The sequence below is a fragment of the Stegostoma tigrinum genome, chromosome 3, assembly GCF_030684315.1.
Source record: "Stegostoma tigrinum isolate sSteTig4 chromosome 3, sSteTig4.hap1, whole genome shotgun sequence".
Lineage (NCBI taxonomy): Eukaryota > Metazoa > Chordata > Chondrichthyes > Orectolobiformes > Stegostomatidae > Stegostoma > Stegostoma tigrinum.
In genome coordinates, this window is record NC_081356.1 from 46479817 (window position 1) to 46768174 (window position 288358).

At 42.8% G+C, this 288358-nt stretch overlaps 2 protein-coding genes across 11 annotated transcripts; both read left to right on the plus strand.

The window, feature by feature from the left end:
* Nucleotides 1-11245: 11245 nt before the first annotated feature.
* Nucleotides 11246-51389, plus strand: LOC125450001 (5,6-dihydroxyindole-2-carboxylic acid oxidase-like). Of its 3 annotated transcripts, none has more exons than XM_048525946.2 (6): nt 11246-12245; nt 16450-16654; nt 20519-20686; nt 23462-23641; nt 27981-28124; nt 51301-51389. In XM_048525946.2, the coding sequence occupies exons 1-6, from the start codon at nt 11529-11531 to the stop codon at nt 51309-51311; spliced, it is 1425 nt and encodes a 474-aa protein (XP_048381903.2). In that variant the 5' UTR covers nt 11246-11528; the 3' UTR covers nt 51312-51389. The 3 variants fall into 3 exon arrangements, with proteins under 3 accessions (XP_048381903.2, XP_048381887.2, XP_048381894.2); XM_048525930.2 differs by lacking the exon at nt 51301-51389 and adding an exon at nt 29276-29848; XM_048525937.2 differs by lacking the exon at nt 51301-51389 and adding an exon at nt 29354-29848.
* A 13708-nt stretch (nt 51390-65097) lies between these two features.
* LOC125451282 (leucine rich adaptor protein 1-like) lies at nt 65098-227099 on the plus strand. 8 transcript variants are annotated; one of them, XM_059644570.1, is made up of 6 exons: nt 65262-65898; nt 91706-97516; nt 102239-102372; nt 121923-122060; nt 146627-146821; nt 153610-153782. In XM_059644570.1, exons 1-2 carry the CDS (start codon nt 65692-65694, stop codon nt 92090-92092), a joined length of 594 nt encoding a protein of 197 aa, XP_059500553.1. In that variant the 5' UTR covers nt 65262-65691; the 3' UTR covers nt 92093-97516; nt 102239-102372; nt 121923-122060; nt 146627-146821; nt 153610-153782. The 8 variants fall into 8 exon arrangements, with proteins under 8 accessions (XP_059500557.1, XP_059500553.1, XP_059500559.1 ...); XM_059644574.1 differs by lacking the exons at nt 102239-102372; nt 121923-122060; nt 146627-146821 and adding an exon at nt 65098-65194 and having other exon boundaries at nt 65648-65898; XM_059644576.1 differs by lacking the exons at nt 102239-102372; nt 146627-146821; nt 153610-153782 and adding an exon at nt 226980-227099 and having other exon boundaries at nt 121872-122060.
* The last annotated feature ends 61259 nt before the right edge of the window (nt 227100-288358 follow it).

The following is a 288358-nucleotide window of genomic DNA, read 5'->3' on the forward strand; positions in this document are numbered from 1 at the left end:
AAAGTTTCAAAGGTATTGAAACTGCAATCTAAACATCTCTGTCTCAGTATCTCATCAGGACAGGCCTGGTGATCCCTTCCTTGGTGACATTTTGACAAGTCTACCCCTTTCTCAGCACCATCCATGACAACAGCATGAGATGGTGGGTTGTTCAAAGATAGTCAAGTACCTTTGTGATACTTTTCCACATTATGAACTCTTTTTAAAGGGTAAGTCGGATTATTTCTATTTTGGGGAATATGAAACACTGCTCCAACATAATATTTCCCTAATACCCTATTAGTTAAGGTCGAACTTCTGAGGTGACATAGGGGTTCCTCTTCTCCAACCCACTTTATCAATTGTTCATCCAACACCCAGCCTGGGACTTTGTGAGCATGCAGCTTTAACAAATTAGTCCAGATCATAGTCAACACCCAGCTCGTATATATGGCACACACCTCAGCATTATGGGCCTTCTCAGAGGTATTGGCCATATGATCAATGATTAAATTCACTATATCCTGTAAAGGTTTTAGAAATTTAACAGTGTCCAAGGTCATTTGTGATGCATCCTGGCCCATTTGGTTGGTATGTATCTGGTCTAAGTAACCTTCCTCAGCAATGTCTGCATTTTCTGTTGGAGAGATCATATCTGACTTTCTAATTCTGCTATGTCCAACATGTTGACAGTTGACCCCCCCCCCCCCCCCGATGCATATCCTGCCTTGCCAACTCCAATAAGCCTCTTTTTTTATTCTTATTGGACTTGAGTTCATTCCTGCTCAATTGTTTGTCAAGAAGGTGGACAAATAATTGTTTAGTAGCAGATGGGAACCATTCTGGAATGACCATTTCAGTTAAATTAATGACCACCTGGATATGCCAATATCCTGGTACGAAAGTGACAGATTTTCCTGTCTCTTCTGGCACCAGACCCATACCTTCCTTCCTGTACTGAGGTTCACTACATCTAGGTTCTGGTGTGGTTTTAATTACTGGGGACATGGGACAATAAGTCTGATGTGATACCAGCTACTCTTGCCTGCCACCATTAATACCTTGTATACAGATGGTCTAGCCTTCATACTCTCTCATAGGAACCGACAAGAATGAGGTGGGCTACTGTATTCTTATCATTACTCTTTGTCTGGGAGTTAATTATATCAAGCTGGCTTTTGTGTTGAAATAGGCTTTACATTGCTGCTTCTTCTTCACTTGTTGGTGGGCTGTGATGTAATTTTCTTCTTTTACTGTTTATACCCACGTTGTACCCATTTTTCTGATCTGATATTGTCTACCTCAGGTTCAGACAAGTCAAAACCTACCAAACGATACATCCCTCTCATATCCCTTCCTGTCATGAATTTATAAGGAGTGCAGCCTGTTAACAAAGTCACAGTGTTCCTCAGTATCATTAACACATGGGGCAGGACAACCCACCAAGTTGTCTGATGCTGTTGCTCCATTTAGCTATGATGTTTTTCCAAGTCTGATACATCCTTTCCACAATTCCACTAGACTGCGGCCCAAAGGGTAAGTGGAATCTCTGTCTGATCTCAAAAAGGATCATAACATTTTGCATCACTTGGGTCCTAAGTTTTGTTCCCTGGTCTAATTCTATACTTCAGGGTATACCCCAATGAGTGAATACCTGCTCAAACAAAGTTTTTGCAGTATCCGTGGCTGTGTTTGTCATGGTCAGAAAAGTTTTCACCTATTTAGTATAAGCTTCCACAATTACCACAACGTACTTGTATAGTCCTGGAGTGTGTGTGTGTGTATGTGTTTGTGGAGGGGGTTTGGGCAGGTAGAGGTTCTATATAGTCTATTTGTAAATTAGTCCATGGCCCTTCTGCTGGTCCAGTATGTCAGACGGCCCTTTTCTTAACATTCTTATCAGGGTTATGCTGTGCACAGATCAAATAATTTGTGACATAGTGTTGAATGTCACCTTTCATTCTGGACTACCAGCATGCTTTCTTTATCTTATCCAAGATATTCTCCACTCCCTCATGTCCACATAAATCAAGGTACCAATGAATTATTTGATTATGGCCCCCCTCTGGCATTGCAAATTTTCCTTCATATACAACTACTCCACACTGGACATAGATCCCCTTCTGTGCTTTATAGATGGCTGGTTCTGCTCTTTCTATTAGATTGTTTTACAATTCCATGTCTTTCTTTTGCTCCTGTGCTAAATCTATTACCTCGACTTGTTTCTTATTCTAGCCCCTGATTTTTTTTCATTTGGTCGCTGCTATTCCTGCCCCCGTACAGTCCCTTGTTTGGCTAACTCATAGCCTTTCTGTTCCCCTCAAGAGATGGGTTTTAAATAAGCTTTTTACATTTGTGACCCTATATCCTTTCCCTTATGCTTCTTCAAAGAGGTACCGTAATAGTGGAGCCGATGGAGGGGCTTTCCGTCCAATGAGACAAATCCTCTCACCTTCCATAGGGGCAAATATTCTGTGAATCTATCACAGACATGCATGCTGTCAGAGAATATAACTGATCAGGCAGAAAGAGTTCTATATCTTTTCTGTCTGTTCTCATCCTCCATGTATATCCGGCACCCAATTTCTTTTCTCTTTCCCGTACTGATGAAAAATCATCCATAAAAGCTTTGATATGGGGTTCTTCCTTTCCTTTTTCCTTTGCCTCCTTGCTTTCACGCACCTATTTGCTGTTATCAATTGACATTCGTGTTTGTCCCGCTGATACAGTTGGTTGTCTGCTAAAATGGTTGTGGTTTTTACTCCTTTCACGTGATATCCCTTCCCTGGATTTGGGGTTTTCAGAACGGCAGGGTTAGCCAATAATGCTTGCTTCAGAGCTGCAATGGTCCCCGTGGGTATTCCAGTTTCTAGTCCCACATTCTTTCTCAAAAATTCTATTAATGGAGCTGTTTTCGTAGTGAATCCATCAATGTGATCCCTGCAACACCCAACTAAACCCATAAAAAATTTTAACCCTTTGATGACCCACAGGTCAATCTGCAGACCGCGCCTACCCCTTGTTTGTCCATTTCTCTTTCCCTTGCTGACAAAATCATTCCCAAGTAAGTCACTTTCTGTTTCATTATATGCGCTTTCTTAGGGTTTACTTTCAAACCCAACCCATGCAACAGCTGCAGAGGTTCACTTAGCAGCTGATAATGTTCCTCTTTTACTCTCAGTTTGCAGAAACAAGTCATCCATATACTGCACTAGACACTCAGGTTTCGAGAACAATTTTAACTTCTCTCAGACATTTATGAAATATGGGTAGGGAATTACGAAACCCCTGCGGCATCAGAAACTAAACACGAATTTATATTGGCACTTTTTCTCCAGTGGGATTTACCAAAACCTGTTATTTATATCCGAAACGGTGAACCATTGCGCATCCTTATTTTCTCTGACTACTGTTTCTGGGCTTGTTGCTACGGTTGGGGACTGTCGACGGGGTGGCCTTGTTCAGTGCTCGGTAGTCTATCATTAGTTGAAAGCTTCGATCCAATTTCCTCACCGGCCAAATAGGCAAATTGTTAGTGGAAGCTATCAGCCTCAGTATCCCTTGTTGCAGCAAACTCTGTATTACCTTCTCTAACTCTTTTTGTGTCTGCCTCAGAAAACTGTACTGCTTCTGTGGTTTAGGGTCTGGACGCTATATATACACGCATTCCCAGCCATCTTCCCGCAATTATGTTTACATCAGGCAAGTACTGCCGAGTGCCATACAATGAGTTGCTGCACTTTATGATTATCACTCATCTCCCCTGGTTTTATCTACATTTCCCCATCCATGCATATCTTGTCCTGATATTCCCAACTGGGATAAGTATGAAATTTTCACCCCTCTTAATTTGAGGCATTTGTCAAATCATGCAATTAACAGGATCAAAACAGACTCCAGCTTTGGCCATATAGTCACTTGCTAAAATATGTTCTTGTTCCCTGGGTAGTTTGATAAAGACTACTGAATGCTGTACTACTATGTCTCCCTCACTAACCTCTAACCATATGCTCACATGTCCCACTGGTAAATGCCCCGTGAATCCACTTAGAATGATTTTAACTTTCAACTTTCCAATTTATGTCAGTAACATGGATAACATTGATGGTGGTTCAACGTCCACCAGCGTTCCAAAGGAAGGTGACAGGCGGCCCCCGACACTACCATTCACTTGGGGCTTCCCCGTTTTGTCCCACCGCGCATCACATAGCCATAACAGAGAGGTTTGCGATCCTCATTGCAGTTCGGGGTACGTCCTTGAAGATGGTAGTACCTCTGCAATATCACACGGAGAGTTGTGACTAACCCGCCACCGACCTGCATTTTTATGTCTCAGATTCGGGCATTCTGTAACGAAATGTCTCTTTTGGCCACAATTGTAGTACTTGGACACTCTGCTTTGAGTTCTTCCGGTTCCCGAGATGTTCCTTCTACTTCTAACTCTACCTCTACCACCTGTAGGATAGGCTGGAGGGGGTGCCCTCTGAATAGGTCTTCCCCCTTCATTTCTCCAGATTGTTGCCTAATCTTTAACAGGCATCGCCCATTTCCCAGAGGTCTTGGGAAATTTTGTTGTTTCTTTTTCTCATGCCCTAATCAACTTCCTCATTACCCTGGCTTCTGTATGCACGTCATCAGTGGGATCAAATTACTCCTCCTTGGTTCCTCAGTGCCATGCACACCAGCAATCTCAGCCATCGCTTCTTAGCCTCTGCCACTAGATTGGTACAGCTTGGGACAGGAACATATACCCCCTGAAACTCTGCCCAGCAGCATGCCTCAAACACGGTCAGGTGTTCACACTTTCTTTGGTAACACTTTGTCATTGCCTTCACTGGGTCCCCTCTGTTGGTGCCCATGATATTTAACACCAGGTCTTTTAAAGCCTCAGTTGTGCTTCTACCAACTTCCTGCTCTTCTGGTAAGGCAGAGTGTATGTGTGGGTACAGGCACATTATTATTAATTTTCTTTGCTTAGCATCATCTAAACCATGATTTCCCGCTGGTGACTAACTGCTCAGAATAGCTTCCTTGAATCGTTCCTGGGCGTGCATGTCCGAATATCTTTTGCTCCTTCAACTGCTGTATCCCCAATGAGGTGAAACATACTACCCTCTCGTCTTCTAACATCTGATCATGTGCCCACAATCCTCCTCTAATGGTTACAGTGGTGCCATGAGATTGGATCCTACAGGGTCTCCAACCCTGGGCCATAAGCTGGCGATGGATCATCTGGTGGAGGATCCCCATCTTCATGACCATACCTAGCAGCTTCATCTGCTAAATCATCCCAATCTATGTCCCCTTTACTGCCTTCTTCACTTCTTTCAGATGCGAAGCTGCACATTATGTCTCTCTGCACAGCTAATTGACCTTGCAGCTTCTCTATCTGTCTCTGACATGTTGTATTATCCGCTGCACTAGTCTTCTCCCTGAGCTGCTCTTTGAATCACATTCATTGTGATGATTTAAAAGCTGTACTTTTTGTTTCATCCTTCCACCTCATCTTTAGCTGTTTGGACTTCTCTCTCTGCAGCTGGTGCTAGTTCAGATGTATCAAGTCCATGCTCCTCTGTCCATGAAGATCAGTTATTTTTCACTGAAGCAGGCTTCCTCCTCACGAAGGCCCTTATTTTCCTCCTGTGGTCTTTCCCTCTCTACCTTCACTAATTTGACTAGCTATTGGCATTCCATCTGCTTCTCCATGAAACAACCAATTGCTACCACCTTTTGTACTGTTTTAAACTCCTTGTCTGGCATCTTCATTTGGGCAACATGCCAAAGGGCTTCACCAGTGGACTTTCCCTTGTCCCTGGTGTGACCTGCATATTCCCTGTATTGTGGCTATTTGCCTATTATGTATTTCTGGAGAAGCCCCATCCAGTCGGGGCAGTCTATTCCCCCTGATTCAACATTATTCACTGGTGGCTACAGATTAGCCCCAAACTCCTGTCTAAACTGACTCAAGTCTCCCACTGACTCATTGGAGAGATTTTCCCTCTAACCCCAAGGTGCTGATTCAGTTCAACTCACGCCTCCAGCAGAGAGATCTAACCTCAAACCTAAAGCTTCCACTCAGTCTGATGTGAATGTCCTTTTGACTCAACAGAGAGATCTACCATCGGATCCAAGTAGCAGCACCATAATATGTTGTCAGGAGCCCGGAGAACACCAGTTCCGGTTATTGGCTTATTTGGAAAGGAGAAAAGTCAATTCTCGTAAACTCACAAATTACTTTACTAATGCATTAAACAAGACAAATTTTGCTTAACTTTTTTATCACAAAACTAGGCTTTATATATTTCCTACAAACTGAACTAATACCTACTTATACACCCACTAGAATGCTCTGATACTCCCCAAGTAGTCACAGAATATAGAACTAACACCCGATCAGGATAGCTGCTGTTGCTGACGAGAGCTAACACTGGCCCTGCACTGCACTTGATGTCATCACCACGTCCTTGACGTAGGGTCTGCTTGTGCAATGGTCTCTAGGCTTTTTGTTGGCTGCATGCCCCGAGGGTCTTTTCTAATTCTTTCTCTTATCTCTCTCAAATCATGCTGTCTTCTTCCCATTGGCTCAGGCTAATTCACTTACTGAATGCCTTTACCTTACCAGCCCTGACCCAAAGACTTAGGTAGCATTACCTTAATAATTCTCATCCAAATAAGGCTCTTGCATAACCTCATCTTTTTTGTTTACTTTTTGCAGAATTTAGTTAATTTGAACTGGTTTAAATTGACTGAAACGGTCATTTTTAGTCCACAAGCTACTTCTTTCTTTGTGTCAGCATCTTTGCATTCAATACCTCCTGTTGGCAATGTCGGCGGCTAGTAACCTTCTCTCTCTCTTTATGTTTCTACAGCCTCTAGCTAATGTCTCATGCAGCGATGTCAATAGCTTGTATCTTTTTCTCTCTATCTCTCTGCAGCCCCTGCTAACATTTGTCACTCCCTCAAAACATAAAGCAACTTTATTAGACACAACCTACCCCACACAAAGCCATGCATCCTATTGCTCCAAATATTAGTAAATCCTACCCATAAGAATCTTCTCCAATAATTGCCCTACCAGTGATATAAAGCTTGCCAGCCTGTAATTTCCTGGATTAGTTTGGTGTCCTCCTCAAATAAGGAGCAATGTTAGCTATTCTCCAGTCCTCCAGGATCTCTCCTGTGACTAAAGACAGTACAAAGATTTTGCGCAAGCCCCCAGCAATTTCCACACCTGCCTCTCTAAACTTCTGGGACAGAGCCTATTTGGCCCGAGGGTCAAAAATTCATTGACTCCATGTAGAAGCAGGCCATTCAGCCCATAGAGTTCACACTAACCCTCCGAAGATCATTCCACCCAGATTCACCACTCCCTATCCCTGTAACCCCGAATTTCCCATGGCTAATTCACCTAGCCTCCATGTCCCTGGACATGATGAGCAATTTAGTGTGGCCAATCTACCTAACCTGCATATTTCTGAACTGTGGGAGGAAACTGGAGAACCCAAAAGAAACCCATACAGACACTAGGAGGACTTGCAAACTCCAAAAATAATGGGTGGAATTGAACCCTGAACTCCGTCTAAAGGGTGGAACCGAACCTGGGTCCCTGGTGCTGTCAGGCAATAGTGCTAACTACTGAATCACCATGCTACCCTATAATCTGCCTGAATGCAAAGCCCAACACATTTTTTTAAATATTGACATGCCCTAGAATATCAATATACCTTTCCTAAGACTCACCATGTCCTTTTCCTTTGAGAACACTATTGCAAAGTATTCATTAAGGATCTCAACCACTTATAATCATATAGTCAAAGAGGTCTACAGCATGGAAACAGGTCCTTTGGCCCTACTTGCCCATGTCATCCAGTTTTCACAATAAAACTAATCTCATTTGCCTGAATTTCGTTCATATCCTTCCATACCTATCCCATCTATGTACCTGTCTAAATGTTTCTTAAATGACAAAAATGTGCTTGCTTCCAGCACAACCACTGGCTGTTCATTCCAGACACTCACCACTGTCTGGGTGAATAAATTGCTCCTCTGGACCATTTTGTATCCCTTCCCTCTCACCTTAAACCTATGCCATCTGGTTTTAGACTCCCCTACCATGGGGAAAAGCTGTCGGCTATCTACCTTATCTAAGCCTATGGTGATTTTATAGATCTCTATAACATCACCCCTCAGTGTCCTACTCTCCACGGAAAAAAATGTCCCTGCCTATCGAACCCCACCTTATAGCTCAAACTTTCCATTCAAGGTAACATCCTAGTAGTTTTATTTTCTACACTGTTTCTATTTTAATAATATCCTTTCTATAGTAGGGTGGTCAGAACCGCTCACAGTACTCCAAATGTGGCCTCATCAACATCTTGTACAGCTGCAACAAGACATCTTAACTCCTACACTTTAGGCTCTGACTGATGAAGGAAAGCAAGTATGCCGAAAGCCTGCTTCACCACCCTCTCTACCTGTGACTCCACTTTCAAGAAGCTAGGAACTAGGAAGCCTAGATATCTTTGATCTATAAAACTACCCAGGGCCTTACCATTGACTGTGTAAGTTCTGCCTTGGTTTGACTGACCAAAATGCAACAACTTACGTTTATCTATCCATCTGTCATTCCTCAGTCCACCAACCCAGTTCATCAAGATCTTGCTATATTCCCAGATAACCTTTTTTACTGTCAACTGTACCACCAATCTTGGTGTTATCCATAAAAGTACGAATCATATCTCCTAAATTCTCCTCCAAATCATTTATAAAAATGACAAATAGCAGGAGATTCAGTTGCAATCCCTGTGGTATAATACGGGTGACAGACCTCCAGTCTGAAAATCAACCCTGTAACTACCACCATCTATCTTCAGCTATCAAGCCAATTTTGTTTCGAATTGGCTAGGTCTCCATGGACCCTATGAGATTTAAGCTTACTCAACAGCCTACCATGTAGTGCCTTGTTAAAGGCCTTGCTAAAGTCCTTGTAAACAATGTCTACTGTACTGCCCTCATTTACATTCATAGACACCCCTTCAAAAACTCAATCAAATTCATGACACAATTTCCCTGGCACAAAGCCATGCTGAATATCCCAAATGATCCTTGCCTTTCCTAATGCTTGTACATCCTGTCTCTCACAATCCTCTCTAACAACTTACCAGCACAAATGTTAGGTTCACTGGTCTGCAGTCCCCAGGCATTTGTACACAGCCTTTCTTAAATAATGGCACAACATTAGTCACCCTCTAATCTTCAGGTACTTCGCCCATGGCTGTTGATGATACAAATATATCAGCTAGGGGCCCTGCAATTTCCTTCCTATCCTCCCACAAAGTCCTGGGATACACTTCATCAGGTCCTGGGGATTTATCTAACAATGCATTTTAAGACTTCCAGCATCCATTCTTCTGTAATGTGGACTCTCTTCAAGACATCATTGTTTATTTCCCCAAGTTCGTGAACATCCATGCCTTTCTCGATGAAACTGCTGATGAGAAATATTCATCCAGGAACTCACCCATTTCTTGTGGTTTCACACAGATAATCTGTTGATCTTTAAGATGCCCTCTTCTCTCCATGTTTACTCTATTGCCATTCATGTACTTGCAGAATTTCTTTGGATTCTTCTTTATCTTTTTTGCCAAAGCCATCTTGTGTTCCCTTTTAGCCCTCCCAATTTGTCCCTGAAGTGTACTCCAATACCAATAACTCCTCAAGGAAATCACTTGATCCCAGTTGCCTATACATGTCATATGCCTCCTTTCTCTTGATGTTGGCTGGCTCTCTATATAAATTCCCTCCTTTGTCCTTAAGTGGACCTATCCTTTCCCTAGGTCCACTCTTGCTCCTTATATGTATAAAACACCTTGGGATTTTCCATGCCAAGGACATTTCATGGTCGCTGTTGGTACTGCCTGTTTTTAAGAGACACAAAACGAGCGGAATTTAAAAGTCTGCTTCAATTCCCCATTTTTAATCAACACAAAAATTATTGGACTTTTAAAAAAAGCTTGCTTCAGCATAAGTGAAAACTAGCAACGGTGCCTGTGAAAAAGTGTCTTTCCAAGGCAGTACGAAGCATTATCCAAACAACAAGTTATAAGAAATATTCAAGGATGAACATGTCAAAGATTTGTAACAAAACACAGAAGAAATAATGAAATTGTAATTCAAAAACTTTGAAAAATCACTGCAATAAGTAATTAATTCTAGTCTCATTATGGATGTGTCCAGCCATAAAAAAACAACAGACAATGTTATCTTGCAGAAATTAGCTGTATCTATGAAACTATCTACAATATTAATAAGTTCTAGTTAAAGATTGTTTTAAATAATCACAGAGGTAGGTTTCAACGTAAATATAAAACATTAAAGAGGTGCCTGGCATATCTTGTCTGATTAGCTAAAAATGTTATCAATAGAAATACTTGTAAAATTATAATTATTAATATTATGAGTTTTTATACCTCAACTTTTTTATACGTAAAAATGGGAAATGGAATTTGATTAGAGATAGTACAATGGACAATAGAATTCAAGTCATCCTTAGAGATAACCATGACGGAAAGAGGACAGCCACTAACTTTGGAATGCAACATTGAAAGATCCCACAGATTACAGTAATTGTTCACAAAAAAACTAAGAACCTAGGGCTGTCCATCAAAGTATAACATCATTGATTAGGTGTTTTACAAGATTAGTCCCATGGAAGAGGCAGGAAGGGTACAGTAACCAGATCGCGTATGATCGTTGTAACGCAAAATGTGTGAAAATAAGTGTGTCATCGATTTCTCTTCCCATCTGACCTGAAGATTAACGGAATGATTGTGTTCTCGCACCGAAGCTAGAGTCAAGAAAGATCCTTTCGCCCTCTCCTTGCGTTAACCTTTTGTTTTGCTTGAATAGAAGTCCATTCCATGCCTGCATCCCGTCTGCCTCTTTTGTCTGTATGTCTCTGGTTTGAGGAATTTCGCTCCTACAGCCCCTTTTAGCCCTGCTCATGTCTTGTTTAATTTTTTTCCTCCATCTTTGTGTACTTAAAGGGCTCAAGTCTACCTTCAATTTCCTTAAACCTTACATATGCCTCATTTCACTTTTTGCCTTAGGACTCTAGTCTTGTTTTTTTCCCCCCGTGGAGTTATGCATTTGATGTCGGGGGCGGGGGGGGTGGGTGTTGGGGAAGAAAATGATGCTAGCAGCCATCCCAGATGCAGTGAAGAGTAAAACTCGTGTCTGCAGTGACGTTTCAGAGAGTGCATGACTACTCAGCAATGAAACTGGTACTTTATATGGTAACAATGCCGAAAAAAAGTCACTCAACCACTTTCCGTTTATTCAATGACCTGAACATTCCAAATCTGGACTTTTGAGAGAGAGAAAAAAATTATCACGAGGTGAGCAGCAGACTTTGGTATGAGATAATTGGGTATTTAAAAGGCTAGGAGAGGGTTAGATCTCGTCAGTCCACATCATCTTGATACAAGGAGAAATTAGTGAAATTCTAACAGAAGAAATTGAAAGGTGTTGTTTTGAAGGGTGCGGAACAAATGGGATCAGTGTTTTTAGGTGTCGGGATGGGCACGTTGGGCTTGTTACAGTGCCTGATGCTGGCTGCGCTTTACTTCAAGACAGTATTCGCCCAATTTCCGCGGGTGTGTATGCAGCCAGAGACGCTGCGAAGTGGAGAGTGTTGCCCAGGTCCGAGCTCGGACCCCGCTGACCGCTGCAGCTCCAGCCGGGGACGGGGCTCTTGTGTTGACTTAAGGGCCGATTCGGCCCCTCACGGTCCCCAGTACCCGCACGATGGCCTGGACGAGCGGGAGCGCTGGCCCCTGCGCTTCTTCCGCCGCGGCTGTCGCTGCGCCGCGAACTTCGCCGGTTCCGACTGCAGCCGATGCCGCCCAGGAAGGAGTGGGGTCGACTGCCGGAGCCCTACCCTATCGCCGCGCCGCCGTCGGGATGCGCTAAGCCTGAGCGACCCCGACAGGAGGCGCCTCGTCGATGCCCTGCACCTCGCCAAAATCAGTCCTCACCCCGAGGTTGTAGTGATTACTCGCCACCCGGGCAACCTGAGCACCGGGCAACTGCCCCCTTTCCAGAACATCTCTATCTACAACCTGTTCGTTTGGAGCCACTATTACTCAGTCAGCAAAACTTACCTGGGGCAGGGTCGCACTTTCGGGGACATCGACTTCTCCCATGAGGGACCTGCCTTCCTTACCTGGCACCGCTACCACCTACTGCAACTGGAACAAGACATGCAGGTAATGACAGCCCCACCCCGTAAAAAACACAGAAGCGGATGAGAGTCTGTAATAAACGTCGTAAGAGCATACTGAGAAGGTAAAGTCGCTAACGTCCCAGAGGGATGTTCCCTGATCAGAGGGGGATGACTGGTAAGACAGGAGAAAAGTTATCAGGGAATTGGTACAGAGTGTGCTTATTGGCAGGTTTAATGTAATGAAACATCACGAGGCACTTTCCGGGAACTTTGTTTTTAAAACAAAGTGACTTCAGATCACATTAAGTTTCAGGGCTGAAACCTGATCAAAGTGAGGAGTCTTAGCAAGTGTTTTCCAGGAGGGAAGAAATGCAAAGAAGCACAGATGTGGAGGGAAGCAAACTAGTTCCCTGACAACTGAAAGCACAGCTACCAAACAATGCTGGAATAATTAAAATTTGGGATATATGAGGCCAAAACTTGAATGCAGTTATCTCCAGGTTGGAAGATATTAGATTTGAAAACAGGGATGAAGATCTCAAAATCACGATGATGTTTTACTGTGTCACAAAGATTAGCAAGAATGGTGATGATGTGAGAACAGAACTTGAAGCAAAGTAAGACTGTAGCGGAGTATTGTATGATCTCCAGTTTAAGGGTAGAATGGGGACCCCGGTCAGGGTGTATTAAAATAGTCAAACTGAAGATAACAAATAAGGGTATGAGCAGCAGCTGAGCTAAGGCTGAACTCCAGCATTATTTCAAAAGGGGGACAGGTTTTTTTTTAACTGGTGCAAATGATTTGGAACTCACCTTAGGGATCAGATATCACCCCAACATTGCTATACTAACAATTTCAGACTGTTGAAGGGGTAGCTTTATTCAATTGGCAAATTTGGGAATAACACAATTGATTAATCTAAGTCACTTATAATTATTAAATTAGTGTTATCCCAGAACTTGATCCTTCATTCAAAACCTACCATCCCTGTGAATGATCCATTGCTTCCTGTTCTTTGCTTCTTGTCTTTTAACCAATTTATAAACCTTACTCATACTTTTTCATCAACCTTGTGCTGTAACTTTATTTATCAACCCCCTTGAACAAGATCTTGTCAATGACATAGATAATGGGAACTGCAGATGCTGCAGAATCCGAGATAACAAAGTGTGGAGCTGGATGAACATTGATTGCTGCTTGGCCTGCTGTGTTCATCCAGCTCCACACTTTGTTATCTTGTCAATGACAGTTCTTTTTTCCAAAGAGTGAAAACTACAGGAGCAAATCCAAAGGGAAATCCCAGATACGATAGTGAGGTAATAGTGAATATTATGACAATTGAATTTTTAGTAATTCAGCGTAAAGTGCAAGGAAAAGGAGAATTTTTTGAAATGTTCATGAGAAGCTCCTTAACAAATGTGTTCTTTGCCCAATTAGAAAGGAAGCATTGAACAAAAAAGAAAAAAAAATTGCATATGTTGGAAATCTCAAACAAAAACACAAACTGCTAAAGAAGCTCCACTGGTGTTTCGCAGCTGTGGAGAGAAAGCAGAGTTAATATTTCAGGTCCAGTGTCCCTTTCTTTGAACTGATTTGTAGCAAGGTAAAGGTGTGTATGTGTGTGGATCTGGGAGTAGTGATGGGTATTGGTCTTTCTGCTAGCTGCTAATAAGGAGCTCACATTCGTAGCTGAAAATGCATTATTCTGGTAGCCAACCATGTAGAGATAAGGCCTGATGTATCAGGGTTGGTGGAAGGGCATGGAAAAAGGCCAGTGAATATGGTGTGTTACAGTATCAGGAAACTGGAAGGTTAGGATAATTTGAGACAACATGTTTTGTAAAGCAGATATAACACACTGAGCAGTTGGAAGAACACAGCAGGCCAGGTGGTATTAAAGGAGGAGGAAAGTCAATATTTTGGGTTAGGCCCGACCCAAAACATCAACTTTCCTGCTCCTCTGCAGCCTGGCCTGCTGTATTCCTCCAGCTCCATAATTGTTTCTGACTCCAGCATCTGCAGTTCTTATTATTTCCAAAGTCCCATAAAGCACTTGCCCAGCCTGCATTTCACCTCCCAAGTGTACAGGAGACCACTGAAGAGTGAAGTGCACATAAGTTGCTCCATCAACTAGAAGTTGTGTCTGGGACTTCAGATAGTGAGGACAGAGGAAGTAAATGGGAAGGTGATACACTTTCTGCAATTGCATGGGAAGATGCCACAGGAGTGTGGAAAGCATTGGGAATGATGGAGTGGACCATTGTCTCCCAGAGGAAGCCATCTCTGTGGAAAGTGTCCAGCGAGGGCAGGGGAATATATATCTGGCATCCTGCTGGAGACTGCTGAAATATCAGCTTATGATGCTTTGGATATGGATGCTGATGGGATGGCTAGTAAGGACCAGGAAGACCCGATTGTTTTCCTCACTAGAATCATCAGAATAAATGAGACCCAAAACTGGGAGAATGGAATGGATTCTCTACAGAAAGCAGATTGTGCAGATGTATATTTCACATAGTTAGCGTCCATGGGTTTGTGTTGGATATTGGTGGCCAGTCTATCTCCCTTCCTTGATATCTGTTTCCATTTCTGGAGAAGTCAGATGGACCAGGTGAAGGTTAAAGCAGGTTGGGAATTGAAAGTGAGATGGATTTTTTTTCCAATTCTGAACAAGAGATGGACCCAGCATCAATAATGTCATTAATGTATCAAACAGTTAAGAAGGACCCAAGTAGGACTGCAGTAAGAAATGTTCCTGATATCCTACAAACACAGGCATAACTATGGCCTATGTGGGTACACATGGAAGAAAGGAAGCATTACTGGATCTGGTACTGGTGAAAGAGGCCAGCCAAATGAATAAATCCTGTGGGGGGACACTTGGGTAAAAATGATCATTGCATAATAAGGTTTAGATCCAATAACTAAGAAGATGAAGAATTGATCTAAAGTTAAAATTTATAAAGCAAAGAAGGCTAAATTCAATGGGATACCCAACCCTGTCACCTTGCCTCAAAATGTTTAGTCTCCCTTGCCCCAGCTATGTCTGCCCACGATTCCTCCCACACACCTTTAGCCCCCATGCCTATAATATCTGAGATGAGCAGCAGGCTGGAATTCCAGGAGGTTAGGTGAGCATGGGATGGGATGAGAACAACCAGGTGCAAAAGGATAGAATTTGGAATGTACACAATGTTGGGGGCTGTTGGTTAATGCCCACAGCAAGTGTGAGTGGGCTGGGATGACCTAGGAGGGATGTTTGTCAAGTGTTAGTTGGGGATGTACATTCCTATGTTGTACTGTGATGTTCAAAGTGTTTTACTTCAAGTTGCTGAGTTCAGCAGATTTTACACAATGAAAAACATTGTAAATCTGTAAAATGAAAAATAGAGTAAGTAGGTCTAAGTGGGAGTGAATCATGCAGCAATCTGGATAGGGCAAAAACTACCATTAGAAAACTGTTAAATACCGCACATGTGGGAGTATCAGCATTTCAGAGGTATTAGTGACCTGAGTTGAGTCCTGAAACCAGAATGGTCAGGGTAATAATATCGGAGAAAATTAATAGCAATTACTCCATTTAAGCAAATGACTTTGGTTGTCTTCAAATCAATAGTTACAATGATGAAATGATAGTAGCGAGTTTTGAGAAGATTTGTAGCTCAGGTTGAGGTTCTGGATGTGAGTTTGCTCGCTGAGCTGGAAGGTTAATTTTCAGACGTTTCATCACCATTTTAGGTAACATCATCAGTGAGCCTCCAACGAAGCGCTGGTGTTATGTCCCGCTTTCTATTTATCTGTTTAGGTTTCCTTAGGTACAGATAAACAGAAAGCGGGACATAACACCAGCGCTTCGTCGGAGTCTCACTAATGATGTTACCCAGAATGGTGATGAAACATCTGAAATCTAACCTTCTAGTTCAGTGAAATGATAGTTTTTGATTTCTAGTAATAGGTGGTATAACATTGACTTTATGGAGGGAGTGGGTGTTAATGCAGCATGCTGAAGCCGGGAAAAGATCTAAATTAGAAGTGGACCATAACTTACATTGGTTTAATTGACTTGGGTATCATGGATTGACTGGACACCTTACAATTTAGAATTTACTGAGCCAAGACAAACCTAAAACCACCTTCTGATAACTTTAATGACTACTGAAGGAGTCCTGTATTTTATGAACAAAGTTTTCAGATTAATACACTTGTATCTTGTATACTGAATGACTGCTTTGCTTGTTGATTATAGGTGATGCTGCAGGACCCCACATTTTCGCTTCCATACTGGAACTTTGCCACAGGGAGAAATACCTGTGACATTTGCACTGATGACCTAATGGGAGCTAGAAACAATTTTGACCTGACCTTAATAAGTCCTAACTCGATCTTTTCCCAGTGGCGGAACCTCTGTGAAAGTTTGGAAGACTATGATACCCTGGGAACTATCTGCAATGGTAACCATTTAAAAATACAATGAAGAGAAAATTGCTTGAAACAAAACGTTTAATCTGCATCTGATTAGAACCTGGATGACTTTTTTGAGCGAATATTGAACTGAGAAAACCAGCAAACCACCCACTCGATTATCACTTAAAATTATTTCAGTAACCTTAAGTCCATTGGGGGAGTTTCTCTCCCCTCCCACAACCACATCCCAAAACCAGTCCAGTTCGTCCCCGCCTCCTTAACCTGTCCTTCCTCCCACCTATCCCCTCCTCCCACCTCCAGCCCCACCTTCATCTCCTACCTACTAGCCTCATCCCACCCCCTTGACCTGTCCATCCTCCTGGACTGACCTATCCCCTCCATAACTCCCCACCTACACTCACTTTTACTTGCTCCACCCCCACCTCTTTGACCTGTCTGTCTCCTCTCCACCTATCCTCTCCTTTATCCATCTTCAATCCACCTCCCCCTCTCTCCCTATTTATTTCAGAATCCCCTTCCCCTCCCCCATTTCTGAAGAAGGGTCTTGGCCTGAAATGTCAGCTTTCCTGCTCCTCTGATGCTGCTTGGCCTGCTGTGTTCATCCAGCTCTACACCTTGTTATCTCAGATTCTCTAGCATCTGTAGCTCTTACTATCTCCCCCCACTTCTCTATCCTTATATTGTAGCTAAGCATTTTTTTTCTTTCAGTTGTTTATCTAAGTAGTTTTCGAAAGGCATGGTTCAATCTTGCCCCACCATCTTCTGGCAGTGCATTCTAAACCTTAACCACTCACTGGGTGGAAAAGCTTTTCTTTGCCTTTTGGTTCTTTTTTTATCACTGTATATTTTCACTTCCTCGTTCCCTGTAGTCACCAACAGGCTAACTCTTACCTATTGTCTCACCTACTTCAACATGTCAAACATCTTTATCAAATCTGCCCGCCTTCTCTTCTCTTCAAGGTATGCATTGTTTCTATTGGTAGTAGATTCGCCAACTTTAAGTACATTTTAAGTCGTCATTGGACAAGCATATGGACGTACATGGAATAGTGGAGGTTAGATGGGCTTCACATCGGTATGACAGGTTGGCACAACATCGAGGGCCGAAGGGCCTGTACTGTGCTGTAATGTTCTATGTTCTAAACTAGCTCCACTTTAAAAGTAGCCTCCATGTCCTGTTCCTGTTTTGACCACCAATTCTTGATTCCACTTTGCTTAATCAGGTTTGTCCTCGACCTAACAAAGCTGGCTTTTTCCCACATAATTTTACTTGAGACTACTCATTGCCGTTTTTACATATCCACCCTAAAACTTGCAATGCTATGATCGCCTTACTTAAGAGTGGACTCTTGGCCTAACTCCTTCTCCAGAACCAGGTCCAACAGCTGCTATTTTCTTGGACTGGAAACATACCAATGTAGAAAATTCTCCTGAATATGTTTTTGAACCTCCTGTCCTTCTCTGCTCTTCTTGTATAAGCTTGCCAGTTAACTATCAGTCATCATCTGACTGTACTGTTCTGTGATGATGCCCCATCTAATCAGTCAACTTGCCAACAAATTAATGTTTCATTTTCATGCACTGTAAATGTTGATTTCCCCAACATTTGGTATTTAAGCACAAAATGAAAAACTTTGACAGAATGTCTTTTGAATCACACTCTATAATTGTGGTACCACCTTGTAATGTTCCTCTTGGTCTTTCCTATCAGTTTGACTTGCATTACTTTGTAATGTAATAACATACATGTTGTCTATTAGCACACCCATGTTTCTCTCCCTTTTTTGTTTGCAGGCAACCTGATTTACTTCCACATTCAGTTCTTTCTTTAGGCCAAGTTGTGCGCCCAAGACAATGCACACTCCTGAAGTCAGTTTCACATTTTAAATAGGAGGCTGAAATTCTGTTTTTCTCCAGCTTGCCATTTCTGTCTGGTCAAGTGAGATTTTGAAAGCCAACGAGAAGGATGCCAGGTTTCATTTCAGAGAAGTTGAAACTGTTCTGAAAATGAAAAGTCGAAAGTATTTTCTTCAACTGTAACAAATGATGTTGCATTATATTGTAGATGTGATTTTTAATGCTGTGATTTGTCACAGGGCAGTCTCTCCTTTTTATAAGGTAAGTTTAACTTTAGCATTGAGAGCAGTTTAATAACTGTGTTCATGCAATCCAATATTCAATAATTGAGAAAGCACCATCATTTAATAAAAATGTGTAAATAAAAAAACTGATGTACAATATTGTGCTCTGATTTAAATTGATTGGCAAATAAACCTGCTTTCAAAGGTAGAAAATGTGTACATCTGCTCATTTCAAATGATCAGATATGTCTTTTAAAACAACAAGATATCGCTATGAAGGCCGTTCTATTATGAATGCTTGGCTGGATATCAAATACAATCTTAGAGTCATCAAGTTGTACAGCACAGAAACCATGCCATCAGTCCTATTCAACCATACTAACCAGATCCTAAATTGATCCAATCCCATCTGCCAGCATTTGGCTCATATCCCTGTAAACTCTTCTTATCCATGTATCTGTTCAAATGCCTGTTCAATGTTGTAAATATGCCAACCTTCCTCATATACTCAATGCACTGGCCATAAAGGCGAGTGCACCAAATGCTGCCTGCACCACTCTGTCTACCTGTGACTCCACCTTCAGGGAACTATGAACCTGCACTCCTAAGTCTCTTTGTTCAGCAATAGTCCCCAGGACCATACTATTAAGAGTATACATCCTGCCCCAATTTGCCTTACGAAAATGCAACGCCTCACTTAGTTCAATTAAATTCCATCTGCCACCCCTCAGCCCATGTGTTTAAGGTCCCACTGTACTGAGAAACCACCTTTTCTGTCCACTACCTTCAGAATTTTGGTGTCATCTGCCAACCTACTAAACAATTCTCCTGTATTCATTTAGGATTGATTTTATTCTAAGGCAATAAATTTCAGGACACAGCAGAGTTCAGGCACGTGGTAATTTATTCAAGCATTCAGTGCCATGCAGGGAGAGGCCAGAGACCACCCTGCATCTTGACTCAATGCAAGGGCTCAATTGCCCCCTTAATCTTTGGCTCAGATTGGAAGAGACGTCAATGTCACTTTTTTTATACACAAGCAAATTCTCTTCTATACATTTTCTTGTTAATTTAACATGGTATCACATACCCTTCCTCCCCAACCCCACCCCCATATACTATTGGTTAATTAATGCTGGGTTGTCCAACTTTGATTGCGTTTTCAGTGCATCTTTCTATATTAGTGATTGCTGGTTGTTGTATTCTGACTGGACCATTTTAGTGCATAAGAAATTACAACTTCAGATGTTTGTTTTGCTGCTAGGCACTGCTGATCTTCACATTATGACCGCTGTAGTCAATTTCAATCTGTTATCTGTGTCAGGCTGTAACACAGACTTTACTAAATACTATCCTTGCTAGAAGATGAGAGACCCTCTTCTATTACTTGTAATTAGTTTTTACACCTTCTAAATTTTTGTTTCTTTCTTTCCTCTCTCTCTATAACCACTTCAGAATCTACATCTACAATTAGCTTTCATCTAAACTAAAACCTACTCATAATATTCTAACATTGAATGATTAGGAAAAACTTAAGAGAAGCAACGAATTGTTGTGGAATGTTCTTATCTAGAATAACACTTTCATTTTTCACAGACAGCTATTGTTCTAACACCGAGACCCCAAATCTTTCTAATGCTCTAATTTCTGTCAAACATGTACTGCAAAGCTTGTTGGGGCTTTCATCAGCCATTTTATGCTGTTCTGTCGTAAGAAGCTCCAAGAGATCAATCTGTTAAGCTTGCTGTTTACCAGATTACCTTCATTTAACAAAGATCCTAACCTGGTTCATACTACTAATGTCTTCAGATACTGAGGGTGGTCCTATCCGCCGGAATCCAGCGGGGAATGTTGCTAGACCAATGGTGCAGCGTCTCCCTGATGCTCAGGATGTAGCAAAATGTTTAGAAGTGTCTGCTTATGATACACCACCTTTCTACTCCGATTCAGAAGATAGCTTCCGAAACACAGTGGAAGGTAAATGTAGTTAACATATTTTCACATATAATTGGGTGAATACAATAACATGAAACAAATGAAACAACCAGAACTATTAATTACATATTGATAACCCTATATATTTTTGGTATATGTAAACTAATCTTAAGATACCAGTATAAAAGATCTGATCTTATTTCTGTGAGTTTGCTGCCTATTTGCCTCTTAGTGGAAATTTGGCTCTGAAGGATATGCTTGAATAAAACATATGCAGGAAGTGCCCAAGTGTCATTTGGTCAGTTATGCGAACGCAAGTAGTTGGATGACAGTTTCCAACAGTGATTTGTAGTTTTTATAATAACAACTTCAAACCATAGCTTTTTAATGAAAAAAAGTTGTCAGCAGAAGTCAGCATTTACCCATACGTATTGCAATGAGGGATCCCAGATACTTTGTACAGTCTAGACAGCCACTTATGCAAGGGAGCTTGAGACTGAGCACAGGGATCTAAATACAATCAACTGGTTTCAAGATGTTCAAGAGGCTGAAAGTTTCATTCCATAAACAATGGAGAGGATATGGACTTTAACAGCATTGTGGTAATAGTAAAAAGGTTGTGGCTCTGTAGCTTGCCACACCACTACCCGCTACTCAACAATATGGAAAATTGCCCAGGCATACTGTCTATGCAGACAAATGCAACCTGACCAATTACTGCTTCAACCAGTCAGCAGTAAAATGATGAAAAGTGTCAGTAATACTTCTATCAAGCAGCACATGCTTAGCAATAAATTGATCATTGCTAAGTTTGTGTTCTATAAGAGCCACAAAACTTCTGGCGGAGGATGATGTCAAGGCCAGTGAATGCTGAATTCAACCATGTGCTGTCAAGGATCTTCCATAACCCTAGAATCAATGGCAATGGGGTGGGTTGGAGGAGAGGAGAACTCTCTCTTTCTCTTAATTGGAATCATCATACTTAGCATAAGGGGAGATCGCTCTGGTTCCTGCTCCAGGATACATCTGCAGGTGTTCCTCAGAATAAACAACTTCTAATCATTCTGTTCAGAGGTATTTTAACCCACCTCTGGAAAAGGTGGGACTTGAATTCAGGCCTTCTAGCTCAAAGGAACATTACAGCTGCACCGCAAGAGGCCTTTCCTCAGGGTGGTATCCTGGGCCTAGCTATCTTCATCTGCTTTGTCAATGACCTTCCCCACATTGTAAGATCAGAGTGGGGATGTTCATTACCTGAACATGATGAAATCAGTGAACAACTTCTTGGATACTAAAGCAGCCCATGTACAAATATGATCAGTACAATTACCAGATAAGTGGCAAGTGATGTTCATGCCACATAAATGCCTGGCAATGATCATCGCCCAGGGAAAATTAAACCATCGTCCCTTCATACTAATTAGCATTGCTATCACTGAATCTTCAGTAGCAACTTCCTGGAGATTATCATTTGACTGCAAACTGAACTGGGCAAGTCATATTACTAGTGGCTACAAAATCAGGTCAGAAGCTAAGAATCCTGCACCTCCTGACTCCCCGACACCTGACCACCATCTGCAAAGCAGATGTCAGAATGCGACGGAATGCTCCCCCAATTTCCTGAATGAGTGCAGCTCCAAAAACACTTGTTTGATATCATCCAGTACAAAACAGCTGTTTGATTGGCATTGGCATTGAAACCATAAACATTCACAACCTCTGCCAATGCTCAATTGCAACAGTGTGTACTGGAGAAATTCACCTAGGCTCCTTAGACAACAAATTCCAAAACTATCTTCAATTCTATCTAGAAAGACAAGGGCCACAGATACATCAAAATGCCATCACCTGCAATTTCTTCTCCATGCCACTTGCCATCCTGATTTGGAAATTTATTGCAGTTCCTTCACTACTGGGTTAAACTCATGGAATTCCCTTCCTCACAGCACTAGGTCAAATGGGCTGCAGCAGACCAAGGCAGCTCACTGCCACCGCCACTAGGGCATCAAAGGTACAGACAGAATGTGACCTCAGCTAACAATTCCCATATCGTGTCATTGATTTTTTTTCTTTTGAAAGAAGACAGACTAGGGTCCAGCCGAAAAGCTAGTATCTCATAAACCCTGCAGTACAGATAATGGCCATTTTAGCCCATTGAATAGAACTAAAGCCAGAAATTTTGCTTTGGGCAATAGAAACAAAGGGAAAGTAAAAGGTCTAAAATCTTTCAACCGAAAGGTCTAGTTTAAAGGACTTTAGGGATTTCTTTCAATTAGAGGCAATTTATATATATTTGAGGCCACACCGGAATAGTGGGACAAGGTGAAACGGCATACTTTAATATATCAGGGCTGGGAGCAAAGTATACGAGCGACATTGCATGTAGGAACAATGGGGAAAATGGTGTAGTCATGATTGATTTAAGGGTGAAATAACTTCAAATATAAGTGAAGAAATAACCAAGTTAGAGAAACTATTGCTGCTGATATTAGGGGGTATAGTCAAAAATAAATGCCAGTTCTTCTTCAGAATTGAGGAGGAGTCCTACATAAAGTAATAGAAATTGGTAACTCTATTTCACAGTTTGTCAATTTGAGAGGCTTGTTTTGTTCTTCTAAAGTGTTAAAGGATATAGAGCAAAAGCAAGTCAACTCGTGTTATGTTGTAGCCAAAGCACAATCTTATTGAATGCTGAGTGAAACAGACTTGAGGGGAAAAGGCCCACTCAAACAGGTCTCCTGTGCTAGTTTAGAATGGCTTTAAATATACTGTTTTTCTAATGTTTTAACTTTGAACTGGTTGTGACCTGTCTTCTAGGTTATAACGACCCTTCAGGACGGTATGATCCAACAGTTCGCAGTTTACATAATCTGGCACATTTGTTTCTTAATGGAACTGGTGGTCAAACCCACTTGTCCCCGAATGACCCTATCTTTGTTTTACTGCATACATTTACTGATGCAATCTTTGATGAATGGTTGAAGAGGAGTAAGGCAGGTAATCTGACAAAATAATTTTAATTGCTTTTGCTGGATCTTTATAATGTGATATTTTATGATAATTTCAAATAGATTGTAGATGTTCCATAATAACTTGCATATCGGTCAACACAGTTCTTGAGTTCAAGAGTCATATAAAACTTGAAATTTCATCTCTCTCTTTCACACATTCCGCCTAAAGAATTTCTCCAGCATTTATTTTTCTTCCAGTTTTTGACGTGAGCAACATTGACTAGTCCAGCATTATTGCCAATCCCTAATTGCCTTAGAGAAGGAAGTGGTGAGCTGCCATTGTGAACCACTACAGCTGTTGGAAGTAGGGTCGCCCTCAGTCCTACGCGGAAGGGTGGTCCAGGATTTTGACCCAGTGACATTGATGGGATGACTATATATTTGTTACAAATCAGGATTCAAATACTCAATCTTTATGGAATCAAGTCATACAACATGTAAACAGACCCTTTGGCCCATCTCATCCATGGCAAGCAGGGTTTCTAAATTGAACTAGTCATATTTGCCTGCTTTTGGCCTATATCCCTCTGCATCTTTTCTATCCATGCCTCTTAAGTGTATTTGAACTTAGCTCTACTGCTTCCCCAGCAGTTCATTCCATACGTGCGCCAGCCTCTGTGTGTAAAAAGTTGTCCCTCAGGAGTCTCTTGTTTTTATATCTTTCCTCTCTCACCTTAAACCTATACCCTCTACTTCATCTATGCCTCTTATGAATTTATTAACCTCTATGGTGTTATCCCTCAGCTTTCTATGCTGCAGGTTATTGGAACCATTCTCAAATCTTATCTGCACTTTCTCCAATACCAATGTATGCCTGGATGCATTAAGTCCTGGGGATTTTCAAACTTTGCAGTCTAATGTATACTGTTACCAATTTGTACCCCAGCAACCTCTTCTAAACTTTGGCAGCATCTTCCGTGGGAAGACATATGCAAAGTACTTTAGGTACATTTAAGTCGTCATTGGATAAGCATATGGACGTACATGGAATAGTGTAGGTTAGATGGGCTTCAGATTGGTATGACAGGCCGGCACAACATCGAGGGCCAAAGAGCCTGTACTGTGCTGTAATGTTCTATGTATTCTATGTATGTATACTTTTTTTTATGCCCTTAGCCATGCCCTATGCCTCCCTGAATCAATTCCCTTTTTGGACCATTGTCAACTCTGTACCTCCCTTGCTACCCTCAATTACTTGGAAGCCTACTAAAAACTTGGATTCCTTTTTATATTTGTTACCTTTTCACTTAGTATTTCCTTTCTTACTTTTTGTGACTTCTGCTCTGAACTTTGTATCTTAAATTCAGTTTTCAATTTTTAATATTATCAATCTAACATCTGCTCACTTTTACTTACTTTCTCTCTCTTTCTTCATCCAGAGAGCTCTGGTTTGATTTGACCCCTCTTTATCCCCATATGGGAATGCAACCTAACTGTATCTGAATCATCTTTTTACAGATAGCCCATTGGCAGAGGAAACTGGCACAATCTAATTCCAGTTTATTAAGATGTAGCTTTCATCCATTGAACTGCCCTGCACCCCCAACCCTGATTGATCAACTTTACTCTGGACTGCTTTTCGTCCTAATGTATTGTTGGTCCACTACTGAGAATATCATTAAACATGTCATGCATTCACATACCAGCTCAGTACATCAAAAGCAGGTTTTATTTTACTTACATTCAGTAACCCACATATACGTTTCTGTTACTTACTTTAGTGCTAGCTGTCTTTGCCAATTCTTTGTCGACCTTGATTTTCCCCTTTTGTTTAGTGGTCTATCCTCAATCTCATCCACCTGCCAAATTAGCTTCAATCTTCCCTAATAGTAACAGCAAACTGCCCTGCAGAGGCATTGCTCCCAACTTTGGGATGTCGAGTTACAAGTCCTGCTCTCCAAAAAGTTGTCTCAAATCTAAATCCCTCCATAGTGCATGATCTTTTCTCTCCTATTTCCTATATCTTGTCAAGGCCCATAGCCACATCCTCCAGTTAGATTCCTAGAAACATAATGGCACAGTGGGGCAATTTTGGCCCATCAAGCCCAAGCCAGTTCTCCTTACAGTTATCCAGTCAGTCCATTTGCCAGTCCTCTTCCCGTGGCCTATATATTAAATTCCACGATCCAATCCAAATTCCTTTTAGAAATCATTATTTGTTTCTGATTCCAGCATCATCTCAGGCAGCAAATTCCAGATCATTATCACTTTTGCTTCTATGTATCCTTTCCTCTCAGGCCTCACTGTTTACCCATCTCCCCAAACCACTCCATGCCTCTTACCAAAACATCCTGTATAATCAGCTGATGTGGACAGTTTTTCTTTGTCCAAACTTGCCAAAATCTTGTACCTGTCTATTCAGGGACAGCAGGAACTGCAGATGCTGGAGAATCTGAGATAACAATGTGTAGAGCTGGATGAACACAGCAGGCCAAGCAGAGTTAGAGGAGCAGGAAGGCTGACGTTTCGGGCCTAGATCCTTCTTCAGAAATGACCCATTTCTGAAGAAGGATCTAGGCCCGAAATGTCAGCCTTCCTGCTCCTCTGATGCTGCTTGTCCTGCTGTGTTTAGGCAGCTCTACACCTTGTTATCCCTGTCTATTCAGTCTCCCTTTATTGAGAACCATTCCCAGTTTCGTTAACCTGCACTTGTAGTAAATTCATCATCTTTTACGCTACATTAATTCTGGTAAACCTTCTCCTTGTCCTCTCAAGGACCCACCATCCTTTCAAAGCTATGATAACCAGAACTGGCAGCCATGCTCTGTGTGACCTGATCAAAACTTTATAATGTTTGACTGTTCACTACCGTTTAGGAGTGGCTGTGTCCAGGTCATATCTTTGATCGGCTGCACTGTTTGTTCGATCACGTAGTTCTAAGGTGCATTGTTCCCTTTGTGTCTCTTTTTATTTAGTCCTGTGTTGTTTCTTCACCAGATTGGCATCACATGTTTTATGCTGCACTTGATATTGCCACACTCTGGATTGAGCCAGGATTGATTGTTTAGCATTATCCTAATTGGTCAAATGACATACGCTGCATCACATTGCACAATATTAAATATAATTCTGTCGTCGCTTATGACTATCGTTCAGAGTACCTGATTCTAAATCTTTTCCATTAGCACAGTGGTAGTGCAATGGGACTAGATCAAAAGTGTCTTCTATCTGAAGCCTAGATCAATTTCAAATTCTGCTTAACTGGAACACATCTTCCATCCTTTAGCCATATCCACACACTCTGCACATCATTCTCTATTTGCCTGTGATCACACAGCTTTACTTCTTGCCCAGAGATAATGGGAACTGCAGATGCTGGAGAATGCAAGATAACAAAGTGTGGAGCTGGACGAACACAGCAGGCCAAGCAGCATCTTAGGAGCACAAAAGCTGACGTTTCGGGCCTAGACCATTCATCAGAAAAGGGGGATGGGGAGAGGGTTCTGAAATAAATTGGGAGAAAGGGGGAGGCGGATCGAAGGGGGATAGAGGAGAAGATCGATGGAGAAGAGACAGACAAGTTAAAGGGGCAGGGATGGAGCCTGTAGAGGTGAGTATAGGTGGAGAGGTAGGGAGGGGATAGGTCAGTCCAGGGAGGATGGACAGGTGAAGGGGGCGAGATGAGGTTAGAAGTAGGAAATGGAGGTGTGGCTTGAGGTGGGAGGAGGGGATAGGTAAGAGGAAAAACAGGTTAAGGAGGCAGGGATGAGCTGGGCTGGTTTTGGGATGCAGTGGGGGGAGGGGAGATTTTGAAGCTTGTAAAATCCACATTGATACCATTGGGCTGCAGGGTTCCTAAGTAGAATATGAGTTGCTGTTCCTGCAACCTTCGGGTGGCATCATTGTGGCACTGCAGGAGGCCCAGGATGGACATGTCATCTAAGGAATGCGAGCGGGAGTTGAAATGGTTCGCAACTGGGAGGTGCAGGTGTTTGTTGCGAACCGAGTGTAGGTGTTCTGCAAAGCAGTCCCCAAGCCTCCGCTTGGTTTCCCCAATGTAGAGGAAGCCGCAATGGGTATAGCGGATGCAGTATACCACTTTGGCAGATGTGCAGGTGAACATCAGCTCAGTTCCTTTTTTTAAATATACCTATCTCTACGATGATCTTCCAATTCTGAAAAAGGATCTACATGCCTAAAAAAAAATTGTTCATCTCCCCAGTCTTCCGATGTTTCCGTCACTTGATGTGAATTCCAGCACCTGGAGTATTGTTTTTCTTTGCTAATATTGTACATTGAAATGGTTCTCGTCTGCTGTGCGCCTAGTTTATGCCACCCTATTTGATTTATTTATCACATGATTTTCTTCCCTGTTCTTTCCTCAGATTTATCTTCCTTTCCGATTGAAAATGCACCAATAGGACATAATCGAGAGTACAATATGGTTCCTTTTTGGCCTCCAGTCACCAATGCAGAAATGTTTGTACCTACAGAAAACCTTGGCTACACCTATGACATTCAATGGCCAAGTAAGTTTTTCATGAAGCTCACAAAAACTCTTCAGCATCACATTTTGAAGGTCTGCAATAATTTGTGCAGCTTTCAACCAGGCTTGAACTTTTTTCTTTAAGATGTCATTGTGTTGGAAGCTGATCAAAAAAGGTTTAGTAGACATTACCTCGAATGAGTGATTGCCTTATAAAGAAAGGTTAGGCTCGTATCCTCTTGAGTTTAGAAGAACTCTTCCTTCCCCCTGCCAAAATGCTTTAATTGAAACATGTAAGATCCTGAGGGGACTTGATTGAGTAGTTGTGGGAAGAGAATATACAACTAGAGGTCAAACTTTAACAATAAGGGGTCACATTTTAAACAGCTGAGGAAACATTTTTCTCTAAAATACTGAGCCGTTGGCATTCCCTTCCTCAAACAGCAGCAAATGTCGAAAGTTGAAATACTTTTAAGGCAGTTTATCAGGGGTGGACAGGAATGTCGACTTGAGGTTAAAATTAAATCAGGCGTAATCTTATTGAATGGTGGAACAGACTCAAATGACTAATAATGAGCAGGCCTGTATTAGAGATAATGGGAACTGCAGATGCTGGAGAATCCAAGATACTAAAGTGTAACACAGCAGGCCAAGCAGCATCTCAGGAGCACAAAAGCTGAATGTTCGGGCCTAGACCCTTGATGAAGGGTCTAGGCCCGAAACGTCAGCCTTTGTGCTCCTGAGATGCTGCTTGACCTGCTGTGTTTATCCAGCTTCACACTTTATTATATGAAGCAGGCCTGTATTAATCAGTTTGTGTTCTGTGTAAAAATCATTTTGAATTCAGACTGAAAAGGACCACAAAGAGGAACTTGACAAATGCTCAAAGATCACGTCTGGTAGCTTTGGGTATACATTTGTGTGCAGGTTCTTGTGGTGCATTAGTAGTGTCCCTACCTCGGAGTTAGGAGCCCTGAGTTCACATCTCACCTGCTCTAGAAGTGTATCATAACACACTTGAACAAATTTGATTTCAAAATATCTACCTATATTTGAATATTTCAGAAATAGTGCGAATGGAAATTTCTCTGATCAGTTGCATGTCACATCATAATAGACATGAGAACATTTTTGCTGAATATCTGTTCAATTTGAACTGGCTGAAACATTCTTAGCCTTGCATATCCTCTGCAGATCAGCCGCTTTCGTTGCTGGAGATGATAACTGTGGGGATCATATCTGCACTAGCCTTGGTTGCTATTGTTTTCACAGTCTCCACCTTAGTTTTACGCCACAGAAGAAGAAAAGCATCTGTAAGCGAACTGAACCAACCTCTCTTACAGACTCCATATCCACACTACTCTGATTATGATGCATCAATAGTGCCCCAAAAAACACCCCAGTCTGCTATCTGACTTTTTGTTTGCGCTTTCGTACCAACCAACATGCTAGAAGGAAAAAGACTGATTTCCTGTAATGGTAATTGTTTGCAAGTGTGTTTGTAGACTGTTTTGATTAAACACAATCTGGAAGGGTGCTTAACAGTTTCTAATCTCAACCATCTACAATGAAAATGGCTGTTCGTGACATATGAATGGAAGCTGAAATTGTTTTTAGTTTAAAACTCAAAGTTTGAAAACTTTGGTTGACAAATGAACTTTTCTGCTAAATTGATCTACAAAAAGTTGTAACTTCAATAAAACATTAACAATTCCATGGTGGTTAATATTGTGATCATAAAGCAAAATGATACTTTGAAATAAAACACGTTCCTAGTCCAAACAAAGCTTTTCCCCCTGAGATTATATATGCCTTGTTCACTTCTCACTATATCTCTTGATACCCTCCTATGCAGAAATCCTCATATGTATCATCATCATCATCATATGGTAACTTCTCCTACAATCTTATAACTTTTGTGATGAAAATGCTCCACCCAACTTGCCTCATCACCTTTACATCTTAACACAAATTTCAGATCATTTCAAAGCCAGTTTTCTTAACCTTGCATTCATAATTTGTCCAAACTGCAAGCAAACATTCCAATGTGCATTGCCTACTTTATTTACCTTGGTTTACTGTGTTGAGTGCTGCGACCTAGACAATGCATTACTGTACCCCACTTACCGTACTTTCTTTTTTGCATTATGATTTTTGCTGAGTCTTACTGCCTGGTGTGCAGTGCTGACCTCTGTAGAGGGAATGAAATGTAACAGTGATCTGACACAATTGCATTGGTTGCAGTCTTTGCATTTGTGAACAGGAAATCAAGCAATTCCACGAAGATTTCAGTGATTCTTTGGAGATGAGCCAGTCACATTAAAGTCATTTTGGTGGCCACTAGGTTAGGATGTCACCTATTCTTTTGGATCGTATCCCATTCCAACAGCTGGCACAATTCGTCAGTGGCTTGGGATATCCTTGGACTTCACAAACGTTGTGGCTCACTCAACCAGAGGAAATAACATGATGATGAAAGACTTTGGCCCTCTCTGTCTCTAACCATCCTGAGACTCCCCTCATTTGTGACTACTTCATGTGGAGGCTGTTCAGGTTCTGGTCAAAGTTGCTGTTAGTCCTCAGCTCACTAGCTCATCTGTTCCTCCTCCATCTTTTGATACCATCTGTATGGCAGTAACAGCAGTGATAACTCCTGTTGCTGAAACCATCAGTCCACACTTGCAACGATTGAGTATCAAAACCTAATTGGCGCTTTAACGATGTGAGAAGTCAGTATTCAGGTCATGTGGTAATAATATCTTTGCGGACTCCTGCATACAGTTCGATAATGAACACTCTCGCAAAGTGGGCCATAGAATGCCTCTAAATGGATCTTTGACATCAAACTTTAACCTGATGAATGTAACTCTATCATGTGACAAAGGTAGTAAGAGAGTGAGAGTGTTGAATAGGCTATGAATCCTTCTCCTCCCAGCTCACATCACTCATGAAGGGGTCTTTGCATGTGTGAGTTCAACATTACAATAATAGGTGCTGATACATACCAGACTGCAGCATGGCAGTAGAGAAGTGTACTGCGTTGATCAGAAATGTGTCATGATGATGCAGAGTGGTTGGCACATGGTGGAGGCTAGTGTTTGCAGATGTGAGGTGCATGTAGCTACTTCGCTGGAGTGTGCCCTGAAATACATTGATCCTGATTGTTCGAGATATAGGTCTGATGGACCAAGCATCAAGCTGGAGTTGCTAGGTACCTTTTCAGAGTTTATTATCTTGATGTCTGGATTCAATCTATCAGACAGTAGAATGAAAACCTCTATGTCAATAATGCTAGATCATTCTTATTATTATTTAATGAGTAACAAGCCCTGTTAATGCTGTTCATTAGTGAGAACCGTGTCACGATGTCCAGGATTTAGGGTTTGAGTGAAGATTTGTGCTGGTTATAGATGTTGTGTTTGCCAAGCTGGGAGATTCGATAGCAGACATTTCATCGCCTTACTAGGTGACTTCCGCAGTGCTGTGGCGCCTCCTGTGAAGCACTGTTGTCTGGTGCCAGTTTGAATTTATATGGTCTGGTTTTTGCTGCTCTTGGTAGGTGTCTGTTCCAGCTGTATGTTGTAATGGTCAGTGAATTAGACCTGATATAATGTGTTTGTTGATGGGGTTCGCGGATGAATGCCAAGCCTCCAAGATTTCCCTGGCCATCCTCTGTTTGGCTTGTCCTATGATAGTAATGTTGTCCCAGTTGAAAGTGTCATTTTTCTCATCTGTCTGTATTGAAACCAAAGACATTTGGCCGTGTTGTTTAGTTGCGAGTTGGTGTTCGTGGATATGGGCTGCTAGTTGTCTGCCTGTTTGTCTCATGTAGTGTTTTGTGCAGTCTCCACATGGTATCTTGTAAACCACATTTGTCCTGTCCATGGTATCTACTGGGTCTTTAACCCTAGTCAGTTGCTGCCTTAGTGTGGCTGCCGGTTTGTGTGCTGTCATGATTCCTAATAGTCTGAGTAGCCTGGCCATGAGTTCTGAGGTTTTTTTTATATATATGGTATTGGGGTTTTTTTTTCAGGTTTTGATTGTGTTATCTGTTGGCTAGGCATCTGTGGATGAAGCTGTGGGGGGTATCCATTCCTGGTAAAGACCTTTGTAAAGATGTTCTTTTTCCTTCTATGGATCAAGTGTGCTGCTGTGTGTGCCTTTTAGAACAGGGCCATAATGTAGCTCCGCTTGTGTGAGTTGGAGTGATTGCTGTGATAGTTTAGGACCAGGTTTTTACAATGGAAAGAAAACAGAATGATGACTTCACTACAAAAGTATACACCACACTTAATCAATGTATGTATCCCATAATTTTATAGACTACTGTCAAGTGCCTCAGCAGCCTTCGCCGCTCAAGAGAAAACAATCTGAGGTTTTTTTTTTCTAGCCTCTCCTTATAGGTCATATTTTCCAATTCAGGCAGCATCCTAATAAATCACTTTTGCACCCTGTGCAAAGCTTCTACATCCTACCTGTTTTGCGGTGACCAGACATTAGCACAATACCCTAAGTGTGACTCTTGTACTCAATTCTCTGACCAATTAAAGCAAGTATACCACATGCCTACCACCCTATCTACTTGTTTGGCCACTTTCAAGGAGCTATGACCTTGAAACCCAAGATTCTTGTGTACATCAATGCTACCATTAACTGTATGCTGTTCTTTATCATTTGATCTCCCAAAGTGTAGCAGTTACTTGTATTAAACGCCATCTGCCATTTCTTTGCTCATATCTGCAACTGATATATATCCCACTGTATCCTTTGACAACCTTCTACACTATCCACAAATATGTGTGGCATTGTGGCTCTGTGAGGCTGCCTCACAGAGCCAGGGACCTGGGTTCAGTTTCACCCAAACCCCATGTTTGTGTGAGTTTCCTTCAAGTGCTCTGGTTTCCTCCCACACTCCATAGATGTGCAAGTTAGGTGGGTTGGCCATGCTAAATTGCCCATAGTGTTTAGGGATCTGTAGATTAGAGTCACAGACCTCCAGCCTGAAAAACACCATTCCTTCACTATCCTAAATTCACTTGGCCAAGTCACCATGGATCCCATGTATCACATCTTTTGGATAAGCCAACAATGAGGGACCTTGTGAAAAGCCTTACTAAAATCCATTTAAACAACATCCACTGCTCTACCCTAATCGAACGCATTTGTCAACTCCTCGGAAAAATCCAATCAAGTCAGTAACACGTGACCTGTCCTGCATAAAGCCATGCTGACTTTCCCTAATTAAGCCATGCTTTTCCAAACGTCCATAAATTCTAACACCAGGAATCCTCTCCAGTAGCTTCCCAACACCGATGTGAGGCCCACTGGCATTTAGTCTCCTGTATTTCCCCTATTTCTCTTTTGAGGAATAACAATATACTACTCACCATTCTTCTGGGATCTATCCAGAGGCTAGCACGGAGACCAAGTTCTTGGTCAAGATCTAAGATCTCCTTTCTTGCCTCTCTCAGTAACCTGGGGTAGATACCACTGGGGCCTGGATACTTACCTACCTTAATGTTCTTCAAGAGATTCAACACCACTTCTTTCTTGATCTCAAAATGCTCCAACATATTAGCATGTTCCACACAAATCTCGCTATCCTCCATCTCCTTCTCCTGGGTGAATACCAATACAAAGTACTCATTTAGGATCTCACCCACATCCTCTGACTCCAATGAATTTTAAATAAAGATAATTAATTAATCTAGATGCTGTATGTAATATGTTTGTGATGCTTGCCAGTGATCAAACTGATCAAATGGCTGGAGACTGAATAGTGTCAAGGTTTGAACACACAGCTTATCTGCATGAAAAACGGATCTAAGAAAGTTTACATCTATGTTATAGCTAGATAGCTCAGGAAGGGTTATCAATTGAGATGGCTGATCACCTGTTTCAACTGAATCCTAAAACAAGCTCATTGTAAGCGCTGTATTAATAAGATTTTTGCAATATTTTTAGTAGAATAGTTCGCTATAAAAAAGAAAAGTCGATATATTTCACTGACAGAGCCACTTTGGATTATTGATAACCTGAGTAAACCCAAAAGACCTGGGTAATAGGAATGAAAGCTTATCATAGCTGTCAGTCTTCAATTTAAGAATAATTGTTGCTGTCACCTGGACCTGTTTTCAGGCCATTAATCCACTGTTGTGATTACTGGGAACCACACCACACAGAGAGACCAGGTAAATTTGGGGTCAAGAATCTCAGTTAGGGATCAAATTCAAGAGGCCTGGTGTGGTTAATGGGTGGGCTCTGATAGGATCAGGGGTCCTGCCACTAAAGCCAGTCCAAACAGCAGAAGGAGGTAGCCCATGGCCAAAATGATGGATGAGGCTCTGGACTGTGGCCATTCTTTGGCCTGTTAAGGGCTCACCAGACGTGAGGGAGGATGGGATTCTAGATGACCCCATTCAACCCAGTAAAATCTGAGACCGGTCGATGGACCATGCAGCGGGCATCAGCACATATCCCGTCCCCTTCCCATCAAATGCCTTCAAACTCATCAGCAGTGGAACATACAATCCAGCTGCTAGAATATGGGAATGAAGAAACATGTCCCATCATTCTTTAACAGGGCTACCCAATCATTCAAACACCCCTGCTCACTACAAATCACCACATATCTTCATGTCACCTCTGGTTATTTTCTAATCACCTTAAACTTGTGACCTCCTAATTGCTAAGCTTACTGATCTGATAAACAGTTTCCCCGACCTACTTGAACAAAACCCTTCATGACCTTAAATACTTCCATCAATTATTCTCTTACCATTCCTTGCTCCAAGACGACTGAACACAGTTTTTCTAAACTTCCAAATCGACTGAACTCATTCATACGAGATACCATTCTTGAGCTGGAGTTATAGGCTCATAGTTACATTATAGAAGGAGGCTCCTCTGCCCACTGAATCCACCCTCTACAAGACTTTGACATACTTCATAAAGTGTGGGGCACAGAACTGGCTGCATTATACCTACTAGGTCCAAACAGATTTTGTCTTTAAGTACTTAAGAACACATCTTCACTTTTGTATTCTTTCATTTCAACTAAACACATGGCTACCGGGCTGGTGTAGAATGGAGGGCTTCCATTATGTGGATAATTAGAGCACATTCTGGGGAAGGTGGGACCTGTACAGTAAAGATGGATTGCACCTGAACCAGAAGGGCACAAATATCCTGGGAGAGAGGTTTGTTCGAGCGATACGGGATGGTTTAAACTAGATCGGCAGGGTGTGGGGAACTGGATTTATAATTCAGAGGATGAGGTATTCAGCCTTCCAACAGATGCAACAGGGAGTGAGGTTGTTTATAAAGAAATGTGGTCGATGGACTATAAATGTGGACACAGAAATGATTTGAGGTGTGTATACTTCAATGTTAGAAGTATCAGAAATGAGGTGGATGAACTTAGAGCATGGGTCGGTATTTGGAATTACGATGTTGTGGCTATTACAGAAACGTGGGTAACTCACTGAGAGGAATGTTTGTTGGAAGTTCTGGGATTTAGATGCTTTAAAAGAAATAGGGAGAGTGGAAAAAGAGGCAGGGGAGTGACATTGCTAGTCACAGCCAGTAATAGCAGCTACTGAAAGGCAGTTTGAGAATGATATGCCTACAGAGTCAGTTTGAGTTGAGGTCCAGAATAAGAAAAGAGCAGTCACTTTGTTGTTTTTTTTTAACAGACTCCCTGACAGTTGCAGAGAAGTAGAGCAGCAGATTGGGAGGCAGATACTGGAAAGGTGCAGAAGTCACAGGTTTATAGTCTTGGGTGACTTCAACTTTCCAAATATTGATTGGAAACATTTTAGTTGTAATAGTTTAGATGGAGCGGATTTTTTTTTCAGTGCATTCAGGAAGGATTCCTGACACAGTATGTAGATAGACCAGCATAAAGAGCGACCACTTTGGATTTGATGCTTGGCAATGAACTGGGCCAAGTGTTAGACCTGTTGGTAGGAGAGCATTTTGGTGGTAGTGAGCATAACTCAGTTACTTTTACAAAAGTCATGGAAAACGATAGGTACATACAGCCGGGTAGGGTTAATAATTGGGGGAAGGGTAATTACAATTCGCTTAGACAAGAACTGTGTAACATAAATTGGGAACAGATGCTGTCAAGGAACAGCACTATTTGAAATGTGGAGATTGTTCAAGGAATGCATACTGCGTGTGCTTGATATGTTTGTCCCTAGCAGGCAGAGAAGATGCAGTCAAATAAGGGAGCCTTGGTTCTCAAGGGAGGTCAAACAACTGGTTAAGAGGAAGAAGGATGCTTATGTAAAGTTTAGGAAACAAGAAACAGAAAAGGCTCTGGAGGAATACAAGTTATCCAGGAAGGAGCTGAAGAAAGAGCTTAGCAGAGCTATAAGGGGGCATGAGAAAACCTTGGCAGATAGGATCAAGGAAATCTCCAAGGCTTTTTATACATACGTCAGGAATAAGAGAATGACCAGAGAAAGGGTAGGGCCGATCAAGGATTGTAAAGGGGATTTGTGCACGGAGAGTAAAGAGATAGGAGAGATCCTTAATGAATACTTTTCTTTGGTATTCACAACTGAGAGGGACCTAGTTGTAGATGAGGACAGTGTAAAACAGGCTGGTAGGTTATTCTCCAGCTGTACAAAACTCTGGTTCAGCCACATCTGGAGTATTGTGTCAGTTCTGGTCACCTCATTACAGGAAGGATGTGGAGGCGTTGGAAAAGGTACAGAGGAGATTTATCAGAATTTTGCCTGAAATGGAGGAAAGGTTTTATGAGCAAAGGTTGAGAGAGCTTGTGCTTTTCTCTTTAGAATGACCAAGGATGAGAGGTGACTTGAATAAGGTGTACAAAATGATCAGAGATATAGATAGAGTGGTCAGCCAGAGGCTTTTTCCTGGGGTGGAGGTAGCTATTACAAGGGGGGTTTTAAAGTGAGTGGAGGTAGATATAGGGGAGACATCAGAGGTAGGTTCTTTACTCAGAGAGTGGTAGGGGTGCGGAATGCATTGCCAGAGAGGGTATCTTTAAATCCAAAATCTTTAAATATTTTTGAGACTGAGATAGATAACTTCTTGATTGCAAACGGGGTGTCAGATTATCAAGGCTATGCAGGAATTTAGAATTGCAGTTAAAATCGGATCAGCAATGATCTTACTGAATAACTGAAAAAAGACGTAAAAGGCCAAGTGGCCTGCTCTTGTTACTTGTTCGTATGTTTGTAGGACATGGATGATAAGTCTTACTTCTTTGTGATCCTAATTTTATCTCCCACTTGGTCTATTTGGTACCAAAGTGAGTGGTGCTTAAGCCACATTAATTTTTTTCAGACCTTAAACCCTTATCCAACAAAGGTTCTTTTGCAGCTTGTGTTGTGGATGCTGTGACTGGGTTAGGAGTGCTCCTAAAACCATTGGGCATCAGAGTAGCACACAAACCCACATTAACCCTATGCTAACTGCTAACTCAAACCAAAGACCCCATACCCACTATGGACAGAACCAACATAATATACAAAATTCCACGCAAGGACTGCAACAAACATTACATTGGACAGACAGGAAGAAAACTAACCACGAGAGTACATGAACACCAACTAGCAACAGAAAGACACAACCAATGCTCACTCATCTCCAATCACATGGATAAGGAGAACGACTAGTTCAATTGCACAACACCAGGATCCCAGGACAGGCCAAACAGAAAGAAGCACGGGAGTTCCTAGCTGCCTGGTTTTCCACCAAGAAGGCCATCAACAAATACAAAGAACAAAGAACAAAGAAACCTACAGCACAAGAACAGGCCCTTCAGCCCTCCAAGCCTGCGCCGATAAAGATCCTCTGTCTAACCTGTCATCCATTTTCTAACAGTCTGTGTTCATTTGCTCCCTGCCCATCCATGTACCTGTCCAAATATATCTTAAAAGATGCTAATGTGTCTGCGTCTACCACCTCCGCTGGCAACGCGTTCCAGGCACCCACCACCCTCTGTGTAAAGAACTTTCCTCGCATATCTCGCTTAAACTTCCCTCCTCTCACTTTGAACTCATGACCCCTAGTAATTGAGTCCCCCACTCCGAGAAACAGCTTTTTGCTATCCACCCGGTCTATACCCCTCATGATTTTGTAGACCTCAATCAGGTCCCCCCTCAATCTCCGTCTTTCTAATGAAAATAATCCTAATCTACTCAACCTCTCTTCAAAGCTAGTACCCTCCATACCAGGCAACATCCTGGTGAACCTCCTCTGCATCCTCTCCAAAGCATCCACATCCTTTTGGTAATGTGGCGACCAGAACTGCACACAGTACTCCAAATGTGGCCGAACCAAAGTCCTATACAACTGCAACATGACCTGCCAACTCTTGTACTCAATACCCCGCCCCATGAAGGAAAGCATGCCATATGCCTTTTTGACCACCCGATTGACCTGCGTTGCCACCTTCAGGGAACAATGGGCCTGAACACCCAGATCTCTCTGTTCATCAATTTTCCCTAGGACCTTTCCATTTACTGTATAGTTCGCCCTTGAATTTGATCTTCCAAAATGCATCACCTCGCGTTTGCCCGGATTGAACTTCATCTGCCATTTATCTGCCCAACTCTCCAGTCTATCTATATTCTGCTGTAATCTCTGACAGTCCCCTTCACTATCAGCTACTCCACTAATCTTAGAGTCATCAGCAAACTTGCTGATCAGACCACTTACACCTTCCTCCAGATCATTTACATATATCACAAACAACAGTGGTCCTAGCACAGATCCCTGTGGAACACCACTGGTCACAGGTCTCCAATTTGAGAAACTCCCTTCTACTACTACCATCTGTCTCCTGTTGCCTAGCCAGATTTTTATCCATCTAGCTAGCACACCCTGGACCCCATGTGACTTCACTTTCTCCATCAGCCTGCCATGGGGAACCTTATCAAACACCTTACTGAAGTCCATGTATATGACATGTACAGCCTTTCCCTCATCAATCAACTTTGTCATGTCCTCAAAGAATTCTATTAAGTTGGTAAGACATGAACTTCCCTGCACAAAACCATGTTGCCTATTACTGATAAGCCCTTTTTCTTCCAAATGGGAATAGATCCTGTCCCTCAGTATCTTCTCCAGTAGCTTCCCTACCACTGACGTCAGGCTCACCGGTCGATAATTACCTGGATTATCCTTGCTGCCCTTCTTAAACAAGGGGACAACATTAGCAGGATCCCATCCGGACCTGGGGACTTCTCCACCTTAGTGTCTTTTAGGATACCTAACACTTCCTCCTTCCTTATGTCAACTTGACCTAGAGTAAGCAAACGTCTATCCCTAACCTCAACATCCGTCATGTCCCTCTCCTTGGTGAATACCGATGCAAAGTACTCGTTAAGAATGTCACCCATTTTCTCTGAATCAGCGCATAACTTTCTTGCTTTGTCCTTAAGTGGGCCAATCCTTTCTCTAGTTACCCTCTTGCTCTTTATATCTGAATAAAAGGCTTTGGGATTTTCCTTAACCGTGTTTGCCAGCAATATCTCATGTCCTCTCTTAGCCCTCTTAATCCCTCGTTTCAGATTCGCTCTACATTCCCGATATTCTTGTAAAGCTTCGTCTATCTTCAGTCGCCTAGACCTCGTGTATGCTTCCTTTTTTCTCTTGGCTAGTCTCACAATTTCACCTGTCATCCATGGTTCCCTAATCTTGCCTTTTCTATTCCTCATTTTCACAGGAACATGTCTCTCCTGCACGCTAATCAACCTCTCCTTAAAAGCCTCCCACATATCAAATGTGGATTTGCCTTCAAACAGTTTCGCCCAATCTACATTCCTCAGATCCTGCCAAATCTTGGTATAAATACATAGGACTAGACCCGAAATATACACCACTGGAAAGGAAAACTGGAAATTAGGTAATCAAATCCAAAGGACCCCAGAGTTTAAATATCAGGCAGGAAAACACAACAGTGCTTCATTAGAGGCTGGTCTGATGATGTTACCCAGCAGGATAATGAAATGTCTGTGAATGAACAAACCAGCTTGGCAAACCAACCACACCAACAACACTGAACACTGTCCACCAGCGTGCGTAAACTCTATCTGACCCTGAAGAGTTTGAGTAGTGGGTATGAGAACAGTCTGAATTAGGGGGTTTGTGCAGGTAGTGAGCAGAATCTGAGATCAACAGTATCCGAAATAAACACAGTCTAGTGGGATGGGATGAATGCTAACTGGGAGTTGGGAGAAGAGTTTTGAACATTGTGCATGAGGAGGGGCATGAATATTGCCCATAAGACAGTTGATCCCTAGAGATAGTAGGAACTGCAGATGCTGGAGAATCTGAGATAACAAGGTGTAGAGCTGGATGAACACAGCAGACCAAGCAGCATCAGAGGAGCAGGAAGGCTGACGTTTCGGGCCTAGACCCTTCTTCAGAAAATCTTCAGAAATTTTCTAAAGAAGGATGTAGGCCCAAAACATCAGCCTTCCTGGTCCTCTGATGCTGCTTGGCCTGCTGTGTTCATCCAGTTCTACACCTTGTTATCTCAGACAGTTGATCCCTGCCGGGTGCAAGAAGCTTTTGATACTCCATTAAATTTAGTTACACTCTTGAGTGGGCTTTATGCTTGCTATGAGAGATGCTTTATAAAATATGTGTAAAAGCTAAGCTTGTAACCCCATATCTGCCCCTGGTTTTTACACAGATCTATATTTTTCATTTCAAAATGGATACTTTAATACTTCTACAATCTGCCACATTCTTGCTCACTCACCCAATTGGTCTTTATCTTTTTGCATTCTGTCTACTTCCTGCTCAACACTTACTTTACTTATTTTGTATTTATTTCTTAGGATAAACTATGAACACTTCTGCGACTGTAAAAACATTGAATTGAAAAGAATGGCAAATTGAAGAGCTTTTAGCAATGACCCAGCAATGAGGGCACCTTTTTGCTGGCAGCTGCTGAGATGACCTTCTCTGAGCATATTTTCAAAGATCTTACTGATTATTCTAGCCAGCTAATATATTTCTTTATCACCCAAAATGTCTGATAAATGAGGAACCTTGTGCCTCTGTGTATTTAGGGATGCAGAAGTCAAACAGCGGTAGCGTCCACCTAGCCATTTTTATGACAAAGCATTTTCTAAATCATCCGTGAGCTGCATCACACCTATCCACCACAGAAAGTTATCATCACATATATATCTCCAGTAAACATAAAGTACTTACTGTTAGAATAGTTTTGCAATTGCCTATTGACATAGTTGCTTCTGGACATTGCTGAAGGGCACACAGGGTGGTGCATGGTAAGCAAGTGTGCACCCAAAACAATTACTTGCCATTAAAACACCTATTTATTGAGTAAGATAGGAATGTTGCTTTACCACCCTTGCAAATGTTCAGGGCCCAAATGGCATTCATCTTTGCTTTACCTCTTTGATGAGATGTGGCTTACACCCACCTAGTCTAGTTGCCCTGGAACTGAGTGGCTTTCTGGATAATTTCAGAGGGCAGATAAGAGTCAGCCACATTGCTGTGGGTCTGGAGTCACGTGTAGGCTGAACCAGGTAAAGATGGCAGATTTTCTTCCCTAAAAAACATTAGTGAACCAGATTAGTTTTTACAACATTGGAAGAAAGTTGTTGTATTTACCATCAATAAGACAAGCTTTAGATTCTATACAAAGTTGCTGGAAAAGCCCAGCAGGTTTGGCAGCATCTGTGAAAGAGTCATCTTCTGAGGAAGGGTCATGTTTTGAGGAATGGTCACCGGACCTAAAACATTAATTCTGTTTTTCCCTTCACAGTTGCTGCCAGACCTGCTAGGCTTTTCCAGCAACTTCGTTTATGTTCCTGATTTACAGCATTCGCAGCTCTTCCAGTTTTTATTAAGCTTTAGATTCTAGATTTACTCATTGAATTTAATTCTACCAGCTGCCCTCACAGCATTGGTATGGGTTTCTGGATTACTGGTACAATGACACTAACACAATGCCATCATCTCCACCATCAGTCAAATTTCCTCACAGAGTCTCAGTCATAACAACTCTTGCACAATGCCAAATAGAAGCTTTTGCTAGGAATAGTTATTATGTGGGACATGTCTTCTGTGCTTGCTGAACTCCTCTGCTAATTACTGCAACTCATAATAGGCTAGGTTTTCTAATCACTGGTAACGCTACATGCAAGCTTTGGAGTTACATTTTATTGATGCATTTCATTTCAGAATTTTGGACAACATTATAATGGGGCATAGCAAATAAGATTGAAACTTGGGGAATACTGGACCAGCTGTGTGGTGGAGAGGATATCTCAGGAGAACTTGAGTCTGTGCACTCACTCTTGGACAGTGCAGTCCTGAAAACCTCCTAGCTGCTCTGTCTACTCTCACTTTTCCCTTCCCAGGGTAGCTTGTGAAATTGCCTCCATCCAATTCACACTGCCATGAAATGGCTCTGAATTGCAAAAATCATGATGAACTTGTTTATCGACAAATAAATTCACTGAAAACTGTCACAGACTGCAGTAATACATGTATTCACTAGGGACAGTACTCAAACTGCCAGGCACAACAATCAGAGATATATTCATCAAGGATTGTCCCGAAACTGGTATGTACAGCAGTCTTGGATGTGTGCATTAGAAAATGCCCACATACTTCATGTACTGCATTTATATGAAACAAGCAAAAAATAAAACTGCTGGACAAACTCAGCAGATATGACAGCAGCTGTGGAGAGGAAAAACAGTTAAAGTTTTGAGTCCAGAGACCATTCTTCAGTACGAGTTCCGATCCGCCACGTACTGCAGTCAGTCTGTTCTATATTAGTTAGATTATTTACATCTAGTTTGAAGTTTATTTCAAGCACTAAATGAATTGACAAATATTTTACACTTTTACAGCCAATAGTGGTACTGGAGACAAAAATCAACATCCCCATCTTCCTCTGAACTGAATCCTCACTTGCATGAAATTCCTAACTTCAGCTCTCTATTCAGTTTACAACTACAATGTGTGTATTTGTATGTACTTTTTTAATCACATTCAACATACAGGTGTTCACACAGCTTTCAGTGCACAGTAATTAATACCTATTTAGATAATCAGTTACAACTAATGGGCAATTAACTGGCACCTATGGGCATTTCCGTTAATAAATGTGTATTTTCTTTTATAATGTTGTGTCTTGAATTAAATTCAGAAATGAAATTAAATAAATTTTTAGGAAATGTACTGCTTAATGGAAAATTCCCAATGTCACCAACTCCCCAACTTTTACAGTCCTTTACAATGCTCTCCATTTGTAACTATTCACCTGCCTACACCAATCCGTCGTTTATAGGTAGGTCCTTCACTACCTCAATCCACATCTAAAGGGAATTAATACAGAGGTCTGTCACTTTCCCAGTCCATACTACATCAACACCAGCCTAACCTATCTCTGATGAAGGGTCTAGGCCCGAAACGTCAGCTTTTGTGCTCCTGAGATGCTGCTTGGCCTGCTGTGTTCATCCAGCCTCACATTTTATTATCTTAACCTAACCTATAGACAGGTTTCATAGTCTACCAGCCTACTTCTATCAAAGCATTATAGGTAGACCCACACTTTTGGTCCATATTGATTAAAAAAAAGATAAGTCCCTCAATCTTTCTGTCTGCAGCTACCATCAATTACAAGTAAGCCCCACACTCTTTCAGTTCATGCCTATTCACATCACTAATGGGTACGTCCCAAACTATCTCAGTTCAAACCTATTCACAACAGTTGCAGATTTTCCAACACAGACCCTCTGGTAAGTATGTTGTCTCGTGGTACATGCATCAAGTTAAAATTGATTACTATTTTTGGGAAAGGTCGTTTTGTTAGAGGTTCTAAGTTTGAATGAGATCTTAAATAGAAGTCTCTCCCACTTGCGGAGGTTGACATAAAAAATTGAACCGCATGCTAACCAATCTCAGGCAAAACCTACTCTGTTACAGGTAGAGGATGGTGAAACAAGAATTGGGTGTCCTTGCAACCGATTGCTGAAAGTAAGAATGCACGTTTAGGTGGTGATAAAGGCAAATGGTATGTTGGCCTTCATAGTGAGAGGATTTGAGCACAGGAGAAGGAAAATCTTGCTGCAATTTTACAGGGCCTTGATGAGACCACATTTGAAGTATTCTGTGCAGTTTTGGCTTCCTTATCTGAGGTATGAAAGTCGTGCAATAAGTGCTTACCAGATTGATTCTTCGATGGCAGGATTGATGTAGGAAGAGAGACAGGATTGGTTAAGGCTATATTCACAAGAGTTTAGAAGTAGAAGGGGCATCTCATAGAAATCTATAATAATCTAACAGACTAGACAGAAGAATTTCAGAAAGGATGTTCCAGAAATTAAGGTCACATTTTAAGAATAAGGGGCAGGCCATTTAGGATTCAGGTGAAGAGAAATTTCTTCACCTAGAGAATGGTGAAGTATGGAATTTTCTGCCATAGAAAGTGGTTGAGGCCAAATCATGAATGTTTCCAGGAAGGAATTAGGTATAATTCTCAAAGCTAAAGGGATCAAAGGTACTGCGTTGGATGATAGGCCATGATTATATTGCGAATGTAATGTTGTCGTTTATCTCAAGAGGGTTGGAATATAAAAGCGGTGATGTGCTTCTGAGGCTTTATAAAGCTCTAGTTAGGCCCCATTTAGAATACTGTGTCCAATTTTGGGCCCCACTCCTCAGGAAGGACCTATTAGCCCTAGAGCGTGTCCAGCGGAAATTCACACGGATGCTCCCTGGAATGGTAGGTATAATGTATGATGAACGGCTAAGGATCCTGGGATTGTACTCATTAGAGTTTAGAAGGTTGAGGGGAGATCGAATAGAAACTTACAAGATAATGTATGGTTTAGAAGGGGTGGACGCTAGGAAGTTGTTTCCGTTAGGCAGGGAGACTAGGACCCGTGGGCACAGCCTTAAAATTAGAGGGGGTAAATTTAAAACTGAAATGAGACAACATTTCTTCAGCCAGAGAGTGGTGGGCTTGTGGAATTCATTGCCATGGAGTGCAGTGGAGGCCAGGACGTTGGATGCCTTCAAGGCAGAAATAGACAAATTCTTGATCTCAGAAGGAATCAAGGGTTACGGGAGAGTGCAGGGAAGTGGAGTTGAAATGCCCATCAGCCATGATTTAAATGGCGGAGTGGACTTGATGGGCCGAATGGCCTTACTTCCACTCCTATGTCGTATGGTCTTATAGTCTTTATGGTGAAGCAAACTTGAAGGGGTGAATGGCCTACTCCTACTCCTATTTTCTATATTCCTAAAAATTTAAAAGGCAAGTAATAGGTCTGGTCACTAATACCATGTTGTTAAATGAAGTACCAATTAAACACATGGATGGAGAGAGACAGATGCATTGTTTGAAGAGTTTCAGAGGATTACAACAACAAATGGGCAGTCACCTGAGAGTAGTAGCATCTTGGAGGGACCAACTCCTCCCCAATGTAACAGAACAGTGCAGGATAGTGCCTCTGATGTTACATTGAATTTGTGCCGACCATAGGAGCAGTTCAAGTGCAAATAAAACAGATCACCAACACAAGAGTCAAATTGACCAGGATGTTGACCAGTGGGTGGATAACTCCGAAAGGTAGCCAGGAAGAGTCAGGTGAGAAGGAGGACTGGATGGACAATTAACACTCTGATCAAAGAGGAGGGTTTGACCAAGCTACTTAGGATATTTACAGAAAACCATCAGAGTACAATCATAGAATCTTTACAGTGTGGAAGCAGGCTATTTGGCCCATCGAATCCACGCCAACCCTCCAAAAAGCATCCCACCAAAATCCACTCCATACCCTTTCCCTGCATTTTCCATGTCTAACCCACCCAGGCTGCACATCACTGGACATTATGGGCAATTTTAACATGGCCAATCCACCTACACTGCACATCTTTGAATTGTGGAAGGAAACCAGACCACACAGAATAAGCCCATACAGACGCAGGGAGAATGTGCAAAATCCACACAGACAGTCACCCAAGGCTGAATTCGAATTTGATCCCTGGTGCTGTGAGGCAGCAGTGCTAATCACTGAGCCACCGTGCCACCATAGACAACGAATCCCCCAAAAGAATCAAAAGCCCTATTAGCTGAGCCTTGACACACTGGCCCACATTTGACCCTAGCCAGAGCAACTGGGGCTCCCCATCACATTGATCCCATAGCCAGACAGATTAAATGGCTGTACATCTACTAGGAAGTAGATTAAAAAGCAAGAACTCAAAAGTAGCATTCTGTGCATAACTTCCAGTGAGTACAGAACTGGAAGTGAGTAGAGAAATAGGAGGTTAATCCAGATGAATGCAGGTTTGGAGAGATGGTGAAGAAATGCTTTATATAGTCTGGGACATTGGGATGATTTTGTGGGTGCAGTACAACCTGTACACGATGGATATGTTGCACCTGAACCGGAATGGGACCAGCATCCTTGCGGACATGTTTCATAGTGTGGTTGGGAGGGTTTAAGCTAACTTGGCAGAGGGTTCAGATCTTGATAGAATGTCCAGCAGGGGGTGATGCACAACCAGAACTGGAAGAGAAAGGAAGTCAGGAAAGGAAAGACACAGGCACAAGGGACAAGAACAGAAATTGATGGGAAACCCAACAGGTCTGGCAGCATCTGTGGAAAGAAAGCAGAGTTAATAATTCAGAATAGTCTAAAGAAAGATCACTGTCCATGAAATGTTAACTCTGCTTTCTCTCCACAAATGCTGGCAAACTTGTGACTTCACCCAGCAATTACTGTTACTGTTTCTGATTTCCAGCATCAGTGATGTTCTTCAGTTTTTATTGGATAATCATAAGGGAGTTTGAATGTTATTTCTTTTAACACTATGAGGCTGACAAATAAGGCTGATGAATTGAAGGCACCAAGTAAAACATGAGGGTATGATGTCATTGTTCTCACTAAGACATAGTTGAGGAGGAGCAGGAATGGCAGCTCAATATTCCAGGATAAAGGGTTTTCAGGCGAGACAGGGAAGCAGATAAAAGAGGAGGATGGTGGGGGTGGGTGGGAGGGGCATAATTTTGATCGGAGAATCTAGTATAACAGTAAGAAGGGCTGGTACCTTAGATGATTCCTCAAATTAAGCCAGATGGGTGAAACATAAAATCCAAAAAGGAGCAATCACATTGCTCGGAGTTTATTATAGGCCCCCTAATAGTGTGACAGAAATAGTATAGCAGATGCGTAGGAGACTTTCAAGGAACTGCAAAAGTAATAGGGTCGTGATTGTAAGGGATTTCAACTTTCCCAACATTAACATGGATAGTCATTGTGTGAAAGGTTTAGTGGGAGCAGACTACTTAAAAGCATGGTTTTTCAGTGGTGAGCACTGTTGCCTTGCAGCACTAGGGACCCAGGTTTGTGTGGTTTCCTCCAGGTGCTCTGGTTTCCTCCCACAGTTCAAAGATGTGCAGGCTAGGTGAATTGATCAAACCAAATTGCCCATAATGTGTAGATTAAGTGGGTTATAGGTAGATGGCTCTGGGTGAGATGCTCTGAAAGTCCATGTTTTCACACTGAACCCTCTGCCATATTAGCTTAAACTTGTTGGGCCAATGAGCCTGTTTCCATACTGTAGGGATTCTATGATTATAATAGATCCAAGACAGCCTTTTAAGCCAGTATGTAGAAAGCCCCACAAGAGAATGGATAATCCTGAACTTAATTTTAGGTAATGAATCTGGATAATTGGGAAATTGTTTTGAAAACAGTAATCATAACTCAGTGAGAATCAAGCTTGTTATAGAAAAGGCATGCCTGAAATCAAAGTTCTAAATTAGGAGAAGGATGTTTTAAATAAGATCATATATGATTTGGCCAGAGTGGACTAGGAGCAGATACTTTCAGGTAAATCTGCCTCAGAACAAGGGGATGCGTTCAAGATGTAAATATGAAGAATACAGGGCCAGCATGTTATCCAATGAAGGAAATAGGTGCCACCTTCAAAACATGTGAACAATTGATATTGAAGATATACAGGACTGGGTAAACAGATAAAGGTTGGCTTATAAGATAACAAAGTGTGAAGCTGGATGAACACAGCAGGCCAAGCAGCATCTCAGGTGCACAAAAGCTGACATTTCAGGCCTAGGGGCTTACAGCGGGTACTGAGGGCTCAAGGAGGCCAAAGTGCAAGTGGAGTACAGAATGTGCAAGAGGGAACTCAATAGGAAAATTAGGAGAACATAGAAAATAGAACATAGAACATTACCTCACAGTACAGGCCCTTCGACCCTCGATGTTGTGCCAACCTGTCATACCGATCTGAAGCCCATCTAACCTACACTATTCCATGTACGTCCATGTGCTTATCCAATGACAACTTAAATGTACCTAAAGTTGGCGAATCTACTACTGTTGCAGGCAAAGCGTTCCATTCCCTTACTACTCTCTGAGTAAAGAAACTACCTCTGACATCTGTCCTATATCTTTCACCCCTCAATTTAAAGCTATGCCCCCTTGTGCTCGCCGTCACCATCCTAGGAAATGAGAGCAGAAAGGGAACATGAAAGGATAATGGAAATTAGAATATAGGTAATTTTACAAGTATTTTAGAGTAAAAGGCTTATGAACGAATGAGTAGGGGTCCCTTAGAACCATAGTTGTCATTTGTACGTGAAGCGAGAGGATTTAGGTAAGGTCCTAAGTTAATGCTTTGTGTCAGTCTTCACTAGTGGGAGGGACAATGTAGGTATAGATATCATGTAGAAGCACTGTGATACAATAAAAGAAATTAGCATAGATAGAAAGGAGATTCTGAATTGTCTGGCCATCTTAAAAGCAGATAAATACCCAGGAGAGATGAAATGTATCACAGATCATTGAGTGAGCCAAGGAATGATATAGAAAGGGCACTTGCAATAATTTTCAGTCCCCTCTGGACACAGGAGAGGTACCAGAGAACTGGCTAATAGCCAATGTGGAACTATTACTCAAGAAGGGAAGAAGGGGTGAATCAGAAAATTACTGACCAGTCAATCTAACTTCAGTAGCGGGAAATTATTTGAAGCAATTCAGAGGGACAAAATTAATCTGCATTTGGAGAGGCAGTGATTAACCAAGAACAGTCATTTTGCTTTTGTTAACGGGAGATCACGTCTGACCAACTCAGCTGCATGTTATGAAGAGGTAACCATATATGTAGATAAGGGTAATGCCTTGGCATAGTTCGCTTGGATTTTAGGATGGCTCTTAGTAAGGTCCTGCATGGGAGACTGATTGTGAAGGTAAGAGCCCATTGGATCCAAGGAAATTTAGCAAATTAGTACAAAATTAGCTGTGTGGCAAGAAGCAAAGGACAAAGCTCCAGGAGTGATTTTTTGTGATTGAATGTCTATGTCCAGCAGCAGGGTCCCACAGCAATCAGTGTTTATCTTGCCATTACTGCTGCCACACCTGATGAGTTTCTCGCCTTTACAGCACTTGCAGCATTTTACTTTTATTGGGCTCCTTTGTGGTAGCTATAAATAATTTAGACTTGAATATAGAAAGCTTGACTAGTAAGTTCACAGATGATACAAAATAGGTGGGTAGTAAATAATGAGAGGGAAGCTTTGTATTACTGGAGGATATAGACAGGCTGGCCACATTAGCTGATCATTAGTAAATGGAATTAAATCTGGATAAATGTGAAGGGATGTACTTGGACAGCACAAACAAGACTGAGGAATACATGATGAACACTAGGACATTGGGTAGCAATGGGCATCTAGGGAGCCTTAGTGTGCATGTCCATAACTCACATAAGGCAGCAGGATAGCTGGATAGAATGATGAAGAAGGCATATGAAAGGTACTTGCCTCTGTTAGCTGAAGTGTTGAGTTTAAGACCAGGTAAAGTATGCTGGAGCTGTATAAAATGTTGGCGAGGTGTCAGCTAGAGTATAGTGTGCAGTTCTGGAATCCACATTATAAGAGGGATGCGATTGCACTGGAAGGGATGCAGAGGATATTTACTAGGCTACTCTTAAGACCATGAGATAGCAAGGTGTAGAGCTGGATGATCACAGCAGGCCAGGCAGCATCAGAGGAGCAGGAAAGCTGACGTTTCGAGTCTGGATCCTTCTTCAGAAATGGGGGAGGGGAAGGAGACTCAGAAATAAATAGAGAGAGAGGGGGAGGTGGATGGAAGGTGGATAAAGGAGCAGATAGGTGGAGAGAAGATGGACAAGTCAAGGAAGTGGGGATGGTCAGTAAAGGTGAGTGTAGGTGGGGAGTTGGGATGGGGTTGGTCAGTTGAGAGAACTTGGAAAGGTCAAGGAGGTGGGAATGAGACTGGTAGGTAGGAGATGATGGTCAGTGAAGTGGGAGGAGTGGATAGGTGGGATAAAAGACAGACAGGTCATGGAGGCGGGGACGAGTTGGGCTGGTTTTGGGATGAGGTTGGGGTGGGGAGATTTTGAAGTTTGTGAAGTCCACATTGAGACCATTGGGCTGCAAGGTTCGCAAGCGAAATATAAGGCACTGTTCCTGCAGCCTTCGGGTGGCATCGTTATGGCACTGGAGGAGGCCCATGATAGACATGTCATCCAAGGAGTGGGAGGGGAGTTGAAGTGGTTCGTGACTGGGAGGTGCAGTAGTTTATCACAAACCGAGTGTAGGTGTTCCATAAAGCAGTCTCCAAGCCTCCGCTTGGTTTTCCTGATGTAGAGGAGGCTACATCAGAACTGCAGATACAATATACCAATAAATAGCAGATGTGCATGTGAACATCTGTTTAATGTGGAAGGTTTTCTTGGGGCCTGGTGTGAGGGGAGAGGTGTAGGGGCTGGTATAGCACTTCCTGCAGTTGAAGGGAAAAGTGCCAGGGGTGGTGGAGCTAGGGGGAAGTGTGGAGCGGACAAGGGAGTCATGGAGAGAGTGGTCCCTCTGGAAGGCAGATAAAGTTGGGGAGGGAAAATATCCTTGGTGGTGGGATCAGATTGCAGGTGGTGGAAGTGGTGGAGGATGATGCGTTGAATCCAGAGGTTGGTGGGGTGGTATGTGAGGATGAGGGGGATTCTATTTTTGTTGTCATTGTGGGGATGGGGTGTGAGGGATGATTTGCAGGAAACGCGAGAAGCTGTCAAGAGGGTTTTCGACCACTGTGGAGACGAAATTGTGGTCCTTGAAAAACGAGCACATCTGGCGGCAAAGTAGGACAGTTCACCTGTTCTTTCTCTTTCTTTACTTTCTATTTCTCTCTTTTTAACAGCCCTGGAGTAATGCCAGCAGAAACGAGTCCCGTAGCAGCTTGTGAGGAACGATTCCCAAAGCTGTGTGAGGTGAAGCGAGTCCCAGTGGAGTATGAAGGGAATGAATCCTGGAGCAGCACAACTTACCTTGGTGTACCCGAGTACCGGTGCAGACCAGACTGGAGGCTTGGAGCAGAGCGGGACAGTGGTTAGACTGGTATCTGGCATGGGCGGTCAGACCACATGCTGAGCTGTTGTTATTTGAAATTCTTTACTCAGTTGTAATGTCAATCCTTTAACTCTGATATAACTATCTTATTTCTAAATTAATTTTAAAAACACTGTAAGTAATTCTACTACTTTTCCTTTTATTCCTCATTTGTACCTAAGATTTTTACCTAAAATGGCACCACTAGAAGGCAGCCATTATAAAAATGTTAACTGTACTTCTGTACTTCTATATTGGAATACATGTGACAATAAAGTATATTCTAACAAGGCAATGGGACAAGTGCTAGAAAATGCTATTAGAATAGGTTTTTGTATTCATTCAGGGATACAGGCATCACTGGCTATGCCAGCATTTACTGACCATTGCTAATTTCCTAGAGGGCTGTTAAGAGTCAGCAACAGTGACGTAGATCTGGAAACACATGTAGGCCACACCAGGTGAGAAAGGCAAATTTTCTTCCCTGAAGGATATTATTAAATCATTTTTTTCACACAATCAATAACAGGCTCATAGTCGTCATTAAACTCATAATTCCATAATTTTTTTAAAATTCAAATTCCACCACCTGCCCTGGCAGGATTTGAATCCAGGTCTACAGAATATTAATGCATTCTCTGGATTAATAGTTTAGCAATGGGCCACTTGATGTATTTCAACAAAATTGACTTTTTAAAAGGTGATTTTTAGGGGACTGTCATTCCCCATGACTCCCAGAGTTCAAAAACTCTTAGCTCCTTTATCACCCAGGATGGTATATAGCTCGGTAAAGCCATGTCCTTTGGCCTTAACAATGCCCAAAAAAAACAGTTAATAGTTGTACCCAGCCATTGTGTAGTGCACCTGGATGACTTGATAATTTACCGCACCAAAATTAAAATAGTTTTGTGCGCTGAACAGAGGATACAAGAGGCTTTTAAAGCATTGAAAGATATCCTGCTCCACAAAACATAATTCCTGGAAAAGAACAAAGCAGCCAATGCTTGACTGTTGGAACTTGCTGCCACAGCCTATTAACAAAAAGAAATTACTTATATTGCAGGAAAGAACAATATCACCACTGATACCTGCCCAGAGAGTAAACCATTAGAATTCCACAGGGAAGTGACATTGTATGTGCTAGTTTTATGTTTGACTTTCAAGTCAAGAAGATGAATCAACATCTCTATTTCTCTGGTTTTTTTTTAAATACAAGAATCCCTGTTTACAGAAATGAAATAGAACTCATTGTTTTCTTCTTTTGAGGGCCAAAGTATTACAATGTCAACATGAAATGAAGAGAGAACATGAATTGTTTTAAAAGCTTTACTTTCTTCTTTAATTTTTGAAATAGATTGTGCTGGAATAAAGCATAGTGCCATTGATAACAAGGTGTAATTGGACTTTAATCAGCAGTTATTGGGACAAAGTTAAATCTGCCTTCTTCCTGGAATCTCACATACCCACCATTGTATCAACAACACAAAAGAATGATTGCATTCCATTTGCCCTGAAGTGACTGAGGATAAAGGCAAGCTGTTGAAAAATGTTATGCCAAAAGTGATACCAACAGCTCACCTTTTATATCACACAAGAAGCAACGAGTTGTGACCAAAGGCATGGAAGATTAAAGTCCTGTTGTCAAAGCTGTGGGGATACTAATAGTTCCACTGATCTCTTAAGATGAGTGCTGGACTCTTGGCCAGGATGCCTATTATTAAATGACTGACTCTTTAATGTGCCTGTCATGGACCAAAGCCTCCCCTGGCCTCCAGACTGGTTAACTATAGTCTCTGGACGTTACTGCATTAGTCTGCTGCTAACACCCAGCCTGCTCGTTAAGACAAGCAGTCTGCCTGATTCTCTACAGTTCACCAGGCTGTAGCCTCTCTCTAGCCTCCCTTTCGTCCAATACATCCTTGAAGCCTAATTATCTGGAAGAATGAACCACACCTGCATACCAGCAAACTAAAGCTTTAGCAAATTGCACCTATCTGAATGTGAGCTCCACAAAAAAAGAATCTTTATTGGACATTGCCTTTTTAGACTTAGACAAACATCACGTGAATTCATGTCCGACTCTCTGATTTATAACCTATTCTTGATTGTAACCACTTTCCTTTCATTTTTTTCTCATTCTTCCTTGACTGTAACAGCAATAACCTCCCTCCTTTGGTTTGAGTGTGTAAATACATCACACGTCTATTTAAAAGTCTAAACAGAGTTTTCTGTGGATAACTTAAAGCATTGAACTTCACACGTGGGAGGTTTGGGGAAAACCTACCACAGCCTATTGCAAAAAATTAAAGAAAAATTAAAAAGGTATCTCTGCTAACAGACAAACAAGGAGACAAAAACATTGGCATTCAGATTATCTCTCTCCTCTTCCTGTAACACTGTCAATGATGAGGGAATGACAATAAAAACTCAAAAGACAAAAATATGATCAATGCATAGCTCACAAAAGGCTGATTTATGGAGGAGGCCATTGGGATATAGATACAGAAAAATTTAAACACAGGACCAAAGAAGAACAGATTTAAAGCATTGCTGAACCCATCTGAGGTCAGCAAACAGGTAAGTGATAAAATAATGGTACTTGGTGTGAGTTAGGATACACGCAGTTAGCTCAGTTGCCTGGCCAGGTGGTTTGCAATGCAGAGTGATGGCAACAGTGTGGGTTTCATTCCCACATTGCCTAACACTACCATGAGGATCCTACCTTTCCAACCTCATCACCCATCTGAGGAGTGATGACTCTTAGGTTAAATCATCACCAGTCATCTCTCTCTCACTGACTAGATAGCAGTCCTATGGTCCTCTGGGACCATGGCAATTTTACTAGGATACAGGCAAAACCATGTTGACTGAGCGTAAGTTCAAATTCTCTGGAAGATGGGAGGGTTACCAACTGGCCAAGAATTAGAATGTTCAAGGAGGAGTAATAACAGAATGGGTGAAGTTTTCAACAGCAAATGGAGTGTAGCATGACTGGAGAATGACAATGTTGCAGAGATGGATTTTGGTTTAGAAGCTCTGGTCAACCTGTTAACCTGGCTCAAGTTTCAAAGGTCTCTTTTCAATGCTATATATGTGAAGTATTTTGCTTTTGTTTTTAAGACTTTCTTCTGGTGTTTCTTCCTTGCTTTCCATAACCCCTCCATAAACTCTTTACTTATCTTCCTGTATTCTCCCTGTTTGTTATTTTTATTGCACCTATGGAACTCTCAATAATTCCTTCATTAATAATTTACTTTTGCTGCTGCTGGGGGTTGCTAGCCTGGGGTTGATGTTGGAGGTATCACTAAAGTTGAATAAAAGGAGAGCTTGGGTAGAAATAGGATCATATTACATGTATTTTACTATTATAAATAAATTCCAATTTCAGAGATTATCATGTTGCACTTTAAAGACACTGAAACAACATTCAGCCTGAATTTCAGTTGGAGTCCCCACCCACAACATTTGCCCTCCATTGCTTGGATAATCCTGCAATATGATTAATGTAATCTCAAGATAAATATCATTAATTTTGTATTAGACTACAACAAAAATGGCAAGATATTATTTGTATTGTGCTGACGTGTATACGAATCTGAATGAATAGTAGCCACTTGAGGTCACAACTATCATTTATCTAATGTTTCACCTATTGCACACATGCTCACCCAACAGGTTCACAAGTACCACAGGACTTTAAAATTTCCCCTTAGAAAAGATGCTTCTGATTTTCTCTATTCAGCAACTTTCTCCTTATGTACCCCACTACTGGCTATGTACTTCGTGGATTTCCTTTCTCAAACCTGGGTCCAATGGCCAGAGTGATCCAGAAGATTATGACAAATTGCATGAAGAAACATTTACAGAATCACATATTGTTACAGTCCAGAAGGAGGGTATCCAGCTCATCAGGACTACTGGTTCTTCAAACCAAACATTATCTAATGCATACCCCCGCCTTACCCCATAACATTGCATATTACTCTTATGCAAATAATCATCTGATGTCTTCTTTAATGACTTGTAGTAAATTGTCAAAAAATAACAATGGGTTAATGGAAACAAAGATAAGTACTTAGCACTATAGGAGAGCTTTTAACATGCAGTAACTCTGGTGTAAAAGCAGACGCGGGAGCCAAACAACAGAAATAAATTCTCAGTCAACCTCTTTTGTTTTGGTTTTACAAAGAACAAAGTACACTGTAGCAAAAAGAACAGGTCCTTCAGGCTACCAAGGCTGTGTGACATTGGATGCATTTCTAAACTAAAAGCATTTTGCTCTACATGATACAATATCCCTCTATTCCCTTCTTACTCACACGTCTGTCAAGATGCCTCTTAAAAGTTCCTATTTTATCTGCTTCTGCCGCCACTTCCTACAATATATTCTAGGCATTTACTACCTTCTGTGTAGATAGAATTACCTCTCACATCTCCTTTAAACCTTCCCACTTTTACCTGAAATCTAAACCTCGTAATTGACATTTCTATCCTGGGAAAAAAATCCCAACCATCCATTCAATCCATGCCGCTCATAATTCTGTAAGCTTCTGTCAGGTCACCCCTCAGCCTCCAACATTCAAATGAAAACAAGCCAATTTTTTCCAATCTCTCCTCAATGCTAATTCCCTCCAAATCAAGCAACATCCTGGTAAACCTTTTCAGTACCCTCTCCAAAGCCTCCAAATCTTTCTAGTGGTGTGGCACCAAGAATGATATGCATTATTCCAAATTCAGCCAAACTAAAGTTCTGTATATCAGCAACATGAATTGTCAATTTTTATGCTCTAAACCCCAAACTATGAAGGCAAGCATGCCATATGCTTTCTAGACCAATTTAACCAATAATGTTGCCACTTTAAGGGAACTGTATATATATATATATATATGCTATGTTGATGCTTCTAAGGTTTCTTCCATTTACCACATACTTCCCTCGTGCGTTAGACCTTCTAAAACGCATCATCTTGCATTTGCCTGGATTAATCTCCATCTACCATATCCTCCTCTCTCTAGCCCTGTTGTTTCCTCTGGTAATCCTCAAAACTATCTGCACTGCCCAATCTTTTTGGCATCCATAAACTTACTCATCAGTCCAACACAAAATAAAAACCGAAAGAACCACGGCTGCTGTAAAACAAGAACACAAAGCTGCTGGCGAAGCTCACCAGGTCTGGCAGCATCCATAGGGAGAAAGAGCTAATGCTTCAGGTCTGGTGACCCTTCCTCAGAACTGATGTTGGTTGGGAAAACGTCAGTTAATATGAGAGAAAAGGAGAAGGGGATGGGGTAGGGAGTAAATTATGGGATAGACCTAAAAAGAGAGAGGAGAGCAGTTGGACAGAAAGAGTTGATAACGATCAGGCTGGGCGGGTAAATAGTTGTTAATGGACACTATTAGGGACTAATAACAGGTAGTGTGTAATGACAGGCTACGTGTAACAAGGTGTGGTGTGAGGAATGGGGGGTGGTGGGGCACGGGAAAGGTTAGACCCTAAAATTACTGAACTTGATATTGAGTCCAGAGGACAGCAGTGTCCCCAAGCAGAAAGTGAGGTGTTGTTCTTCCAGCTTGCGTTGACCTTCGCTAGAACACTGTAGCAAGCCAGAGACAGACATAACACGGTGTGAAGCTGGATGAACACAGCGGGCCAAGCAGCATCAGAGGCGCAGGAAAGCTTGACGTTTCGGGTATGGTGACCCTTCCTCAGAACTGATGTTCGTTGGGAAAACGTCAGTTAATATGCAGAAAAAAGGTGAAGGGAGTGGGGTAGGGAGTAAATTATAGGAGAGAGAAGAGCAGTTTGTTCCTCTGATGCTGCTTGTCTCGCTGTGTTCATCCAGCTTCACACTGTGTTATCTCAGATTCTCCAACATCCACAGTTCCTACTGTCTCAGAGACAGACATGTTGGCCAGGGAATAGGATGTTGCATTAAAGTGACAGGCAACATGTAGTTCAGGGTCTTTTTTACGAGCAGAATATAGATGTTCTGCAAAGCAGTCACCCAGTTTACATTTTGTTTCCCCAATGTCGAGGAGACCACATTGTAAGCAGTGAATGCAGTAGAAGACACAATTCCACTAGGTTAAAGACAAAGTTTTCACCAAAACAGGACAGCGCAGCTGGATATGGTTGCTGGTAAGATGGAAGGTGAGGTCAAAGGGAACCCTATTGCTGTTGCGGGAGGGAAGAGAAAGGGTGAGGGTGGAAGCGCGGGAGAAAAGTCGGACCTGGTTGAGGGCCCTGTTGACAACAGAGCTGGGGATTCCTTGGTTGAGGAAGAAGGTGGACCTTTCAGAGGCTCCCTTGTTGGAGTTGGCCTCATCTGAGCATATACGATGGAGACAGAGGAACTGAAAGAATGGGATGGAGTCTTTTCAGGAAATGGGGTGTGAGGATGTATAGTCCAGGTAGCTGTGGGAGTCGGTGGGTTTGTAATGGATATTAGCGGCCAGTCCGTCCCCAAAAATGGAAACAGGAATGTCGAGAAAGGGAAGGGAGGAGTCAGAGATAGACCAGGTGAAAGTGAGGGCAGAGTGGAAATTGGAGGCAAAATTGATGAAGATATTCAATTCCAGACGAGGAAGGGAAGCAGCACTGATGATATCATTGATGTACTGAAGAAAAGCTGTGGTGTGTTCTGGAATAGGACTGGAAAATCGAATGTTTCATATACACCAAGACAGACATAACTATGGCCCATGTGGGTACTTTTGGCCACACCTCTTACCTGAAGAAAATGAGAGGAGTTAAAAGAGAAGTTGAGAGTAAGGATGAGCTCGGCCAAGTGGAGGAGGGTGGTGGTGGGTCGGGATGGTTCAGGTCTTTGCTCCAGGAAGAAGCAGAGAGTCCCCCGACCCACCTGTTGGGAAATGGATGTGTAAAGGGATTGCACGTCCATGGTAAAGAGGAGGTGGCTGGAGCCAGAAAATTGGAAGTTTTGAAACCATAGTAAGGCATCAGAGGAATCATGGATGTATGTGGCCAGGAATTGGACCAGGGGAGAGAAGACTGAGTCAAGATAGGAAGACATGAGTGCTGTAGAGCAGGAGCAGGCTGAAACAATGAGTCTGCCTGGACAGTCCTGTTTGTGGATTTTTGGGAGGAGGTAGAAGTGAGCTGTATGGGGCTGGGGAACTATCAGCTTTGGAAGCAAAGTAGGGGAGATCACCGGATGAAATAAGATCAGCTACCATAGTAGATACAATGGCCTGATGTGTCATGGTGGGTCGTGGTCAAGGGGAAGGTAGGAGGAGGTATCTGAGAGTTGGTGCTCAGCCTCTGAAATGTAGAGGTCAGTACGCCAGACTATAACAGCACCACCCTTATCGGTATGATAACAAAGTCAGCGTTAGATCTGAGTGCACGGAGTGCAGTCATTTCGGAGGGAGATAGATTGGATTTAGTGAGAGGAGAAGAGAAATTAAAGCGACTAAATCATGCCGACAGTTCTCAATGAACAGATCGAGTGCAGGTAAAAGGCCAGAGGGAGGGGTCCGGGTGGAGGGAGATTATTGGAACTGAGTGAAGGGGTCTATGGGAAGGGTAGAGGACTCGGGTCCAAATAAATAGCATGGAGGTGAAGACGGCAGAAGGAGTGTTACCATATGTGGGCAGGAATTGAAACATAATCAGACCTCCTACATTCTTCTCCAAACTACATATATCACAAACAACCAGGTTCCCAGGACTGATTCCTGCAGAGTGCCACTGGTTACACATCTTCTGTCAGAAAAAAAACTCTTCCATTCTTATCCCCTATCATCTATGACCAAGCCACTTCTGTATCCATCTTATCAGCTTACCACAGATCCCATGTGACTTCAGCTTCTGCATCAACCTGTCATGACAGAAATTGTCAAAGGCCTTACTAAAGTCGATTTAGACAACATCCACTGCCCTGCCCTTAACCAGCTTTTCACTGCGTTAAAAAGCTCAGTTTGTGTGACGTGACCTCCCATGCACAGAACCATGCTGTATTTCGCTGACCAGTCCATATTTTTCCAACTGATAGTAAATCCTGTCCCTAAGAATCTTCCACTGACATAAGGCTCATCAGCCTGTAATTTCCCAGATTATTCCTATTGCCTTTCTTAAACAAAAGAACAACATTAGCTCCTCCGGGGCCTCTCCTGTGACTAAACAGGACACAAAGATTTCATACAAGCCCCAAAAATGTCTTCCTTTCCCTCTCTCAGTATTCTGGGACAGAAATCATCACATCCTGGGGACTTGTCTATCTTGATGCTTTTCAAAACACCCAACACCTGCTCCTTTTTTAATATCAATGTAGCCTCGAATTTCAACAATATCCCTGTCTAGACTGACCATCCACAATGTCCTTCTTGCTGATACCAATCTACATTCTCTGGTTCCTGTTTAACATTGGAACAAAAACAGAAGTTGCTGGTAAAGCAGAGCAGATTAGGTTGTATCTGTGAAAAGAAAATCAGAGTTAATGTTTCAGGCCCAGTGACCCTTCCTCAGAACTCAGATGTTGCCAGACCTGCTGAGCTTTTCTAGAAACTTCTGTTATTGTTCTTGATTTACAACATCCGCCGTTCTTTTGGTTTTTATCCTGCTTAACATTGTCATAATTAGCCTTCCCCCAGTTTAGAACTTTCACCCAAGGACTGCTCTTATTCTTACCCATACGTAACTTAAAACCTACAGAATTACAGTCACTGTTCCCAACTACACCCTCTGTGAAATTCCGATCACATGGCTGGCATCATTCCCTCATACTACACCTACTATGGACACTCCGCAGAGTATATATTTACATATTACTTCAAGAAACCTTTCTGAGCGCACCTAACAAATTCCCCTCCATCCAAGCCCTTGGCGCTAAGGGGTCCTAGTAAATAGGGGGTAAGTTAAAATCATCCAACCCAACAATCCTATTGTTTTTACATTTTCCATAATCAATCCATATAGCTATCCCTCTATCACCTGCCGGCTGTTGGAAGCCCTATAGTATAATGTCCTCAAAATAATTGCAGTCATCCTATTCCTGAGCTTTATCCATTTGGCCATGCTGTATGAGCCCTCCAAGATGTTCTCCCTCAGTACAGAGTACAATGTAGGGAAAAATATTGGTCAGGACACTCTGACAACTTAACATCCTTCTTTGGATAATGTAATGGAATCTTGAATATCCACCTGAAAGACTAGAATCATTGACCATGGGGTCTGTTAAATATCACACTTGAGGGTCAGCTGTTCTAACATTGCAGCACACTGCCTGGGATGCAGTGGAATATCAACTTAGATCACATACTCAACTACATATTAATCCTGTGCCATATCGCCTGCAGAATTGTTCAGGGTTCACAGGATGTAAGCATTACAAATACGTATCTATTGCCCATCCTTTATAATTTTTGAAAACTTAAGTTGTTGGTGACCTACTGTTCAGGTAGTGAAGTGAGCCAGCAATGTTGTTCAGGAGCCTAGATAGAGTTTTGGGAATTTGATCTAACAATGCTGAAGAAACGATCACTCACATCTCCAACTTAGGTTGCTGTGTAAATTGGAGGTGGTGGTACCTACTGAATACTACAATTGCCTGTATTACTACCACTGGATTAGTGAGCGGATAATGAGCTAAGGTTTCTTGATTCAGATCGCATGTTCCCAACATAAAAGTGGCCACTCTGGTCCATCTGTGCGTGCATGGTTGCACCCAAGATATTACACCACCATCATGTTAAATTTTAAACAGGTTATAAGATCCTGGTAAACACAATAACCACTAGAAATATCTGTCGATGTTCTAAATTTAATCACACTGTAAATTTCTTTGCAAATTGGATCTTCTAGTGACTGTCAAGTAGTTAGTCTCTATATGGGGGCAGTATGATATTCTTAATAAATGGTAAGACTTTAATTTCTTTGTCAATTTCTTTGCTTTGAGAGTCCCTGGTCTCAATGAAAAGAAGGCTGATAAGTCATCAGAAAATGTCACACTGAACCTAAGCCTCCTGAGGAAGGGTCACTGGACCCAAAATGTTAACTTTGATTTCTCTTCGCAGATGCTGTCAGACCTGCTGCGCTTTTCTGGCAATTTCAGTTTTTGTTTCTAATTTCCAGCATCTGCAGTTCTTTAATGTTTTAACAGAGAAATTACGATTTTTGCTGTGTTTTCCTGTGTTTTACAATTGCTTTAAAACTTAACATAGGAAATTGTTGAAGTATGGTGAGATAACAAGGTGTAGAGCTGGATGAACACAGCAAGCCAAGCAGCATCAGAGAGGCAGGAAGGTTGATGTTTCAGGCCTAGACCATTCTTCAGAAATGAGGCCTGAAACATCAGCCTTCCTGCTCCTCTGATGCATGCATGGCTTGCTGTGTTCATCCAGCTCTACAACTTGTTATCTCAGATTCTCCAGCATCTGCAGTTCCTACTATCTCTGTTGGTATGGTGGCTTGTTGCTTGCTTGGAAATTTCTTACAACAGAAATAGTCAATTTTGATCAATCAGTCAGTTACAGCACACTCCATTTTCACACTTAACAGACTGCAATGATTCACCTAATGGTGTGAGCTATCCAGACAGAGGACTTCAAATCACCACCGGCACAGTTAGGAAGAGTTTGAATTTGTTCAATGGCAGAAAGATTGAACTAGGCCAGCACGAGCAAAATACAGTGAGTGGACTGCTTGTGTAACAAGCATTCCATGATTAAATTTAGTGATTCATAGGATGTGGGCGTCACCGAAGGCCAGATTTATTGCAAATCCCTGATTGTCCTAGAGAAGGGGATGGTGGGTTACCTTATTGATCCAAAGCAGGCTATACAGTCCTTACATTAATTATAGAGTTGGGAGTGGCTTCAAACATTTACTTCACAATGTTTCCTATGGATGGAACCAGCAACTGAATGGGGACAGTTCACAGAGTAAAATTGACAGGGTAACGTGTGTTCACCATTCCCACTGCTTTACTGTACAGCAGCAGAAATGTTGATCCACAATTACAATAAGTAATTTCACACTCTACCAAAATAAGGCTGCAGAACATCGTTTGTACACACCTGCTAGCTCTACTGGTGTGCCAAAGACGTCAAGGCAAGAATAGGATAGTTGGAAGACCGCTAATGATTAAAAGTGTAAGGTCAAAACATCACACGTGTCCTAAGAATAGTGTGTGCCTAGTGACGGCGCATTAGTCTGCAACAGTTTGCTTATGTGTGCTGGTGCAAAGTTCAATTTTATGTCAGTTTCAGGTCCAAACCAAAATCCTCCAATCATGATTTATTTCACAGATAAAGATTTTACAACTTGTTTTTAACAATAATAAGAACAGCCGATAAACAAATGAAATGGAATCTGTAATTAACTTGAGGGGACTGAAGTAGCGGCTGTTAGTTGCCCTTTGTTACTCCCGGTTCACAGAATTATCGGGGTACGGAAGGCGCTATTCGGCCCTTGTCCGAACTCCGGATGATTAAATGATTAGAGATAATGGGAACTGCAGATGCTGGAGATTCCAAGATAATAAAATGTGAGGCTGGATGAACACAGCAGGCCAAGCAGCATCTCAGGAGCACAAAAGTTGACGTTTCGGGCCTAGACCCTTCATCAGAGAGGGGGATGGGGGGAGGGAACTGGAATAAATAGGGAGAGAGGGGGAGGCGGACCGAAGATGGAGAGTAAAGAAGATAGGTGGAGAGGGTGTAGGTGGGGAGGTAGGGAGGGGATAGGTCAGTCCAGGGAAGATGGACAGGTCAAGGAGGTGGGATGAGGTTAGTAGGTAGCTGGGGGTGCGGCTTGGGGTGGGAGGAAGGGATGGGTGAGAGGAAGAACCGGTTAGGGAGGCAGAGACAGGTTGGACTGGTTTTGGGATGCAGTGGGTGGGGGGGAAGAGCTGGGCTGGTTGTGTGGTGCAGTGGGGTGAGGGGATGAACTGGGCTGGTTTAGGGATGCAGTAGGGGAAGGGGAGATTTTGAAACTGGTGAAGTCCACATTGATACCATATGGCTGCAGGGTTCCCAGGCGGAATATGAGTTGCTGTTCCTGCAACCTTCGGGTGGCATCATTGTGGCAGTGCAGGAGGCCCATGATGGACATGTCATCAAGAGAATGGGAGGGGGAGTGGAAATGGTTTGCGACTGGGAGGTGCAGTTGTTTGTTGCGAACTGAGCGGAGGTGTTCTGCAAAGCGGTCCCCAAGCCTCCGCTTGGTTTCCCCAATGTAGAGGAAGCCGCACCGGGTACAGTGGATGCAGTATACCACATTGGCAGATGTGCAGGTGAACCTCTGCTTAATGTGGAATGTCATCTTGGGGCCTAGGATCGGGGTGAGGGAGGAGGTGTCGCGGGCACATCCCTCACACCCCGCCCCCACCACAACCGCCCCAAAAGGATCCCCCTCGTTCTCACACACCACCCTTCCAACCTCCGGATACAACGCATTATCCTCCGACACTTCCGCCATTTACAATCCGACCCCACCACCCAAGACATTTTTCCATCCCCTCCCCTGTCTGCTTTCCGGAGAGACCACTCTCTCCGTGACTCCCTTGTTCGCTCCACACTGCCCTCCAACCCCACCACACCCGGCACCTTCCCCTGCAACCGCAGGAAATGCTACACTTGTCCCCACACCTCCTCCCTCACCCCCATCCCAGGCCCCAAGATGACATTCCACATTAAGCAGAGGTTCACCTGCACATCTGCCAATGTGGTATACTGCATCCACTGTACCCGGTGCGGCTTCCTCTACATTGGGGAAACCAAGCGGAGGCTTGGGGACCGCTTTGCAGAACACCTCCGCTCAGTTCGCAACAAACAACTGCACCTCCCAGTCGCAAACCATTTCCACTCCCCCTCCCATTCTCTTGATGACATGTCCATCATGGGCCTCCTGCACTGCCACAATGATGCCACCCGAAGGTTGCAGGAACAGCAACTCATATTCCGCCTGGGAACCCTGCAGCCATATGGTATCAATGTGGACTTCACCAGTTTCAAAATCTCCCCTTCCCCTACTGCATCCCTAAACCAGCCCAGTTCGTCCCCTCCCCCCACTGCACCACACAACCAGCCCAGCTCTTCCCCCCCCCACCCACTGCATCCCAAAACCAGTCCAATCTGTCTCTGCCTCCCTAACCGGTTCTTCCTCTCACCCATCCCTTCCTCCCACCCCAAGCCGCACCCCCAGCTACCTACTAACCTCATCCCACCTCCTTGACCTGTCCGTCTTCCCTGGACTGACCTATCCCCTCCCTACCTCCCCACCTACACCCTCTCCACCTATCTTCTTTACTCTCCATCTTCGGTCCGCCTCCCCCTCTCTCCCTATTTATTCCAGTTCCCTCCCCCCATCCCCCTCTCTGATGAAGGGTCTAGGCCCGAAACGTCAGCTTTTGTGCTCCTGAGATGCTGCTTGGCCTGCTGTGTTCATCCAGCCTCACATTTTATTATCTTGATTAAATGATTAGTTCGTTTCTGGTTGGAGGGCGTCTGCTGTCTCTCCCTAACAATTCCACATGAAAAAGTGCATGCGCCACGAACAACCTCTGGAAATTGGCGAAACGGCTCAGCACTTGAGAACGTTCCAGGTTAGGAGCTTTTTCAAAGCGAGTCAGGCTATTACGCAATAGCAGAGCTGCCACTGAGCTTGCAGGAGAAAAGCCAGAGAGGGTAGAAGGAAAATAACAGGCTGGAGAAAAAAAGGGGCCGTTGCACTGTTCAAATTACGGTAAAGGGGTGTGGTCTCTGGGCATTGGTTCACCTGCAGGTTTATTGGGGTGTTTCTGGTGGGGAGGTGGTGGCAGAGAGAAAGTCTCAGACACGTCAAGGTCAGCTCGCATATCGAGCTGTGTGACAGTTTTCATCTGTCGGAATCGACTCCCTGTCGCTTATTGTGCCTTAATGCGGAATGAATTAATTCACAAACTTTTGCCAGGTGTCAGAAAGAAGAGAGGTTGCTGTGCTGTCCTGTTTTGATGTCAACTGTCTTTAACCTAGTGGAATCGTGTCTTCAGCCGAGTCAAACCATATCGAGTTGTCCACTGACCGTGAACCCCGGCAGTTCAAGGATCTTGATATATATGAAGTCATTTATTCCCAGTCTTTTTAGTGCAAGTTTACTGAGCTCACCGAATCAATACTGCGTGGATTCTGTCTGAATGTCTGCAATTTTTTTTGATAGATCGGGCGCGTGTAAATCATTCAATTTGTACGATTATTGCGAGGATGGAGGAGTGTGTTGTGCTAGAATTGAAGGACATAGAGAACAAGGTGGGACGCAAGGTTCCCGAGAGCCTGCTGCGGTCACTGCGAGAGAATCAGCAGGGCCTGTACAAGGAAGAGAAAGTCGCTCTTTCAAACACGGGGACACTAAGTAACTGCAGCGCGCTGGAGAGACTGGAGACTAAGATTCAGATATTGAAGCGAGACATGGTAAGTGTTGGAGCACACGTTAGCTTACTGACCATGCATAGTGACCGCGGTTTACTGGACACTGGATGTCAACTAATATACTGAAAAATCACAAAGAAAGTGCTCTGGAGAACTTAGAATACAATTTTGCTCGCCTGCTCAGCACAATATGAGCGTAGTGTGTGCAGACGACACAATATTGTATTTTCTGCCATAACGCGGAAGCGAAATGTTAACAGCGTAGGTGTATATGGAAGCCGCAACAATTTCTGTGTATCACCAGTGAAGAGAATAATTTATTACCTTGTAATGAACCAGTTTTTGGAAGTTTTTTGGGTGAATGGCGTATAATTCCATTTCTAGATGATAAGTGGGGAGTTAATAGTCTATTAGTAGTATCACTGGACAAGTAATTTAGGGTTGTTTATTTCAAATTTCCAACATCAGCATTTTGCCTCGATTACAGTAATGTGGAGATTCGGGCTTCAGATCTCTCAGCGTTGTAAAATAACTATTCAGAGTTTTATTGTAAATAGATATTTTTTTCTGGGCGATAGAAACTGGAGCAGTATAAGTGTGGGCTCAAATCCCAGCATAGCGGCTGATGGAATTTAAATTACATTCATAAATCTGAAATATAAAACTAGTCTCAGAAATTGTGACCATGACACTGTCATCAACCGTTTTAAAAGTTGGTCTGGTTGCAGAAATAACCTGTCCTTAGAAGCATGGCTGACAAATAATTCCAGATCCACAGAATTGTGGGTGATTCTTAACCGTCCCTCTGAAAGGATACTAGTAAGCCCTTCAGTTCAGGGCAATTAGGGATTGCCAACATGTTGACTTCGCCAGCAATGGTCATAAATAGACTTGATGGCAATTTCTTTCTGAAGAAGGGTCACTGGACCTGAAATGTTCATTTATTTTCTCTCCACAGATGCTGCCAGACGTGTTGAGTTTTTCCAGCAGTTTCTGTTCTTGTTTCAGATATACAGCATCCACAGTTCTGTTTTATTCAATTGGGAACGATCTTGTATATTTTTTCTCATAATTTTGACATCTGTATTTTTTTAAGCTGTGAATAACTCCCCATTTTTAAAAAAAAACGCAAAAACAGTCCTAACCATTTTGGTTCTTAAAAATTCTTTGAAATGTACATTTTTGCATAAAGAGCGTTTAAGGTAAGGAAAATTGGTTGAGTAACATGGAATACTTTTACTGTTTAGATAATCAAAGTTTGGGTCACAGTCCAAACACCTTAGCACTAGATGCAGAGTGAAGTCCTGACAGTTTAAATAAACTAAGTGACTTCATCCTACCTTTAGCAGAGATCCCTACTGCAATTATTTTTGGGTGTAAGTTTTAAACCCAAAGTCACAAAACTATCCAAACTTTAACCTCACTCTGGGGTGCCTGTGAACTGAGATCCTTAAAATGGAAGTAAACAAACAACTTGCATTTACATAGTAGTTTGTTGCAAGGTGCTCCATGAGAGTATTTTGCATCTAAAAATTGACACCTAGCCACATAAAGTTCTACCAGGGCTATTGTCAAAAAAGCATTTGAATGGAGGGAAGGAGACGCAATGTCAAAAGTTTTTAGGGTAGGAATTTCAGAGCTTAAGGGCCTTGCTCGTACGTGGTGTGGCCATCAACAAACTAGCAATTAAAATCAGAAATGCTCAGGAGGCCAGACTTAAATAAATGCAGATATTGATGAGTGCAGCTCCAAGAACACTCAAGAAGCTGGATGCCATTTAGGACAAAGTAGCCCACTGAATTTGAACCTAATCTGCCATCTCAGACATTCATTCCTTCACCATGGAAGCACAGAGGCAAAAGTGTGCATCATCTCAAGATGCACTTGAGTAACTTAAGACTTCTGAGACTCTTCCAAACCTGCAATCTCACCTAGAAGGACATGGGCATCAAATACACAGAAACACCACTGCCTGCAACCTGTCCTCCAAGCCATACACCATTATGACTGGAAAATACTTCCACTGTTACTTTATTGCCTCTGGGTGAAAATTTGGGAATTCTCTTCCTGACCGTTCTGTGAGTGTGCTACACTACTCACATTTCATAGGTTTGAAAAGACAACTCACTACCACATCCAGGGTCATTAAGCATAGGCAATTAATGCTGGCCTAGCCAGTGATGCCTACATAACATGAAAAAATATGGAAGACAATCAGAATCTGTCATGGAATGAGAAACACTGTCTTCAGATTTGGAGGTCTCTGCTCAGCCAGTACAAGATGTTGGTCGAGATGTTGGTCAAGGAGGCAGACAGTTTAGAGATTTGAGGTCAAAGGGAGATAGGGCTGGATGTCATGAGCTTGCAAGGACAGGATGAACTGAAAACAGGTGTTCTCCTTAGTTGAAAGGTCAATAACAAAGGGCATAATTTTAAAGTGAAATGCAGGAGGTTTAGAGGAAACTTCTTTTCAACAAGAGGATGGTGGGGGTTCGGGAAAGTGATTGAGGTGGGCAAACTTGATCTTTAAAAGCACTTGGATGAGTACTTGAAGTGCCATAACATTTAAGGCTATAGGCCAAGTAGTGGAAAGTAGGACTAATATTGGTAGTTGTATATATTTGGTGTTACAGACTCAATGAGCCAAAGAGCGTCTTCTGTATTGTATGTTTCTATGCATGTGGCAGCAAATGCAGTGCTTATGAATGATGTTGCTGAGGGGGTATATGTAGATTAAAAATACCGGGGACTCTCAGATGAGCACTAGATGAAGCAACAAAGGTTCTCACTATGATTAGATAGATGAGAATGTGACAAAGTGAATGCAATTATACATACAAACAGGAAGAAACCCGTATAGTGTCTTTTTTATGGCCTCGGGACCTCGTGAAAGTGCATCACAAACAATAATTTAATTTTGTATAGCAGAGGCTGATTTTGTAGTCAGGTTCTTTTATTGTAAGTTTGTGAATTCCATTTCATCAACTACTTCTATTTTCTAATACACACCACTTGACTGTAGTTGTGCCGATCCTTTGCATCAATCAAAAGCAGATGCAAATGGGTGCAGATTCAAAATGCCATGTTACATTTGGAGTTATGTTGTCTTCCAAATGCTGCAAGCATGAATGTTTTGATGATAGTCTCACACTGGTTTGAGTTCACTGGTTACAGCATAACCACTGGGCAACACAGATGCGTAGAGTACCCAGGGCACACTGATCCAAGGTGATTAATATGAGAAGCAATAGAGATGTGAAGCAAAACTTTTTTTTAAATGCAGTAAGCGATTGAGATCTGAAATGCACTGCTTAAAAGTGTGGTGTAGGCAAGTTCAGTTGAGACGTTTAGAAAGGAATTGAAGGGCTATAGAAGGATACGGCAAGGTGGGTTGCTTTCTGCAGAGAGCTAGGATGGACATGATGGGATGAAAGGCCTTCTGAGCTCTAATAACTCTATGATTCCGTGAAAATGTCGGTAAGAGAACTTTAAAAGACCTTTGGTTAATGCCCTTCAATGAAAAGCCTGGAAAAAGTAAATCTGGAGAAACTAATTCTGTTGGTGAAATGGTTGAGAACAAGACAGGACTGAATTAAGACAATAGGGTGGAAACTTAAAGGTGACATGAGGAGAAACTGTTTCTCACATCAAGTGGTCAGGATCTTGAATGTACTGCTCTCAATAACAGCTTTCAAAATGGAGTTGAGTAATTCCAGGGGGAAAGACAAGTAGTAGAATTAGCTGGGTGGCTCTTACAGGGAGGTTGGCACAGAATTAATAGGATGAATGGCCTCCTCCTATGCCATTTCCATGAAAGGGAGAGATCTAAAGTTAAGCAGACAGTGACAGTGAAGATTAGTCATCTTTTGGATCAAAACCTTCAAGTTGAACAAGAAAAGTATCTCAATTGTCAGAATGCAGAAGGGGTGTTTTGCTAAAAATCATAGCTCAGGAGTGTGGGACATTGTGGTATGTCCTGCATGTTAATCATATTAGCTGAAACTAATTTTAGTTGTTGGCATATGATCTTGAATATAATTCTCATTCACACCTTGTATTACAGACACAGCTCACTTCCTGAGGTCTCAAAGCTTTTTACTGTACCACTCTCCACTACCCCCTTCAGCCCCACTTTTGCTGGATTCTTCTACCATATGAATTGAGTGAAGGTTTTATGAGTTAACTGGAATAAAACATGGATGTTTCAGCATTTTGACTGCAGGGACTTTAAATAGATTAATTTCACTTCCAATTGAATGTGAACATAACACAATATACTAATTAAACAATCAGTTGGAGAAGTTGTGAAAATTATCTTGGGGAAACAAAAGAAGAAAAGGCTGAATTTCAATGGAGAATGTAGGAATTTGGGTGCAGTATTCTGACTGATGTAATTTGGAGGTTCTTGAAGTGTTTGCTTCAGCATGTTTTGTTATTGTTTTAACAATTGTTTTATTTTAAGCACTGCAAATGCTATTAAGCCATGGGTCAGGATGAAACTGGTATGTGCTGTATAGCAAAAGCAAGCTTGAACCAGAGTGTATGCAGTTATCTGTAACTGCAGATTGGAGTGTCTTCAACAAATACATATGAATTTAAGTGTCTGTTATTCCAGGTCAGCCATGCGTGGAGGGTGAGGTGGTTGAGAGTACAAGGTGATGTTTTCACAGTGAAAAGGAAGCAGGCAGTCATTGATGGGAGAGCGGATGGTCACTGATGGGATGGTGAAAAGTCTGTGAGGAGGGTGGAGAATCACTGTGAGGGGACTTGGATGAATAGGTGCGGTGAATGGTGTGTAAGATGGGTGGAGAGTCACCGGCGGTGGGGGGGGTGGTGTTTGTGGATGAACTGTGAGGGGGGTGAGGCTGTCATTGTGACAGGTCTCTGTGGCAGTCTCTATGAAGGGAAGTGGATGATCAACGTGAGAGGTTTGGATGGTCACTATGACCAGTCTCTGTCGGGAGACTGGATGGTCACTGTGTGGATAGCATGAGAAATAGAAGGTCAATGTGAGGGGGTGGATGGTCGTTATGAGGCAGATAGTCACTCTAGGGTGAGGATTGTCTCTGGACCTGACCAAATTCTGGTGAGAATTAGGATATTAATAAGCACAACTTTCACTTCTTCAATTGTTCATCACCAATGAGATGAGCAGAATGCGCCTGGTGAGACTAATTGTCATCTCCTTGATAACTCAGGTCTGAACCAATGGCCATGAACCTCTGAACCAGCAAGCTCCCATTCCCTGTTAGAATGGGACCGGGCTCACTGGGAAGCAACATTCTGTGCTCTGACTATTGTAAACCTTAGGGAACATTATTGAACATAGAACAGTACAGCACAGAACAGGCCCTTCAGCCCACGATGTTGTGCCGACCATTGATCCTCATGTATGCACCCTCAAATTTCTGTGACCATATGCATGTCCAGCAGTCTCTTAAATGCCCCCAATGACCTTGCTTCCACAACTGCTGCTGGCAACGCATTCCATGCTCTCTCAACTCTGTGTAAAGAACCCGCCTCTGACATCCCCTCTATACTTTCCTCCAACCAGCTTAAAACTATAACCCCTCATGTTAGCCATTTCTGCCCTGGGAAATAGTCTCTGGCTATCAACTCTATCTATGCCTCTCATTATCTTGTATATCTCAATTAGGTCCCCTCTCCTCCTCCTTTTCTCCAATGAAAAAAGTCCGAGCTCAGTCAACCTCTCTTCATAAAATAAGCCCTCCAGTCCAGGCAGCATCCTGGTAAACCTCCTCTGAACCCTCTCCAAAGCATCCACATCTTTCCTATAATAGGGCGACCAGAACTGGACGCAGTATTCCAAGTGCGGTCTAACCAAAGTTTTATAGAGCTGCAACAAGATCTCACGACTCTTAAACTCAATCCCCCTGTTAATGAAAGCCAAAACACCATATGCTTTCTTAACAACCCTGTCCACTTGGGTGGCCATTTTAAGGGATCTATGTATCTGCACACCAAGATCCCTCTGTTCCTCCACACTGCCAAGAATCCTACCCTTAATCCTGTACTCAGCTTTCAAATTCGACCTTCCAAAATGCATCACCTCGCATTTATCCAGGTTGAACTCCATCTGCCACCTCTCAGCCCATCTCTGCATCCTGTCAATGTCCCGCTGCAGCCTACAACAGCCTTCTGTACTGTCAACGACACCTCCAACCTTTGTGTCGTCTGCAAACTTGCTGACCCATCCTTCAATCCCCTCATCCAAGTCATTAATAAAAATTACAAACAGTAGAGGCCCAAGGACGGAGTCCTGTGGAACACCACCATTATTGAGTTTACTTTATTCGAATTGTCTGCATAGCAGAGACACTGCCACATGGGCAGTCGTTTAAAATATGACAAAGACCACTGGAGACTAGTGACATGATTCTGGACCTTGGGCAATCCAATCTTGGATGTCTCTAAGCAATAAGGTGTTAGGTGGATATTCTGCATCACAGCTGGTAGTGTTATATTCCATTCAGGGTATCTGGTGCTGTCTTCTCCCATGACTATCGTTTTTCATCAAGACAAACAAGACAAAGTATTCTGCATTGCTTTCACAGACAGTAACAACTTGAATGCAGTCTGAGAGCCCATGTTTTACTCTTTTCCCTCTCCCAACCCTGTAAAGTGTACATTAGAACAGCCAGGACATGAGCTACAAAGCCAATTTCATTTAATAGCATTGAGATTCTTTAATTCATTTAGGGGATGTGGGCCTCACTGTCTGGGCTAGCATTTATTGCTCAGTGAGGTATGAAAGAATTTACAATATCAAATTCATTCAACTAATATTCACTTTTAAATAGAACTCAATAAATGCTATTGCAACTGTCGTCAAAAACCAATACAGCTTTTATTCAAACAAACGATTCAGTGGATACAGAAGTCATAAATCGGTCCACTAACATTGCCTAATCTCTTGTTTACAAATACCGATGTTAAGAAATTGGACAAGACTTCTTTTAAAGATGTAGAGCTAGGTTAGACTAAGATTCCCTTTCAAGAAACTTGTATGATGGCTCTGCTGGGCACACTCATTTCTATTTACATCTAATCCTTCACCAAATTGTCCACCTCTTCTCTGAGCAGAGTTTAAGAACAGACAAGTAGTGTCTACTAAAATATAAAATGTTAAACTAGTTTCAGTTTTGGCTTGAGGCAGTTTTAATGTGCAAATAAAAAGGATATCTCCAATTTACATCTGAATCACATCCATTTAACCCCAAAGAAATGATAACCATAATTGACAAATTTTGGGTAATTTATTCCCTTTTTAATTTATTTGATTTAGATCATAGAATCCCTGCAATATGGAAGCGGGCCATTAAGCCCATCAAGCCCACATCAACCCTCAGAAGAGGATCCCACACAGACCCATCCCTCAACCTGGTCCCTGTATCCTTGTATGGAATGAGCTGCCAAAGGAAGTGGTGGAGGTTGATACAATTACAAGATTTAAAAGGTGTCTGGATGGGCCTATGAATAGGAAGGATTAGAGGATCTGGGTCAAATGCTGGCAAATGGGACTAGATTGACTTAGGATTTCTGTTGGCATGGAGGAGTTGGACTGAAGGGTCTGTTTGCATGCTGTACGGCTTATGACTGTATTTGGACTGTGGGAGGAAATTGGAGCACCTGGAGGAAACCCACACAGACAAAGATGAAATCAAACCTGGCACTGTGAGGCAGCAGTGCTAGCCACTGAACTACCATGCTGCTCCTTCTTGACTTCTTGCTTTAAGTTTCAGCACCTATCAGCATTATGACATCATTCATTAAGTACTGAAAAAATTAATTGAGAAGCACTTCTATTTAAATAGTATCATTCACAACCACCAGATATATCAAAGCACTTGACTGCCAATATACTACATTTCGAAATGTGGTCAATGTTGTGCACAGCAGGCTCCTGCAAGCATCAACGTCATATGACAAGATAATTTTCTTTTGTGTGAGGTTCACTAGAAGAATCAATATTGGCCAAGATATGAGGAGGAGCTCCCCATCTCTACTTTGAAATAATGCCATGGAATATTTTGCATCCACCTGAACAGACGCACTAGGTTGTAGTTTAATAATTCATCTGATAGATGGCATCTGTGGCAGGGGAGTGCTCCTTTATTGCTGTAAGGGAGTGCCCACCTTTGATTTTTTTTTTCATACTAAGGCCCTAGAGTGGGGCTTGAGCTGAAAACCCTGTGATTCAGGAACAAGTACGCTAGGGCTGACACTTAAAGTGAATGAACACTCTCTGTGGAAAGTGTATTAATGATTTCTCACACAAACTGAGATTTTCAAAATGCTGTCATGCTCTTATACCGGAATGCTGATCCTGCTGAATCCCCCACACACCCTCCATTCTCATTTAATGTAAATTGATGAGACAACACCAGTTGCATTAAACCATAATAGTTCCCCAGATCACAGAGATAAACACACATAACATGTAACATTGCTAATGTGTGCAGCTGTTTACAGCTTCACGACTATTTCAGGACAGTAAGTTCCTGTTTAATATTACCTTGCAATATGCTGTTTTGGGTTTGATACCAGTCAGTTGCTGGGGCCTGTGTTCCAGTTTAGTATCACTCGTTTCATTTTAAAGTAATTTTACTTTGGTAAGACCATGTGACTTTGTGATCTTGTAAAGTGCGAGTAAGTGAAAGGGCAGTGTTTATATCTCTTGTGTTTGTAACAAAGATGACTTGGGAAAGGGTTTAGGAATTAGAGATGATGGAGGAATGGATCAGGGTGTCATATACTTGGTAGTCCCTCAGAATCTTGACAGGAGGGGTTGGGAGTATGTGTTTGGTCATGGCATCATGCAAGAACTGGTGGAAAACAATCCACTGAATATGGAGACCAGAGAGGTGCGAGGACATTGGTACAGGAAGTCATTTGGATATGGGTGAAAGCCCGGGTTCTGGAGGGGATTCTTGATTGAGGAAAAAGAAAATTTACCAGAAGCATTTGTATGGAAGGTTGTATCATCAGAACACATGCGACAGTGAATGAATTAATTCCTTACAGTGTGCAGAGTGTGAGAGGGTGAAGTCAGTAGGGCTGAAAATGAATATTTGTGGATAGCTGATCCTCAGAGATAGAAAATTTGCCTGCGTAATGTCACTTACCACACCTATATAAGACTTGTGGCCTGGAATTTTCCCTGTGATTTGGGGAAGGATTGTGAGGTGAGGGGGATGATCACATTGCATCAGAGAAGCACCCAGTATGTCTCTGCTGTCAGGATTTATGGCTGTTGCGGATAGTAGGGCACCAGCTGGGCTGCCCACCAACCAAAGGTGGGAGGCTATTTAATCCAATTAATAAACCAATTGATAGCCGTGTTAACCCCAGATACATTGACATAGCCTCCTGGAGTCAATCTTCTTTTGTGGCCGCTCTGTAGCTCATAGATGAGCATGCCAGTGGATTCAGTTACCACAGACACAGCAGTAGAGAAATTACCAAGAAAGTGTCTTTCTTCCTTATGAGGGAAGCAAAAGGTGGCAACATCTTCTCCTTTGGCTTCCAGCCTCAACAGTTGCCATCTCAGTTGGTAGCACTGGTCAGCCACCAATGCTCAGATTGGACCATCTGCTCAAAAAGTTGGCCTCTCTTTGATTTTCTTAGGTTCTTTGTTCATGGAATGTGGGAATCGCTGGCTAAGCTAATTGCCCTTGAAGTCATGGCCTGCTCGGCCATTACAGAGGATAGTTAAGAGTCACGTGTAGGCCACACTGGGAAGGACAGCAGATTTCCTTCGAACATAAGCAAAAATCACTGATAAAACTCAGCAGGATCTTTTGAAGGGGAAGGGAGAGTTAACATTTCAAGTCTGGTGACTGTTTGTTTGTCAGCGGTTTTCCTTACTTATTAATGTACCAGATGGGTTTTCAACAGCAGTTGTTGGTGATTACATGATTTACATTAGCTGGCTTTTATTTAAATTTCAGATTTTCCCCATTTTTTTGATGGTGGGTTTGATTCCAGAATACTCTGAGGTTCTAGCTTGCTCATACAGTGGCATTGTCATTATCTCCCCGTGGCCTGCAGCTTCTACAGTACTGGCACTTGGGACTCAGGAAAACGTTTGGATCTGGTAGCAGGACCACAATACAGCCATTAGAACTCTGGCCAGTCATATTTAGATTTGAATGCACATAATGGTGCAATATCCCATGCATATTGATAATACACTCACCTAACAACTACAATTTTCAAGTTGAGTTATAGATTTGGCATACTTCAAGTTGTCTGGAATTGATGGTGCAATTGATATTCAATTGCCCAATGCCAAAGATGCAGGCAAGAACAGTAGCAAGTTCAGCAGGTCTTCCACCTATGGCATATAGCCTACTGACACTCATTGCCATAGCTCACTTCTGAGGAATGTGAGTATGACACCAGAGAATGAATGTTACCTGTGCAATCATATTGTGCTCAAACCACAACAAAGAGTTCATATCTCTAAAGTGGAGAAGAGGGAAGGAAAAGAGTTTCAAGAAAAGTAGAGCAAAAATAAGTTTTTTTTTAAAAGAAGTCAGCTGTCCCTCTGTCAACAGAGGATAACCATGCTGCCTGGACTGGAGGGCTTGTCTTACGAGGAGAGGTTGACTGAGTTTGGACTTTTCTCTCTGGAGAGAAGGAGGAAGAGAGATGACCTGATCGAGGTGTACAAGGTAATGAGAGGCATGGATAAAGTCTATAGCCAGAGACTTTTCCCCAGGGCAGGATTGACTGCCATGAGGGGTCGTAGTTTTAAGGTGTTAGGAGGAAGGCATAGAGGAGACGTCAGAGGGAGGTTCTTCACCCAGCGAGTTGTGAGCGTATGGAATACTTTGCCAGTGGTAGTCGTGGAAGCAGAGTCATTAGTGACGTTTAAGTGACTGCTGGACATGCACATGGACAGCAGTGAATTGAGGGGAGCGTAGGTTCGGTTATTTTATTTTTGGATTAGGATTATTCCATGGCACAACATCGTGGGCCGAAGGGCCTGTACTGTGCTTTACTGTTCTATGTTCTAGAAGTCCAGCAAATTCACACTGCTGTGTAATGGCTGACAGCTAGTGTAGGCTGAATCTCCCTGAACATTGCACTGTTCGTTCTGTCTAGTACTAACTTAAAAAAAATTCGCTGACACTCAGTAACAATATAATAAGCATAGCGTGGCACCACCTGTAATTTTGTGCACTCAGTATTAATCTTCATTTGGAAGATAAAAAGGATCTGAGACTTTACCAACATATAATTATAGTCATAGCTAATACTGTTAAATGCTACATGAAGAAAAATATTGTATGTGTTATAATGTGGGGAACTGCCTGAAGAAAGACAAAAGCATAAAGAACTTAAATAAGGAGCTAAGAGGGCTAAAAGGGATCATGAAATGTCCTTGGCAAACAGGACTAAGGAAAATTCCAAGGCCTGTTATACGCATATAAGGAGCAAGAGGGAAGCTACAGAAAGGATAGGTCCACTCGAGGATGAGCGAGGGAATTGATGTGCAGAATTTGGTGCTTGAAATATGTTTGCATTTGCAGGAAACTTTGGGCAATTCAGGTAGTGGATGTTATGAGTTATTAAAGCTGTGCGAGATCAAGCTGGAGATAGCAAGAACTGCAGATGCTGGAGTCAGAGATGACACAGTATGGAGCTGGAGGAACACTGCAGGCCAGGCAGCAGAGGAGGAGGGGGAAAGTTAATGTTTCAGGTTGGGACCTTTCTTCAGGAATCTCTGAAGTTCTGAAGAAGGGACCCGACCCAAAACGTCAATTTTCCTGCTCTTCCGATGCTGCCTGGCCTGCTGTGTTCCTCCAGCCCCATACTGTGACATCAAGCTGGCTCCGTTTTGCTGCTTCTAGTACTCTCATGATGCCCATGCAAGTACACTTACTAAGGTTATGTGCCAAGTAGGCTTTCTCCAATTGTGCCACTGATCCAGAATTTAGGTGTCGAATTCCTTGTCGGCAAAGGGCTAACTCCACTACTTGGACCTCTGTTGTTTGTGGTATATATAAATAATTAGGAGGAGAATGTAGGTGGTCTGATTAGTAATGTTGCAGATATAACAAAGATTGGGGGAACTGCAGTGAATGAGGAGGATTGCCAGAGATGTAGATGGATACAGAATAGGTTGGATACTTGGGCGGAGAAATAGCAGATGGGATTTCTGCTGGACGATTTATATTTGGAAGGTTTAATACAGGAGGGAACCACACAGTAAATGGAAGAATGCTTAGAAACATTAACATATAGGGGGATCTCTGTGTGCAGGTACACAGTTTACTTAAAGTGGTACCGTAAGTGGATAATGTGGTCAAGAAGGTGTACAACGTGCTTGCCTTCATTATACAGGGTGTAGAGTACAAAAATTGGCAAGTCATGATGCAACTGGGGAGAACTTTAGGCTACATTTTGAATATTGCACAGAGTTCTGGTGGATGTGGAGGCTTTAGAGATGGTACAGAAAAAGTTTACTGAGATGTTGCCTGGCATGGATGGTATTAGCTATGAGGACAAATGTGCCTTTTCATTCGAAAGTTGAAGGCTGAGGGGTGACCTGATAGAGGTTTTCAAAGTTATGGGAGACATGGATAGAATGGATAGTTGGATTACTTTGACATTCCTGCTCAGAGGAAATCAGTCAGTCAGAAATATGGGTTGAAGGCAAAAGGGGAAAGTTTAGAGTGTATTTCGAGGGTTGTAAGTGCCTAGAATGCACTGCTGGTGGAGGGGTTAGAAGTAGATACAATAACAATGCTTAAGAATCATCTTGACAGAGATGTGAAATGGCAGGAAATAGAGGGATAAGCGTAGAGGCACAAGATTTTAGTTTAGAAAATCATCTTGTGTTGGGACAGTCTTGGTAGGCCGAAGGGTCTGTTCGTTCTTCTGTATATGCACTGTAATGCCACTGGGAAGATTGCAATGATTTCCCTTACATTACACTGTAAAACAATTTAGCTGAGCTGCTTATGTTTTTTGATATCTTGGCACCTGATTAGACATGTCATCAATTATTCAATTGATAATCTAACAGATTAAGAGTACAAATGCATAAAAAACGTTAAACTCTAAATAAGGTCAACACTTGAAGCTTTTGTGTGTACACATGTATTAGGAACATTAAAAAACCTAAATTGAGAGAACGCTATCAAGCCTATAAACAACATATAATCCTTAAAATCCATCCTATTGTGAACTCTGTCATACCCCTGAATGGGAGGCTGTGCACAAAACCACACTGATTATATTTGGCAATCCGCTAAAACTCTAACTTTCATCCAATCCTCACATTCCCCTGGAACACTGCCGTCGATATAACACAAACTTCAATCCCTAGCAATGTAGCAACTATTCTATCTTACGGAGAGCCTATTTATCTGGTTCTGTACATGTAGATAGTGACGTACCTCAGCTCTAGTGAAACAAAGATATTTCACTTTCATATTTGGTTCAAATGTCAAACTAATTATTTGAAGTCATATTTACTACAGCTAAGCCATAATGACCCATCCTTGTATCTCTTAAGGAGAGATAACTCTGTAATTATATCAAACTTTGCCTGGCAGCTGTTCCTTTGGTATAGAAAGGTAATGTGGGGAATGCACAAATGAAACCATGATGAATTTCTGGTATATTTTGTATACAAAACTGCATAAAAGTGAGGTGCCATTCAGCACAACTTATACATACTATTTCAAGCTATCCTGGACAGGATTATTGGACAGACACCATTTTTAAAATGACTGTGATTTCTCACGAATGAGGCACCATCCCTACTTTCAGAAGACGGAGTGACATGATATATAGGGATAATAATGGTACATTGTGAAGCATCTGTACATGCAGAATATTTTCTGGCTTATTTACTAACACCTAGGTGCATGTGTAGTTGCAGTGCAGTGAAGTCTCTGAAACAAACTGATAAAAGCCGAACAAACCCTCGACAATGGGGGGAAAAAAAATCAATAGGAGAAAAAAGAAGATTTAAATGAAGTGGAATTATTTTAATTTTTAAGATCAACTAACACATTACACATATGCATTTGAAACAAAGTGAAATGAGCACACAGTCTGAATTTTCAGTTAGACAGTGTCAGCAGACACTCTCCGTTCAGGTTTTACCCTTAAACACGTTGATTTGGACAGGGTACAAGTTGCTGCATTATATACACGCCAGTCATGAGACACACATTTACTCTAATCTCATTTTCCAGAACATTACATATAGCCTTGTATACTACAGCACTTCAAGTATTTATCTAAATACTACTTAAATATTGTGATGATTGCTGCCTCTGGCACCCTTTCAGGCAGTGAGTTCCAGATGTCTGTCTCCCTCTGAGTGAAAAATCCTACCCTAAAATAGCTCTAAATCTGTTATCATTTATCTTAAATTCTGGTTTGTTTTTGACCCCTCTGCAGGGGAAGGTTTCTTCTCATCTACCCCTGCTTATGCCTCATGATCTTGTGCACCTCAATCAGATACCCTTTAGCCTTCTCCATTCTAAGGAACTCAATCTTAGTCCCTCTAGTCTATCTTCATAGTCAGCCCTATTTAACATCCTGCTGAATTTCCTCTGTATGCTCTTGTGGTGCAATTACATCCTTCCTACAATGTGGCAAGTAGGACTGTACACAATACATTAGAGGTGACCTAACTAATGTCATATTGAGCTCTAACATAACCTCTAGTGCCCGTTGAGCTGGGTTACCTCACTTCTGGTTTTCTTCACAGTGGAATATATAGAGTCTAGCTCTGTGTTTCTTGATGGCCTTCGTAGTGGAGAAGTAGGCCACTAGGAATTCCCATGATTGTCTCTGCTTTGCCTGTCCCAAGATCCTGGTGTGGTCCCAATCAAACTGGTGGTTTTACTTATCCATGTGAATGGAAATAAGTGAGTATTGGCCATGCCCTTTTGTTGCTAATTGATGTTTGTGTACTCTTGTGGCTAATTTCCTTCCTGCTTGTCCAGTGTAATGTCTCTTGCAGTCTTTGCAGGGTATCTTGTATGTGATGTCAGTCCTGTCCATTGTGGGTAACGGGTCTTTTGGTTCGGGTTAGCAGTTAGCTTAGGGTTGATGTGGGCTTGTGTGTTATTCTAATGCCTAGTGGTCGGAGGAGTATTCCATATGCCTTCAAACCTAAGGAAATGCACACCAGGCTCCCTCTGATCCACTGCACTTCCTAAGCTCCTACCACTCAATGGGTACTCACTTGGCTGGTTAGTTGCCTAAAATACATCATTTGCACTTTTCAGGATTAAATGCCATTTGCCACTGTTCAGCCCATCTAACCAACTAGTCTATTCCATCCCATAGGTTTTCGACCTTGCTTTTTACCACAGCACCAATTTTTGTGTCTTCTGCAAGCTCACAGATCCTACCTCCTATGTTCATGTCTAGATCATTAATGTACACAGCATCGAGGGACCCATCACTGAACTCTGTGTCTCCTCCTGCTGAATTTCCTCTGCACCCTCTGTGGTGTAATCACATCCTTGTAGTGTGGCACTAGCACTGTTGGCTTCCAGTCACAAAAAAATGCCCTTCCGTCGTCATCCTTTGCCTTCTGCCACAAAGTTAATTTTGATTTTTGTTTGCCAAATTATCGTGGATCCCATGGACTCCTACCATTTTGGCCATTCTCCTATGTGACACTAGACTGCATTAACTACGCCAGCCTCATCTACACATCTAGTTACTTCAAAAAAAACAATTTTGTTGTATGTTTCCCTCTTAACATAGCCATTCTGACTATACTTGATTAATTCTTGCTCTCCAAATGGAGAATACTGGTACGCTTCAGATTTTTCCCAAAGCCTCCCTATCACAGATATTAGCTCACTGGCTTGTAGATTACTACTTTATCCTACCAATCTTAAAAGATAGAACGTAGAACTGTACAGCATAGGAATGGGCCCTTTGGCACATGATGTTATGCTGAACATTAATGCCGAACTAAACTAATGTGTCTGGCTGCCCTTGGTCCATGTCCCTCCATTCCTTGCATATTCATGTGCTCATCTAAAAGTCCCTTACGTGCTCCAATCTTATCTACCACCACAACCTCCCCGGTGGCACATTCCAGATTCCTACCATCCTATGTAAAAAATCTTGGCCCTGACATCTCCTTTGGACTTTCTACCTCTTAATGTATGCCCTCTAGTATTAGACATTTAAACTCTGGGAAAGGAATTCTGACCATCAACCCTATCCATGCATCGCATAATTTTATAGACTTCTAACAAGTTTTTCATTGGCTTCCATCATTCGCAAGCAATCAACCTGAGTTTTTCTAGCCTCTCCTTATAGCTCATATCCTCTAATGCAGGCAGCATCCTGGTAAACCTCTTCTGCATTCTCTCCAAAGTGACCACATCCATCTTATAATGTGGTGACCAGAATTGAATGCAATACTCTGTGTGGCTTAACGAGAGCCTTATACATGACGTCCTGATCCTTGTACTCAATTTCCTGACCAATAAAGAGAAGCATGCCATACACCACCTTTACCACCATATCTGCCTGTGTGACCACTTTTAGGGAGCTTTGGACTTGAACCCCATGATACTCCTGTACATCAGTGCTGTTTATCATCTTAACTTTAGTTGTTTTCTTTTCCTTAACATTTGATTTCCTAAAGTGCAGCACCTCGCACTTACCCAGATTAAACTCTGTTTGCCATTTCTGTACCCATATCTGCAACCAGATTTTAATTGCACTATATCCTTTGACAATCTTCTTCAGTAAGTACAACTCCACCAATCTTTGTATCATCTGCAAACTTGCTTAATTCACCCATCTACATTTTCATCCAAATCATTTATGTCACAAACAGCAGAGGTCCCAGTGAGGAACCCTGCAGAACACCACTAGTCACAGACCTCCAGCCACAAAAATACCTTACCACTGCTATCCTCTGTCTTCTCTGGCCAAGCCAGTTCTGAATCCACATGGGCACGTCACTGTGGATCCCATGCATCTTAATCTTCTGGATGAGCATACCATGAGGGGTCTTGTCAAAAGCCTTATTAAAATCCATGTAGACAACATCCACTATTTTACCCTCAGCAAGCATCTTTGTCATCTCAAAAAAATTCAGTCAGGTTAGTAAGACATGACATGCCACACACAAACACGTGCTAACTGTCCCTAATTCAGCCATGCTTTACCAATTGCATGTAAATCCTATTCCTAAGAATGCTCTCCAACTACTGATGTGAAACTCACCAATCTGTAGTTTCCTGGATTATCCCTATTTCCCTTCTCGATCAAAGAACATTAGTGACTCAGCAGACTTCTGGAACCTCTCCAGTGGCTAGCGAGGATACAAAGATCATGGTCAAAGCCCCAGCAAACTCCTCTCTTGCCTCTCTCAGTAACCTGGGTACATACCATCGGGCCCTCGGGACTTATCCACCTTAATGCTCTTCAAGAGACTCAACAGCACTTTATTCTTGATCTCAAAATGTCCCACTGTATTAGCATGCTCCACACAAATCTCACTATCCTCCATAACCTTCTCCTGGGCAAATACTGATATGAAGTACTCGTTTAAGATCTCACCCACATTCTTTGCCTCCAAGCACAAGTTCCCTCCTTTATCCTTGAGTGGCCCTACCTTCTTCCTAGTTGTCCTCTTATTTTTAATGTATCAATAGAATGCTTTGGGATTCTCTTTTTAGTGAGACTTGCCAAGGTCATTTCATGGTTCCCTTTTACTCTCCTAACCTGCTTGAGATTTTCCCTTTTTTTAAGTCCTCATGGGCCCTGTCTGACTTTTAGCTTCCCAAACCTTACATATGCTTTTTTTTCCCTTTTTTGACTAAATTTGCAACCTCCCTTGTTATTCAAGGGTACCTTATCTTGCCATCCCTGTACATTCTCCTAACTGGATCATGCCGGTTCTGAACTCTGATCAGCAGGTCTTTAAATAACTCCCTTGCGTCAAATGTGGACTTGCGCCATACAGTTTTTCGTAATTAAAATTCCATAGCTTCTGCCTAATACTGACATAATTTCACCCCCAGTTTAGTACCTTCCTGCAAGGTCTTGACTTAGTCTCCTCTTGTACAGGTCACCCTTACCCCAGAAGCGGTCCAATGATCCAAGAATCTGGAACCCTATCCCTTGCACCAGCTCCTTTAGTCATGCAAGCATTTGTCCTATCTTTGTATTCCTTGCCTCACTAGCACGTGGTACTGGTAGTAACCCAGAGTTTACTACAGTCAAGAGCTCCCTTTTCAGCCTCTTTCTTAACTTCCTGTACTCACTCTGCAGGACCTCATTCCTGTTTCTATGTATGTCATTGGTACCAATGTGCACAGCGACCTCTACCTGCTCACCTTCCCCCTTAAGAATTTCAAGGAACTGTTCAGAGACTTCCTTGACCCTGGCACCTGGGAGGCAGCACACCATCCTGGAGTCTCGAATGCAGTCACAGAAATGCCTCTCTGTGCTCCTAAGCAGTGAGTATCTTACCACTAGACTTGGATCTTGCCTGACAGCAGAGCCAGTTGTGGTACCGCGGGCCTGACTGCTGCTGTTATATTCCCCTGAGAGGCTACCTCTTCAACAATATCCAAGATGGTATACCTGTTAGAGAGGGGAATAACTACAGGAGACTCCAACACTACCTGTCTGCCTGTCCTGGTGGTCACTCATCTGCCTCACCAAACCTTCTTATGGAGGTGCCAGCGTTTTAGACAAGTTCAGAAGTCATGCGACACCAGGTTATAGTCCAACAATTTTATTTGAAATCTCAAGCTTTCAATGTGCTGCCCCTTCATCAGGTGAAGGGCAGAGAGGAACATAAGCACAGAACTTATACCAGAAAGATCATATGAATAGTGTGAGTGCTTTGTTGACAGCTTGAGTAATAAGGATCTGTGCCTGTGTGCCTTTCTGCATTTCATCTGATGAAGGGGCAGCACTTTGAAAGCTTGTGATTTCAAATAAACCTGTTGGACGATATCCTGTTATTGTGTGAATTTTGACTTTGAACTTTCTTAAACATTACCGATCTCCAGCCCTCTAGCACCCCTCCCATAGCCAGAGAAGATTTGAACATTAATGTCAGAAGCCCTGCGATCTCTTCCCTTTGCCTCCCACAGCAGCCTGGGATAAAACCATCCGGGCTGAAGGATTAACAAATATTAAGCCTGCTAAAGCGACTAACACATCCTCCCTCTCAATGTTAACGTTTTCAAAACTATCACCAGCCCTTTTTCTGATTTCCATGCCCACATCATACTTCATTATAGAATCCCTACAGTGTGGAAACAGGCCATTCAGCCCAACAAGTCCACACCACCCCTCCGAACAGCATCCCACCCAGACCCATTCCCTCATCTAACCTAAACGTCCCTGGGCACTATGTGCATTTTAGCATGGCCAATCCACCTACCCCACACATCTTTGGACTGTGGGAGGAAACTGGAGCACCTGGAGGAAATCCACACAGACAGAGAGAGAATGTGCAAACTCCACACAAGCTCAAGGGTGAAATTGAACCCGGGTCCCTAGCACTATGAGGCAGCAGCGCTAACCACTGAGCCACTGTGCCACTGTAAATGCAGATGCAAGGTCCTCACCTTTTTTCCATAATACACTTATAAAATGCCTTGAGTTTCCTTTATTTTACTTGCCAGTTCTTTTTCATCCCCCTCTTCACTGTCCTAATTTATTTTATAGGTAGCCCTTGTACTTCCTACACTCCTGCAGAGCATCCATTGCTTTGGTATCTTGCATAAGCTTCCATTTCTTCCCTTATCCAATCCTGTACATCCCTTGACGCACAAGCTTTTCTCACAAGTTGTTTCCATGCTTTACCTTTATAGGAATATGTTGGACCTGAAGTCTCACTGTTTACTCTTTGAATGACTGTTCTAATGTTGTTTTTTATTTGACAAGTAATCTACCCCGCTCACTTTGGTCAGACCCTTATCATACTAAGATCAACCTTCACCATTTCCGAACCTTATTTCTGGACTTTTTTTGTCTTTTCCATGAATACTTTAAATCTTAGAGTTATGGTCACCATCACTGACTCCACAGGCACTTCTTCCATTTGCCTCGTTTCATTTCCAAAAGTTGGTGTCACTTCTATTGGGGGAATTTCCATGGCAGTCTCAAAATGTTCTGGACACATTTTAAAAATTCTGGCCCCTGTAAATCTCTTTCACTTTGTCTGTCCTGGTTAATATTGAAGAAGTTGAAATCCCCTACTATTACTACCTCCATTACTTTTACACTTCTGAAATTTGCCTATATGTCTCCACTTGTATCTCTCTCTTACTATTTGGAGATCTATAGTACACTCCCAACAAGTTGACTGTCAGCGTTTTTGTTTTCAAGTTCCACCCATATGGCCTCAAATGAAAAGCCACCTGAGTTATCATTCCTTCTTAGTGCAGTAATTGACTCCGTGATCAATATTGCAACAGCATTGCATACTTTTACAGCCCTCCCTATATCACCTGTAATATTGAGCTAGCGGTTGGGCTCCTCCCTCAACCATATCTCCATGATAGTAATGATATCACACCCCACATGTCTCTTGTTAACACTTTCAACCCATCAACCTTTCTCGCAAGACTCCTGCACTGAAATGAATGCCATCTAGCCTTGCTACACTCCCTTGTGCCTTAAACTTTATGATCTGCTTTCCAAACTATTTGTTTTTTTTCTTCTATATTTATCTGTGCCTCACCTCCAGTTGTACTTTACTCTGCACCTCAGGACAGAGGTCCCCTGCCTGTCTGACTCCACTCATCCCTAGAAGATAAGTGAATGCAGGGAGGTATTGGTGAATGCCATTGATCAGGATTAGATTAGATTAGATTCCCTACAGTGTGGAAACAGGCCCTTCGGCCCAACAAGTCCACACCACCCCTTGAAACATCCCACCCAGATGCATCCCCCTATAACCCACACACCCCTGAACACTACAGGCAATTTAGCATGGCCAATCCACCTAACCTGCACATCTTTGGACTGTGGGAGGAAACCGGAGCACCCGGAGGAAACCCACGCAGACATGGGGAGAATGTGCAAACTCCACACAGACAGTTGCCCGAGGCGGGAATTGAACCCGGGTCCCTGGCACTGTGAGGCTGCAGTGCTAACCACTGAGCCACCATGCTGCCCCCAATGTGTGCTAGGATTTGAACTTGGAACCTTTATGTCTATTTAGCTGTAATTTAGGTAATGCAGCAATATCAATGGGCCATTCAGAGGAATTTACCCCTTAGTTGTCATGGAAAAAAAAATTTAAGGAAAAGAAAAATGATAACAAAAAAATCCCTATTTCCACATCAGCTTGTCCTAACTGGAAGTTCATGAGGACACAACTATTAGCCATTCACAAAAGCTTCCTGACACTGCTGCAGCAAGGGGAACTTAGACCCTAAAAATATGTTTAGATTAAGTGGGACATGAGCAATTAAAAGAAAAGACTAGCTATAAATCTAACATATCTTGAGCCTTCCCACTTGCAGTTTGGAAGAGAGTTGGACTGTGTGTTGTATCAGTTTCCTAGGAGCTAAGCTGGATATTTTAATATGGTATCACTTTGCACCACCGTTTGTGATTTAAGACTGGCAGGCCTGGCCTCACCCTAATCTTAGGAAACACAACAGTGTTGTGTGAAAGTGGTGGATGATTTTCCAGCATGGCTTGTGGACCGGTAAGAGCAGGAGTATTTGATCCTAGTTCTCCTCCCACACACCTCGACCCCTGCCAAGTGAGCCTGTTTCACTCACCTCTAGCCCTCTTAATTAGAGAACCCTCCCACAATCTGTGACCTCTCCCTGCACTGGATACCTCACTTGAGTTGTGAATTCCGTCCTATTACAAACTTTAAATTCTTAAGCTTATTCACCACTCCCTTCCCCAACAACTGTGTGAAATCTGTTGGGGAGAAAGAATGCAACCATTATATCAAAAGGAAAATTATTCTACTCGGTGATTAGCAGCGCTGCCTCACATTGCCAGGTACCCAGGTTCAATTCCACCCTCGGGCCACCGTCTGTATGGAGTTTCCACATTCTCCCCAAGTTTGCGTGGGTTTCCTCCAGGTGCTCCGGTTTCTTCCCACAGTCCAAAGATGTGCAGAGTCGGTGGATTGGCCATGCTAAATTGCCTGTAGTGTTCAGGGACGTGTAGATTAGTTGGTTATATAGAGAGATGGGTCTGAGTGGGATGCTGAGAGAGTCAGTGTGGACTTGTTGGAGCAGGCCTTTTATATGCCTATTGAATGTAATAAATATGTTAAATATGTTGCTATATTGCACAAACAATTAAGATCAACATTGTTAAGTAAATCAGTCCATTTGTAAAGGTCATATGATAGCGGGCCCTTTGTATGAGATGCTTCTTCTGACATTAATGGCCTGCTTTGATTGGCCAGGAGGTCTAAATGATTCAAATGGATTCCATCTGGCAAATGGTACAGGCCTTGGATCTGGTGGTACAACTGCTGACTCAGTCTGATGGTAGTAGGTTCAAGTTCTATTCCAGAGGCTTGACCAGAAAAATTGAGGTTGTTAATCCAGGACAGAGCACTGTCTCTTAAGTAAGGTGATAATCAGAGGTCTATCAGTCATATGCACATCAAAGATCATGTAGCAGTATTTTGAAGAAGGGAGGCAGTGTGCTCTGTGAAGGGTTTAGGCCCGAAACGTCAGCTTTTGTGCTCCTGAGATGCTGCTTGGCCTGCTGTATTCATCCAGCTCCACACTTTGTTATCAGTGTTATCTTGGACGTCTATTTCTCAGTCAAAATTGCAAAAAAAACAGAATAACTGTTCGTTATCCAGAATGCTGTTTGTGGGCCCTTCCCATGCACAAAATTGTCTTGTATTTATGTTACAGCAATGATTTCAAGAATAAGCCATTGCCTATGGTAACATCCTAAGGCTGTGAATGGCACTATGTAAATACAATTTCTTTTTCACATCATTTAACACATGATTTTAAAAAAAACTATATTTGCTGCTATTCCAAGCACTGTTGAACTATTTAATGACTGGATACTTGTATGAAAGGTATTTGTCTAATGATTTAAAGCTTTTGATGTACTTTTTCATGTATTTTCTGCGCTTATTCTTCAATATCAGCAGTTTCTTCGAATCACTTTGCCATGAATGAAAGCCAATTTTTGTTACAGCCATGAGTTAATGTATATTTCCAGTTTTACACCATTTTGGGAAACTATTTGGCTCACGCTATTTTAAATCCATCAGTCTAAACTATAACTTGCATAAAGTTGGGTTAAAATCAATTATCTGAAGTGTTGGATTGTCAGGCCAGTATCTCTCCATAATTAGGCTAGTTGGTAAGTGGCCTGCAGAGAGGTCTTGTGCGACAAACTAATAAAGAGGATGGTGAATGGGGACGTTGTCAAGAGTAGATTCAGAAAGCTGGGGCAAAAAATTAAATGAGTCGGGGCGATTCCGCAGAAGTGTGAAGATGATAGCAAGGTCCCAGTTCTGTAATGAATGTTACTAACCCCTCCCCCTCTCTCAATCCCCAGCTCCGTAGCCTCCAGATCAAATTAAGTGCCCTTGGCCCACAAACTTCTTCATTGAACCTCATGCAAAATAATGCCCCTCAATCGGCCATATGGCCTCTTCATCTGCTCTATGACAAGCTACGTGACCTCCATACCCGTTCATCAACTATACACTTTGTGCAGAACAGATTATACAAATAACCTTGTGATAAATTAATATCAATATTGCAATCATTCTCACTTTTAAGGTGTAAATATATATCATGTATATCTGTGTAACTAAACATTGTCCAATTGATAGAATAGATCATGAAGGAAGAGCTGACAAGCAAGTACTATTTATCCCTTGGAGCAAAGCTTGTTCAACTGACTAATAGATTTCTTGGCTGTCAGCAAGATTCAGTATATGTTCGAGTAATTGGGCTGGAAGAAAGTTTAGCATCCACTGCTCTGGGTGAGCTTCACCAGTAGTTTAAGGGATGGAGGTGGTGGGGGTTGTGGTGATGGTTGGCAGGGAGTTAACGGCAGAGATGTGGGGCATGATGTTTGTTGACAGAGCACTTGTAGCAAAGGCAGACAAAAGTCATTATAACCCTTCCCTGTAGAAGAGAGGGGCAGCACATCAGAAGTGGCCAGATGGCCAGCTGAAATGTATTCCGCTGAATCTAGAGCAAGATCTCCTGCTTAATAAAAATTTCTCAACATTTAAAAATGAACCATTAATTTCTGCATGTATTGAACATGACTGTTTGCAGAAGTACACTAAACTTTGTTTTGGTGATGTACAAAGTAGAAATCATCTCACCTTCTGCAGCCTGTTAGTGATCTGCAGCAATTTAATAGGCTGTTAACTGGAGGTGATTGTGTTTTCAACTACCAACCTTCTCCCACCCTATTTGATGAAAGAGTATCCAAGTTCAGAGTCCTGTTCTAAACTTTATGGGCAATTCAAGATCCAAGTCATGGCCTCTCCTATTCCAGAAGTTTGCTGTCCAAGCAAGTCATAAAATACCTTGCTTAAAAATGTAATCACAAACTGATATTTCATGGCAACATCCTTAGAAGTTTTTCTTTAAAAGTAAGGAATGCAGGGAGCATTTGATGACCTTGTAGGGAGTAGAGAGATTGGGGAATTGATAGGATGGGAGGAATAATGAGTTAGTGCAATGACCAAAAATGACTTGCAGTTTTTTTTTTGCTAGTGGGCAGTCTGCAGTACTTCAGAAGATCAGCATGGATTAGTTGGCAACATTAGGAACTTATTGGCATCAGGAAAATATTTGTTCATGCAGCAAATGGTTAGGGTTGGGGCATACTGCCCAAGATTTTGGGTGAAGGCAAATTCAATTGAAGTATTCAAAAGGAATTTGCTGGTTGTTTGAAAAGGTAGAATGCACAGGGTTTTATGGAGAAAGTGGGAAAATTACTTCAGGTGATTTTTATTTCCGACTGTGGACATAATGGACCAAATAGCCTTTTTTTGTGCTGGTAAAATCCTGTGATGCAGTATTATGAATGCAAAAGTTTATACATGTAGGTGCACTAGTGGTACACACTGCAGTCAATTTAATGCAAGAAGCAGCTTTTGAGGTTCTTGTGTGTTGATTATCATTCTAAATGGTCTGGCCAGCTGATTTAAGAAGCATGCTACAGATACAAAGTGGCAGATACCAGGGGAACGATATTGCAATCGCAGTGACAATGTGACATTACTCACACTTTTGAGGGGTGCTGAGATAACAAGATGTAGAGCTGGATGAACACAGCAGGCCAAGCAGCTTCAGAGGAAGGCTGACGTTTCAGGCCTAGACCCTTCTTCAGAAACGTCAGCCTTCCTGCTCCTCTGCTGCTTGGCCTGCTGTGTTCATCCAGCTCGACACCTTGTTATCTCAGATTCTCCAGCATCTGCAGTCCCTACTATCTTTTGAGGGGTGCTATTGCTCTATTTCCAGCAGAAAGGAGCTTGAACACTTAACCCAGAATTTTTTCATTTCACAGATAAACAGGTTCAATAAAATTTGTCCTTCAGGACTCTTCAGTAATTCAGTGGCTGTGGGAATATAAACAGTCACACGAAGAATGGCATATCTTGTATTATTATCTGAAGTTGTCCTACTTCCACAAGACTGTTTTGTAAATGATGCCAAAAATGCTAAAGGAGAAACCAAGATTAAAGTTTAAGCTTTCAAACAAGAAATTGATAATGCAAAACTTCAGCTGTGGCCTCAGAGAAACTTTAGTCCTGTATACTGCCTGTACTCTTAAGAGGAATTAAGTAATGTTATGAACTGATTTGTTTTTCTCACTGTCTCAGGCTCGCCTCAGGGCAATCGATGTTAAATTGATGCATCAGTTATTGTCCATCAACGAAGGTATTGAATCGATTAAGTGGATGATGGAGGAGAAAGGCAATGTGACAAGCAGGGGGAGCAGCTTGACGAGCAGTCTGTATAGCTTGGCGGAAAGCCAGAGCACTTCACTCCAAGGCAGCTGGAATAGCCTGCAAGATGGCAGTGATGGGCTTGATGAAATCTCTGTGGGGAGCTACCTGGACACGCTGGCTGACTTGCCAGGTCACTGCACATCCTCTGACTTAGATCCCTTCTCGGACGAATGTGTAACAGCAGATTCACTTACCGGTGAATCTATCAATAAGGAATCCAGAAATGATTCTGATGATGGATATTATTATTTTGGATAAATTATGTGAAGAAAGATTTTTTTGCATCTACAAACAAATGGATGAAATTATTGTTCACCCTTTCGTTATATATCACCCTCGTTGGGACAATGTTTAATAGCAGTCGAGCTGATATCGATCATTTCGCACTACTACCCAAACTCAAATACGCTGCATAAAGTCCTTGTGACCCTGTTGTCAAGTCCATTTTGAAATTTGTATATTTGTACATTCTTCTTCCCTGTCCCCTCTCTTTGAAAAGAGGGATTATATTTGCTACTTACCAGGTCAATGAATTTTTTCCTGAATCTCTGAAATTTTGGAAAATTAACTCTGAAGTATCTACTACCTCATTAGGCACTTTCTTAAGAACTGAGGATGATGTCTCTCTAGTCAATTTGTACCTCCTTCAGTTCACTCAGTACCCCTTCCCTGGTGATAGTAATTTTACAAAGTTCTTATAGGTTTTCCACCCCTGGTTCAAAGCTCTGCTGGGATTTCTTTTCTTTTTGCAATCTTTACTGTGAGGTCAGAACCGAAACAGTTGCTCATTCTGCCATTTTATTATTAATTAATTTCCCATTCACACTCTCTCGAGGTCCAACAGTGACGTTATCTGCACTCTTCCATTTTAAATTACCTGTGGAACCTCCCTCCTTTATCCATTTTTACATTTTTTAGCTAGTTTCCTTCCATATTCTAACTTCTCCTCCCCCCCCCCCACCCCCCCGATTTAATCCACAAGTCATTATTGGCAGTTATTTTATAATCTGTACAACGATCTCATTGCTCATCATTGTGCAATTATGCACGTTTTTGACAAGTATTATGCTTCCCTTCACTTATTTAGTTAACTACAGATAGTCGATCCTCTGGATTTTTACTTTATAAAAGGAATATACTTACGAGGAGTATTCAAAAATAACCGTTTAATTATGTGCAACTATTTCTCTATTGATCTATCTCCTGACCTAATATGCCTGTTTGCTTCAACTAGCTCAGTTTTCATTTCCAAATAGTTGTCCTTATCTAAATTTAAAGTACTAATCTGAGACCCATTCTTTTCTTATTTTTTAATCTGGGTGTAAAATTCAGTAACATTGTGATTCCAAAGTTTGGTTAAACCGAATTTTGAATAAAGGTTTTGGGCATGTGATGCAGGACGTAACTCGTCAACAGGAGATAAAACTGGAACAGTTTAGCCGATACTCGTGATAATGAGGTGTACAAAATTTAAAGGGGAATACATCAGATGAATGTGTGTAGTCCTTTTCCCAGGGATGGAGAATTGAAAACTAGAAAGCATAGGTTTAAGGTGAGGGGGAAAAATTTAAGAAGGACTTGAACAAGGTCTTCATGCAGAGAGTGGTGCGTATATGGAATGGGCTTCCAGTGACAGTGATTGAGGCAAATACACTAGCAACACTTAAAAAAACACTTGGATAGGTACATGGATGGAAAACATTTAAATGGATATGGACCAAATATGAGCAATTAGAACAGGCTGAGTTGATGGCATGGACCAGTGTGGGCTGAAGGGCCTGTTTCCATGCTGCCTTACTCTATGATTCTATGCCTTTTCCCTGAGATAATTAATCAATCCTGTCACATTATACAATACCAAATCTGTTATAATCTACTGACTGTTCTGGAACTGAACATAATGATCTAAGAACCTCTCAATCATTCTGTGAACATCTCATTCAGCCTACCATTGCCAGTCTGATTTTTCCAGTTCATATGTACATTAAATTCACCAATGATCATTGCTGTAATAAACACATTTTAAGCTCAGTTAATAGAATTGCACTAGCTTGCCACTATTGAATACATCAAGAACTAGTTTTCATTGGTAAGTAAAGAGCAAGAATTACATCTGTTAAACTGTTTTATTGTGCTGGCCCATGGGGGTAGTTTTACGTTTGCAGTTATAGAACATAGAACAATACAGCACAGAACAGGCCCTTCGGCCCTTGATGTTGTGCCAACCTGTGAAGTAAAAAATATTCTCAGAATAAAGGGGTGCAAAAAGAAATCAAGCAAAAAATTTGCATTGCATAATTTCGAATTTTGAGTGCAGTTTGCCATATGTGGCCAGAAGAAGCAACTCTTAAACTATTAATTTAAATTTGCAGTGAAACTTTCCTTTATGTCCGTGCAAGGTAAGCAAAAAAAACTGTGCAATAGCAAATAGGCCCATCCGCTGGTCTTGTTTATTATAAATTTGCAACAACAAAATGGAAGGGTCTTTTATGATGTCTCAATGCACAACTGAATGACAGTGTAGGTCACTTATGAACTCAATTAAATTCAAACTTTATCAACAAAGTAATAAATTACCTGTATTTTCACAAGTGTGACAGGCTTTTTAAATTATACTTGAAACCATTTCAAAGTGTTTCAGTGTTATAGTCATGTGCTAATACTAGAGATATTATCTATCTGTTTGAGTTGAGACAGTCAAGGGCACTCTTTATAAAGGTATAAACCATGCGAGTGTACAAGTCCTGCATTTGTACCCTGAATTAAAAATGCCATAAAAATGAGTCACGTTTAATGTCCAATGACTCTGAGAAATGTGATTTTTGACGGTCTGTCGCCAGATTGTTGGAGATGCAACACAGGAATAGGCTGTTCAGCTCCTCAATCCTGTTTGCCATTGAATTAGATCATGGCTGATCAGTGGACTAATTTCATATGACTGCCTTTAGCCTATATTCCTTAATACCGGTGCTTGACAGTACTTTCTCATAATTTAAATTAACAATTGATGCAGGAAAAACTGCTAATTATAACATTCCTGCTAAAAGGTCTGCCCTAATTTTTAGAGAATGCCCACTACTTCTAGAATTCCCAATAGTTTGAGATAGTTAGAAATAGTTTGAGTATCCACCTTATCGTTTCCTGACACTAATTTGAAGACTTCAGTCAGATTATCCCTAACCTTCTAAGTTCTAGAGAAAACAGGCCTAATTTGTCTAATCTCTTATCGTAACTTAGCCCTTGAAGACCAGATATCATTCTTGTAAACCTGCATTATCCTTCCTTCAAGGCCAATATGTCCTTCCTAAGATATGGTATCGAGATCCAAGTGACTTGCTCACAGTACACCAAGGGGGGGTCCAAACAGGATTTTGTATAGTTTCAGCATAACTAATGCATCCTTGTACACCAGACTTCTAAATGTAAAGACCAGCATTCCATTAGTTTTCTTGATTATTTTGTACACCTGTTTGTGGCATTTTAACAATCTATGCACCTGAATCCTAAGATTTGTTTGGACACCCTGTGTATTTAACATCATACCATCTAGAAAGTACCCTAATGAATCCTTCTTAAGTCCAAAAATGGATAACCTCACGCTTGCGTAGAAATCCATCTGCTACAGTGTTGCCCACTCCCTTAATTTATCAATTTTCCAATTTTATGCTGCCATCTACACTGTCTGCAATGCCCACTAGAATTTGGAACTATGAACATGGAACATAGAACATAGAACAGTACAGCACAGAACAGGCCCTTCAGCCCACAATGTTGTGCTGACCATTGGTCCGCATGTATGCACCCTCAAATTTCTGTGACCATATACATGTCCAGCAGTCTCTTAAATGACCCCAATGACCTTGCTTCCACAACTGCTGCTGGCAACGCATTCCATGCTCTCTCAACTCTCTGTGTAAAGAACCCGCCTCTGACATCCCCTCTATACTTTCCTCCAACCAGCTTAAAACTATGACCCCTCGTGCTAGCCATTTCTGCCCTGGGAAATAGTCTCTGGCTATCAACTCTATCTATGCCTCTCATTATCTTGTATACCTCAATTAGGTCCCCTCTCCTCCTCCTTTTCTCCAATGAAAAGAGACCGAGCTCAGGCAACCTCTCTTCATAAGATAAGCCCTCCAGCCCAGGCAGCATCCTGGTAAACCTCCTCTGAACCCTCTCCAAAGCATCCACATCTTTCCTATAATAGGAATATTTCCTATGTATTAAAGTTTACAGCCAATCTGCAAATTACATCATTTAATTAAAAACTACATGGTTGCATTGGCATCAGGAAGGTAAACATATTTATTATGTGTTAAATTACTCTAAAAATGTAGTATAGTCGGCTCTGCTATAATGCATATTCCAGCAACGTGAATTGGCTATAACACAACTGATGAATAGGAGAATGCTGTTTCTAAAAAGTGAATTTGTATTGGAAGTAACGCAATCCTACCACTGCGCGGAGGAGTATGCGTTGACATCACGATTGTTTGCAGGCTTTGTAATGTTAGAAAGGCAAAGGAATCTCCATGCTGGCTTAAGCCTATAGTAGTGTATAAGTCTACGAACCCGCGAGCCTTGAAAGACTACCTTAAATCTCCTCTAGGTGTCTATTTTAGGACATGCAAAAGAGGTTCGATAACAGGACAATTTTTTTCTGACCTTATTGATGTTTTGGAAGATACTTTTAGGAAGTATTACTGGACGAAAAATCGGATTTCAAGATTCTCCTCATCTTGGAATAATAATGCCAAGCCATCCTCCCACCATTGATGAGCTTTCTGAAAACAGAGTGGTATTTCCATCCCTTAACACAATCTCTCTCCTTTAACCCATTCACCAAAGTGCAATAGCAGCTTTTAAAGCTTATTATTTAAGGCACACTTTTTTAAGAGTCTGATTGCATCCACTGAGGAGGATAAGAACTTTTTTTTTCAGTTTTTTGTAAGAGCTTTAACATCAAGAATGCAATTGATGTTATCGTGGAGGCCTGGGGTGATGTCAGTAAGGACTGTTTGCCTGCAGTTTGGCAGAAGCTTCCTCCAGATTTTTTTTTCAAGATTTTAAAGGCTTTAACCTGTCAGAGGAGCTCCCAAGAATCAAAGAACATTGTGTTGATCTTGCAAAGTGAGTTAGATTTGAAGAAGTGGAGAGTGAGGATGTTGAAAAATTGCTTGAATCCCACTGAGATGGCCTCTCTACAGCTTATCTACAACAACTTTGTCACTGAGCGGTAAGTGGAAGCTGGAGATGAAGAAGTTGTAGTCCAGGATGCAGCATCCCAAAAGCTTTCCACTTCTATTTCATCTTCTGTCTTGAGGGAAATTGAGAAGTTGCAGCTCTTAGAGGACAATGACTGCAATGCCGAAAGCAGCAGGGTAGCAGTTCATGGAATAAGATCTTATTTGGCATCCCATGAACAGCTTCTTTATGAAAGAAGAGAAAGAGCAAAGCAGCAAAAACTGGATTTTTTTTTTAAGGCAACCCCCAAGAAACAGTCAGAAGACATTGAACCGTGCCTGCCCACTTCTGGATTAACAATTTTTCACTGTGACCCTGCAAGCACAACTGTACCTGAAGGTGACGATAATGATAACCGTGACCCTCAACCCCTGCATTAACAACACAGCAACCTCAAAATCTCCTCTCCCATCAAGTCATCTTTACATTTTTTTAAAGGTAAGGTGTCAAATTTACTTTCATTTCGTTATTAGATATGAATTAAACATTTATTCAAACTGCTTTCCTTCGTGTCAGGCTTTGGAGTGATTTTGAGTGATTTTTTTTGGTGGTCTGCCCCAACTCTGTTTTTCCCATAGGCCCCATTATTTCCATAATGCAATTTTCTCTAACAAGGTGTTGCACAGTACTAGTTAAATAGCTGATCATTGAAAACCCAGGGACAAGGAAATTAAGAAACTAAAAGACACATTTCATGCTTATCCTCTTTTCCATAAAGGACTTGATGCAGCAGGTAAAGTGATAGGAAGTAGGAAAATCCAGCTGTTCATAATAATACTAGTCACAGCTGATTAAAGTGTCATTTCTCAATACTGTACAGTCCAGTAAGGATTACCGGATTTCTAATTTTCTGCCAGTAAATCCAAACAAATATTCAGTAAATATCCAAGAACTCATTTGTAAGAAAATTGATTCTCATATCAGCTGGAACAAAACACAAACACACACAGCTACCAATTCAGGTCCAATGACCCTTTTCCAGAACTGAAGTGGTTGTAGGTTTAGAAGGCGCTGTCTAAAGGATCTTTGGTGAATTTCTGCAGTGCATCTTGTAGGTAGGACAACCTGCTGCTAGTGAGCATTGGTGGTGGAGGGTGTGAATGTGGTAACAGTGAAGTGGACTGTCCTTTCCTGGATTGTTTCAGGCTTCATCAGTATTGTTGGAGCTGCGCTCATCCAGACAAGTGGGAAGTATTCCATCAGATAGTGAGTTACTCATCAGTGTATTCCTGGACTCAGATGTACTCTTGTAGCCACTGTTTATGTGGTGAGTCCAGTTTAGTATAGCTGATCATAGCTCCTATGTTCACATCTAGGTTGTTAAAATATAATACAATTAGTAAGGGACCTATCACTGAACCCTGTGGTATGCTACTGGACTCAGATTTCCAGTCACTGCTCAACCAGCAGCCTCTGTTTCCTGTCACTATGCCAATTTTGGATCCAATTTACCAAATTGTCCTGGTTACCTTGGGCTGCTAGCTTCTTAACCAATCTGTCATGTGATATGCATGCTTTAGTTTAAGTAGACCAAATCATGCATGTTCACATTAACAGAATCATTAACTACTTCCATGTTTTAAAAAAAAAATCAGCCTGCAAGAGGTGGATACCTCTCTCACACCATCAGTGGAATGAAGTAAGTTGTCTATCGTTGGAGGCTTCTTACAGATGAGAGTAAACCAATTCTTTGACATTATCAGTATTAGTGATTATAGTATCACAATTTGAGGAAGAGCAGAGGAATTCTATTTGACTTTTGGCTAATCTTTATCCCTCTACCAACACTGATTAAACACCGAGATAATAAAGTGTGAAGCTGGGTGACCACAGCAGGCCAAGCAGCATCTCAGGAGCACAAAAGCTGATGCTTCGGGCCTAGACCCTTCATCAGACAGGGGTATGGGGTGAGGGTTCTGGAATAAATAGGGAGAGAGAGGGAGAGGCAGACCGAACACAGAGAGAAAAGAAGATAGGTGGAGAGGAGAGTACAGGTGGGGAGGTAGGGAGGGGATTGGTCAGTCCAGGGAAGACGGACAGGTCAAGGAGGTGGGAGGAGGTTAATAGATAGGAAATGGAGGTGCGGCTTGAGGTGGGAGGAAGGGAAGGGTGAGAGGAAGAACAGGTTAGGGAGGCAGAGACAGGCTGGGCTGGTTTTGGAATGCAGTGGGGGGAGGGGATGAGCTGGGCTGGTTGTGTGATGCAGTGGGGGGAGGGGACGAACTGGGCTGGTTTTGGGATGCAGTGGGGGAAGGGGAGATTTTTGAAGCTGGTGAAGTCCACATTGATACCATTGGGCTGCAGGGTTCCCAAACGGAATATGAGTTGCTGTTCCTGCAACCTTCGGGTGGCATCATTGTGGCACTGCAGGAGGCCCATGATGGACATGTCATCTAAAGAATGGGAGGGGGAGTTGAAATGGTTCGCGACTGGGAGGTGCAGTTGTTTATTGCGAACCGAGCAGAGGTGTTCTGCAAAGCGGTCCCCAAGCCTCCGCTTGGTTTCCCCAATGTAGAGGAAGCCACACCGGGTACAATGGATACAGTATACCACATTAGCAGCTGTGCAGGTGAACCTCTATCAAGAGGTGGCGCCGATACAGTCATCAATGTAACGGAGGAAGAGGTGGGGTTTGGGGCCTGTGTAGGTGCGGAAATGGGACTGTTCCACGTAACCTACAAAGAGGCAGGCATAGCTGGGGCCCACGCAGGTGCCCATGGCCACGCCCTTTGTCTGTAGGAAGTGGGAGGAATCGAAAGAGAAGTTGTTGAGGGTGAGGACGAGTTCGGCTAGGCGGATGAGGGTGCCGGTGGAGGGGGACTGGTCGAGGCTGCGGGACAGGTAGAAGCGGAGGGCCTTGAGGCCATCTGCATGCGGCATACAGGTGTATAGGGACTGGACGTCCATGGTGAAAATGAGGTGTTGGGGGCCAGGGAATTGGAAGTTCTGGAGGAGGTGGAGGGTGTGGGTGGTGTCACGGACGTAGGTAGGGAGTTCCTGAACCAAAGGGGAGAAAATAGAGTCCAGATAGGTGGAGATGAGTTTGGGGCAGGAACAGGCTGAGACAATGGGTCGACTCTCTTGCTCCCCAGAGGAGCTCGAACAGTTCATCCACTTCACCAACACCTTCCACCCCAGCCTCACGTTCACCTTGGCCATTTCCAACACATCCCTCACCTTCCTGGACACCTCAGTCTCCATCTCAGGCAACTAGCTTGTAACTGATGTCCATTTCAAGCCCACCGACTCCCACAGCTACCTAGAATACACCTCCTCCCACCCACCCTCCTGCAAAAATTCCATCCCCTATTCCCAATTCCTCCGCCTCCGCCGCATCTGCTCCCAGGATGAGGCATTCCACTCCCTCACTTCCCAGATGTCCAAGTTCTTCAAGGACTGCAACTTCCCCCAACAGTGGTCAAGAACGCCCTTGACCGCGTCTCCCACGTTTCCCGCAACACATCCCTCACAGCCCGCCCCCGCCACAACCGCCCCAAGAGGATCCCCCTCGTTCTCACACACCACCCCACCAACCTCCAGATACAACGCATCATCCTCCGACACTTCCGCCATCTACAATCCGACCCCATCACCCAAGACATTTTTCCATCCCCACCGTTGTCTGCTTTCCAGAGAGACCACTCTCTCCGTGACTCCCTTGTTCGCTCCATACTGCCCTCCAACCCCACCACACCCGGCACCTTCCCCTGCAACGGCAGGAAGTGTTACACTTGCCCCCACACCACCTCCCTCACCCCCATACCAGGCCCCAAGATGACTTTCCATATTAAGCAGAGGTTCACCTGCACATCTGCCAATGTGGTATACTGTATCCATTGTACCCGGTGTGGCTTCCTCTACATCGGGGAAACCAAGCGGAGGCTTGGGGACCGCTTTGCAGAACACCTCCACTCGGTTCGCAATGAACAATTGCACCTCCCAGTCGTGAACCATTTCAATTCCCCCTCCCATTCTTTAGATGACATGTCCATCATGGGCCTCCTGCAGTGCCACAATGATGCCACCTGAAAGTTGCATGAACAGCAACTCCTATTCCGCTTGGGAACCCTGCAGCCCAATGGTATCAATGTGGACTTCACCAGCTTCAAAAATCTCCCCTTCCCCCACCGCATCCCAAAACTAGCCCAGTTCGTCTCCCCCCACTGCATCCCACAACCAGCCCAGCTCATCCCCTCCCCCCACTGCATCCCAAAACCAGCCCAGCCTGTCTCTGCCTCCCTAACCTGTTCTTCCTCTCACCCATCCCTTCCTCTCACCTCAAGCCGCACCTCCATTTCCTATCTATTAACCTCATCCCACCTCCTTGACCTGTCTGTCTTCCCTGGACTGACCAATCCCCTCCCTACCTCCCCACCTGTACTGTCCTCTCCACCTATCTTCTCCCTATCTTCGGTCTGCCTCCCCCTCTCTCCCTATTTATTCCAGAACCCTCACCCCATCCCCCTGTCTGATGAAGGGTCTAGGCCCGAAGCATCAGCCTGAGATGCTGCTTGGCCTGCTGTGTTCACCCAGCTTCACACTTTATTATCTCGGATTCTCCAGCATCTGCAGTTCCCATTATCACTGATTAAGCACCATTTATTTGCTATGTGTGAGAGTTTGTTTACAACTTTCCCGTTATATTTCCCCATAATATTGACTACATTATGAACGTTGTTCCTTGACTGCTGATGTAAAGATACAGTATAAATATTAATGCCATTCTCACCTGCAATCAACAGCAAATCAAATTAATTTTCTGGACACCAGAAAGGGCTGGCAGAAAAAAACTACAGTCAGTGTAATTTCAGCCATTGTGAGAAACAGATGGTAACTGACACTCATAAAACATAAGCCTATAACACTGCACTGCTTGGTGTTAGGCTTGGAAGACTATAAGCTTTAGGGCATGCCTTTTATACAACTGAAAAGCTTTACTGAAAATAAAGTTGGAAACATTTCCTGCCTACAGTAGAGTATTTCCCAAAGATGCAGACTAACCAATGATTTATATTTGAGTCCAATGGACAGTTGTGTAAAGGAAACAGAGGAACTAAACAATAACAATTGTCAGACTATATTCAAGATATTATGAGCACGGTTCTGCCTAGTGACTCAAGGCATGATTTGTATTGAAGTCATTTTCTGATCATTTAACAGCTGAAAACTGTTGTTTGCCACTGGTGGCTGTGGGAATTCAGCTTGACTGAGAATTAAGAAAGGTCAGGCAAAGGAGGAAAAAGATCTGGAGGAAGGAACAGAGGCCATTGTTACTAAGTTTGCACATGACACAGGTGAGTGGACGGACAGATGGTGTTGAGGATGTGGGAAGGCTGCAAAACTTTGAACAGGGTAGGAGAATGGGAAAAGAAGTGGCAGGTGAAATATAATGTGGGTGAGTGAGAGGTTTTGCAATTTGATAGGAAGAAAAGAGGCACAAGACTATTTTCTAAATGGGGAACCGCTTTGTAAATCTGAAGCACAAAGGGACTTCGGAGTCTTAGTTCATGATTCTCTTCAGTTTAACATGCAGGCTCAGTTGGAAGTTTGGAAGGCAAATGCAATGTTAGTATTTATTTCAAGAGGACTAGAATACAAGGGCAGGGATGTATTGCTGAAGATGTATAAGGTTCTGGTCAGAGATAGTAGGAACTGCCGATGCTGCAGAATCTTATAACAAGGTGTAGAGCTAGATGAACACAGCAGGCCAGGCAGCATCAGAGGAGCAGGAAAGCTGATGTTTTGGGTCAGGTCAAGGAGGCGGGGATGGAGGCAGTAAAGGTGAGTGTCGGTGGGGAGTTCGGATGGTGGTTGGTCATTCAAGGGAAGATGGACAGGTCAAGGAGGCAGGGATGATGCTGGTAAGTAGGAAGTGGGGTTGGGGGTTGGCCAGTGAGGTGGGAGAAGTGGATAGGTGGGAGAAAAGATAGACCGTTCAAGGAGGCAGGGACGAGCTAGTTTTGGGATGAGATCGGGGGTGGGGAGATCTTGAAGATTGTGAAGTCCACATTGAGACCATTGGGCTGCAGGGTTCCCAAGCAAAATATGAGGTGCTGTTCCTGCAGCCTTTGGGTGGCATTGTTGTGGCACTGGAGGAGACCCAGGATGGACATGTCGTCCAAGGAGTGGGAGGGGGAGTCGAAGTGATTTGCAGCTGGGAGGTGCAGTCGTTTGTCACGAGTCGAGTGTAGGTGTTCCACAAAGCTGTCTCCAAGCCTCTGCTTGGCTTCCCTGATGTAGAGGGGGCCACATCGGGAACAGCGGATACAATATGCCACATTAGCAGATGTGCAAGTGAACATCTGTTTAATGTGGAAGGTTTTCTTGGAGCCTGGGATGAGGGTTGGGGGCAGGTGTAGCACTTCCTGTGGTTGCAGGGAAGAGTGCTGGGGTGGTGGGGCTGCTGGGTATAATGGAGCAGGTGAGAGAATCATGGAGAGAATGGTTCCTCTGGAAGGCAGATAAAGGTGGGGAAGGAAAAATGTCCTTGGTAGTGGGGTCAGATTGCAGGTGGCGGAAGTTGCAAAGGATGATGCGTTCAATCTGGAGGTTGGTTGGTTGGGTGGGTGGTATGTGAAGATGAGGGAAATTCTGTCTGCGTTGTTATTGCAGGGAGAGGTGTGAGCGATGGGTTTCAGGAAACACGAGAGATGCAGTTGGGAATGTTTTCAACCATTGTGGAGGGGAAATTGCAGTCCTTGAAAAATGAGGACAGTGGAATGCTTCATCTTGGGAGCAGATGCAGTGGAGGCGAAGGAATTGGAAATAGGGGATGGCATTCTTGCAGGAAGGTGGATGAGAGGAGGTGTATTCTAGGTACATTTGGGAGTTGGTACACTTGAAATAGATATTGGTTTCCCAGTGGTTGCTAGAGGTGGAAACAGATAGGTCCAGAAGGGAGAGGGAGGTATTGGAGATGGTCTGGGTGGAAGATTTAGTAAAGCGGCTGAACTGTTTGAGCTCCATGTGGGAGCACGAGGCAGCGCTGATACTGTCAGCAATATAACAGAGGAAGAGGTGGGGAATGGGGCCAGTGTAGATGTGGAAGACGGACTGTTCCATGTAATCCTACAAAGAGGCAGGCGTAGCTTGGGCCTATGTGGGTATCCATGGCCACCCCCTTTGTCTGTAGGAAGTGGCAGGAGTTGAAGGAGTTGTTGTTAAGGGTGAGGACGAGTTCAGCTAAGCGGATAAGGGTATCAGTGGGAGGGGACTGCTTGGGCCTGCGGGAGAGGACGAAGTGGAGGGCCTTTAGGTCATCTGCAAGGTAACTGCAAGTGTATAGAGACTGGACATCTATGGTGAAGATGAGGTGTTGAGGACCAGGGAATTGGAAGTTTTGGAGGGAGTGGGTGGTGTCACGGACGTATGTGGTGAGTTCCTGGACCGGGCGGAGAAAATGGAGTCGAGATAAGTGGAGATAAGTTTGGTGGGGTAGGAGCAGGCAGAGATAATGGGTCAGCCATAGCCCACCTTCTACCTACCAGCCTCATCCCCATTTCTTGACCTGTCCATCTTCCCTCGACTGACCAACCCCTATCCCAACTCCCCACCTAAACTCACCTTTACTGGCTCCATCCTCACCTCCTTGACCTGTCCGTCTTCTCTCACATACCTGCTCCTTTATCCACCTTGCATTATCGCCTCCCTGTCTTTCTATTTATTTGAGTCCCCTTCCCCTCCCCCATTTCTGAAGAAGGGTCCAGACCCAAAACATCAGCTTTCCTCCTCCTCTGATGCTGCCTGACCTGCTGTGTTCATCCAGCTGTACACCATTTTTTGTAAGGTTCTGATCATACTGCATTTGAATATTGTGAACAGTTTTGGGCCTTGTATTTAAGGGAGGATATGTTGGCTTTGGTTTGGGTCCACCAGAGGGCCACAAGAACGATCCCAAGAATGTTGAGTTTGTCGTATAAGGAGCAGTTGCAGAATCTAGATCTGTGTTCAATGGAGTTTAGAGGATGAGATGGGATCTCATGAAACTTAGAATACTGAGAGTCCTGGATAGAGAGGATATGGACAAAATGTTTCCATTGTAAGATAACACCAGAAAGTACATGCTGAGAGTGAAGTGACAACCCTCTAGAACGGAGATGGGAAGGAATTTCTTCAGCCACAGAGGGGTGAATCTGTGGAATTGATGGTGCAGAAGGCTGTGAGGCCAAGTCATTGAGTGTCTTTGCAACAGTGATTGATAGATTCTCAATTAGTATGGGGATCAAAGATTATGGGGAGAGGGCAGGAGAATGAGACAAGAAGCACTTCAGCCTTGATCAATTGTTGCTCAGTGGGCAAAATGGCCTCATTCTGCTCAGATATCTTTATGGTCTTACAGTATTGTGTGTTGTATTTGGAGTTCCACATGTATTCAACAAGGTACTTCACAAAAGTTTGAGTCACAATAAAGAACCCATGGTGTTGCAGGTATTGATGTGGATAGAGAATTGGCTGTTGGTCAGGAAACAGCGAATGGGATAAGGGGTTATTTTTCAGGTTTGAAGCCTGTAAGTGTTGGGGTTCTACAGGGATCAGTGCTGGGATGGCAACTGTTTACATATATAGTAAAGACTTGGTGAAGGAAGCAAATAGGTTGTGGCCAAATTTGCAGATGACACAAAATTCAGTGAAAAGGCAAATTGTAAGAGGGACACAAACACTTTACAGAGAAATCTTGATAGGCTAAGTAAGTTGGCAAATGGAGTATAATGTGTGAAGTTGTCATTTTGAAAGGGAGGATCAAAGAACAGAATAAGTTAAGAGGGGGAAAAACTCCAGAAAGCCAAAACACAAAAGGACTTGGGAGTACTTGTACATGAAATGCAGAAATGTAGCACACAAGTGTCACAGCTAGCCAGGAAGGTTAATGAAATATGTCCCTTATCTCAAGAGGTTTGGTGCATATGAATACAGAAGTGCAACTGTACAAGGTGCTGGTGAGACCACGTGGAGTACCGTGAGCAGTTTTGGTCCTCTTATTTTGGGAAGGATAAAGGTTCATTGGAGACAGTTCAGAAAAGATTCACTAGGATGATAACAAAGTGTCGAGCTGGATGAACACAGCATCTTATGAGCACAAAAGCTCTCGTTTCGGGCCTAGACCCTTCATCAGAAAAGCACACAGAAGCTGACGTTTCGGGCCTAGACCCTTCTTCAGACCATGACCATACCTTCACTAGGATGATCTCTAGTAGGGAGGGATTGATCAATGGAAAAAAAAAATTAACCAGGTTGTAATTCTACTCTGGAGTTTAGTTTAGAAGAATGAGGGATGAGCTCATTGAAATATATAGGATTCTTAAGCAGCTTGACAAGGCCAATGTTGAGAAGACGTTTCTCCTCGTAGGAGAGTCTAGGACCAGAGGATATAGTCTCAAAATAAAGGAGCACCAATTTAAGTCTGAGTTGAGGAGGAATTTCTTCTCTGAGAGGGTGGTGAGTCTTTGGAACTGCGAGGGCAAAGTCCTCATGTCAAATTAAGTCTGAGATAGGTGGATTCTTGATCAGTAGGGGAATCAACAGTTACACAGAGAGGGCAGGGAAGAGGACATGAGGAATACAGATCCGCCTCAATCCCACTGAATGGTGGAACAGGCTCAAAAGGCTGAATGGCCTCCTTGTGTTCTTATTTCTTATGGTTTTATAGCTCTTATTCTACCTACGTACGGCTCATGCTAGACCATGCTAAAACTAGAAGCAGGATACTACTGTTGGCTTCATACAGGATATAAGGTTCTCTATATAGCACCTCCTCAAATTATCAAAAATTCACATATTAAAGAGAATCTACCAATTCTTCCATTGCAGCAGACCTCCCATTTCTCTCATTTCAAATGTGTAATCTGTCTTCAAGCATAGAAGTGAAAGGGAGAACCAGATAACGAAGTGTGGGGCTGGATGAACACAGCAGGCCAAACAGCATCTTAGGAGCACAAAAGCTGACGTTTCGGGCCTAGACCCTTCATCAGAAAAGGGGGATGGGGAGAGGATTCCACCCACACATCAATGAATACCAGTCACGTCTGGACATGGAGCAGTTTTTCCGCAGTCTCCACCTCCGCCTCCACGCTTACTTCTTTTTAACAGTGGGCCTAACCCTCCCTCCACTGACTCCTTCACCCGCCTCCAACACAAGTCCTCCTCCTGGACACCACCCCCAGGCCTCCTACCCTCCCTCGACCTCTTCATCTCTAACTGCCGTCAAGACATCAACTGCCTCAACCTCTCCACCCCTCTCACCCACTCCAAACTCTCCCCTGCAGAACGGGCAGCCCGCCGCTCCAATCCCAACCTCACCATCAAACCCACAGACAAGGGAGGTGCAGTTGTAGTATGGGGCACTGACCTTTACATTGCTGAGACCAGACACCAACTTTCCGACACCACCACCTAATGCCCCCTTGATCATGACCCCACCCCCCCGAGCACCAAACCATCCATGACCTCATCATGTCAGGTGACCTCCCACCCACAGCCTCCAACCTCATTGTTCCCCAACCCTGCACGGCCTGCTTCTATCTCCTTCCCAAAATCCACAAAGCTGCCTTCCCTGGTCAATCTATTCTCTCTGACTGCTCCTGCCCCACTGAACTCATCTGCAACTATCTGGACTCCATTTTCTCCCCCTTGGTCCAGGAATTCCCTACCTACGTCCGTGACACCACCCACACCCTCCACCTCCGCCAGAACTTCCAATTCCCTGGTCCCCAACATCTCATTTTCACCATGGACATCCAGTTCCTATACACCTGCATTCCCTATGCAGATGGCCTGCAGGCCTTCCACTTCTTCCTGTCCCGCAGACCCGACCAGTCCTCCTCCACTGACACCCTCATCCGCCTAGCCAAACACGTCCTCTCACACAACAACTTCTCTTTCGATTCCTCCCACAGACAAAAGGGGGTGGCCATGGGTACCTGCATGGGCCCAATCTATGCCTGCCAGTTTGTAGGTTATGTGGAACAGTCCCTCTTTCACACCTACACTGGCCTTAAACCCCACCTCTTCCTCCATTACATTGATGACTGTATGGGCGCCACCTCATGCTCCCAAGAAGAGCTCGAACAGTTCATCCATTTCACGAACACCTTCTACCCCAACCTTCAGTTCAACTGGACCATCTCCAGCACATCCCTCACCTTCCTGGACCTTTCTGTCTCCATCTCGGGCAACCACCTACAAACCGATGTCCATTTCAAGCCCACCGACTCCCACCCACCTTCCTATAAAAATTCCATCCCCTATTCCTAATTCCTTCGCCTCCAGTGCATCTGCTCCCAGGATGAGGCATTCCACTCCCGCGCATCCCAGATGTCCTCATTCTTCAAGGACTGCAACTTTCCCCCCGCAGTGGTCGAGAATGCCCCCAAACGTGTCTCCCACATTTCCCTCACCTCATCCCTCACAGCCCCTGCCCGCAATAACCACCAAAAGAGAATGCCTCTCGTCCTCACATACCACCCCACCAACCTCCGGATCCAACGCATCATCCTCCGACACTTCCACCAAATACAATCCGACCTCACCACTAAAGACATTTTTCCAACCCCACCGTTGTCTGCCTCCCGGAGAGACCACTTTCTCCACGACTCCCTTGTCCGCTCCACACTCCCCGCCAACCCCACCACACTCGGCACCTTCCCCTGCAACCACTGCTACACACATCCCACACCTCCTCTCTCACACCCATCCCAGGCCCCGAGATGACTTTCCACATCAAGCAGATGTTCACCTGCACATCTAACAATGTGGTATACTGCATTCGCTGTACCCAGTGTGGCTTCCTTTACATTGGGGAAACCAAGTGGAGGCTTGGGGACTGCTTTGCAGAACACCAACGCTCAGTTCTCAATAAACAATTGCACCTTACAGTCGCGAACCATTTTAACTCCCCCTCCCATTCCTTGGACGACATGTCCATCCTGGGCCTCCTGCAGTGCCGTAATGATGCCACCCGTAGGTTGCAGGAACAGCAAGTCATATTCCGCTTGGGAACCCTGCAGTCCAATGGTATCTATGTGGATTTCACAAGCTTCAAAATCTACCCCCCCCCACCACCACCACTGCATCCCAAAACCAGCCCAACTCCTCTCCAGCTCGTCCCTGCCTCCCTAACCTGTTCTTTTTCTCACCTATCCCCTCCTCCCACCTCAAGCCACTCCTCCATTTCCTACCTACTAACCTCATCCCGCCCCCTTGACATGTCCGTCCTCCCCGGACTGACCTATCCCCTCCCTACCTCCCCACCCATACTCTCCTCTCCACCTATCTTCTCCTCTATCCATCTTCGGTCCATTTCCCCTTCTCTCCCTATTTATTTCAGAAACCTCTCCCCATCGCCCTTTTCTGATGAAAGGTCGAGGCCCAAAACGACAGCTTTTGTGCTCCTAAGATGCTGCTTGGCCTGCTGTGTTCATTCCGCCCCACAATTTGTTATCTCGGATTCTCCAGCATCTGCAGCTCCCATTATCTCAGAACCTGTTCCCGCTTGCTTAAGAATCAAGAAGCATACAGATATAAAGCAATTGATAAAATAAACAAAAGGCTGATTTTTTCCCATTTGTTGGCAGAATGTTTCTTTGAGTGAAATTAATGAACATAGAACATAGGAAAGTACAGCACAGTACAGGGCCTTCGGCCCACAATGTTGTGCCATGGAATAATCCTCATTCCAAAATAAAATAACCTACCCTACATACCCCTCAATTTACTGCTGTCCATGCGCATGTCCAGCAGTTGCTTAAATGTCACTCATGACTTTGCTTCCACGACTACCACTGGTGAAGTATTCCATGCGCTCACAACTGTCTGGGTGAAGAACCTCCCTCTGACGTCTCCTCTATACCTTCCTCCTAACACCTTAAAACTATGATCCCCTCATGGCAGTCAATCCTGCCCTGGGGAAAAGTCTCTGGCTATCGACTCTATCCATGCCTCTCATTACCTTGTACACCTCGATCAGGTCACCCCTCTTCCTCCTTCTCTCCAGAGAGAAAAGTCTGAGCTCAGTCAACCTCTCCTCATAAGACAAGCCCGCCACTCCAGGCAGCATCCTGGCAAACCTCCTTTGCACCCTCTCTGAAGCCTCCACATCTTTCCTATAATAGGGTGACCAGAACTGGATACAATATTCCAAGTGTGGTCTCACCAGGGTTTTGTAGAGCTGCAGCAAAACCTTGCGGCTCTTAAACTCGGTCCCCCTGTTAATGAAAGCCAAAACACCATATGCTTTCTTAACAACCTTATCCACTTGGGTGGCAAATTTGAGGGAGCTAAGCACCTGAACACCGAGATCCCGCTGTTCCTCAACACTGCCGAGAATCCTGCCTTTAATCCTAGATTCACTATTTAAGTTCAACCTTCCAAAATGCATCACTTTGCATTTATCCTGGTTGAACTCCATCTGCCATTTCTCAGCCCAGCTCTGCATACTGTCAATGTCTCGCTGAAGCCTGCAATAGCCCTTGATACGAGCAATGGCATCTCCAACCTTTGTGTCATCAGCAAACATACTAACCCACCCGTCAACCTCCTCATCCAAGTCATTTATAAAAAGTACAAAGAGCAGAGGCCCAAGATCAGAGCCCTGCGGACACCACTCAGCACTGACCTCCAGGCAGAATACTTACCATCTACAACTACTCTCTGCCTCCTCTCAGCCAACCAATTCTGAATCCAGACAGACAAATCTCACTGTATCCCATACCTCCTGACTTTATGAATGGGCCTGCTGTGGGGAACCTTATCAAATGCCTTGCTGAAGTCCATGTACACCACATCCACTGCTCCACCCTTGTCAACCTGTCTTGTGACCTCCTCAAAGAACTCAATAAGATTTATGAAGCATGACCTGCCCTTCACAAAGCCATGCTGACTCCCTTTAATTGCGCAATGCTTTTCCAAATAGTCATAAATCCTATCGCTCAGACTTCTTTCCAAAATCTTGCTGACCACAGATGTCAGACTGACTGGTCTATAATTTCCAGGGATTTCCCTATTCTCTTTCTTGAAAAGAGGATCAATATTTGCCTCCTTCCAATCTTCCGGTACGACTCCCGTGGAGAGTGAGGAAGCAATGATCTTCGCCAGCAGCTTAGCAACCTCCTTTCTCACTTCACAGAGCAACCTAGGATAAATCTGGTCTGGCTCTGAGGACTTATCAATCCTAATGTTTGCTAAAATTTCCAGCACATCAATTTCCTCAATCTCGATCTGTTCAAGCCTGCGTCCGTGCTCCTCAAAGTTCTCATTCACACTATCCTTGATCAGCCCTCCCTTCTCCTTGATCATTCTCATATTCCTCGCATATAAGTAAAATGCCTTCAGGTTCTCCCTAATCCTTCCTGCCAAGCCTTTTTCGTGCCCCCTCCTGGCCCTCCTCAGTCCACATTTGAGCTCCTTCCGAGCAAGCCTGTAATCCTCTAAAGCTGTGCTAGACCCTTGCTTCCTCCACCTGCCTTTTCTTTTTGACGAGAAGCACCTCTATTCCCGTCATCCAAGGCTCCTTAATCTTATCTCTTCTTCACGGTCTCAGAGGAACAAATTTATGCGTCACTCGCAACAACTGCTCCTTAAACAAACAGTCTCCACATGTCTGTTGTGCCCTTTCTGTGGAACAATTGCTCCCAATCTGTACTTCCCAACTCCTGCCTGATAGCATCATAGTTTCCTTTTCCTCAATTAAATATCTTCCCCTGGTAACTGCTCCTTTCCCTCTCCATGGCTATGGTAAAATGTGAGGCTGTTGTGGTCACTGTCGCCAAAGTGTTCTCCCACCGCGAGATCTGACACCTGTCCTGGCTCATTGCCGAGCACCAAATCCAAAATGGCCTCTCCCCTCATCAGCCTATCCACATACTGAGTAAGAAAACCCTCCTGAACACACCTGACAAAAATGGCTCCATCCAAACCATCTGCACTAAGGATGTTCCAATCAATATTGGGATAGTTGAAGTCACCCATAACAACAACCCAGCTACGTTTGCACTTTTCAACAATCTGCCGGCCTAGAAGTTCTTCGATCTCCCTACTGCTATTTGGGGGTCTTTAGAAAACCCCCAATGAGTTGACTGCTCCCTTGCTGTTCCTAACGTCCACCCATACTGACTCAGTCGGCAATCTCAGCCCATAGCACCTCAGTAGATGAGTCCTCATCAAAAGTTCTTTCAGCCACTGGTATACTGTCCCTGACTAACAAAGCCACACCTCCCCCTCTTTTACCACCTTCCCTGACCCTAATGAAAGAGCTAAATCCTGGAACCTGCAACATTCATCCCTGACCCTGCTCTATCAATGTCTCCGAAATGACCACAACATCGAAGTCCCAGGTACCTATCCGAGCTGCAAGCTCACCTACCTTATTCCGGATACTCCTGGTGTTAAAGTAGACACACTTCAACCAAGCTTGCTGTCTCCCAGCACACTCCTGTGACAGTGAGGTCCTGTCCATGTCCTCCCTTCGCTCATCCTCCTGTGTACTAAGACTACACTTCAGTTTCCCATCCCTCTTCTGAGCTCGTTTAAATCCACCTGAATAGCACTAGCAAATTTCCCACCCAGGATATTAGTGCCCCTCTGGTTCAAGTGGAGACGGTCCTGTTTGTAGAGGTCCCACCTTCCCCAGAATGAGGCCCAGTTGTCCCTGACACCAACCTTACATGATATCTTTTTTCACATAGCCCCTGTCACTCTTAAACTTATTAATTCTCTTTTGCTCATGGCCTTTCTCATGGAAATAAATGATAAGAGAGGCTTACCACTGCCACATCATACTGGCAGTTAGGACACACTGGTGCCATATTTAAATGTTAAGTCTTCTCTACTTAAGGTACTGCAAGTTAGGAATTGCTTCTTACACTACGGTTTTCCAGCATTATCCCTGAGGAAATGGCTCAAAAAGGCCCAAATTAGCTCTCTGCCTAGCTGGCTGGAATGTTGGCAGATGGAGTGGTGGGCTGAGACTACAGCCTGAGTTGGTGGAGTATCCCAGGTGCAACACAATGCAAAGTTATCTTTAGAACAGGGCTAATATTCTTCTGTACTCAGTAAAGGTAAGTGCGACCATTTACTCCCTGCTACTTCACATTCACGTGTCTATCACTCACTCAAATTCTGTCACTGCACACACCATGGACTAAAACACTCGTTATTACATATATTATGTCCACTCAACAGCTCTTACCTCCTTATCCCCCCCAGTTGCTTAATCTTCCTGCCCTCTGTGTTTCCTACTCACTCACTGGAGATAGCTTATGGAATTCAGGATTATCAGATCAGCCATGATCTCACCGACTGACAGAGCAAATTCAATAGGCTGAATGGCCTGCATCTCCTCCAATGTTTTATGGTCTTACTGCTTATCACCTGTCCGTGGCTAATTCAGGGTTTCATGGTGGTGCAGTGGTTGGCACTGTTGCCTCACATAGCCAGGACCCAGTTTCAATTCCAGCCTCAGAGGACTGTTTGTGTGGAGTTCACACGTTCTCCCTGTATCTGAATGGGTTTCCTCCCACATTTCAAAGATGTGCAGGTTAGGTGGAATGGTCATGATAAATTGCCATAGTGTCCAGGGATGTGTAGGTTCGGTAGATTAGCCATGGGAAATGCGGGGTTGAGTCTGGGTGTGATGGTTCTCAGAGGATCAGTGTGGACTTGTTGGGCTGAATAGTCTGTCCCTACACTGAAGGGATTCTATCATTCTCTAACTGTGATGGCAATCCTTGACTGACCATAGTTCCCCATTGTCCAACTAAAAGCTGTTCCCCTTAGACTTTCAGACATTGCCCGTTTGCTTGAAATGAACACTGTGCGGTGGGAGGTGGGGCGGGGGAGGTGGGGTTTGCTGCAGAAACAGCTAGAGGTGAGACATTGATATTGCATGGTGCAGTACAGTAGTAATATATTCAAATCCTTGACTGCTCGGTATTCTGAATTGTGGCAAACTGCTTGCTTCTTCTGTGCTCAAAAGCAACGAAAACCACAAATTCAGTGCGTAACTAATGAATTCTAAAAAGGTAGGCTAGAGAATGTGATGCCAGATGCATGTGTGTGTGTGCGCGTGTCTTCACTGCCAAAGTGGCCTGCAGAAGTGTACAAGTCATTAGTGAGCTGGAGCTCCAAAATGAAGTTGTGAAGGGCTGAAGTGGTGCTTGAGTTGGTCTAAGAGCAGCCACAATAATGTGGGGAAATACTGATGCCTATTCACATGAATTAAGGTGGATGAGGATGGTGCTGTCAGATCATTTGAGAATTTTGTGATGAAGACGGAGCTTTCAGTGCGCCCAGAAGAGCCAGAGATGTGCTGCTGCTGCCAGATTGCCACTCTGACTTCATGTCAGGAATTGGCACAATCTAGTTCCTCAGGGAAAGATAGGAGGATTGAAAGTTGCATAGATTCAAGGCAAATTTAATGAATAATGAGATGCAAATACATGGAAATAAGCTAGTTGCTTCTCATTGGTGTATTTAGGACTCGCTGTTCAAACCCTTGGGAAAATATTGGTGAACCACCCTCAACATTGAGAGTTAGATTTTTCCAATTTTTACTGTATTTTTCCAACTTTCCGACCATTCTCCATACTGCTGAAGGCAGTGGAAAATGCATCCAAAAGCTTTTACACACGGTGAATCATTAGGATCTGGAATAACACTGCTGGAGAGGATGTTCGAGGCATTTTGGATTGAAACGTTCAGAAACAATGTAAACTGCTATCTAAAACGAATGTTCAGGATTATACAGGGAAAGCAGGAGAGTAACTTCAGACAGCTAATGCAGACACGATGGGCTGAATGTACTACTTCTGCTCTGTAACAATTTTATGTGAGGCTTTACCGGCAGCATGCAATATCAGGCTCTCAGCAGTCACATGCAGCCAGTGAAGAATGCTAATAGTTCTGCTTACATGCAACAATCATTTTGGAGCAGTTTCAGCAGCTTAACATACTGCCTGCAACATAATGTACAGTCATGGCTCACTCACATACCATGACCCTCAAACCTGTTTTTGGGGAGATTTAACCAATTAAAACTCCAGATTGAGGAATTTTATATGATGATTTGGCATCCAGACCTGAGACAGTTCATATCCAATATCAAGTTCAAATCCAATATAGACAGAATGTGGATCTGTCATTTTAGTCCGAATCAGCCTGCAACTTTAACATCAATTATGCTTCCATGTGCAGAAAATTGTACTTTTCCTTGTTCTTACATGAGGTTGAATAAAGATAGAGAGGTAATCATGGCAAGATCTGTCATACGTAGAATTTGTGCTCAAGGCCAGGAAGCTGCTGACTAACATTTAACCTCCATCCCATACATCAATCTGGGAACTATGATCTGTTATAGGAAATATCATTATCATTGAACTAACCAAACTTTCTGCTGCAAGTGTTAATAAAATGGATCTTATGTCATTCAGAGTGATCGGCAGACTCATTTTTTATCTCCAGAATAGCTCAATACCAGCACTAAAACAACGTACTGCAGATACTGGAAATATGAAATTAATGAAAGGAAAAATAGAGTTAATGGGCTGAATCTTGAAGTTTTTTGGTTAAATATCAGTTTAATCACATTTCATGGAGGGATTCTCTCCATGAGGCCTATCAAGATTTTTCACTGCATTTAATCAAACTTGCTACCTGCCCCATCTCTATGGCACCTGTCTCAGGCATTTTAGCTCCATTCTGCAGGTTTCAAAAATAATATGAGTCTGATTTCTTTGGCTGATACTGCAGGTACAAAAAGACAAAGTAAAGCAATGCAAGGCAGGAATGTTGTGAGCATCCAGAATGAGTGAGCACTATGAGAGCTAATGAAGAGCCTGGAGGTGCAGCCCAGTCCACTTCATGAGTTGAACTTGTGTCCCTGAGCGCTAAATGTCCCTGAACACTCAGTGTCCTTGCTGCAGCATTACAATGATTATCACTGCTGTGCCCAAAAGAGCAGCATTACAGGTCCTGTCAGTGGATTTGTGAAGTGTCGTGAAGGTCATTGAGGCCAATGCCCATGGACCTGTGTACCAGTGGACAGTTCCCATGGAGTGTGCTCTTAAAACAAAGAAAAGATCAAAGAAAATTACAGCACAGGAACAGGCCCTTCAGCCCTCCAAGCCTGCGCCGATCGAGATCCTCTGTCTAACCTGTTATCTATTTTCTAAGGGTCTATGTCCATTTGGTCCCTGCCCATCCATGTACCTGTCCAAATATATCTTAAAAGATGCTGATGTGTCTGCGTCTACCACCTCCGCTGGCAACGCGTTCCAGGCACCCACCACCCTCTGTGTAAAGAACTTTCCATGCATATCTCCCTTCAACTTTCCTCCTCTCACTTTGAACTCATGACCCCTAGCAATTGAGTCCCCCACTCTGGGAAAAAGCTTCGTGCCATCCACCCTGTCTATACCCCTCATGATTTTGTAGACCTCAATCAGCTTCCCCCCTCAATCTCCGTCTTTCTAATGAAAATAATCCTAATCTACTCAACTTCTCTTCATAGCTAGCACCCTCCATACCAGTCAACATCCTGGTGAACCTCCTCTACACCCTCTCCAAAGCATCCACATCCTTTTGGTAATGTGGCAACCAGAACCATACACAGTACTCCAAATGTGGCCGAACCAAGGTCCTAAACAACTGCAACATGACCTGCCAACTCTTGTACTTAATACCTCGTCCGATGAAGGAAAGCAGGTCATATGCCTTTTTGACCACCCTATTGACCTGCGTTGTCACCTTCAGGGAACATTGGACCTGAACACCCAGATCTCTCTAGTTCATCAATTTTCCCTAGGACGTTTCCATTTATTGTATAGTTCGCCCTTGAATTTGATCTTCCAAAATGCATCACCTCGCATTTGCCCAGATTGAACTCCATCTACCATTTATCTGCCCATTTATAGCGTGGCATAATGGCTTAGTGGTTAGCACTGCTGCGTCACAATGCCAGGGGACCCAGGTTCAAACCCATCCTCGACGACTGTGGAGTTTGCTTGTTCTCCCTGTGTCTGTGTCAGTTTGTTCCGGTTTCCTCCCACAGTCCAAAGATGTGCAGGTTAGGTGAATTTGCCATACGAAATTGACCATAGTGTCCAGGGGTGTGCAAACTTAGGTGGATTAGATGTGGGAAAATGAAGGATTACTGGGAAAGGGTGGAGGCATGGGTCTGGGTGGGATACTTTTTGGAAGGTCGGTGTGAACTTGTTGAGCCGAATGGCCTGTTTCCATATTGTAGGGATTCTATGTTGGTACCTGCTGTCCACCACAAAAGTTCTTTGGAGCAAATGGTGAGCTGAAATCACTAGGTACCTGCTCTGACGTTCACTTCAAGTGTTTTTAGCATCTAGTTTTCTCGCAGTGAGTAGTATGATAGAAATCTGCACGTTGATAAGATGAGATCTGTAGTTAATAAGTTATTAACAAGAAATTACACCCTTCATATCAGCTAATCTTATTATTACATCCTACAATTGAATTTATTGTCACATATACACAACTTACAAAAGAACAGGAATATAGTGAAAAGTGTACAGTGTCGCCAACAGAGCGCCATCTTAGGTGCAATGTATCTAGATACAAATCTTTGGTACAGAAAAAAGAAAATAAAGGAAAAGGGACACTACATTGCAGATATACAGAGCATAAATTAGGAAATTAAGAAATAAAATTAAAATGATAGACGCTACAATCTTTCTATTAGGGCTTCCATGGGACCCAAACAGATGCCACTGGTTCCCAACCAGAAGCCATCTACACTCTGGCCCTTCTGGCCATCATCCCCACTCTCCTGTGGGCTGCTGGTCATCCCTAGTCCACCTCAGGCCACTGGCCCTGACTCCGCTCTGAGCCCCTAAGCCACTCTCCTCGCTCCAGGCCACTGGATGTTTCCATTCCACTCTGAGCCCACTGGCCGCTGTCCCGGCTTTGCTTCAGATTGCTGGCCACCCCTGCTTTGCGCTGCGCATTTGGCAGAAGGGGAGAAGACAGAAGAGAAAAAAAAGACACCAAACAGAGAAAAAAAAATGGGAAATCTTAAGAAATTAGAAAGGAATACATGAAATATTCCAACTTCAGAACCAAACTTTGAGAATGAAGTTTTTGTATTTGTTTTATCTTTATATATTTAACTATGCAAAATGTCCCCAGTTCAGGGTGGTTCATCAATCAGGCAAGCCTTTATGTGACTGATGCCTTACCTGAAACTCATGGAGTCAATGACCATGAAAGTTCGAGGAAGAATTTTGTCAGAGAGCAAGGCATCTATTTGCCATTAATGTTTGCCATATATTGATTTTTTTTCCCTGAAAGAGAACCTATTGGTCTGCATGAGGTAAGTGCAATTAAACATCTCAGTAAACACTATGGGATTTTCTTGGGTAATGTGAAATTTAAACCATATCACTTGTTAATTCTTGCCTTGTGATATTGACAAGATTACACTGTTCAGTAATACAGTAAAGATTACACTTAAGATAAAGTTTTCATCACTCCATTCTTTTATTGATAATGATTTAAGTAGAGGATAAGTATAAACTAAAACATGTTATAAGCTTCTTGTAGTGCTGGATTGTAGGGCAAATTATGAGATCGAAGAACCAATTAGGGAGCTGTATTATTTTGCAAGCTTGAAAAGGAGGCACGCTTCAGCAACTTTTGGTAGTCTTTGGCAGCCTATATGTGTGAAAAATACTATTAAGAGAAATCTAATTTGCTAATTTGTTTAATAAAGACCCAGTATGAGATTATACATTTCTACTCCAGTAATGCTAGGTCTAACAGCAGGGTGGCTCATTGGTTAGCACTGCGCCCTTATAACATGAGGGACCTGGGTTTGATTCCACCCTTGGGTGACTGTGTAGGGTTTGTATAGATGCAGTGGTTTGTGTTGAGGTTCATCCTGAGCAGCTCTGTGATGTGGGACTCTGTGTTGTATGGTCTGTTCCCTGCGACATACACTGAGGCAAACATCAACTATGCCTGGAGGACCATCAACTTGGTGAAAAATGTTCTTTGATGTGCCTGAAAGTTGTTGGTCTTTTGGAACAAGGAGTTGACCCTGAATGAGTTTTGCAGACTAGCACATTCCAAGATCCAGGACTACATGCTGAGGGATTCATTAAAGTTTGCGACAGCAACCACCAATGCACTGTGGGGAAAGACCACAATTTGAGATCATCCTACTAAAGGTAAATGAGGATCTGTTCAGTTATTGGACCCTCCTGGTGCCTCATATATATGTAAAGATTAGCATTGTATGTGCAAGAGAGGTCGATGGTTTCTTAGATAGAGTCAAAGTTCAATGTTTTGTTTATTTAGTTGATATGAAACTGTACAGATCCAAACTGCTTTTGTGTTGCTTTTGATGTTTGTCTCAGTGCACGGCGCTGAGAACTACAGATCCAAACTGCTTTTGTGACAATGTATTATTACAAAGAAATTTGTTTTTAAATATATATTTTTGGAATTAACAAAAAGAGTTTGTACATTCCTGCCATGTCTGCATGGGTTTCCTCTGGGTGCTCCGGTCTTCTTCCACTGTCCAAAGATATACACATCAGGTGGATTAGCCATAGGAAATTATTACAGGGATAGAGCAGGGGGCATGCTCTTCAGAGGATTGGTGTGGACTTAATGGGCCAAATGGCCTGCTTTCATATCATGGGGATTCTATGAAATAGTGACCACCATGGCATGATGATAGTTTAATTGCTTTAGAATTTCATAATGTCAGTGTAGTGAGAGGTCTAAAGCGAATGCTTTTTTTTCCCCAAACTGTTTTTGGTCCTAGAATTGCAAACATTGCAATAAAGTGAAGCTGAAATACATTGAAAAATGTCCATGCTTCACCCCTTTTTCTCATTGTGTGACTACTCAGGAAAAAGCTTTTGCATTTACAAGCCACCTTTCATTGTGTTGGAATCAGTGTTTAGTTCCCCCTGTTCATCATCTCATTTCTTCTACTCTAACCTTGTTTGCAAAGCAGCCACTTCTAAAAGTCCTGAACTCATCCTAAAGCAGAATTTCTTCTCTACAATAAAAGTGTGGAAATCTCAAATGCTTGCTTGGAAAAACAGGCTAACAGTTGTGTTACACATGCTCTAGACAGAAAAGCCGATCCCAGGTTTTGAATCAGACATACATACCATTCCATTACATAGTCTGTTTTACTGGGACCCATTATGCTACCCTTGATTTCCAATGTCTAACTACCTAACGTAAATATCCCTGGGCATTATGGACAACCTAGCATGGCCAATCCACCTACCCTGCACATCTTTGGACTATGGGAGGAAAGCAAAGCGCCCAGAGAAAACCCACGCAGACACAGGCAGAATGTGCAAACTCCACACAGACAGTTGCCCGAGGCTGGAATTGAACATACGTCCCTGATGCTGTGATGCAGCAGTGCTAACCACTGAGCCACTGAGCCACCCCATTGAACAGAAATTCTTTTCCAGAGAACAGCACACTATGTGGGAATTGTCCATGAAATTAAAACTTTCATCTTACATCTGAAAGCTTCCAAAGGAGACCCCCAAAGTGTGCCAGTTCAGAGAGTTTTGTTACCCATACAGGAAATGTTAGAAAATTACAAACCTACTCTAACTCCTCCTTGATTGTTAAACTGAAGCAAACACTTACTGAAGCCAACTGTCCTGACATCATTCATGCATCTTGCCAGATCAGCCACCCAACCCCAAATCTGACCTTGACAGGACTCAACACAATTTTCTCCCAATCTGATCCTACCCCCTCCAATTTAACCTGACTCAACCCTGACCCGAAGTCCGTTGCCACAGTGACCACAGACCAACACAACTCCCAAGTTTACCCAACCTAAAAATGTAGTAAGTAGTATGGAGGATACTAGCAGGCTTCAGGGAAATTAAGTTAGCCTTATTAAATGGACAAAAACATGGCGGATGAAGTTCAATTCAGATACACAAAATGGCACCCTTTGGAAGAACAGTAATAAAGGGCAATATAACTTGATATAAAAGAGAAAAAGGTATAGTCAATTTCTACGTCACCAGTTAAGCATTGGAATATCATGTACAATTGTGCACACCATTCTTTGGAACAAAAATTGCAAAGCCTTGGAGAGGGTGCAAGCAGAATTTATCAAAGTAACATCATGGTTGATGGATGATGGATGACAATTACCTGGAGCAATTAGAGAAACTATATTTCTAGTCCCTCCAGCCAAGAAGGTTAGAGGGTTGCACAATGACAGCACGTCATCATCAACAAAATGCACTGCAACAACTCACCAAGGCTCCTCCAACAACAGCTTCCAAATTTTCTCAACCACCTAGAAGGACACAACAGTAGATACATGGAAATATACCATCCCCCAAAAGTTCCCCTTTATGCTCTTACCCCTGACTTAGAAATATATTCCAATTCATTCTTTGTCACTTCCAAAATCCTGGAATTCCCTCCCTGATGACATTGTGGATTAACCTTCAGGACATAGACTACAGAGATTCAAAGAAGGCAGCTCACCACAACCTTCTTAAGGACCTCTAGAAACGGGCAATGAATGCTGGCCAAACAGCAGCACTCATGTCCCATGAAGAATAAAAAAACTTGTAATTCAATAATCAAGATAAGAATGATTTCAGATGTTATCATGTGGCTGCGAGAGTGTCCGCATTTTATTTTCAACCACTGTACATTCATGAAAAGAAATCTGGTAACAATTTGACAAATGACACCGCCATAATTGTCTGCCATGTTTCAGAGTTGAGTGATCATGTTTTATTTTAAAATTGTTCTATGTTTTAATTGCGAGGCCCATTCCACTCTGTGTTGAATCTTTGATTTGGGATGTTAAACTGGAAAGGAGTTAAAGGAGGGTATGTTTCCTTGAATCCAAAGAAAAGAATCAAACAATGCACTTGGGAATATTGCAGCAAATGAATGCTGTCTCTCCACATCTAAGTAGGAAACTTTGAAACTTGGTGACTTCACTTGACATAAGGTAAGCTTACACATCTTGCTGCGTACAAGTTTACTCTTGTTCCACAGAGGGTGTGACAAACGTAAAGCACTTTTGTCTGCAATAGATTATTTACTGAATTCCTTCCTGCTAACCACTGAACACTTCAAATTCAGCAGGAATAAATGATTCTCCAAGCCAAAGAAAACACGTTAAAATGTGTCAAATGAAAATCAATTTAACATTGGATTTAAAAATTACACATTTCAGACCTCCAAGTTCTAAGCTGTTGAAGTAGGACCCTGATAAGTCCTTGAATAGATTTTTATTTCCTGCAGTCACAGCTCTTTAGTTTAAAGGGGTCCCAAAGTTTTCTTTGACAAAGAAATATCCTGTGTCTTTGACATTCTTTGGATGTTCAAAGTGTCTGGTTGACAGCTATATCAGAATTGAGGATTTCTGCTAGTTATCAGAAAGAAATGTCCAGGTCAAAATCTTTGATGTTGAATTTAAAGGAAGGGTCCTGTGGACCTGAAGCAACAAAAAGTGAATTCAATTCAAAATGAGGACAGGGATTGGAAAGATCCCATTATTTCATAATTTAAATAAAAGTACCAAGCAGCTTTGTGCTCCTGTGGAGGCTGCACTCCTCAGCAAAGGCATTCATTTGTATGAAGCTAGGACAATTTAAAGTCAGCCTGTAGATCTAAAAGTAGATGTAGCAATTTGAATGTAGCATATGGTGATAGTGGTGGCCAATGTTGATACAATCATGGCTGATCAAATACTTCAACACTTTTGCCCACCCCATCTCCATAAACCTGTATCTATCAATCTTTGCCTGAAACATATTCATAAGATAACATAACTAACACCTGATCTTCCATAGAATTCTAAAGGTTCACAGCATTCTGATAAACTCATTTCTCTTCATCTTGGACCTAAATAGCATCTGTCTTGTTTTTTAAATTGTGTCCCCTGGTTATAGACTGCCTAACCAAAGGAAATATCTTAACTGCATGTACCATGAATATTGCTTTAAATATTTGGTTGGCTTCAATGAAATCACCTCTTATTCTTCAAAACTCTAGAGGATATGCATCCAGTTTGCCCAACCTCTCTTCATAGGAAAGTCCTGCCATTGTAGGAACACATCTAGTGAACCTTTGCTGTCGTCTGCCTATGCTAATGATATTGCTTCTGAAATGAGGAAATCAAAATGTTGGCAGTACTTGTGATGTGTTCTAACCAAGCTCTTGAGGCAAGACAACTTCTCCTGTATTCAAATCCTCCAGCAATGAAGGTGAATGTTGTATTAACCTTCCTAATAGCTTGCTTCACTTACATGTTAACCTTCAGTAAAATTTTGATAAAACCACCTAGGACTCCTTTACACTTTACAACCTCCTACCATTTGAGAAATGTGGTGTAACCTCTGAGCAGTAAGTAGAAATGGAGCACAAGACCAGGCAGCATGTACCAAAATCTTTGATGCAGCATTGGAGCCCTTGATCAAGGAGACTTTTGAGAAAGGTCCGGGAGTATATAGATAATTGGTACAGATACATATTTCTGACAATATCAGACGAAGAACCCCAGGTACCCAAAAGTGCTGTCTCCAAATATTAAATGACCATACCTGAGTCGACAAGGTCAGTAAACAGATTTTCACATGCCATATCCTTACAAGTAAATGACCAGCTTCACATGCTGCTCTAATCATCTACCCACCTCATTCATCTACCAATACTCTTAACAAGTACTGTGCATAGTTCGTGCTCATAACCTCACCTCATTATCACAAGTTTAGCACTGTTGCCAACCTTAAGCACACATTCCATAGCTTGTACACATTGACTGCTATTCAGTTATGACAATCACATCACGCAAGCTTTTTACACACACTCACTGGATACGTTTCTCTCGTTTCTGCAGGACAAGATAATCAATACATAATCAAAGATGGCTAGCACTTAATTGGAAAGCTTGTATAACTTGAGCCCTATGAAGAAGACAGTTCTGGTCATCACTGGATTGGACACTGAATTTATGAGCTGTAGTCATGCTGAAATTATCAAGCATAATGGCATATACCTAACTTATGAAATCCCATTGTGCAGAATGGAGCCTTTTGGCCCATCAATTCTGCATTGACCATCCGAAAAGCATCCCACCCACACCCACGTCCCACCCTATCCCTGTAACCCTGCCTTTACTGTGGCAAATCCACATAGCCTGCACACCTCTGGACACTGTGGGGGCTATTTAGCATTGTCAGCCTACCTGACATGCACATCTTTAGACTGTGGAAAGAAACCTGGGTGCCGGGTAGAAACCCATACAGATGTGGGGAGAACATGCAAATTCCACACAGATAGTCATCAAAGGCTGGAATCAAACATGGGTTCTTGGCATCATGAGGCAGCAGTGCTAAGCCCTTTAATAACATCATGCACCCTCTCCTCTGTGAAAAATAGCACTAATGGCTGAACCTGATCTCACCAACTCAGAACCACTGCCACTGTTATGTGTAGCCATGCTTGACAATTACATTCACATATCAGCTGTCTTGGAATAGAAGCAAAAAAATTAGGAGCAGGAGCAAAATTGCTCTGCTATTCAATATGATCGTGGCTGATCATCAAATTCAGTACCCTGTTCCCTCTTTCTATCCATGCTCTTTGATTCCTTAGGCCTAAGAACAAAAGCTAAATCATTTTTCAACTTGAAAGAGATTATATTAGTGCTTTTGGTGCAATGCATTTGAGAGAGCATTTAGGCCTGCCTGAAGTTCAGGTGCAGTCTTGACCACCTGGGAGAGACCATTACACTTCTTACCACATGGCATGCAGCTCCTCCGAACAACAGCCCTAGCATTGACCACCATAGTTCACTGGCCAAATAAATTCCAACTTGAAAGTTAAATTAATCTAGCTGCTCTGCTGAGGTACCTATGCTTTTCTTTAAAGCACTTCAAAGCCAATTAACGGCTTAATTAAACTACACACATTGGAATTTAGTGCAAGTGCCTTGTATCAATGGTGAATAATAGCAGTTCCTCTGAGTCTCACACAAGAAACTTCAGTCAGGGTAATTAATGGCTTTTGAGCTTATACAGATATTCTTGAAATAGGGAGCTTGAAGGATTTTTTTTTACTTCAACCTTACTACTTGATCATAAGTATACTGTTCCAACAATTTGCACTTACACAGTCTGCTGGCAGCCTGAATCAGACTTTGCCATGGTTGTTTTCAAGATTAGTTCTCAGCATCACCAATGCCCAAGGGTAAAAAGGGCCATTTATCTTGTGTGGATAATCTCCCACTTTCCATTTCATAATTAGTTTTGTTCAAAGAGCTTTGCAATTTCAGTATGACGCTCATACTCCACTCCCTGTATATACCATTGAATAGTTCTACATTTTCCTTCTGGGAAATTCCCTCAGCAATTCCTACACAGCCTTTGAAGGGTTGAATGCTCCAACATTACCAAGAATGGCTGGTGCCAGGAAAATGCAGAGATGTCCTTAGCTAATTTGGCCCAATCTAGAAAAGAGACTTGGCTGCCTGTAGATTAGTTAACACTGTTTCATTAACCCAGGGAGACGAAGTTCAGTGGACAATTGGATGGTGGATGGGGCTATGTGGAGCAGTGGGGACAAGGTAGATCTAAGATATTTCCAACGCTGTTCTGATGGTGGGCAAGTGTTAAAGCCTTCAATGGCATGGATGCACCCACAGTGGTACAAATTCCCACTAAATGTGCTTAATTATGCTCCTGCGGGTAAACCAAAGGGCACTTCCTCTGAACGCAATGGCATTACCCAAATGCAGCGGGGCATTCATCTTCCCTGAACTCTGAGAGATCCTCTCCTTCTAAAAACATAACTGGGTGCTGTCTCCAACACAGCAGGGTCCCTTGTCCCAGCCATAGTGGGATTCCTTCCTTCTCAGCACTGTGGTGACCACTCTTTCCCCAAACACAGTGGAGGTCTGCCCCCACCTTTAAATGCAGCAGGGCCCTCCATTCCCTATGAACATAATAGGGTCTTCCTCCTCCTCATGAACATAGTGGGTTCTTCCTCTTCTCAAAACATAATGGGGTCCCCTCCCCTTCTCCAAATACAGCAAGGCCTGCCTTTCCACTGACTGCAGCTAGCTTCTCCATCCTTCAGCAGGGTGACTCCTCCTTAGTGAGGTAAGTTTCTTTTCCACAGAGTGATGTCACAACCTCTCTGAATAAAAAAAGGAAAGAATGCAGATGGTGGAAATCAAAAGCAAAAATAGTAAATGCTGAAAAAGCTCAGAAGCTCTGGCTAGATGAACTTCCCATTTGAGGAAGGGTCACTGGACCTGAAATAATAAAGTGTGAAGCTGGATGAACACAGCAGGCCAAGCAGCTCTCAGGAGTGCTCCTGAGATGCTGCTTGGCCTGCTGTGTTCATCTAGCTTTACACTTTATTATCTTGGATTCTCCAGCATCTGCAGTTCTCATTATCACTGGACCTGAAATGTCTGATTTCTCTCCATAGATGCTGCCAGATCTGCTGAGCTTTTTCGGTAATTTCTGTTTTTGTTCACAGTGTCTCTGCCCTGATTCCTTATCATAGCCAGATCTCCTTCCTGTTCGTGGCCAGCCCCTTTCTCAAGATATATAGCAAGACCCCACCTCCACTGATCATGGCTTGATCATTTTAACCCCACCTCATCTGATTTATGACCAGCTCCCATGTTGCCCTGTCTTGGCTAGTTCCTACATTGAACTTCATTTGGATGCTACCTGTTTTTTCCCTATCCCAATGGTGTCCAAATCCCCTCTTACTGTTCACTTGCCAAATCCTTTTCTCCTGACTTTGGCCAGATCAGTTACGGCAAGATTCCTCTAGCCCCTCATTCTGAGCAGTGAGGGCAGAGGAGGAATAAAATTGATGGGCCTCCACATCACTGCCCTTGCCATATTTTCATGTTACCAATCATAACTCCATTATTACTGGAGATTTGACATGATTTTGTTAATCAACTATAGCTGTTTTCAGGACATCTAACCTCAAAATAAGGAACATTTCAGGGATACATCAGTAAATAAATATATATATTTTAATTGTCAGCTTAATTTTCTTTCATAGAATGCCTACGGTGTACAAACAAGTCATTTGGGCCATCAAGTCTACACTGACCCTCTGAACAGCATCCCACCCAGTCCCACCCCCATCCCCTTATAACCCTACATTTCCCATGGCCAATTCACCTAGCCTACATACCCCTGAAGACTATGGGCAATTTAGCATGGTCAATCCACCTATCCTGCACATCTTTGGACTGTGTGAGGAAACCAGAGTATGAGACCCACATAGAGAGGGGCAGAATGTGCAAACTCCACACAGACAGTCACCTGAGGCTGGAATCAAACTTGGGTCCCTATCACAGTGAGACAGCAATGCTAACCACAGTGGCCCAGTAATTAGTACTGCTACCTTAAAGCACCAGAGACAGGGTTTGACTCCAGCCTTGGATGACTGTGTGGATTTTATACATTCTTCTTGTTGTCTGCATGGATTCTGCCAGGTGCTCCAGTTTCCTCCCACAATCCAAAGATGTACAGGCGAGCGAATTAGGCACGCCAAATTCCCCCATAGTGTCCAGGGCTGTGTAGGTTATCTAGATTAGCCATGGTAAAAGTGTGATTACAGGGATTGGATGGGGGTCAGGATCTGGATGAGATGCGCGTCAGAGGGTTGGTGCAGACTTGATGGGCTGAATGACCTCTTTTCACAATTTAGCATTCTTAACTATTTCTCTCACTTTGGCATCCACATGATTGTAATCTCAACTGTCACACTCCCTCATTTTCTAGGGAATATTTGGCCAGTGTTCATCTCTCATGATGCTCCAGAGGATTCTATTCTGTTAAAAGTCACTGTCTCATGACAGCTACAAAATGGAACTTTAAACTACCAATTCCCTTCTCAAAGAAACTTAATCTTTATTGTTCTTTCTCGATCTAATGTAGGTCTTTGATTTTTTTGCTGTTCCCTCCCCCTTTCCCAGTTCTGCTGTAAGTGAGTATAACTTGTTAATCTTTGATTAAAAATCTATGGAAATTATAAGGGAAAGCTGCCAGAATACTCAACAACAAACCCAGTTAAACAATTCACAAACTGGAAAAACCTGTTTTTCTCTAGTTTTGACCAATGTTCATTATTTTTTTCATGGCCCTGTGCTGACAACAGCGGAATTACTCTCAGGAACACGACAAAATTCAATAAGAGATGGTGTTTCCCCAAATAGCTATTGGACAATTTTACCACAACCAAAAGAGTAAATTCATTCTGAAGTTGAATAAATTTACTATTATTGAGCCCATGCGGGGGTGAGTTACATTCATGTGGTATTGTGAAAGTATTTAACCTTTCAACTAAATTCCGTGCCTAGTGGAGAAATGGGAAAATGTATTTTCCCACAAACAAATGAGGCTCCTCCTCTGAATTCACTGTTCAATCAGGCATTGATAAATTTAGTTCATCACAACTTCCAAATATTGCTAATCTATTTACTGAATATGAACAAACTAATTAAGAGCAGGTGTGGGCCATTCAGCCCTTCAGGTCTGCTCCACTGTTCATTAAGTTTTGATCTGGTCACTTTACATTTCAACCTACCCCTGATAATCTTTCTCCCTTTTATTAAGCAAGAATCTATCTACCTCTGCTTTAAAAATAAAAAGGCATGAGTTCTACTGCCTTTTGAGGAAGGACGTCCTAAAACCACCCTTTGCAGGAAAAAATAACTTCTCCTAATCTCTTTTGGGGCAACTGTTATTTTGTACCAGACACCTCTCACTTTAGAACCTCCAAAAACAACATCTTCCCACACTTAGACCATGTCAAGGCTCCTTACAATATAATATATTTAATCAAAACATCTCTCATTCTTCCAAACCCCAATTTGTACATTCTAGCTGATTCTTTTTATTCATTTTTGTGGCAAGTGGGCGTCACTGGCTGGCCAGCATTTATTGCCTGACCCTAGCTGTCCTTAAGAGAAGGTGATGGTGAGCAGTCACCTAGAGAACTTACATTGATGAGTGAGGAATTTCACAGATTTTGTCTCCCCTTAATCGGCCAGGGTACTTATTTGTCTCTTTTTCTCCACTTCTACAAGATTAATTGAATTTTGTGTGGGTATCATGATGGACGAGTCCTGCAGTTGAATTAGTCTGTTAAAATCACCTTAGTATGTTAGAGATAGTGCTATCATTGTTCCGTCACTGAACTAGTAATCCAGAGGCCCAGTCTAATGACGTGGATTCAAATCCTACCATAGCAGTCAATAGTTTTAAATTCAAACCAAATAAAATATTGATCTCAGTAACAGTGATCTGAAAATTATCAATTGTTGTTAAAAACTCATCTGGTTTCGTAATGCCTTTTGGGGAAGCAAATGAACCAGTTGATTCTACATCTGACTCCAGATCCATAACAAATGTGATTAATTCCTAAGCACATTCTGAATGGCTCTAGCAAGCTGCTCAGCTCAAGGGCAACGGTGCAACAGATGTTGATTTTGTCAGTGACATGCATGTCTCAACAAAGAATAAAGTAAAATCAAACAGTCTTGTTTGAATACGCCAAGGTCTAATTCATCATAGCTGATGGCCTAAACCAACTCAACCTCAAGAATGTACTACCAAAATACCATCAACAGGTCTCTTGTCCATGTCCATTGCTATACAGCCAAAGATGCCTGCTACCCCATCTCCCATCCACATTTTGGAAAATCAGATCACAATGCTGCACTCCTTTTTTTCAGCTTACAAGCAGAAATTGAAGCATTAGGATCCAGTGCAGAAAGTAGTTCAGTTTTGGTCTGAGGCAATGGAATGGCTTTTATGGGACTACTTCGATTCAGTGCACTGGTCCATATTCAAAATTTTAGCGGCCAACCTAAATGAATATGCTAGTACCGTTACAGGCTTCATTAGTAAATGAGTAAAAGACTGTGTGCTGCGCAAGGTAATCTGAAAGTTCCTGACCCAAAAACCATAGATAAACAGGGGGATCCGTTCACTATGGGTCTGAGGCATTCAAATTGGGCTACACTAAACTATAGAGCAAATCTGGTAGGATCTTTGCAAGGCCAGAGACACCAAAACGCAAACTAAGCTTGAGACCCAGACTAACCACACAGACACCCGTCATTTGTGGCAAGGTTGACATGTAATTACAAAGCAAACTTGAGCAGAATTGTGGGCAACAATACATTCCTACTTGATGAGCTCAATGCATTCTACGCTCACATTAAACAGAAGGTCAGTGAAATTATGTCACTTGTCCCAGCAGCCTCGGATGCACCTATACCCACAGCCACTGCCACAGGTATTTCATTGGCCTTCTCGAGTGAACCCGTGGAAAGTGACTAACTGGGATAAAGTCCCCAGCTGTGCACTCCAATTCTGTGTGTGCTACCTGGCAGGAGTATTCATTGACATCTTTAACCACTCGGTTTGAAGTCCCAACCTGTTTCAAGAAGAACACCACCATCCCAATGCCAATAAAAAGTCACTAAGGGTGTGTCAATGACTACTGTAAAATGTCTCTAACACCCATAATAATGAAGTGCTTTGAGAGGTTTGTCATGAGTCATATCATCTCCAGCCTACCAGATTGCATTGATCCTTTGCAATTTGCCTACCAGAGCAACAAGTCCATGGCAGACACCATGTCTTTGGCTCTACACTCAACAAGGTGTAACAAGGTTACCTACATCACTCTCCTACCTATTGACTGCAGCTGTCACTTCGACATCAAAATTCCAAACAAATTCATCTCCAGACTCTGAGACCTAGCTTCCCCTGTCTGCGACTGAATCCTTCTAAAGGCAACAATCACTCCATCAAAGTCAGCAAAATGAAGCAGCTGGTCATTGACTTCATGAAACAGAGTGGAAGGCACATCCCTGTCTAAATCAGTAGTGCTGAGGTGGAGGTGGTCAAGACCATCAAGTTCCTGGATATGATTATCACCAACAATCTGTCTGCTTCACCCAAGTCAATGTGTTAGTGAAGAAAGTACAACCATAGGCTAAGGAAATTCAACATGTCTATTCTCTTGGATCACAGAGCGTATCCAAGCAGTTCTTTTTGAATTCAGTTAAATGTAGTTAAGCGAAGGCGTGTTGACACCAATTTGCTTAAATACAAACATTTATTGAGTAATAAAAGTCAAGGAAAGAAAGGAACTTACAGTAAGTAAATAAAAAGATTGAAGAAGAGAGGAAAAAATAAGCCTCATGCCCTTCTCTCTGTCAGGGACCCCTCAATCAACAGCTGGTCTGGAGGCTGAGGTTATTTCTGGCACCATACGCGATCCCAATCCAAGGTGGAATCAAGTGACTTGGACTAAAACACTCTCTCTTATACAGTATAACAAACAGCAAGGCACAGAAAAAAACAACTACAGAAAAATATGTTGATTGTGCCATCTTTTGGATGTAAGTTTGCTCGCTGAACTGGAAGGTTCGTTTTCAGACGTTTCGTCACAATTCTAGGTAACATCAGTGAGCCTCTGGTGATGCGCTGGTGTTATGTCCCGCATTCTATTTATCTGTTTAGGTTTCCTTGGGATGGTGATGTCATTGCATGCATTGGTGATGTCATTTCCTGTTCTTTTTCTCAGATGGTGGTAGATGGGCTCCAAATCAATGTGTTTGTTGATGGAGTTCCGGTTGAAATGCCACGCTTCTAGGAATTCTCGTGCGTGTCTCTGTTTGGCTTGTCCTAGGATGGATGTGTTGTCCCAATCAAAGTAGTGTCCTTCCTCATCTGTATGTAAGGATACTAGTGGTAGTGGGTCATGTCTTTTTGTGGCTAGTTGATATCCCACCAGGATACATGAACATCAACTAGCCACAAAAAGACATGACCCACTACCACTAGTATCCTTACATACAGATGAGGAAGGACACTACTTTGATTGGGACAACACATCCATCCTAGGACAAGCCAAACAGAGACACGCACGAGAATTCCTAGAAGCGTGGCACTTCAACCGGAACTCCATCAACAAACACATTGATTTGGAGCCCATCTACCACCATCTGAGAAAAAGAACAGTAAATGACATCACCAATACAGGTAATGACATCACCAACCCAAGGAAATCTAAACAGATAAATAGAAAGCGGGACATAACACCAGCGCTTCACTGGAGGCTCACTGATGATGTTACCTAGAATGGTGATGAAACGTCTAAAAACGAACCTTCCAGCTCAGCGAGCAAACTTACATCCAGAACCTCAACCTGAGCTACATATCTTCTCAAAACCCACTGTGCCATCTTTGTTTCATACAAGAATGTTCAAAGGACTCATTCAAGGTCATGCAGCCGTTGAATATCGTCAACAAGTTTAGCCCTTCAGCCCATCCTATACATGCATAAAGACTCCTAATAAATTTTATGGATACACGATAGAAAGTATCCTATCTAGATTGATCACAACATGGTATGGCAACTGCTATTCGTGAGACTGCAAGAAACTACAGTAAACATAGCCCAATCCATCATGCAAATCAGCCTTCCATCCATTGACTCCATCTATACCTCCCACTGGAAAGCAACCAACATAATCAAAGACTCCCCTCACAACAATTACACTCTCTTCCACCCTCTTCTGTCAGAACGAAGGTATGAAAAGTTTTAATACATGTATGAACAGATTCAAGAACAGCTTCTTCCCTGCTATTATCAGACTTTTGAATGGACCTCAAATGTTAATATTGATCTCTCTGACTGCATCTTCTCTGCAGCTTTAACATAGCAGAACAAAGTGCAGAATGCAATCTGATGAACTTTTGTATGGTACAATTTGCCTTTAGAGAACACAAATCAATACTTTTCACTGTATCTCGATACTAGAGACTATAATAAATCAAATCAAATCATTGCATATAAAACAGTGCAGACCTAATTTAAACAATCCTACAAGTAATACAAATCTTAGGGATACCTTTTCCACAACTTTGTCCAATTTGGATCTCCTCAAAGTGGGAGATAGAAGCCCTCAAATAAAGGGACATAGGAGAGAAATGAGATTTTTAAAAATCTGAGTTTAAACAATAAACATTTTACTCTTAAAAAATAGATTTTTTTGCTGAGATTTGATAGAACCATTTAGAATAAAGAAGCAATTAGATTGTGTCGTGATGAATAGACTGTTTGAATTAGGTAGGTAAGGGAAATCCATGGAATATAAGTAATGGATAAGTAAGATTCAGAGATAGGAACAAAGCAACTGTATCACAAGGACCCTTAACAAGGCAAGGAATGATATTCCCTGAGTCTGCTTTATACTAATCAACAATCCTGACAAGTCATCTAAATCAGGTGCAGAGCTGGATGAACACAGCAGGCCAAGCAGCACCAGAGGAGCAGGAAGGCTGACGTTTTGGGCCTAGACCCTTCTTCAGAAAAAAAATTTTCATACCTGCACAGGGAAAACCCAGAGGAATTCAGATCCATCAGACTAACTATTCAAACAAGACTACAGGACAACTTTTGTATGCCTAATGGCGCATATTGAGCTTTTTCTTCATGTGTCCCCTCTAGAAAATGACATGGTGCTGGGTGGATTAGATTATTAAAGGGTAAGATGTCAAGTTGCAGCTTGACTGAATGAGGTAGACTCAAGTCAGTAATTGACTCTTCCCTGGCTGTCATTTTTGCATGTTTCAAGATCAAATCATATCATCTTGTCCACAGCCAGTGTGTATGGGCAATTGCACATGTGTAATCAGACATATTTTCCATAGTTAATGTAATGCTCATGGATGGAAAATGATGGGCTTGCACTTACATAATTCCCCAGTATGCGTTTCTGACTGCTAATACCACACAGTGTGAATGCAGAAACAGAAAACATATCCTCTGACTTCCCCAGCTCCTTCTGATGTAAGAAATTTGTTTTGGAGTTATGAGATTGTTAAGTAACAGGGTCAGCCATTACACTGTGTGACGTTACTTTAATATTTTAACCTGTAATGTTATCAAGTGCAGGAATTGCACTAAAGCAAGCTCAAGCAATAAAATTAAGTCAAGCAACTTACATTTCATTAATCCCCAAAATGTGAAGTATCAGATAACATAGCTTACACTTAGATTGTGACTGTAAACTAACTCCAATCTAAGTGGTTCGTATATGTCAGCAAATATCCTGCTTGCCTTATTCTGGGCCTTAATTATTGTAGATAGCAGTTAACATTCCTCCAAGAAATGAGCTCTTTGGATTGAATATTATTAAATTTAATGCCTGTAGTATGGATTTCCAGAACCCGAGGAAGCTAATGATTGGAAGGAAGTGAGAAGACCTGAATTCAACAACATAGCACTGTTTGTGCGTCAGGAGAAACAAGACCTGATCTGGTCCCTCAAGTAAACCTGTTCTTGCTCTGTGATCAGCCTCCTTTCTCCAACTCCTACCTCTCGCTATGATCTGATCTCTCCCTACTTCCTCAACCTCCCTACAACCTCTAACCATGTGCTCCCTGACCTTCCATATCCAGCAACATTCCAATCACTCCTGACCTTCCATTGGCCATCTTCTCCTCCCTCCTCTGCATTCTATGCTGATGTCTAAAAGAGTAGGCTTCCTTGGATGGTAACTATCTACCCTCTGAATTAAATTGAAAACAAATATTGCTGGAGACCACAGTGGCTCAGGCAACATCCTCCATGGATAAGATGAAGTAAATGGATATCTTCTTGTAGCCATTACTGAGACATGGTTATAAGGAGATTAGAAGGGGGAAATGTAACATCCAGAGATATTTGGCCTTTTGGAAAGATGAAAGGGAAGGGAAAAAAATTGCTGGGATAACACTGAAGAGATGAAATGAGGAGAGTTAAGAGACGATCTAAGTTCAGATGATGTAGAGTTCATTTCAGATGGAGATAGGTAACAGCAAGGGATGGAAGACACTGGTAGGAGTAATGTATGGATTCTCGAACAGTCGCCACACTGTAGGAAAGGGTATACAAGTAATAGGAAACACAGTAGAACAATAATCATGGTGATTTTAATCTTGATGTTGGTTGGTCCAATCAGGTTGGAAAGGGTAGCTATGACAATAGTGTGCATTTTGGATGGTTTCCTTAGTAAGTATGTCATAGTGCCAAATAGGGACCAGGCTGTACTGGGTCTGGTAATGAAGTGGGTTTAATAAATGAATTTGAAGTAAATATTGTCCTAAGAAGTAGTGATTGTAACATAGAATTTAATGTCCTGTTCATGTGTAAGGAATGTTGGTTGCAAACAAATGTTTAACTGGAAAGCGTGCAAAGAAGATTTATGAGGATACTGCTAGGACTATTAGTCCTAAGCTATAGGGAAAGGTTGGCCAGGATAGAACTTTCCTTCTTGGAATGTAGGAGAATTAGGAGTCACCTTATTGAGGAGTATAAGATCATGATGGCATATATATGATGAATACATAGTTCTCCCCACGGATGGGGAATTGAAAATTAGAGGGCATAGGTTTAAGGTGAGAGTGGATAAATTTAAGAAGGACCTGAGAGGCAACTTCTTCACACAGAGTGGTGCATATATGGAATAGTTTGAATGAGAAAGTGGTTGAGGCAGGTACAATAGCAACATTTTAAAAATATTTGGATAGGTACCCGGATGGGAAGAGTTTGGACGGATACGGACCAAATGCAGGCAATTGGAACTAGCTGAGTGGGCACTATGGTCAGCATCAACCTGTTTGGGCTGAAGGGTTCAAATGCTGTATGGGCAGCATAGTAGCGCAGTGATTAGCACTTGCCTCACAGTGCCAGGGACCTGGGTTTGATTCTACCCTCTGCGTGGGTTTCCTCTCGGTGCACAATATTTACTCCAAATTCATTTATTAAACACAAAGATGTGCAGGGTTGGTACACTGGCCACGCTAAATTGTCCATAGTGTCCGAGGATCTTTAGGTTAGGTGGGTTAGACGTAGGAAATCAGGGGTAGGAAAATCAGTCTGGGTGGGATGCTTTTCAGAGGAGTGATGTGGACTTGTTGGGCTGAATGGCCTGTTTCCACACTGTAGGGATTCTATGACTTTCTATCCCTCTAAATAAAGGAAATTAAAAGAAAATGACAGAGTTAAATTGAACTGGATGGATAGAGTAGCAGGAATGCTAAACATTTTTTTAAATTTTCAATTTATGACTCAGCAAAAAAAAATCTTAGAAGGCAAGATTAAGATAGGGATAAATAACTTCCTTCATTAGCTATGGAAGAAAGAGGGTAAAGTTGAAGTCAGTGACCCTGAAGACTGAACTACAGAGTCTAGCAGAGGAATGAAGAGCATTCAAAGGCAGTCTCCACCAGAGTGGATAGGGAGGAACCAGAAAATGCGTTGCACTTCCACCTCTGGAAGGCATTTGATGAAGTGACTCTCAAAGTCTAAGTCATAAAATAAGAGCCCATGGTGTTGAAGCAGTATATTGGTATGGATAGAGAATTGGCTAATGGACAAGAAAGTGAGTGAATCGAGGGTTCTTTTTTCAGGCTGTAAACCTGTAACCAATGGGGTTCCACAGGGATTGGTACTGGGACTATTATATATATATATGACATGGAGGAAGAAACTGAGTGTGTTGTGGCCAAATTTGCAGATAACACAAATTGGGAAGATAAATTTCAAGAAGGATACATAGTTTAAAATATTGATAGGTTAAGTGGGCAATAAGTTGGTAAATGGTGGGAAAATGAAGTTAATTTTTGGAAGGGAGAATAAAAGTCTATTTAAACAGAGAGAATGCAGAAGGTTTGCAACACAGTGGGACGAGTGTGTGTTTGCACATAAAACAACATGCAACACATACATGCAACTGGTGATCAGGAAGGCTAACAATGTTTGAACCTATTTTAAGAATGTTGTAATATAAAAGTAGGGATGTCTTGCTGTAACTGTGCATACTGCCTGTGAAATCACAACTGGAGTACTGAGCAATTTTTGTCCCCTCTAAGAAAAGATATCATTTCATCAGATGTAGTTCAGAAGGTTCACTAGTATGACCCTGGTATGGATGGATTGTCTTAGGAGAAATAGTTAAACAAGTTGGGATTCTATTCACTGGAATTTCGAAAAATGCGAAGTGATCTCATTAAAACATGTAGGATTCTTAAGGTGTTTGACAAGGTAAATGCTGAGGATATTCTCCCTTCCTAGTCTAGGACTAGAGAGCATCATTTCAGAAGAATGAGAAATTTCTTGAGGGTTGAGTCTTTGGAATTCCTCCCCACAGAGCTCTGGGAGTGGAGTCCTTGTGTATACTTAAGGCTGTGAGACAGAATCAAACATTACAGGGAAAATGCAGGAAAGTGGACATGAGAATGTTGGGTCAGCCATATTTCCTAATAAGCGGAATAGCAGACTCAGGGCTGAACAACCTACTCCTGTTCCTACTTGTCGGGTCTTATGGCTTGTTACTTGTCTGAAAAAATGATTTTTCCCTCACCACTCTTGCTGATTTGCACATGCCCTCTTGTTCTTCTTTCTTTTACAAGTGGGAACGAGATTTTCTACTGTGAAACCTGCTCATGATTTTGACATCATCAAATCTCTTCTCAGCCCTCTCTTGAAGGAGAACAGTCAAAATTCTTCAACCTTTAAACTTCCTCAACATTAGTTTCTCATTCCCAGAACCATTTTAATCAATCACTTCTGCATTCTCTCCAATACATTTGCATTTCCTAAATATAGCACCCACAACTATATAGGTACTCCAATTGAAATCTAACAAATATCTTGTGAAATTCTTCACCTCCTTGCTTTTATATTCTATGTTCCATTAAGAAGCTGAGAACACTTCTTTATATCTGTTCTCTCCACTTGTCTTGCCATTTTCAATGATGTGTTCTTGTTTCCCTAGATCCCTCTATTCCTGCATCCCTTATTTTATTTTGTCATTGTGTCCTTGCAAATAAAGTGCATCACCTTACACTTCCCTGCATTAAACCTTACCTGCCAACGGTATGCTCACTCCACGTTGTCAATGTCATTTTAGGAGTTCGAGGCTGTTCTCAGTTTACAATTCATCTCAGTTTATTGACCCTGAAAATTTAAAAAATGTCTGCTGCACACCACCATCCAAATCATTAATGGAAGGAAAATTGAGGCTCCCAGCACTAGCTCCCAGGAATTCAAATACAAATGTTTTTCCACCTGAGAAGTACATATTGACCATTACTGTTTTCAATCACTCAGCCAATTTTTTTTTCAATGCTACTGTTGTCCCTCTTATACCATGACCTAAACTTTCCTTGATTCTTTTGTGTGGCATTGTATAAAATGCCTTCCAGAAAATAATATATAAAATATCAGCAGTATTACCATCAATGACTTTTTGTTACTATTTTTTGGAGTCGGGGTTCCTCTAAGTTGTGAAACATGATTTTTCTCCTTTAGAAATTCATGCTGACTCTTCCTAATCAACTCCTTTTTCTCCAATGTAACTATCAGTTTTATCCTGAGTAATTGTTGAATGTTGACCCATCACCAAAGTTAAACTAACTGATAATGAGATTTTCCTTTCATCCTTGAACAAGACCGTAATGTTTACAATTCTGTAAACAGGGAATTAAATCCATCAATGTCAAAATGAAGACATGTATATTAACACGTAGATTTTAGACTGCTTTCATTTTTTTTCAGAAACTGCAATGCAGCAAGCTCTTAGTAAGTCAACAATGGCTGCCACTTAACACGTCTTGTATGAAAATGTATTCTTAATAACAATTTCCATGTAATCTCTGAAAATTAGCATTGCATGTCAATGTTTCCTCCTCAGCTGAACAGTAGTTGTCATCCAACAGACGGATGGAAAAGCCCACACAGGAAGACATGCACAAGCTAATATTGGTCCATTGATATTGTCATGGCTGTATAATTATATATTTTAAGAAAGTTAATCTTTTTACAATAGATTCTTATAAGGTACCTTCAAGAAGTCACATCATTCTTGATGATTTATTGTCTGCCAAAAAAACAGACAACCTGATGTGTTATCTCAGTATCGATCACAAAGGGAGAGATTTAGAATTCAATTAATCCATGGGCAGTGCAATAAATAATTCTAAAAGTGAGAAATCAAAGCTTCCAAGAGAACAGAAAATTGAACGGACACTACAGAAACTTCCAGCATAATTAGCTTATTTTCCTGGATGAACAATAGCTCATTTGAAGCTGATATAGCAGCCATCTGGCTTATCTTACATAACTCGAAATATGAAACATCTTGGGAGTTTTCCCCAGAAAATGTCTGAGGCAGTGGCAGAGTGTGACTTTAGACAAAGTCAGCACAAGGATAAAAGCTTTCATAAGGCATTGATCTGCTAAAGAGTCCAGGTGATAGTGTAATCACACAATTTGTAAGGCTCAAGATAACTTCTGTCTTCCCCCCACCATTTCAACTCCCCACCCCAAATCCTGCTCCCCTGGGTCTATCTATACAAACAACTATCTTTACAACAATTTGACTACAGAAGCCATCAAAAACTTAAGTTTTCAACCTCTTCATCTTAAAGTGAAGTTTCCAGCATCCTGCAATGGTACAGATTGATCTCACTTTCTGAAATTACCTTTGCAGGTTGATCTTTCATCAGAGCTGAAATAGGTTTTTATTAAAAAAAAGCAACAGGCTTTATGAAAAATGAATGATAGGTGAAAAATAAAACTGGAAGATCTGAGAAAATGTAGAAGGTAGGGGCATTTTAAATAAAAATTAGGATGACAGCGCAGGGGAAAAGCTGTTAATTGGATAGTGACGGTACAAATGGTGGATCTAGATGGCGGGGCTATTAATGGCAACATTATTTCAGACACCAACTGTTGGTGATTATAATAATGGCATTGATCTGAAAATGTTGAACTTGCTGTTGTATGGAAGTACCTAATTGTAAATGATGTTATTTCAGTGGAGTCTCATGATTTGACTTGTATAGGGGATATTTTATCACAATGATGGTCGGAAGAGGCACAGGTGGGTAGGTAAAAATCTTAATTCTAAAACCTTATCACAATTTAGCCACCTCATCTTTGGAGGGACTAAGGTATATGTCGACCTTATGTTTTTTTAAACATGGAAGCCAGGATTCAAATGTGACAGGAAAATGCATGGTGATAGGAGACAGGAAGGGTTATGTGCCTTTACGACAATGTATGAAGGTCAGGCAGAAACAACTGAGACATTAGAACAGGACATGGACAACAGATCTTCAGGAAAGGGAGGGAGCTTAGTCAGGGAGAAACTGCCTGAATAGCAATGGTTGCACGTTTTTTAGACACAGCCAGATACACTCTTGTCATGACCACTGATACTTCATCTCATCATTCCTGCTGACCTTACCATCTTTACCTCCTCACCTAGAACAGACTCAGACACCACTAGAAATGTTCCACATGCGCCAGTTCTTCTGATAGGTTCGGATTTAGATTTTTATTGTTATGTGTACTCAAGTAAAGGAGTACACATGAAAAGTGTACATGACTCCTACTTGGGTACAAAGAAGTAAAAGAAATAAAGCTTTAAAAATTAAGAATTTCCTTCATAGAATAAGTAGAAGAATAAAGAAATAAGGTGATTAACATTAAAATCATCTTTAATACTTACTAGCAAAAAAAAGGCAGCTTAATCTGCTACCATCTTGAGATGATGTGTTAGCTTGTAGCACCTGCTCAAGGCATGTGATCAGGCTGTCCAATCAGTTTGCTTCTCTAATCAAAAGAGGCCAGCAAAGAACAAACAAGATAACCCAATTTATATCACGTTGTTGTACCTTATCATAGATTTTCCTGGTTTACCTAAAATTACAGAAGAATCAATTTAAAATTTGTGGAGGGGTAGGAGAGTTTGGAACAATGTGTCACAGTAAATATTGTAAACAGACGCAAACCAAGCAACTCACTTAAATGTTTGGAGTTCTTCATCTTAATAACAGAAAAACATGATAGAGGTAAGGGCTTCAGGATCCTGAGGCAAACTTGCTATGATACCACAGAATTGCACTGAGCACTTGTGTGCAGGGGTGTTATACTACACTAAACTTTAAAAACTCTGGTCAATATACCAGACTTGGCTATAACAGTTACATTGACATAGCTTGATATATTAGTCTACCAAATAATTTGGACCCTGGTATATCTACAATTAGATTTAATACGAATGTATAATAAATTTCATTGCTTCAAAGTCTAAGCATGAATAAAGTTCTTAACTTTGCCTTCTCCTTGACTAGCCTATCTTTAAAAATAACAAACTCCTGGTGTGGCATCAAGTTGCATAACTTTAATGCAGTTCTGATAATACAAGGACAATAACATTCATGTCAAGAGAGACCTTGTTGTCTGACTCCTGGCAGCACAGTCAAGCTGGGAAGAGATGATGGTCTAAGGTATCTGTGGCTAATTTTAAGAGCGTACGTTGCCCAAGTCTTTTCTACTGACAGCCGGGGCAGTCCCCATGTATCCTGGCTTCAGCCTTTGGTCACCATCTCTTATTGTCAACCACTGCTAAGGCAGTCAGTTAATCTGGCTGTCTGCTAGGCCAAAAGCTGCCAAAAATTATTCCTACAAGGATACACAACTGTGTTTGGCAGGTCCTCCACATGGTCAGCCATGGCAAGTTCATCACTGTTCTCTTCTGCACTCTCTGCTTGCTTTCCTACTAATAATGGAGCCTGTTCCTTTTCTTGTCAAGCATGATGGATGACACTTGTCAGCTGCATGTTATTTTACTCTAGATTGCAAAATAGTCAAAATAATTTTCAAATGAAAATTGAGGAAGAATAAAGTGCTCTTTTCTCCCCACTCAAAGAGGGCAAATCACAGCAGTTCCTGAACATGAGTTGTTATTACACCCGTGACATTTGGTATCTGGTGCTTGTGGTTCTGATGAATGCAGTATTGGGTTTGAGTGAAGTCAGATGAAAGATACAATGCAGTTTTCCTGGACTAATCCTGCAGTTTATATCATTAGTAATCTGAAATTTCAAACAGTTCTACAATCTAAGACAGAAATAAAGTTGTACACAATGTTTATTTCCATTACTTTAGGTGTCAAAGGCCAATAAGATGTACAATAGTACAGAGCTCTGATGTTTGAATTGCTGAAAAATGCAGAGCTGTATTTCCTGTGGTGCATATGTATCTTAGCTGCCAGCAAGGAAATTGGTCCCAAGGTTTTAGAAGTCAATAACAAAAACAAAGTTGCTGGAAAAGCTCAGCAGGTCTGGCAGCATCTGTGGGGGAGAAAACAGTGTTAACGTTTCGGGTCCGGTGACCCTTCCTCAGAACCCAAGCTCTTTCCCTTAATTTCAGCATAATCTCTTTTTTTAAAAAATCATTCCCAAGATATCACCAACAATTACTTGACTAGCCATTAATCAAGTTTGGTTGAGATGACTGGTTTAGAACAGGGAAAGCTCCCTGTTTAGTTTTTCAGAACATTGGTACAGCGGGGTCAGGAACCAAAACATTTGGGACTATTTGCAAGCCTGAGATCTGACCTAACTTTGACCAACTGGCTAGAAAGCAACATTTTCACCACTGACCCCACTCCCTTCCCCCTGGCACTGAGGCTGCAGGGAACAACAAGTAGCTATCACCAGAGTTGGGAGCTGTTGATGTAGGTTTTTAAAATATCACCACACAAAACAATGAACGCATAGATATCTTGAGAGTGAGATTTATATGGTTCTCTCTTTCAAACTTGGGCAAAAGGAGGTCCACCACCTCAAAGGAGGTGAACCTGGGTTGTAGTGAGGTTAGGAGCTGAGTAGTCCTGGTGCAACTAAAATTTGCACATCACTGATCTGATGCTGCTAGATTGCACTGTAAATGACACCCACCGTCACTTTACCTGATGATCAAGGGTAAACTTGACAGGGTGGTAATTGACACTTTTTATTTTATGCTGCTTTTTATGTACAGGACACACTTGGGCAATTCTCCACATTGTCAGTGTTGCTACTGTAATGGAACAGCTTGGCTAGGTGAGCAACAACCTCTGGAGCACAAGACTTCAGTGCTATTGCCAGAATGTTATGTCATCAGGGTTGATAGCCTTTACAATATCCACTCTGTCCAACTGTTTCTTGACATCACATTGAGTGAATTGAATTGGCTCTGTTATGCTGGGGTCCACTGGAGATGGTCTTTTGCATTGATGTGCTGGTCTCTTCTATCATGAGGATGGGGATGTTTGAGGTGGATTGGCCATGCTAAATTGCCCGCAGTGTTCAGGGGGTGTGTGGGTTATAGGGGGATGGGTCTCGGTGGGATGCTTCAAGGGGCGGTGTGGACTTGTTGGGCCAAAGGACCTGTATCCACACTGTAGGGAATCTAATCTAATCTTCAGTTATGTTGGTGCTGCCCCTGGCATGCCTTCCTGCACTCTCAGTAGAACCAGTGCTGATTCCCTGACTTGATGGTGATGGTTGAGTGGGGGATATACTGGGCCATGAGGTTACAGATTGTGCTGGAATACAATTCTACTGCTGTTGATGGCCCTCCATGCCACATGGATGCCTAGTCTCCAGATGTGTGCAAATTTTGTCCCATTTAGCACAGTGATAGTGCCATACAACACAATGGAGGTTATTCTCAATGTGAAGGCAGGACTTCATCTCCACAAGGACTGAGGTGGTTGCTGTCATCAATATGATCATGGGCAGATGCACCTTCAGCTGGCAGATTAGTAAGGATGAAAAGAGCTCAATTCCAGATGTGAGGCAAGAGTGACAGCTATTGCTATCAAGGCTGCATTTAACTGAGTTTGGCATCAAGGATTCCTGGCAAAACCGGAATTAGTGGGAACCAGGGGCCAAACTCTGGTTGCAGTCATACATTTTACACCTAGGAAGATGGTTGTCTTTGTTGGAGGTTGGTCATCTCAGCTCCACGATATCTCTCTACAGGAGTTACTCAGTGTCCTAGGCCCAACCAGCTCCAGCTACTTCATCAATGACCTTCTTTTCTGAAGGTTAGAAGCAGAGTTATTCAATTATGCAACATTTACCGCCATTTGCAATGACTTGGATAATAAAGCAGGCCATGTTCAAAGGCAACAAGATCTGGACAATATCCAGATTTGAACTGATGAGTGGCAAAGAGCCTGACATTTCCGTGGCACAAATGCTATGACCATCACCACTAAAACAATTTAACCACTACTCCATGAAGTCTTTCAATGATGTTACCAACACTGAATCCTCCACAGTCAATGCCCTGGGAGTTATCATTGACTAGAAATTCAACCGTATTCACCACAAACAGATGGCTATAGGAGTAGGTCAGAGGCTAAGAATACCGGGCAGGGTAATACACCTAAATCCGCAAAGTCTCTCTGCTATCTAAAAGGCACAAATCAGACATGATGGAATATTCCCTATTTGCCTGGATGAGTGCAGCCCCAATAATCAAGTATCAAGGACAATACAGCTTGCTTTGCCAGGCATTACATTCGCAAACATCCACTCCCTCCACCACCAATATTCTCAGCAGTCTATATTACCTACAAAATGTATTGCAAAAATTTATTTAAAATCCTTAGACAGTACTGTCCAAACCCCTGACCACTTTCATCTAGAAACACAAGAGCATCAGATATAGAACACCATGAGTTTCAAATTCAAGGCTTCCAAACCACTCACCATCCCAACTTTCAAATATATTACTGTTCCTTCACTACTCCTGGATCAAAATCCTGGAATTCCTCTGACGGCATTCTGGTCATCACAACAAGTAGATTGCAGCGGTTCAAGAAGGCAGCCACTTTCTCACCGGCAACAAGGGATGGGCAATAAATGCTGGACAGCCAGTTACACCCACATCCCACAAATGAATTAAAGAAAAGGACCACTTCAATGAACTAAATTAACAATAACACAACTGTGGAGAAAGAAGCGAATTATTTTTGAGTGCCAACTTAAAAGTTACCTTTGTGGTAACTAGATGTTTTTTGACACATTAGTCAATGTTTTTGACCTAGCAGGTCAAATTAAGACAACAGTTGCTTGTGTATATTGTCATCTGAAGCCTGACACTTCCTCCATGAGAAATGCCAGAATCATATAGGATAGATAGGTACAACTAACAGCTGTCACTGTAGCTGTAACCTGCAGTCAGGATGGAGAGGGCTAGGAATTACACTAATATAAACATTGAATGAAATAAGGTTGTTTGCCTTTTTAATTTTCTTACGTGAACTTAATATCAAGCGCATGCTACCTTTTAAAGCAGAATTTATCTGCACATATTATTCTACCTGAGTGACAGAGATTCCAACCCTAATAACTAACAAGACAAGACTATACTACTTATGTTACAGGATTTGAACAACAACACCCAGACAATCAGGTAGGAGCCAAGGAAATGCTATTGAAGTCCAAATCACAAAAGGCAGACTGTTTCAGGGCACCAGAATTGAACAATGAATAATCATTGTATAATGCAGTAACTATTCCTTCCAGGGTCAATATTTCATTGGCACATAATAAAAAGTTTCACTGAGATACTGAAATAAATGTGACACTTGTTGTGTTTGTGCCAATGACTTGGAAACAAACGCATCCTTTTGTCTGGTTAAGTGATGAAGGGGAGGAATCAACATTTCCGGTAGAGTTGGTTATCCAATATCAAAATGAGTTCTTTCATCAAGTATCAAGCCAGTGCAAGCTAGCAGGAATTCAGATTGACTTTTCTCTTTTCAGCCTTGTCACCTCAAATGGGCAGATGACTTTTACAGATTTTCAAAGCCAAGAACTGGAATTTAGCAGCTGTTTGGGGTGTGACCTTTTTCAGGCTTACAAAGATATAATCGTTGTGATATTATTATGTCTCAAATTCTAGAACCAACAATTTTACAATAGCTGAAGTGATTTGTTGAAAAATCATGTTAATGTTGGCTGAAACTGAATAATCGGAATTTTTCTTTGAGTTTCAAAACAGTGAGGTGTATCCCTTTTGAATTGCATCATTCCAGTGTAGTTTTGTGACACTTGAATGACAATTTGTGTAATTTATCTCAATTTGGCTTTCTTCTGTGACTGTCAGCCTTTGCCAGCTGTGCAAATGTATTTTATAGGAACTGTGGTAGCATTTTCAGGTTATACCTACTGAAAACTCAACATGAGCTGATTTTCATGTTCAGCTTTCAGAAAGGATATTCAGTGCCTGTTAAGAATATTACTAACACCTGCCATTAGCAATTGTATTTAGTAGTTATTTTTAAGAAAAAAAACCACGACACTGGTGGGCCGGTTTGCATTAAAGAAAGAAAGAATGAGATCGTCTTATCAATGGTATGTAATTTTCTTCATGACGTCAGTGCAGCTTCTACATCAAACCTCAAAAGATGGCAAGATGACCTTTGTTTGGCATACGTGAGTCAGATGAAGTTCAGACCACTATAAAGTCAAACTGAATTGATTCCAGAAGCAAACTTGACTTCCACAAACACAAGTTGAAAAATCAAATGCATCTATACAATACTAACTTTATTTTATATTCAGTGTCAAAGCATTTTTGGCAGTTGTGTGACAATAAGCATCATAATTTTATTCACAGGGAGAAGCACAATATATTCCAGCATTAACTTCAAATTACTGATGAAAGCTGATCATAGAACAACTTTCTATTCTCAATGGCAATCTACACTGGGTAGAAATAGAACACTTTACAGTATAAATCACTGCTGAACAGATGCTACATTTCATCAAGAGTAACTGTGCCACAAAGATTAAAGAAGGGCAGGCGTACCAGGTAAATGTTAAAGAGGGTCTTGTGCAGCAAGTTCAGAATATTCATAAGTGGCATTTGATGTCCCTTTGCCTTCTACAACTGAACTATATAGTCCAAAGAAAGGTTTAAGAGTCAAAGGTCTACAGTACAGAAAAAGGCCCTTCAATTAATTGAGTCTGTGCCTGTCAAAAACAACTACCTAGTCTAATCACATTTTCCAGCATTTGTCACTGCAAGTGCATTTCCAAATACTTCTCAAATGTTATGAAGGTTTTTGACTCTGCCACTGTCTTACTGGCAGTGAGTTCTAGTTTGCCAACTTGTTCAGTGCAAAAAAAATTGCATATATCTCAATTATATATCTCAAAGTCATCTCTCAGTCACCTCTGCTCCAAGGAAATCAACCTTTCCTAGGTGATGGCCTAGTGGTATGATTGCTGGGATATTAATGCAGAAAACCAGCTAATGTTCTGGGACATGGATTTGAATCCCACCACTGCAGATGATGGAATTTGAATTCAATAAATTTAAGATTAAAAGGTCTGGATTTAAAAATCTACAGATCACCATTAAATCATTGCCAATTGTTGAAAAATCTCATCTCATTCACCAATTCCCTTCAGAGAAGAATATCTGCCACCCTCACCCCGTATGGTCTTCACCTGACTCCAGACCCACGGCATGTGGTTGAATCTCAATTGCTCTCTAAAATGGCCTAGCAAGCTACTCAGTTGTACCAATTGCTCAAAGAAATGAAATGGGATGCATCACCTGGCATCAATCTAGGCACCAGAAAAGAAAATAGCAGAAACAGCCCTGTTGACCCTGCAAACTCCTTCTCACTAACATCTGGGGATTAGTGCCAAGATTGGGAGAGATGTCTCACAGATTAGCCAAGCAACAGCCTGACATAATCATATTCACAGAATCATACCTTACAGATAATGTGCCAGACACCACCATCACCATCCCCGGATATGTCGTGTTCCGCCGTCAGGACAGACCCAGCAGAGGTGTTAGCACCATGGTATATAGTCGGGAGAGTGTAGCTGCATGAGTCTTCAACATTGACTCCAGACCCCATGAAGTCTCATGGAAAGGAAACCTCCCGCTAATTACCATATACTGTCCTCCCTCAGCTGATGAATCAGTACTTCTCAATGTTGAGTAACACTTACTTAGAGGAAGCACTGAGGATGGCAAGGACACAAAATATACTCTGGATGGGGGATTTCAATGTTCACCACCAAAGAGTATCTCAGCAGCAGTACAACTGGTCGAGCTGGTGAGGTCCTAAAGGACAGATTTGCTAGACTGGATCTGTAGCATGGTAAGGCAACCAACAAAATGGAAAATCATACTTGACCTCATCCTTGCTAATCTGCCAGCTGCAATCGTATCTGTACAGTTCAGTATCAGTGAGATAGACCATCACACAGTCCTCTTGGAGATGAAGTCCCACCTTCACATTGAAAATAACTTCCATCATGTTGCATGGCACTATCACCGTGCTAAATGGGACAGATTTCACACAGATCTAGCTACTCAATGAGGCGCTGTGGGCCATCAACAGCAGCAGAATTGTACTCCAGCTCAATCTGTAACCTCATAACCCGATATATCCCCTATTGAACCGTTACCATCAAGTCAGGGGTTCAACCCTGGTTCAATGGAGAGTGCAGGAGGCCATGCCAGGAGCAGTTGCAGGCATACCTGAAGATGAGGTATCAACCTCGTGAAGCCATCAAACAGGACTACTTGTATACCAAACAGCAAAAGCAGCAAGTGATAGACAGAGCTAACCAACGGATCAGATCAAAGCTCTACAGTCCTGCCACATCCTGTCATGAATAGCATGAATGGACAATTAAACAACTGACTGGTGGAGGACATTCCACAAATATCCCCATCCTCAATGATGGAAGCACCCAATACACCAGAGCAAAAGATAAGGCTGAAGCATTCATAGCAATCTTCAGCCAGAAGTGCTAGGTGGATGATCCATCTCAGCCTCCAGTGGTCCCCAGCAGTACCGATACCAGTCTTCCATCACTTTCCTGATGATTGAGAGGAGACTGATGGGACGGTAATTGGCTGGATTGCATTTGTCCTGTCTTCAGCCAATTCAATTCACATCACATGATGTCAAGAAACAGTTAGAGATGCTGAATACTGCAAAGGCAATGGGCCCTGATAATGTCCTAGCAATAGTACTGAAGACTTGTGCTTTGGAAATTGCCATCCCCTAGCCGAGATGTTCCTGTACAGTTACAATACTGGTATCTACCAACAATGTGGAAAACTGCCCAAATATATCCTGTGCACAAAAAGCAGGACAAATCCAACACAGCCGATCCATCCCTGGATGAGTGCACTCAAGAGGCTTGACACCTTCTAGGACAAAGCAGCCCTCTTGTTTGGCACTACATCCATAAGGATCCACTCCCTCCATCACTGAAGCTCAGTAGCAACAGTGTGTACTATTTTCAAGATCCACTGCAGAAATTCTCCAAAGATCTTCAAACAACACCTTCCGAACACAAGAAAACTGCCGTCTAGAAGTCAAGGGCAGCAGACATATGGGAACAGCACCATTTCCAAGTTCCCCTCCAAGCCACTCACTATCCTGACTTGGAGATATACTGTCATTCCTTCACTGTTGCTGGGTCAAAATACTGGAATTTTGTCCCTGATAGCATTGTGGGCCAACCTACAGCAGGAAGATTGCAGCGGTTCAAGAAGGAAGCTCACCACCACCTTCTCAAGGGCAGCTAGGGATGGGTAAGAAATGCTGGCCAGCCAGTGACTCCCACGTCCCACAAATGAATAGAAAAAAACAAAACCACAATTTATCCAATCTCATTTCATAATTCAAACTCTGTAGCTCAGGCAACATCCTGATAAATCTACCCTGCATCATTTCCAATGCAAAGACATCTCTCCTAAAATCTGGATTCCAGAACTGCACACAATACAATGTGGCCAAATCAACATCTAGTGTTTTTCCAGCATAACCTCTCTGACCTTGAAGTATACCTCAGCTAATAAAGGCACATGCCTTCTTAACAATTTTAACCATTGTACTTTTTTTTAATTCACTGGATAAGGGCATTGCTGGCTGGGCCAGCATTCATTGCCTATCCCTAAATGTGCAGTGGGCAGTCATGAGTCAACCACATTGCACTTGATCTGGAGTCACATGTAGGTTAGACCTGGTTTTAAAATAAAAAGGCGTACACCTTCTTAACCACTTTGCCCACCTGTTCTGATACATTAAATTATCAGTGAATAAAAATGCCTACCAATGTTCCTGTCATCCTTGGTGCTTCCCAGTCCTACCATTCAACATGAATTCCCTTGTATTGCTTGTGCCACCCTAGTTTTGATTGAATTCCATTTGCCACTGATAAACCTACCTGACCAGCCCATGCATCTCCATTTGCAATCTAAGGTAATCCTCCTCATTATTTACCATCACCCATTTTTGTATCATTTGTGAAATTATTGATGAATGCTCCTACATTCAAATCTAAATCATTTATATGTACCACAATCAACAAGGACCTCAACACTGATCCCTGCAGTACCCCATTGGACATAGACTTCCAGACATGCACACAGCCCTTGGCCATCACTCTGCTACTGCCATTCAGGCAATTCTGCATCCAATTTACCAAATTTGCTCAGAATTGGCTCATATTTTCGCTATTAGATTCCCATGCAGGACCATATCAAAAGCCTTGCTTAAGTCCAAGTAGGCTACTTTGAATGAATTGCTCTCATCTACACACCTGGTCATCTCTTCAAAAAATTCAAACAAGTTGGTCAGATATGTCTTCTCCTTAATAAAACCATGCTGACTGTTCCTAACTGATCATTTCCTCTAAGTGCAGATTAATTCTGTCATTCAGAATTGCTTTCAATAGTTTCCCCACAACTGAGGTTTGACTGACTGGCTTGTAGTTACCCGATTTATTCCTTGCTCCCTTCTTGAATAACTTTACTACATTAACTGTACTCTATCCTCTGGCACCTATCCTGTGGCAGAGAGGAATTGAAAATTATTGCTGACACCCCTGCTATTTTCTCCTTTGCCTTGCTTGACAACTTGGGACATATTTCATCCAGTCTAGATATTTGTCTACTTTTAAGCCTGTCAGAACACTCTCTGCTTTTGTTAATTTCTTCAGTATATCACAGTCCATCTCCCTGATTTCTATTTCCCAGCTAATCCTGCTTACAAATGAACAACAAAACAAAGTATTCAGTTAGCACTCTGACCATATCCTTCAAGGTCCATGCACAAATTGCCACTGAATCACTAGAAGAGCTCATTTTAACGTACTTAGCTGAAACTTTGCAAAGCCTAACAGGAATATTAAAAATAACAAATATAGTGCAAGACCTGAACTCAGTTTTCTAATTATTTTCTCCTAATCAATTAAAACTCTTTAGAAATTTACCTGTATATTACTATTCTCCAAAGCACCAATATTCAATTCAGTCTCTCTAGGTCTCTTTATTATGTTTTCTTTTAGCCTGCTTTTGATCCCTATTCTTATTCAGTCCCAGTGGCTCAATTAGTCATCTTTTAACCTCTGAAACAGAAAGTTGAGTATCACTTCTTGTTGTCACGTTTGAGCATAAAGGTTAAGGCTCTAACTTGGGCCTAACTAATGGGCAGCACAGTGGCTCAGTGGTTAGCACTGCAGCCTCACAGCGCCAGGGACCCAAGTTCGATTCCGGCCTTGGGTTACTGTCTGTGCGGAGTTTGCACATTCTCCCTGTGTCTGCATGGCCTTCCTCCAGATGCTCCGGTTTCCTCCCACAGTCCAAAGATGTGCAGGTGGATCAGCCATGTTAAATTGCCCATAGTGTTTAGGGGTGTGTGGGTTATAGGGGGATGGATCTGGGTGGGATGGTCCAAGAGGCAGTGTGGACTTGTTGGGCCAAAGGGCCTGTTTCCACACAGTAGGGAATCTAATCTAACTCTCCAGGGCAATACTGGAGATGCTTTGGCTTGTTTGATGTTTAAAACTGTGGCTGTGTCTGCCCTCTCAGATTATCTCTTGTTTCCTAGCCAATATTTAATCTTTAATCAACATTACAAGATTATTCAGTCTCTATTACACTGTCATTTGTGGGAGCAATGTGATTGTGGAGTCAATGGCCTAGTGGTAGTATCACCAGACTGCTGATCTGGAAATCCAAACAGTATTCTGGGGAACAGAGTTTGAACCCTGCCATAGTAGATGGTAGCTTTGAATTCAATGAAAATCTGGAATTAGGAGTCTAACATGACTATGAAATCATTGTCGATTTTTGGAAAACCCATCTGGTTCACTAATGGCTAAAAGAAACATAGAAGATAGGAGCAGGAGGCCATTCAGCTCTTTGAGCGTGGTCCACCGTTCATCATAATCATGGCTGATTGTCCAAGTCAACAGTCTAATCCTGCTTTCTCCCCCTAATCTTTGATCCCATTTGCTCTAAGTGTTATACCTAGCCACCTTTTGAATACATTAAATGTTTTGACATCAAGTACTTTCTGTGGTAATGAATTCCACAGACTCACCACTCTTTGGGTGCAAATACTTCTCCCCTCTCCCATCCTAAATGGTCTACCGGGAATCCTCAGACTGTGAACCCTGTTCTGAACGCACCCATCATCAGGAACATCCTCCCTGTATTTACCCCGCCTAGTCCTATTAGAATTTTATAAGTCTCTGAGATTCCCCACCTCATTCTTCTGAACTCCAATGAAAACAATTCCTAACCTAGGCAATCTCTCCTCATATGCCAATCCCGCCATCCCTGGAATTGGCGTTTGCTACATTCCCTTGAGAGCAAGAGCGTCCTTCCTCAGAAAAAAAAACTGCTATTCTTACCTGGTCTGGCCTATGTTTGACTTCAGACCCACGGCAATGTGGTTGGCAGCCATGTTCATAATATTACAACTGTTAATGACAGAAGAAAGAGCTAAATTGAAACATCCAATTCCCCTATTCTTCCGTCTATAATCAGTGTGGCTTATTTTTTCCAACTCACAATAGTCTGCGATCAACTTGGTCATAAGTACTAAACCTTTGTGCATTTAAATAAGGGTTATTACTTAGTCTGTCACTGGCTCTGGAATGTCTATTGCTGAGCCGATCAAAACACCCAAGAAAGGTACAATTAAAAGAAGGTAGATCACTTTAACTAAGAATAAAACAAAACAGAACAGTTAGCAAATCTCAGACCTTTGAGTATCCTGTGCGGAGAGGACATTTCCCAAACTGGAATTGAACATTGGTTATGTTTGAATGGCTGCAGTTGGAATTGGTTCACCTGTAGGGTTTCTTTTTGAAATAAAGGCTATTCAGGTCACATAGATGGTGACTGCTGTTTGTTGTAACCAGAGCTCCCATTCCTCTACAGATGAATATGGAGCTTTTCAGCAAGTAGTTGGAGGTGGCTTTTAGAAGATCTTTTTAAGCCTTACACTTCCAATGTGGCACAGAATTTCTCCATTGCTGTTGATTTATAGGTAGCTAAGTCTCTTCTGGGTTTTAGAATAAAAATTTCACCATCAGAGAACAGTTGCAATCAGATGCTCGGCGGTTAATTGTACAAACAAATTATAGTTATTAAGTAGCAAAGAATTAATTTCAATCACTTGTTTGAAAACTATTCATCATTATTGGGAGGTAAATTGTGGTGTTTAGAACCTTGCTTGAGGACAAATCTTGACAGGTTTTCTGTGTTGCATTGCACACTTGGAGTCAAAATATTTAGAGCTTGTGTTTTTTTCCTCTCTCCAACTGAAGATCATCTCCTTTGCAGCAAAAGTGCTGGAAGAATTTGGGAATCTCACCAGGGTGGATTGTGGTTCACATATCCAGATTCATTTAGCCATTTAAATGACCAGCTGTCTGGACGGAAACATGACTTTGGAGTCCCTTGTGTCTGAAACATGGACGTGGAGATTGGACCAGGAGAGGTAATATCTATTCTCATTGCATTTTTGGATAGCCAGGATACCTGTTTAGAAAACTGAGTTCCACCTGTGGATATGGTTCCAGGACAGCTTGGGAATAGAGTTAGGGTTCCTTAGGATATAAGAACGCAACTGAAATATTTGCTTGTGTATACCATTGAGATCTTAAATAAAATGTTTGTTTACATAAGGATTAGTTGAAGCAATTAAAATAAATCAGATGTTTCTTTGTATCAATTAAATTGCTTTCTTCCCCAATAGTGTTGCTATTGATACACCAGCAAGTTTCTTTTCTGTCAGGATGCCTTCTGTTAATACTAAAGAAAACAAAAAAAACTGAGGATGCTAAAGGTCTGAAACAAGAACTGAAGTCAGCAGGTCTAGAAACATCTGTAGAGGGAAAGATGGGTTAACATTTTGAATTCGTGACAGCAGTTGACAGAGTGAAAGAGTCTGGACTTGGGGGTGAAAAAGGGCAGCAAAATAAATACTAGAGGAGTGGAGCCTAAAGCAAGGTCAGTCTGAGCAGCGATCATAGCAACAACAGAGCAAACCTGGAATAACAGCAGCAATAGGATAAACACCTAAAAAACAGCATCAGTTAGAGCACACATGGAATAGAATCTAAGGCAGGGTGCCACAGGTGAGGTCATGACTCAAAAAGGGTCTAGGCCCAAAACGTCAGCTTTCCTGCTCCCCTGATGCTGCTTGGCCTGCTGTGTTCACCCAGCTCTGCACCTTGTTATCTCAAAAAGTGACATATGCTTGGCAGACTGAATGAGTAGTGTCTGGAGTGAGATACATTACTTACACTTTGTAGTTGCAGTCTGCTCGGAATAGAGAGCAAGAGTGAGAGATCTGAGTTTATAAGTGGGTAAAGTCGTGTATTAAGTTCCTGGATTATTTCTGTAGTTGATAAGGTTGATTTAGTTGATAATGTTCAAAATGGAAGGAGAACCTGATCCTGCGGAATGCACCTCCTGCAATATATGGGAAATCAGGGCTACGTTCAGTGCCTATGGTGACCATATATGCAGGAAGTATGTTCGGCACCTGATTTGCTGCGTGGAAGGCCTGGAGCATAGATGGACTTAGTATAGAGCATCTATGAGGCTGAAAATGTCATTGTTAGCAAATCTACTGAGCTGTTTAATATCACCAGTAAGGGCTACACAGACCAAGAAGAGTGGATGATGAACAGGAAGATGGCTAGGCAGTGCAGGACCCCCACCCCGCCATGGCCATTCCCCTCTCAAACAAGTAAACTGTTTTGGCTATTGTTAGAGAGGGATGGCCTCTTGGGGAAAGCAGCAGCCAGCTTAGTGGTACTATTACTAGCTCTATTATACTGCAGGAAGGTCGATGTGTAGGTGAGCAGAAGTGAAAGAAGTCTCTATATTCAGGAGCACAGATAAGCATTTCTGTCGTCCCACACAAGACAGGATGGTGTATTGCCTCCCTGATGCCAGAATCAAGGATGCCTTCTGAGCAAGCACAGGATATTCTGAAGGGGGAAGGTGACCAGTCAGAAGTTGTGGTCCACATCAGTACTAATGACATGAGTAGGAAGAGAGATGAAGTCCTGCAAAGGGAGTTCAGGGAGTTAGGTAGGAAGTTGAAAAGTAGGAACTCTAGGATTCTAATATTGGGGTAACATCCTGTGCCACATGCCAGTGAGACTAGGAATAGGAAGAAAGTACAATTAAATACAAAGCTGGAGAAAATTACAGACTGCTGACCACTGCGTTGGCAATAAGAATCTTCTCCAACAATTCCTAAGTACAGGATTTAGTGATGTTGTCTCTATGGACTTTAGCATTGCCTTTGACAAGGTTCCTCATCGCAGGCTGATACAAAAGGTGAAGTCACACAAGGTATCTGGTGAGCTGGTAAGATGGATATGGAACTGGCTTAGTCATATATCGAGAATAGGGTGGAAGGGTATTTTTCTGAGTGGAGATCTGTGACAAGTAGTATTCCACAGAGATCAGTGCTGGGACATTTGTTGTTTGTAATATGTACTATACTGTATTTGCAGATGACCCAAAAATCGAGGTACTGAGGATAGTGAGGAGGATTGCCAAAGGGTACAGCAGAATATAGATAGTTTGGAGACTTGGATGGAGAAATAACAGATGGAGTTTAAACCGGAAAATTATGAGCTGATGGACTTTGGAAAATCTAATGCTGGAGGGAAGTATACAGTAAATGAGAGAATCCTTTGTTGCATGGACATACAGAGAGGTCTGGGGGCACACAGTTTCCTGAAAGCAGCAGCACAACTAGGTAAGGTAGCCAAGAAGGCATATGGCAGGTTATAGATTATAAAAATTGGCAAATTATGCTTCATCTGTACAGCTGCAATATAATGATAAATATGGCTTGGTACAAGTTGAAATATTGGCACCAAGGTTTTAGATGACCTCTAGCTGACAAAGGGTAGAATGTGAGAGATCAGCCAGAAGTACATTAGAATAGTCAAGTCTGGAGGTAATAAAGAAATGAACGAAGATTACAATGGCAGTTGAATGGAGGGCAGGTGAAAAGATGGGCAGAATTACTTTGTTCCTAGAGGTAGCAAGAGAGGTGATAAGAAAGGAGAATAAATGCGAGTTGGCCCTGGTGAGATACCTGGCTCCATCCTGCTACCTCATCAATTAAGTTAGGGATGAGAATGTTCATTGAGCATTTTGTTTGGACTCAGCACTAACTCAGGATTTTTTAAGTGCTCACTCAACAGTCACTTCAGAATCTCAATTCACCGTTTCTATAATGATCTACCTTCCATGCAAGAGATAAAATTGGTTAGATTTACAACCAGAAGATAAGAGAAATCTGCTTGCTGTTTCAGAAGTTGAAGGGATGAGGTTTTCCAACTACACCAATCTGGCGGTTAATCAGAGGAAAGGATAGTGTTATAAAGTGGAGGTTGACCCCCTTCTGATAAATAAGAGTAAAACGTCCAGACAGGGGCGTCTCACCCTATAATCTGCTAAAAGGAGTGTGAGAAGGGGTGTAATCCATTTTTTTCAGCAACTTCTAACGCATATTCATCTGCCATCTCTGCAGCTCTTCAAACTGTTTTAATTTTATGTTCCTCAAGTGAATTCTTATCACTTCTGGAAGTGCATTTTTAAACTCCTCCAGCAGAATAACATCTCAAAGATGTCTTTTCTATATGTGTTTTATCTTCAATGCTTTCACCCATCTATCAAAGTTGCTGCGTTTAATTTTTTCAAACTCGACTAAGTCTGACCTGGTTCCTTTCTTATTTCTGAACTGTCGCCTATATGCTACTGGTACCAATTTGTAGGCACTCAAAATAGCCTGTTTTATTTCTTCATATTCTCTTGATACCTCTTCTGACAGTGCTGCAAACACTTCACTAGCCCTGCAAACCAAGTAAGTCTGAATTAATGTAACCCACGTAGACTCCGGCTAGTTTATCTGTTTAGACAATTTCTCAAAGGAAATGAAAAAGGCTTGTACATCATTTTCATTGAATTTTGGTAGTGTTTAGACATATTTGTATACATCCCTACCAGGCTGTTAGCTTTGCTGAGTTTGCTCATCACCCCATCTATCCTGTACTTTCACTTCTGCCATTTTGAAGTTTTTGTGCTTCAAGGTCCAGCTTCATCTTTTCTAATATGAACATTTTTTCACTTTCTTTACCTTCTAACGTGGCTCTTCCTTTCCATTCTTTCTTTTCTAATTCCAGTTGTCTTAATTGTATTCTAATCTTTTCTGTCTCCACTGCACTTTACTGCTCCTCTGATATACCTAAAAGCTTGGCTAACTTTATTAAAAATTCATCTTTCTTCTCATTCCTATTTAAACCCAATTCTATCCTGTCTGCTAAATCTAAATTTGTCTCCTTTTTCTGTCTTTCTAAAATTTCTTGGCAAATTTGGGGAGCATCTTCCACCCACAAAAATTCTCTAACAATGCTCAGAGCAGTTTCCCTACTTTTTGATTTGACCAATAAAAAGCAAGCAAAATTATACAGATTTTTTCACATCTCACTGAAGTTTCACTTTACCTCGGACACTAATCCCCAAATCTGTTTAAATCTGCCGGGACCTTTTGTATCTCAAATCTGTTCTAATCCTGGACCCAATCTGTCCTAGCCTGTCCAAATCCCAAACCTAAGTTGGCCAAATCCTGGACCCAAGCCTCGAATCTGTTATAAAATGGAGGTTGACTACACCTCCCATTCCCGCGCCACCCGGGATGTTTCTGTTTTAGTTAACAGAGAGAAGTGCTTCACCCTATAATATGTTAAAATAAATATGAGTGGAGGTGTAATCTGTCTTTTCAGCAATGTCTAGTGGTTAAGTAAAATAAACCCCTGATGCTCACTGTATAATCAACAAGTAACAATTTAATTCTAACTCTAACAGTGAACAAATTAATTAAATTATTAACAAACCATAAAAAACCCTTGCAACTACTAACTATTGCCAAATAATACAAGGTTCTAATTGTATGCTGTTCCAATGAATATAAGTCCTACTTACATAAATAGAAAAAAAATGAAAACAGAATGTAGTCTCTTGAAATTACAGCCATGTTATTGTCTTCTGAAATGTTCTATGCCTTCTTTGTTGAGTATTCTCTCAGGAATATTAACTAGTTGTGCTGTAGGTACCCTTTGATTTGGATGGTGCTTTTTCTAAAAGTTAGGCCGTGACAGCTAGCCATTCTTTCAAGAGCTGTTGACTCTTGCAGATGGCTGTTCACTCTTCTGTCTTTGCCTAACTTCCCCTACTTTTATACCCTTGATAACATATCAATATTCCCTTTAATATGATTTGTCCTAGGTTGTCAAAACCATCAGATTTAAATTTAATTGGTTTTTCATGTCTGGGTGCCTGGTTCAAATTAATTGGCTAAGTTTAAAACTTGTTGTCTTGATAACAAAATAGAACTGCTGTTTGGCCTGCTGACAGTTCAGCCTTTCGACATAAATGTTTCAATTCAGATGCACTGTGCACCTGGAAATCTACAAACTGTTGCCCACGGACATCCTTTTTGAATCTCTACCAGAGAAAAAGCACATAATCTTTTAAAGGGGTTATGCACTGCTTTCATCGCATACTACACCTCCTCCCCCCAGCATCTTACAAACTCCAATAATTTGCAAACACACAAATTCTAATGTCCTGCCTTCTATTCCAAAAATACTCCACCTAACTTCACAATAATGAAGACAAGGGATTGGCCTCTGGGAGTTAACACCCTGCTCCTGCCTTTGACTCTTTCCCCTATAACTTTGACCCCACAGGAAGAAGAAAAATCAACATATATTTAACCACTAGATCCCCAGTGTTCTGTAGAAAACTGAAGCTGATGGCCTATGATTGGTTAGTTATTTCTGGTGATATGAATACCAATGCTGGGCCCTGTGAAGGTGTGAGATATGTGACAAACTGATTGGTGCATGATAGGTTGATTTTTTTTTTAAAGTGGGGATGGCATATTAGTCACCAGCTAACAATCTTGCCTCCATAATTTAAATGAAAATCTGAAAATTATGTCTAAAGGTCGTATTGATGTCAAATGTTACACTGTAATTGCAAGCAGACTGTTTTCTCAGGCTTTTTCCAGGGAGTCGAATAGAGGCAGTAGTCCACAGAAGGAAGTTTAGGGACTGAAAGCAATATGTTTAGTGTTCCCAATGTTTAACTGGAGGATACTTCTACAGTATGCTAGATAGAGTTTGTTGATCTGGTAACAGTGGAGCATTTAGAGATGGGTTGAAGTAGAGCTGGGTATCAGCAGCCATGTGAGAACTAAAGCATGTAGATGACTAATGGAAGGGGATGGATAAGGATATATCCTTGAGGGATACCAGAGGAAGCAGTCAGAGAACAGGAAAAGAAGCCATTCCCTGGCTATGATTAAACAGAAAAGGAAGAAAGCAGGATAAGCATGGAGAGGCTTTGAAAAGGATGATGATGTAGTCAGCCCTTGTCAAAGATTGCAAATATGTCGCAAAGGATGAGGAGAGGAACTTTACTTTTTCTACAAACATAAGATGTCATTTGTGACTTTGGTACGAGTTGTATGGACACTGTACCAAGGCCAGAAATTCAATCGGAAGAATTAAAGCATGGTGCTCTTGATAAGATTTGATTGGACATTAGATTAGATTCCCTACGGTGTGGAAACATGCCCTTGGGCCCAACAAGTCCACACTGCCCCTTGAAGCATCCCACCCAGACCCATCCCCCTACAACCCACACACCCCTGAACACTACGGGCAATTTAGCATGGCCAATCCACCTAGCCGGCACATCTTTGGACTGTGGGAGGAAACCCATGCAGGTACGGGGAGAATGTGCAAACTCTGCACAGACAGTCGCCTGAGGCTGGAATTGAACTTGGGTCCCTAGTGCTGTGAGGCTGCAGTGTTAATCACTGAGCCACCGTACCGCCCTATGAGGTTTCAACATGTTCAGAAGTTTGGAGCGGAAAGGGAGGTTGGTCATGGATGGTAGTTTGTATGGTTGATATTTGAACTATGGCAAACCAACACAGGGCATGAGGATGATGACAGCAGATTGAGGGGTGAGATGGACAAAGAGTGTAAACCTCAATTATTGGAATATGAACGTGAATTGAGATCATAGATCTTGAAACATTTCTGAATTTCAACCTGCCCGTCTGGGAGATCTTGACAGAAGTTGTGGATTATGAAGACATCAATGGTTCTCTGATCCAAATAAGGATGTCCAGCAGCATCTAAAGGGTTCAGTCTCAATTAGAGAGCCTACCGTGTTTCATGTATGCCAAAGCAAAGACCAGAGAGGGGTGCGGCTGCTGCAGGAAAGGACCTTGAGGCTGCATCCAAATTCCATTAAATAAACAACAAACTACAACGTTCACCATCTGCACACACCACCACCTTCTCTACCCCACAACCAACTCTTCACCCACAAAAGCAAGATAAAAGAAATAAGCTTTGAGGGTAATATTAAGACACTGTAAGAACTTATTTAATTGTAAAAAAAAAGGAAGACAGAAGCCAAAGGCAACATAGGCCTCTTAGAGACGGAGTCTGGGGAAATAATAGTAGGGAACAAGGAAATAGAACATCCTAATTGCATTCCAGAAATGCTAAATATTCAATAGGCAAAAGTAGCAGAGGAAATAAGTACAATAATTATCACTAGAGAAGTTCTTCTGGACCTGATGGCATGCAACCTGGCATATTAAAGAAGTATTACGGAGATAGATGACGTATTGGTAGTAATCTTCCAGGAATTCATACAAGACAAAAAAAATAGAAAACAATCAACCTGTTAATAAAATGTGAGGCTGGATGAACACAGCAGGCCAAGCAGCATCTCAGGAGCACAAAAGCTGACGTTTAGGGCCTAGACCCTTCATCAGAGAGGGGGATGGGGGGAGGGAACTGGAATAAATAGGGAGAGAGGGGGAGGCGGACCGAAGATGGAGAGTAAAGAAGATAGGTGGAGAGGGTGTAGGTGGGGAGGTAGGGAGGGGATAGGTCTGGTTTAGGGATGCAGTGGGGGAAGGGGAGATTTTGAAACTGGTGAAGTCCACATTGATACCATATGGCTGCAGGGTTCCCAGGCGGAATATGAGTTGCTGTTCCTGCAACCTTCGGGTGGCATCATTGTGGCAGTGCAGGAGGCCCATGATGGACATGTCATCTAGAGAATGGGAGGGGGAGTGGAAATGGTTTGCGACTGGGAGGTGCAGTTGTTTGTTGCGAACTGAGCGGAGGTGTTCTGCAAAGCGGTCCCCAAGCCTCCGCTTGGTTTCCCCAATGTAGAGGAAGCCGCACCGGGTACAGTGGATGCAGTATACCACATTGGCAGATGTGCAGGTGAACCTCTGCTTAATGTGGAATGTCATCTTGGGGCCTGGGATGGGGGTGAGGGAGGAGGTGTGGGGACAAGTGTAGCATTTCCTGCGGTTGCAGGGGAAGGTGCCGGGTGTGGTGGGGTTGGAGGGCAGTGTGGAGCGAACAAGGGAGTCACGGAGAGAGTGGTCTCTCCGGAAAGCAGACAGGGGAGGGGATGGAAAAATGTCTTGGGTGGTGGCGTCGGATTGTAAATGGCGGAAGTGTCGGAGGATAATGCGTTGTATCCGGAGGTTGGTAGGGTGGTGTGTGAGAACGAGGGGGATCCTCTTGGGGCGGTTGTGGCGGGGGCGGGGTGTGAGGGATGTGTCGCGGGAAATGCGGGAGACGCGGTCAAGGGCGTTCTCAATCACCGTGGGGGGAAAGTTGCGGTCCTTAAAGAACTTGGACATCTGGGATGTGCGGGAGTGGAATGTCTTATCGTGGGAGCAGATGCGGCGGAGGCGGAGGAATTGGGAATAGGGGATGGAATTTTTGCAGGAGGGTGGGTGGGAGGAGGTGTATTCTAGATAGCTGTGGGAGTCGGTGGGCTTGAAATGGACATCAGTTACAAGCTGGTTGCCTGAGATGGAGACTGAGAGGTCCAGGAAGGTGAGGGATGTGCTGGAGATGGCCCAGGTGAACTGAAGGTTGGGGTGGAAGGTGTTGGTGAAGTGGATGAACTGTTCGAGCTCCTCTGGGGAGCAAGAGGCGGCGCCGATACAGTCATCAATGTACCGGAGGAAGAGGTGGGGTTTGGGGCCTGTGTAGGTGCGGAAGATGGACTGTTCCACGTAACCTACAAAGAGGCAGGCATAGCTGGGGCCCATGCGGGTGCCCATGGCCACCCCCTTAGTCTGTAGGAAGTGGGAGGAGTCAAAAGAGAAGTTGTTGAGTGTGAGGACGAGTTCCGCTAGGCGGATGAGCGTGTCGGTGGAGGGGGCCTGGTCGGGCCTGCGGGACAGGAAGAAGCGGAGGGCCTTGAGGCCATCTCCATGCGGAATGCAGGTGTACAGGGACTGGACGTCCATGGTGAATATGAGGTGTTGGGGGCCAGGGAATTGGAAGTCCTGGAGGAGGTGGAGGGCGTGGGTGGTGTCACGGACATAGGTGGGGAGTTCCTGGACCAAAGGGGAGAAAATGGAGTCCAGATAGGTGGAGATGAGTTCGGTGGGGCAGGAGCAGGCTGAGACGATGGGTCGACCAGGGCAGGCAGGTTTGTGGATTTTGGGAAGGAGATAGAAACGGGCCGTGCGGGGTTGGGGAACAATGAGGTTGGAGGCTGTGGGTGGGAGGTCCCCTGAGGTGATGAGGTCATGAATGGTGTTGGAGATGATGGTTTGGTGCTCGGGTGTGGGGTCATGATCGAGGAGGCGGTAGGAGGTGGTGTCGGAGAGTTGGCGTCTGGCCTCGGCGATGTAGAGGTCAGTACGCCATACTACCACTGCGCCACCCTTGTCTGCGGGTTTGATGGTGAGGTTGGAGTTGGAGCGGAGGGAGCGGAGGGCTGCCCGTTCTGCGGGGGAGAGGTTGGAGTGGGTGAGAGGGGTGGAGAGGTTGAGGCGGTTGATGTCTCGACGGCAGTTGGAGATGAAGAGGTCGAGGGAGGGTAGGAGGCCTGGGGGTGGTGTCCAGGAGGAGGACTTGTGTTGGAAGCGGGTGAAGGGGTCAGTGGAAGGAGGGTTGGGTTCCCGGTTGAAGAAGTAGGCATGCAGGCGAAGACGGCGGAAAAACTGCTCTATGTCCGACCGTCCTCCCTCCGGACCAACCTCAGGGAATCTCTCTCCCATTGCAACTCTCTTGTAATCTCTTCGGCCTTGAAACTGCTCGACCATGTCCTGAAGCAAACCAGGTACCACAGCCACATCACCTTTCTCAGCACCTGCCTACGGAACCAGATCATCCCCAAGGGACTACAGTCCACATTTCAGCCTTCCCAATTTGGCCCCAACCGTGACCACCTCTACACCCAGAACATTCAGACCCTTCAGAAGCAGTTCTCTCTGCGAGTCCTGAAACAGACACTTGCAGCCATGCGCCGGCACCTCCAGGCACTGCAATCCAGCCTGCCCCAGCTCAGAGCCTCCCTCTCCCAGACCTGCAAAGGACCCCTGCTGTTTTTTATCCTCCGCAGGATCCACAGACTGAACACCCAGTTCCACTCAGCTTTACTGGACACCAAAAATCGTAAGTACAACCAACTCACTGGCCCCTGCCACCCACAAGAGGATTCCTGCGCCTCCCAAATCCCGACTCTGTCCCTGCCCCTCCCCCACCATGCACCCGCCGCCATTGACCATGAGGACACGGCCGGAGACCCCACCGATGACGTCACATCCGCCTCCGCCGGCCACAGAACTTCCGGAACCGCTGCTGCAGTCACCACCTCCACGTCCAGGTACTACAGCCCACACACCACCCTCACCTCAGCTGCTGCCGCCCACCCCGATCCTCCCACCGCCGATGGAACCCCGCCCACGGCCGACGGAACCCCGCCCACGGCCGACGGAACCCCGCCCACGGCCGACGGAACCCCGCCCACGGCCGACGACATCATCGCTCCGCCCACAACCTCCACAGACTGCAACCCCAGAGAAGACAGCCACACTGAGCCCTGCCGCATCTTCACCATCCCCCCAGACCTCCCACTGACTGAGGACGAACGGTCAGTCCTGAGCAAGGGGCTCACCTTTGTCCCCCTACAACCACACATCAACGAATACCAGTCACGGTCGGACATAGAGCAGTTTTTCCGCCGTCTTCGCCTGCATGCCTACTTCTTCAACCGGGAACCCAACCCTCCTTCCACTGACCCCTTCACCCGCTTCCAACACAAGTCCTCCTCCTGGACACCACCCCCAGGCCTCCTACCCTCCCTCGACCTCTTCATCTCCAACTGCCGTCGAGACATCAACCGCCTCAACCTCTCCACCCCTCTCACCCACTCCAACCTCTCCCCCGCAGAACGGGCAGCCCTCCGCTCCCTCCGCTCCAACTCCAACCTCACCATCAAACCCGCAGACAAGGGTGGCGCAGTGGTAGTATGGCGTACTGACCTCTACATCGCTGAGGCCAGACGCCAACTCTCCGACACCACCTCCTACCGCCTCCTCGATCATGACCCCACACCCGAGCACCAAACCATCATCTCCAACACCATTCATGACCTCATCACCTCAGGGGACCTCCCACCCACAGCCTCCAACCTCATTGTTCCCCAACCCCGCACGGCCCGTTTCTATCTCCTTCCCAAAATCCACAAACCTGCCTGCCCTGGTCGACCCATCGTCTCAGCCTGCTCCTGCCCCACCGAACTCATCTCCACCTATCTGGACTCCATTTTCTCCCCTTTGGTCCAGGAACTCCCCACCTATGTCCGTGACACCACCCACGCCCTCCACCTCCTCCAGGACTTCCAATTCCCTGGCCCCCAACACCTCATATTCACCATGGACGTCCAGTCCCTGTACACCTGCATTCCGCATGGAGATGGCCTCAAGGCCCTCCGCTTCTTCCTGTCCCGCAGGCCCGACCAGGCCCCCTCCACCGACACTCTCATCCGCCTAGCGGAACTCGTCCTCACACTCAACAACTTCTCTTTTGACTCCTCCCACTTCCTACAGACTAAGGGGGTGGCCATGGGCACCCGCATGGGCCCCAGCTATGCCTGCCTCTTTGTAGGTTACGTGGAACAGTCCATCTTCCGCACCTACACAGGCCCCAAACCCCACCTCTTCCTCCGGTACATTGATGACTGTATCGGCGCCGCCTCTTGCTCCCCAGAGGAGCTCGAACAGTTCATCCACTTCACCAACACCTTCCACCCCAACCTTCAGTTCACCTGGGCCATCTCCAGCACATCCCTCACCTTCCTGGACCTCTCAGTCTCCATCTCAGGCAACCAGCTTGTAACTGATGTCCATTTCAAGCCCACCGACTCCCACAGCTACCTAGAATACACCTCCTCCCACCCACCCTCCTGCAAAAATTCCATCCCCTATTCCCAATTCCTCCACCTCCGCCGCATCTGCTCCCACGATAAGACATTCCACTCCCGCACATCCCAGATGTCCAAGTTCTTTAAGGACCGCAACTTTCCCCCCACGGTGATTGAGAACGCCCTTGACCGCGTCTCCCGCATTTCCCGCGACACATCCCTCACACCCCGCCCCCGCCACAACCGCCCCAAGAGGATCCCCCTCGTTCTCACACACCACCCTACCAACCTCCGGATACAACGCATTATCCTCCGACACTTCCGCCATTTACAATCCGACGCCACCACCCAAGACATTTTTCCATCCCCTCCCCTGTCTGCTTTCCGGAGAGACCACTCTCTCCGTGACTCCCTTGTTCGCTCCACACTGCCCTCCAACCCCACCACACCCGGCACCTTCCCCTGCAACCGCAGGAAATGCTACACTTGTCCCCACACCTCCTCCCTCACCCCCATCCCAGGCCCCAAGATGACATTCCACATTAAGCAGAGGTTCACCTGCACATCTGCCAATGTGGTATACTGCATCCACTGTACCCGGTGCGGCTTCCTCTACATTGGGGAAACCAAGCGGAGGCTTGGGGACCGCTTTGCAGAACACCTCCGCTCAGTTCGCAACAAACAACTGCACCTCCCAGTCGCAAACCATTTCCACTCCCCCTCCCATTCTCTTGATGACATGTCCATCATGGGCCTCCTGCACTGCCACAATGATGCCACCCGAAGGTTGCAGGAACAGCAACTCATATTCCGCCTGGGAACCCTGCAGCCATATGGTATCAATGTGGACTTCACCAGTTTCAAAATCTCCCCTTCCCCCACTGCATCCCTAAACCAGCTCAGTTCATCCCCTCCCCCCACTGCACCACACAACCAGCCCAGCTCTTCCCCCCCACCCACTGCATCCCAAAACCAGTCCAACCTGTCTCTGCCTCCCTAACCGGTTCTTCCTCTCACCCATCCCTTCCTCCCACCCCAAGCCGCACCCCCAGCTACCTACTAACCTCATCCCACCTCCTTGACCTGTCCGTCTTCCCTGGACTGACCTATCCCCTCCCTACCTCCCCACCTACACCCTCTCCACCTATCTTCTTTACTCTCCATCTTCGGTCCGCCTCCCCCTCTCTCCCTATTTATTCCAGTTCCCTCCCCCCATCCCCCTCTCTGATGAAGGGTCTAGGCCCGAAACATCAGCTTTTGTGCTCCTGAGATGCTGCTTGGCCTGCTGTGTTCATCCAGCCTCACATTTTATTATCTTGGAATCTCCAGCATCTGCAGTTCCCATTATCTCTGAAACAATCAACCTGTTAGTCTGTTATGGAAAATATGATAAATGATATAATAGCAGAGTAATTAGAAATACATAGTATAATCAAGCAAAGTTAATAGGATTCATGAAAAGGAAATCATACCTGTCAAATTTACTTGCATTCAATGAGGAAGTAACAAGTAGGATAAATAAAGGGGAAGTACTGGATGTAACGTATTTGGATTTTTGTTCATTGAACCCCTATAGCGTTGAAATAAATCATTTTAGCCCAACAAGTCTGCACTGATCCTCTGAAAAGCATCACCCTACCCTTCCCTGTAACCCTCCATTTCCCATAGCTGACATACCTAACTTACACATCCTTGCACACTATGGGCAGTTTATCATGGCCAATCCACCAAGCCTAAAAGATAGTAAGAGCTGCTGATGCTGGAATCTGACATAACACAGTGTGGAGCTGGAGGAACAGAGGAGACCAGGCATCAGAGCAGCAGGAAAGCTGGCATTTCAGTTTGGGACCCTTCTTTAGCCTGCACATCTTTGGAGGAAAGTGGAGTGCCTGATGGAAACACATGCAGACCAGGGGAGAACGTGCAAACTCCATATAGACAATCACCCAAGGGGGAAATCAAACTCAGGTCCCTCACGTTATGAGCCAGCAGCACTAACCACTGAGCCACTATGCCACCTGTGCTTTTTTTTCAGGAAACATTTGGTAAAGAACCAAAAACAATACAATAAAAAGTTGCTGGAAACGCTCAGCAGGGTCTGGCAGCATCTGTGAAAGAGAAAACAGAGTTAACTTTTCAGATCCAGTGACCCTTCCTCAGAACCTAAATATTTAGTTCTGGGGAAGGGCCACCAGACTTGAAATGTTAACTCTGTTTTCGCCTTCACAGATGCTGCCAGACTTGCTGAGCTTTTCCAGCAGCTTTCTTTTTGCTCCTGATTTACAGCATCCGCAGTTCATTTGGCTTTTATAAAGAACAATTCAAGACAGGAACAAGACCTTTGATCCAACAAGCCTGTAGTACTGATCCTTGTTTAGACCCGCTTCTTATTGCCCATATGCAGTTTCTGACTCTCTGTTCACCTCTCGTTCATGTGTCTATCAGGATATGCCTTAAACGCTGTTAATGTGCCTGCTTCCGTTACCTCCACTAGCAGTGCATTCCGGCACTAACTACCCTTTGTTTGAAAGATTTTTGATGCACTTCTCCCCTAACTTTCCCTCTCTCACATTGAACCTGCGCCCTCTTACAATTGACCTCACCACTCTTGGAGGGAAGAGCCTCTTACTATCCATCCTATCAATGCCTCTCATAAATTTTTAGACCTCTAACAGATCATCACCTCAGCCTTCATTTTTCCAGTAAAAACAGTCCAAGTTTATCTAACCTCTCCTCATACATAAAACCCTGCAGACCAGGCAACGTCCTGGTAAACCTTCTCTGTACCATCGCTAAAGCATCCATGGCTTTTTTGGTAGTGTGGCAAGCAGAACTGCATGCAATGTTTCAAATGTGGCCTAACTAAAGTTTTGTACAGGTGTGACATAACTTGCCAGCTTTTATAAAAACCAAAAGAACTATGGATACTGTAAATCAGAAACAAAAACAAAAGCTGCTTTAAAAGCTCAGCATCTGTGAAGAGAAATTTTAGGTTAAAACATTAACTCTGGCTTCTCTTCAGACCTGCTGCCAGACTTGCTGAGCTTTTCCAGTAATGTCTGTTTTTGTTGCCATCTTTAAATTTGATGTCCCAGCTGACAAAGGCAAGCATGCTTATATGCCTTTTTGACTGCCTTATCCACTTGTGTCATCTTTGTTCTCCACTTTCCTTGGAAGACATACTCCTTTCAAAGCACTCAATACAAGGTTCCTTTGATTCTTTATTTTGTGTGTCCTCCTTCATTCTCCAGTTTCTTCATTCTCCCCATCTGTCTTTGGGAATTTTCAGTGCACCTAGATCCTTCTGTATGTGAATGCAATAAATCCTAAGAGCTGTCATTTATTGTATAATTCACACCTGAATTTGATCTTCCAAAATGTATCAACTCTCATTTGTCCTGATTAAACTCCATCTGCTATTTCTCTGCCCAAATCTACAGTCTATGTATATCCCACTGTATCCTTTGACAATTCTCCTCACTATCTGCAACTCCAACAATTTTGGTGTCATCCGCAAACTTACTAATCAGACCACCTCCGCCAGATCTTTTATATATAACACTAACAACACGGTCCCAGCAGAATACCACAAGTTATTGATTTTCATTCCGAAACGTACCATTCCACAGCTACTCTCTGTCAACTAAGGCAAGCCAGTTCTACATCCATCTAGCCGGCACACCCTGGACCCAATGAGACTCTACCTTTTGTATCAGCCTGTCATGAGGTACCTTATCAAATGCCTTAGTAATATCCATATAGACAACATCCCTCTTCCCTCATCAATCCCCCTTGTCACCTCCTCAAAAAAACTCAATCAAGTTGATGGTAGCATGCATTATGCTTTTCAATAAGGTAAGAGTCCATGAGTTTGTGCTAGTATGCTTGTATGGATAAAGGATTGGCTAACTAGTAGAAGACAGAGATTTGGGAAAAGGGGGTCATTTTCAGGATGGCAACCTGTAACTAATTGTATGCCAAAGGGATCAGTGCTAGGATCATCATTATTTACTATATAAATGTCTTGGATCCTGGAAGTGAACGTTTGACACACATTTTGTAGCTGACATAAAAATAGTTGGGAAGGCAAGAGGTGAGAATGACACAGGATCTGCAGAGGAACATCGACAGTTTAAGCAAGTGGACAATATCTTGTCGGATGGAATATAATGTGGGAGATGTGAAGTTGTGCACATTGGGAAGGGAGACTAGAGGAGCTGAATATTAATTAGAAGACAAAACTGCAGAAAGTTTCAGAATAGAGGGGCTTGGGAGTCTTTGTCTGTGAATCTCAAAAAGCTAACATCCAAATTCAGTAGCTGGTAAGGAAGGCAAATGGAATTGGAAGTGGAATTGAGCATAAAAAAGCACATGAATGAAGTGCACTGATGAACTGGATGGGTTTTTACAGCAATGGTTTAATGGTCATCATTCGACTTTGAATTAAAATTCCACCTTTTGTAATGACAGAATTTGAAACCTGGTACCCAGACCATGATCATGTCTCAGGAATATTAGTCGAGCAACAATCCTTTGTGCCTTTTATCTTCCTTGAAGCAACTGAAGTAGGCACTGCATTGCAGGGAACGGAAATGCAAACTGTCATTTTTGTTCTCTACTTTCTATTAAGTTCCTTGGAAGCTATTCTCCTTTTAAAGCACTCAATACAATTTTCCATTGATTTTTCAGATGGGTGTCCTCCTTCATTCTTCAATCTCTTCATTCTTCGCATCTGTCATTGTAAAAACTCCATTGGGAACTTAGCCTATTTCTGTCTCGCAGATTTAATCTGTCCTCAGGCACTACTCACGAGTTAACAAGCTAATTGAGATAATAAGGTGTAGAGCTGAATGAACACAGCAGGCCGAGCAGTATCGGATGAGCAGGAAAGCTGATGTTTCAGCCTAGACCCTTCTTCAGAATAAAAAAGGGTCTAGGACCAAAACGTCAGCTTTTCTGCTCCTCTGATGCTGCTTGGCCTGTTGTGTTCATCCAGCTTCACGCCTTGTTATCTCAGATTCTCCAGCATCTGCAGTTCCTACTATCTCTTAACAAGGTAATTGTTTGTTTTTGTGTGACAGTGCTGTTCATACACTTGGGGCTAATGCGCAAAAACTCGGGACCACCACAGTAATTCAAGAATTTTAATTCGATTAAAGGAAGATCTGCAAATTAAAACATTGATAATGTTGTAAAAGACTGTACCTGCAAAAGTTAGCAGGCAGCATGAGTTAGGTACCACTCAAGAAGATGTAAAGAACAATTCCTGGGAAGAGATAACAAGAATGGTTGCAACTCCATGGTTGTTAGGTTGTGTGAGAATGTTATAGGAACTGTAATGTGAAAGTATTCTGAAGTTGAAGCCAATGTCTCACAAGATAACTATGTATCTCAGCAAAATTTCAACTAGCAACTAAATAATATGTAGTAAACCTTTGTTCTGCCTAAATATCACATTAGCATCTTTCCCCAACATCACAAGCTGAGACTAGCAAGAATAATTCGTGAACTTAAATCTTTACAAGATATCCTAGATGATTCAGGTAAACGATGATGACAAGATGAGAGGTATCAGTAAAAGTAACCATGAGATTACTGATTTATCGCATAAATGCAACTGATGCTTAAGGAAGGAAATACAAAAACATAGAATCTGTACAGTGCAGAAAAAGAGGCCATTCAGCCCACTGAGTCTGCAATTTTCCAAAGAGCATCCAACCCAGAGTCAGCCCCTCAACCTACCCCTGTAACCCTGAACTTACCATAGTTAATCCATCTAGTCCGTACACTATGGAACAATTTAGCAGAGCCAATCCACTAACGTGCACATTTTCAGACTGTGGGAGGAAACTGGAACACTTGACAAAAACTCATGCAGACATGATAACATGCAAACTCCACCCAGTCACCTAAGGCTGCAATCAAATCGGGGTTCTCAGCTCCATGAGGTAGCAGTGCTAACTGCAGAATCACCATGCTGCCTGAATAAATTTCTGCAATTGTCATGGTGGGATTTGAACCCATGTCCCCAGAACATTAGGATTGAGTTCTTGATACTGGTGCAGTAATACAACAACTACACCAACACATCCTCTTGCTGTTATTACTCAATCTGGTCTTCATGGAACAACCCTACAACAAAGTAGCTGACTCATAATTGTTCTCTAAGTTGGCTGATCACATGACTTAGTTGTAATAAATAACCATAATGAATGGCAAGGTGTGCTGAGTATTGTAGGAGAACTCTCACCAAATGATGTACAGTTGTTCAAATTGAATCTCAACACCATCCCAACCAGGGATGAGCAATAAATGGTTATATTCCACACTGGTCACATTTCAAAAATGATTAGTATAAAACATAAACTTACAACTGAGCAGTTAATGGGATTTTGTCAGCAATCTTGTTAACTAAACTAGAAGGCACACAAACGCTGTGAATAATGTCTTGTTTGTCAATTAAGCTCCACAGTACGCAACAGGTTACGCAAAAAGTCAACACAGATTGTGGCCCTACAGATTATTTTGCAAACTTTGAAGGACCAAAATAGGCTTCTATAAGTTGGAAAAACAATTCACTTTTAAACAGAGCTACAACATTCTATGGGGAGACAACTACATAAGAGGTGAGTTGACAAGGTGTGGAGCTGGATGAACACAACAGGACACGCAGCATCAGAGGAGCAGTTTTCTGAGTATGAGTCCTGACCCAAAATATCAGCTTCCCTGCACCTCTGGTGCTGCCTGGCCTGCTGTGTTCATCCAGCTCCACACCTTGTTATCTCAGACTCCAGCATTGGCAGTTCCTACTATCTCTAAGAGGTGAGTGATGTCTTCATCACACAGCTTGCATGGAAGACCATGTGAAAAATGAAGACAGACTCAAGAAATGGATAAATGGAATCTTGTCAATTATCCCACATAGGCAACCATATAAATGTAGACAAACAGGAGGCCGGAAGAACACAGAAAACCAGGTAGTATTTGGAAGAAAGGAGCAGCTAATGTTTAGCCCTTCTTCAGGACTGCGGTTTCCGCAGTTTATTTTTAATCTCTATCCATATAATTGTGTCTGTCAATTGCTTTATAGGTACTTTGTGTGGGTCTGTGTGCTAACTGTCTTCATAGATGCAGAAACAGCTTTCCATTAATAGTACAACACATTTAAAAAGGTAAATCTGCAGCATTTGTTTCCTTTCCAATTTTATGTCTCAGCTCTTTGCTGTTTCCTAAAAGAAAGAGAACAAAGTGTGATACAACAACTTGAATTGGAATTAGAAAGGGAGAAAAGTTAGAAAAAGAGGAACTGAGGCAGGGAGTTGAAAAGACAGCTCAAATGCAATGCATTTGAGGGATAAAATGAGGGTGACCCACAGCCAAAATCTTGTTTGCTTGTAACAATAACAAGTGCTGGAGAAATTGTCAACACCTGCGGAGAGTGAAACAAAGTTAATGTTTCAGGTCAAAATGACTTCTTCGGAAATTTATTCTTTACCAAACTGAAAAAACAGTGATTCACTTGCTACCTAAATTTATGAGGAATGAGTAGAAATGTACTTCATGTCATTTAAGAAAGTTGCCATAACATCAAAATAGCCTAATGAAGATTAGATAGTGCTCGTGTTGATTTTTTTTTCTCTGGGAAAAGATATGTAGGCATCCTCATACCTCGTCCAGCTCGTCTGTGCTGACCTTGTTTCCCAAAACTTGCCTGCATTTGGCCATATCCCACTAGACCTTTCCCAATCATGTAGCTATACAAATGTCTTTTAAGTGTTGTAACAGTCCATGCATCCGCCACCTTCTCTGGCAGTTCATTCCATTTAACTCTGTGGGAAATAATAATCCCTTTTAAATTTTCCCACAGTCCACTTGTGATGCCACTTTCAAGGAATTATGTACCACAGCCCCTCAGTCACTTCGGTTAACAACATCTCTTTCAGAAGAGCATTCAGGTGACTTTAACAAAATAAAGACTAACGTTCTCAATGCCTATGCATCAGCACAAAAAAACCTAGAGACAGAAACTTCGAAATAGCCTTTAAAAAAAGAATCAAAGCATGGTAGAATTTGGCAAAGAGCTGGAAAAGGAGCGTAATAGATGGCACAGATTGATGAAAGTTGGACCTTTGAGAAACTTAGGGTTGTGATCCTGATGGAAGAATTAAATAATAATGTTTCTAGGGGAATGGCGTTCCACCTTCATAAATGCAAAGTTTGTGAAATAAATATGATGTAATTATGAGCTGACTCAAATCATATTAATGACAGTTGGAAACTCTCAGAGAAACAAAAGGAGGTTTAATAGTGAGAACAAAGCAACATGTCATGGTAAAGATTTCCAAAATAAAAACAGAGGCACACTTCAGGTTAAGGATGAAGTTGGAGATTCATTCAATTCTTGGGGACTAATTTAATAATTTTGTCGTAGCAAAGGTGATGTAAAAACTAACTAGAAGTGGAAAAGCAAATCTGTAATAACGTTATAGTTGCACAATGTTTTTCTGGAGAGTGGTGTCCTAGTGGGCTAAGATTCTGACAAGTAAATATATGTTTCCTTTCTTTACTAATGGAGAAAGTAACAGTGCAGGAAATTAAGAAAATTTTCTATCTAAAGGTGAAGTGGCTACAATTTTGTCTGGTGAGGTTTGCAAGTTAATTGCTATTATTTGAGAGAAAAGAGCATCTCAGTCTCTGATGACTGTGGGTGATACAAAACTCTCTTCAAAAAGATCACTGAATAAAGAAATGTTGATCAGAAAGTTTGTTAGAAATTATTTACCTGATCTCAGTGTGTCTTTTTTGCTCTTATCTGCTCCCACCTTTCAATAGCATAAAATCTATCAGATTTCTATTTTCCCTCTGTCCTGAAGAACTGTCATAGTCATCTTGAAGTGTTATCTTTGTTTCTCTCTACACAGAGGCTGCCATGCCCTGTTGAATTTTTGCAGAACTGAATTTGAGATTTATTTGCATCATAGAGCAGCATCATGTGGGGTTCTTGTAAAACTAGGAATAGTCATATAATGAAGCCCCACACTAGTGTAGGCATTAATTAGTGATTCATCAGGAGTTAATGCTGTCATTTTGGTTGATTGTTTCACTAAAATAAGCATCTGCACATATGGATGATAGTACAAAGTAGGATTGGAGATTAGATAGACTTTAGGATTAGGGTCAAAGTTTGGCACAACATGGTGGGCTGAAGGGCCTGTTCTGTGCTGTACTGTTCTATGTTCATTTTGTTAGTGACAACAGGAATTAACCTTATATGAGAACAGCTTACTAGTAGCATCCCATACTTTCCCATAATCTTTTAACCTGTTTTTAACTTGTAGGCTGAGTTTAACAAATAGTTGCTAAACTAATTCTCATTATTCATCATGTAACTATCGTGAATCTAAGAGAAATGACTTACTGAATGTTAAAAAAATCATGCATCGTGGATATTTTCTTTTGTCAGTTATTTACAACTCTTTACCAAGTTATGTTAATCCCAGAGAGTTTGAAATTTCTGGCATGATGTTCATATTCTGAGCCCTAGTCACAGTCCTGTTCTGATCTTCTATGTGTGGAAGCATTGACAGAGAGAAAGAATCTTGGAATTTGGTTGATTGTTTCACTAAAATAAGCATTTCAGCATCTGCACAATATAATTGTTGCAGCATTGTCATCTTAAACTGTAAATTATAGAATTCCAGTTTAAGCCATTATTGTACAAGTTAGAGAAACTAGTGTTTTGCTTGTTTATTGCACAGCTGTCATTTATAATCAAAAGGGTAAATTTGGACTCTGTGAAGCCAGCATGGTACGTTCCTCCCCCACATCCTTCTTGTCCTTGAAACATGCTGTGTATCTTCGTTAAAACAAAATAAAGAACTGCAGATGCTGAAAATCTGAAACAAAAACAGAAATTGCTGGCAAATTTCAGCAGGCCCAGTAGCAACTGTGAGAAGAAAGCAGAGTGAACATGTTGAGATCAATGATTCTGCACCCGAACTGCTTCACTTATTTCTCAGTCGATACAGTGTAGAGCTAGAAGAACACAGCAGGTCAGGCAGAATCAGAGGAGGAGAGTTGACGTTTCAGGCCTAGACCCTTCATCAGGACTATAAATAGGGCCCAGTGACAGACGAGTTCAAAGAATGAAGGAGATTGATGAAAAAATGCAGAGGGGATGTGAAGAACTGCGTCCTTCCTCAGCGAGTTATTATGATTTTGAATGCACTGCTTAAAAAGGTAAGATGCAATTTCAAAGGTAAAATTCAAAGAAGAAATGAATACATTTTTGATAGGGAAAGAAATATAGTGTAACTGGAAAAGAAGGCTGTATTGTTGAATATAATGAAGGCTGAGTCAGACGCAATGGGCCAAATGGCTTAGTTCTTAAGTTGGGGAACAGCAAGTTAGTGGGACTAATTGGATAAACTAGGCAACTATTCAACACATGCATAATGGGCAGAATAGTGTCTTACTGCACTTTATCATTCTATAATTCTGCGAAACAGTTTTAGTCACCCCACCCTCTACATGAATGGTTAGTTGGAAGAAGCTAGGAGTGGAGGCAGGGATGGCTAAGAGTTATTCATTTTCAAAGCTAGAAAACAACCAACATCAGCAACAATTAATGCCCTGCCATCTGACAACGTCCCGCTCTATTTCACACTCTTTTTCTTTGAATCGTGTCATATCCATCCATCATGCATACCCCCAATGACCTATTATAGACTGACATTGCTTCTGGAACAATAGGAGGAATATGTTCATGAGGGCATGGTAACGAACAAGATGTAAAAGTGCTGCACTTCACTCATTTTTCTATGTCATCATGAACAAAAGTAAGCTGTACATAACATTTTTTTTTGAATAACCATGTGCATACTCTTGTTGAATTATAATTTCTTCAACTTATATTGCCCACCACTCCCAGGTGCGGCTTCAATAAAAGAAAAGCCAAATTGCTTAGAGGCTTTTGGCTGTGCACTCCGAGCTTTGGTGTTCCTGGGAGTTTCTGAATAACTGTTACACCTGTCAACGCTGAGAGAGAGGATCAGCAGTTTGGAAACAAGGATACGATATGGGTACTGACTAAAGGGTAGGATGGAGAGCTGAATTGAGATCCCACTTCCATTTTCCCCATGACTACCCATTGTCCCTTCTAATTAATCTCCAACCATTTACAGAATCAATTTTGCACTATTATCAAGATAATGTGTGGATAAATGCCACCAAATAAATAGTTACCTCTACATTGTTAAGAAATTGCTGGAGGTATGGAAATAAAACAAGAATCCCACCCCGTGGTGACATACTAGCCCACAGCTTAGCAGATTTTATTGCATTCATTATAAATTCACCATGGTTTGCACTTGAACTCATGAACTCCAAGGGTAGAACCTCACAGGCAAATGGGCTATAGCAAACAATCTAGGCGAATCCTGAGAGAAGTCCAACAAGGCCTTTATCAACATCAGGAGTAACTATATTTTCCTGATTTAATTCTGAGCATTATATCGAGATTTTTAATAAAATTGAATTGCTCAGGGATGCTAGGAATACAACTCCGGGGCCTGTGGGATTTGAAACTAGGTCTTCTGGCCTAGCAGTAAGTTTACTATCATGAGGCAAACAAAAGCCCTCTGAGATGAGATTCTTGCTAAGCATTGGTGAGATACCTATTAAGAGGGAATTATTGCTCATTAATGACCTTATTAACTGCACAACTTGCCTCATTAGTACTCAGCACTTGATCTACCACCCACTCCTTCCAGTCTTTATGTAATGAAGAATTTCACAGAATCACCACATTTCCATTTCTTCTTACTTCTCCTTATCTCATCCAAAGTGGCCCCTCCATATCCTAATACTAAGACTCTTTCCCCTTACATTCCTCCTAGTTTTTGCAGCTGTACCTTCAGCTATCTATCCACTACACTCTGTAATAGCCCTTCTTATGACCTTTTAACTTTCCTCCACCACTTTAATACCTTAATCATTATATAAAATGAAATACAGCAAGATCACCATCTCTTCAATTTGCAGGTAATTGATTATAATATCAAATGAAATTAAACATTTGCAGTTAGAAAATTGTAGCCTTAGTAAATTCTATTAATCAGTCTTCATTCAAGATCTTAGATGAATTCAATATCTGGTGAGAACAGCTTAAGAACACAGAGCCTGTAGTACAATCATCCCTCAGCAAACATAACATGCCTTGTGTTTGAAATCAAATATAAGCTGGTTAGGATAGTAGGCCATGGGCACCCGCATGGGCCCCAGCTATGCCTGCCTCTTTGTAGGTTACGTGGAACAGTCCCTCTTCCGCACCTACACAGGCCCCAAACCCCACCTCTTCCTCCGGTACATTGATGACTGTATCGGCGCCGCCTCTTGCTCCCCAGAGGAGCTCGAACAGTTCATCCACTTCACCAACATCTTCCACCCCAACCTTCAGTTCACCTGGGCCATCTCCAGCACATCCCTCACCTTCCTGGACCTCTCAGTCTCCATCTCAGGCAACCAGCTTGTAACTGATGTCCATTTCAAGCCCACCGACTCCCACAGCTACCTAGAATACACCTCCTCCCACCCACCCTCCTGCAAAAATTCCATCCCCTATTCCCAATTCCTCCGCCTCCGCCGCATCTGCTCCCACGATAAGACATTCCACTCCCGCACATCCCAGATGTCCAAGTTCTTTAAGGACCGCAACTTTCCCCTCACAGTGATCGAGAACGCCCTTGACCGCGTCTCCCGTATTTCCCGCAACACATCCCTCACACCCCGCCCCCGCCACAACCGCCCAAAGAGGATCCCCCTCGTTCTCACACACCACCCTACCAACCTCCGGATACAACGCATTGTCCTCCGACACTTCCGCCATTTACAATCCGAACCCACCACCCAAGACATTTTTCCATCCCCTCCCCTGTCTGCTTTCCGGAGAGACCACTCTCTCCGTGACTCCCTTGTTCGCTCCACACTGCCCTCCAACCCCACCACACCCGGCACCTTCCCCTGCAACCGCAGGAAATGCTACACTTGTCCCCACACCTCCTCCCTCACCCCCATCCCAGGCCCCAAGATGACATTCCACATTAAGCAGAGGTTCACCTGCACATCTGCCAATGTGGTATACTGCATCCACTGTACCCGTTGCGGCTTCCTCTACATTGGGGAAACCAAGCGGAGGCTTGGGGACCGCTTTGCAGAACACCTCCGCTCAGTTCGCAACAAACAACTGCACCTCCCAGTCGCAAACCATTTCCACTCCCCCTCCCATTCTCTAGATGACATGTCCATCATGGGCCTCCTGCACTGCCACAATGATGCCACCCGAAGGTTGCAGGAACAGCAACTCATATTCCGCCTGGGAACCCTGCAGCCATATGGTATCAATGTGGACTTCACCAGTTTCAAAATCTCCCCTTCCCCTACTGCATCCCTAAACCAGCCCAGTTCGTCCCCTCCCCCCACTGCACCACACAACCAGCCCAGCTCGTCCCCCCCACCCACTGCATCCCAAAACCAGTCCAACCTGTCTCTGCCTCCCTAACCGGTTCTTCCTCTCACCCATCCCTTCCTCCCACCCCAAGCCGCACCCCCAGCTACCTACTAACCTCATCCCACCTCCTTGACCTGTCCGTCTTCCCTGGACTGACCTATCCCCTCCCTAACTCCCCACCTACACTCTCTCCACCTATCTTCTTTACTCTCCATCTTCGGTCCGCCTCCCCCTCTCTCCCTATTTATTCCAGTTCCCTCTCCCCATCCCCCTCTCTGATGAAGGGTCTAGGCCCAAAACGTCAGCTTTTGTGCTTCTGAGATGCTGCTTGGCCTGCTGTGTTCATCCAGCCTCACATTTTATTATCTTAGGATAGTAGTTTCTTTCCCTAAAGAACATTAGTGGACTGGATGGTTTTTCCTGACAATCAATAATGGATTCATGGTCATCATTAGACTCTTAATTCCAGACACTAATGGAATTCAAGTTTCACCATCTGCCGTGACTGGATTTGAACCGAGGACCTTAGAACATAACCTAGGTCTCTGGATTAACAGTCCAATGATAATACTATTAGACCATTGCCTCTGACATTATTATAGCTAGACAAAGAGACGTGATGTCCGTGTGCACAAATCATTGGAAGTCACAGGATGGTTGGAAAATTTTGATAAAAGTGAGGTAGAATTTAATGCCCATTTACCTACAAACCGTCCCCCCAACCGAGATACGTTTAGATGTAGAGGGGGGAGACTTTTAATTAAACTCAAAAGTAGAAACCCAGTTATCTTCCAGTCTCTTCCTCAAATTTGGGGTGAGAAGACTTACTTAATGCCCATGTAAGGGCTGATCCTATATATTTAATTAATGATGAGGAGGGGGCATGTTTGGCTTGGGAGTGTGTGTGCACATCAGCTATGCATGGGCACATGTGGATTCTGGAGGGAGAAATGTGAGTCTCTTTTTGACAGGCACTCAGTACCCTTTCAGGGATCAGGATATCGGGAAACTGGGATGAGGACATGATGGGATGTGAGTGGACTGGTTTGTGGAATGGCACTTAAAACTACCCCTCTGTATTTTTACTGGCTTCTGTCCCCATCTTCCGCAACTTTCCATCCTCTCCACCCCCAACTGTGACCCACCCTCCCAACCTGTCCACATACACCTCAGGCCTAGGTTCTTCTGCTGGGTTACAGAGGCTGTGCAGCTGACTCTATTTGGTCTGCAGGTCTTGGCACCTGTGGGATGCATGCCTACTTTTAAGAATCTTGAAGCCTGGGAATGTGCAAAACTGGCTATTTAAGTACCTCAATAAGGTAAGCCTTCTTCAAAAGAGGCAACATGAGGCTATCAAATACAATAACAAGGATCAGGGACTGATCATTTATGCTAGGCCCCAGCTGGAATATAGGGTTTGATTTATAATCACAGATGAGGGCATGAACAGGAGCCAGTGCATTCCTGGATGGTGTGTCAAATTTCAAAGGTGAGATATGGAGCCTGTGAAAATTCTTTTGTTCCATTGGTGGAATATCCTGAGATATTCTGAAAGGTAGCACATGCATTATGTTACTTTGACCCACTGATTCTAATTCTGAAGTGTTCATTGCTCACCCACCACCAACCTTCCAATGAGCTACCAGCTGTCTTCCACAAGGCAGCAATAGGTCCCAACATAGCTGCCAATGATCTTTTCTACTGGCACCAGACAGGCAGCTCTCACTTCCAGGAGGCAATAGGCCATACTGATGGAATGCTGAGCTCATCTCATGGCCAGTTAAGCCCTTTATGTTTAGGAGTACCATCATGCCAATGATGCCATTGAGGTGCAGAGCTGTGACTGGGAATTCATTCGGAGGACACACTATGAAAATTGCCCCTACACTCTGGGATGGAGAATTCAAGAAAGTTCAAGAACCTTTGAGAGAAGTTCACATTCTGTTGTTTCTTCAAATGTTTATACATACAGTGTAAATTTCCAAATTTGTAAGATGTGAAATAAAGCAGCTTGGGATAACTCCGTGAAATTTGAATGTGCTGTGGCAGCATACATGTACTTCTTTAACAATCTTGAGGCAAATAAGAAAGGGAGCTAGAAATGTAATTTCATAACAGAGACAATTTGCATGTCTGATGCAAAGTGCAGCTAATCTAGAATAGCTAAGTGGGAAACACACTAAGACATAAGTCATATTCATTCTTAACACTGCGAATCCAAATGCTAACATCAAATATTAACGCTCAGATAAGCCTGATTTTACAAAGGCTGTGTTTATGAGGCTTAATTTCTGTAAATTTAAGTGGGATGAATGACAGGCAAATTTAATTTTCTGACTATAATAACTGAAAAATGCTTAACTTCATTGCTCCTTCTCCAATAAACACATTTACTTTCTATTCAAATGCATAAACAGTCCCTTTTGAATAATATTACGGTATCTGGACCAACATTCCTTCATTTCTGCAGATTTTCTGAATGACAACTCTCCCTTTAGAAAATGGTTCCCTTATGTCAATTCTTTAAATATTTGCCTCCACCCAATCACCGTTATCAACTCTTTAATGACTGGAAACAGTTTCTGCTTAGCTACTTTACCAAAACTAATCATGATACTGAACATTTGAAATGGATTTTTCAGATAAATACAATACCTCCAAATGCAGGGCAGAGGCTGGCAATCTTGCAACAAGTAATTTGCATCCTGATGTTCTAAAGATTGTCCATCATCTACAAGGCACAAGTCAAGAGTGTGATGGAATACTCCCCAGTTGCTTGGGTGCGTGCAGCTCTAACAACATTCAAAAAGGGAACTTAAAAGGCTAATTAGGAGATCCAAAAGGAAATAAGAAAGTACACTGGCAGCCAAAATAAAGAAAAAGCCTAAATTCTTTTACAGGTACATTGAAGAGAGAAGGACAAACAGAAAGACTAGGGCTCATTAAAGACCACAGGGGTAAATTGTGTGTGGAGCCAAAAAATACAGGTAGGGTTCTAACTGAATACTTGGAGTCAATGTTCACTAGTGAGAGGGATGATCTGGATGTAGATATTAAGGACAAGGTACGTCATACAACAAAGAAAATAGTATAGATGGAGAGGAGATTCTGAGTGGTCTGGCATGCTTAAAGTAGATTAATCCCTCAGGCCAGAGGAAATGTATCCCAGGTTGTTGAGTAATGGAAAGACGGCAATAACAGGAGTACTTATATTTTTGATTCCTCTCTGGCCACAGCAGAGGTGCTGAAGAAATGGAGGACAGCCAATGTGGTACTGATATCCAAGAAGAGAGCAATGGATAAACCAGAAAATTACAAGCTAGACAGTTTAAAGTCAGTTGTGGGGAAACTATTAGAAGCAATTTCGAGGAACAGAATTAGTTTGCATTTGGAGAATCAAGGCTTAATCAAAGACAGTTAGGATGAATTTGTTCAGGAGAGGTCATATCTGATTAACCTGATTGTATAATCCCAGGCCCCAAGATGACTTTCCATATTAAGCAGAGGTTCACCTGCACATCTGCCAATGTGGTATACTGCATCCATTGTACCCGGCGTGGCTTCCTCTACATAGGGGAAACCAAGTGGAGGCTTGGGGACTGCTTTGCAGAACACCTCCGCTTGGTTCGCAATAAACAACTGCACCTCCCAGTCGCAAACCATTTCCACTCCCCCTCCCATTCTTTAGATGGCATGTCCATCATGGGCCTCCTGCAGTGCCACAATGATGCCACCCGAAGGTTGCAGGAACAGCAACTCATATTCCGCTTGGGAACCCTGCAGCCCAATGGTATCAATGTGGACTTCACCAGCTTCAAAATCTCCCCTTCCCCCACCGCATCCCAAAACCAGCCCAGTTCGTCCCCTCCCCCCACTGCACCACACAACCAGCCCAGCTCTTCCCCTCCACCCACTGCATCCCAAAACCAGTCCAACCTGTCTCTGCCTCCCTAACCTGTTCTTCCTCTCACCCATCCCTTCCCCCCACCCCAAGCCGCATCTCCATCTCCTACCTACTAACCTCATCCCACCACCTTGACCTGTCCGTCTTCCCTAGACTGACCTATCCCCTCCCTACCTCCCCAACTATACTCTCCTCTCCACCTATCTTCTTTTCTCTCCATCTTCGGTCCGCCTCCCCCTCTCTCCCTATTTATTCCAGAACCCTCACCCCACCCCCCTCTCTGACGAAGGGTCTAGGCCCGAAATGTCAGCTTTTGTGCTCCTGAGATGCTGCTGGGCCTGCTGTGTTCATCCAGCCTCACATTTTATTGTCTTGGATTCTCCAGCATCTGCAGTTCCCATTATCGCCAGCAGTCAGAGGTCTGTTTTGGGGTTCCTTGCTATTTGTGGTTGATATAAGTGATTTAGACTTGAATGTAGGGAGGTTTTTGCAGTAAATTCACAGATGTAATAAGACTTTGTGGGATGATAAATAATGCAAAAGATAGCTTTAAACTAGCCTTAGCGTTGATGTGAAAGTCATGTGGGCTGATCAGTGGCAAATACAATTCAATCTAGATAAATGACAAATGATGCACTTGTGCAGCACACAGAAGGCAAGGGGATATATGATGAACAGTAGGACCTGGGAAGCACCAAGGAAATGAAGGAACTTGGTGTGTGTACACCGAGCCCTTAAAGTATCACGACTGGTGGATAGTATAGTTAAGAAGCCATCTTGGATGCTTGCCTTTATTAATTGAAGCATAGAGTTTAAGAGCAGAGAGTTAAGCTGGAACTGTATAAAAATGTTGGTTAGGCAACAGGTAGAGTATTGTGTGCAGTCCTGGAATCCACATTTAATGGAGGGATTTGGTAACATTGGACAGGGTGCAGAGGAGATTTACTGGGATGTTGCCTGGGCTGGAGAGTTTCAGTTATGAAGAGAGATTGAACAGATTGGACTCTTTCTCAGAGCAGTGGAGATTGCAAGGGGATATGATTGAGCTGCATAACATTAAGTCAGGCATAGATAGGGTAGACAGGAAGAAAGTTTGCCCAAGATGAAGGGCTCAATGACCAGGCAGCATAGATTTAGGGTGAGGGACAGAAGGTTTAGTCGAGATCATGGAATTATAGAATCATGGAATCTCTATAGTGCAGAAATAAGCCATTTAGCCATCAAATCTGCACTGACCTTCCAAAAAGCATTCCACCCAGATCCACTCTCCCCAACCTATTTCTCTAACCCCAGATTTACCAAAGCTAATCCATTTAACCTGCACATCCCTGGACACTGTACGGCAATTTAGCATGCCCAATCCGTAGAAACTGCAAATCTCTGGAGATGTAAGGAAAAATGTTTCACTCAAAAGGGTAGTGGAAATCTGGAATTCACTGCCTGGTAGAATGGTAGAGGCATAAACCCTCATAACATTTGAGCAGTGTCTAGATGTGCACTTATGATGGCAAGGCATCCAAAGCTATGCGCCAAGTGCTGACAATGGGATGCAATGGGCCAACAAGACCTTTTCTGCGCTGTAGATCTCTACAATTCTACATCTCTAAGTTTGTCTCTATTCAGGACAAAGCAGGCCTTTTGAGTGGCATCGCATTTTTAAACATCTACTCATTTCACTTTTAATGTTCAGTGGCAATAGTGCATACCGCCTATAAGATGTACTGCAAAGATTAACCGAAGATTAGATAGCCCTTTCCAAACCCATGACCACTACTACCTGGAAGGACAAAGGCAGCAGATCTAATAGAACACCTGCAAATTCCCCTCCAAGCAACTCAACATTCTGATGTAGAAATATATCACTGATCCCTCAGTATTGTTGGGACAGAATCCTCGACCCTCCCTAATAGTATTGTGGGTCTACCAACGGCAAAGGAATGCTGTGGTTTGAGAGGGAATCTCAGCATCATCTTCTTAAGAGTAGCTAGGCCCAGCCAGGAACACACATGCCCCATAATTGAATAAGAAAACCCTCTTGTCAAAATCGTCATTCACCTTTGCTCAAAAAAAAGCCCAGTTTCTCCAGTCTCTCTGAATAGCCTGGTCTGAGGTCACCATCCAGGTTAAAGTAGTTGCAGCCATTTGGAGGAATGTCCAATATATTAGGAAGAAGTTCAACGTCCTTTCCTACTCCACCACAATCAATGTCGCCACCTTCACTCCAATGTCTCATACAAAGTCTGCCTCTGCTCTTGTATTCAAATCTAACCAATGCTCATGCTTTACCAATCTCACTATTGGCTAAAACATCTTCCCCACTAGCTGTTACACACTCCAAACTCCAAGATCAGTAAAAGCCAAAAGAACTGCAGATGCTGTAAATCAGAAACAAAAACAGCAGCTTGTGGAAAACCTCAACAGGTCTGGCAGCATCTGTGAAGAGAAATTGGAGTTAACATTCCTTGAACTGTTTTGAGGAGGGGTCACCCTACCCAAAACATTAACATCCACAGAAAAGTCACCAGACATGAAATGTTAACTCTGATTTCTCTTCACTGAGGCAGCCAGACCTGCAGAACTTTCCCAGCAACCTCTGTTTTTGTTCCCAACATCAGTAAGTCTGCACATCCTCTGCATTGCCTATTCATTATGGATGATGCCACGCTTACACCAACAGTAACAACAGTACTAATGTCTCCTAATGTCTGTCTCTATCTCATTCCAGAAAGAAAAGTCCCCACAGCAGAACAGAAAGAGTCAAGGTATAAGTGGACTGACTAACATTTGGTTTGTCAATTCTTATGTGTAAAGCGTACTGACTCTGTCCATTTCAAAGAGCTGACTGATTGTGCCCAAGCCCCTGGACTGGCATCGAAGTCTACCCTTGACTTACTGTGCAGGATCCCTGATTTCTTCCTTGATTTGACTGAAGCTTGCTAACAACCATGACAAGCTTTGAGGCTTTGTAATCTGTCAGGATGAGTGGAACTACTAGGTTGAGTTAAAATTAGTAATTTTTTAGGATTTAATTGCTCTCAGCAAAATATTGTTTACATTTCTATGGGGTCTTCATCTTCATCTTCAGCAATTTAGATCTTAAGCCTGAAAACAAAGAGCTCTGAACTGAAACCAGTTTAGCTAAATATTCCACTTTTAGGTGGGACCAGGAGTAATCTCTGTCTTGATCACTCTATGACTGCACAAATTCAAAAATAGAGAATTCTGCTGGTCCTGTGGTGTTGATGCATGGATTCTGGAGCAGATAGGCAGCGTACCTTTTACTACAGTTAGATTATATCAATACATATGAATTTTCCAGTATAAATGTCCTCATTATTACCTCAATGGTGGCAGTTTATGAAAAGGTAAGGAACAATGAGACCTTAGTGTCATGGTGAAACAGTCGCTGAAGTTTGGTATATTGGTACAGCAGGTGATGAGGAAAGCTAGTGACATGCTGGCATTAACAGTGAGTATAGGAGTAGGGATGTCTTTCTGCAGTTATACAGGGCCTTGTTGAGGCCTTATCTTGGGTATTGTGTGCAGTTTTGGCCTCCTAGTCTGAGGAAGGACATTCTTGCTACTCAGGGAGTCCAGCAAAGATTTAGCAGACTGGATCAATTTGGCTTGCACTCGATGGAATTTAGAAAAACCAGGGGGTAGCTCATAGAAACATAAAATTCCGAGGTGACAGGACAGGCTAGATGCAGGAAGAATGTTCCAGATGTTTGGTAAGTGCAGACTTAAGGTCACAGTCTAAGAATAAGAGGTAAGCCAAACAGGACTGAGATGAGGAAGAATTTCTTCACTCAGAGAATTGTGAACCTGTGGAGCTCTCTACCACAGAAAGCTGTTGGGGCCAGTTTGTTAGATATATTCAAGAGGAAAATGAACTTGGCCCTTTCAGCTAAAGGGATCAATGGGTATTAAGAGAAAGCAGGAGTGGGATACTGAAATTGCATGATCATCCATGATCATATTGACTGATGATGCAGACTTGAAGGGCCAATGGCCTATTCCTGCACTTATTTTTCTATGTGTCTATTTCACATCACAATGTAATTGAGTCAGTGCAGTGTTTGGTAGTCAAGCAGCCATAGTCCATACTACAATTCCAAAAATTAGCTGTAATATCAGACAGCTTAGAACCAAGATGACAGGCAGGATTTTATAGAGAACAGAGAACCATTGGCTACAATGACATCTGTGGAAGAATTGGCTAACAAGTGCATCAAGGGTCATCTCAAAATTGAAAACATCTTGCTCCATCTTTCTTGCTTTTCATAAGCGGTGTGGCAAGATTATCTTAAGGTCGTTGGAGTACGCCAACTAGACTTGAGAGGCGGAAAAAGATTCCCATAGGCAAGAAAACAAAATGGTAGACCAATTTGGAGCCATGGGACCATTTGATGAAGAGACAGAAAGTTGGATACACCACAGTGAACATTTTGATACACATTTAAAGGCAAATAAGGTGTTTGAAAACATAATAGTACCAGTTTTCTTGATTAACATCAGAAGCAACCAGAGAAATCCTCTGAGAAGATATTACAAGAGTTATGCAAATTGTTGGGAAATTACTTTGAAACAAAGCCAATAATCATTTTGGGATGTTTCCATTCTTATGGAAGGGTACAGCCCAAAGGCAACTTTTGAAATTGCTGCCTTGATGGAGCTGGCCACCAGTGAAATAACACAGTTGAGTGATGATGCTCGGGCACATAAAATAGCAGAAACATGGCAAAGCAGACTACTAACTGTAAAATTCCATTGATGGGGCAAGTGTAGCCACAGGGAATCAACAAGTTGGCCCCAAGAAACATTGTGCTGCAGGTACCAGCAGGTGGACCATATTACTTGAAATTTCTAAGTACAATTTAAGGAAGAGAAGTGGTATCGAAAGGACACAATTCAGAGGACAAGGCATAAGGTATATGTCTCCAGTGAGGGAGTAGACAGGGAGCCAATGGTGTCTACAGGAGAAGCAGCAAGCCCAGTGAGCAGAGTTTTGGTTAAACACCCAGCTCGAGTGAAGCTGATCATTTCTGGGTTCTTTGAAAGGCAAGGGTTTAATATAATCTGCTTCAATAGTAAGAAATAGTGGTTTCTTAATCAGACATGGAAAATACTAAATAATAAACCAATTTATCAAATGTCCTGTTAAAAAGAAGGATTGTGACTACATTAATTAATAAATACATTTCTCTATGTTGAATACCAATTGGAAGAAGCACAAAAGACGACAAGGACATAGAATGTATTCCAGGTTTGGGAATTCAAAGTCCATCACTAAGAAGTTACTCAGCTGAATAATTACTAATCAAATCCTAAAAGACTGGGCTTGAAATCAATGGAATGGAAGCCAAAAAGTTGGTAAAAGCTGTTTCACCTTTCCTTTGTTGAATAATCTGTCTCAGATGTGTCTGTGCCTCTGTCCAAGAAGGTATTGATAGGATTCACACAGCTTGGTCTTCGTGAAGATGAAGACTCACCTTCACATCAAAAATACCATCCACTGTGTTCTGTTGCGTTAGCAGCTTGCTTACTAGAATATATTCAGAACAAATCTACCATTTTAAAACCTGGCCTCCATAAGATATGGATGGACTGGTAGGAATTGACAGAAATAAGTACCTGGTGCCATCCAGCAATGACAAAACAGTTTGGCATTATCAGATTGGTTGGAATTTAATGCAGCCTCGAAAATTTAACACTTCAGGATCATAACCTTATAAACGTAATACAAATTATGACTATTTTCCCACAGTTAATGTTTTATATTCACATATATAATTGCATTTTGATTTGTCATTTCTTGATATTTTTATATATTTACAATAAAAATTTGTTTATTATGTCAACAGTAAGTATTCTTTTCTTAATTTCTCTTTACCTGCCTAGCTCATTGCACTGGTCAATCAAAGTTTTTCTCCACGCCTAACAAGAATTTTGAACTTTATTCACTGAGCTCTGTAACAGTCAGTAATCTTACAATGCCTGGTCAGTAGTTTCTATTTTATCCCCTGCTGTCACCATTGAATTCACTTAACTCATCAAGTGCCTACTCCTGGAGCTCAATAAATGGATCTGTCAAAAGGTCTGAAATGCTGTCAGTGTTTGTAAGTACTGATATGGAGAATGCAAATTGTGTTCTACAGTCTTTTTCTAAGTCATGCACTATGTGGAGTGTTAATCTACAAGCTAAATGTAATAAAAGCGTTTCAGAATGCTGATGCCGAATATTTGTTTTAGAACAGTGCCCGCATTTCGGTACACTTGAGGTGATATGAGCAGAATAACTGACAGTCTTGAGTTTGAAGTAGCCTCTGGCTTCACTTTTTGATACTATTTAAATGCAAATGTGTTTATCTGCAAAGCCCTAATGACACCCAAATACTTCTGCACCTGTTCATTGAATTATACTGACTTCATTATTATGAAGGTAAAGAGATTTTTGTAAACCATTACCTGATGGAATGAAAATATATATTGTGGCAGATCTTTAATTTAGAAACCATCATTTTCAAAAAATTGTTTAACAGAAATCAGAGAAAATTTGAAAAGATGAAAGGAATAAGCAAATGGGTAATGAACTTCTATCAGTGAGACAAAAAGAAATGTTAGACGCTATAATGCAAACAGGAGGCATGACAATTGTTTTAAGCTTTGTTTGCATAGTTGAATAGTGTATGAGTTCATGAGCAGATGATGTTCATACTGTGGTCAGAAATAATAGGAACTGCCGATGCTGGAGAATCTGACATAACACAGTGTGAAGCTGGATGAACACAGCAGGCCAAGCAGCATCAGAGGAGCAGGAAAGTTTGACGTTTCGGGTCGGGACCCTTCTTCAGAAATCTTCCAGAAATCATCCAACTTCACACCGTGTTATTTCATATTGTAGTCAGTTTGTTTAGGCACTTAGCACCCGAACATTGATATTACTTATTCCAATCAGCTTACCATCAGAATGACAGGAAGAATACTGTTCCTTCTGGCTATGTACTCAATCCATGGGCCAATCCTGCTGTTCCAGTATGTGACCCCATGCTGATTGCCTCTATCCCCTAAAAAGAGCAAAGAAAATACAGCAGAGGAACAGGCACCTTCAGCCCACAAAAGTTGCATTGACGCAAGATGCCTTTCTAAAGTCAAAACCTTTTGCTCTGTGCAGTCTATATCTCTCTATTCTCTACCTATTCATGTAACAGTGAAGAAGCCTTGTGAATGCTGGTATTGTATCTGCTTCTACTACCACCTCTGGTAGATCATTCCAGGCACTTACAACCCTCTCCGTTAAAAAAAACTTACTCCTCACATCTCCTTTAATCTTTCCCTTTTATCTTAAATCTATGTCCCCTAGAAATTAGTATTTCGACCCTAGTAAAAAGACACCAATTGTCCATTCTATCCAAGCCTCTCATAAGTTTGTAAATCTCTATCTTGGTCGCCCCTCAGCCTCAAAAATGAAAACAATCCAAGTTTATCCAACCTCTCCTCATGCCTAAAACATTCCAGACCAAGCAACATCAACCTCTTATTGTAGCTAATACTTCCCAATCCAGGCAAAATTCTGGTACTTTTCTGTACCTTCTCCAAAGCAACAGGGCAACACAGTGGCTCAGTGGTTAGAACTGCTGCTTCACAGCACTAGGGACCCGGGTTCAATTCCACCCTTTGATTACTGTCTATGTGGAGTTTGCACATTCTCCCCGTGTCTGTGTGGGTTTCCTCCCACAGTCCAAAGATGTGCAGGCTAGGTGGACTGACCGTGCTAAATTGCCTATTGTATTCAGGGAGGTTTGGGTTAGACACAGGGAAATGCAGGGGTAGGGAAATGAGTCAGGGTGGGACGATCTTTGGAGGAGCAGTGTGGACTTGTTGAGCCGAATGACCCGTTTCCACATTGTAAGGGTTCTATGATTTCTATGATCTTTCTGGCAGAGGTGGTAAGAACTGCCAATGCTGAAGTCGGAGGTAACACAGCATGGAACTAGAGGAACAGGAAAGTTGATGTTCTGGGTCAGGACCCTTCTTCAGAAATCCTTCTGGTAGCTTGGTGATCAGATCTGTACACAGTATTTCAAATGTGGCCTAACTGTAGCTCCATACAGCTGCAGTATGACTTGCTAATTTTATGCTCTACACACTGACCAATGAAGGCAAGCATTCCATATGCCTTCTTGATCACCTTATCCATTTGCATTGCCACTTCCAAGAAACAATGGACATGCATTCCTTGATCCCTGTTATATGTTAACGCTTCAAAGGGTTTTACCATTTACTGTATACTTTCCGCTTGTGTTAGACCTTCCAAAATGCATTATCTTTCTTTGGATCAAAATCCTGGAATTCCATTCCTGATGGCATCGTGGGTCAACCCGCAGCAGGTAGACTGCAGTGATTCAAGAATACAGGTTACTACCACCATGTCAATAAATTAACAAAAACCTCTCATTGTTATGCATTATATTCCATTTGTGATTTCTTTGCCTAAGTCTCCAGCCAATATATATCCTGCAGTATCCTCTGACAAACCTCCTCCCTATCTGCAGCCCCCTCAAACTTTGTGTCATGCATACAATTCGTAATCAGACCACCTACATATTCTTCCAAATTATTTATACATATTGCAAACACAGGAGTCACATACCCCTATAGAACATTACTGATTATAGATCTCCAGTCAGAAAAGTACCCTTCCAGCACTGTCTGTCTTCTGAGACCAAGCCAGTTCTGTATCTATCTTATCAGCTCACCACAGATCCCATATGACTTCATCTTCTGTTACAACCTGACAGGAAGGACCTTGTCAAAAATCTTCCTAAAGTCCCCATAAACAACATCTACTGCTGTGCCCTCATCTGTCATCTTTGTTACTTCCTCAAAGAGCTCAAACAAGTTTATGAGACATGAATTCCCCTGCATAAAGTCATGCTGCCTTTCACTAATAAATCGATGTTTATCCAAATGTGAATAAATCTTGTCCCTAAGAATCTTCTCCAATTATTTCCTATCATTAACACAAGGTTCCCTGGATGGTAATTTCCTGGATTACCTCTGTTGCCTTTCTTAAACTAAGGAACAACATTGACTAGTCTTCAGTTTTCTGAGAACTTGACTGCCACTGAAAAGGATACAAAGATTCTAGTACAAGGCCACAGCAATTTCCTCCATCACCTCCCTCAGTATATAGATCCCAACAGGTCCTGGGGAGTAACCTACTTAATGTATTTCAAAACACCCACATGTCCTCCTTTTTATATCGACATCCCCTAGAATTTTAACATACTCCTCTCTAGATTCACCATCCGCTTTCTTTCTCTTTTGGTGAATACTATTCCAAAGAATTCATTGTGGACCTCACCCACATCTTTCCACTACATGCAAAAATTGCCTCTTTTGTCATTGAATCAACCTACCCTTCTCCTAGCTACCGTCCTACTAGCTACCCTCTTACTCTTATATATATATACAATGCCTTGCAATTTTCCGTAATCCTGTCTAGCAAGGTCATTTTATAGTACGTTTTAAATTTCCTAAGTCCTTGTTAAAGTTCTTTAAATTCCTCAAGGGCTATGTCTGTTTTCAGTTTTGTAAATCTTATTTATGAATCCTTTTTCTTTCTGACAAAGCTCACAATTATTCTTGTCAACTAGAGTTCCTAAACTTTGTCATCTTTATCTTTCATCCAAACGGGAACATGTTGGTTCAACTAGGCTCCAAAAGATCCCCACATAAGAAATATAGATTTACCTTCAAACAGCCTGCCCAGTTTATTTCATATTGTTGCAGTTAGTCTTTCCATAGTTTAGTACTTTCTCCCTAGAACTGCTCTTATTTGTTTTCATAAGTAACTTAAAGCTTACGGAATTATGGTTACTGTTCCCAAAATGCTCCCCCACTGAAACTTCAATCACCTAACCAAGCTCATTTCTAAATACCAGGTCTAATATGGCCCTTTTCCGAGTTGGATTATTTACATATGGTTTTCAGAAACGATCCTGGATGCAGAGAACAAATCTCCTCCTGTTCTAAGCCTTGGCACTAACGGAGTCTCAGTTAAAAGAGAGGGAAGTTAAAATCACCCACCCCTAAAAACAATTGTTCCATAGTCTGTCACACATCTGTTCCTCTGTCTCCCACTGGTTGTTGGGAGGCTGTTGTTGTCTGTGTTAGAGCGTATTGGCTATGAAAAGAGATTGGGCATTTCCAGACACGTCGCTGAGGTTGGGAGATAGGCAGCAGATCAAATTCAATGCAGAGAACTTTGACACATTTTGGTAAGAAAAACATGGAGAAATAGTGTAAAATGAACAGTACAACTTTAATGAGGATGCGGAAGCAGAATTACTTGGTCGTATATGCACACAAATCAGGCTGTGTTGTGAAAACGTATTAATAAAGCCTGCAGTATTCTGGCTTCATCAATATGGACATTGAGCGTAAGAGCAGGGAAGTTTTGTTAAACTTATTTAAGTTTCTAGTTCAGCCTCAGCTGGAATAATGTATTCAGTTCCAGGTGCCATGCTTTGGGAATATGTGAAGACATTGAAGAAAATTCAGAAGAGGTTTATGACAATGGTTCTATGAATGAGAAACTCCAGTTATGAGGATAGACTGGAGAGATTGAGACTGTTTTCCAAATGGCAGAGAAGAGGCAGTTAGAGACCTTGACATGGTCATTCAGAAAAACTGTTCCCATCATGAAATGATTGAAGATGGGAGTGCACAAACTAAAGTAATTGGTAAAAGAAGCAAAGGCCACAAGGGCTAAAACATTTTCTTGTAGCAAGCAGAGGAATAGAATGTGTGGTCTGAGAGTGTAATGGAGGCAGGTTCAATTGAGGCACTTAAAAGAGGATTGGTTATTTGAAAAGAAAGAGCATGTAGTGTTACAGAAGAATAAAGAAGAGTGACATCAAGTGAGGTGTTTATTTACAGCATTGATACAGACATGATGAGTTAAATGGTTTCCATGTGTGCTGTAACAATTCTGTGATTCAAATGCTTCAGTGCATTTCATCACCTGTGGGCTACCTATGAGCAAAGAACAATATAGCACAGGAACCGGTCCTTTGGCCCTTGAAACCTGCACCAACATAATTTGCCTTTCCGTAATAAAACTGTCTTCACCTACAGAGATAACAGGGTGTGAAGCTGAATGAACACAGCAGGCCAAGCAACATCAGAAGAGCAGGAAAGTTGACGTTCAGGTTGAGACCCTTCTTCAGAAATGGGAGAGGGGAAGGGGATTCTGAAATAATCCCTCCCCCCAACTACATCCCAAAACTAGCCCAGCTAGCTCCCTCCTCCCTAACCATTCCTCCCACCTCAAGCCCCACCCCCATCCCTTACCCAGTAACCTCATCCCGCTTCCTTGACGGTCCATCCTCCCTGGGCCAACCTATCCCCTCTCTAACTCCCCACCTACATTCACCTTCACTGGCTCTAACCCCACCTATTTGACCTGTCTGTCTCCTCTCACCCTACCTTCTCCTTTATACATCTTTTATCTGCCTCCCCCTCTCTCCCTATTTATTTCAGAATCCCCTTTCCCTCCCCCATTTCTGAAGAAGGGTCTCAACCCAAAACGTCACTTTCCTGCTCCTCTGATGCTGCTTGGCCTGCTATGTTCTTCCAGCTTCACACCGTGTTATCTCAGATTCTACAGAATCTGCAGTTCCTACTATCTCTGTAATAACCTTCACCTACAGGACCAGTATCCCTCTATTCCCTTCCTATTCATGTGTTCATCCAGGTGCTTCTTGAATACTGCATTGTGTCTGCTTCCACCACCTCCTTCAGCACTATGTTCCATGCACTTGTCATCCTTTGTGTGAAAAATCGGCCTTGCATACCTCTTTTAAATTCCCCTCGCCACCCCTCCCCCCCCAACACCTTGAACCTGTATCCCTTAGTAATTGAGCTCTCCTCTCTAGGAAAAAAGACATACTTTTCACTCTATCTGTGTCATTCACAATCTTACCAATTTCAAACACGTCACCCCTCAACCTCATACAATCCAGTGAAAGCAAACCCAGTTTGCCCAACCTTTCTTCATAGCTAAAACTACCCCCATACCAAGAAATACCCTTCTGTACCCTCTCCAATGCATCCACATCCTTCTGGTATCGTGGTGACTGGGACTGTATGCATGATTCCAAGTGTGGCCTAACTAAAAATGATATTTCACTATACAAAGATAGCTTCATTTTAAAACTGATAATCTCATTCTATTAATGCACTACAATGCATTGAGTCTAATTATGCAAACATTCACTACTACATTGTACTTCAAACAGTTTACTCCTGCCACCAAATGCCTCCATCTTTCTTCACCCAAATCATGACATGTTGACAATTACGTTTTCTCATCCTGCTGTGTATATAATTTTCAAACTGAATGGCTGCAACTGTAAGTTCCATCTAAACAGTCTGGAATTTTTGTCCTTAAAAATTTCTCCAAAATCTTTAATGCATTATCATCAGTATACACAACTATCTCTGATACATTATTGGCATTATAAATATTGAATTGTTGTAACGCCAACACAAAACACAAGGACTTTTTCTCAATCTTGGAATATTTCCATTGATGAATATTCAATGGAAAATGGAAATATTCTTCTGGAAAAATACCGAATAGATCTTTCTATCTTGTCATCATCTTCCTGTAAGAGTACACTGCTGACACCCATATTGCTCACATAGATGGCCACCTTGAATGGCTTTGTGTAATTAGGTGTGGCTAACACGGGGGCAGTGGTTAACACAGATTTCAGGCTGTCAAATGCCTTCTGACAGTCTGCTGTTCACTGGAATTTTCTGCACTTCTTCAATAAGTCAGTCAGTGGAACAACCACGCTGCTAAAATTTGGTACAAATGTCTGATAAAACTGGCTCAATCCCAGAATTCATAGTACTGCTCCCTTTATCAATAGTGTGGGAAACTCCCCAACAACTTTTGTTTTCATGTTCCTTGGAACCATCTGTCCATGTGTGATAACTTGACCCAGCAATGTGTCTAGGGGTTTTGTGAATTTGCTCTTAGCCAGCTTTATCGCAATGCTTGTTTCCCACAGTCAATTGAATAATTCCGATAAATACTTCAAATATTTCTGTCATATGTGACTAAAATTCACTTGGTCATCAATGTACGCTACGCAGTTTGATAATCCAGAAATAACTTCATTGGTTAGTCTTTGAAATGTGACTGTTGCATTTTTAAAACCAAATGGAATGACTTTAAATTGATACAGTCCATTCAGTGTCATGAAACCAGAAATTGTCTTCACTCTTTCGGTAACTGCCAGTATCCTCTGAATAAGCCCAACTTAGAAGTATAAATGGCTTGCCCCACCTTCTCAAGAAGCTTTCCAAACATTGATTGTATATGAATCAGACTTTGTAACTACATTGACTTTGAGACTGTCAAAACACAATCTGGTTTTGGCACCATTATCACGGGTGAGTTCCCGTCGTTGCAGTTCACTTTAATTATGTTGTCTTTGAGCATGTGTTCAATCTCTTTTTGAACCTTTGCCAACATTAGAGGGTTAAGTCTCTAAGTATGATGCTTATTTGTAACAGCATTTCTTCTAACTACATCATGTACAATTAAACTAATTACTTCCCAGCTTATTTCCACATATCTCCACATGCAATAGTAATAATTTTTTCTGGTCATTTTGATTTTCCTCTGGAAGGTAACTCAATCATTTATACCAATTTTTGAGAACATCCTCATTGTTCAATTTAATATGAGGAGTGTCCAATTCAGACTGCTTTGAACTTGTTCTTCACTCTGTTTTGTAACCAGTTACACATTTTTCTTTTGCTTTCCTTCCCTATCAAAATACTTTTTGAGTCTATTCAAATAACACATTGTGTGTCATTTCATCCATCTGGAGTCCTTATCAAGTAATTCACCTCACTCAATCTCCTTTCAATTTGATAAGGTCCATTACACTTTGCTTTTAGAGGTTCACCTATCTCAATTAGAAAAAATTATGAATTTATGATTTCCCGTCTGCTTCCTGTTTTTCATCTTTCTCTATAATACAATTAATTTCTCTGAACTAATGACATCCATTACGTCCTCCACCTGATCTCATTTTGACTCAACTATTCGATCAAACATAGTCTCTGATAATTCTACATTGACCTCCTTATCTTTATTCTTTGATTTCTCCTCCTGCTTCAACCTATGGCTTTGTGAACTTTTATCATACTACCAGGAAAAATCCCAGGATATACTCTGTAATATTGGGGCAGCACGGTGGCTCAGTGGTTAGCACTGCAGCCTCACAGCACCAGGGACCCGGGTTCGATTCAGGCATCGGGCAACTGTCTGTGCGGACTTTGCACATTCTCCTCATGTCTGCGTGGGTTTCCTCCGGGTGCTCCGGTTTCCTCCCACAGTCCAAAGATGTGCAGGCTAGGTGGATCGGCCATGTTAAATTGTCCTTAGTGTTCAGGGGTGTGGGAGTTATAGGGGGATGGGTCTCGATGGGATGCTTCAAGGGGCGGTGTGGATTTGTTGGGCCGAAGGGTCTGTTTCCACACTGTAGGGAATCTAATCTAACCTAAAAAAAAAATTTCAGTGGCCTGATTTCCACTGACTTTTTAAACACAGTAAGCAGCAATCCAACCTGCAATCCAGCATTCCCATTCCCAAGATCTGGCACTTTCTTTTTCACCAACCTTCGACCCGTTATATATTCTGGTACAGCTTTTTCGCTTCCACTGTGCTTTCCTTTACCACTATAACAAAACTCACTGGCTTATCCTGTTTTCCAGCATTCATCTTCACAGTGCAGTTTCAACTTCATGTGGCCTTATTTATTGCAGTGAAAACACCTAAGCTTTTTTTTAAACTTTTCTTTCCACCCTGAGATCTGCTTTCTCCATACCACCTGGGAATTTTTCTTTTCCCCAGTTTCTATCCCTGACAATTTGTTTGATCCTGTCAAACTCAATATGCTTTTGACCAGGGTCAAAAGGGTTCTTAGATTCCTGAAATGTTGTCTGTAGGCTTCTAGCACTAGTCCATGTGCGCTTAAGTTGGGTTTCTTCACCTCCTCATACTCCCCAGATACATCCTCTGATAGGGATGCAAATACCTCACTAGCACTACCTACTAAGTGAGTTCTAACCATTTTTAAAGATGCTGTTGGCATTGCTAGCAAATTTTAAAAAGAGCAATTGCTGAAATTAACTCCCCTTTGCTCACAGGCAAAGGCAGCCCCAACTCCACCTTATTCACCAATTCCAAAAACCTTGCCTTGCTCACATTTTGTAAAATTCCCGAAGTCAGTACTTCCACTCCCAACCCTTAGTGACTAAAAGAGCCATTACTACACAAGGCATGCCCTGTTGAAACCAACCAAATTCAACACCTGAAACAAAAGACACCAACACCTACCACTCGCCGTCTTTGAATATATAGAATTTCATCCCAACTAGAGCCCCACTTCTTATGGACCAGACCAGGACCCCTGAAAATATTTTAAGAAGGTTTAGGAGGGGGCGGCATGGTGGCTCAGTGATTAGCACTGCAGCCTCAGAGCGCGAGGGACCCGGGTTCGATTCCAGCCTCGGGTAACTGTCTGTGTGTTTGCACATTCTCCCGTATCTGCGTGGGTTTCCTCCGGGTGCTCCGGTTTCCTCCCACAGTCCAAAGATGTGCAGGCTAGGTGGATTGGCCATGCTAAATTGCCCGCAGTGTTCAGGGGTGTGTGGGTTATAGGGGGTTGGGCGTGGGTGGGATACTTTATGGGGCGGTGTGGACTTGTTGGGCCGAAAGGCCTGTTTCCACACTGTAGGGAATCTAACCTAATCTAAAAAGGTACCCTAAACCCTAACATTTTCTTATTTTAAAAGTGGTTATGAAGTGCGTGTTCCAGATATGATGTGACATGGTCAAACCCTCGATGTTAAGCGAAACAATTTATTTAAATACTGTAGTTAAAATACAAACAAGAGAAAGATCAATTTCGAATAACTTAACTGTTTGAAAACCTAGCCAAACCATAGGTACAGTGCCCATTACTGATTAAGTGTTCCAGTAGAGTAACATCCCATAAACACACCTCTTGGCAAAAAGGCAAACTCAGACACAGATTCTTACACAACAAAGTGTGGAGCTGGATGAACATAGCAGGCCAAGCAGCATCTCAGGAGTACAAAAGCTGACGTTTTGAGCCTAGACCCTTCCTCAGAGAGGGGGATAGGGAGAGGGAATTGGAATAAACAGGGAGAGAGGGGGAGGTGGACAGAAGATGGAGAGAAAACAAGATAGGTGGAGAGGAGAGTATAGGTGAGGAGGTAGGGAGGGGATAGTTCAGTCCAGGGAAGATGGACAGGTCAAGGAGGTGGGATGAGGTTAGTAGGTAGGAAATGGAGGTGCGGCTTGGGGTGGGAGGAAGGGATGGGTGAGTGGAAGAACAGGTTAGGGAAGCAGAGACAGGCTGGGCTGGTTTTGGGGTGCAGTGGGGGGAGGGGAAGAACTGGGCTGGTTTTGGGATGCAGTGGGGGAAGGCCAGCCCAGTTCTTCCCCTCCCCCCACTGGATCACAAAACCAGCCCAGCTCGTCCCCTCCCCCCACTGCATCCCAAAACCAGCCCAGCCTGTCTCTGCTTCCCTAACCTGTTCTTCCTCTCACCCATCCCTTCCTCCCACCTCAAGCCGCACCTCCATTTCCTACCTACCACCTCATCCCGCCTCCTTGACCTGTCCATCTTCCCTGGACTGACCTATCCCCTCCCTACCTCCTCACCTATACTCTCCTCTCCACCTATCTTCTTTTCTCTCCATCTTCGGTCTGCCTCCCCCTCTCTCCCTATTTATTCCAGTTCCCTCTCCCCATCCCCCTCTCTGATGAAGGGTCTAGGCCCGAAACGTCAGCTTTTGTGCTCCTGAGATGCTGCTTGGCCTGCTATGTTCATCCAGCTCCACACTTTGTTATCTTGGATTCTCCAGCATCTGCAGTTCCCATTATCACAGATTCTTACATGCAGTTTTCCAATCCAAGAGGGAACAACATCAAGAGAGATTTCAGAGAATGTAGCAGCTAGAAATCATTTTACTGAAGCTCCAAATCTTCTGGGACCCAAACAGCTTCTACTGCTGCAGCCAAAAAATGTAAAGAGCCTATTCTGTGAGTACTAGCCACTCCCCTTCCATTGTTACATCTGTTTCAAAAAAAAACCTAAACACATCTTAAATTATTGGCTTGGGCCAGCTCTGCTTTTACAATCTTTCTTCAAAAAACAGAGGACAAAATAACCTTTATAACTTGACAGCACCATCACAATGCATGTAGATCTTGCCCCTGAGAATCGTTTTCAATAATTTCCCAACCACTAACCTGTAATTTTCTGGATTATCCCTGCTACCCTCCTTAAACAATTGGACAACACTGGCTATTCGCCAGTCCACTGAAACCTCACCTATGACCAAAATGTATACAAAAATGTCCGTCAATTCTCCAGCAATTTGTTCGCTTGCATTCCTCAATATTCTGGAATAGATCCCACCAGGACCTGGTGACTTATCAATCATAATACTTTTTAAGACTCTCAACATTTCTTTCTTTTTAATGGCAACTTAGCTTAGAAATTAGATATTCCCTTCCCAATATTATCCTCCACCAATTCCTTCTCTTTTGGGAGTTCTGACATAAAGTATTCATTTAGGACATTAACCTACCTTTTCTGTCTCCACACATAGATTCCCTCTTTTGTTCTTGAGTGGGCCAAACCTTCCTCTGACTATCCTGTTGCTTTTTATTTTTGTTTAAAAAGCCTTGGGATCCCCCTTAATTCTGTTTGCTAATGACTTTTCTTTTCAGCTGTTCTAATTCCATATTTAAGTTCTTTCCTAATTTCCTTATATACTTGAAGGACTTCATCAGTTCCCATCATACTGGACCTTAAATATGATTACTTTTACATTTTGACCAGGGTCAATACAGCACCCTCAAGCCCAGTAATGCACAAAGACTGATCCAATTTTTAATTTGGGTACAATCAAATAATCTCCAAGAATGTATTTTCTACAACTGATGAATAGAATTGATTTCATTCATTGCTAATCCAACACTTCTTTACCCAGTAGAATTTTTGCAAAAGGCTGTAAGAATTTTAAGAACAATTTTGTTTCTTTCTTTTCTTCGAATACATTCAATAAAGGGACAGGTTAATGTCAGATTCAGAAATTCTCTACTGAAATTAGTTGGAAAGATGCTTGCTTTGAATGTTGAATTTTTTTTAAAGAGTAGTATATTCAGACAAATTTAAAATTCTAGAGGTAGTTAAGTTGCTAAATAGTAAGCGTCAACATTTTTTTCCATCGACTGGAAGTAACAAGCAGTTTCTTAGACTGCTCTTAAGCTCATTAAACATGTCTCATCTTATGCATTAGAAAGTCTTTTTTTAAATTTGTGAACAGAGGGAGTTGAAACAGAGAATATGAGCAGATTAGCAGGGGGCGTAATGATTTGAGAAAATGAAGACAGGTATGTTTGTTAAAGAAAAAGCTCTAATGGATTTTGCAAAGACCATGATGTTATAAATGCTGCAGCCACCGTGAAACCTAAGAGGGAGCTCCCTTCCTAACAGCACTGTAGTTGTTCCTATACTCCAACTGCTGCTAGAACGTAGCTCATTCTACTTTCTCCAGAGGAATTAGGGCTAGGCAATGGTGCCCACACGCCTTGTACAAATTTTAAAAATAGACAATTGTCATCAAAAGAGTATTGACAATAAGGAACACGCTACCAGGAGAAGTGACTGAAGTGAATAGTACTGATACATTTGAGCAGAAACTAGACAAGCATTTGAGAGAAGGGAATAGAGGCTCATGCATTTAGATTTAGACAGGAAATGGAGCTGAACTTAAACAATAGTATGGAGTGTGAGATCAAAAGGCCTGCCTCTCTTCATAATCCTACATGGTATATACATTTTGTTTAAGCAAGGAAGGCAATCTATGGAAATAAAGTGATGTTGTATGTTTCTTATTATATTTATCAAATACAGCTAAGTTTCAGATAGATGAGTACTATCGTAACTACTGTTCTATTTGTTTACTTTACTGTGAAATAAATCAGCTTTATGATTGATAGTGGGCTTCACCCGACTAGATATTCACTTGGTGCGCCCTCAAAGATTGAAGACAAATACGTGTAAAACTCCAAGTATCCTGTCTATATTGCTAGGGAATCCTGTTGTACAGTTATTTTACAGGCATGGTCACAGCCAGAGTATTATTTGCAGTTCTGGAATCCACATTAAATAAGCGATGTGATCGCACTCGAGAGAATGCAAAGGAGATTTGTCAGGATGTCACCTGGGTTGGAGAGTTTCAGTTATAAAGAGAGAGATCAGATAAACTGGTCTTTTTTTCTTTACTGCAGAGGAGGCTGAGAAGGGACATGATTGAGATATATAAAATTACGAGCAGTATGGTTTAGGGTAGACAGGAAGAAACTTTTCCCTTTGATGGAGGGTTCAATGATCAAGGACATAGCTTTAACGTAATGGCCGGTAGGTTTAAAGAGATGTGAGGAAACATTTTTTTTCACTCGGAGGGTGATGGGAATCTGAAACTCTGTGCCTGCAAGAGTGGTAGAGGCAGAAACCCTCATAACATTTAACGAGTATTTTGATGTGCATCAGCCATGCCAAAGCATACAAGGCTATGAGCCAATGGCTAGAAAAAGGGGTTTGAATAACTAGGTGATTGTTTTTAACCAGCACAGACATGATCAGCCAAAAGGCCATTTTCGCTGCGGGTAGATTCCTATGAGTCTATAATTTACGTCAGTTCCCAAAATGTAAGATTCTCGAATTGTTTGCAAGAATAACAGGCACATTTCCCAGTTGGTGAAAATAAGAAAAAGTGACTATTAGTAAGCAGAAATATATATGCAGTAAATCCTGACTATATGCAATCTCTAACCGTAATGAGGAAGACAGATTTGTGTAGAGCCTTCTTCAGAGCTGGATAAATCAGGTTTTGGAGGCCCTCCTTTCAGTTGACTGAGAAAAGTGGGGCCTCACAAATGTGATTAGCATTGGGTTCACTCTGAGGAAGCCTGCTAGTCAACTTCAGATGGAAAATCAGTATTCCATGCTAAACTATCAGCACTAGACAGGGAATGGTGACAAATACAATCAAGCAGTTAAGCAAATAAAAATGATGTTCCAAATATGTACCAGAAGAAAAAATGAAGTTATTTTTACCTTCCAACTAAAATGAAACTTGTTCAAACATTTTACTCTCTTTAGGCAACACGTGTGTAGCATTGTGTACCAACTACAAGAAGTACTTTAGAAATTCTCTAAGGCTCATTAGACAACCCCTTCCAATCCCATTTCTGCTACCACCTGTAAGGAGAAAGCCAGCAATATATAGGAATACCATGATCTGCAAAATCCCCTCCAAGCCAATTGTCCGTCCTTCAGTGTTGCTGTGTTAAAATCCTGGAATTCCTTCTGAACAGGATCAGGCATGTACTTACATCACATGCACTGCAGCCATTCAAGAAGTAGCTCACCACCCATTAAGGGCTAAATAGGGATTGATCTATTTTAAGACAAAGTACAGAGATGTGAAGGTAGATCAAGAAAATAGTACACTGGAATACCAAACTATTTGTGTCTGCTAAGATATACTCTCTGATGTGTTCACCCACCCGCATCGTTCACAACGAGTATCTTCTTCACTTCTATTTAAAGTTCTGCTTTTGGCAAATCACCTGTTTGCTCACTGTTTCTAAATTGAATTATTCTTCCTGAAGTATTAAACATAACTTAAATTAAATAATCTTTGGACTGTATTAATCTCAGTTGCACTGCCAATTATAGTTGACTATTCCATCATCACATTCTCATTGAAATCATTTGAAAATTGACCACTTGAATGAGGACAACAGAAACAGTTTTCATTCCCTATAGACAGAAAACTACAAGAGCAATTGTGTATGTCAAGGACAGTAACACAGGACTGAGTCAATGCTCAATCTCCAACTTCATTTCAGGAGTAAGGAAAGGCAAGGAAGATTAGCAAAGCTAAGAACAATGTGTAGCCTTTGAAAACGTGTCTAAAAGAAACCGAAATTTCCTTTGCATCATTTCCTGAGGTGTTTTGCATGAGAAGCATCTTTGTTTTGTCTGTTCCTAATTTTAAAAGGGTTTAAAATCCTTCATGATGGCAGTGTCCTTTAATTTTACAAAAACGCTGTTGTTTTGCTGCTCATCTCATGTTCATGTTCACCTGCACATTTACCAATGTGGTATACTGCATCCGCTGTACCCATTGTGGCTACCTCTACATTGGGGAAACCAAGCAGAGGCTTGGGGACTGCTTTGCAGAACACCTATGCTCAGTTCACAATAAATAACTGCACTTCCCAGCCGCAAACCATTTCAACTGCCCCTCGCATTCCTTAGACAATGTGTCCATCCAGGGCCTCCTGCAGCGCTGCAATGATGCCACTTGAAGGTTGCAGGAACAGCAATTCACATTCTGCTTAGGAACCCTGCAGCCCAATGGTATCAATGTGGATTTCATCAGCTTCAAAATCTCCCCTCCTCCCATTGCATCCCAAAACCAGCCCGGCTCGTCCCCAACTCCCTAGCCTCTTCTTCCTCTCACCTATCACCTCCTCCCACCTCAAGCCGCACCTCCATTTCCTACCTTCTAACCTCATCCTGCACCCTTGACCTGTCTGTCCTCCCCAGACTGACCTATCCCTTCCCTACCTCCCCACCTACACTCACCTCTACAGCCTTCATCCCCGCTCCTTTAACTTGTCTGTCTTCTCTCCACCTATCTTCTCCTCTATCCACCTTCGATCCGCCTCCCCCTCTCTCCCTATTTATTTCAGAACCCTCTCCCCATCCCCCTTTTCTGATGAAGGGACTAGGCCCGACACGTCAGCTTTTGTGCTCCTAAGATGCTGCTTGGCCTGCTGTGTTCATCCATTTCCACACTTTGTTATCTTGTCTTCCTCCTGGGTTGGGTTGGCAGAACTGGGAAATATCCCAACTCAACACTAATCCCTGACCTCCATTCTTGAGACAACACTTGTGTTCTCTGCCAAAAGACCACGAGGGACCAGCAGAATCACCTGAGGACACACAAATCATGATAGCTGGCAGATATTTTGAGGGATTGACATTGTCAATTAAGATATGAAAGATAATGACTTCTCTCTACCTCCTTCCTGACCCTCTATACCCTAACACCAGCCAGTCCTCAATGAAATTCTGCTAAAATACAGTGCCTAGCCCAATACACAAGTACTGGCTACTTGCCCTAAGAAAAGCCAAACCCTAGAAGAAGTAGCCAATTTGAAAGCAGCACTTTAATGACAAAACAGGAAGAAAAGTGGAGAAAAATAGAGAGAAATAATATTAACTGTTAAAATGGAAAGGCATGCTTAGCAAAACAAATTATCGAACAACTCACAGCATCTCAGATACAGGTCAGATTCTCCCACTGACCCACCATCCACATTGAGCATTTACATATTATCACCTTCAAATGGCCTGAAATGTTTTCACCAATGTTTGCATCCGGTCCAAAACACTGCACCCAATAAACCAGAGTCAGAGGTGAGGAATGACCTTATAGAGGTTTACAAAATTAAAAGGGGCCTAGATAGGGAAAATAGCCAAGGTCTCTATCCCAGGCTAATGGAGTTCAAAACTGGAGGGCATAGGTATAAGGTGAGGAAGGAAAGATTTAAAAGACTCCCAAGGGACAACTTTTTTCACATAGAGGGTGGTACGTTTATGGAATGAGCTATTAGAGGAAGTGGTGGAACCTGGTACAATTACAACATGTAAAAGGAATCTGGATGGGTACATGAATAGGTAAGATTTAGAGGGATATGGAGTAAACACGGGTAACTGGGACTAGATCGGTTTAGGAGATGTGGTCGGTACAAGCGATCTAGATCGAAAGGCCTGTTTCTGTGCTGCATACCTCCATGCTCTATGAATGTCACCACGTTCAATTTTTAAATATTTAATTCTGTTTATAATTGTTTGGTTCAACTCCTGCGATTGAAGAAAGGAAAAACATATATTGCTTTTTCACCGAGAATCTAAATGGACGAGGAGTTTCATGAATAAGTGAGTTTACTGCTCTCAGTTGGAAGTCTTGTCTGTGGCTTAACTGGCACCTGGAGGTTCACTTAAAGATAGGCTCTCTTTGATCCAGTCAGAAAACAGCATCTGTAATACCAATTACACAGCAGGATGTGGAGCAAAGTGTACTTATTCAGCAGAAGACAAAGAATAAAGTCTTGGAAGCTTTAAGTGGGTATTGTGTTTTATCTGTTTGCCATTCATTCTCAAACATCAGTATGCCTTGTACAAAATGCACTGGTCAGGTTTCCTCTATGAGCGCTGTGCTACAGGATCTATCAATCATTGGAATTGCTTTAAATACCAAACTGACATAGTTATGGTGTTCTTATCACAAAATGTCAGAGTATTTGAAAACTTGCTTTATCCTTTTTAAAATTACTGTCAGTTTTAGACTAAATGCAAGATGAAACTTAACTATCTCCATGGGATTATAACTTAGTCGGCTTTTCTTACCCTCATTTTAAAACATCGAATAAATAAACCTGAAATCCAATTAAACTGCAGCCCTGAGGTTGTAATGTATTTGTTTCCAGGTGGAATTTTGCTCACAGTAGTATATGGAAATAGTATGAATATTTTGAGTTGGCAACAGTTCAGTGTCAGTATTTTGGCAACAAGGTTAAAAAGGCTCAGATGGCTTGGAGAATTGATAGTTTGACTAAAGTATTCAAATAGCTAACATTCCCCAAACTGCTATGTGGTTATGTGCCTGCCAATACCATAACAGCATAAGATGTCTATTATTATTTCCTTTAGTTCCTGTTCATGTAAAAAAAATAGGTGGACAAACAGAGGGATCCAAATTCGAAAAGAGATCAAAGGGGTCTCACTCCCAAAAAGATGTGCCCTCTTGCTTTCTGGCTCCTAACTTTGACTTCAACTAAGCATACCAACTGAAATTCTGCATCTGTAGATATTGTTGTCTCACTACAGATGAGCCTGAGTGATAAAGGCCCATATACCATGCCACAGTCCCAGTGGTCTCTCAGTCTGCTGATACATGGAGCACATCAATGTCTACAAAAAAAAAGATATACTCACAGCATCTGATCCTCAAGAACCTTTAGTTTGTGGGATGTGTTCAGCGTGAGAAATTTCTACTCAACAGATGCTGTCAGAGGTCAAATCTCTACATCAAATTTCTACGTCAAATCAGTCAGCAGTCCACCACTCCAAGTCTGAAGCTGTTATTGCACTGTTGTGTTTACCTCAGGGCTCTGATCATCAGGCAGTTTATTTTCCCACTAGAGAATGTTACAAATATTTATGGATACTTCAATGTTTGCTTTGGCATGTATTGACAGGACATGCAACGTTAAGGGAATAGCATTCCCATATTATCCAAAAAGCTTCATGCTGTGTGCTGCAAAAGGTAATCCCACAGAGTAACAGACATGGTAGCCTTTTGAGATCAGTAACCAATTTCAAGTTCAGTGAAACCATGATTTAAAACCATTTTTTGCCTATGTTCTATATTCCAGCATTGCTCTCTGAAGAGAGGAAACTCTGCTCCTTATTATGAGGAAAACCCACAGAAACTAACAGTGCAATTTCTCTTTCCACATCGCTGCCTCTAGGATACGAGGAGAACACCAGTGCTGGGATGTGCTGCACCGCTAGTTTCTTTCAACAGGACACAAGCAAAGCTCCATTATAGAAAAGGTTAGCCAATGTTATATCTTGGGTGCAATGGAAGGCTTCTTAATCAGTATTCCCTCTTGCCAAAAGGCTGTACGACTGTTATAAGTCACATTCTCTTTATTTGGAGCAGGGATATCCGGGTAGTGAATTTGTACATCGCACAACACCAAAGGCGAGGTCTGTTGCAAGTTGAGACACAACTGGGGCATAATTAAGGGCGGGGAAGTAGGATGGGGGAGCACTCAACAAGTTGATTGTGAGGGGTTTTTATTTAACTTTAGCTTCACTTGAGTTTGTGGAAGCACCAGGCTGTATTTTTAAATTAGCACTTGACAATTGGTGTTATATGTTCAGTAAGGACAGAGGTTGGGGATGATTGTTGGATCTCACTTTGGTCCCCAAGATGATTAGGTAATGGAGCCGAGGAAGCACAACGAAGAGGGAGAAGGGGTGCTCTCCAGAGGGGATACTGTCCACCATGGGATTTCAGTCTTTCTATGCATGAACCAGGCCTGAGTTGCTACAGGTTGTAAAGAAGTTGGCCATTGAACTCAATCAGCCTTTGCTCACCAGACCTGGGGCCTCACATGCAAGTAAGGATGGTCAAAAACGATGTTGACCTCAACCATTATATTTCTGAGTCTTTCCAGGCAAAAACTGCAGACATGCCCATCGTTATACTTTAGCACAATTTGCAAATTCATATCCTCAGATCCCACTGTCTATAACTGAGAGATTAGAAAAGCACAGCAGCCAGACAGCATCAGAGGAGCAGGAAAGCCAACATTTCTCACCAAAAGCCTTTGTCAGGATTGACAAAGGATTTCAGTCTGAAACATTGACTTTCCTGCTCCTCTGATGCTGTCTGACTTGCTGTGCTTTTCCAGCCTCATACCTATGGATTCAGGCTTCCAGCGTCTGCAGTCCTTATTGTCTCCCCATATCCCATACCCCAACATTACCATCAAACTTAGGTATCAGCCTGGATCAATGACGAGTGCCGGAGAGTATACCAGGAGCAAACCCAGAACATACCTAAAAATGAGATGTCAACCAAATGGGCCTCCAAAGTAAGACTACTTGAATGCCAACCAGCATAAACAGCAACTGATAAATGGAGCTATGTAATCCCACAACCAACAAATCAGGCCTAAGCGCTGCTATTGTGCCACATCTCGGTTGTGTATGATGGTGGACAATTAAACAACTTACTGGAGAATGACATTCCACAAACACCATCATCAATGATGACGTAAGTGCAAGCCATCAATCTGAAGCATTCACAACAATCTTTAGCCAGAAGTGCCAAGTGGAAGACACATTGCAGCCTCTTCCAGAGTTCTTCAGCATCACAGATACCACTCTTCAGCCAAATCAATTCACCCAACTTGATAGCAAGAGATACTGGATACTGCAAATGCAATGAACCCTGACAACATGTGATGGAACGAAGGGAACGGTTAAAATATGTCTGCTTTAACGCAAGGAGTGTAGGGAATAAGAGTGACGAACTTAGAGCATGGATCAGTACTTGGGACTATGATGTTGTGGCCATAAAGAAGACGTGGGTTTCACAGGGGTAGGAATGGCTGCTAGATGTTCCAGGGTTTAGAACATTTAAAAAGAACAGGGAGGGGGGGAAAAAGAGGAGGGGGTGTAGCATTGCTAATCAGAGAGTGCATCACAGCAAGAGAAATGAAGGTTGCCGAGGAAGGTTTGTCGACTGAGTCAGTATAGGTGGAAGTTACGAACAGCAAGGGAGCAGTCACCTCATTGGGGGTTTTCTACAGACCCCCAAATAGCAGTAGGGAGATCGAAGAAGTCATAGAACGGCAGATTGTTGAAAAGTGCAAACGTAGCAGGGTTGTTGCTATGGGTGACTTCAACTTCCCCAATATTGATTCGAACCTCCTTAGTGCAGTTGGTTTGGATGGAGCCGTTTTTGTCAGGTGTGTTCAGGAGGGTTTCCTTACTCCGTATGTGGACAGGCCGACGAGTGGAGAGGCCATTTTGGATTTGGTGCTCGGCAATGAGCCAGGACGCGTGTCAGATCTCGCGGTGGGAGAACACTTTGGCGACAGTAACCACAACAGCCTCACATTTTACCATAGTCATGGAGAGGGAAAGGAGCAGTTACCAGGGGAAGATATTTAACTGGGGAAAAGAAACTATGACGCTATCAGGCAGGAGTTGGGAAGTAAAGATTGGGAGCAATTGTTCCACAGAAAGGGCACAATAGACATGTGGAGACTGTTTAAGGAGCAGTTGTTGCAAGTGATGCATAAATTTGTTTCTCTGAGACAGGTAAGGAGGAGTAAGATTAAGGAGCCTTGGATGATGGGAACAGATGTGCTTGTCGTCAAAAAAAAAGGCAGTTTACGTAAGGTGGAGGAAGCAAGGGTCTAGCAAAGCTTTAGAGGATTACAGGCTTGCTCAGAAGGAGCTCAAAAGTGAACTGAGGAGGGCCAGGAGGGGGCATGAAAAAGGCTTGGCAGGAAGGATTAGGGAGAACCCGAAGGCATTTTACTCATACGTGAGGAATACAAGAATGATCAGGGAGAAGGTAGGACCAATCAGAGATAGCATAGAGAACTTGTGCGTGGTGTCTGAGCAGATAGGGGAAGCACTAAACAAGTTTTTTGCTTTGGTTTTCACTAAGGAAAGGGACCTTGCTGTGATTGAGAACTTTGTGGAGCAGGAAAACAGGCTTGAACAGATCGAGATTGAAGAAGTTGATGTGCTGGAAATTTTGGCAAACATTAAGATTGATTAGTCCCCAGGGCCAGACCAGATTTATCCTAGGTTGCTCCGGGAAGCGAGAAAGGAGGTTGCTAAGCCACTGGCGAAGATCTTTGCTTCCTCACTCTCCAAGGGAGTCGTACCAGAAGATTGGAGGGAGGCAAATGTTGTTCCTCTTTTCAAGAAAGGGAATAGGGAAATCCCTGGAAATTACAGACCAGTCAGTCTTACACCTGTGGTCAGCACGGTTTTGGAAAGAATTCTGAGGGATAGGATTTATGACTATTTGGAAAAGCATTGCGTGATTAAAGGGAGTCAGCATGGCTTTGTGAGGGGCAGGTCATGCCTCACAAATCTTACTGAGTTCTTTAAGGAGGTCACGAGACAGGTTGACGAGGGTCGAGCAGTGGATGTGGTGTACATGGACTTCAGCAAGGCATTTGATAAGGTTCCCCACGGCAGGCTCATTCATAAAGTCAGGAGGTATGGGATACAGGGAGATTTGGCTATCTGGATTCATAATTGTTTGGCTGATAGGAGGGTTGTAGATGGTAAGCATTCTGCCTGGAGTTCAGTGCTGAGTGGTGTCCTGCAGGGCTCTGTTCTTAGGCCTCTGCTCTTTGTAGTTTTTATAAATGACTTGGATGAGGAGGTTGAGGGGTGGGTTAGTATGTTTACTGATGACACAAAGGTTGGAGGTGCCATTGATAGTATCGAGGGCTATTACAGGCTTCAGCGAGACATTGACAGTATGCAGAGCTGGGCTGGATGGAGTTCAACCTGGATAAATGCAAAGTGATGCATTTTGGTAGGTTGAATTTAAATGCTGAATATAGGATTAAAGGCAGGATTCTTGGCAGTGTGGAGGAACAGCGGGATCTTGGTGTTCAGTTGCATAGCTCCCTCAAAGTTGCCACCCAAGTGGATAAGGTTGTTAAGAAAGCATATGGTGTTTTGGCTTTCATTAACGGGGGATCGAGTTTAAGAGCCGCGAGGTTTTGATGCAGCTCTACAAAACCCTGGTGAGACCACACTTGGAATATTGTGTCCAGTTCTGGTCGCCCTATTATAGGAAAGATGTGGAGGCTTTGGAGAGGGTGCAAAGAAAGTTTACCAGGATGCTGCCTGGACTGGAGGGCTTGTCTTATGAGGAGAGGTTGACTGAGCTCGGACTTGTCTCTCTGGAGAGGCGGAAGAGAGGTGACCTGATCGAGGTGTACAAGGTAATGAGAGGCATGGATAGAGTCGATAGCCAGAGACTTTTCCTCAGGGCAGGATTGAGGGGTCATAGTTTTAAGGTGTTAGGAAGAAGGAATAGAGGAGGTGTCAGAGGGAGGTTCTTCACCCAGAGAGTTGTGAGTGCATGGAATACTTTGCCAGTGGTAGTCGTGGAAGCAGAGTCATGAGTGACATTTAAGCGACTGCTGGACATGCACATGGACAGCAGTGAATTGAGGGCAATGTAGGTTAGGTTATTTCATTTTTGGATTAGGATTAATCCACGGCACAACATCGTGGGCTGAAGGGCCTGTACTGTGCTGTACTTTTCTATGTTCTATGTTCTAACATTCAGCAAGTTCCTATCCAAGACATCCAGCATGCTGACTTCGAAAAAATGTCATTTCTTCAATGTTTTTGAGTCAAAAACTTGGAACACCCTCCCTTGCAGCTAGAATCAGAGATGTACAGTACAGAATCAGACCCTTTGGTCCAACTCATCCATGCCAACCAGATATCCTAAATTAATCTATCCCATTTGGCAGCATTTGACCCATATCCCTCTGAAACCTTCCTATTCATATACTCATCTAGATGCCTTTTAAATGTGGTAATTGTAACTGCCTCTACCATTTCCTCTGGTAGCTCGTTACACACATGCTCCACCCTCTGCATGAAATAGATGCCCTTTGGGTCCCTTTTAAATCTTTCCCCTCTCGTCTTAAACTTCTGCCCTCTCATTTTGGACTCCACTACCCTGGGGGAAAGCCCTTGCCTATTTACCCTATCTATGCCCCTCATGATTTTATAAACTTCTATAAGGTGCCTCCTCAGTCTCCAACGCTTCAGTGAAAATAGCCCCAGCCTATTCCACCTCTCCCTGTTAGTCAAAGCCGACAGGCTATATACTTCAACAGTTCAAGAAGTCTGCACATTATCATCTTCTCAAGGGCAATTTATTGCTGGCCCATCTAATGATGCACACCCCTGAGTGAATAAAAAATTCTGGATGTGATGGCAAGCTGGTTTAGCGCAGCACTAAGGCTATGTCACAGCACCCCAGCCTAACCTTCCACTGTGGTACTAGTACCATCATTTGCAAATATGTTCCAGTATCCTTCTGCTTCTGAAATGTATTTCAAAGTCCAAGATCATCACTTGTCCTTCTGAACCCCTGCAAAAGTTCACTTGGTGCAGATAGAGTCAAAGTGCTGCTGGGAAAGGAGTTCCAAGAATTTGACCCAGTGACTGCAGGAGTGGCAATTTGTTTTGAAATCAGAATGGAGACTGGTTTGGAGAGGAGCTTGCAAGTGGTGGTGTCCTGTATATCTGCTGAATTCGTCCGCTAACTAAGAGAATTTGTAGATACTGTTGGAAGACACTTGACAAGTTGTTACAATGCATCTTGGAAATAGTATGCATTGCAAATCTCAGCTGTCAAATGAAGGAAGGTGCACAGATGATAACGTGATCATAACTCATAATTTTCTTCGGAGGATCAAAAGAAATTACAAAAGAAAGTCAATCCAAGTAAATTCTCCTGAAGCGCAGTTAGAAAACATCCCACAATTTCAAACTAAGAAATATCAATTACATGGGAGGTAAAACTGTAAAATGATGATGGAAAAACAACATAAGTAAGTAAATGGAATTTGTTTTCTGGCTAGTTGAAACAAACATCAGACTTTGGCAGCACTAGCTTCTGACGGTGGAATCCAGACATTTGAACTAATTAATTTTATTTTGAACCGTTAAAGCCTAATCTCCTGAAGTAAAATTTGACAGTACTATGCAACACAAACAGATGTATAAGAAAGTGCACGAGATAATGCAGAATAAAACTCTAGACTTCTCACTTGTGTGAATGCAATGAGTAATACTGTCAAGCACATTAGCAGATGGGTTATTTTCCTCAACATGGTTATGCTAGCTCAGTAACAAAAGAGTCTATTTTAGATAATGGCATTCTTAGTAAAAGCAGTTTGTAAAAATGCCTTGAACTGAATATGAAAGCAAGATTGACACTCTGTTTAGAAATGGACCCATGAGGTCAAATTTCTCAGTTAACTGAATGGAAAGTAGATGAATGACCTAGGATTGTTCACATCACTAGGTGTAGCAACAGCATGCACTCAGTTGTGAAGTCCCTTCTGTGAAGCTGGATACATAATTTTTAGGCAATTGCTGGTCATTTTGCAAAATTACAAAACAGAGGAATCTGAACATAAAACATCTCTTCTAACACCTATGTACCAATTTCCCCAGTTTGTATTATAGGTTGCGGGGGAAAGAAAGGCTTATATTTACGGAGCAATTTCAGCACCCTCAAATCATCCTAAAGTGTTTAACAGTCAGTAAAGTGCATTTCAAATGTAGTCAGTGTTGCAATTTGTTGTGAATATCCTGTTCATGTCTCGTGATTTAGTATCAAAATGTCAAAAGCGGGAGTTGGTCTCTCATTAGAGAGAGTCACATGGTGGTCAGTTAATGTGCCAGCCACAGTACTCAAGCAAGGAGAGAGCCTGAGAAGAAAAGCCCGTCATGGCAACTTCAATTAGTGTGTGAATTGAACCCGTACTGTTTTTCACAAACTAGCCACCCAACCAAATGAGCTAACTGACCGCCCACACCCTTTTTAGTATACACTTTTGCTTTTGGGAATTAAAATTTACCTGTAGATAATGGGATAAATGCAATTAAAGCAGCTAAGATCCTTTTACACTTAAAAGATCAGGGTCATCAGGACTTAAAAAATTACCAGTTCAAAAAGTGAGAATATAAAACAAATAGGTGTACGTAATTAAGGAAATGCACATATAATGTCTGCAATGCATGCAAGAAAAACAGCAGTCCCACGAGATGAGATAACCAAGTGTAGAGCTGGATGAACACAGCAGGCCAAGCAGCATCAGAGGAGCAGGATTGGCCTGCTGTGTTCGTCCAGCTCTACACCCTGTTATCTCAGATTCTCCAGCATCTGTAGTTCCTACTATCTCTGAAACAATTTTAAACTGAGTCCAAAGAGGTGTCTAGCTTGTGAATTAGAATTAGGATTAGCTTTATTGTCACATATACTCAAATGAATACAGTGAAAAGTTTACAAGTTGCCACTTACTGTGCCATCTTAGGTACAAAGGTACCGAGCTGCAGATTCTTAAATACTAATTCATAAGGAAAAATAATTAGACAACTCAAGAAATAAAATGTCTAACATTGCAGATCATTGGAATAAATTAGAAAAATACAGAAATAAAATGCTTAGAAATAGCAGTCCTTCCAACCCAGCCCATGCCGGCATTTAGCCTCTAGTCCGTAATGAGCCACACCTCCAGACAATTTGGGCCTCACCTCAAGGCTATTATAGTTCAAAAATGTTCAATGCAGCCTCAGAGAATATAAATCACATTTATTTCATCACAACAAAAATTAAATTATAAATGAGAGATAATTAACTTAAAGGTCAGTTCTAGAACAGCCCAGCACAGGCTACGTTGTCATGGACATGGCTTGAGCTTAGCGACAGTTTCTGCTTTCAATTTATCAAAGTGGATGCCGAGAGAGTTTGGAACCCATATGGTTTGCAACTCATGAAAAGAACATAGCTAAATTAACTTCAGTTAGATAAACATGAGCTCTAAGCAAAGTGCTGCACAGTGGTTAGCACTGCAGCCTCACAGCACCAGGGACCCAGATTCGATTCCAGCCTCGGGCGACTGTCTGTGTGGAGTTTGCACATTCTCCCCGTGTCTGCATGGGTTTCCTCCAGATGCTCCGGTTTCCTCCCACAGTCCAAAGATGTGCAGGCTAGGTGGATCAACCATGCTAAATTGCCCATTGTGTTCAGGGATGTGTGGGTTATAGGGGGATGGATCTGCGTGGGATGCTTCAAGGGGCAGTGTGGACTTGTTGGGCCAAAGGGCCTGTTTCCACACTGTAAGGAATCTAATCTAATCTAAAATTCTGACTTCTCTCTTGACTGTGTCAAGTGCAGGTAATGCTTAAATTCAGTTTGAATTTTATGATGAAGCAGAAACTAGAAGATTGCCTTTGTTAAAACTAGTGAAAGAAGCAACAGCAATCTTCACAGAATCTTGTGAAAAAGGAAGCAACTGGAGATTAGTGATAATGGGAACTGCAAATACTGGAAAATCCAAGATAACAAAGTGTGAAGCTGGATGAACACAGCAGGCCAAGCAGTATCTCAGGAGCACAAAAGCTGACATTTCGGGCCTAGACCCTTCATCAAAGAGAAGACCGTCTCTGATGTAGGGTCTAGGCCCAAAACGTCAGCTTTTGTGCTCCTGAGGTGTTGCTTGGCCTGCTGTGTTCATCCAACTTCACACTTTGTTATCAACAGGGAGATTAGCTTGGATGTAATGAAAAGTAACCATAGGAGGATTTGAGGCTTCCATATTCAAGAGCTAGTAAAATAAAGTATTACTCCTGAGCATTACTGGAGTTGACAATTCTCCACTGGACTGCAGCCTACCCATGGACCTTACATGCGTAAGTTATGTTAAAACTAATGTACCTTTCAAAACAAAATCTTGGGGAGAGTAAGTAAAACTGAGTGCAAAACATACACAGATGGAACGTATAATATTAGGACTGCTTGTTTGGTTTAATTTGTCCCATATAAAAAATATGTGTTTTGTTTCTGAACAACTTGAAATTTTGTGGCACTGGTTAAAACAAGAAAGTGTGAATTTCCCTGTAATGTAGTTCTCTCTAGCTGGACCATAACACAGTATGTGAAATGTAATGTTGGGAGATCACTGACATACTACCCATCACAATAGGTACGGCATATTCCTGACATGATGGTTGTCATTCCCTGAAATATGTGATTGAGGGGGAAGATTCCTGCCAACAGAATGAATTTTGATAATTCCCACACTCTCAGTATCTTGTTTTGCATTTTGTTTTTGGAAATGAGCAGAGGTCACTGCCAGAGATTTACTACACATAACAAAACTCGTAAATGTGCTGATGCACTGTTGAGTTTTGCCTAATTTTAAATGCCCTCAGACATTATGTGGGAAGCTTTCCATATCAAAACTGAAGAAGGGTCCTGACCCGAAACGTCAGCTTCCCTGCTCCTCTGATGCCGCCTGGACTGCTGTGTTTCTCCAGCTCCATACTGTGTTATCTATTACTTAATGAACAGTTAGTTAACTCCAAGTGGGCGGGCTTTTTAAAAAAAACTGTTTAACTACAATTGTGCCCTGTCAATAGTCAAATAACCAATAAATGTAGGCATTCGTCTGGTCAGCATGCATATACATCTCTCACTGATTTGTGCCTGGACTGGGATTGACACACTTACCCCAGGTCCTGGAGGTGAAAGCATTACAATGATATTTGCTGGTACAAACCAAGTTTTAACATTGAAGTGAAAAAAAAACATGTAAGTGGATTGGAGATTTGTTTTCAGGGTTCTTAGAGGCTGGCAAATGTCGGATGCCAATGATTGTGGATGCGTAGTACCAGTGGCCTGTTATGTTGGTGCTTGTGGTCCAACATCTTGTGGGGCAGGCAGTGCATTGAATCCACAAATAACCTACTCTTGTTTTAGTGCTGAGTTTTTCTGGCATCTAGCTCGTATGGGGAGTTTGGTAGCATTGCAACCCATGGTGAGTTGGTAATTAACAAAGTGGTTAACACGCAACAAACAACATCATTTGGGAACCACACTGCTTACAAAAAGTACATATCTCACCAAAGCATATGTCACTCAGAGCTTGATGGGATTCCACCCACAGTCTAAACCCTGAAAAACTATTCAGCTGACTTCATTCAGCACTTGTCAAGTACATATTCCCTGGATCAGTTGCACACTCTCTCTTGTTGCTCTGATCATGAACCTCTTTCAATCACTACAGTGCCAATACCTGATCACTTGCTGGGGCCAAAGGACCTTGGAGGATGCAACTGGGAAATTGATAATGGGAAACAAGGAAATGGCAGATAATTTGAACAAATATTTTGTGTTAGTCTTGATTATGGAGGATGCTGTAAATATCCAATGATAACAGATTAGCAAGGCATGATTGGGAGGAAGGATCTTGTAACAATTATCATCACGAAAGACAAAATATTTGACAAATAATGGGACTGCATGTAAGCAAATCACCAGGACCTGATAGTCTACACTCATGCATTTTAAGGGAAGTGACTGTAGAGATTGTGAAGGCATTGGTCAAAATATTCCACAATTCATTGGATTCATGGAACATTTAAAGGATTTGAAAACAATTAATGTGACGTCCTTGTTTAAGATGGGACAGAGACAGAAAGCAGGACACTATAGGCCAGTCTGCCATTGGAAAAGTGCGAAGTAAAAAATTTGATAGGAGGAATTAGAAGGCAAACTATTATTTAACTGGAGAGAGACTCTAGATAAGTTCAATGCAGAGGGTTTAGAGTGTTCATGCACATAATACACAAAACACGAGGATGAAAGTACAGCAAGTAATTAAGAAGCCAAATGGAATTTAGGCCTCTGTTACTAGGGGGATTGAAATTGTAAAACAGGGAACTCTTGTTACAACTGAAATAGTTGATAAGACCGAACTTGGAGTACAATATACAGTTTTAGTCCCCATATTTAAAAAAAAAGGTTATACTGGGATGGCAGGCTGGTCAAAAGACATTCTCTCGTCTGATTCCTGGGGTGAAGGGTTTAACTTATCAAGAACAGCAAAACAAATTAAATCTTTATTCATAATTGAAATATACAAATTCCCAAGGAGGCTGGATGAAGTAGAGAACAGAGGAATGCTTCCTTGATGAGAGAGCTAGTAAAATAATCAATTCCTTTAAGATGGTGATGAGGAGAACATTTTTCTCTCAGATGCTGTTAGTCTGTGGAATTTTCTTCCCCAGAAAGCAGTGAGGGCTGGGTGACTGAATTTATTCAAAACTGAGTCGGATAGATGCTGGACAGAGAAGGGAGCTGCAGTTTACGGGTACAAACTGTTTAGTGGTGTGCAGAACACAACTTGATCAGCTATGATCTCATTGAATGGCAGAGCAGGGCTAAAGGGCTAAATGACCTTCTCATGCTAACAAGTTCTAAGTTTCTCAGACTGTGTTTCTCGGACTATGAAGTCGTCACACTTAATGACATTATCACAGTAAATGCGGCTGATCAAGCTTTTTTTATTATTATGTGTGACCTCTGTCATTGCTGTAGACACCGCAGTGAGGTGACTTATAAAAAGCTTCACTGTATTTTTCATGTAAAAGTACACAATAATAAATTTCTATTCTAACTGACATTCATTGTTGTGATGTCACTTCTTTCCAAGTTAGATAATTTTACCTCACTTGTTGAAAAAAACATGTGCACCTACTTATCAAAGGACAAGATCCAAGTTCCTCCTAATCTGTCAAAAACTTCATATAATTTTATCTTCTTAATAGCAAGCAGGAAAACACCAAGCTGCCAAACATATCAAGTGCACCTTGCCTCTAAGCTAATAGAAGCAAATATTACATGGCTATTATAACCATTCTGCCCCTGCATTTTGTGACATAGAAATCATAGAATCCCTACAGTGTGGAAACAGGCCCTTTGGCCAACAAGTCAATACTGACCCACAGAGCATCCCACCCAGACCCATTCCCCTATAAATTCACTTAATCTGTACATCCCTGAACACTATGGGCAATTTAGCATGGCCAATTCACTGAGCCTACTCATCTTTGGACTGTTGGAAGAAACTGGAGCACCCAGAGGAAACCAATGCAGACACAGGGAGAATGTGCAAACTCCACACAGTTGCCCAAGGGTGGAATTGAACCTCGGTCCCTGGTGTTGTGAGGCAGCAGTGCTAATAACTGAGCCACGAAGCTGCCTCAACATGTTCACACGCCTTGAGAACTTTTGTGGTAATATTATACACAGGGTATCAATTTATTTTATTTTCCTTGACTAATTATTCTTTGAGCTGTTCTGCCAATTAATTTGTATGGTGCTTGTCGTTGAGGATTTAATTACTTGTTATCTGATGAAGGGGTGTACTTTACAACAGAAAGGAAAATTACGTCAGGAACATGCTATGCCATTGTACACTTTCAGCAAGGAGTTCACTCAATATCAGCTTTATTCTGTTTCATGTTATTTAATTATCCCATTTGTGGTTCATGCCCCTTGTGAAGCATTGTTCTCCCTCAGGCAACCTGCCAGCAACAGGATTTCATCAGCAGGTTATAATAACCATTAATACATTATAGTTGCTTCTTTTAGTTTAGAAGGAAGGCACACTTGATATGTTTGGCAGATGCATTTACTTTCAAAATATTGAACAAAAAGTACATTTCATAACCTCAAGGGGCAAATATGACTCAAAAGAGTGTGAAAATGTTATGGATACAGGCCAACTATGTGTTTATTTTTGACTTTGTTACACATGTCACTTGGTTACCAATGTCCAAAATCAGCCAAGACAGTAGAATTTCTCTTTTCTGTTGCCTTCCCATCACCCTGTTACTGATTTCCAATTCAACACATACAAGATTTCATCAGATCTCACTCACATTCTTAGTGAATTTGATTTTAACTCTGAAGGTCCTGCCCTGTGGTTGGAGGGCCTATGACTGCACCAGTTCAGTGTACTCCAAACTAATTTGAAAAAATAATTTATCATCCACCTGGTCAGTGTTGGGATTTCAGCATCCTGGAGGGCAGATGTTCCAGCCCTGAAAGCTATAAACCTTTCATTGGCCAGCAGCTCTTCAAAGCCAATTGAAGTAGTGGCTATGGTCAGTACTGCAGGGAGAGAGAGCCAGGATGAAAAGAAACAGCCTTGGAACAATGAAACCAGGTATGTAGGGCCTCACCAAGGCCAATCAGGATGGCTGGAAGGAAGTGGAACATTTAAAGGACTGGATTTGGAAGTCCTTGCCATCAACTGGTTGGTCAATTTAGCACAATTTAGTGTCGAAGCAGGAGGGTATGGACCAAACACCACCCCTCCCCTCTCAACCTGTCAGACCAGCCAAACTATAACTGCTAGTTTGTTAATTTGGTATAGCTAAACTCTGCCCTCATTGTTGGCATTCTACATATGGCAGTAGGCTGAAGCTCTAATTGGCCACATAAGAGTCCAGACTGGTTCTAACCCTATTGCAACCAATGCACAGCATGGTTATACAGTCTCATACAGGAACTGACAGAACATTCATAGCGTTATCATTGACATGACCAATCAATTTGGGCTGGAAGTAGAATGTCAGCCAAGATTCCTTTCTTAGTGAAATCGGATTTTCTCCCTTATTTGTGAGGTCTATTAGCAAATCACTGAATTGAGACAAAGTCAAAAAATAGAGTCTCCACGTTTCCTGTAAATTGTAATAAATTGGGAGGAGAAAGAAAAGGATAATTTAGAAACAGTAACAGACCTATTCATCTCCAAGAAGTTGTTCGGTAATTGGAGGCTGAGCCATGACTGAAACTCCATCTCTTTCTTCATATTCTTGAATTCTCTCATATAATCAGTATGTACACCTAAGTAAATCAGTTGGGTCATTCTGAGAGAACCTTGATTTATTACAAAATTATTGGCCATTGAATAAATATAAGCTTTGATAATTTGATGCTTGTCAGCCTGCAAACAAGTGGCAGGATGATGTTGGAGTAGAATTTTTCATTTTACATTGAAGAGATTAGAAAAGTTTAGTAAGTTTTAATTAAAATCTTCCTCTTACGTTCATGTACTGACTATAAACTAAAGTAGCTTTACAATTCTAATAAAATTTTCTTTCAATCATGTGTTTTCAGTATACTCTGAGATGTTGAGAAAGATCATCTGAGGTTATTTGTGAAAGACCTTTAATTGATGTTATCCAGTGGGCAAATTGACACACTTGCACATTGCCCTGTGCACCATAGCTAGGTTTGCCAACAAGTAGAGTTATTTGTGAACAATTCATAGCTGTTTCCCTGTAGCACTTATTTTTAATACATTAATGATTGTTAAGTACAGAATATGGACGTACATGGAATAGTGTAGGTTAGATGGGCTTGAGGTCGGTATGACAGGTCGGCACAACATCGAGGGCCGAAGGGCCTGTACTGTGCTGTAATGTTCTATGTTCTATGTTCTATAAACCTAGTTTGTGCTTTCTAGTCTGCATCTGAAAGACAAGTAGAATGGAGAATTCTGTCTACTTCTTTAAAGGTAGCACTTTTGCAACTGGAATATGCAACATCAAGCTTCCCCTGTAAAATTGACATTCCCTTAAAATAGTGAATGCAAAAACAACAGTTTCTTTATCATAGATGCAATGTGGGTGTTCCTGGCTGGACAAACATTTATCATTCATTCCTAAGTGCCCACAGTGGCATAGTCATTACCACTGCCACCACACAGAGCCAAGGACCAGGGTTTGATTCCAGCTTCAGGTGACTGTCCATACGGAGTTTGTACGTCCTTCCCATGTCTGCATGGGCTTCTGCCAGGTGCTCCTGCTTCGTCCCATATCCAAAGACGTGCAGGATAGAGGAGGTCAGCCATGCTAAATTACCCAAAGTGTCCAGAGATGTGTAGGCTCAGTGGATTAGCCATGGGACAGGGTTACAGAGATAGGATAGGTCTGGGTGGGATGCTCTTTGAAGGGTTGGTGGAAACTGGATGGGCTGAATGCCCTACTTCCACACTTTAGGGATTCCATGATGAGTGTTGTTTGTGCTACACTCATTCAGGCAGTAGGGGCACTTCTGATTGGTCCACCAACCACTAGGCATGTGATTTAGGGAGGCAGGAGGCAAGCTGGTTGCAACAAGATTCCTAGCCGCTAACTTGATCTTATAGCCACAGTACTTACATAGCTATTCAGGTCAATGGTAACCATAAAACTATGAGACAATAAAAAATAGAAACAGGAGTAGGCTGTTTGCCCACACAAGGCTGCTCCGTCTTTCAATAGGATCATGGCTGATCCAACATTCCTCACATCTACTCATCTGTTCTTTCCCTGAAATCATTGATTTCCCGACTGATCAAGAATCTATCTATCTCAGCCTAAAGCACACCACAACGATTCTGTGAATTGCAACAACTCGCAGCCCTCTGAAGAAATTCCTCCTTATCTCAAATCTTAAATTGGCATCCCTTTATTCTGAGACTGTGTTCTCTTATCCCTGGTCTTAGATTCTCCCAAGGCAGGAATTATCTTCTCAGCGTTTAACTGTCAACCCCTTAAAAATGAGACCACCACTCATTGTTCTAAATGCCAATGAGTAGAGTTCCAACCTGTAACCCCCCCAGGACGTTGAAAGTGGGGTCTCAGTTATAGTAATGCCATTGAATGTCAAGAGTGAATGGTTAGATTCTCATTGGAGATGACATCACCTGGCTCTTATAGTGTGTTTATTATTTGTCACTAGTCAGCCTAAGCCTAGATTTCTTCCAAGTCTTGCTGCATTTGAACATGGACATCTTTGGTATCTGAGCAGTTCACAAATGGTGTTGAATAATGTGCAATCATCTCGACTTTTGACCTTATGAAGAAGGAATGGTGATTGATAAAGCAGCTGAAGTTGATTTGGCCTAGGACACTGCCCTAAGGATGTCTTGCAGTGATGTCATGAAGCTGAGGTGACAGACTTTCAACAACAACCATCTTTTTTGTGTTAGGTGCAATTGTGTTCAGAATAACATGGACCCAAACAGAATCTAATTAAGAAATCTTAATGGAACCACAACAGGCTGACATCAACAAGTATATTTTTGAAAAATGTTCGAACTCTATCAATACTGAAACATTGCTGGTGAACTGATCCTTTTGCTCCTTGTTCCCTTTACTGATCTCCTTGCCTTTTCCTCTCTTTATTCACTGGTCTATTTCTTATTATCTAAGATTATGTGATTTAGACTGGTCATTAAGGACACATTAAGGAAGCAAAGAGTAGTGATAAACAGGTCCCTTCTGGAATGGCAGGCAGTGACCAGTGGGGTACCACAAGGTTCGGTGCTGGGACCGCAGCTATTTACAATATACATTAATGATATAGATGAAGGCATTAAAAGTAATATTAGCAAATTTGCTGATGACACAAAGCTGGGTGGCAGGGTGAAATGTGAGGAAGATGTTATGAGAATACAGGGTGACTTGGACAGGCTAGGTGAGTGGACGGATGCATGGCAGATGCAGTTTAATGTGGGTAAATTAGTGGTTATCCACTTTGGTGGCAAGAACAGGAAGGCAGCTTACTCTCTAAATGGAGTCAAGTTAGGTAAAGGGGAAGTACAATGAGATCTAGGTGTTCTTGTACTTCAGTCAATGAAAGCAAGCATGCAGGTACAGCAGGCAGTGAAGAAAGCATGCGGGCCTTCATAACAAGAGGAATTGAGTATATGAGCAAAGAGGTCCTTCTGCAGCTGTACAGGGCCCTGATGAGACCGCACCTGGAGTATTGTGTGCAGTTTTGGTCTCCAAATTTGAGGAAGGACATTCTGGCTACTGAGGGAGTGCAGCATAGGTTCACGAGGTCAATTCCCGGTATGGTGGGACTACCATATGTTGAAAGATTGAAGCGATTGGGCTTGTATACACTTGAGTTTAGAAGAATGAGAGGGGATCTGATTGAGGCATATACGATTATTAAGGGATTGGACACTCTGGAGGCAGGAAGCATGTTTCCGCAGATGGGTGAGTCCAGAACCAGAGGACACAGTTTAAAAATAAGGGGTAGGCCATTTAGAACTGAGTTGAGAAAAAAACTTCTTCACCCAGAAAGTGGTGGATATATGGAAAGCTCTGCCCCAGAAGGCAGTGGAGGCCAAGTCTCTGGATACTTTCAAGAAAGAGATAGATAGAGCTCTTAAAGATAGTGGAATCAAGGGTTATGGGGATGAGGCAGGAACAGGATACTGATTGTGGATGATCAGCCATGATCCTAATGAATGGTGGTGCTGGCACGAAGGGCCGAATGGCCTACTCCAGCACCTATTGTCTATTTCGGTGGGTAAGACACAAGAATTACCTGCAAGAATGACCAGAATTTCTGGACTTGAAAGAGAATATTTATGACATGCTGAATATTATTTATTTCTCTCCCACTGATTAGCACAATGCTTTACAAACTGTTGCAATGTTTGTTTCATGTATAGTGAGTACTATGCTGCTTAAAGTATCCACTAATATCAACAATAGTGTACTTCTTTTAGTATCTATGTTAAACAGTAATAGGATAAATAGATATGACTAGCGCAAGACAAATAAGAAGGGAAATGAATTGAAAAGTAAATATACCCTCATGATTACAATCCTCAAAATTTCCTGGTGTGCTCATTATCAAGAGTCTCCAACAAATAGGCAAACATAGAATAGAATTATAGAATACCTACAGCATGAAAACAGGCCATTTGGCCCATTGAGTCCATCCAAACAGCATCCCATCCATACACACCAACCTACCCTATCTCTGTAACGCTGTATTTCCCATTGCTAATCCTCCTCACCTACACATCTTTGGACTGTGGGGTGAAATCAGAGCACCTGACAGAAACCCAGTAGAAGTGCCTACTTGTTGCTTGACCTGCTGTAGTCCTAATAAAGGTCATGTGAGTTTGTGATTAACATTTGGCTGTTTAATGCAGACTCAATCTCCAAATTGAAATCACGGTTTCTTTGCACACCGTGATCACCTGTCAAAGCACACTTTTGATTTAGCTTGTGTCTTTGAAATTTTTCTTTTGGTTTCACTCTGACATTCTTATTGGATATGGTGATGATCTAATAATGGTGAGTGGCATGTGAAAATAATGACCAGCCCTAAGCTTCCAATCAGCAAATGTGGAGCAGATTAATAGTCACAATGAAAGATATGAATGGATCGTTTGACATGATAGGTCTCATAGACCAGCCTTTATTATCCTAAGAGTGGTTAATACTGATGCTTCATAGTGCCAGAGACCCGGATTCAATTCCAGTCCGTGTGGAGGTTGTATGTTCTCCCCATATCTGCTTGGGTTTTCTCCAGGTGTTCCAGTTTCCTCCCACAGTCCAAAGCTGTGCAGTTTAGGTGGATTGGCCATGCTAAAGTGCCTATAGTATCCAGAAATGTGTAGGTTAGGTAGATCAGCTGTGTGTGTTACGGGGATAAGGTGGGCACGATTCTGTGTGGGATGCTTTTCAGAGAGTTGGTGTGGACTTGATGAGCTCAAAGGCCTGTTTCCATACTGTAGGGATTCTATGATGATTGCAGATTTTATCACAATATGGGGAACTTTGTGAGCTGATTGGGAATAAAATGCAGTTATTTGTCATAATAATCTCCAATGAACCCCACTTTGTAAACATCAACCTCAATTTTTGCAAGTTACGGACACTCTGGGAACTTTAAAATGGCAGTGAAACTGGAACCTAGGAACTTGGAATCTGGAACTTCTGTCTCTTTCCTTATAGATTCTATTTGTGTCTGGGAATGGGGAATAGAGGTGGGTCAGTGCCATTATGAAATAGACCCCATTTTTATTGGTGCAAAGGTCTTATTCTAAGGGTATGAGCTAGAATTCATAGATTTTGCTTAAATACTTAGATACATTTGGCAGAACTGTTAAACTGACAAATTATTTACATTGCATGTCTTCAAGAGTTTGGGGGGGAAAGAAAGGGCCTATGTGTCTCAGTTGAAAAAAAAACTGTTCTGAAATTCTAATGTTCACTTGTTTTAAATTTCAGTGCTATCGCAGTAGCAAATGCTTGAGTGCCACCATTATAGTCATGGGTAGCAAATTTGCAGTTTACTTGACAGGTCAAAGAAGTTATTAAAGATTTGGCTATTATTGATGTAGAACATAAATGTTTATTTTTATGGGGACTATGTATTAAGAAGGTTTTCACAAATAGTTTCTAAAAAAATTATGATGAAGCCTATTATAAATAATTAGAATATTTGTTTCATCTCAGCATGGCATCTGTGATCTGCCCATGGTTGATAATATGTTAATTGACACAGAAAGGGAACATTAAAAAAAAAGACAAAGTGCCAGTGAAACTCATTAGGTGTGGAAGCATCTGTGGAGAGAGAATCAGGGTTATTGTTTTGAACTCAGTGTGTAATTTTTTTTTTGGAAGTGAAGAGGGCTGGAAAGTGATTTTTTTTTACACTGCAGATAAAAGGGGAAGGAGGAGCATTTGTAACAGCTGGGAAAATGCCTTTTGCTGATATTTTACTTATTACTTTCCCTCATGTAATTAATACAGATTTGGATTCCATCTGCCCAAGCCACTCTGGAAGGGTATCTCATGATTCATCTTCATCAACTCTTTAAACACGGAACAAGCAACATTTGTCTTGTAAGATTTTGCAAGCACATTTTAACACTGCTCTGATAGGTGGTTAAAAATAAAATTTCATTGCTTCATTCTACCATAGACAGTCTATAATTTATCATTTCTTCTTACCTGTTAAAATTTCATGCTGATAAAAACATGGCTCACGTGCATGAGGCCAGATATATCACATCCTGCGTGACAAAGCTGAAGATGTCTTTAACTTCAAATATTTGTCCATGTATATGGAAAGTGTAGGATGTCGCTAGAGGGACAAGAAATCCTTAAATAAACTCCAATGAAGATCTGTTTTTAAATTGAAATTGAGTGACATTGGTCTGAAGATCCTTATTATTTCTTGTTTGCATCACAGGCCCAAGTTTTAACAGAGCCAGACTCCATTGAAATTTCTGAACCACCGAAGAATTCTGATATTCATTAATGAATGCTTCGGTGAGGTCTTAACTCTCATGAGACTTATCGTTCCACACAGCTGTCAGCTGCACAAATATTTCATTAAATTACACTAGATATCAATGTAAAAAGACAATTTCCCAGTACTGAGTATGTAAATTTAAAAAAAACATTGTAAACAGTGACTGCAAGCTTATCTGATTTGAAAATACTTTCTTAACATACCTGCACATAGGAAGATTGCTGTGTTTGTTGGAGGTTAGTCATCTCAGTTCCAGGACAACTCTGCAGAAGTTCCTTAGGGTACTGTCCTAGACCCAACCATCTTTAGCTGATTCATCAATTACTTTCACTCCATCACATGGTCAGAACTAGAGATGTTTGCCATAATTGCACAATATTCAGCAACATTCATGACTCATTAGATGCTGAAGCATTACATATTCAAATGCAAAAAGATCTGGATAATGTCCAGGCTTGGGCTGACAAGTGGCAAGTAATAGTTATGCCACACAAATGTGATCCCATGCCCATCTCCAATAAGAAACTATCTAACCACTGTCCCCGTACATTCAATGGCATTACCATCACTGAATCCTCCACTATGAACATCCTTGGAGTTACTGTTGATCAGAACCTCAACTTGACTTGCCACATAAACAACAATAGAAATTGCTGGAAATGCTCAACAGGTCTGGCAGCATATATGGAGAGAAATCAGGGTCAATGTTTCAGGCCGAGTGCCCCTTCCTCGAATTCCCAAAGAGAAAGATAGAAGAACAGTTAGACTGGCAGAGGGGTGGACAACAATCTGGCCAGGAGGGTAAATAGCTATTAATGTGGACTGTTAGTGATTAACACTGGGCTATGTGTAATGGTAGACTATGTGATAACAAGGCCTGGTAGGTGGGGCTGAGGTGAAGACATGGAAGGGCTCAAGCCCTGAAGTTTTTGAGCCTGGAAGATTGCAGGGTCCCCAAGCAGAAAATGAGATGTTATTTTTCCGGGCCAAGCAGCATCTCAGGAGAACAAAAGCTGACGTTTTGGGCCTAGACCCTTCATCAGAGAGGGGGATGGGGAGAGGGAACTGGAATAAATAGGGAGAGAGGGGGAGGCGGACCGAAGATGGAGAGAAAACAAGATAGGTCGAGAGGAGAGTACAGGTGAGGAGGTAGGGAGGGGATAGGTCAGTCCAGGGAAGATGGACAGGTCAAGGAGGCGGGATGAGGTGGTAGGTAGGAAATGGAGGTGCGGCTTGAGGTGGGAGGAAGGGATGGGTGAGAGGACGAGCAGGTTAGGGAAGCAGAGACAGGCTGGGCTGGTTTGGGGCTGCAGTAGGGGGAGGGAAAGAACTGGGTTAGTTTTGGGATGCAGTGGGGGAAGGGGAGATTTTGAAGCTTGTGAAGTCCACATTGATACCATTGGGCTGCAGGGTTCCCAAGCGGAATATGAGTTGCTGCTCCTGCAACCTTCGGGTGGCATCATTGTGGCACTGCAGGAGGCCCATGATGGACATGTCGACTGAGGAATGGGAGGGGCAGTTGAAATGGTTCGCGACTGGGAGGTGCAGTTGTTTGTTGCGAACCAAGCGGAGGTGTTCTGCAAAGCGGTCCCCAAACCTCCGCTTGGTTTCCCCAGTGTAGAGGAAGCCACACCAGGTGCAATGGATACAATATACCACGTTGGCAGATGTGCAGGTGAACATCTGCTTGAAATGGAAGGTCATCATGGGGACTGGGATAGGGGTGAGGGAGGAGGTGTGGGGCAAGTGTAGCACTTCCTGTGGTTGCCGGGGAAGGTGCCGGGTGTGGTGGGGTTGGAGGGGAGCGTGGAGCGGACAAGGGAGTCGCAGAGAGAGTGGTCTCTCTGGAAGGCAGACAAGGGTGGGGATGGAAAAATAGCTTGGGTGGTAGGGTCGGATTGTAGATGACGGAAGTGTCGGTAGATGATACGTTGTATCCGGAGGTTGGTGGGGTGGTATGTGAGAATGAGGGGGATCCTCTGGGGCGGTTGTGGCGGGGGCGGGGTGTGAGTGATGTGTCACGGGAAATGCGGGTGACATGGTCAAGGGCGTTCTCGACCACTGTGGGGGGAAAGTGCCTTCCGGAGAGACAACTCTCAAGCCCTTCAAGCAGATGTTCACCTGCACATCTGCCAATGTGGTATATTGTATCCATTGCACCCGGTGTAGCTTCCTCTACATTGGGGAAACCAAGCAGAGGCTTGGGGACTGCTTTGCAGAACACCTCCGCTCGGTTCGCAACAAACAACTGCAACTCCCAGTCGCGAACCATTTCAACTCCCCCTCCCATTCCTCAGATGACATGTCCATCATGGGCCTCCTGCAGTGCCACAATGATGCCACCCGAAGGTTGCAGGAACAGCAACTCATATTCTGCTTGGGAACCCTGCAGCCCAATGGTATCAATGTGGACTTCATAAGCTTCAAAATCTCCCCTTCCCCCACTGCATCCCAAAACCAGCCCAGTTCTTCCCCTCCCCCCACTGCATCACAAAACCAGCCCAGCTCATCCTCTTCCCCTACTGCATCCCAAAAGGCCTGTCTCTGCTTCCCTAACCTGTTCATCCTCTCACCCATCCCTTCCTCCCACCTCAAGCCGCACCTCCATTTCCTACCTACCACCTCATCCCGCCTCCTTGACCTGTCCATCTTCCCTGGACTGACCTATCCCCTCCCTACCTCCTCACCTATACTCTCCTCTCCACCTATCTTCTTTTCTCTCCATCTTCGGTCCGCCTCCCCCTCTCTCCCTATTTATTCCAGTTCCTTCTCCCCATCCCCCTCTCTGATGAAGGGTCTAGGCCCAAAACGTCAGCTTTTGTGTTATGAGATGCTGCTTGGCCTGCTTTGTTCATCCAGCTCCACACTTTGTTATCTTGGATTCTCCAGCATCTGCAGTTCCCATTATCACTGTTATTTTTCCAGCTTGCATTGAGCTTCACTAGAGAACTGCAGCACGGTTGAGACAGAGTTGTTGGCCAGGGAACAGGGTATGTGTTGAAGTGTTAAGCCACTGGAAGTCCAGGGTCTTTTATGCAGACAGAACACAAGAGTTCTGCAAAGCAGTCACCTAGTCAATGCTTCATTTTCCCAATGTGGAAGAATGCAGTTGATTAGATTGTGTGAAGTGCAGGTGAAGAGCTGCTTCATCTGGTCTTTCTAAGGAAGGGTCACTCGACCTGGAACGTTAACTCTGGTTTCCCTCCTCACAGATGCTGCCAGGCTTGTTGAGCTTTTCCAGCAATTTCTATTGTTATTTCTGATTTACAGCAGCCGCAGTTATTTCAGTTTTTATTTTGTATCACCACCTAAACATAGTGGCTACAAAAGCATGCCAGAGGCACTCCCCAAAGCTTGTCCATCATTTGCAAGGCACAAATCAGGAGCATGATGCCATAATCCCTAAATGTCTGGGTAGATGCGGCCCCAACAATACTTGAGAAGCTTAGACCATCCAGGACAAAGCAGCCCACTTGATTGGCACTACATCCACAAACGTTCATTCCATCTACCACCAATACTCAGTAGCAGCTATATGATGAATGACACACATTGCACTGTAGAAATTCACCAAAGATCCTTAGATAGCATCTTTCAAACCTAGAACCAAACCTTAGATGGATAAGGCCAGAAGATACATGGAAATACCACCTCATGCAAATTCATCTCTAAATCACACACCACCCTGACTTAGAAACATATTACCATTCCTTCACTCTTTCTGGGCCAAAATCTTCCCTCTCTAAAGGCATGTGGGTCTACCTACAGCACATAGACTGCACTGGTTCAAGAAGACAACTGATCGTCACCATTTCAAGAGCATCAAGGGCCAGGCAATAAAAATGCTGGATGACCAGCAAACCTCACATCTCAATAATGAATTAAAAACGTAAATTTAAGTAGAAGTAGAGTATTGCTTGAAAACAAAATTTTGATTCCTGTTCTGAATCTGAACATTTCGGATCATTTAAAGGGCCAAAATTGAAAGTGTTGAAATAATGCAGGGATCACAATGCATACCTAGGCCCATGGCTTCAGATTTAGGCCGCATGGCATTTACAGATTGTAACATACTATCAGCATTAACTGCACCATTAAGTGATGTAAAGCCTCAGTAAATAGCTTTATTTACATTCGGTGAATTTAAGTATTACATTTAGTTGCAGATAATACTTGAGTTTTGTTTTCATTTTGATGGCTATTTTTGCTTGTCCTCAATGTTATGTAAGGTAATGATTTTGAAACGTTTATTGTTGGAGGCTACACTAAGCGTCACCCAAACTGATATTTTCATAGAGTCATATAGAATGGAACGAAATCAGAGTGTTGGCCCAACTTGTCTGTGCCAGACAGGATTCCTAAATTGAACTAGTCCCATTTGCCTATGTTTGGCCCATATCCCTCTAAATCTTTCCTATCCATGTACCTGTCCAAACATCTTTTAAATGTTCTAATTATACTCACATCTCCCACTCTCTTTGTGAAAAAGTTACCATTCATGATACCTTTAAATCTTTCCCCTTTCATTTTAAACCTTTGCCCTCTAGTTTTGGACTCCCCTACACTGTGGAAAAGCCTTGGCTATTCATTTATCTATAGCCCTCATCATTTTGTAAACCTCTATAAGGTCAGCCTCAGCCTCCCATGCTCAAGGAAAAAAAATCACAGCTATACAGCTTCTCCTGAAAATTCAAAACCTCTAGTCTCGGTAACATCCAAGTCAATCTTTTGTGCACTCTTTCCAATTCAATACTATCCTTCTTCTAGCAGCGTGACCAGAATTGTACACAGTACCCCAAATGTGGCCTTACCAATGTCTTGTGCAGCTATAACATGACATCCCAACTCCTGCACTCAATGCTCTGACTGATGAATGGGAGCATCTTCTTCACTACCTGTGACACCAATTCTGAAGAAATTTGTACGCACCTCTCGGTCTCACTTTTCAACAACACTAACGAGGGCCTTACCATTAACTATGTAAGTCCTGCCTGGTTTGTTTTCCCAGAATGCAACATCTAGTATTTATCTGAATTAAACTCAATTTACCACTCCTCAGCCCATAGGCCCAGTTGATCAAGATCTGTTGTACTCTTCGACAACCTTCTTCGCTGTCCATTATACCACCAATTTTGGTGTCATTCACAAGTTTACTAACCATGCTTCCTATGTTCTCATCCAAATTGTTTATATAAGTGACAGTGGACACACATCATCCATGTGGCCAACCTCCACTGTGAACAATGATCCTCCACCACTACCATCTGTCATTTACCATCAAGCTAATTTTGTATTCAACTAGCTAGGTCTGCCTGGATCCGATATGATCTAACCTTACTAACCAGTCTACTATATGGACTCTTGTCAATTGCCTTGCTAAAGTCTACGTAGACAATGTCTCCTGCTCTGTCTTCATCTATCTAAGTGGTCACCCCTTCAAAGAACTCACGACACATGGTTTACCACACACAAAACCAAGCTGACTATCCTATTCAGCCCTTGCTTTTTCAACCGTATGTAGATCCAATCTCTCAGAAAATCTTCCAAGAACTTGCCTACCACTGATATCAGGCTTCCTGGTCTGTAGCTCCCTGGCTTTTCTTTGCAGCCTTTCTTAAGTAATGGCACAACATTAGCTATCCTTCCGTCTTTCAGAACTTTGCGCAAGCCTTTCGATCAATCAAGTGTCTCTTGTTGGGGGTTGTGCAATTTCTTCCCTATCTTCCCATGATGCCCTGGGATATACGTGATCAGATCCCAGGGATTTATCTCGCTTTATGTGCTTTAAGACCTCCAACACAATACTGGCATGGGTGGGTATGGGGAAGAAACTCCTAACATTCCATGGAATGCTGATCAATATGCATAAGAGCCCTCAGAGAATTCATAACAAGTTCTGCCTTGGTATGATACCTTGCAGCTACTTGTCATCGTACAATAAACTACATCTTGTTTAAAAAAAGTCTTTTCATGTTAGGACTCATGACTGTCTTTTCCTTTACCAAGTTACAGGATGAGTTTATTTTTGTTTTCATGTCAGTTGATGGAATCTGGAGTGAGTTTCTTTTATTTAGATTGCCATTACAGTCAGACGTTAACTATCCTAGAAACCAAATTGGTCAGTTTTCATATTTGTGGTGATTTGTGGAATAAGAGGAGTTTTCGAATTCAGTCTGAATAAATGTGAGATGATAAACCCTGGGAAGCACAGAGAATCGGAGGGCCTTGGTATGCATGTATACTGGTCCCTTAAATTATTGGAACAGATGGATAAAGTCATAAAGAAAGCACATGGTATACTTGCCTTTATTAGTTGAGGCAGAGAGTTTAAGAGCAGGGAGGTTATGCTGGATCTGTATAAAACAGTGGTTAGGCCATAGCTCGAGTATGTGTCCTTCCGGAATCCACATTATAGGAGTGGTGTGCAGAGGAGATTTATCAGCATGTTTCCTGGGCTGGAAAGCTTCAGTTATGAAGGGAGATTATATAGACTGAGATTGTTTTCCTTAGAGCAAAGGAGATTAAGAGGGGACATGAGTGAGGTGCACAAAATTATGCAGGAATTCTAGGGTGGACAAAAAGAAATTTCTCCCATTGATGGATAGATCAATGACCATGGGGCAAGCATTTTAGTCAAGATGTGAAGAAAAACTTTTTGAGAATGGTGAAAATCTGGAACTCATTGCCTCTAAGGGTGATAGAGGCAGAAACCCTTGTAACATTCAAGAAGCATTTAGATGGTCACTTACATCAAAGGCAAACAAGGCTATGGACCAACATCTGGAAAGTGGAAGAATAGTTAGACGGTTATTTTTAACTAGCTGGACATGTTGGCTTAGAGCCTTTCTCTGTACCATAGATATTTATGACTCTGTGAGTGTGGCTTGATTTTTCTGTCAGATCTTGACAATATTCAAATATGATTATTGTAGACTCTCAACATATTTACTTCATCGTAAACAAAAACTCTAGACACTGCCTAGGGTATAGAGAGCTTCTCGGTAGACCTAAGAGAACAGAAGATCTGCAAACTTAACAAGTGCTATTCCTGATCCGTGAACAAATACTTTTACAATGAAATATGTATTGCAGGTATGTTTTCTGGGACAATGCCATTGAGGTAGACTAGCATTATTTCATCAGCAAGTAACACTGGTTTCTTCTGAGTCTCAAAAGGCCACTGAGCATGTCTCTGAAAGCTCCCTCATCACATAAATGGCCCCAAGTGTACAGGAGTGTTTGGGGTCTCAGAGTAGTTTGTTTATTTCACACATGAACGTGCAAGGTATCTCTACTGACATGAAGACAGATTCATGACTTGAGATGTGTGTTGAATGATATTGACATAAATTGTGATGGTGTGATTTCAAGACATAGATTAAATGTGGAATGCCACATTAATTACAACTGTTACAAGTGGAGTTCACAACATATTTCTCCCATTGAACGACGCACTTGGGCTGCTGTTCATACTGGTAGTTGCATTCAACAGCTCCAGGGCTATGTGCTTGAAATGAAAACTGATTTAACAAGCATCAGGGAGTTCAGTCTGTGTGCAGAGAAACACTGAACACTTCTGGCTGGCTGTGTTATGTTTATTTGTTTAGAAACAAGTTTCTAAAGTTAGTATTGGATTCTTATAAGGAAACTGAGCTACAGAGAAAGTCAATTAAAATGCTAGAACTCCTTTCTGTACATCAACTGTGTCAGAAGAGCAGATTATGAGAGACAGAAAAGTATTGAGTCAGCAAATTGTTTGTTATTCTACTTTAAAGATACTGGGCTGATTCTTCCCAATTGTGTTGGGAATCTGACTTCAAGACATAATGATACATGTGATAATTGCACAACATTCAGCAGAATTTTAACCATTTGATGTCTGGCTGTCAAATTAGGATCAGTGGGAGCATTTAGGAGTCAGGAACTCAATGTGCAGTTTCCTTGCTTAGCAATGTTATAGACTGGGCCAACATGGAATGGGCAAGAGCTCAGGCCAAACCCACAGTTCATCAGCTGAAGGTGTGGTATGGGCATTGAGAGCTAGCATTGAGAAATGTGTTATATCCAGAAAATGACAGGAAGAAGTGTCAACCATATCAAATAGGCATGTTTAAATTTGCTCAAGAGGTCAGCAGCCATTGTGATCAGAGATAATGGGAACTGCAGATGCTGGAGAATCCAAGATAAATTGTGGAGCTTCATGAACACAGCAGGCCAAGCAGCATCTCCGGAGCACAAAAGCTGACGTTTCGGGCCTCAACCCTTCATCAGAGAGGGGGATGGTGAGAGGGTTCTGAAATAAATAGGGAGAGGGGGGAGACGGACCGAAGATGGATAGAGAAGAAGATAGGTGGAGAAGAGTGTATAGGTGGGGAGGTGTGGAGGGGATAGGTCAGTCCGGGGAGGATGGACAGTAGCCATAGTGAGTCTGGATTCATCTGAGAAGCGCTTCGATGACCTTCTGTGGCTTCACAAGTTGTGAACGATATAATGCACAGTTGACAGAGATGGAAGTAAATGTAAATTAAGCCACCCTCTGACCAGAGGCTCTTGAATAGCACTTCATCACCCAGAACACTTACATTAGAGCCACAAACCATAAAAATGCTCACAGTACTTTAGTTTTTGAAGGATATTAGGTTTGCCAGGATTGTTACATGTGACTCAGGGTTTCAGATTACATGCATCACTGACATAGCTGCCTGGATCTGCACCCTGCAGGAATAACGAATAAACAATGCTTAGAAGTGATGTCGATTGGAGAGGTGTGGTCTTCTTGGCAGCTTTAATGATGATACAAGAGGGAGGCCCTTGATATTGGCAGGCTGACCACAGGACAGGTCATCACTGATGACACTATATGTAATCTGAGAGGCAGGGTTGTTGCGTCCTTTATTGCCTTGCCCGCAACAAAATATTCTCTAGCAGGAAGGTGTGGCTGGGAAAGAGAAGGAGAATAGATTTAGTGATAACAGACTTGGAAATGAGGACACAAATGGGTAGATGGCAGCATAGTAATAATGTTACTGGATTAATAACTCAGAGACCCAGACTAATATTCTGTGAGCATAGGTTCAATTGCCACCAGGAATGCCAGCAAAAATTGTTAATAAATCTGGAATTGAAAAGCATCAGTAATGATGACTATCATTGACTGCCATCTGATTCACTTTAGGGAAGAAGATGTGCCACCCTTACCTGATTTGACCTACGTGTGATTTTAGGCCACTGCAATGTAATTGATGCTTAATTTATTTTTAATTCCCTCATGGGACATAGGTGTTGGTGGCTGGTCGGCATTTATTGTCCATCTCTAGTTGCCCTTGAGAAAGTAGCAGTAGCCTTCTTGAACCATTGCAGTCTGAATACTATAGGTTGACCTACAAATTCCTGAGAGAAGGATTTTCTAGGATTTTGACCAAGTGACAGTAAAGGAAGGCAATACATTTTTAAGTCAGGGTAATGAGTGGCTTAGAGAGGAACTTGCAGGTGGTGATATTCCCAGGTACTTGCTGCCTTTGTCTTTCTGGACAGAAGTGGTCATGAGTTTGGAACGTGTTGTCTAAGGAAGTTGGGTGAATTTCTACAGTGCATCTTGTAAATAGTAAACACTAGTGTTACTGAGCATCAATAATGGAAGGAGTGGATAATTTGTGGATGTGATGCTAATCAAGCTGATTGCTTTGTTCTGATCGTGTGAAGCTTCTTAAGTGTTGTTGGAGCTGCATCATTCCAAGTAAGTGACAAGCATTCCATCACACTCCTGACATGTGCCTTTGTAGGTGGTGGATTGGTTTTGGGGAATCAGGAGGAGAATCACCAGCCACAGTGTTCCTAGCATCTGAGCTTCTCTTGTAGCCATTTTTTTAATGTGTTCAACCCAGTTGAGTTTCTGGTTAATGGTAACCCCATGATGTTGATAGTAGGGGATTCAGTGATAATAACACCATTGAATGTCAAGGGGCAGTGTTTAGATTGTTTCTTAATGGAGACTGCCCTCTGAACTGGTCTGAAAAGCAATCTGCTCCATTCTAAGGCAATGAGGATTGGCAACAAATGTTGGCCTTGCCAGCGATGCCCATATGCCGTCAAAGAATAAAAAAAGTCAAAATTCTTCCCACTCCTCACTATCTGACCTTTCTTCAGTCAGTAACATAAATCCTGTGTCATGTTGGATTAGTCAGATAGTTAATGGGTGTAAATTGCACCACATAAGGAAGACGAAAGCTCTGCAGTTGTACAAGGGTGCCTTTGAAAATTTTGGTAAGAATCTTACAGGGGTTTGAACAACATGCCATTCATATAAAGGGATGCTGGGCAGCCCATCTCATGTCTGGATCTGCTCTTGCCTATTGTAAGAGAGGCAGGTTAAAGGAAATGAAAGATGATTATACAGCTACTATTTTTGTTTCAGTGGGGAGATGTCCTGAGTGACTGAGTAGGGAGCACAGAGGACATGCAGAGTTAGTAGTGTTGGGGCTAGATGGGGTGACAGCGATTGGAGAAGATGACAGGGCCAATGGGAGACGGTATTCAATATCAAATACAAAACAAAAACAAACCACCAACAGATAGCTTTAAATTCTGTAATCAAATTCTCAGCTGGTAGACACACTCTCATTCATCTTAAAACAGATCCATGGGGATTCTATATTCAGCAAATTATATCTAAAACACACATAGTTTTTGGATTTCCGCGGAGGAAGCTTTGGTATTGCATCAAAAATATCAGAGTTCTAGCTTACCAAACGTTTTTAATCCAATCCAGAAATATGTAATTTATATGCGGAAACCTTTTTATGGTGTGAGATAGATGTAAGATTGAAGTGATCCAAAGACACGCTGCTGATTTTGCATGAATCAGTGCAAGAAATATACCAGCATCACATTCTCAGTTGTAGATTTGGCTTGGGAATACTTGCAGCAAATTATGGAATAGACAGTAAGAAACTGACAGAAACAAGTATCTGGCGCCTTCCAGCAATGACAGCCCATGAAGTAGCCACCCAGACAAAGATCATTGGTTTTCTAAGACAGTGAATCAATAACTATTTTACCAAAGGACAATCCCAGAATAGAATAAAAAGACATTATCACAGTGTTAAAACTCAAAATCTTCAAGACCTATTGCTTGATTATTTCCATTTATAAGGCTTTCATCATCAGGAATGCTGTCTTCAGTAGCTCTCACTTGAGTTAACTAGCACTACCCATGTAAAAGCTGGCAGAAAACAGATATGAGTCTGTAATGCTGACCAAAGTTAAGCAGAAGAAAGGACTGCAATAGTGCAAGAAGGTAGAGCAGTTAAGGATGAGCAGTACGCTGGCCCAGGCAGCGATGCCCATGAAAAGAAAAAAAGCAAAAGGAAAGAGCAAACAGAGGGGCATCACAATCCAGGTGAAAGGAGGTGTACTCCTCATAATCTTTAAAGTGTACTTATCCTTTGTAACAGAGATTACAAGCTCAGGACAATGTTCTGACTGTTCTTTCAGCATCAAGCTCTACCCATGGGAACCTGTCCTACATCTGGACTGGAAACAGGTTATGAGGAACAGCAACTAGCCGACAATTTATTTTGACACAAGCTGGTTTTTGATGTAAAGGCTTCATCACTTTCACTCAACAAACTTATTCAAATAAATTTGCTGCCTTCATGAGCTACAAGAGCTTCCATTCTACTAATACAAGTTTGGTGCTTGAGCTATGCCCATCGTATAGGTTTGTGTCAACTGTGAAACTGGGAAAACCTGAAAATGAAACATATTTCCCAATTTTCCGGGGCTTTGATGTTATTGTGTTTTTTTTCACTTTGGATACATTTATATTTCAACAAGCCTCCATGCTCTCCACTCTTTGTCCTTCCACTGCACCAAGATGACACAACGTTAAGCATAACTGTAGGCAGTTTAACATAAAAACATAGAAAATAGGTGCAGGGCCAGGCCATTCAGCCCTTTCAGCCTGCACCACTATTCAATATGATCATGGCTGATCATGCAATTTCAGCATTCTGCATTCTCTCCACACCCCTTGATCCCTTTAATCACATGGTCACATGCAGTTCCCCCTTGAATATATCTAATGAACTAGCCCCAACAGCTTCCTGTGAGAGAGAATTCTACAGATTCACAACTCTCCGAGTGAAGAAATTCTTCCTTATCTCAGTCCTGAATTGCTTACCCCTTATTCTTAGACTGTGAACACTAGTTCTGGATTTTCCCAACATTGGGATCATGCTTCCCATATCTAGCCTGTCCAATCCCAGCAGAAATATATCTGCTTCTTTGAGATACCCCCCATTCTTCTAAATTCCAGCAAGTACCTGCCCTGTGGATCTAGTCTTGCCTCAGACGTCAGTTCTGCCATCCCAGGAATCAATCTGGTGAACCTTTGCTGGATTCCCTCTGCAGCAAGAACGTCCTTTCTCAGACTAGGAGATCAAAACTGCACACGTTGCTCAAGGCGTGGTCTCACCAAGGCCATGTACAACTGCAACAAGTCATCTTTACTCTGATACTCAAATACTCTTGTTATGAAGGCCAGCATACTATTTGCTTTCTGACTGCCTGCTGCACGGTATGCTAATCTTCAGCAACTGTTCCACCATGACACCCATGTCTCACTGCATTTCACCTTTTCCTAAACTGCCACCATTCAGATAATAATCTGCCTTCTTGTTTTTGCCACTGAAGTGAATAACTTCACATTTATCCACATTACATTGCATTTGTCAAGTATTTGCCCACTTAGCCAGTCTGCCAAAACCACCTTGCAGCCTTTTAGCATCCTCTTCACAGCACACACTGTCACCATTTTAGTTTCATCTGCAAATTTGGAGATATTGCATTCAATTCCTTCATCCAAATTGTTAATGTATATTGTGAACAGCTGGGGTCCCAGCACTGAACCCCAGGGCACCCCACTTATCACTGCCTGCAATTCTGATAAGTACCCATTTATTCAAAATCTCTGCTTCCTATCTGTCAGCCAGTTTTGTATCCATGTCAATAGATTATATCTGATACCATCAACCTTAATTTTCCTTGCTAATCTCTTGTGTGAAACTTTGTTAGTCCAAATACACTACATCTACTGATTCACCCTTATCCATTCCATTGGTCACATCCTCAAAGAGGTTTGTCAAGTATCATTTCCATTTTGTGAATCCATACTGACTAGGACCAATTCTGTCACATGTTCATCCTGGCCCTCCTGCAGTGCCATAATGTTGCAGGAGCAGCAACTCATATTCTGCTTGGGAACCCTGCAGCCCAATGGTATCAATGTGGATTTCACCAGCTTCAAAATCTCCCCTCCCCCCCACTGCATCCCAAAACCAGCCCAGCTCATCCCTGCCTCCCTAACCTGTTCTTCCTCTCACCTATCCCCTTCTCCCACCTCAAGCTGCACCCCCATTTCCTACCTACTAACCTCATCCTGCCCCCTTGACCTGTCCGTCCTCTCAGGACTGACCTATCCCCTCCCTACTTCCCCACCCACACTCTCCTCTCTACCTATCTTCTCCTCTATCCATCTTTGGTCTGCCTCCCCCTCTCTCCCTATTTATTTCAGAATCCACTCCCCATCCCCCTTTTCTGATGAAGGGTCTAGGCCCAAAATGTCAGATTTTGTGCTCCTAAGATGCTGCTTGTGCTGCTGTGTTCATCCAGCTCCACACTTTGTTATCGTGGATTCTCCAGCATCTGCAGTTCCATTATCCCCAATTTTGTCACGGCTTTCCAACTACCTAGACTCTAGCATTTTCCCCACCATCGATGACAGGCAAACCAGCCATTGTTCCCCATTTTCTCTCTTCCCCCTGTTTTAAAGCGTGGGGTGACAATAGTTACCTTCCAGTCCACTAGAACCCTTCCAGAGTCCGCAGAATGCTGGAAAATGATCAATAATGTGTTGTTATTTTCAGCGCCACTTCCTTAAGTACGCTGGGATGCAGAGCATCAGGCCCTGGAGGCTTATTGGGGTTTAATCCCATCAATTTCCTCAATACTATTTCCTGACTAATAAAGATTTCCTTCAGTTCCTCCATCATGCTTGATCGTCTCTCCCCTAGCATTTCCTGAATGTTATTATTGTCTGCCTAAGTGAAGACAGATCCAAAGTATTTGTTCATCTGGTCTGCAATCTCTTTGTCATCCATTACAAATTCAGCTGATTCTAACAACATTTGTCTTCACCAATCTTTTTCTCTTCACCTAACTACAGAAGCTTTTGCAATCAGTTTTGATGTTTTCCGCAAGCTTACTTTCATGCTCTATTTTCCCATTCTGAATTAAACTCTATCCCATTCTCTGCTGAATTTTAAATTTCTCCCAGTCCCTAGTTTACCTGTTTTTTCCAGCCAATTCATATGCCTCCTCCATTAGCCTTGATTTGCTTTTTTTAGCCACGGTTGAGCCATCTTTCATGTTTTATCCTTATGACATTTAGGGTGATACAATTGTTGAAATTCATCCATGTGTTGTTTAAATGTCTGCAATTACCTTTCTACCATCAACCCTTTAAGTATCCTTAGCCAATTTATTTTAGCCAATACATTCCTCATACCATCAAAGTTAACTTTAAGTTCAGGACCCGAGTTTCAGATTTAATTATGTCACTCTCCATCTTCGTGAAGAATTCTACCATATTATAGTCACTCCTCCCCAAAGGATCTTGCACCACGATGTTGCAAATTAATCCTCTCTCATTACATAATACCTAGCCTAGGATGGCTTGCTATTGTTCAAGGAAGCTTTCCCTCATACATTCCAGGAAATCCTCCTCCATCACATTGCTACCAGTTTAGTTAATCTAATCAATATGAAGGTTGATATCACTCATAGTAATTGCTGTACCTTTAACTGTATGCATTTCTAATCACCTGTTTGATACAATCCCCAACCTCAGAACTACATTTAGGTAGTCTGTATACAATTCCCACTTATGTCTTTTTCCCTTTGGTGTTCTGCAGTTCCACTAATACAGATTCCACATTGTCCAGGCTGATGTATTCCCATACTATTGTGTTAATCTCCTCCTTAACCAGCAATACTACCCCACCTCCCCTTCTTTTCCATCCATCTTTCCTGAAAGTGAATAACCCTGGACGTTGATTTCCCCTCCTTGATCTCTATAAAGCCAGGTCTCTATGATCCCATTTACATCATATCCACTAATAACTGACTGTGCAGTTAATTCATCCACTTTATTAGAAATACTCCTTGCATTGAGACACAGAGCCTTTAGGCTCAATTCATTGACATTTATTGCCATTTTTGAATCATGGTGTAATGTAGACCTTTTGATATTTGTTGTTGGTTTCTCTGCATTCCTCTTTCACTTACCCCTTACTATCTTCTGTTTCTGTTCCCGCACCCTGCATTTGTTCTCATCCCCCTGCCATATTAGTTTAAATTCTCCCCAACAGCATGAGCAAACACTTCCCATAGAACACTGGTTCCAGTGCTGCTCAGATGCTGACCATTGGTTTGTACTGGTCCCACCACCTCCAGAACTGGTTCCAATGTTTCAGAAATTTGAATCCCTCCCTGTTGCACCATCCTTCAAGCCATGTATTCATCTAACTATCCTGCTATTCCTACTCTGACTAGCACATGGCTCTGGTAGCAATCCCAAGATTTGACCTTTGAGGTCTGACATTTTAGTTAAAGTCCTGACTCCTTGAATTCAGCTTATGGGACCTTATCCCAATTTTACCCGTATCATTGGTCCGTTTATGCATCACAACAGCTTACTGTTCACCCTCCTCCCTCCAGGATGCCCTGCAGCAGTTCCAAGATGTCCTTGACCCTTGCACCAGGGAGGCAACGTACCATCCTGGACTCTCAATTGCTGCTGTCGAAATGCCTATCTATTCTCCTTACAATTGAATCCTCTATCACTTTAGCTCTGCCACTCTTTTTCCTGCCCTCCTGTGCAGCAGAGCCAGCCACGGTGCCATGATCCTGGCTGTTGCCACCTTCCCTCGCTGAGCCTGTGCATGTATTTTGGAGGGAGATAACCCGCATGCACTACCTTCTTACTCTTCCTCTGTCTGCTGGTCACCCATTCCCTATTTTCCTCAGTAACTTTTATTCTGCAGTGAACTTACTGAACATGCTATCCGTAATTCCCTCAGCTTCATGAATTCAGGCACAGGTCCAGAGCTGTCAAGCAGTCAGAAAAGAGCTGCAGTTGGACACACTTCCTGCACATGAAGCAGTCAGGGGCACAAGAAGGGTCCCTGAGTCCCCGTATCGCACAGGAGGAGCATGGGCTCTGCGATTTTCTGCCATGATTTAACTCTTAAGTTAAAAACAACTGTAGTAAAGCAAAGAGAAAATAAGAGAAATGAAAAACTACAGACCAGTCACCAGGCTCTCACTTGCATACACTGTGACTTCACTGTTAAGCTACCTTTCACTTCACCTTTACCTCATGCCTTCAGCAGCTGCAGTAGTTCGCTCCTCCTCCAACTGACCTACTTCGCTGTTGATCGTCCTCCTCCTCAAAGCCCAGTATTCATTAAGCCTACGTTTAAACCTCTCGTGGCACTGCAACCACAGAGCAACCCTTGTCAAAATGGCCACTCCAAATATAGTCTGCTTTAGCTTGCCTTCCTTCTATTCCCTCTTGGGCAATGACAGAGGCAACTCCTCCTAAAATCCTTCGCAGTCATGCCCTCTGTTAAATGCACTTGCACCACTTGCTCATACCGGCTCTTCCATACTCCCCTCCTCAGTTGCAGTGACTGAGATGACTCTTCCCAGTTTCCTTCTCAGCAGCGGCCTCTGTTGGATGCTGTTGCACTATTCACTGATGCCAGTTCTTCTGCGCTCCCCTTCTCAGTTGTAATAACTGAGGTGACTTGTCACAGAATCCAACTCAGCAGCACCCTCTGCGCAGGTGATAGCAAAAATTACAAAGGGATATTGGTAGACTAAGGAACTGAGCAAAACTGTGACAGACGGACCTCAATGTGTTCATTTTGGACTGAGAAAAAGAAAGATCAGGCTACTTTCTAGATAGGATGATGTTAAATACAGTGGATGTCCATAAAGACTTGAAGGTTCAGCTACATAGATTTTTAAAATACCTCAAAGAGCTGCCAAAAATAATCAAGCAAGCTAATAGAAGCCAATAGGGAAGGCAATGGCCTAGTGGTATTATTGCTGGACCATTAATCCAGAGACCCAGCTAATGTTCTGGGTATCTGGGTTCAAATCCCACCATGGTAGATGGTGGAATGTGAATTTAATAAATATCTGGAATTAAGAGTCTATTGGTGACCATGAATTGTCAATGGTTGGGGAAAATCTCATCTGGTTCACTGATATCCTTTAGGTCAGGAATACCGCCATGCTTACCTGGTCTGGTCTACATGTGATTCCAGACCCACAGCAATGTAGATGACTATTAGCTATCCTCTGGGCAATAAATGCCGCCTTCCCAATGATACCCTCATCCCATGAATAAATAAAAATGCTGCTCTTTATATCTAAAGCATGGTGTTCGAGGGTTGAGAGGTTATGTTGTGGTTCTGCTCCACTTGGTATTCAGTGAGCAGATCTACCACCATAGATTAGGAAGGATATATTGCAATTGGAGGGAGCACAACTTAGGTAATGATAACTTAAGTTATGAGGAATGTTTATGCAAATTTGGCCTGATTTCTCTAGAATTAAGAAAGTTAAGAAGTGTTCTGATCAAAATCTTCAAGATATTGCAAACTGCAGAAAGTAGAAATACTGGGAGTTGAGCTAAGTATGGGAGTTAAGGCTGAGTCTTTTTTCTGGCCAATTCTGCAAGGGACTGCTTTGTGGTCAAAGTGCTGCTGGTAGGTCTAAGTGCAGGCCTTGGTGAATACTGGGCTTTGTTGAAGACGGTGAGCAGCAACAAGGTAAGAGTGAGGTAAGACCTTTTATCCTCCCTAAGTCTCTTGGTTGTTAAAGGGATAGAGGTGGCAGTTGGTAGAGAGGTATGTTCCTTCTGTTGAGTGTCCCTAGCAACTACGTCGGCAAGAAGTGTGTCTGGCTGCTGCTCCTCTCTCGATCAGTTGGAGTGGCATTTGAGGAGCTGCGGAGAAACACACAGGAGGCTGAGAATGTGATAGGTATTAGCTTCAAGGAGGAGGTCAAACCATTGCTTCAGTCAAGTAAATGGATGCTGCCAGGAGAGGTAGCTAGATAGTGCACACGTCTCCTGTAGCTATCTTCCTCTCAAACAAGAGAGTGGTGGGCCTGTGGAATTCATTGCTATGGAGCGCAGTGGAGGCCAGGACGGTAAATGTCTTCAAGGCACAGATTGATAATTTCTTGACCTCGCAGGGAATTCAGGGCTACGGGGAGAGCGCGGGTAAGTGGAGTTGAAATGCCCATCAACCAGGATTAAATGGTGGATTGGACTCGATGGGCCAAATGGCCTTACTTCCACTCCGATGTCTTAAGGTCTTATGGTCGTATGGTCTAAGTATATACCATTTTGGATATTGTGGGGGTATAGTCTCTCAGGTGAAAACAATAGCAGTAGCCAGGTCTTTGGCACCTTGTCTGTCTCTACTGTAAAGCAGAATATGGCAAAGTCCAAGAAAGCAATTGTGATATGGGATTGTCTAGTCAGGGGCCCAGACTGGCATTTCTGTGGCTGTGAGTGAGTGTCCAGGTTGGTATGTTGCCTCCCTGGTGCTAGGGTCTAGGATGTCTTAGTGCGGTTGCAGCACATTCAATGGTGCACATTGGTACCAACAACATAGGTAGAAAGAGGTAGTAAGTCCTGTAGAATGAATACAGAGAATTAGGCAGGGGGTTAAAGAGTGGGACCTTAAGGGTAGTAAGTTCGTGAATACTCCTGTTGCCAGATGCCAGTGAGAGTAGGAATAGGATAGGGCAGATGAATGCATGGCCGAGTAGCTGGCCCAGGGACAGGGACCCAGATTTTTGGATGATTGGGATATTTTCTGAGGCAGAGGTGGCTTGTGCAAGAGTGACGGGTTGCACCTGAACCGGAGGGGGAGCAATATACTGGCAGGGAGATTTGTTGAGTGACTCAGGAAAGTTTAAACCAGTCTGGCAGCAGGGTGGGACACTGAACAGAATTGAAACAAAAGGGTAGGATGAGGCTAAATAAAACCTGAAAAAAACTTTGGATGCTGTCATCAGGAACAAAAATGGAGTTGCTTGAAAAGCTCAACAGGTCTGGCAGCATTGTGAAGAAAAGAAACAGAGTTAACATTTTGCGTCAAGTAGATTAGATTCCCTACGGTGTGGAAACAGGCCCTTCGGCCTAACAAGTCCACACCGCCCCTTGGAGCATACCACCCAGACCCATCCCCCTATAACCCACACACCCCTGAACACTATGGGCAATTTAGCATGGCCAATCCACCTAGCCTGCACATCTTTGGACTGTGGGAGGAAACCAGAGCGCCCAGAGACAGGGAGAATGTGCAAACTCCACACAGACAGTCGCCCAAGGCTGGAATCGAACCCGAGTCCATGGTGCTGTGAGGATGTAGTGCTAACCACTGAGCCACCGTGCCACTTAATTGACGCTTCCTCACTTCTGGAGAAGGTTGAGGCTCATGCAGAAGTTAAAGAGAGCAGGTTGAATAGACTAGGCAAGCAAGAGCACAGCAAGGAATGAGAGAAGGCTAATAATTTAATCTGCACTTACTTCAATACGAGAGGCCTGACTGCTAAAGCAGATAAACTCAGGGCATAGAGAAAAAACATGGGCCTGGGATATGATAGCTGTGCAGAAACATGGTTGAGGGAGAAACAGGACTGACAGCTCAATGTTCCATAAAAAGTAATGTAGAAAGGATGGGTGGAGGGGCACAAGAGAGGAGGATGAGTAGTTACTTTTTCGTTAGGAAAAATATCATGGCAGTACTTAATGAGGATATTACTGAGGGATCATCCAGTGAAGCTATATAGATCGAACTGAGGAATAAGAGAGGCATGATCACTTTGATGGGACTGTATTAAAGGTACCCCAATAGTCATTGGGCAACTGAGGGGCAAATGTGTTGGGAGATCATAGATAGCTGTAAGAATAGTAGATCATAGAAATCCTACAGTGTGGAAGCAGGTCATTCAACCCATTGAGCATACCTCTCAGACCCACCCACTGCCCTATCCCTGAATTTCCTATGGCTAATTTACCTAAACAGTACATCCCTGAACACTGTGGGCAATTTAGCATGGCCAATTCACCCAACCTGTACATGTTTGGATTATGGGAGGAAACCAGAGCACCTGGAGTAAACCCATGCAGCCATGGGAATTGTGTGCAAATTCCACACAGACAGTCGACCAAGGCTGGAATCAAGCCCAGGTTCCAGGTACTGTGAGGCAGCAGTGTTAACCACTGTGCCACCCCTTGTTATAATAATAGAGGATTTCACCTTTCCAAACAAAGGCTGAGACTCCCATAGCGTTAAGGGACATTTGGCTAGTGGGAGGCTTTCAAAAGTAAGATAACAAAAATTCAGGGCCAACATGTTCCTGTTAGTGTGTTGAGCAAGTTTGGCATGAGTAGAGAACACTGGGTGTCTTGAGATATTAAGACTTTGGTCAAGGAAAAGAAGGAGATATATGTCTGGTATAGGCAGCTAGATCAAGTGAATCCCTTGAGGAATATAGGGGCCATAGAAGTACACTTGAGGGAAATCAGGAGGGGAGAAAGGGGACATGTGATAGAATTATCAAATAAGCGATTCTAAAGAATATTAAGGGTAAAAGAATAACATGGGAGAGAATAAGGCTCTCGAAATATCAACAAGGTTATCCATATGTGAAGCCACAACAGATGGGTGAGATCCTAAACAACGAGTTTAGGGTCATCAGTAGATTAGATTAGATTTCCTACAGTGTGGAAACAGGCCCTTTGGCCTAACAAGTCCACACCGCCCCTTGAACAATCCCACCCAGACCCATCCCCCTATACCCCACACACCCCTGAACACTACGGGCAATTTAACATGGCCAATCCACCTAGCCTGCACGTCTTTGGACTGTGGGAGGAAACTGGAACACCCGAAGGAAACCCACGCAGACATGGGGAGAATGTGCAAACTCCACACAAACAGTTACTCGAGGCTGGAATCGAACCCGGGTCCCTGGCGCTGTGAGGCTGCAGTGCTAACCACTGAGCCACCATGCCGCCCAGTATTACCATGGAGAAAGACATGGATGCTAGGGAACTCAGGATTATAAATAGTGGTGTCTTAAAGAAGTGTCCACATTACAGAAAAGGAGAACCGGAGGTCTTCAAACGTTTAAAGGTAGATAAATCCCTGGGACCTGACCAAGTGTATTCCAGGATATTGTTGGAAGCTACAGAAGAAATTACAGAGACCCTATCAGAGATCTTTCTATCATCAATAGCTGTGGGTGAGGTGCTGGCAGATTGGAGGTTGGCCAATGTTATGCCATTATTTACGAAATCAGCAAGGAAATATCAAGGAACTATGGGCATGTGAGCCTAATGACATCTACATGGACGTTTGCAAGACCTTTCACAAGGTTCTGTGTAAGGTTCTGTGCAGTAGACTGATTGGGAAGGTTAGTAAGGTTACATCATATAGAACCCAGGGAGAGCTAGCCAGCCGGATGTAGAATTTTCTGAAGAATGGACTTGGTCCGAAACGTTAGCCTTCCTGCTCTTCTGATGCTGCTTGGCCTGCTGTGATAATCCAGCTTTACACTTTGTTATCTCAGATTCCAGCACCTGCAGTTCTTACTATCTCGAATATAGAGAGGGTAGTGTTTGAGGGTTGTTGCTGAGATTCCCATCACAGGTCTCCAATGTGCCACAACGATTGGTGCTTGGTCCACTGCTTTTCCTAATTTATACAAATGATTTGGGTGAGAATATAGGAGGCATGGCTACTACGTTTGTGGATGACACCAAAATTGGTGACCTAGTGGACAAATGAATAAGGTTATCAAAGAGTACAACAAGATCGTGATTATTGGGCCAGTAAGCAAAGGAATGGCAGATGGAGTTTAATTCAAATAAATACAAGGTGTTAAATTTTGGCAAGACAAACCAGGGCAGGACTTACACAGTTAATGGGCGGACCCTGTTGTTGAACAGAGAGATCCAGGGGAGCGGTACATATTTCCTTGAAAGTAGTGTCACATGTTGACTGGATGTGAAGAAGGTGTTTGGCATACTTGCCTTCATCAGTCAGAGCATTGAGTACAGGAGATGGAATGTCATGTTACAGCTGTACAAGATATTGGTAAGGCTACATTTGGACTGCTGTGTACAATTCTGATCACCCTGCTAGAGGAAGAATGTTATTAAACTGGAAAGGGAGCAAACAAATTTGCAAGGATGCAAACACTGAGGCTGGAATGTTTGAGTTATAAAGGAGGATAGGCTGTGATGCTTTTCCTGGTGCATAGGAAACTAAGGGATGACATTATAGAATCCCTACAGTGTGAAAGCAGGTCATTCAGCCCATTGAGTTCACACTGCCCTGCCAACAAGCATCCCACTCAGACATATCCCATCCCTGTAACCATGCATTTCCAATAGCTAATCCATCTAGTCTGCACAACCCTGGACACGATGGGCAATTTAACATGGCCAATCCACCTAATTTCCAAAACTTTAGGTTGTAGGACGAAACCAGAGCGCCCAGAGGAAATCCCTACGGACACGGGGAGAATTTGCAAACTCCATACAGACAGTAACTCAAGCCTGGAATCAAACCCAGGTCCCTGGAATTATGAGTTAGCAGTGCTAACCACTAAGCCAATGTGTCACAATATTATAGAGATTTACTAACTCATGAGGGGCAAAGATAAGGTGAATAGTCAAGATCTTTTCCCCAGCGTAGGGGAGTTCAAAATTAGAAGACGTAGATTTAAGGCGAGAGGGAAATGATTTAAAAGGAACCTGTCGGGCAGCTTTTTCACACAGAGGATGGTGCGCATATGGAATGGTCTACCAGATGAAGAGGTAGTGACAAGTATAATTACAAAATTTAGACAGATACATGGATAAGAAAAGGTTTAGAAGGATATAAGCCAAATCATAGAATCCCTGCAGTGTGGAGGTAGGCCATTCAGCACATACCAACCCTGCGAACAACATCCTACGCAGACCCACCCCTTACCCTATCTCTGCATTTCCCACCCTAGACACAATGGGCAATTTAGCATAGCCAATCCACCTAACTTGCACATCTTTGGACTGTAGGAGGAAACCGGAGCACCCAGAGGAAAGCCCTATGGACACAGAGAGAATGTGCAAACTCCCCACAGATTGTCACCCGAGGCTGGAATCAAACCTAGGACCTTGGTGCTATGAGGCAACAGTTCTAACCACCGTGCTTCCCCAGTGCAGGCAAATAGGACTCATTCAGTTTCAGAAATTTGGTCAGTATTGACAAGTTGGGCTAAAGGACCTGTTTCCATGATGTATGATTCTACGTTTCCAGGAAAGGACTGGGTAGATTAACATAAAATATTCCTATAGTTAGGAATTCCAGGATGTGGACCAAAGTCTCAGAATCAGGGTCAAACTGTTCAGGAGAGATGTTAGGAAGCACTTCTTCACATGTAGAGTTTTAGAACTCTGTTCCCCAACAGCAGTAGATGCAGAATCGGTTTTAAAGTTGAAATCTGAGATAGATAAGTGTTTGTTAACCAAAATTAATTAAGACATATGGGACGAAGGTCAGCATATGGAGTTTAGCACAGATCAGACATGACTTAATTTAATAGTGGAACAGACTCGAGGGGTTGAATGGCATATTCCTGTTCCTACTTTCCTAAATGAGAGTTTCTTTTCCCTTAATTGCATGGTGGCTTAGTGGTTAGCACTGCTACCTCACAGCACTAGGAACTCAGGTTTGATTCCACTCTCAAACGACTGTGTAGAATTTATGTGTTCTTCCAGTGTCTGTGTGGGTTTTCTCTAGGTGCTCTTGTTACCGCCCACTGTCCAAAGAACTGCACGCTAGGTGGATTGACCATGCTAAAATTGCCCATAATGCCCAGGGATGTGTAGGTTAGGTATCTGGATAGGTTAGGCAGGGTGAGTCTGAGGAAGATACTCTTCAGAAGGTTGGTGCAAATTCGATGGCTGAATGGCTTCCTTCTGCACTGTCGTGATTCTTTGATTCTTTTACACCTGGCTAATAGCCGTTGTTAGGAACTGCTGTCTTTGACAGAGCAGCAGATAAACTATCATTTGTCACACAATCCAACCCTTTTGTAGCGTCTTCATGAGAGGGACAGGAAGAAATTAACATGGAACATGAATCAATGGATGCTGAAGAACAGTGAAGTATTAAAACATTACAATAAGCATTGAATTGATAGTGTCTGTGTGATCAGACTTTCTCAATTTCCTAAAACCTGATGTTGAGAACATAATAAAATGGGAAACTAAAAACAAAAGCAAATGATGGACCTTCGAGTTCAGGACCAGATTTAAACTTAACTTTTGAGTTGTTATTCCAAATTTTGCAGTCTGGATCAGCATTAAGTTTTCTAATCTGCACTAGGTTCAAGGTTACTTGGGCTGATATCTGGAGTTCCATGTTCCAAATGTGGGAGACTGTGTCTTTAGCGTGAGTAAGGACAACAGATTATGTACCAATCTGCTTGAGAAGGAGGCTCTCAGTCAATCAAGGCCATCAAAGTCAGAAGATGCTAGCCTCTACTCAGTGGCTGGCAGTTTCCAGATCCTAGAGTCCTGGTTGTATGGGTCTCAACAGTAATAAAGCAAGTGTCTTGTTTTAGCACTCACGAGGCAGGGCATCCTTGGGAGAGGGACATCAGGTGGATCAAACGCAAGGATAGAGACCTAGCCTTCAGTGACTACCACTCTGATCCTTGGGGCTCGAGATTGAGGCAAATGGAAGCATCTGACAGACAGGCCACCATAGATTTCCAGGAGCCCTTTTTGCATCTGTCAGCATGGCATGCAGCTGAGACAGGAGTCAGTCTAGGCACTAAAGTGGCCATTAACGACCACTTCACAAGCCTTAGTTAGCAACAATCATGGGCCTTCTCACCCAGAAACTATTGTAATTGCTGAGGTGGTGAGAAAGGCCGAGTACCTGTCTGGAGCCAATTTTCCTAACTATTTAAAATAAAACAGACAACTTTGCATGCTAAAGATCTGAAACACACAAACAGAAATTGCTAAAGTAACAGAAGGGAGAGGTAAAGGGGTAGGCTGACAGATGAGTGGGTGATGGAATCAGGTGATAAGTGATTAGGTTAAGAGTAGGGTGGCAGTAGGGTGGAAGATGAGCACATCTTGTATGGAAGTATTTAAGCAATGGGACATTGGTTAGGTTGGAGGATAATTATGGGGGTAAGTGTTAGGGCAGCCAGAGGGTGAAAGAAAGCAGTCCAGTGTAAGGAGATAGCAACTGGGGAAAATTGGGTATGGGGTGTATCAGAGGTGTCAGAAGGTTATTTAGAGTATGTAGACTTATGAACAAATGAATTAGGTGTAGGGGTAGGCCATTAAGTCCTTCAAATGGGATCTGCCATTTGATAAATCATGGTAACTTATTTGTAACCTCAACTGCACTTTTCTGCCTTTCCCTGGCAACCTTTGATCACTCCTCTTACTCAAGAATCCATCCACCTCTGTCTAGAGTTATTCTATGGCCCTGCCTCCATTGTCCTCTGGAATAGACAGTTTCAAAGAGTCAAGGGTCTCTGAGAGAAAATTTCTCCTTCTCTCTATCTTAAACAGGTGATTCCTTAGCTTTAAACTATGTCCCTGAGTTCTCGACCCTCAAGGAAAGGGAAACATCCTTCAAAAAACTACCCTGTCAACTCCCCTTGGGATCTTCTATGACTCAATAAGGTCACCTTAAATTCCTGAAAATTCCAATGGATACATGTATAATCATTTAAATCTTTCCTCATAAGGTAACCACACCATCCCATCTGTGTTCCCAACTATCAGCTGCGTCAGCCTTCCTTGAATTGGTTCTAATATTCCACTTCCTTGTTTAAGGTGGAAAGTACTGTTCACAGTATTCCAAATGCGGTCTCATCATGTCCCATATAATAAAAGCAAAACATCATAAATTTTACTTCCCATTTCTTAAAAAATAACAAAAATATTCCAAATTTGCCTTCCTAATTACTTGCTGTATCTGTACACTAACATTTTATGATTCAAGTAACTTGATACCCAAATCTTTCTGCAACCCAGAATTCTATAATCTCTCTGATAAAAAGGATCTGCCTAAGTGAACAAGTTCACATTTTCCCATCTGACAGATTGTTTTGCCCACTCTGAACCTGTCTATATCCCTTTTCAGATTGCTTATGTCCTCTTCATTATATACTTTCCCACCTTTGTGTCATCAGCAAATAAGTAGATACCTACACTGATCCCTGTGACACTCCTCTCATCACATGCTTTCACCTGAAATTCACTCTTTTAAATCTGCTCTCTGTCTTCATTAGTTAGTTGATCCTCTACCACATTGTGAGCTTTCTTTTATATTTTGGACATTTTAGACACTTTGTCCAGTTGCTTCTAAAAATCTAAGTGGAATACATTGACTAGATCCCCTTAATCCACATTGCTTCATGCTTCCCCAATAAACTCCATTGGTTTGCCAAACATGACTTATTTTGTATTATTCTACCTTGTTAATGAGCATGTTTTTAAAAAATAATTCCAAGGCAGCAAAATGGCAGAGACAGAATAGTACACTGTGGTTTTGACCAACGTTAGAATAATTAAACTCCTTTGCTGATTTCTGTTATTGATTTCAAAATGCTATGTATACAATGATCAAGAATAAGTCTGAAGTATTAAATAAAATAATTTATATATTATTTGGTTATGCTTATGTGTATCCAATACGTTTATGAGCTCCATTCAGGATGTGTACCTGTCATCCGAAGTTTGTAATTGACTGAAAGATGATATCTCTGCTAACAGCCTACAGGTGAGTTAGGGTTTCAGTGTTAAAGGAGGGGTAAAGTTTTCAGAAACGATTAGTTGAAAAGAGTAACAGAGTTAATGTTTCGGCAACCTTTCGTCGACCTATGATATTAACTTTTACTTCTCTCTCCATAGATATTGCCCAATTTATTATGTGTTTCCATCATTTTTCATTTTAATTCCTGTACACTGCATTGTAGATGTGACTTCCACAATAATTTGTCTTTTCATAATGCCTTTAAATGGAGAACAATGTCCCAAGACTCTCAGGGAGCTGGAATTAGATAATAATAGGCATAGATACAAAGGAGGAGGAGATACTGGGAACGATTTGGCCACAAAAAGCAGGTGGCTAGTCTATTTTTATGTCTGAAAGCTAGCATTGTAAGGAAATTAACTGGATTTCAGATTTTGCCCACAGGGTGAATACTTAATTGATGTGGAGATGAGTCTCCTTTCCAATTAAAGGTGGTGAGGTCAAGAATGGAGGTAGGTCTCAGATATCCATGGTAGCTATTGTTGTAAATTTGGGTAGCATATTCATGAATTGTAAGGCAGGAAGTTAGAATTTTTTGGTAAGAACGACCATAGGGAAAAGAGTGCCATGGTCCTATTAAGAACTTGTGCTTTGTCTGTGCATGGAAATGTATAAATGTAGATGAACAGAGAGTGCCTGAATGGAACAGCCAAGCAGAACTTTTGAACTTACTCCATGGTTACTAGCAAGTGCCCTTGTCAGAGACAGCAAAAGAAGTATATGCATTTGTGATACCAAATGAGCTGTATCAATTTAAAGTAATGCCCTTTGGTATGAAGAATGCACCAGCCACGTTTCAAAGACCTATGAACAGAGCTGTGGCAGGACTGACTAATTGTGCCATCGATTTTGATGGCCTAGTGATCTTTAGCCATTTGTAGGAAGACCACATGGTGCATTCGGTAGAGCTCTTTGAAAGACTACGGGAGACAAAACTAGTTATAAACTTAGCTAAAACTAAATTCACAAAGGTAGAAGTGACGTCCTGAGTAAACCTTACCCACAGAGATGACGCCTTTGTAAAATCAAAGGCCGTCAAGGAATTTCCAAGACAATCCACAAAGAAAGAGGTGCTTTGATTTTTGGAACTGAGCTGATTCTACTTGAAATGTATATTGATCTTTAGCAGCGTGGTGGTACCACTGACAGATTTGCTAAAGAAGAACACGAAATTCCAGTGAACAGAACAATGCCAAGAGGCATTTGAGAATTTAAAAGCCATATTAACCACCACACCAGTTTTAGCTACCCCAAATTTTTCCAAACCCTTTGAAGCCACTATCGATGCTAACGGTATAGAGGTTGGAATTGTGTTGCTGCAGAAGGATGATGGTGAAATTGAAAGGCCAACTGGATATTTTTCAAAGAAACTTAGTATTCATCAGAGAAAATGCTCCACTGTTAAAAAAGAATTATTGCATTTGATACTGGCATTTTAAGATTAATGTTTTAAAATAATGTTTTATGTTATGTTTTAAGATACAACGTTTTAAGATTTCTGATATGAACAATATTTCAGTGATGGTTGTGGAAACAGACCACAATACTCTCACTGCTTGAGAAAAGTTTAAGGACAGAGATATGGGCCATTTCATTAGAGACTTATGTTACATGCTGTTAACTTACATATTGTACATGTTGCAAGATGGAAAAATGTTGTTGCAGATGCGTTAAAGAAAATGTGTAGACAAGTTAGAACCAGTATGGTCCAATGTTTTATATATTTAGAATTAGTATGAAAGGTATAACTCAAGAGCACTGAACATGTATTTTGTGGTAATAGTGTTAAAATTTAGAAAAAAAATGAAGCCATAGTGATGGCTCTTTCATTTCTTAAGGGGAGAGATGTTACAGACTTGGGTAAGGGTATGAATTGGAAGGCAGGAAGTCTGAATTTGTTAGTAAAAATGATTGTGGGGTAAAGAGTGCCATGGTGCCTTTAAGAGCTTGTGCTTTTTCTGTGCTTGGAAGTTTATAAATGCAGGTGCACAGAAAATGCCTGAATGGAAACATTTTGTATAGAACAGTCACACAGCATCTTTTTCCAAGACAACAAGTTTGAATTTGAAGAATTAATTTAATGAAGCACCTAGATACAGAAAGACAATTGAGTTTAAATCTTAGGAGCACAAAAGCTGACGTTTCGTGCCGAGATCCTTCATTAGAAAGGGGGATGGGAAGCGGATTCTGAAATAAATAGGGGGAGAGGGGGAGGCAGACCGAAGATGGATAGAGGAGAAGATAGGTGGAGAGGAGAATATAGCGGATGCATTATACCACATTGGCAGATGTGCAGGTGAACATCTGCTTGATGTGGAAAGTCATCTTGGGGCCTGGGATGGGGGTGAGGGAGGAGGTGTGGGGCAAGTGTAGCACTTCCTGCGTTTGCAGGGAAAAGTGCCAAGTGTGGTGGGGTTGGAGGGGAGTGTGGAGCAGACAAGGGAGATGCGGAGAGTGGTTTCTCCAGAAGGCAGACAAGGGTGGGGATGGAAAATTGTGGTGGGGTCGGATTACAGATGGCAGAAGTGTCGGAGGATGATGCGTTGTATCTGGAGGTTGGTGGAGTGGTATGTGAGGACTAGGGGCGTTCTCTTTTGGCGGTTAATGTGAGGGTGGGGTGTGAGGGATGAGTTTAGGAATGTGGGAGACACGGTCGAGGTATTTTCGACCACCGCGGGGTGGTTTGGGGGGTGTGGAGTTGCGGTCCTTGAAGAACAAGGATATCTGGGATGTACAGGAGTGGAATGCCTCTTCCTGGGAGCAGATGCAGCGGAGGTGAAGGAATTGGGAATAGGGGATGGAATTTTTGCAGGAAGGTGGGTGGGAGGAGGTGTATTCCAGGTAGCTGTCTGAGTCGGTGGGCTTGAAATGCTTGATGTGGAAAGTCATAGAACATAGAACAATACAGTGCAGACCAGGCCCTTCAGCCCTTGATGTTGCGCCAAACTGTGTCTAATCTAAGCCCCTCCCCCTACACTGTCCCATCATCCATATACTTATCCAAGGACTGTTTAAATGCCCCTAATGTGGCTGAGTTAACTACATTGGCAGGCAGGACATTCCATGCCCTTACCACTCTCTGAGTAAAGTAGTCATCTTGGGGCCTGGGATGGAGATGAGGGAGGTGGTGTGGGGGCAAGTGTAGCACTTTCTGCGGTTGCAGGGGAAAGTGCCGGGTGTGGTAGGGTGAAGGGGAGTTCACCTGCACATCTGCCAATGTGGTATACTGCATCTGCTGTACCCAGTGTGGCTTCCTCTACATTGGGGAAACCAAGCGGAGGCTTGGGCACCACATTGCAGAAGACCTATGCTCGGTTTGCATTAAACAACTGCACCTCCCAGTCACGAGCCATTTTAACTCCTCCTCCCATTCCTAAGAGGACATGTCCATCCAGGGCCTCCTGCAGTGCCATAATGATGCCACCCGTAGGTTGCAGAAACAGCATCTCATACTCCCCTTGGGAACCCTGCGGCCCAATGGTATCAATGTGGATTTCACAAGCTTCAAAATCTCTCCTCCCCCCACTGCATCCCAAAACCAGCCCAGCTCGTCCCCGCCTCCCTAACCTTTTCTTCCTCTCACCTATCCCCTTGTCCCACCTCCAGCCACACCTCCTTTTCCTACCTACTAACGTCATCCCACCCCCTTGACCTGTCCGTCCTCCCCGGACTGACCTACCCCCTCCCCACCTATACTCTCTCCTCCACCTATTTCTCCTCTATCCATCTTCGGTCCGCCTCCACCGCTCTCCCTATTTATTTCAGAATCCTCTCCCCATCCCCCTTTCTGATGAAGGGTCTAGGGCCGAAACATCGGCTTTCGTGCTCCAAGATGCTGCTTGGCCTGCTGTGTTCATCCAGCTCCACACTTTGTTATCTCTGATTCTCCAGCATCTGCAGTTCTTGTTATCTCTAAGTTTAAATCTGATGGTGTTGACAATCTGAAACCAAACATATTATAAGAATTTAATTATGTCATTTACAGGTGCATAAGACAAGGGCATTTGGAAAATTGGCGAACGCCAACAGCCATCTGAAACAGACAGCCATCAACCACCTGCCAGATATAGCACCATTCAGCTCTCAGACAAAGCCCATCTAATTAAACAAAGGTACCATGGTATTTTAGCTCAAAGTTCTCATTAAAGAAATCATAGAGATAAGACATTCCTGACAGCAGAATTAGCAGAAGAAAGGCATTTGTGAAGAGACAGGAAACAACGGAAAACAACAGAACATTCCAGAAGACAGTCTGTGTGAACTTGGAGACATTAAGTTTTAATTTATTGCTTCATATTAATGGGACTTGTTTTTATTAGTGGGACTTGTTTTTATTTAAACAGCATTCCAGTAGATTAGTTTAGTTCGGGAGTAATTAGTAGTAAGGGGGAAATTGTTGAGGTTGTTAGTATCTCTTTTAATTTGTTCATTGTTAGGGTAAAATAAACAGATTGTTACTTGTTATTTTTAAAGTGGATGAAGAATTTTATTTCCTTTAACCACTCTTAATAGATAACAAGCGGAAAGATGAGCTACTCTGGATGTTTTGGGGTAATTATTAGAGGGGAACTGCTACTCTTATCATAACAGATTGAGGCTTGTGTTTCAACAAAGTTTAGAGCTGGATGAACACAGCAGGCCAAGCAGCATCTTAGGAGCACAAAAGCTGATATTTTTAAAGAGATTTGTGTTCAGGTCAGATTCTGATCTTTTAATAGAAACCAATGATGATTTAGACAGCTCCTTCGTGAGGATGTGTAACAAAAGATCAAGACGTTGACAGAAAGCGACAAAATGAAATTGGAAACTTATCAAATTTATACTAAAGTGTTATTCCTTGAGGTGATGATGCTCCTGCAGTGCCATTGATTACAAAAGGCCGATACAATGCCAGTGGTCTCTGCATTCTCCCTCTCCATGGACACTTCAGCATGACATGACCATGCTAGCGGACAGACATTGCCTATTCCCAGTACATATTGGTATCCAGCTTGGCCAGGCCCAGTAATAGGCCCATGAGGCAGTACACAGATCTACCTGCCCTTCTCCACATAAGTGTCCCAAGATCAGGAACACTGTGCGGCTGTGATGTCAACATTTAAAAGCAGTCCCTCTAAATAGCCAGAGATAACAAGGTGTAGAGCTGGATGAACACAGCAGGCCAAGACGCGTCAGAGGAGTAGGAAGGCTGATGTTTAGGGCCTAGACCCTTCTTCAGAAATGCGGATCCACAACCTGAACCCACAATTCTACTCAGCTTTATTGGACACTGAAAACCATAAGTACAGTAAACTCACTGGTGCCTACCACCCAAAACGGCTTCCTCCACCTCCCAAATCCCCAACTGTACCCAGGACCTTCCCCACAATATGCTAGCAGCCATTGGCCATGTGGCCACTGTCAGAGCGCCCACGGATAATGCCCCCATTTCTGAAGAGTCGAGGCCTGAAATGTCAGCCTTCTTGCTCCTCTGATGCTGCTTGGCCTGCTGTGTTCATTCAGCTCTACACCTTGTTATCTCAGATTCTCCAGCATCTGCGGTTCCTACTATATCGAAATAACTACATAGGGCTTGCAAACAAAGCCAATCTAAATGAACTTGAAATTCTGGTCAGATTCCTCAAATATTGAGTTTTCCTTGGGATTCAATTGGGTATGCAATGTAAAGTTTCACAAATCCATTACTTTTCTCGAAACCTTAGAGGCAACCCTAAATTGGCATTATTATTTGTGAAGTACAAATTCATTTCCCACTAAATGCCTTGTGGTGTATGCTTCCAGTGCTGGACACTATCAACATTGAAAGGACAAAGTTTTGATTTCCCTTCAGTCAACATTTAGCTTTACTGTAAAATATAGACCCAGAAATTCCAATCAGGGTCAGAAATCCTAGATTAGATTAAGAAAAATCCACTTTTCTTTACATCTCTTCTGTTCTGGACTCTCCTGGACAATGGCTTCCATGTTACAAATTTGTCCATGAATCCTTCAAACAAACATGCTGGATTGAGAGAGAGGTAGGTATTACATGACAAGAAAGTGGGTTGCACAGCTGTTACTTTGGTGCAGGTGAGGAGGTAACTCGAGTGAGTTTGCAACTCAAAAGCTAGGAAGGGTTAGTGATGCTGGGATTGGCATGGGTGACAATGAATGAGGGAAGATATTACAAGCAACAGTGAGAGTGGTTGAAAATGAACTTTCAGAGGAAATGATTACAGTGAAAGAGATAGAGTGAGTGTGAGATATTAGAGAAAGGATGGTGGCACTTAAGCTGCTGGAGTCAGTTTCTTGCTACATTGCTGGGCATTCACAGAGTCATAGAGCTGTACAGCATGGAAACAGACCCTTTGGTCCAACTTTTCCATGCTGACCAAATTAATCTAGTCCTATTCACCAGCATTTAGCCCATATCCATCTAAACACTTCCTATTCTGGATGTGAGTTTGCTCGCTGAGCTGGAAGGTTAGTTTTCAGACGTTTCGTCACCATTCTAGGTAACATCATCAGTGAGCCTCCGGTGAAGTGCTGGTGTTATGTCCCGCTTTCTATTTAATAATAGACATAACACCAGCGCTTCACCGGAGGCCCACTGATGATGTTAGCTAGAATGGTGATGAAACGTCTGAAAACTAACCTTCCAGGTCAGCGAGCAAACTCACCTCCAGAAACTCAACCTGAGCTACAAATCTTCTCAAAACTCGCTACCCTTCCTATTCATAAACCCATCTCGGTATGTTTTAAATGTTATAATTATATCAGCCTCCACTACTTCCTCTGGAAGCTCATTCCATACATTCATGACCCTCTGCTTGAAAAATTTCCACTTGTATCCCTTTTAAATCTTTTCTCTCTCACCTTAAATATATGCCCTCTCTAGTTTTGGACTCCTCTACCCTATGGAAAAGACTGTGGCTTTTCAACCTATGTCCCTCATGGTTTTATAAACATTTATAAGGTCACCGCTCAGCCACAAGGGAAAATAGCCCCAGTCTATTCAGCCTATCTCTATAGCTCTAACCGTCCAAGTTTGGCAACATGCTTATAAATCTTTTCTGAACACTTTCAAGTTTAACAACACCCTTCCTATAGCAAGGAATCCCGAACTGAACATGGTATTCCAAAAGTGGCTAACTAATGTCCCATACAGCCACAGCATCCCTACAGTGTGCAAACAGGCTATTCAGCCCAACAACTCCGCACCAACACACCAAAGAACATCCTACCCAGACGCATCCCTCTAATATACCTAACCTACACATTGCTGAACACTACGGGCAATTTAGCATGGCCAATCCACCTAACTTGCACATCTTTATACTTTTGGGAGGAAACTGGAGCACCTATCAGAAACCCATGAAGACACAGGGAGAATGTGCATACTCCACACAGAAAGTCACTCGAGGATGGAATTGAACACGGTCCCTTGCGCAGTGAGGTAGCAATGCTAACCGCTGACCCACCTTGCTGCCCTGGACCTCCCAACTCCTTTACTCAATGCACTGACACATAAAGGCAAGCATACCAAACACCTTCTTCCTCAGTATGCTGTCTATCTGCATCTCTACTTTCAGGGTATTATGAACCTGCACTCCGAGGTCTCTTTGTTCAGCAACACTCCCCAGGACCTTACCAATAAGTGTATAAGTCCTGCCCTGATTTGCCTTTCCAAAATGCAGCACCTCACATTTATCTAAGTCAAAATTCAACTGCCAAACCTTGGTCTACCAACCCATCTGGTTGAGGTCCTATTGTACTCCAAGGTAACCTTCTTTGCTGTCCACTTCACCATGAATTTTGGAGTCATCTGCAAACTTACAAACCATAATTCATACGCTCAAATTCAAAACATTTATATAAGTAACAAAAACCATGATTCCTTGTGGCAAACCGCTGGTCACAGGCCTTCAGTCCGATAAACCACCTCCACCACCACCTTCAGATGATTGAGACTATACTGACCTGGAAGGTAACCGCTTTATCTGGTATTAGAACGTAGAACATAGAACAGTACAGCACAGAACAGGCCCTTCAGCCCACAATGTTGTGCCGACCATTGATCCTCATGTATGCACCCTCAAATTTCTGTGACCATATACATGTCCAGCAGTCTCTTAAAATGACCCCAATGACCTTGCTTCCACAACTGCTGCTGGCAACGCATTCCATGCTCTCACAACTCTCTGCGTAAAGAACCTGCCTCTGACATCCCCTCGATACTTTCCACCAACTAGCTTAAAACTATGACCCCTCGTGCTAGCCATTTCTGCCCTGGGAAATAGTCTCTGGCTATCAACTCTATCTATGCCTCTCATTATCTTGTATACCTCAATTAGGTCCCCTCTCCTCCTCCTTTTCTCCAATGAAAAGAGACCGAGCTCAGTCAACCTCTCTTCATAAGATAAGCCCTCCAGTCCAGGCAGCATCCTGGTAAACCTCCTCTGAACCCTCTCCAAAGCATCCACATCTTTCCTATAATAGGGCGACCAGAACTGGACGCAGTATTCCAAGTGCGGTCTAACCAAAGTTTTATAGAGCTGCAACAAGATCTCACGACTCTTAAACTCAATCCCCCTGTTAATGAAAGCCAAAACACCATATGCTTTCTTAACAACCCTGTCCACTTGGGTGGCCATTTTAAGGGATCTATGTATCTGCGCACCAAGATCCCTCTGTTCCTCCACGCTGCCAAGAATCCTATCCTTAATCCTGTACTCAGCTTTCAAATTCGACCTTCCAAAATGCATCACCTCGCATTTATCCAGGTTGAACTCCATCTGCCACCTCTCAGCCCTTCTCTGCATCCTGTCAATGTCCCGCTGCAGCCTACAACAGCCCTCTACACTGTCAACGACACCTCCGACCTTTGTGTCGTCTGCAAACTTGCTGACCCATCCTTCAATTCCCTCGTCCAAGTCATTAATAAAAATTACAAACAGTAGAGGCCCAAGGACAGAGCCCTGTGGAACTCCACTCACCACTGACTTCCAGGCAGAATATTTTCCTTCTACTACCACTCGCTGTCTTCTGTTGGCCAGCCAATTCTGTACCCAAGCAGCTAAGTTCCCCTGTATCCCATTCCTCCTGACCTTCTGAATGAGCCTACCATGGGGAACCTTATCAAATGCCTTACTGAAGTCCATATACACCACATCCACAGCTCGACCCTCATCAACCTTTCTAGTCACATCCTCAAAAAACTCGATAAAGGTTTGTAAGGCATGACCTACCCCTCACAAAGCCGTGTTGACTGTATTTGATCAAGCCATGCTCTTCCAGATGGTCATAAATCTTATCCCTCAGAATCCTTTCTAACACCTTGCAGACGACAGACGTGAGACTTACCGGTCTATAATTGCCGGGGATTTCCCTATTTCCTTTCTTGAAGAGAGGAATTACATTTGCCTCTCCAATGCCATTTCTGGGGAAAGAAGACATCCCACCTCTAAATATCCCATCTGCCAGTACCAATTTACCCTTATTTGCCATGTCCAGGGAAAATGTCAAGAACCTTGTAGGGCAGCTCCAGACTGATGCTTTTTGTCTGGGCGCACAACGAGCATTTGGCAGACATCTAGTCAGAGTTAAATTGCTCAAAGAACAGTCATGGTGAGGTGGGCATGGAATCAGACTTGAGGGACACAATGTGGCAGGATATGTAGTTTATGAGGTAACTTTAGTATGATAAATGACAAAACTCAGGACACTTCATGATGCAGATTCCTCCAAAAAGCTGGAAGGAAACCTTGCTTAGCAAAACAAACATAGCCCAATTAATCTGTTAACAATAAATTTGTGGCAAGTTTCAAATCACTTTATCTCCCTTTCCGATTTAAAATCTGAACTAACACTTTAATAAATGATTTTAAAATGTTTATGTGCTAGTTAGGCAAAAAAAGCCCAAGAGTTTCCTGTGAAATCATGCTGACTACCATATAAACATAGCCTAACATACACCAACCACGTTAGTGCAGTTTAACCTGGAGGTCAAGGAGTTTCCCTTCTCCCTTAAAAATGATGCTACACCCCGGTCTCACTGAGACACTGAGCAGTGAATTACATGGAAAGATATGGAACTGATATTATTTGAATTCATTATTCCAAAATAAGTATATTATTAATAGCATTACAAGCCTCATTAGTTGCTAAACATCCATTCTGGCATGAAAAACTAACTTTTAAAAGTGGGGGGTCTTATCCATTGAGAATTTAATTTTTTTTTGGAAAGAAAAAGAAAACTAGAGGAAGCTGAGACGTCACACTTTTGCATTCTGGATGTGGAGATCACAGTCCGCACAAGTGTGAAAGGCATCATGGAAGACCATTTCTGGTGACAAGCAGGAGGAAGAGCATCCAACCAGAGGGTGCTGAGACATTGCTCATTTGTATCCTGGGAGTGGACTTCATAGTCAGCATGAATGTGAAGGGCATCGTGGAAGGATGTGGTGTTAACAGATGGTCAGCCCCAAACATTATATTACTCTAGTGAAAACAACAAATGCTGGTGATCATTGTGGTTCAAGCAGCATCCATGGAGAAAAAACAAGCTTGCATTCTGGGTCTACGTGACTCTTCCTCAGAATCATTACTGTTGTGTTTCCTTCATTCCTTCCTCCTCTAAACAAAAAAAAGGAGATCAAGGTTCGGAGGAGACTGAACATCATGAGAGGAAGATCGGCAGCAAGAGTTCCAGTGAGTAAAGGAGTGTGAGGCTAAACAGCTCCTGGAAACTGTTGTTGGTGAGTAACAAATATATTTGAAAAAATGGTTTACAGCGCAGAGAGCACCAACAGCTTCAATTCAGTGTTGAAAGTATTTGACGTTGTAACGATTAATTAAGGTAAAGGGGTAGGACATGGCAGAAGAGGTCCAAATTGCAGTCTGCTCCTCCTAGGTGCATTTCCAACACGTATGACCTGCATGTGTGCAAGAAGTGTCTCCAGTTGCAGCTCCTTGACGCCCAAGCTTTGGAGTTGAAGAGACGTCTGAGTGCACTGTGGAGCATTCAAGAGGTGGAGAGTATCGTGGATAGCACGCACAGAGAGATGGTCATGCTGCAGACTCAGACTCTGTCGGCAAGAAGGGAATGTGTGACCATCCGGCAGAGAATGAGGGCTAAGCAGGCATTTCAAGAATCACCTGTGGCTATTTCCCTGCAAAACAGATATGCCATTTGGATACTGTTGAGAGGAATGGACCCTCCGGGGATAACAACAGCAGTATGGATGGCTCTGCTGCAGAAGGATAGGGGAAATAGGCATAGAAATGCTACTGTTATAGGGGATTCAATCTTAAGGGGGATAGATAAACATTTCTGTGGCAGCAAATGAGAGTCCAGGATTGTTGCCTCCATGGCACTGGGGTCCTAAATGTCTCAGAGTGTTTGCAGGACATTCTGAAGGGGCAGGATGAACACCTGGTGGTCGTTGTGTACATTGTACTAATAAAGTAGGTAAAAAAAAGAGGGGTGAGGTCCTAAAAGCAGAATATAGAGAATTAGGTGCGGCACGGTGGCTCAGTGCTTAGCACTACTGCCTCACTGCGCCAGGGACCCGGGTTCAACTCCTGCCTCGGACGACCGTCTGTGTGGAGTTTGCACATTCTTCCCGCTCTGTATGGATTTCCTCTGGGTGGTCTGGTTTCCTCCCACAGTCCAAAGATGTGCAGATTATGGGATTGGCCGTGCTAAATTGCCCATAGTGTTCAGGGGTGTGTGGGTTATAGGGGCATGGGTCTGGGTGGGATGCTTCAAGGGGTGGTGTGGACTTGTTGGGCTTGTTTCCACACTGTAAGGAATCTAATCTAATCTAATCTAATCTAGGTAGAAACTTGAAATGTAGGACCTCAAAAGGTATTTATTTCATGATTACTACTTTTTCCACAGGCTAATCAGAGTAGAAACAGCCAATAAGATGGACATGTGGCTGTAAAGGTAATGTGTGGGGGATGGTTTGAGAATTGTGGGATATTGGGATTGGTTCTGGGGGAGGTGGGACCTGTATAAACTGGACAGATTACACCTAGGCAGGATCGAGATTGATATCCTTGGGAGCCTATTTGGCAGAATGGTTGGGGATGATTTAAACTAATGTGGCAGAGGGCTAGGAACCAGAGGAGCATGGCAGGAGATGCAAAAATTGAGGGATAGATAGAAACCAAGATGAACATGACTAAAAACAGGCAGGGATTCACTGCTCAAAACAGCATGGGAGGTAGACTTAAATGAATCTGTTTCAATGTGAGAAGTATTATCGGCAAGGTTGATGAACTTAGTTCCAAGTACTAACCAACACTCTATGATAGTATTGTGATTCTGGAGATTTGGCTGAAAGAGAGACAGGACTGGCAGCTGAATGTCCCAGGATTAAGATGTTTCAGATATCTGACAGAAGGGGTGTAAGAGAGGTTGGGGAGTTTCATTTCTGATAAAGGAGTACCTCATAGCTGCACTGAGGGAGGATATATGGAGGACTTGTGCAATGAGGCAACATGGGTAGAATTCAGGAATAGGAAAGGCGAAATCACAGTGCTGGGGATTGTAGGAGGTGAGAGAATAATTTGCTGGAAGATTGGCAAACACGCTTTTAATCCTCTTTAGCCACAGATGAGGTCCCAGAGGACTGGAAAATAGTCAGTGTAACCCCATTGTTTAAGAAGGGTAGCAGGGATAATCCAGGTAATTACAAGCCTGTGAGCCTCACATTCGTGGTAGGGAAATTATTGGAAAAGATTCTCAGGAACAGGATCTATATGCATTTAGAAGCAAATGGACTTATTAGCGAAAAACAGCTTGGTTTTGTGCAGGGGAGGTTGTGTCTTACTAAATTAATCAAGTTTTTTCAGTAGGTGACAAAGATGATTGATGAGGGAAAAGTGATTGATGTGGTCTACATTGACTGCAGTGGAGCCTTTTACAGGCTGCTTCTTGGCAGACTGGTGACATCGCATGGTATCAGGGATGAGCTAGCAAGATGGATACAGAACTTAATTTGCATCGACACAGAGGTAGCAGTGGAAGGATGCTTTTCAGAATGGAGTGTTGTGACTCGAGATAATTCGACAGAGATCAATGCTGGAACCTTTGTTGTTTGTTGTTACATAAATGATTTGGAGAAAAATGTAGCTGATCTAATTACTAAGTTTGTAGACAATACAAAGTTTGGTGGAGGTTCTGTTAGTGAGGAGGCTTGACAAAGGAGACAGCAGGATATACATCAGTTGGAGGCATGGGCAGAAAAAATGTCAGATGGAGTCTAATCTAGACAAATATGAGCTGGTGCATTTTGGAGGGTCAAGTTCAAGTGGAAATCATACAGTGAATGGCAGATATGCAGAGGGATCTGTGTGTGCAGGTCCTCAAATGACTGAAGGTGGCAGCACTGGTAGATAAGGCAGTGAAAAGGCCAATGGCATGCTTGCCTTCATTGGAAAGGGCATTGGGTACAAGGGTAGGTAAGTTATGTCACTGTTTAATAGGACTTTAGTTAGACCACACTTGGAAAATGCATATAGTTCTGGTCACCACAGGAGCAGAAGCGTGTGGATGCTGTGGAACAGAAACGGAAAAGGTTTATCAGGATATTGCCTGGTATGGGGAAATTTTAGCTATGAAGAAAGGTTGGATAGACTAGGTTGATTTTCAGTGGAACTCAGGAGGTAATCAGGTTCTGAATGGCATGGATAGAGTAGAAAGGATGAGGCTTTTTCCCAGGTCGGAGGTGTCAATTACTGGGGTTGGGGTGGGGAGGGGGGGAACGGGGACAGGTTCAGTGCAGAGCGGGAGGTGTATAGTTTAAAAGAGGTGTACAAGGCAGGTTTTTAATGCAAAGGGTGGTGAGTGCCTAAAATGTGCTGCTGGAGGTGGTTGTGGAAGCAGACAAAATAGCAGCATTCAAAAAGTATCTGAATTAACACATGAATAGGAAGGGCCTGGAGGGATACAGATTATGTAAGTGAAAACAGTTTTAGTATGGAAGGACAAAATGTGTTAGCTCAGGTTTAGAGGGCTGAAGGACCTGTTCGAGTGATGTATTGTTTATGTTCTTTCTTTTAAAGGTCACTATGTTTCTTTAGACTTTTTTATCTTTTTCTCCCATGCCTATCTTTCCTGTCCTATATTTAACTTATTTTCTGTAACTGATTTGACAATTAAGAAAATGTCAAATTTACACATCCTAGTTCAGAATCTGTATCTCTCAACGCTTTATTCATTTTGATTGATTAAAGAGATACACAGGTGTTTAACCTGTTCCACATGACCTCAATTCCCCAGGAAAAGGGCCATGGAGCAGTGAATTTCTAATCACAACAGGTTCCAGTGCAAAAGCTTATAGAAAATCTCAGGATAATCCTAATTGTGAAAAATGGCTGTTGATATTCATTGATAATAAAATGTGAGGCTGGATGAACACAGCAGGCCAAGCAGCATCTCAGGAGCACAAAAGCTGACGTTTCGGGCCTAGACCCTTCATCAGAGAGGGGGATGGGGAGAGGGAACTGGAATAAATAGGGAGAGAGGGGGAGGCGGACCGAAGATGGAGAGTAAAGAAGATAGGTGGAGAGAGTGTAGGTGGGGAGGTTGGGAGGGGATAGGTCAGTCCAGGGAAGACGGACAGGTCAAGGAGGTGGGATGAGGTTAGTAGGTAGCTGGGGGTGCGGCTTGGGGTGGGAGGAAGGGATGGGTGAGAGGAAGAACCGGTTAGGGAGGCAGAGACAGGTTGGACTGGTTTTGGGATGCAGTGGGTGGGGGGGGAAGAGCTGGGCTGGTTGTGTGGTGCAGTGGGGGGAGGGGACGAACTGGGCTGGTTTAGGGATGCAGTAGGGGAAGGGGAGATTTTGAAACTGGTGAAGTCCACATTGATACCATATGGCTGCAGGGTTCCCAGGCGGAATATGAGTTGCTGTTCCTGCAACCTTCGGGTGGCATCATTGTGGCAGTGCAGGAGGCCCATGATGGACATGTCATCAAGAGAATGGGAGGGGGAGTGGAAATGGTTGGCGACTGGGAGGTGCAGTTGTTTGTTGCGAACTGAGCGGAGGTGTTCTGCAAAGCGGTCCCCAAGCCTCCGCTTGGTTTCCCCAATGTAGAGGAAGCCACACCGGGTACAGTGGATGCAGTATACCACATTGGCAGATGTGCAGGTGAACCTCTGCTTAATGTGGAATGTCATCTTGGGGCCTGGGTTGGGGGTGAGGGAGGAGGTGTGGGGACAAGTGTAGCATTTCCTGCAGTTGCAGGGGAAGGTGCCGGGTGTGATGGGGTTGGAGGGCAGTGTGGAGCGAACAAGGGAGTCACGGAGAGAGTGGTCTCTCCGGAAAGCAGACAGGGGAGGGGATGGAAAAATGTCTTTGGTGGTGGGGTCGGATTGTAAATGGCGGAAGTGTCGGAGGATAATGCGTTGTATCCGAAGGTTGGTAGGGTGGTGTGTGAGAATGAGGGGGATCCTCTTTGGGCGGTTGTGGCGGGGGCGGGGTGTGAGGGATGTGTCGCGGGAAATTTCGGGAGACACGGTCAAGGGCGTTCTCGATCACTGTGGGGGGAAAGTTGCAGTCCTTAAAGAACTTGGGCATCTGGGATGTGCGGGAGTGGAATGTCTTCTCGTGGGAGCAGATGCGGCGGAGGCGGAGGAATTGGGAATAGGGGATGGAATTTTTGCAGGAGGGTGGGTGGGAGGAGGTGTATTCTAGGTAGCTGTGGGAGTCGGTGGGCTTGAAATGGACATCAGTTACAAGCTGGTTGCCTGAGATGGAGACTGAGAGGTCCAGGAAGGTGAGGGATGTGCTGGAGATGGCCCAGGTGAACTGAAGGTTGGGGTGGAAGGTGTTGGTGAAGTGGATGAACTGTTCATCTCCAACACCATTCACGACCTCATCACCTCAGCGGACCTCCCACCCACAGCCTCCAACCTCATTGTTCCCCAACCCTGCACGGCCCGTTTCTATCTCCTTCCCGAAATCCACAAACCTGCCTGCCCTGGTCGACCCATCGTCTCAGCCTGCTCCTGCCCCACCGAACTCATCTCCACCTATCTGGACTCCATTTTCTCCCCTTTGGTCCAGGAACTCCCCACCTACGTCCGTGACACCACCCACGCCCTCCACCTCCTCCAGGACTTCCAATTCCCTGGCCCCCAACACCTCATATTCACCATGGACGTCCAGTCCCTGTACACCTGCATTCCGCATGGAGATGGCCTCAAGGCCCTCCGCTTCTTCCTGTCCCGCAGGCCCGACCAGGCCCCCTCCACCGACACTCTCATCCGCCTAGCTGAACTCGTCCTCACACTCAACAACTTCTCTTTTGACTCCTCCCACTTCCTACAGACTAAGGGGGTGGCCATGGGCACCCGCATGGGCCCCAGCTATGCCTGCCTCTTTGTAGATTACGTGGAACAGTCCCTCTTCCGCACCTACACAGGCCCCAAACCCCACTTCTTCCTCCGGTACATTGATGACTGTATCGGCGCCGCCTCTTGCTCCCCAGAGGAGCTCGAACAGTTCATCCACTTCACCAACACCTTCCACCCCAACCTTCAGTTCACCTGGGCCATCTCCAGCACATCCCTCACCTTCCTGGACCTCTCAGTCTCCATCTCAGGCAACCAGCTTGTAACTGATGTCCATTTCAAGCCCACCGACTCCCACAGCTACCTAGAATACACCTCCTCCCACCCACCCTCCTGCAAAAATTCCATCCCCTATTCCCAATTCCTCCGCCTCCGCCGCATCTGCTCCCACGAGAAGACATTCCACTCCCGCACATCCCAGATGCCCAAGTTCTTTAAGGACTGCAACTTGCCCCCCACAGTGATCGAGAACGCCCTTGACCGCGTCTCCCGAAATTTCCCGCGACACATCCCTCACACCCCGCCCCCGCAACAACCGCCCCGAGGGGGATCCCCCTCGTTCTCACACTTCACCCTACCAACCTCCGGATACAACGCATTATCCTCCGACACTTCTGCCATTTACAATCCGACCCCACCACCAAAGACATTTTTCCATCCCCTCCCCTGTCTGCTTTCCAGAGAGACCACTCTCTCCGTGACTCCCTTGTTCGCTCCACACTGCCCTCCAACCCCACCACACCCGGCACCTTCCCCTGCAACTGCAGGAAATGCTACACTTGTCCCCACACCTCCTCCCTCACCCCCAACCCAGGCCCCAAGATGACATTCCACATTGGCAGATGTGCAGGTGAACCTCTGCTTAATGTGGTATACTGCATCCACTGTACCCGGTGCGGCTTCCTCTACATTGGGGAAACCAAGCGGAGGCTTGGGGACCGCTTTGCAGAACACCTCCGCTCAGTTCGCAACAAACAACTGCACCTCCCAGTCGCAAACCATTTCCACTCCCCCTCCCATTCTCTTGATGACATGTCCATCATGGGCCTCCTGCACTGCCACAATGATGCCACCCGAAGGTTGCAGGAACAGCAACTCATATTCCGCCTGGGAACCCTGCAGCCATATGGTATCAATGTGGACTTCACCAGTTTCAAAATCTCCCCTTCCCCTACTGCATCCCTAAACCAGCCCAGTTCGTCCCCTCCCCCCACTGCACCACACAACCAGCCCAGCTCTTCCCCCCAACCCACTGCATCCCAAAACCAGTCCAACCTGTCTCTGCCTCCCTAACCGGTTCTTCCTCTCACCCATCCCTTCCTCCCACCCCAAGCCGCACCCCCAGCTACCTACTAACCTCATCCCACCTCCTTGACCTGTCCGTCTTCCCTGGACTGACCTATCCCCTCCCTACCTCCCCACCTATCTTCTTTACTCTCCATCTTCGGTCCGCCTCCCCCTCTCTCCCTATTTATTCCAGTTCCCTCTCCCCATCCCCCTCTCTGATGAAGGGTCTAGGCCCGAAACGTCAGCTTTTGTGCTCCCGAGATGCTGCTTGGCCTGCTGTGTTCATCCAGCCTCACATTTTATTATCTTGGAATTCTCCAGCATCTGCAGTTCCCATTATCTCTGTTGCTATTCATTTCCTGTTGACTGCAAAATTCAGGCCAATTAATATTAGGATACACTGTATTTGCAGGTTAGACTCAAACTTTCTTTCGACTCTGTTGCTGTCAATATTGATTGTGACAGAATATTGGATTTTTCAATGTGGCCTTTGTGTTCTCCAGCCTGAAGCAATTCATTAGCAATGTGATGGAATGATAAACCTAAAATGACTTTTACAGAGGTCATATTGTTCAAGAACATTGTTTCCCCCACATAACACTGACTATTAATACCTCACAGCACTTTGCCTTTCCAGTTTTTGTTAGCTGAATGTGCACTGAATTGATTGCCCATAATTTTCAAGGGTCACTCATTTGGATGATTATTCTAAATGCACATCACAATTCTAGCCTTGTGTCAATCTCGCACATAATGTAGCAGCTCAGTTTTGAAGGGGTATGTTATTTTAGGCGAGTAACTAATGATGATGGCAAATGTAGTTTTAATCATTATAAAGCATCCAAACTTATTCTAACCATTTTTCAACATTTCTTTAATGCAGTGAAGGAGGAGGAGCAAGAGATTGAGAAGTTACAACTGCCAAGCTAAAAAGACTTAAAAAAAAAACTTAGATAACAAAGTGTGGGGATGGATGAACACAGCAGGCCAAGCAGCATCTCAGGAGCACAAAAGCTGACGTTTCAGGCCTAGACCCTTCATCCCTGCTTTCTATAAGCTTTCCATTTCATTCTCCCAGTATTTCCATCTTTGTTGCCCCTTTTCTAATGATACCATCTTCCATGTAATTGTTTCCAACATGTCTTCCCCTTTTTCTCTTTTCCTCAATCTAACAATTTCCCCAGTCTGTTTGAGAGAGCCCTCAGCCGGTGTCCAATCCATTTGCCACCAGTTGCTCCTCCTCCCATTTTGGCAACAACATAACAACCTTTATATTCCAGCCTCCTTCAGTTCTAAAAAGAGCCATATCAGATTCAAAACATTTAGCTGTATTTCTCTCTCCATCGATGCTGGCAGACCTACTGAGTTTCTCTACAACTTTCTATCTTTGTTTCAGATCACCAGCATCTGCAGAAGTTTCCTTTTATTACAAAACAATTGTAGTCAAAAGTTGGAATTTCTGACACTTAAGGGAAATATGAAGAATTATCCCTAATTTGAAATATTTAACCTAAATATTTAATAAAGCAGATGGAAAGGCATACCCATCTTGGTACTGTAGGGTGGTGTGCAAGTCTGGAAGATAAAGCTCGGTGATGGTTGAATAGGTTGGGGAATTTTGTGGGTTAAATGGGTTAATTGGTGGTGGTTGATGGCTTGAATGGGCAGGTTGGGATGGACAAGAGATGAGAGTGGGGATGGTTTGAGGGTGGATAGAGTCAGTGGTCATACCTAGCACAATGTGAGATATTTACGGTTGTTGGAGGTCAGTCATCTCAGCTCCAGGATGTCGGGTTAATGTCCTGGGCTCTCCCATCTTCAGTTGCTTCATCAATGACTCCGCCCATCATAAGGTCAGAAGTGGGATGTTTACTGATGATTGCGCATTGTTCAGTACCATTCATGAGTCTTCTGATACTGGAGCAGCATATGCCTACATGCAACAAATCCAGGACAACATCCAGCCGTAGGCCGATTAAATGGCAAGCAACATTCATGTCACTTAAGTGCCAGGCAACGACCATCTTGAACAAAAGAGAATTTAAACATATTCTCTTCATGTTCAGTTGCGTGACTATTGGTGAATCTCCCATCATCAACATCCTGATGTAATCTTTGATCAGAAACTAGAGTGTGTTGATGCCATTTAAATACTGTGCCCAATAAAACAGATTGAAGACTGAGAATTCTGTGATGATTAACTCACTTTCTGACTTTCCTAAACCTGTCCACAATCTACAAGGCACAAGTTAGGGTCTGATGAAATACCCACTATGGTCAGGATGAGTATAGATCCATCAACACTTAAGAAGGTCAATGCTATTAAGAAAGAAGAAGCCTGTTTGATTAGAGCCCCATCTAAGATTTTAAACATTCACTTTTTCCATGCCTGCCGTATACCTCCAAGACACAATGCAAACCGGTGATCCCTGCCACTAGAGGGTAAAAGGAAAGAGACACATGGGAACACTGCCTCCTGTAAGTTTGCCTCAAAATCATGCACTATCCTGACTGGAATTATGTGATCAGTTCTTTGGGTCTGGAATACACTACCTGGAAATGTGATGGAGGCAGGTTCAATTGAGGCATTCAAGGGAAATGGATGATTATTTGCATAGAAATAATGTGCAAGGGTGTGGGATAAAGCAGTAGATTAGCACCAGGTAATGGTGCTCATTTGAAGAGCCAGAGTAGGACTGAGTGGCCTCCTTAGCCATCTGTGATTCTTCACCATCCCTGCATAATTAGAGTTAGACAAAAAATGCTGACCTTTCCAAGACACTCAAAATCCAAGCTCAAATTTTAAAACTTCTTGTTGAAAACTCGTTATATTTGTCATCTGGTAGGGCTTGGCAGTGATGCCTGAGACCAAATTTAACTAAGGAACAGGTGATGGATAAGTACATCTTAAGGATAATTGGATGAGAACTCTGCGTGTGTGTTTGTGTGTATGTGTGCATCTCTATGTGTAAATATGGGTCACAAGGAAGCAATGGTATTGGAATTGATATGTGAACTGGAAATAAAACAGATTAGAACACTGAAATCTCTGTCTAACCAGCATTGTAACCTCTGTTATTGAGCAAACTTTAGACAATGACAGCTAAAGCAATGTCATGTTGCAGTCTGCAGATTTGGTGTTCATAGATTCATTAAAACTACAGAGCATCATATTCTTATGCAATCATCCAAGTAGCTGTGGTTTACCCTAAACCTAGTTTTAGACTATATTGTATAATCTTCCTCAATCTACTTTGTCACATGAATTATTTTATTTGTTTTCATCATGCAGGTTTTGTTTTGTTTATAGTTTAAAATGTTAGTGTCACTGATATAGATATTTCAACAAAAATCTTTCGATCGGCAATTGAATTTGAAAAGTAGATAAGAATGAATGAACATATCAATTGGGAACAGTAGAAAATCACTCAGCCTCTCAAACCCACTTCACCATTCAATAAGATCAGGACTGACCTGACTTTTGCATCACCCCCACTTTCCCCTGCATCTTGCTACTTTTTAGCATCTTTGTTAGTCAATCCACCTTTCTCTCCCTTAAAAATATCCAATGACGATGTCTCCACTCAACCTGTTGGTTGGAAACTATCAGCATGACTATGGTCACCTTTATTTCTCTGCTCCCTTGCCCATTCAAAACTATCTCCCTCTGAACTGACTGGACTCCATGCTCTCAGATCCACCCCGACTTTGTAATTAAGCCTGGCAACAAGGGTGATGCTGTTGTTGTCTGATGGATTGACTTCTACATTGTGGAGACGGAGTACCAGCCCTCAAACCCTTCCTCCAACTCACCCAGATTATGACCCTGCCATTAAACACCAGGGTATTGTGTCCGCAATGGTCACCAATCTCATTTCATCTGCTGATCTCCCCTCCGCTGCCTCCAAGCTCGTAGTCTGCCTCTACCTCCTTCCCAAAATCCACAGACAGGACTGCCTGGGGAGACCCAATGTTTCTGACTGCTTCTGCACAACAGAACTCATTTCTTCCTATCTCGACTTGATTTTTTTCTCCCGTTTCCAGTCCCTTCCCACTTACATCTGTGATTTTTCTGATGCTTTAAGTCAGTTTCAGAATTTTCTGTTTGCAGACTCCAGCCACCACCTCTTCACAATTCCTTTAGTCATCCATGCCCCATTAGGATGGTCTCAGGGCTGTTTGCTTCCTCCTGGAAGAAAGGCCTGAGCAGTTCCTGTCTAGCATCACTGTCCTCCACCTAGCCAAGCTTGTCCTCACTTTGAACAAGTTCTACTTTAACGCCTTTCACTTTCTTCAGGTCAAAGGTATGGCCATGGGTAACCACATGGGCTCCCGTTCTGCCTGTCTCATCATTGGGCATATCCTTGTTTCAGTCTCTACTCACGCCCTCACTCACATCTCCTTCTCTGGTATATCAATGACATCATTGGTGCTACTTCCCTCTCTCATCTGGAATTGGAAAGGTTTATCACTTCCACTCCCAATTTCCATCCTATTCACCTTCACCTGGTCCATCTCTGGCTCCTCCCTTCCCTTCCTCAACATCTCTTTCCATTTCTGAGGACAGGCTGGCCACCAATATTCACTTCACACCCACCAATTCCCACAGTTACCTGGATCATACATCCTCACATCCATCTTCCTGTAAAGACTCCACTCCATTCTCCCAAATTTTCCCATCTCTGACGCACCTGTTTCAATGATGCCAGCTTCTGCAAAGGGGCTTCAGGAATTCCAATCTTCTTTCTGAACTGAGGATCCCCACCAACTAACTGACATTTCCACCACCTCCATCGCCAGACACAAATTCCACTCCATTCCCTTGTCAGCCTACTGTAGGGATCGTTCCCCCGGATCTCTCAATACCTCCTCACACCGTCATAGCACCTTCCCATGCAAATGCTGAACAGTTCCTGTCTAGCATCACTGTCCTCCACCTAGCCAAGCTTGTCCTCGCTTTGAACAAGTTCTACTTTAACGCCTTTCACTTTCTTCAGGTCAAAGGTATGGCCATGGGTAACCGCATGGGCTCTCGTTCTGCCTTTTTTTGGCCTAATATTGAGTTCAATAATCGTACTTCATAAGAATCTTCTCCCGTGTCCTTACCCCAAACCCCACACATCAGGCCTTGTCATCGCATGAGTTGTGACGGCAAAAAACTCATTATCAGTCAATAATGGTCCCAATTAGCATTCACCAATATTGATCCTTAACCATTCCTTCGTATGCCCAACAGTTTTTCTCTGTCTCTGGGTTCCATCTGCATCTATCATGTACTTTTATCCTTTATCCCACCCCATATTCAGTATGTATATTAACTCTTGCCTTGTTAAAATCGCTTTTGAAGGTGGGTCATTAAACCAGAAATATTAACTTTGCTTTCTCTCCACAGATGCTACCAGACCTGCTGAGGTTTTCCAGAATTTTCTGTTTTTAATCTGATTTCCAGCATCTGCACTTTGTTTCTTTTTGTTTAGAGGTACACAGGGTCGTTTTTGAATGGCCAGCTAAAGTCTCCCTTGGAAGTCAGCAGCTTTCTCTTGGACAAGCAGCAATCACTGGGATAATATCCCCTAAGAGCTGCAGGGCAGGCAAAGCCACAAGCAAGATAAGCCCTGACGCACAAGGATGATTAATTTCATTTTGTTGTGTAATACAGAAGGCTTCTAATTTATATATTGGTTTTGGGATGTAAATTTTGTATTAGGTTTTTATTTCTACATTGCAACCAAGGGGGCAATACAATGATCAATGACAGAGGGAAGGAAAGGAGGTGAATAATGAACTGTGATGGAGGTTACTGATACAGTACTTGAATTATTTCTTCATAATGTAGTCAAGGATGAATGATGCAACCACAAATCTGGAGATCGAAGGGCTCTTGCAATGAAGTACAGGCTTTGCAAATATTGTTTCACACTAGCGAGTTTTGAGAACTCACATCCGTTGTTTCACACTTCCTGTGGCCTCCTTAACACATTTTCAGCAAAACATGACTCTCAACTGATGTGCACAGGCCAGTTATGTCATCAGCAGATAGCTTCTGATGCCTAGTAGCTATCCTTTGGTTTTCAGTATTGACATTGCAGATTGCCATTGAATGAAGTTACTAGCCATTGATACACATGCTGGTTACATGTTGGCTGCATTTTGAGGGAGGTGAATCTCTTTTGCTTGTGGTATATGATAAAGTTGAACGTGCATGCTACAAAGCAGTGCAGTCAATGAATGTCAGCTGCACTCATGGACAAACACTCATTTTCATTCTGCATGTCACTGTCAACAGAGCATGGAATTACCTTCTCACATTGTAAGGTGCTGTTGATATCTTCAGCAGCAGAATTATAAAAGTTGTAGATATGGTTTCTTTCACAGCCACTCTCAATACCATCGTGACCCTGCTCTGGGGCGAAACTAGCAGTAGCTTCCAGGTTTCCAGGAGGCTCTCCTTCGTGAAGGACAATGCCAAGGCTCAGCTAAACCCCGAAATACCTAGACAGATGTGCTCTTGTGCTTGAAGCTGATCTCCACCTCCTCTCTCTATTGTCAACTTTTAGAACATAGAACATAGAACATAGAACAGTACAGCACAGAACAGGCCCTTCAGCCCACAATGTTGTGCCGACCATTGATCCTCATGGATGCACCCTCAAATTTCTGTGACCATATGCATGTCCAGCAGTCTCTTAAATGACCCCAATGACCTTGCTTCCACAACTGCTGCTGGCAACGCATTCCATGCTCTCACAACTCTCTGCGTAAAGAACCTGCCTCTGACATCCCCTCTATACTTTCCACCAACCAGCTTAAAACTATGACCCCTCGTGCTAGCCATTTCTGCCCTGGGAAATAGTCTCTGGCTATCGACTCTATCTATGCCTCTCATTATCTTGTATACCTCAATTAGGTCCCCTCTCCTCCTCCTTTTCTCCAATGAAAAGAGACCGAGCTCAGTCAACCTCTCTTCATAAGATAAGCCCTCCAGTCCAGGCAGCATCCTGGTAAACCTCCTCTGAACCCTCTCCAAAGCATCCACATCTTTCCTATAATAGGGCGCCCAGAACTGGACGCAGTATTCCAAGTGCGGTCTAACCAAAGTTTTATAGAGCTGCAACAAGATCTCACGACTCTTAAACTCAATCCCCCTGTTAATGAAAGCCAAAACACCATATGCTTTCTTAACAACCCTGTCCACTTGGGTGGCCATTTTAAGGGATCTATGTATCTGCACACCAAGATCCCTCTGTTCCTCCACGCTGCCAAGAATCCTATCCTTAATCCTGTACTCAGCTTTCAAATTCGACCTTCCAAAATGCATCACCTCGCATTTATCCAGGTTGAACTCCATCTGCCACCTCTCAGCCCATCTCTGCATCCTGTGAATGTCCCGCTGCAGCCTACAACAGCCCTCTACACTGTCAACGACACCTCCGACCTTTGTGTCGTCTGCAAACTTGCTGACCCATCCTTCAATTCCCTCGTCCAAGTCATTAATAAAAATTACAAACAGTAGAGGCCCAAGGACAGAGCCCTGTGGAACCCCACTCACCACTGACTTCCAGGCAGAATATTTTCCTTCTACTACCACACGCTGTCTTCTGTTGGCCAGCCAATTCTGTATCCAAGCAGCTAAGTTCCCCTGTATCCCATTCCTCCTGACCTTCTGAATGAGCCTTCCATGGGGAACCTTATCAAATGCCTTACTGAAGTCCATATACACCACATCCACAGCTCGACCCTCATCAACCTTTCTAGTCACATCCTCAAAAAACTCGATAAGGTTTGTAAGGCATGACCTACCCCTCACAAAGCCGTGTTGACTGTATTTGATCAAGCCATGCTCTTCCAGATGGTCATAAATCTTATCCCTCAGAATCCTTTCTAACACCTTGCAGACGACAGACGTGAGACTTACCGGTCTATAATTGCCGGGGATTTCCCTATTTCCTTTCTTGAAGAGAGGAATTACATTTGCCTCTCTCCAGTCCTCAGGTACGACTCCAGTGGAGAGCGAGGATGCAAAGATCTTCGCAAGTGGCGAAGCAATTGCATTTCTCGCTTCCCAAAGCAGCCGAGGACAAATCTGATCCGGGCCTGGCGACTTGTCAATCTTAATGTTTGACAAAATTTTCAGTACATCAGCTTCCTCTAGATAGAACATAGAACTGTACACCACAGGAACAGGCCCTTTGGTCCACAATGTTGTGCCTAATGTCAAAAAAAAACTAAATCCTTCTGCCTGACCTTCCTCGACAACCCTCCAATCCTTGCATATTCATCTGCTTATCTAAAAGTCTCTGAAATGTCCCTATCGGCCTCCATCAACACTCCTGGCAGTGCATTCCAGACTCCTAAAACCCTCTGTGTAAGAAAACTTGCCCCTCACATCTCCTTTGAACTTGTCCCCTCTCACCTTAAGTGCATGCCCCTAGAATTAAACATTTCAACTCTGGAAAAACAGATTCTGATTGCCAACCCTATCTATATATCTCATGATTTTATAGACTTCTATCAAGTTTCTTTGCAACCTCTGCCACTCCAGAGAAAACAACACAAGTTCTTCTAGCCACTCCTTACAGACCATGCTCTCTAATCCAGGCAGCATCTTAGGTAAACCTCTTCTGCACCATCTCCAAAGTCTCTATATCCTTCTTGTGGCAACCAGAACTGAATGCAAAACTCTAAGTGTGGCCTAACTAAAGTCTTACAAAGCTGCAACATGACATCTTGACTCTTGTACTCAATTCCCTGATCAATAAAGGCATACATGCCATACACGCTCTTTACCACCCTATCTAATTGCATGGGCACTTTAAGGGAGCGATAGACTGGAATCCCAAGATCTCTCTGTACATCAGTACTGTTCAACGTTCTGCCATTAACTATTCCTTAATGTTTGAACTCCCAAAGTACAGCACCTCATACTCATCTGGATTAAATTCTGATTAAACTTTGATGTGAGTTTTCTTCTTGTTCTCCGTGTCAAACGTGATTTCAGTTGGAATGTCTGCTGGTCTGTAAGCACCCTATGGTCACTAAAGTGAACCCTCCATTCCAAGCTGGAATCAGATAGTAACAGCCAGAAGAAATTAATTAGCAAATAAGCTGCATTTCATAGGTATTATATTAGAAATGTCGTCTGATTAATTTCATGAACAATCTGCTTTGCATGTTCCCCTTATGTGTTAAATCTCGATACTCCAAGCCTTTTTCAACAATGGCATCCTGTGCACTTCATGTCAGAAATGTGCACAGATGTTAATGTGGAAACCTAAGGTTGTTTGGAGTGCCCAATAAATTGGCTCCACCCAACCTAGTTTTACTGAAGGGTCTCTTACCTAGTTTCTGACAGCTTAATCACTAGTCTCTTCACAGTTAGCTCTTTATACAGAGAAGAATGTTCTGGAAATATTAAGAATGGCTCTTCTGGTGCAGTAGTATACTGAGAGGATGTTTCCCTCATGAGAGAGACCAGAACCAGAGGGCATTGTCTCAGAATAAAGGGAAGCCAATTTAAGACTAAGATGAAAAGCAATTTCTTCTCTCCAAACTACAGTACCTCACACTTACCTGGAGACTCTGATTAAACTTAGGGGGTTGAACTCCTTTGGAACTCCTCACCACAGACAGCCAAGGGGACAGAATCCTTATGTATATTTAAGGCTGAGATAGGTAGATTCTTGATCAGTAGGAAAATCAAGAGTTACAATAAAATGCAGGAAAGTCGACGTGAGAAATGACACAACAGCTTTGAGCCTATAATTGATAGAGCAGGTTCAAGGGGCTGAAGGGCCCACTCCTGTTCCTATTTCTTATGGTGTTAATATGGGCTTATGTATCCTTACCTTTGAGCCAGGTTTTGTCTGGATTCGAGTCTGACCTGGTCCAGATGTGTGATTACAAATTGAGCAGGCAGGAACTTCTCCCACTTAATTTGCACGCTGCAGTAAGTCATTCTTCCCAATTATGTCTTTCGGGTTCAAAATTTGAAACTTTATCAATGGTATCAAAGAGACATTGCTTTGGAAAGTTGCCTAAGGGCAGACCCATGAGCAAAAGCATATAAATTCAAGAATAAAATTGATCCATTCAATTTTCTGAAAAAAATGAACACTTTAATTCTGTTAAATCATTAACAGAATTTACCAGAATATTTATCTAACTCATTTATGTGATGTGGTTGTCATTGTCCTGGGCCTGCATTTGTTGCCCATCCCTCAATGCCTTTGAATTGAGCAGCTTGTATTTCAAGCCATTTCAGAGGGCAATTAAGAGTCAGTCACAATGCTGTGGGCTTGGAGTCATGTGTAGGCCAGACCAGGTAAGAATGGCAGTTTTGCTTCCCTAGACAGCATTAGTAAACCAGTTGAGTTTTTATAATGTTCAATAGTCTTCATTTGACATTGGATTCTAGATTTTTAGTGAATACAAATTCCATTTGCTGTTGAACATAGGTCTCCACTGTATCTAGATTACAATTATAATTCAGTTGCCTGTTTGCTGCGATATTTGTTGATATTAATGAACTGGTTGTGCCCTGAAGCCTTATACATATACACATACGGTGATGACATCTTACAAAATTTCCTCAGTAACGTTGTCTCTGACATGAAAGCAGACAAGATTGCTTATTGGGTCAACACAATACTTCAGCATTCACCTTAAGTATCATTTCCTACAGATATCAGGAGTCTTTTTAAAGAATGGTAAACTAATGCCTAATAAAAAGTTGCTTTAGAAATCAGTCATGCAAAATAAGCCCGGTCATCTTAAAGATCATACAGTTACAACATCAAACCTGATGAGCCTTTTGTCTCATTTGACTTTTAAACCAGATAATAAAGAATTCTTTTGAAATTTCTTTCCACCTGCACTACTAAATCATGTCAATCTGTTACATTCAGTAAACACCCACATATTTGTAAAAATCCTCAGGAAATAGTATACAGAACAACAGAAATCTTGGGATGAATAACAGATGTGTCTGTGGCCCAGAACGAACAAGTCATCACTTGCACATGCAGAGATCCTAATTTAGCAAGAAACCTCAAAGCTGTAATTTATCCTTTTGGACCATGTGCTATTCTATAACAGTGCATGTCTCTTTTATATTTTGTCTATGTGAGACTTCATGGAACATGTGCTAGAAACCTTGATAATATGAAACAGTGAATGAATGAAATCAGGATGATAATCACGAGGAGTATGGGGCTAAGCTCTCTGACAGAACTTCTCTGGCATATATTCTCAATCTCCAGGAATTGCAAATTCAACACATACTATAAAGAATACTATTTCATCAAATCTCCCCATCTTGTTCCATGGGCTCGAGTCTCCCGTATACATAAACTTTCCTTTCTTCCATTTCTGTGATCCTTCTGCTGAAGCCCGAGATTCTTTCCAAAACCATGAAATCTGTTGAAGTTCATGATTCTCCATGCTGTAAAATGTTACCAATGTGCTGTCATTCTTTATTTTCTTTTAGATGCCCAGCTTGACTTTTTGTCTTTCTCTAACAGATTGGCCATTTATATAAGCTTAACAGGCTTGTCTGTGTAGTTAAACTGTAATTTAGGAAATAAGCAAGAATCATGCAGCAGAAATGTTATCAATTAAAACTTGACACTAAACTATATATATTGATATTAAGATAGGTGGACAAAAGCTTAGTTAAAGCGGTGACTTTTGCACAAGATCTTAAGGGAAGAGGGTGAGACCAGGCACAGGATATTTGAAAAACGAATTCCAGACTTTCAGGCATAAATGGTTGAAGAAGTGTTACCTATGGTTGGGTGAAGGTAATGGCAGAAGTCTTGTGTAATAATGACACATCAGCTTTAATAAAGGTATTAGGAGTTTTATTCAAAACTTTAAAATGTCTGCTCCTTCGTGTTTATAGCAGTTACCCTACAGGTCTTTTTCAAAGTGACTACACTCAGGCATATCAAACATAGAAAAATATTACAATTAATTGTAAAGTATAATCAAGCCCCACTACTCTGCAAAGTGTTACAAGTGTGTAAGTACCTGATTTATCTGACCTGATTCAGGATAAAAGCAATTCACACCAGGATTCAACATCACCAAGACAACATTTGTTGCAAATGTAATTATTATTTAACAAATGGCTGAGAAAAATAAAGTATCACTAATCTGGAATTATGAAATTTAGACTATACCTCTTTAACACCACAAATATATACCCACTAATTCATGAGTAAAACAAACGGAAGGCAGATGGTTGGACACAAATGTTATTGGCAGAAAATAATGACAGGAAGAACAAAATTAGAAGCAGTTCAGGGAAGGTTTTCTTGTTTCATACCTGGAATAGGAGGTTCTCTTCTGGGGAAAGGCTAGACAGAATACAAAGACTGCCTTTTTGCAGCAGAGAGCGGCAGGAGCCGGGCAGAAGTGAGGTCGCTTACTCCTAATTGCTCTGCCTCTGCTGTGTTTTCTCTTTTTGTTTCTCTTCCTAGTATAGTACTATGTGAGCTTTCAGATTAAACGGGGTATGGATGTTAGGACAGTTACATGTTCCTCCTGCAGAATGTGGCAGGTGAGAGACACGACATGTTTCCACTGGCCCCATCTGCGGGAAGTGCACCCAAATCCAGCTCCTCGAAAACCGAGTTAGGGAACTGGAGCTGGAGCTGGGTGAATTGCGGATCATCCGGGAGGCTGAGGGGGAAATTGAGAGAATGTACAGGGGAGGTGGTCACTCCTCAAGCGCAGGATGAGGACAGCTGGGTTACAGTCAGAAGACGGAAAGGGAACCGACAGACAGAGCAGGGATCCCCTGTGGCCGTTCCCCTCAGCAATAAGTATTCCGCTTTGGATACTGCTGGTGGGGACGGCCTACCAGGGGAAAGCCATAGTTGTCAGGTCTCTGGCACTGAGGCTCAGAAGGGAAGAAGGGAGAATAGAAAAAAGCTAGTGGTAGGAGACTCAATAGTTACACGGATCGACAGGAGATTTTGTGGTCAGGAACGGGGCTCCCTGAAGGTATGTTGCCTTCCAGGTGCCAGGGTCCGGGATGTCGCCGATCAGGTCTACAAGATTCTGAAGGGGGAGGGTGAGCAGCCAGAAATTGTGGGACATATTGGCACCAATGACATAGCCAGGAAAGGGATTGAGGATCTGAAAAAGGGACCACAGAGAGCTAGGTTGGAAGCTGAAGTGCAGGACGAGTGGAGTAGTGTTCCAGGTTTGCTACCGGTGCCACGAGATAGCGAGGTGAGGAACAGTCAGGGAGTGTAGCTTAACACGTGGCTGCGCAGCTGGTGCAGGAGGGAGGGCTTCAGATACTTAGACCATTGGGATGCCTTCTGGGGAAGGTGGGGCCTGTACATGAAGGATGGATTGCACCTGAATTGGAGGGGCACAAATGTCCTGGGTGGGAGATTTTCTCGAGTGGTTCGGGAGGGTTTAAACTAGTTTGGCAGGGAGTGGGAACCAGAGCTACACATCTGAGGGGGGGGGGGAAGGGGTGTAGTAGTAGATGAGGCAGTAACAGAATGCAGTGAATCTACTGGGAAGGTTTTTCAAGTGATGGAACGAAGCAATCGGTTAAAATGAGTCTGCTTTAATGCAATGAGTGTCTGAAATAAGAGTGACAAACTTAGAGCATGGATCAGTACTTGGGACTATGATGTTGTGGCCATAAAGGAGACGTGGGTTTCACAGGGGCAGCAATGGTTGCTGGATGTTCCAGGGTTTAGAACATTTAAAAAGAACAGGGAGGGGGGTAAAAGAGGAGGGGGTGTAGTGTTGCTAATGAGAGAGTGCATCAGAGCAAGAAAAATAAAGGTTGCCGAGGAAGGTTTGTCGACTGAGTCAGTATGGGTGGAAGTTAGGATCAGCAAGGGAGCAGTCACCTCATTGGGGGTTTTCTACAGACCCCCAAATAGCAGTAGGGAGATCGAAGAAGTCATAGAACGGCAGATTGTTGAAAAGTGCAAACGTAGCAGGGTTGTTGTTATGGGTGACTTCAACTTCCCCAATATTGATTGGAACTGCCTTAGTGCAGTTGGTTTGGATGGAGCCATTTTTGTCAGGTGTGTTCAGGAGGGTTTCCTTACTCAGTATGTGGACAGGCCGACGAGGGGAGAGGCCATTTTGGATTTGGTGCTCGGCAATGAGCCAGGACACATGTCAGATCTCACGGTGGGAGAGCACTTTGGCGACAGTGACCACAACAGCCTCACATTTACCATAGCCATGGAGAGGGAAAGGAACAGTTACCAGGGGAAGATATTTAACTGGGGAAAAGGAAACTATGACGCTATCAGGCAGGAGTTGGGAAGTACAGATTGGGAGCAATTGTTCCACAGAAATGGCACAACAGACATGTGGAGACTGTTTAAGGAGTTGTTGCGAGTAATGCATAAATTTGTTCCTCTGAGACAGGTAAGAAGGGATAAGATTAAGGAGCATTGGATGATGGGAACAGAGGTGCTTCTCGTCAAAAAGAAAAAGGCAGCTTACGTAAGGTAGAGGAAACAAGGGTCTAGCAAAGCTTTAGAGGATTACAGGCTTGCTCGGAAGGAGCTCAAAAGTGAACTGAGGAGGGCCAGGAGGGGGCACGATAAAGGCTAGGCAGGAAGGATTACGGAGAACCCGAAGGCATTTTACTCGTACATGAGGAATACGAGAATGATCAGGGAGAGGGTAGGGCAGATCAGGGAGAGCGTAGGGAACTTGTGCGTGGTGTCTGAGCAGATAGTGGAAGCCCTAAACGAGATTTTTGCTTTGGTTTTCACTAAGGAAAGGGACCTTGCTGTGAATGAGAACTTTGTGGAGCAGAAAAACAGGCTTGAACAGATCGAGATTGAGGAAGTTGATGTGCTGGTAATTTTGGCAAACATTAAGATTGATCAGTCTCCAGGGCCAGACCAGATTTATCCTAGGTTGCTCCGGGAAGCGAGAAAGGAGGTTGCTAAGCCACTGGCGAAGATCTTTGTTTCCTCACTCTCCACGGGAGTCATACCGGAAGATTGGAGGGAGGCAAATGTTGTTCCTCTTGTCAAGAAAGGGAATAGGGAAATCCCTGGAAATTACAGACCAGTCAGTCTTACGTCTGTGGTCAGCAAGGTTTTGGAAAGAATTCTGAGGGATCGGATTTATGACTATTTGGAAAAGTCTTGCGTGATTAAAGGAAATTAGCCTGGCTTTGAGAGGGGCAGGTCATGCCTCACAAATCTTATTGAGTTCTTTAAGGAGGTCACGAGCCAGGTTGATGAGGGTCGAGCAGTGGATGTGGTGTACATGGACTTCAGCAAGGCATTTGATAAGATTCCCCACGGCAGGCTCATTCATAAAGTCAGGAGGTATGGGATACAGGGAGATTTGGCTATCTGGATTCATAATTGTTTGGCTGACAGGAGGCAGAGATTGGTTATAGATGGTAAGTATTCTGCCTGGAGATCAGTGCTGAGTGGCGTCCCGTAGGGCTCTGTTCTTGGGCCTCTGCTCTTTGTAGTTTTTATAAAGGACTTGGATGAGGAGGTTGAGGGGTGGGTTAGTATGTTTACTGATGACACAAAGGTTGGAGGTGCCATTGATAGTATCGAGGGCTATTGCAGGCTTCAGCGAGACATTGACAGTATGCAGATCTAGGCTGAGTAATGGCAGATGGAGTTCAACCTGGATAAATGCAAAGTGATGCATTTTGGAAGGTTGAACTTAAATGCTGAATATAGGATTAAAGGCAGGATTCTCGGCAGTGTGGAGGAACAGTGGGATCTTGGTGTTCAGGTGCATAGCTCCCTCAAAGTTGCCACCCAAGTGGATAAGGTTGTTAAGAAAGCATATGGTGTTTTGGCTTTCATTAACGGGGGATCGAGTTTAAGAGCTGCAAGGTTTTGCTGCAGCTCTACAAAACCCTGGTGAGACCACACTTGGAATATTGTGTCCAGTTCTGGTCGCCCTATTATAGGAAAGATGTGGAGGCTTTGGAGAGGGCGCAAAGGAGGTTTACCAGGATGCTGCCTGGACTGGAGGGCTTGTCTTATGAGGAGAGGTTGACTGAGCTCGGGCTTTTCTCTCTGAAGAGAAGGAGAAAGAGAGGCGGCCTGATCGAGGTGTACAAGGTAATGAGAGGCATGGATAGAGTCAATAGCCAGAGACTTTACCCAGGGCAGGATTCACTGCCACGAAGGGTCATTGTTTTACGGTGTTAGGAGGAAGGTACAGAGGAGACATCAGAGGGAGGTTTTTCACGCAGAGAGTTGTGATCGCATGGAATACTTTGCCAGTGGTGGT

Coding starts and splice junctions, on each gene's coding strand:
- LOC125450001 (XM_048525930.2), top strand. CDS start 11,529: ATGGGATCAGTGTTTTTAGGTGTCGGGATGGGCACGTTGGGCTTGTTA. Junction 20,687..23,461: donor CTTCCGAAACACAGTGGAAG/GTAAATGTAGTT, acceptor CCTGTCTTCTAG/GTTATAACGACCCTTCAGGA. Junction 28,125..29,275: donor CTATGACATTCAATGGCCAA/GTAAGTTTTTCA, acceptor TATCCTCTGCAG/ATCAGCCGCTTTCGTTGCTG.
- LOC125451282 (XM_059644574.1), top strand. CDS start 65,692: ATGGAGGAGTGTGTTGTGCTAGAATTGAAGGACATAGAGAACAAGGTG. Junction 65,899..91,705: donor AGATATTGAAGCGAGACATG/GTAAGTGTTGGA, acceptor TCACTGTCTCAG/GCTCGCCTCAGGGCAATCGA.